This window comes from Myodes glareolus, chromosome 18 (genome assembly GCF_982192425.1).
Source record: "Myodes glareolus chromosome 18, mMyoGla1.1, whole genome shotgun sequence".
In the NCBI taxonomy this organism is placed as follows: domain Eukaryota; kingdom Metazoa; phylum Chordata; class Mammalia; order Rodentia; family Cricetidae; genus Myodes; species Myodes glareolus.
In genome coordinates, this window is record NC_142043.1 from 56,256,720 (window position 1) to 56,545,077 (window position 288,358).

Here is a 288,358-nt window from a genome sequence, read left to right on the forward strand (position 1 = left end):
CTTCCCCTTATCTGCAACTATTCCCATGTAGTTTTGTACACTGCCAACTATCACCCGAAAAAAGCAAATGGACAAATTCAGAAATGGAACATTCATAACTTCTATTTATTACAACATATTTGCATAATTGCTCTTTTTCATTATTGCTAGGTTTATGTGTATAAGAAAAAGCAAAGATAAATGATGGAGTATGATTTGATAGACCATTGCTATATAGATGATAGATAATACTCGTATTTTCAGACACCCACTTCTATAAATCTTAACTAATAAGTGGACCTGGGCTAAGGGTAAGACCTGGGACTCTTGTGGCTGGTGCCGGCTTTCTCTGCACACATGACTGTCAGGCAGGGCTCCGTGCATGGGCTGTAAGCTCTGAGTCCTTTATAAGAGGGCATTTTGTGCACATGCTCTGCTCACCACACATACTTCACACACATACGCAGCCTCCCCATTTCCTTCCCTTATGGGGAAGGTAGTTCTTATTCCACCCCATCCCCATTGCTCCCAATGCCACTTCCATTCCCAAGACAAGGGAGAACTAACTCCCCAGTGCCTAAAGGGTCTAGGTGGTGACACTTTGCCATTTCAGGAGTCCCTTTGGGGTTAACAGCCATGTCCTCTGTCTAGCTGGTGGAACGAAAACAAATGCTTCCAAGTTGCATAGATGCCCAGGGGCTTCATTCTTCCTTGCTATGTTGGAGTGCATCCCCCACCCCTCTTTCATTCCCCTTCCTTTTTATCGTGTTTTCCTTGGTCCCCTCCCCCTTCTGTGGGAGCCATCATTGGTCCTCATAATCTGCAAGCAGCTGGTAGCTGGCTGGTACAGGCCCACTCCGCAGCTGGTTCTTCTCAATCCCAGCAGGCACGCTGGTTTGCAATCTCTTCACACAGCTGTCAGCTTGTTTCTCTGGGCTAGGTGGAGTGACAGTTTGAGGTTTGCTTTTCCTTCTCACATCTGTGGATGCCTCTTTATCACTGCCTGCTGTGGACATCGGGATGATGCTTCCGCTTCAGTAGAGGGCTAACATCAATTTCCCAGAGTATCCCCTACAGGCCAAGCTCTGACACCCCTGAAAACAGAACGGCTTGAGACTAAATGCTCTGGGCTAGCCATGCAAGGGAGAAGGAAGGCAAAGGGTTGCCTCCAAATGCTAGGACCTGAGTGCCTCTGCCTTGGGCCTCACAAACCACCATCTCAAGGACATCAAAACAGACATCTTTAGGTTCCAGAGCTGGCACATCCCAGAGGCTCTGCCATACCAAGTAAACTCTCCTCTGAGTGGCAGGAAATACTATTCTGAACCCTTTGATGTGTGGGGGTGGGTGTGAAATGGGAGTCAGTGAGGTGGAGAAACCAAACACCGGAAGCTGCTGAGACTATATACTTTGGCATGTATTTTCCTGAAAGCCAAGGGTACTGAGCATCGTTTCATAGCCATTGGTGCTTCTTTTGAGAACTGTGTTTATCTGTCTATTTATTGAAGGGATGATTCGTCTGGTATTTAACTTTTCTGTGTTCTAAGACATATTTTTTTAAGTCGATCCTCATTATAAGTAAATGTCTAAATCTATTGTATAAAATAAGCTAAGCTTAATTTCCCTTAACCTCCACTGCCTTATTTTTAGTTTTCTAAAAGGCAGTTTTGTGTGTATTTAAAAACATCTTTTAAGTATATACAAAACAGTAGGGTGAATATGTCCCCTCACCAGTTACTAATGCAATGCAGCTTTGTGAGTGGACCACTGTCAGCCTCATTGTGGCTAGTGGTTAGTCTCCAAGTCATAAACAGAACATATGAGGAGGACGTGACTTGACATAGCTATTGTTAGGGCAGTCTGTGACTCAAGCAGAAAGGACATGTTGCCACCACATAAAATTTCTTGGGATCTCTCTCTCTCTCTCTCTCTCTCTCTCTCTCTCTCTCTCTCTCTCTGTGTGTGTGTGTGTGTTTGTGTATGTGTGTGTGCACACGTGTGTATTAGAGAGACAGAGCAAACCTTCACATGGAAAAAATTCCTCATGAACTCTGTGTGTGTGTGTATGTGTGTGTGCACACGTGTGTATGAGAGAGACAGAGAGCAAACCTTCACATGGAAAAAATTCCTCATGAACTCTCTCTCTCTCTCTCTCTCTCTCTCTCTCTCTCTCACACACACACACACACACACACACACACACACACACACACACACACACACACACACAGAGCAGAGACCTTCAAATGTGAAAAAAACCCTCAGGATCTCTGAATCAGATTGCATTGGTAGCTTGGACCAAGGCACAACTGTGCTCACTCACGTACAGCTTTCGCCCACACAGAAACTTTCTCAGATGTTCAGAACCACTCACTTCTCTGCCTGAGAACAAAGGGCCACACACACCTAGTGGCTGAGTTAGAATCTCTGTGGCTCTAGTAACTCTTCCAGTGGATCTGAAACATACAGTCCCTGTGGCTTTTCCCTGAAGGGTCTTGTTCCCATGGATGTCCTCCCTCCAAAGTCAGATTCAGACTCTCTGTACCCCAGATCTATTCCAAAACAAATTCCCAGGTCAACCTAACCCAAGCAGGGACTGCCAAGCTCTCCCCGCCCCTTCCCGAAGGAGTCACTTCAAAGTCACAACATCAGCAAGAACGCGGAGTCCCCAGATGAAGGGTTTGTAAAGTGTCCTGGCCACATCTGTAAGGAGAGGCAAATATGACCATACCCTGTTTGCTTTTTAAAGTGGGAAACTAAAATTAGCACAGATCCCAAGCTCCTTCTCAAAGCAAAGCTCCTGTAACACACCCAAAGAAAATCAGTGACGAGCTGGGTGGGGAGAGAATGACAGAAATTGACAGAAGGCAGGGAGTTAAGTGACCCTGTGTCTCAGGATGGAGGCAGCAAAGTCAGAACTCTCAGACAGTGACAATTAGATAGCGAGATATCGCCACTGGCTATAAATCCAGTTAAAAACACACTGGTGACACTGGTGGGTGGATCAAGATCTAGGATCCTGCTACAACAAAGACTTCATTTCAATTCTGCGTCTGGCCTGAGATTCACCTCTGGAAGTGGGTGCTGTTTGTCATTTCTGTATCTGGGTACCTAACAAGAGGCAAGCTGGGGAGGTGGGGCTTACACTTCAGCTCACAGCTTGTAGGGAGAAGACCCAGGAGGTCAGGAAAGTTTGGCAGGTGCAGCTTTGTGGTGGCAACATACAGCGGCTTCCTCATATCTCAGGGAGCCAGGAAGCTGGAATGGTGGCCTCCAGATGGTGTTTACCTTTTTGTTTTTTAATGTTAGCTTAGACTTCCAACCCAGGGGATGGCACTACTTCCGCTCAGAGCAGGTCTTCTCGGCTCAGTTCGTCCTCTATGAAAACGCCCCCATAGGTATAACGGACACGGCTGCCTCCTCCTAGTGCCCTGCGTTTCTTTACCCAATGAGGCGGGTGATCAAAGTGTACCCTCACAGTACCTGACTGTGTTTCAGTTTCTCTGCCTACCATTCGGGCAGGAGCCGTCTTTCTCCTTCTGGCAAAGGAAGCAGAGGAATACAGCAAGTTTCCATGAAAGGAACGCAAGCACACATGTACTCAAAAGAAAGACTAGTTCATAACAGTGGGCTGCTGCTGTGGACACACTGCCTGCTATTAACACCACGATGTGCCTTTCAGCTTTCCAGAAGAGGTCTCTAGGGAAGGTGCGTTCTTACAGTATGAAGGGAACCTCTAACTGCATCCTTCTTAGCTTGACACCCAATCTCGTCACCTCTCTGCTAGGTGACCTGGTATCACACTAAAGGCTGTTTTTGGAAAGGAAGCTAGCTCACCTGGAGCAGGATGGTAGGAGAACCATGGCCTCTCCTGGGGACCAAAATCATACAGCACGTTGGATAAATGCCATCTTATTAGGGTAAACGCATTTTAACACATCAGAATCTATGGAGAGCACTCATGTCAGGATAAATCTCTTTGGGAACGGTTTGATCTAGAGAGGCTCTGATTACCCCCACTGTCTAGCATCTGCACATCTGGAATTAAGGCCCATGTGTCACTGGATGCCTTGAGCATCCACTGCCATAGTAAAGTCGCCTTAAGGTAAACTTGGCTTCCAAACACCATGACATAACCTAGAGCATAACTCGTGAGAGGTGTCACAGCCCCCCAGTCACACCCTCTTTTTGAGAATGTAATTACAATTGTGCACCCAGAGAAGGAGGGGGTGAGAGGGAACAAATCATCAGCATCTGAAAGCATGGGTCTATTTTAATGCAATGAACACGTTCAACAATTTTATTAAAAACTGGACTTCCGGACAGCTCCAGAAACCTCCCCCAAGGGCACTGACAAGAGGTTGGTGTGGAAAGAAGGAAGAGATGTCCACAGTGTTGTCATGGAGGGGTTTGTGCTAGGGTAGCATGACTATCATCCAATACAAGGCAGAGTGGTTACCATGTCCCTCAGAAGACTTGGCAACGGAAGAAGCAGAGCAGAGCAGAGCAGCTGACAGCTAATGTCTGTGGTAAGGGGTCCTTAGCAATCCCCCCCTGAGGGGGAGTCAAGGGACCCTCAACTGAGACTCCAATCACCATTCCAGTCCTCTCTGTTGTTCAGCATCTTAGGGCAGCTAAAGTACATGAAGAGTGGAAAGTGCCTGGGGGGATGAGGCCTGTTCAATGGTGCAGCTGCCCATGAGTTAGTCATACTGTGGGGGACACTTCCTAGTGACAAAGCTGCCTTTGAATAGCCCATGTTCCTGTAAGTAGCCCCAGTAACTTCAATGGCTCACCAAGCTGGACTCAGGTGCAATCTGTTTTAGTCTGCAGGGGTTCCCCTTGTTTGTAATAAAGAGGCATTTAGATCTCTCCAGGTTATTCCATATCATAAATGCTTAAACCTTCCTGCATTAATCCATTCAGAATGTCAGCTTGAGGAAGGCAGGGGAGTATGTTTCATATTTTACTAACATTTATCTATCTACCTACCTACCTACCTAGTTATTTGTATGTGTGCATATGTGTAGGAGGGGGTGTCCATGCCCTGGCATGTGTGTGTGGAGGTCAAATGAGTACAGAGAACTGTACTCAGGTCCTAAGGCTTGGTAGCAGACACCTTTACCCACCGAGCCATCTTGCCAGCCCAAGGAGTTCTGTTTCACTCACTACTCGTCCCGGAGTGTGGAATGCCACAAATATAACTTATACAAGGGATTCTATATGCATCAAAATGGGTGGATGGTGATTTGTTCATTGAGTCACCTATAAGATTTCAATCATCCAAGGAATCCACTTTTTCTCAAGATAATTACCAAGAGATGTGGCCATAAACAATTCATGTGGCGATACTTCTGAGAACATAAGGGTGGAAGACTAGGGTCTCGTAAATATTTAGCCACATTTCAGGATGAGTAACAGGGTTCCAATCTCAGTTTGAGAACGAGTCTGGTTGGAATCTCCAGTCATGACACCAGACACCATCCACTGACTAGTTTAACAGTCTCTGTAAGGGAACCACAGTCACAGGCTCCTACCGAGCATGGATCCTTTGCTGGTGGATGAGTTTGTCAAAGCAGTTATTCACTTGCGCCTTTATTCAAGAAAGGAGGGGCAATTAAAAACAAACCTAGTCTAATGGTACTCTTTCTGTATGTGCCAATGGCTGGAGACAGAAAAAAAATGACCAATCACTAGTCTTGAAATCGGTGGCTGAACAAGTTCCTTGGCTTCCTGTTGATGGTGAAACACGAGAGGACGTGGACTCAGCTCTGCTGAGGGGACACAGTCACACTCTGTTGGAAACAGCCCCTCCCTGTCCTCACACTCTGAACACAGGGACAGGTGTGGCACTTAGGTGGCAAGATCTTAAGGAATAAAAAGACACAATACAAAGCAATACAAAGGAGTTATATAAATTTATTTTCTCATGTAACGATTGGTTTAGAAAAAAATCCCCACTTTCAATGTTCACCCCCATCTCTCAGGGTTTTTTTTTTTTAAAAAAAGTGATAAAAGGATAAAAATTCCCCCACAAAATACAATCTGTGTTGCTCATATTTACAGGTTACCAGTCACGAGTAAGGCCAGATTGGTTAAAAGTTACCATTACTTCAAATAACCCACATATTTTGTGTATGGTAGGACACCAGCAAGTCTCTATGCTCTTGGCTGCATCCAGAGAAAGGGAGAAAAACCTTCCAGTGTTTTTATTTATTATTATTTCTTTTTAGCCTCCCTATGTAATCAAGTTGAAGTGGGCAGTTTCCCTTTGGTGTAAAATCAAAGCACTGTTTATCCAGCCTAAACCAGCTTCACACTGAAATTCTGTTCCCTCTTCTTCCCTTAGTAAATGCATGGCAGAGTCCACAACGACCTCCAATGATTAGGGTTTTTTGTTTTGTTTTGTTTTGTTTTGTTTTTTTTACTAATTAAAGAAATAACAGAATTTAGAGAACCAAGCAGTCTACCGAGATGGTGGATATGCGATAAGCCTTGGGCAGCCATCTGAGCACAGGGGTGCAGGATGGCCACGCCACACTCACACAGAGAGTGATTCCATTCTGTGCCCTTCGGCGGTTAAGGCTGAGGTGGTGCCAGGTAGAAGATACTGCTGTGACAAGCTCCTTGTCATGCTTCCAGGGGGCTGAAGTTTTCCAGCTGAAAACCTCTCTCTGGGTAAAGATGCCTTCAATTCTTCAGCGATCAGAATAAACCGCAGGGCAGGGATTTCTCACCTCACCCTGCTGTGTACAGTCTTCCAACACCTCTACCTAGAGCAGGTAGGAGCAGTCTGTGTCACACTGAAAGCCGTCACACACTAAACATAGACACATCACGAAAGGTACCTGGCGACACACCCTACGGGGGACGTTTTCCGAAAGATGTATACACTTGGTAAGACTATCGCTCTGAAGGGAGAGAGGCACGGGGGGGGGGGGGGCGGTTTTCTTCATGGGACTGAAAACCTTCAGACATCTGCAAAGACAGAAAATAATGTCGCCCGGTCTCTTGGACTTTCACAGTATAAGATTGTAGTGATAAACCTGGCCACTTAGAAAACCTTTCTCTCCCCCTTCAGAATCCAGCTCTCGAAGGAGCGGTCACCCTGGGGACTTCCTCTGTTCCCAACTGATCCGAGCTGACTTCGAGTGGACTGGAAGGCACTTTGAAGAATGTCCCAGGACCCACAGGGGGTGGAGTTACTGGGTAAGGAGGGGCCTCTTCTCTTCATAGTGGCAGCACAGCTGTCTCGTCAAATGGTTACTTGTCTTTTTTTTTTAAATAAAGTGACAACCTAGGGCTCCAGTTATGAAGGCAGCTCATTCTCTACCATAAATCTCTAGAAAATATCGATTTCATCGGTCATCTACTGTAGGCTTATAATATCTAAAAATAAAAGTTTGATATAAATAAACGTCCTTTAGTGGCAGTATACTAAAAGACCAGCCCCTTGGCCTTTGAGACAGCCATTAAGATCATTTTTAGCAATACAGATGGCAGCTAACTATGAGAACTGCAAAGGGCTGGTATTGCGAAGTCCATTTGGTCTGTCTTTTGTACCTGGCCAGTGAGCTGCAGTCACGGCCAACGATCCCTAAGATGCTGACTCAAATGGACAGAATTTGGTCCAGAGCCAAGTGGCTCACATTTCCCAAGAGCACAGAAAACTCTGCACGGGACCCACTAATGTCCAGTACCATTTCAAATAAACACTGGAGGGAGCCAGAAAAACGTGTACCAATAGCAGAGACACAGAGGTGAGAGACAGATTCCACAGGACGAGCAACTAGACCATGTAAAGTGCTGGAAGACCTCAGTCATTACTTTAAAGCAGAAAAATTATACTTTGATTATTTGTTTTTTTCAAATCCCCAAACATCAAGACAGTTCAAGCAAACAAAATTCTAAGTTTTCTGGCATCCCAGATGTCAAATTCGCCTTCATTTTAGCTAAGGAAAAAAAAAAATCAGTGCATATATAGGAAAATAGGAAGAAACAAAGCTCTACCCTCATTTTGCAAATTCTGTCCAATTGCAAGTTTAAAAAGCTTTCTTTCCACTTTGGTGCTTTGAGGCAACATGAGAACATGAGACATATCTCCTGTCTTCCTCTTTTTTTTCTTTGCCATGAAGTACAGGTGCGAAGTCAACGCTTTGGTCCCGATCCCAGATACCCAGAGTGCCAAGGACGGACGGGTGCAGTGAAGACTGTCCACAGGTCATGTCCATCTCTGCAGGGAGCAGGTGGGTGGGTGTCCAGAAGGTACTGCTACCAACGGCCACTGACGCTGGCAATGTCTGAGTGATACTGGCGGGGCAGCCTCCCACTGGCTCCGCCTTCCAGGAAGGAGGTGCATGCATTCGGCTGCGGTTCAAAAAGTTTTCTTCGGTTTTTACTTAGCTCTAGGAAGAGAATGAAAGAGAGAAAGAGCCGTCTGTTAGCTGGCCAGTGGAGGAGTGCCCTGGAGAAGAGGAGCACTTCAGAACTCAGAGGATGGTGGCAGTGGGAATTGTGGGGAAAGGCCACAATGGGTGGATGGCGGGAGGTAGACTCTCCGTTAATAGCGGGCATTTCTAAACATTTCCTAGCCTACTATATGAGAGGCACTTACTGCTCACCTAGAGAACTGGGGCAACCCACGCTTATTGTAGTTTGTAAAACGCCCAGGGCAGTGTCATTCCCAGAATTCCCTAGTCATATCGGACAGGTTTGCTAGGCCAAAGGTCAGAGGCATTGGGCACAGTAGAGGCGTGAGAAGATATATTACCAGTGGCAGAGAGGATTGCAATAGCTGGGGGCACAGCTTAGTGGTCTAACGGGGGTGAGGCCCTAGGATCAAATCTCAGCAAAACACACATACAAACACACGCACGCACACACGCACTCTTCCTCCATGACAAACACAGTAAACGCTCTAAAGTAGGCAAGCCAGACATGGAGAGAGACTCCCATGCCTGAAGACTTCACAAGAGAATTAAGCTGCCTCCCCACAGCTACCAAGTACCAGGTACACCAAGCCTGGGCTTCTTGAAGGTCCAGCCAGTTCTCTGGATCCTATTCAAGCAAGAACTTTGTACAGAAACATCCACTTGGTAAAGATCTTATCCACTCAGAAAGTTAATACTTAAAAACAATACTGAAATCTAAATTGTCTGGGGAAGAAAAATAAAACACCCTCCTTTGATTTCAAAGAATCATGAGTGCTTAGAAAATATATCTAGTGATTTTTACAGTACAGAACCAGACAGAACGGCAAGCAGCTAGCTAACCGATAGATGCTGTGTGACTTGGCATCCACCCTCCACCTTATCTGATGGACCCTGGCACCACCACAAACTCTCTAGGAAGACATGCATGGGGAACCTGAGACAGGAAGTTACAATTCCTCATAAGCACCAAATGGAAAGCTCTCCAATTTGCTCAACTTTCAACAATTAGAAGGGCGTAAAACTGACTTGCTTGAGTCTGTGTTCAGGAGACTCAGGCAGGAGATGCAACACCTTAGACTTGTACAGAGCTCAGTTTAGTACCTCCCCCCCCATGCCCCCATTGCCTTTGGAATTCTGCAGTCACACTGTGAGCCATGCCAGCTCTGGCAAGTCTAAAAATGAGAAAATGAGCCACATGGGTGAGGACCACCAGAGAGTCAGCCACACTCGTGTCTGCTGAGTAGTGGATAAGTCAGCCAGCAGACCCTTACGTTCACCGGAGTGTTTTCAGAATGGGAATCAAGACAACCTTGGAGGTACCTCTCTTTTGTTAACACACTGTTCTCAGAGACAAGAAAACATTGATGCATTAAAGGGGGTGATGGCAGGTACCTTAGAATTACTTTGTTTTGCTCAAGTCTTCCCTAAGGGGCAGATAACACGAGTAGTCTCTATTTTATAGACAAGAAAACTGTTTTTTTTAGAAGCTGATAGCACCTGCTTTTGCACCCTGATGAAATGCAGAGTTGAGCCCCCACCTGCCTGAGGCTAAAGGTCCACCAAGCACTGGGTTTTTGTGACCACAGATAAACAAGGCCCTGTGGTCATGAGAATACCACCAGAGACATCACCACTTCAGGCCGGACCAGTGACAGAGAATTAGTTTGTACTGAAGTGCACCGAATCCATTTCTGAATTGTAAGACGAGTTTGCAATCTGTGAAGAGGTGTAAGGCATCTGTAGGAACAAGGCACAGGCTGACACACGTGGCATGGTTGCTGTTTCGCTACAGAAACCGACATCCTTTCTAAAACGCTGCACCACTGTGTCTTCTTTTAAAAACCCACAAACACGGAACTTCATATTTCAGACCAAGAAGGAACTGAATGTTCTTAAAGGCAGACTAATAGAGGACCATCTCTGGTCTCCACTTTTTCTCACAGCTATAAGGTCCGAGTCAGGAGTTTGCTCCCACGTTACAAAGAAGGAAAAGTAAGGGTTGGGGCAGAGCCCTCTTCCCAGCACAGGAGACTGTGCAATGAGTCAGTGAAAAATCACGAGGCCACTGGAGCAATTTTCAGTGATTATTTTGAAAAGGTTCCATCAGCTAGCCATCTGAAAGAATACAATGAACATAAGGGGGATCAGGCCATCCACAAAGGTGACGTTTCTGAAAGACTGAACACACACTTGAGGCTCAGCAACAAAGCTACCTGAGAGAGGCTGTCCAGGTAAGTCCTCCTGCAAACATTTAAGGGTCTTGCATGAGATTAAAAAGCAAACGCCTTCCTCAAGTTGTCTCTTTCGTCTCAGAAAACCTAAGGGGATAGTTTCAGAAATACCAACCTTTTTCTTTGAAATTCCAAGGTTCACACAATCCTGGCAGCTCTCAGGATCTTGTTGCGGATCTGAACAGAGTCACAAACTAAAAGAATAGGTCGGGAGATGTTAGATCTACCTGAGGCTGTGGCAGGAGGCTTGTCAACAGGACACTACTGTGCCTCACTGAGTCTGTCCAGCTAGCTAACCAGTTACTAAACTAGTCTCAGCAATCTCCTGACTTGGAAAAAAAAAATCAAATTTATCCTCGGACATATCGCTACATCTCAAATTCATTCCCTACAATATTAAAATGCAGGCTTTCTGCCCCAAGATAAAACCTCATACCAAAAGAACAATTTCAAGGATAAATGTACCAATCTGCACCATTTGGCAAAGGAAACATCATCTAACCAGAAGACAAGCATGAGTCTGGGCTGCCCTGCCAGGCTGCATCTCTCTGGAGTGAAATGTTGGGGGTCGTGAGCGGGAGTCTTTGTTATCAGGCAGGCTGAATTTGGAGAAGCAACTTTTGATGCAGTGTTTCTTCATGACAACATCACTTGCAGAGAAAATGATTTATTAGGTCCCAACAAGTGCACTGAGCAGAGTAAGGCAAATCTTCCTCGATGTCATCAAAGACCCCATGATGTGCTAAGCAGTTTCCCAAGGCACCTGATTCCATTTAAAGGCATGAGAACCCGTGAGCCTGTCAGGAGAGCTGTGCCCCCAAAACACACGCTGACCTCAGAAGAACCGAAGATGTCAATTGGAAAAAAATAAAGAGTATTCAAAACCCCTGTGTCTCGTGCCCCATTCTCCCAGTTCTAGACTGGGGTATTGCTGTACTCCAAAGGAAAGCTTTCTGATGATCTGCCTACAACCTGTGGCTGAACGCTTCACAGGACTTGGAACCACTTCACAAAGGAAACACTTGGTTTTTCCTTACACCGCTACCATTATTTTGTGAAGGCGAGTGAAAAGCTATAGTGTGTTGGGGTAGATACTTTCCTGTAGAGAAGCGCTGGCCTGTATTAGGAAGTGTGTGATTTAGTCAAATGTCAATAATCTCGCTTGACAATCAATGAAATGCTGTGGGAGTATCTAATGTCAGAGTCTGAGAATAATCCTGTGTGGGTAGGCTCTAAGGTAAACAGAGAACAGAACAATCTTATTACCAAAGACAGCACAAAGAACAAACAAGGGTGTGAACCAGCCTGCTAAGAGCCTCCATCAAGCCTGCTGATGTCTTTCACGGAAGGATAGGTCTCAGAAATGGAAGGGGATCCACTCAATCGCCACTGCGGTCTACATTCACGACAAGCCAAAACCAAGAGAGATTTGGAAACTCACTCAGGAACCAACGACTTGGCTCAGTGGGATTCAACCTATCTGAATCCATTGTTCCCCTCACCTAGAGTGGGATAAGCTCAAGACTCATCAGGAATGGCGCATCCGCCTGAACACTGTTAATACAGGCTGGTGGAGGCCCTGGAGTCGAGTACTGAAGCGTGGATGTACAGGCGCTATGTGGAGGAGCCTACCACTCCACTCCAAACCACCCACGCTGATGCCTCTCCTGGTTGAAGGCACCTGTGCACATATCTGCTTTAGACAAAGATTTCTCCCGAGGAGGTGGGTCCACCGCTGAATGAAATGGGAAAACCCTGAGGTTCCCAATCCTATTTTCAACTATGAATAGTGAACGCTATCTGGAAAGGATGCATCCTATCCACCAGCTGGATGCAGCCGCTTGCCTTGCACAGGTCCAGCCTGCAAAGTCACAGTCCCCCATCAGAGAATGCTTGCTTTCTGCCTTTAGTGTCACTGTCTTTCCAAGAGGCAGACACACATAAATGTGACATTCAAGAACACTGCCCGCAAGACTTCCATGGTCCTCCTTCTCTGAACACTGTTGTGTACTGACCTATGTGTGCACCGCCTCAATTAATCACCTGCATGGCACCGCAATGAGTACATACAGAGTACTCACTAAAGGAATATGCAACAGACCATCAAGAAGGCAGTCTAGGGATGTAGATACTATTTTTCTTCCATCTGTGACTCAAATTTTCTACTCAAAACCTTAGAAAAATCAAAAGGCATTAAGTCTGACAAGCACTGCCAAGAAACACCACGAATGCTCTTTTCCTCTTAGTGGGACGATCCTAAGGACATACACACTGGAACACAGCTGTCAATCAAGAGCAGTTATTCATAAACTCAGCAACTTGTGTATCACAGTTGCTCACCCATTCTCATGCCCTGCATGGGGCGATTCTGGCTACATCTTTCTGAGGAAGTCTAGTACCGGGAGCAATAATGCCAAGGAAGGCTTTGGTCAAGTGCCTTGGTTAGGTAGTAGGGTGTTCTCAGCACTGGCCAAGCGTTGGCAGGACGACCCCCGCTGCATCATATCCAGCATGGTATCAGAGGAGTAAGGAGCTGATGGGCAGAACCAGGCCCACATGCGGAGACCCCTGGCAGAGGGCTTTCAGATTTTAAATATGACTTTAACATATCTACTCACCTGAGATGGCCAACAGCATTTTCCTCCTGGCACCAAAGGTCGTAATTCCCAGCTCCTTCAGATCCTGATCTGTGAGGGTGAGGAACGTCTGGAGATCAATCTGTGGAAAAGAGAAAGAAGCTGTAGCTAGTGTGAAGTGTGTGTGTGTCTTTGCCACTGTGGAATCGACCCATTGTTGTATTGATTCGTTAACCTTATCTACTTCCTAAAATCAATGATGGCGGCACCAACCCAAGGGCTAGACATTAGGAAACAGGTGGTAGGGGCTAGAGACATGGTTCAGCAGTGAAGAGCACTGGTTGCTCTTCCAAAGGACCCTGGTTCAATTTCCAGCACCCACATGGAGGCTCATGAGTGTCCATAACTCCAATCCTAGGATATCTGATGTTCAATTCCGTCCCCCATGGGCTCTGTACACACATGGTACACAGATATACTCAGGAAAACATTCATATACAGTAAACAAAATCTCAAGGAGAAAGAAAGAAGGAGGGGAGGGGAGGGGAGGGGAAAATAGGGAAGGGAAGGGAAGGGAAGGGAAGGGAAGGGAAGGGAAGGGAAGGGAAGGGAAGAAAGAAAGAAAGAAAGAAAGAAAGAAAGAAAGAAAGAAAGAAAGAAAGAAAGAAAGAAAGAAAGAAAGAAAGAAAGAAAAATTGGTGAATTGAAAGCAACTGTTAACAGGAGACAGACTATGCCAGCAACTTAATACCATCAAGATAAATTTATCTCCGAGCATCTTGGCAGCTACGGCCAATACAAAACAACGCAAATACTGTACTGCATTTGTGAACTGATGAAAAGAAGGGTATGAATCAAGATTGTTTGTTAGCTTTCAGTTGTAAGAAGAAATCAAAGTGTACACAAAATGTTAGCTTCCATTGTGTTGTATACAACCATGCGAGAGAATCAAGTCCCCAGTTCAACAAACTCAACGGACTATCTCAAAATTGGCACAGAACTGCCCACATAACAGCACAGATGTGCCTTGGCCACACAAAATGGAAGAAAGCAGTTCAGGTGCAGGGACTCTTATTTTGAAGGTAGCCTGCAGTACTAGAAAGTAACAGCAATGAAGTCAGATCCCGGCTGTCCCATCACTAACACCGGGCATTTGTGACAGGCAGTAATGTGCCCTGCAAGCCCCTGTACACACCATGTATGGCTGCAGATGTGAATAAGGACCTGCAGGCTCAGTGATAACCTCAGAGGAGCTATGACCCCAAGGTTCCCCTACATCAACACTCCAGTGTGCTCTCTCAGCTAAAGTGGTGAAGGTTGGTTGAGGTCCTGGTGCGGGACAATCGTCTATATTTTGTCAATTATGTTTTAAATAAGTGCTGTTGGCCAGTAGCCAGGCAGGAAATGGAGGCAGGACAACCAGACAGGAAGTAGAGGCAGGTCAATGAGAACAGAACTCTGGGAGGGAGGAAGCCCATTCCTCCCCAGTCCTGTCCCAATCACAGAAGAAGGAGGATGTGATTGCCCTGCTGAAAAAGGTACCGAGCCATGTGGCTAACACAGATAAGAATAATGGGTTAATATAAGTTATAAGAGTTAATAAGAAGCCTGAGCTAATGGGCCAATCAGTTTGCCATTAATATAGATCTCTGTGTGATTTCTTTGGAACTTAACGACTGTGGGAACTGGGCAGGACAGAAAACCTCAGTCAACAGGGTCCTTTTCTGCAGACTCCACTTTCTACTTCTCTGCTTTTCCACACTATACTAAATAAGAAATGAGATGGCATTTTCTTCAGCAGCTAGAACAAGCTGAGACTTGACTAAATGCCCGGGGAAGGGACAACCACAGGTCAACGTGGCTTCCTTCTGGAGGTCATCACATCCACGACCCAAACAAAGATGCCCAGGAAGATGCAGCCTGGCCCACCTCTTGCTGCTGGAAGACGTCTGTGTATTTGCCCAGACCCAGTTTGCTGAACAGCTCGGGGAGGTCGGAGCCTTTGAAGCAGCTGTTCAGGTTGCAGCCATTGCTTCCTGTCAGCGAGGAAATGCAGTCCATGTAGTTGCTGCTGCTGAGATAATGCTCTCCTGGAGGGCAAAGGAGAGACAGTCAAGGCCGCAGAGACCGCGGTTTAATTAAAAGCCTTAATCACCAAGTATTTCAGATTTCATTGTGCGGTGGAACAGAGCACCGGCTGCGGAAGCGCAGTAATCCGTCACTGCGGGATCGGCTTCTCACCAAGGAAACACTGTTTATTGCTGTCAGGAAGCCCCTGCCATTCCGTGGTTACAGTCGGGAGACAGAAAGTTAGCACCAGCCGCTCCTCGGCAGCTAATAAGCATTCATTGTGTTCCCCCCCCCCCCCCAGCGTTGGCTCTTTGTAGCTAATTTGATGGGAATCAAATGAAGAGCTGGAGAGGAACCCTGGGACACAGTAAAGGTACAGGAAGTTATAACATGCCCAGGTTCCCCTCTGGATGGCAGGATGGCTCTCTGCCTCCCGACCTGGGCCTCCTTCGTGTAGAGTAATCGTGCAGCAGTACAGCACACACACCCCTTAGTATTGAAGGCCACATAGGGTATCAAGCTGGGTGCTTCTGAAGTGAGTAAGATCTGCAGCAATGAAGCTGAGGGGTACATGGCCATGCTGCCTCTTGCCTGTGTGCCTATCCATCCTCTCACAGCAAGGATGTGGCCCTAATAGGGATGATTTCTAGCAAATGGAAGAGACAACGCTCCTCCATGCCAGGCAGCTCCATGCAGATCAGGCCAGGGCTCTGCCACAGCCAGGCCTCAGAGTTAGCTTTGCCTGGGTTTCTGGGGCCAGTGATCACTTTCTCCCCTTTCCATGGGCAAACTGAGACACTCTCTGCTTATTTCAAAGGCAAGGAATTGACTAGTAACATTTCTTTTTCAAATGGGTCTATTCTTACGGTAAGAAGAGGAAGGGATCCCAAACTAACCCCTAAAATAACATCCTTGGACTATTACTTACAGGTAAGATAGAAGCCCCCCAAAATCATCAAAGCAGACCGAGTCAAGGTTTGATGTTACAAAACTATGTGCTGGGAGCCCTTCAGCTGGCCTCCCATGAGCAGACCTCAACTGCAGGCTGATGGTGTAAATTGCTGTCCAAATGATAAACTTACCTCTTGGTAGAACAAAGGGGAGCTACCAAAATCTACGCTTGAGCCACTGGTATAAACAGGGAAGCCCAGAGAAGGAGGAGACTTTGAGGCTAAGACTCAGGGTATAAAGAAAAAGTGGCTAAGTCCTTAGTCTTCAATAAGGTAGCCACTGGGAACCTGAGATGAGGTGAGTGGGAAGTCAAATGTTGGACCAGTTTTACGTACATTCTAAGCCTGGACCAAGTAAAACACATTGAAAATGAAACCTCCTATGGGAAATGTTTACAATGGCCCTTAACTTCATGTTGACTATTGACATGTTTGTGTTAACTGTCAGCAGTTTCTACACCTTCTTTAAAACCCCACCCCAATTCCTACAAACTCCCTGTAAAAGTCAACTTCTTGGGCTTCTTGAATCGCCCCATTTCTTTTCCACAATCTTGTCTGAGCCTAGTTTTCAGTCCAACAACTTAGTACAGTTGGTTTAAGTTATCTACAGGAAACGAGAAATGATAGCAAAACCAGCTTCCACCAGGCCACAGGTCAAACACCTACCCCCCAAGGTCTGTGTGGAACAGTAGCCCACCTCTGGGTTGACTGTCGGGCCAACATAAGGCCTGGATCCTAACAGACTGTACTGTGCATGTTTAGAAGATCAGACGGTAGCTGATGGGAGTTTCCAGCTACAACTCACGGTTCCTGGGGAGAGGGGTTGCTCTCACTTCCTGATTTGGTTAACAGTGTAGCTACTCTTCAAGCTGGAGACGCCTGACAACACAGTCACCTTGACTAACCATAGCCATAGGCTACAAGTAAGACCCACTGCCCTCATCTGCAGGGCTTTCAGACCATTTGTGCCGCGTGTGTGTAATCCCAAATTTGGCAAGGACCCTGAATAAAAAAGGCATGATTAACAAACTTCATGGCCACTGTGCAATCTTTGGTCTGGCTGTCCATTTCTACCATCTAGAGGCGCCAACACCCTGCTTGGCCTCTGCCACATTAGCTCAGGCAAAATGCCAATGATTTAAAGTGATTTCTTTGTTTAGGCTAATCCACTTTGCTTAAAACAAGACCTGTGTAATGACAATGCCAGTTGACATGCCAACGTGGATGGGGAAAGTCTTAAGACCCCACCCCTAGACGAAGCACTACAGACAATCAATCAATGGCCCTGAGAGAGGGAGATAGGGGACTATGGGATGGGGGGACTGGAGGAGGAGGGATGCCGGTCAAAACGATGCAAATACAGTATTCATGGATAAAATTCTCAAATTACAAACATTTAAGCTAAAAATCCTGGGGTCTCACCTTTAATATTTAGCTTTTCTTCAGTTGTCAAATATGCTCCCTTGAGAATTTCTTACTCAACTGCCTTCCCAAGTTTCTATCTCTTGTTATTTGGAGGTGTGTGTGTGTGTGTGTGTGTGTGTGTGTGTGCGCGCGCGCACGCGCACGCGCACTTGTGTCATTCACTCCACAAACGTCTACAGAACATGTGCCGGTTAGGTGCCAGGCACAGACTGACACACAGTACTCAGTAAGCATTCACCGGGTATTACTGACCCGCAGAGCTCACTCAGATTCTGCAAGGCAGGTCACCGTAGTAAATGAGGGCACTTCGGGATGCAAGCACTAGAGCATCCTCCATGTACAAAAGGCAGTGGGAGGAGCCAGGAAAGCTTTGGGAAGAAGCAACTCATGACTCACACCAAGCACCTCACGTCCCAGGAGCGAGCTGCCTGCGCCTCACCACTTCACTCACACTAAGCGAGGGCATCTAAGTTGACGCCTGAACATGGGAACGGAAATCAAACTCACTTGACTTGTTCTGTTTGCGCTTGGGACTGCCAATGGGTGCTGCGAATTCGCCGTGACCCATGGGTCCTATTCCATTCCGGTCTCGCCAGTTGTCCGATTCGCTTCCACTTGCCAGATGCTCACGACTGCTGGACCTCGAGAGGGACAAGGAGGAGCCCTGTAAAGAGCCCAAACCAGAGAAGGAAGAGTTCAACACGGTGGGCTTCTCGGAGTGGGAGGAGAAATGATATCATGCCATATCATTGCAATGCCCTTCTGTAGCATTCTAGGGCATGCTCATTCTCCAGATTGTACCAAGCATGAGCATTGACAGACAGCAGGGTCCTCAATAGGAACCGTCTCTATTTTTCTCTAGAGCCTTCCCTACATTCTTCATAATGGAAGCCAGCCTCAATCCTTACGCACCTTCCTGTCTTAGTTCTTCTGAGGCATGGCAGAGAAGACAAGAGGCTTGCCTGCCCAGGGAGCCCCTGCCACAGAAAAGGCAGTGTAAGGAGGCAGATGACATGGAGCTTCCCCGGGCTCTGGTCTTGCTGTTACTGCCTGCCCCCACCTTCTGGCATGCTGACTGACATCAGTCAGGGAAGTGGAACAGGCTAGCCCAAGCCAACCAAAGCAATAAAGACACAGGAGAGGGTTGGCTGCTAGGCAGAGGCCCAGTATTATTCTTTTGGTCTGGTTCCTTTAAGGGCAAGCCATGCCCACTCCCAGCCACTTCTGACCCCCCTCGTCGCCATCTTAACCCCTTTCCTTCTGTCCCCTCTCTTGGCGTGTGCACATGTGTCTCCTCTATGTCTGTCTCTGTAGAGAGCTGCGTGATGCCGCACCTTAAAGATGGCGTTGGTTTCTGCCTTCCACCTTCCAGATGGTGAGTGCTCTTGGTCGTAAACAACTCCATATATGGCTAACACTAAGGATCTGGCTTGCTTCCGCGTTTCTGGACCTATCTGCATTTCCCACGTGGCTTGCTAGGGTTGGCTACCCAGAGGTTATTTAAGCTGTGGGCTGACTTTCCCCAGGGCGAGAGGTCAGAAGATTGTTTAAGGTTCCTGAATAAACCACAGTTAGAAGAGTCTGGTGTGCGTCTTCCTTGCGGGTCGAGGCGGGCACGACATGTCTCCATGTCTTTCTTTCTCTCCCTCATCTTTAAGTAATAAATGTTTACCTTTATGTTTAGCCTTATGTCTATTTATTATGTCCTGCAAGCCTTTTATCCGCCGCACCCGCCCGCCTGACTCTCCTGGCCGCATGGCTGGTACCAGCCTGTCCGGGATGAGCCCGCTGCCACTCGCTGCAGGGAACCTGCACTGCTCTGGCGGCAGCCTCTGCCTGGCTTGCAGGCCGCTCGGGGAACACCGCAGCATTATATTTTTTAACAACAACACCCAGTACATTGCTATCTATAGAAAGTTGTCTGTCTGACCCTGGATAAGAGCAGAGTGTGAGGGGGGAGGAAGGGGGGGCTTTCTGTTGCTGTTTAATGATGGCATGTTCCCCGGCAGGCTTGCAGAGCAGCCGCCAGTCCAACAAGGACAGCTGTGGGTCCCTGCAAGATCTCCAGGGTGGCAGGCTGGTCCCGCCATGCAGCCGGGTGAGTCAGGCAGGTGGATACGGTGGATAAAAGGCTCACAGGACATAGTAAATAGACATAAGGCTAAGCATAAGGGTAAACATTTATTACTTAAAGAAGAAGGAGAGGAAGAAAGGCAGAAATAGAAAAGAGGACAGAGAGAGGAAAAACACGTGTGCACACGCCAAGAGACGGGGATAGAAGAGAAAGGGTTAAGATGGCGACCAGGAGGTCAGAAGTGGCTGGGAGTGGGCATGGCTTGCCCTTAAAGGGACCAGATCCAAAGGAATAACACTTTCACCACCCATGTTTGTTTTAGCCAAAAACTTCCTTAATGTTTCAGCACTAAATGCCCCTCACAGCAGTGTTTCCTTGGAGGATTAGAATAAACCATGGCTCATATCCAAAACACCTAACTCAGCTCTTCCTCACTTTGTATCCTTACCAAATGAAATCTCAGAGAGCTTAACAAAACAGTTCTTCTTCTAAGTGATTAAAATCATGTATGTTTGTGCGTGTCCGTGCCATGTGGCTCTATGCCGATTGCACATCATCTTTTCCTTTGTGCCCCTTGAGTTACGACGCTACCGAGATGTTCCCGAATATTCTGTAAAAATGAACTCCAGTCTTTTCTCTCACATCTACTGGCCCCTATCACGACCAAGACACATCCACTCTGGGAGTCTCTTTTCCCATTACACGTTTGTGGGGATTATATAAATTTCTACATGAAAATGCACCACATAAGCCACAAAGAATGAAGCGAATCTACTTTAAAGCAACTACCGCAAAGACCTTAAGTATCTACCTAGCACTTGGAAAGCATCACTTTGCATACGAAAAGCAAAACAGCTTGACTGTGCGGTTACTTCCTCCAGGGAGGAACACCACCTCATCCCTCAGAAGCCTTGGTTCTCCTGCAGAACTAACAGCAGTGTCCTAGGATTACTGGGTACCCAACAATACAGTCCAAAGGCAGATGCACCCTGATAAACATAAAGGCTCACTAAATCTATCCCTAAGACCGGGTGGGGTTTTTCAGCCCCACAAACTCTGCCTGCATCATTCCCAATGTGCTGTAATGCCAGGCTCCAAGCGGGGAAGCGAAGGGCCTTTCTATAGCTCAGTGTTTCATTCTGGAAACCATAGAATGGCAGTCTGCAACTCCACGCTTTCCTCTGCCCTAAGCGGAGGCAAGGGAGGTGGACCACTGCCTGCAGGGTGCCTTAGCTTAATTCTTCTGCTAACAAAAGACAATGCTCCTTCCTCTCAGAGCTCCACCGGCCTGAGGGGAAGTGGACACCTACAGCCTGTAAACACCGCATAAAAACACCACATAATGGTCCCCACATACCGGCAGCAGGAGCCTAAGGTTACTTTAATCTTAAATACAGCCTGCCAGGTGGCTACTGCAACCCTGACAATGGAATTCACGGGGGACTATTCAATAGTGTTTTCTTCTCGGCTTGCTCAAGAGAGATAAAGGCAATTTTTAAAAAGCATTTGCTTTTGCCTTGCATCCATCAACAATCTTATTACAAAAAAATAAATAAATAAAAACCCACACCACCAACAACAACACAAAATAAAGGCAGAGAAAAGGAACTCCATCTACAAACGCTACTAACAATTCTGAAGCCCTCCGCCAGCACATTTGCAGCCTGAGGGGATGATGGAGGCTGGCCACACTAGGCTTAATCACACTCATCTACCCAGCATGTTTCTGTGCAAGCTGGCCGGACCCCCACACCCTAAGACCAAAGCCTGACATTCTCAGATGGGCAGGGTCTGCTCAGAGTCACGTGAAGCCCGGCCCCCAGGAGGATGGAGTTCTGGGCCCTTCCTCTGCTTGCAAAGAACACAAGATTCTGCTCTCACGGGGGGAGCTGTGCAGCCAACATCTGGGAAACATACGGATGTTGGAACAGTTGCTTGAGATGCTTCCTCCTGCGTTCCTGGCACATCTCAACATACTGAAGTTGACTCAGATTTGAAAATCTTTTTTTGCTGAATATCTGCCTTTTCCCCTATGGTGGCTTTTGCTGGTGATACTCTCAGACAAAAGGACTCTTTGTAAGATTTTAGGAAACACGGCAGCTGCCCTTTGCTTGATCTTGGCCCTACTCTATCATGGATCTGGTATACCCTTTCATCCAACAAAAACTTACCCCCAAAATATAAATTCCCATCATATGTATAGATGAATAACGTCGAGGGGAGAGGGAAAAAAATCTAATATAAAAGCTCATTCATTTTATACAAGCTCACAGACAGAAAGGGAGCCAAGCCACTCCGTCCCTATGGCCATAAAGAGGCAGGGACAGCAGGGAGCCAGCTGTTCTTCTGTGGAAGGGATGGACAGGAGGAGAACTATGCACCTCGTAGGCGGTCGTCATCGTGGGCTTATAGGACACATGGTTGGCTCGTCTCAGCTCCTTGATGGTTTCGGCAGGCATGGACTTGGAGAATCCCAGGCCACTCCAGGTATTTGTAGGCGTTCTGACCTCAGTCACCACCGGCTTCTTTAACATGGCTTTGGAAACCAGAATATAAAAGAGGCAGTTGGTGTGTTTAATGCAATTCTTAAATAAAGTTACTGATGGTGTGCAGGGTTTCTTCAGCACATGAAAAAGTTGTAACTCAATGTTATTTTTTAACATGCAATGCCTAAGAATAAAACATTTTATCCAATAAAAAGTAAATGAGGAAAAGCTGCGGGACTCCTTACTTACGCTCCTGTATTTCACAAAATACATTTTAATTTTGACAGAATCTATGTACTATGAACTCAAACATTTTGGGTTTCTGTTTTATAAGCATCCAGTTTTTCAACTCAATCACCTAGACTGCTTGAAAATGAAGGTGTGCTGAAGGTCAAAAAGGGGAAGCGGTCCTGTGTCACTTACCTTTGGTGGCTAATAGCTTCTTCTGCTCATAGTCAAAGGCCTGAAAAGGAAATCCAGAAAAAAAACAGCTCTGTTACCAGTCCCAGAGCCTCCTGCCAATACCTGTGAATCAGCTTGAGACATTGGCTAAGATCTGCACCATGATACCACACATCTACAGCCCAGGCGTGATTGATTTAAACACTCCTTCCAAAGAAACTTGGCATAATCAACTACTTTTTATCTAATTTGATGTCAATGGCAAAGATTAGAATTTTCCTACCAAAGCTGAAACATTCGCATTTATGGAGAATGTCTTCCACATCAGAACTACCAGATGCCATAGATGCCAATGTGACATGAAGAACCTAACAGATGCAGACGCATCAAAGGAAGATGTCACACGATGCCCTTGGGCATCTGCTGTCTCTCCTTCGGTCTCAGAATCTTCCTGCACGCAGGTGAACAAGATGAGAACCAGGATAACATCGAGACGACGTACGAAGTCATCAACTGCGCTGCTGCAGCTGTGGCTTTGGAAGCTGGCTAACGGCACTGATCTAGCTTTGAACACTAACCATCCGATAGGCTCGAACCTAGATACCCTGGTACCGCAGAGAGGAGGATCACGCATTTGTGCTGTGAACACTGAACAGCTAACTCTGCAGACACCAGGAGAGATGCCGTTCCGAAGAAAGCTATGCCTGCTTGGCTACATCCTGGATGCTAACCTGTTCGCACCTCTCCATTCTAGGGAACAGATAAGACTTGATTCAAAGACCTACCACAAAGATCAGGAACCTACTGGCAAGAGTTCTTTGGTTCTACTCCCAGGAAGACTATACCAGCATATATAAGGTTCTGAGGGAATAACAGCATGGGACAGAACACGGACGAGGTGACAAGGAGCTAGCAATAACCTTGGGTCAAGTGATAAACAGCAGCGGCCCAGTGTACACAGTAGCTCTAGGAATATGGTGGTACCTCACTGGTTTTTAGACAACACTGTTTCATGGCATTTGGGGACAGCTTAAACTTGCACTGGAAGTTTAAAAAAACCCACTTTAATTCCCAGGACAAGAGGGGGCAAAATCTGAGGAATCATTACAAAGCCAGTGCTGGGCTCTGCAAAGAATACAATGTGTCAGAACTCATCTGGAACCTAAGCAAGCGACAGTATCTGGACTGAGGAAGAGAGTTGAGTGAAAAGCTGCTAGAGAGACCACACCCCTAGGGTGGTGAAGAGATGGGCATGGTCTTCAGACATAGAATGAGAGAAGTCTTCAGTGTGTCTCATGCCAAAGCTCCCTAACAGCTCTCACAGATTTCCTGATGATTTGGGGGCCAGCTTTCCCTTACTAGCATAAACACATCTAGTTAAAGAGTCACCAGTAAGAACACTGTCATCCAGCCTACAAGCAAGAACCATTGAATTTGTTCACAGGGACCCTAAGCTGGCAGGGAAGAAGATGGCAGCCATCAGATGCACAAACCCACAAGGATCATACAAGGAATTTGGTAGTTTCTTTTTAGAACTGATGCATTATGGAAGGTATGAATCCTATCCACTTCAGGACTCATGAAAATGTTCAAATGCAAAGAATTAAAAAAAAACAGACAAACAAACAAACCAGGATGGAATTGTACTTCACTCTGGAATAAAACAGTGTCATTAAGCTCCATGAATTAACGAAACCTAGTCGTTCTTTTCATTTTTTATTGCTGTGTTTCGCTTTTATTTCTAGGGTTTTGTGACATTTTTCGAGGTGGTGGAGATGAAGAAAGCAATAACGCATTTCAGGGTGGATGTTCTTTCCCAGTAACGCTGGTGCAGAAAGTAAAAAGTGTAGTTGTGTGCTACCCCTCAGAGCACTAAGTCCTTGCCTCTCACCCACGTCTATGTGAAGATGAGACACCGATTCTCCTGCTCAGGAAGCTGCCCCGAGTCACGCTATGAACAGGGTAATAAGCCAGGACTGAGGAAGCTGAAGCCATCACCAACACCCAAACCACACCACTGTCACCATTTTGCAGGGTCCTCCAAAGAATTCACATTCCACACTCGCTCCTTCCATAGCCATTTTGAGCACCAAGTTGACTATCTCTATTTCCAAGACAGAAGAGTGAGATCTACTTCTCTAAGAGAAAGGTCATCTCTTATATGTCCATAAAGCTTGAGGGAACCAATAACACAGATCACCCTTTTACTGGTTTCAAGAGTCACTTTTACTTCATCTAAATCCTGTACTTAGTTCTTGATTTTCATATAAAACCAATCCAAACTCCCATATATCTATCTGAGTTTAGCACTGACCAGGGTGCAGGAGAGCAGGCTAGCATCTGTACATCTCCTGAACACTCCCTGCTTCTTGCATGCCCAGCCCAGCGCCCTGCCCTTGCATGACTGCTGTTGCAGAGCCTGCCTTACTGCAGCACCTGCATTACCACAGCGCCTGCATTACCTGCATGTGGACATATGGCGGCTGCGAGGCCAGGCGGGCCCTCTCCGAGTTCTGCTGGGCAGCTGCCCTCTCAGCTGCGCGCTCGCTCCCTGGCGCCTTCTTGTCAGCGAGGGGACTTTCTGTGGCACTCAGTTCAGGGTCTGAGAGCAATCTGTCAGTGCTGCTGTGAGAGAGAGTCGGGAGTTCACTGTTCCACCTGGCATACTGACAGGCCGCACCTGTCCCGATGCACGGTCGCCGTGGTGCTTCGGCCACCACCTGCTTACATGTGTCATCTCATTCCACCCTCAGAGCAATGCCATGACACAGCAACACTGAGACAAAGGTGATGCTGTCATCCCACTGGATGACATGGAAGGAGCTTGTCCAAGGTCACTGCCCTAGGGTGACTCTGGGTTTTGAACCAGAGTTGAAACTGTTTTGCAAAGATAGGTACCCACACTATTAAAAGTCCTCATGGTATTCTACTTGTGGTCTACAGGGCACAGAGGTACAGAAAAGATTTTTGATATTTGTACATCAATCAGACACCAGGGATTCATGCAATATTTGAGCACAGCCTAATAAGCCTGAAGGTAGACAGACGACAGCTATCACATGTGACATGCATGTGATACTGGTTGTGAAGGAAAGTAAAATAAGTAAATATTCTCCAAAGCTTGGTTAGGGGATGAGCAGAGTATCACGTGATGCTTATAATGGACAATATACCAGAGTGAGAGTCCATGGTGCATCAGGATGACCTTAAGCCAAAAACGTGATGTTTTGTTCAATTACAACCAATCAATCACCTATCCGGTTCCCAGGTCAGAAGTTAAGACATGAGCAATACGCTCTGCCTGACGGATGCTGACAGAGGCTTCTAGAGGACATGGGAGCAAGAAATGAAGGTGCGTTTCAAGTTCACTAGGGCCAAAGGCCAGGACAGCAGCAACTCAGACGGTAGAGCAGGTGAAAGGGAAGGGATCCAGGGTCACATCACTGGGACTGCTGGAGCCACAGCGTGACATGGAGAGTCAGCAGAGCTAAATAAAGGGCAGGCCACACTGGTGGGAGCAGGTGGCAAGGAGACAGTGCTGGAAGCCGGGGCCTCATCCAGGTGGGAGGAAAGGAAGAGGTTCAAAAGGCGCTAGAGACAAAGGGAAGGGCTTGCTCTTTGAAAGAGTCAACAGACAGCCGGAAGCAGAGTGCTTTTGAGGACCATACACCAGAGCATGCCTATCTAGGGAATTAGTGCCCACAAAGGACAAACAGGTGAAACAGAACTGGGTGGAATGAGTCCATTTTATGAAATAAAGTGGCTTTAGTAAGAAATGCAGGGAGTAAGGAGATATATATATTAATCTTTCCATAAAGATACTCTGTAAAGACAGCCAAGGAACTAAGAAGGCGGAACAGAAAATCAACTAGTTGGGCAGGTGGGAGACCCTTTCCCCGAGAGAGAACAAAGAAAAATAAAAGGCAATCTAAGGATACCTCAATTATAAACACTGTGCAAGGAGGAGTTCCCACTAATAAAACTCATGGGCTGATCTAAAAGTTTAAGTTCTGCATTGGAGAGAAGGGAGCCACAGTCTAAGAGGCCCTGCCAGCGTCAGCTGAGGTGGATTCACTGCACCGTCTAAGGCAGAAACAGAGCCTGAAAATTCCCCTCTCCTCATTGCCGAAGAGCACAGAATGTCTCCAAGGTTCCGAGCAAGAGGATTGTTTTAAAGATGCAGCTAGAAACCCGGGAACTCAATGAGGGGTGGGGAGAGATTACCAAGAGGGGCAAGGGTGAAAACAAGTCATTCGTTGAGTTTTTAAAATATAATTGTAAGAGGGAATTTTCTGAAAAGCCCATGATGAAATCTAACCCAACCTGGGTTAGAGTCTTAACCACTGAGTTCAAAACCAAGTCTTCCTCCACCATTTCCTCCCAGCAAGATGAGCATACATACTGCAGGTGTGAGTTCTTCGTGCCCTGTAGGAGCTCAACCGTCTGCCGCTTGGCACAGGAAACCGTGGAAGGACCCAACATCTGCTTCAAGTCCCCAGCATTCCCAGAATGGGAAGGACTTCGAGGCATGCCCACTTCAACGAAGGCATCATTGCAGCCTTTAGGACAAGGAAAGGAGAAAAATCAAAATGTCACCTTACGTCTGCCATGACGGGAAGTGAAAACCCGTCTCTGTGGAGAGCCAATTCCAGAATCCTAATTGTGCTCTCGGCTGCAAAGAGCGCACACCTCGGCGAGCTCAGGCTATCACCAGAACGCAACCTGAAGGGAAGACCCTGGTGTTTCCTGGAGACTGTCTGGAATACAGGGAATATACATTTGCCTAGGGACATTAGTGGGGCCCATGTGTTCCATGAAGGCTGTCGGGACTAAAGGGGATATGTACTTACATATGAACATTAGGGGGACCCTCATGTTTCCCATCTTCCTTTCCCTCACCATGTAGTTCCCTTTCTCCAGTACTTGGATCGACAAAGCTTTGGGCACCCTAGACAAGTCTACCACTGAGCTATATCCTCAACCCCAAATTTAGTCCTTTTGTTTTCTCCCCAGTGCTGGGAACTGAGCCCAGGGCCTTACACATGCTAGGTATATGCTCTTCCAATAAACGACACTCCCAACTCATGTTTCTTCAAGAATGCTAGGGGGTGAACTTGTATGACGTTTTCCCATTACATGACAATGGAAGAGTGGTATTTCTGTGGGAAACGCCTTTCAGGCCATTCTTTTATCATGGTCTTTGGATCTGCATGCATGACATTGACTCTCCATAGTTGAGGTAGAGTACTGGTTAATGAAACCAACTCAGAACCCCTGCAGACTCTCCCCCCAACCTAGAGGGGGGTCCCTTTATCCAAGCTACAAGTCAGTCTGCAAACTACAACCTTCCACAGAGTTTGCCTTGGGAGAAGCCTGCTCAGGCCCAGCTGTCTGCATGGATGGATCACCGTGACCGGCACTCAGCACTTTTTCCCCAAGCGATGAAGTGGACAGCGCCCCGTATTTCATGTTTGGAGGCTAAAATCATAAATAAGATAAAAACACGATTTAGAAATCACTTGTGGACACAAAAATAGGTTTCCAGCAGCTCCTCTCTGACCTAAAGCACAGACCACCACATCTCACGGAAGGGCGTTACCTGCACGTGTCCGTTTAAAGAGGCCGAGATGGTCTTGCCTTCTGTCTGCATGCTGTTGATATGGACGTCAACGGGAGTCAGGCCAGGTGGGGGAGACGGGGCTGTGTGCCCGTAGGCGGGCACGCCCGACAGCAAGATATTGGTTAACGTGGCCTGGGCGGTGGATGGGATCATAAGGTGTGGTATAGCAGAGAAGCCTGGGGGGGTTCAGGAAGACGGTGTTAGGGTGTTAGACAGGGAATAACCTTCAAGTGACCGTTCCGTTTGAGAACAAGAAGAAACTTTCTTTCCTGTGAATTTAGAATAACTTCACATCTCTGTAAATGGATTTAACATTGCTATAAACATCATAAATGGGGGCTAGAGAGACGACTCAGTGGTTAAGAGATCATGAGTTCAATTCCCAGCACCCACATTGTGGCTCACAACCATCTGCAATAGGATCTGACACCCTCTTCTGGGCTGCAGACACACATGTAGGCAGAATACTATATATATAATGAACAAATACTTTTTAAAAAAATCATAAATGGAGGCTGGTGAGTGGGTAAGTAAGGGCCCTTGCTTCCATGTTTGATGACCTGAGTTTGATACCTGGGACCCATATGCTGCAAGTTGTCCTTTGACCTCCCCACGTGCACCTTGGCATGTGCACACACACAAATAAATGGCTATTTTCTTTAAAGAAAAACAATGTTAAAATGTCCCGGCTCTATCTGTTCCAGCCCCTCACAGCACAGGAGAAGAGAGCAGGGAGGCTGACCCTGGGTCCCTGACTAAGAAATAGCTCCTCCGGGCAGAGCTGGTTGCAACGCTCAGTTTGTAACCTTCCTGGGCCTCTGCATTGTGCCCTGAGCATCCGGCTGCTTTTCCTAACCTGTTTATCACCTGTGCAGATAATGTGTTGCTCACATGAAAAGCTTTGGGCTTTTCTGAGCTTCATTTTAACTAATTTACACAGCGGGAGACTTCCTTTGGGCTAGAGCATGCTTTGGATGATTTCCACTTGAAGAAATGGAATTCTTTGTAAATATTGTTGTTGTTGTTGTTTTTAAAAAAGAAGTTTTTTTTTTTTTAAATCTAAGAAAGCCCACCTCTTGATCATCCTTAAATGACACTAACCTGTGGCATTTGCGGCGTTAGCAATGGAGGGTGCCCACAGCGTAGGGCTCGGGGTACCAGAACTTGAACTTTGCAAAGGACTGACTGAACTGTTGAGGGCGTTCAGGAGTGAGTTCGGGGTCGTTGACGTGTTGAGTGACAAGGTGGTGGGCCCCAATAGACCTGGAAGGAGGGAAAACTCAAATCAGTACACCTAAGCCCAAGATTCTGAAATAGAGACGGCATCCATATTGTCTTTTGGAATGAGCGCCAATAAAATCTGACACTTTCTAATCTGCCAAATACAGGTGACAGGTTTTTTTTCAAAAACGTTCCTTCAGATATTCCTGTGAGATATCTCTTTTCACATCTCCAACGTAGGAATTTGCTCATCCTCAAATAGACAATCATAGATGCCACAAGAATGGCAAGACAGATGTGTCCAAACTAACACAGCAGTCAGCAGGTGCACGGAGGACTACTAGACTCCAGCCCGCTGACAAACTGGATGGACAAACCCCTGTTCAAGAGGAAGCCCTATGTTATTTCTCCAAGTGACTCACTTGTTATCGGCTTCCCAACCAATCCCTCTCCAAGCGTCCACACCTGGCCGTGCTGAGAGACACCTTTCCTGTGGTAGACTGGCTGTCTGGTACTCGGCAGAGACGAGGCACTGCCAGATGGCTCTCTGCACGTCTGCGCACACACCGACTTCTCTGGGCTCCGATCCAATGACTAAAACTTGCCTAGGAAGCGTGCTGGCTTTGATTTATGTTTCAAGTGTCCCATGCTCGCTGTAACTGATGAGAGTCTCTCGTGGGAACCTGGGATCACTAATCTAAAACTGTTCACTTCTACGCGTTTCTGGAAGTTCACAGGTGCTGCTGTTCCTGGAGATGCGAGGTCAAGAGACCCTCTCCTCCACTCAGGGACTCTGCCTCTCTACCCGGTTGCTCAACTAGAGCACAATGGAGTTGGCTCCTGCTAAGTTCTCTGGCATGCCCTGGTCCACAGCATCACTGTGCAGCTGTGGCTGTGTGGAGGCGATAGCTTTGGTTGGCAAAGAGCCTGCATTACTGTAGGAGTGTTCTAGTATGGCAGTTTGGAGCCCCAACCAGTTACGGATGCATTACTTCTTTCGGTGTTGGGGATTGAACCTAGGTCTTCATATGTGTGTTCTATCATTGAGCTATAACACAGCTCATCACACTATATATTTTAAAGCGAAAGGAAATAAATGTAAAAGATTTGCTGAATTTATTTTCCTGCCTCAAGACCAGCAAGGATTCTGCGTTTCTAACGACCTAAGCATTGTGAGTGGTGTGAGCTAACTTGCTCTCCTTAGTGGCCTTGGATTTATCAAGCCTAACCCTGGGGTGTGGGTTCAGGGGCTCTCCCCTCCCCTTCTCCAGCCGCCCTCCAGATTTGCAATTACTTTTTGGAACAAACTGGATAATCTTTATCTCTAGGGAGGGAGGGCAATACTGCAAAAGCCAGAGAGAGCAAACACACACACACACACACACACACACACACACACATCAGAGTCAGCCTGCTCCCTTCAATCCGATGGCATTCTTAATTTAGAAGAACAAACACAGACACTGAAAATAAAAGCAGTCAGCCTGTGATTATTTATGCCAACACAGGGAGAATCTGGGCAGCCCAAATCCACAGAGCCGAACAAAAAAAAACACCAAGACTATGAATCAGGTCCTGTTGCTCTTCACCCCACCCTGGGGCTCCAAGAAGAACACAGCATTTACACACAGCACAACGGGTAGAGAGAAAGGGAAGCAGACAAGCATTTCCCCAGTGGTAATAATAAACTTTATACCTAGTCCAGTGAGTCCAAGGCCTGCCGAAGCTAAGATATCCAGGCTGGGACATGCCAGGCCGGCAGGGCACGATGCTGGGGATAGACTGGTTGCTATGGAGACCCCACTGCTTTCAAGTCCGAGGAGACATTTCCTTGCTTCATACATATTTAAGGCATTTCGCTCAACACTTTTCACAATCACAGACTATGAAAACACATAATGGGGGGGGGGGAGAAAAGGTGACACTGGGGTAGTATACAGTGAATGGAGGGGGTAATGAAAATGCAAATGAGGAGCCCACAGGAGGGCGAATACCACCTTCAATCAGCCTCTGCCTCTGCCACTCCTGGCAAAGCTGCAAACTGTTAGTTACCACCTACTGTGCGTGCACTGTTGCCAGCAGCACCCCTCTGCTCTCGCTCTCTCTCTCTCGCTCTCTCTCTCTCTCTCTCTCTCTCTCTCTCTCTCTCTCTCTGTGTGTGTGTGTGTATGTGTGTGTGTGTGTGTATTGTTGCAGGCAGCACTTACCGTGTGTGTGTGTGCACTGCTTCAGGCTGCTCTGTGTGTGAGTGTTCACTGTTGCAGGCAGCATTCACCTGCTTACTGTGTGTGTGTGTGTGTGTGTGTGTGTGTGTGTGTGTGTGTGTGTGTACTGTTGCAGGCAGCTCACTGGTTCTAATTCCCATCCAACCTTTAGAGGTGGGGATTCCTATCCAGAGAACCTTGGGGATTTAGTAAATTCGTGGTGTCAAAGCCCTGTCCTACTACACAGCCTCTGGACTTCATACTGAAGCACACCCCCTAACCCCCATGACCTGCAGAAGCCAAATGAAACCCATTATCACATACAGACTGCATGGTAACAGTAGCTTGTTTTTAATATACATAGTCTAATGGTTAGCTAACACACCTCCAGGCACCCCCACCCTCAGTGAGACAACATCTGTGGCAAATCTTATGATGTGTCTGTATTTCCTTACTGCCTGCACATATATGCTATATATACATATATAACTCTATTCCACATAATATATTACTAAATTTCTAAGCATATATAAGTACACACACACACACACACACACACACACACACACACACACACACACACACAGAGGCAGTAAGGAAAATCTGACTCAGAAAGCAGTTGAAGTAGTAGCCAGAATCCAGCCATTGAGCAGGCTGTCTAGCCTGACAGATGCTCATTTTCTCCTGAGCTATTGGAATTTGTCTTGCTTCTGTCTTTGTATGAACAAGCCTTTCCCTCAGTCTGATTGTGATGGTGACTGTAGTTACAATAGTCAAGCCGGTGAGGCTTCATAATGTCCAAAACCAACGGCCTAGTCTCAAACTCTGAACTCACTCCATCTTACCCAGAATCGGGGCTAGCTTGTCTTTTAAGGTTCTCTCTGAAAGGAGGTGTGGTTGTTGCCCTCCAGTTGCACACACAATATTACATTTACTCATGTAGAATCACATATGATACACACACACACACACACACACACACACACACACACACACACTGTTCCAAACAAAAGATGGCATCTATGGTTTAGAAATTTTAGAATGGAAAGTTAGGCAGATTTATAAATCTCTGACCCCAGAGTCATGTGGTAGAAAGAGAAGACCATCTGTGCATCCTTCTCTGGCTTCCACATGTGGGTGTGGACACACACCTGCATACATGCATGCACACAAACATCCCTATGCACACACACATATGGATCCACATGCATGCATGTGAACACACATGTGAACACACAAAAATGAATAGAATCAGAAAGAGGAGGGAGAGAAAAAGACAGCCTTTCTATGTGAAACAGCACCACAAGTGAATGGGGACCCCGGTCCTAACCTGACACCCAATCTGATCCAGCCTGAATCTTATGCTTGCTAGCCTCCTTGATTTCCGACTTTCGTCATCTATGGCTGCCTGATCTGTGGTGTTGCTACAGCAGCCCGAATAGATTAAGACGTTTCCTAGTTTGTTTTCACCCAATGATACACTACAGGGCACTAAAGCAATGAGTCTACGCTTCTGCAATGCCAAACTGTATAGCGCCAAAGGAGGTTCACTAGACTCTATAAAGCAATAAAAACTAGCATTTAATAAAAAAAGTTAAAAAATGCAGTTGTTTGGAATTCTTTTCTTCAAAGCATTCCACAAACTTCAAAATTTCCCACAGTTACAGTTTATAAATCTTTTAAACTTTTAAATATTAGAAAAAAATCAGGAACAATATACCATTGTCATAGTTATGACCTGGAACAGAGGCAATCTTTGTGACTTTGCTAACATCTCCCTAGATGAGTTCCTAATCCTACTTTCCTTCCTAGTGGTGAATTTGGGGTGTCCCCAACCCCCACATCAGCCAACGCTTCGTGATTTAGAAAGTATCAGCATGTAAACAGGGCCACCTAACACCTCATTCCAGTCTGGGGGTTTTCATTCTACCGTCCGTCCCTGATCAGCCCACACAGCAGACACACAGTGGCTGACAGTGACAGCCACCAGTGCAATCACAGGGTCCCAGGCTGCCCTGAGAAGGGGCTGCGACAATTTCCATGGTACTAACGTCTGACACTCCTCTTTCCTCGCCTTCTTGCCGGCACTGAATATCCCGTTTCTCTCACTGCACATCTACCATCCGTGTAATCACCATGTCTCTACAGCCTGGGGCAGGGAAAGCGCTAAGGAGACTGAGCCCTTTCATTACTTGTGGCCTTTTAAGAAAGGAAAGACCGGGACAGAAAAGGCAGCTAACTGTTCTGCTAGGCTAGCACAGCAGCCGGTACATCATAAGTTCTGGAAATGTTCCATGAGTTGATTTGAATTAGTACACACAAACACATGCACACATATATAAACATACGTGCACACATACACACACATACACAGCACACATATATAAACATACGTGCACACATACACACAAACACATGCACACATATGTAAACATACGTGCACACATACACACAAACACATGCACACATATGTAAACATACGTGCACACATACACACAAACACATGCACACATATGTAAACATACGTGCACACATACACACACATACACAGCACACAAGTCATTTTAGCTATTCCTTAGCAATTAAATAAAGTCTACAGCTAGCTGACTGCAAATTAAGCGTCCTTCTGAGGAATACCCAGAAGTGGGATGTCTCAGTCATATGGTAGGGCTAGTTTGGCTTTCCGATGAGCTTCTGTATTTATTTCCAGGATGGCAGGGCTAGTTCATATATTCCCACCATCAGCGTGAAAGCACCCCTTTCTGCCCACTTCGCCACCAGCGTCTGCTCTCATCATTTTCTGGCTGACTGCTGCTCTGACTCTGTGAAATGGTATCTTCATGTAACTTAAATTTGTATTTCTCTGATGGCTACTGAGGCTGAACATGTTTACGTTTGCTAGCCGTTCATGCATCGTTTTCTGAGAAGAGTCTTCATTGCATTAGCCTATTTATGGATTGGCTTGGCTGGTTTCTTGCTAAAATCACAAAGTCAGAAAAAAAAAAGACCTTTTTTTCTCATGCATTTTTTTAGAAAAATAATGGTATAATGGTTACTAGAACTCCAAAAACATAAACATATGAATAAATGATGGTAGATCATGAAGGACACTGTTACAAATGTATACTGTTATAACCAAACATATACTAACATGCATATTAGAAATTAGTTCCCCGTAAATGAACAACCGAAGAGAACGGCATTCCAGACGCCTCCCTGGGCGCAGACGCCAAACCAACCTTGCTTGGCTGCTTGGGCTTTGGTTTAATGCTGATAAAGACATCTAGCCGCTCCATCAGCTGTGCGATGAACTGGGGGTCCACTTCGATCTCTTCCTTCATATCAAACATCAGCACAAGAGGAAGACACCCCTGGAAAAGACAGCAGGAATCTCAGGAGCCGGTCATCGTCGCACCTGGCACCCGAGCTTACCTAGAAAGCATCCACTGTTGGGTATGAAAATTAAATAAGATTCACGTCTTCCCAACAAGGATGGATGGCGTGGGACTAAAGTGAGGGGCAGGAGGCAGCTACCTGGGAGACTGAAACTGTGTATGTTAAGCTCAAGGGTTTGTCATGAATTTATTGTTTTTTTTTAGTCTGATGTCTACTTTGGAAAAATCCTTCACCGTCTGATTTCAGTTACATTAGCACTGATACGAAGGCACTCATCACCAACTCTGAGGTTCGGATTATGTGCCCTTCCTTGCTCAGTGACTTATGGGGAGCCATTATATTGCATCCCGAATGAGAACTCAACTGCTGTTTAACAACCTCCACTTTGGCCACCACAGACCTGCATGGCTCAGCTCTGTCTACCTCCAGGCTAGTACCAACTCTCAGTGTCCTTCAGATGGAGTCTATGCATCACTTGAGGTTTCTCAACCGCTCCTTCTAAGAAGCTTAAGCTGTAGCTAGCCCCTTCCCGCATGAGCAGTGAACCACTGTCCCAGCCTTCGATACTTTCTTGGCTGCAGGAGCCAGCTTTGGCTGTCTCTGCCCATTTCTTTCCAGCCCTCCATGTCTGCAGCCACAGAACTTCTCTTCCTCCTGCACAGAATACTGCTCAGCTCAAGTCCTTGGTTGCTGGATTTCGTTCACACGTATCAGACAATGCTGAACACACTGGGATCAAAATGGAGTAGGTTATGCCCCTTCACTGACAAATAAGAGTGACTTTTGTACAGATAGGAAAGAGGTTGTTAAAATCTATGAATTTTTTCCCTTCTTTCATTATTGGATAATAGTAGCTTCCAAAATACATTTATACTTTTGGCAGGTGTGGTCAAAGTAGGAATATGAATCTGTGAACTTTTTCAAGCATCCTGAGCTTAAAAACAACATCTAAAGCCCTTAGAAAAGAAGACACAATGTAGGGTAGCTATGGCGGTTCCTGTCTGTAAATATGTCCCACGGCTTGCGCATTAATGATGAGACAACCAAACATGGCTATGAAAACCAACCTTCACAGAAAGAGAATTTAGTAAACCTCTTATTGATATGATGGAGTATAAGCAGTTTCATCTGTCAGGGGGATGGAATCGACAATACGAATCTGGGTTTTCGGCTTTTTAAAGAGATGAATTCTGCAAGTTAATAGGTCACGCCTGATGTTTGCGGAAGCAAATGTCACCAAGGGCGGTGTGTCGAATGTGAGCGCAATCTGCTTCTGAAAGTCTCTGCCAGCCCAGCAACATGGCCGTCTGCGGTTACTACACACCGACCCACACACGCTAGGGTTTCAAATAAACACGGGGAGGAGAGAAATGCCATAAACGGGAGTGCTTCGGAATGATGTTACCAATGCTTTTTCTTTCGTAGCATTCAAGAAATAGTATTTTTATTTATATAGAACTTTTATTAAATATACAAATGTTTCAGATCACCAAAGGTCAAGTTTTTATGTAAGTGTGGGTATATGTGATGGCCAGAGGTCAAGGAAGGTGTTTTCCTTTATTGACTGCTCTCTTTATTATTATAATTATTATAATTATTATTATTATTATTATGACAGTATCTCTTTAATGAACCTGGACCACAGATTAGGCTATACTGTCTGACTAGCAATTACTTATCATTATTATTATTATTATATTATTATTATTGAAACTATGTCTAATGAACCTGGGTCTCACAGATTAGGCTATAATATGTCTGACCAGCAATAATTATTGTTATTGTTATTGTTATTATTATTATTATTATTATTATTTAGACTGTGCCTCTTTAATGAACCTGGATCTCACAGATTAGGCTGTACTATCTGACCAACAATAAGAACAACAACAACAATTATTATTATTATTATATTAATAATATATTATTATTATTACCAGTATTATTATTATTGAGACTATGCCTCTTTAATGAACCTGGATGTCACAGATTAGGCTACATCTAACTTCTACTTTGGAAAAATCCTTCAGTGTCTGACTTCAGTTTATCATCAACGATACAAAAACATTCTTCACCACACTGAGGTTCAGATCATGCACCCTTCCTTGTCCAGTGACTTCTGGGGAGCCATGTCACTGCATCCTGACGGGCAACCCGCAGGAATCTACTTGTGTCTGCCTCTCCGAGAGACCTGGGGATTACAGACACGCCACTGCCAACTGAGCCATTCCCTCGGCCTTTGAAGATGACCTTTAAACAGTATTTTTAGTTTTCTGTTTAAGGTTCAAACTGCACACCAGTACCCCATGTCAGATGCAAACAGTCGCCTTCCACTCAAATCTCGTCTGTGTTTAGTCTAAGCTAAGAAAAATATAAGAAAATTGCTTCCCTATGCAATGGAGTGGAGCCTGTGGAGGCACAAGGGCCCTTAGTCTCCAGTCTACTCCCTTTTACCAGGAACGTTTCCTGTTTGGCTGGACCTCAAAACTACTTTCTTAAATAGCAGGTTTGCAGAGTCAGGGTGGAAACCCCGCGGTAGGCCAAGAAGTTCAAGGAGAGCATCACAAAGCTAACTGGAGCAGCCTTACCATGAGATATTGCCTTGCCAGGCAGACAGACTCGATGGTGCCCTGGAGGTAGACGGTGGATTTCTTCTGTGGGTTGCCGGGGTCAGGAAAGTGGATCTGAGCCCCCGTCCTTTGCATGATATGTTTGACGTTGCTCCCGTTCCGGCCCATCATGAAGAGGTGATGCTGGGCGGCGATGTCCAGTTGTGTGCTCACGGGGATGGCAGATGCCAAGCTCCCCGCAAGGTGTTCCAATAGCATGGCTGTTCCTTCCTGGCAGAGAAGGGCAGACTGTGGGAGGAGCGTAGCAATCCCATCAAATACAACCGCCCGGCCCACATAGGCAAAGTTCCTATGGCACCTCCAACAACTATAAGGACGCCAGTAGTGTGTTCTATGGGGCCCACAAGGAGCATAAAGAAAAATTCTGGAAACCAATGAGTCTACTAATCACAAGCATAAAACTTGTACTGGGTGCAGTAGCATATGTCTATCTATAATCCCAGCAGCCTGGGAGACTGAGGCAAAGAAAGAACACTTGCATGATGTGTTTTTGCACGACTCTAAGTTACCCACCTTCACAGCATCTGTGTTATTCTGAGACCCCCGCACTATGACAGTAGCACCATACATTCGAGACCTCTGCTTAAATGACACGGAAATGCCGTACGTCTGTGAGATGCGCTGGATGGAGGGGGCATTAGGATCCGGGACCGGTTGGAGAATTCCAGCAATTGGTAACTCAAACATCAGCACCAAAGGAAGCAGCTCCTAAGAGAACCAAAGCGGCAGTGAAGCATGGAGTCTGAGAGGAGTGGGGTGTGGGGGTGTGCGGGCACCAAGTCCCTTTGCTCTTTTCTAAAGATGGGTTCTGAGACAGGAACTGTCTTCATGCCGGGGCTGAGATCCAGTGCAGGGCGCAGTGTTTCCTAACGGAAGGAGCCTTTGGCCTGTCCCACTCCCCATCTGATCACTGGGTCAGGCAGCAGCTGGACCACTCCCAGAAAGTCTCCGATCAATCGAGAAGCATTTATAAATAAACTTGGGATGTTGTGGTATAAATACTGACTCAGAATGCCTCCCACCAATTCAGAGTGCTCATGAAGGCACCCTGACCCAGTGTCTCCTGCTTCCTGAAAATGGAACTTGGTTACCAAATGGCAAATGACACTATTTCAGCCCCCCTTGCCTTGTAAATGTGATGGGCATGCAAGAACAATCTCAGAGATTAGTAAAGTTACCCGAATCCTCGCCCGGGCAGATTCTACTCCTGCTGGCTGTCCTGCTATAGACACCTGCAAAATAAGGGAGCAAGGCTTACACTACCATTCAAGCATCGGCCTTCCTAGGCAGCCACACCCTTCCTGCTCAACACAAGACCACAGGGGCTCATGACAGATAAACCTCGGCAGAATCTAGCTGCATCAAGGCGCATTTGATTTTAATGAGACCCTTGGGACCCTCCTCCAGCGATACCTGGCCACTGATCTACGTCACCGCTTGGACTTAGACACAGCCAGCAGCAGCTCCAAGGAAACCATTCTAACACTGTTAACATTATTTTTATCCATAGCACTTTCCTTCCTTTGTTTAAAGTCTCTTTGTGTCAATTAGGTGCCAATAGCAACGATATGGATGTGTTGGGCTCTTAGCCACCGGCCTTCTTCACCCGCACCAGCTGGCAGATAATCAAGGTTTTAGTGTCCACCTCTCCTGCTCTCTCCATAGATACCTGGGCCTCACACCGTGTCACAGCCACCGTCAGGTATTTAGAATAATGCCTGTGCCTTTAATCAAGGCTTTCTACCTGGCCTCAGAGACGCGTCAGCACAGCGTCACTCCCTGGTTCACCCTTAGAGTCGACAGACTCCCATTATGAGATTAACCGACAAGAGAGAACATATCTAAACAACACAGCAGTAGCATTCAGGCTTCAAGGACCGGAAGTGCTTGCCTGTGAACCCATGACTTCTAAAGGGAAGCTGCCCCCAGGAGTATGGTTAAATCAACAGCTGTTATCCCACCAGTATGAGAACATAGGGCACCTAGGCACTGGTTCTCAGAGGGAGGTGACCTGGAGGACCACTTCCTCCACTGTGCGGACAAGGCTCCTGGCGCAAGACAAGCCTGACAGATTCTCTCAGGTCTTTGTGAAGGTCTTTCTTGTGAGACTTACCCCACCCCTGATTTCTTCATGAAGGTCTTTATTGTGAGACTTACCCCACCCCTGATTTCTACCATGTAGAGGGTAAGCAGAGAACCATAGATCTATAGCAGCAAAGTACCTCAGTCTCCAGGGTGGGCGGGAGCGCACCACCCACAATACCTGCCATCTGTAGGTGACTCTGGCTGCTCTTTGCCCTCATCTCTCAGAAGGGATCTGCTCACTGAAACTCAAGGGTGTGGGGAGACGAGTCACCTGGTTGCTCTTCTCCGCCTGGTTGTTCCTGTTGGAGTCGGGAAAGTGGATGTGGCAGCCCGTCTCCTCCATCACCTTTTTAATGTTGTTGCCGCCTTTGCCGATGACGTGCGAGTGCTCTGTGTGCGAGACATCCATCTTCAACGTGACGCGGTTGCTCTGCGCAGAAGCAGGGTTGGTTCCTGATGCGTTAACGACGCCAAACACTCTGCCCTTATGGCACGTAAGCATGAACAGAGACGGACTCTGGGGGAAGCTACATATTTCTCAACAGGATAGTCTTGACCTAACAAATCTCTACCACCTTCCTCATTAAGAAGAAATCTCGTTTCATGACAAACACATCAGAAGAAGGTGACAAGTTCTTTTTAACCACAATACGTTTTCAGAAAATTAAATACAGCCAGCTACAAAAACGAATTATTCAGGTTTTTTTTCTTTACAAACAGTCCAAATAATGAAAGGCAGGTGAAAATGTGATCACATGACTAAAGATGTAATGTTGGATGGTGGAACTATGGTGTTGGGAAATCATAACTAGAAATAAAGCCCCCACTGAGGTCACACAAGCATTGACAGCACATACTATCTGTCCCCCTATGCAGAACGTGCTACGCTGTGACCCAAGCTTGCGTGACCACCCCTTATTCCAGCAGAACGGAAAAGTAGAGAAGAACTCCAAGGTATGAACTCCGGCAGCAAAGGCCTGAGTCAGTGAACCCCACACAGAGGCTCAGTCACACCAGAAAGTGTAAAACCCCAAGGCATGGGGAACAGAAAGGCAGTGGTGTCATACTGGCATCCACGGAATTTAACGTAATGCTATCGGGACCGATGTAAAATCTCTTTGAGTCATCAAGACCGTTAATGGCATTCCTGAACAGGAAGACTGAAGGTGTTAAAATAGCAGTCATTTTTTAAAAAACCTCCTCCTAAAATCATAAATTTTTTTGACTTGTGCCCCAAATATTTATATTTTTAAACTTAACTTCTTGCACCTTCGCCCTTGAAGGACAAGAAAATGTCCCCCTTTCTAGGGGAGAAACAAACACTAAAATATTTAATAATTGCTAGGTAAATGATTCTTAAAATTAAAAAAAGATAGAGAACAAAAACAAACCCAGAAACAAAACACAGGATGGCAAGATCAGAAATAGTTCTGCAAAATACAAAGTACTAAGTGGTGAAAAAAAAAACACATAACCGCAGCCAGGATTTGAACCATCTCTCCAGTTACCAGCTTTGGGATGCTGGCCAAATTATTTGACATCTCTGTAGTGAGTTCCTTTCAGGATAAAACAAATGACTGTTTGTAAGATCTAAAGCGCCTGGCATACGGCAAGGGCTTCAGATGTGCTGAGAGAAACAGCATCACAAATGAATGTATGTTTCCAGGTGTTCAGCTTTGGTCATGGCTGCTTTTGTATGAACTTGTTGTGAATCAAACATCTAGGCTGGGCATGAGCACACACATGCACACACACGGGGGCTCCTATGACTTCAGAAGAGCCCATGTGATCATTTCTGGCATCTTTGTTACTTACCCTGTACTAACGGGGACCAATGTATCTTTCTGAAGATGGTATGTATAGGCAAGCGTGTATCTGTATATGTCGTCATGTATAATCTATACACATATATTTGTTAATTACTTGACATGATGGAAACCCTTTAAACTAAGCACCTTCTCTGCCTTCCTTCCCCCCAGCAGGATCATGTGTGCCTGTTCAAACCATCCATATTTATTTTTGCTGGTTTTCCCTTTGCCACATGGTTCCCGGGTACCAGCATGGAGGATCCTTGCAGTTGAGTGCCCCCTGTTCACTTACTTTTGTGTCTAAGACAGACATGATCATTTCTTTGGCGGCTTTTACATCATCTTTCTTCCCAGACACCTTGATGTGGGGATCTGGAATGAAAAGGAAGGAAGGCTTGCATGAGACTTTCACACCTCCCTAAACTCTCCGCTTTAAGACCATGGACGCAATTGAAAACAAGGCACAATAGACCCAGTGTTCACTGCATTGTATATGTGTGATCATCACTGCCATCAAAATCACAGGAAATAACCCAAATTGTGCATATGTGAATGTGTTTTCTTCCTCTTCTGAAAACTGGATAAGCAATTTAACTTTTTAAAAAAAAACAAAACAAAAAAACCCAAGCAAACCATGCCATTATAATCTATGAATTTGACTTGCGAATTAAGTTCTTGCTATAGTCCTGGTCCCGTTCTAAAGATAATATAGTAATTTATTTAACACAAGCTATAGCTTTGTGACTGTTTTTCTGTCTGGTTGGTTGGTTGGTTGGTTTTTTTTAAACAGGAAAAAGAGCATCTGTACCTTGCCCTAGAAAACCACGGTGGTTCTTTATAGGCCTCAGACCTGGTCCTATAATACAATGTCTTCCAACACTAGATCCACAATTTAAACTGTGATGATTTATCATAGAAAATATCCTTACAAGACAACGTTTACAGAACCACACAGTCCACTCAGGAATATTTCATAGTTATCCGGAGCTCCTTCTGAGTAGCTAATACACACCGTGCTTTGTTTATTTCACCGAGTATTAAATGGGAAAGTGTTCGGTCATTCAGAAGCTTCTTTCTAATTACCTTCATGGGACCAGGTAGTGAGCCGAGGACCGGGGACTGTACCAGTAAAGACGGCTCCCCAACACATACAGCGCTTGAGTGAGATGCAAGGAGGCAAAACCACCTTAAATAAACCATTTTATACGTTATAACTGGTTATCGTGAGGAAGAAAACGGAACGTAAGATGAAAGAATCGGAGCCCTGTCAGGTCACTAAGGGGAACCGGAGAGGTGAGACACAGCTACCGTCTTCCAGCAGATGGGGCAGGGTGCTGTGGGGCGGGGGGTGGGGGTGGGGGGTTGCTCAGCACAAGTCTATTGGCCAGAGTGTGTTTCCCTTTCTCCTTCATGGGGATCCCAGAATTTAGCAGTCTTGGTGTTCTGACACCTTACTGGCCAGTCTGGTGCAGATCAAGACCACTCTGGGGTGACTGGAGAGGAAGTACCACGCCCGTCTGTGTCAGTGATAAAGTCAAGAAATGGGCACTTTGGTCAGGACCCGCAAACTGTCATTATCAATAAGACTCCTGAGGCCTTTCTGTCCAGTACAGGACAGACATCAGTAAACATCCAGGTAGCTTCAACAATCACCACGCCTGCTGCCCAAGTCCTTTTGTTCTTCCAAAGCAGGGGTTCTCCAGGTTAAGGACCCAGACCACTGGGTAGGGACTATCCCCGGACTATACACATCTCCCCCATATCGGGATCCCTCCATTGCCAGCCCACCCTGCGGGTCAAATTCAGTTCCACTGAACACATCCCACTCTTTGAGGTGCAACTGGTCAATACAAGGGAGAGGCCAGGGACGAACGGGAAGGAGAAACCCACGTCCTCAAGTCTACCCAACCTGGATATGAGATCGCCGCCAACAACATCCTGCAGCTCTGGGATGCGGAGTCTGGGGGTACCTTGGCCCCTGGGGCGACACTTGCCGCTGAACCTCACGGAACCAGCCCCTTCACTGTTGCTCTGCTCCTAAGTCTCTCCTTATCCTGTCTTTTAATCCCACCGTGGACACTTGCAATGGCTTTACGATTACTCAAAACTTTCAAAAATGTCTTCCATATGTTCTAAGTCTAAGGGGCCTAAAAGCAGGCACACAGGAGCCAGGAGAGGACCCTATCTCATCCCCCTCCCCAATGCTATCCCCGCTGCCCATCCCCCAAAGCCTCCTGCACAGGCCCAGCTTGCTTTTTTCTCTGTATCCACTATAGCTAACTTCACACACTTCCCTTAGGATGCCTAGAAGAGGCCACTTCTGGAATGCTATCCACATTCAGATTCCAGTCTCAAGGGTCCTCTGCTTTGCTTCCTGGTTCTGCTGCAATACTTGAGAACCCAACAACCACCAGACCTGGAGCTCCTGGTGCTCCTCAGAACACGGTCGTGCCACGCTCATTCACAGTCTATGCGCGGGATTATCCAGAGAATTCTTAAGTTCACAATGAAAACCAGATAATACCTCAAGAATATTCATTGTAATCGCTATGTGCTGGTCCAACACATGTGACAAAATGATTTTGCAGAATAGAATTTAATTTTATACACACACACACACACACACACACACACACACACACACACACGGGGGCGGGTATATTAACTTGTAAACCCATTACTTCACAGGCTGAATAACCACATTATAATTCTCATACACCTGCACCAGCTGAGGACCAGGGACTCTCAGTTTAAGGATACTTTGGCTGTCTATCCTCTTTTCAACAACAGATCTGTAAGCAAAAGGAAAAAAAGCCTCAACAGCAAATTTTTAAGTGAATGAGCACCATCTAGTGGTCAGAAAGTGAATTATTATTCAGCTTAGCCATATCTGTGCAGTCTCCCATCATCTCCAAAGTCCAGTTACTGAGCCCCTGCTCTTGCTGGAAAGTGGTCCTTTGATTACCCAACACCATGCATGTTACAAAACCAAGCAAGTCATGCACACCTACAGTGCTGTTGAACAGACCAACAGCACTCTGCTGTAGAAAATGTCCACACAGGGGCCACAGACTTGGACACTTGATTTCCGAGGAGACCATTTGCCCTGGGCCTCCCAAAAATAATGCTGGCTTCGACTATTCTGATCAGGCCTGATCTGAATATCCAAGGGCATTGGTTTTCCAAATACAACCCCCCCCCCACCTCCGCCATCTGTTCCTGTCTTGCAGGGGTGTCACTTCCCATGGAAGAGAGGAGATGAGACAGCAACCATCCCTCACTAGAGGATGCTGTGCTGTGTGAACGCCACAGCAGAGCAAAGAAAACGGGCCCTGGTCTGCAGAGCTCAACGCTTTCCACAGGGATGTACTCGTGGCTTCCATGTGTAAGTTCATGGATTTGCTAAGTCAATGATGATTCTTGGGAGAACACCGCGAATGTGTTTCCAGCAAGCACTGTGGAGAGCTGAGACACTCCACGAGCGTACATGAAGCTCTGCAGTGGTTTTAAGAAGACAGTCTTGGGTGCTGCGTCACCCCACCCCCACTGCGCCCCAAACTTCAGTCTTTTCTTCACTGTCCCGTTAGTGACAGACAGGCAACCGCTTGTCTGACTGAGCCCATCCCTTTCATGCACAACACCCCAAATAAAGGTCATCCTTTTAGATCCCACATCCTGGTCTGAAAGTAGGAGGTGCTGGTACATTCTACCAAGGCATCCATCCAGCCTTAAACTCATGAAGACAAGATCAGGGTGAGGAATTTGCTTTCTCCTGGCTCTGGTGATTTTTTTACTTTTGTCTCAGGTATAACTTCTCAAATCTGTCTAAACTCTGTCACTGTCTAGTCAACGTGGGAGCACGGAGGTGCCAGAGAAGGCGCTGGGCTGTTAGAAGTGGTCAGCATGAAATACATTACCATCCACAGCAGTTAATGTGGTTACTTGCAGCATAATGGCTTTTTAAAAGTGGAGTATTACGGTGGTTAGAATTAGAAATGTCCCCCACAGGCTCACAGAATTCAACCCTTGATCCCCAGTAGGTGGCACTGTTTTGGAAGGCTATAGAACCCTTAATTAGAGTTCCAGCCTTGCAGGAGGAAGTGTGGCACCAGGGATGGGCTTTGAGGATTCAGAGCCTCACCCTACTTCCAGTTCACTCTCTTTCGCCCTGTGTTTATGGTTGATTGCTCAGTTTCCTGCTCTAGTCATAGCTTCCTTGCCATTGTAGACTCTCCCCTAACTAGAACCATTGGCCCAAAACAACTCTTCCCTTCCTAAGTGGCTTTTGTTCACTGTGTTGTATCACAGCAGCAGTTAAGTAACCGAGCCGGTGTTGTTTACCTGAAGCACTTGGGACTGCAAGTGTCTGCATCTCTTTTTCATCTGCACCCCCACGTGATGAGATGGCTGAGGCATGGGAGCAAATTTAAGCACAAATTTCATGGGTTTCATGTGCTCCCTAGATGCAGAGTAAGAAGCAGATTGTCTGTGCACGCCTGTCTTGGAGTGCAGCCATCACAACAGGGCAGCTATAGCGCTTTGTGCCCCCTGTATGAAGACGGCACTCAAGGAGACCTGGCTTTCAGAGCATTTCAGGTTTAAGGTCCCAGATTAGGTGGATAAGAGCCTGGGTGCATTCTGGGTTGTGTGATCCTAGCCAAATTTCCAAATATGGGGAATCTGTATAAACAAGGTTGTGGCTTTGGGGGGAGGAGGGCGAGACAGGGTTTCTCGTAGCTTTGGAGCCTGCTCTGGAACTTGCTCTGTAGACCAGGCCGGCCTCAAACTCACGGAGATCTGTCTGCCTCTGCCTCCTGAGTTCTGGGATCAAAGATATGTACCTCTACTGCCAGCAAGTCTGTGGTCTTTGTCCAAAAATTAATACATAATGATGGCTCAAAAAAAAAAAGAAAGAAAAAGAAAGAAAAGAAAAAAAAAGCCTTAGGTCTCAAAAGGGTGCTGACTGACCTCAGAGAGAAGGCGCAGAAGAGCCTGAATGCCACACACTATGACTACCCCACTTCTAAAGTCTTGACTCTGCAGTCAGTTCAGACTCTTCTCATATGGCGAGGACAATATGTGGACTCCCTAGTCAATCCCAAGAAGCCACGAACAAGCTCTGTGATAATGGAAAAGTCGCTGAGACTCTCGAAAGGACTGTTGCGGGGAGAGAAGAGGTGAAGGAAAAAAGGGAGGGGAAGGAGGGGGTGAGGTGGCAAAAAGGTAGAGAGGAGGGGAGAGGGAGAAAGGAAAAGAAGAGGGAGGGGGGAGGCAGGAAAGGAAGGAGGGAGGGAGAGAGGGGGGATGAACACAGAAAATGTGGTACTATGCTTTGAATTTGAAAGGTGCCCCGCCCCCCGCCCCTCTCCCCGGTTTGTTTTGTTTGTTTGTTTGTTTTAATACTGCTGCTCCCCAGTAGGTGGAGCTGTCAGGGAGTTTGTGAGACATTTGCTAAGTGTGTAACATGAGGGGGCCTGCTTGTTGGGGTTTCTGTTCCACCCAGTACCCCACAGTTGTCAAGCCCCAAGGAAAATCACTCACAAGACTCCATGAGATTATAAACTGATTGGCCCATTAGGTCAGGCTACTTATTAGCTCTTATAACTTTTGTTACCCCATTATCCTTATCTACATTAGCCACACAGCTCAGTACCTTTCTCAGCGTGGCAGCTCACATGTTGTTTCTTCGGTGATCTGGACAGGAATGACAGAGGGAGCTTCCTGCTTCCCAGAATATTCCTGTTCTCATTGCCCCGCCTCTACTTCCTGTCTGGTTGACCCACCTATACTTCTTGCCTGGCCAATCAGCGTTTTATTAAAATACATGATTGACAGAATACAGACAATTCTCCTGTACCGTAAGTGGAGCAGAGAGATCATGGGGTTTGAGCCGTCTGGAACATAGTACCCCTGGTTCCTTTTCTGTAAACTCTCTGCTTCCCATCCACGGTGACATGAACAGCTGCCCCCTGAAACACACATGCACACAAATATTCATACACACACACACACACACGCATACATGTACATACACAAACGTGCCTCCACACACGTATACACACGAACACACACGCTCCCGCCATCATGTTCTTCTGCTCAAGCGTGTGAGCCGAAGGAACCAAGGATTGGAAACAAATCACGCCTCCATTAAGCTGCCGTCAGGAGTTTCAGGGACCGTGAGAGGAAAAAAATGGCGTCAGACCGCTGCTAAGCTTCCCTGAGAGTCTGCATTGCTTTCGTGCAGAGTAACACTATAATGCTTTTAAGATGTCTATTACAAGTTACTTTAAAAAAAAAAAAAGTTACTTTTATTACTCTTAACTGTGTGTGTATGTGGCATGCAAGTGAGTGACATGGAGGCCCTGCACCCCCTGGGAGCTGGACTGACGGGCATCTTGGGTCTCTGACACAAGTGCCGGGAACTGACCTAGGGTCCTGTACAGGAGCCATACAGGCTTCTCACCCCTGGACCACATAATGTTCTTAAAATAACCGAAACCAACCCGATATCTCTGTTTTGTGCTTTGGGGTTGTCCTGTTGTATGGAGGTTATCTAGCCTCTAAGGTATTTCCAAGAACACGGATGCCAATGTGTTGGCACAGTGCCCCCCGCCCCAGCTGCGGGAGGGAGAGCAGCCTGGCGGTGTAGCGGGTGTGGATGAACAGCTGCTGTGGATCAACAGCTGGCTCCCCAGGCCGCAGCTGGGCCTTCTCTTCGGCTGGATTCACGAACGTGTGATCTTGTATCGAAGCTGATAGAAAGCGGAGCTTGCCCCACTGGTATTTCCCGACAACGTGCTTTGATGGGCACAAAACAACCATACTACATCTCATGGGCTGGCAGGATTTGACTTCACACTTGCCGTGAACCGAGACCCAGCTGAGATACTACTGACCCGTTTGCTGAGCTGATGGCTCTTCCTTTAGGTTGGCAAGCCACTCTGGTGAGCAGCAGACGTGAACGCCACTTGAGGGTGACGGGCAGCGGCTTGTATTTACTGTGGAACAAGGAAGTTTCCTTCTAGAGCACTCGGAGACAGACTTGCAGTGATAGAACGCACCACCAACAGCAACCGGAGATGTTCACTTCAGCTTATAGCTTAAGTCCGTCACTGAGGGAAGTCAGGGAGGAACTCAAGGGAGAAACTGATGCAGAGAGCATGGATGGGGGCTGCTTATTGGTTCTGCTCCCCATAGCCTGCTTGGTCTGCTTCCTTATGGAACCCAGGATGAGGGGTGGCACCACCCACAGTGAGCTGGACCTCCCACGCCAATCACTACCAAGAAAATGCACTCCAGGCTTGCATATAGGCTGATTCTCAACTAGGCATTTTCTCAACTGAGGTCCCCTTCTCTCAGATAGCTCTAGCTTGTGCCAAGCGGACAAACAACCAAGCAGGGCACTTGCTTTTTAAACGAAACTTTTACATGAACCGAGGACCTTAGCAGCTCACTTTTCTCAAAAAGGAAAAAAAAAAAAAACCTAAGCTGATTGATTAGCCCCGACTACAGATGATTCTGCAAGAATAAAAAAGAAGTGTGCACGCCACACAAAACAATGCACACCACACTTGTTCTGCAGAGCCAGTAGCACAGATTCTAGAATCGGTCGAATAATGTTCTTTTCCAACAGGAAGCCCAATAAACAGAGTTAGGATGTGAGAAGAACATATTGTGGAGGGGACGGGAAGGGCCAGACCCCGCGTTTGAGGCGAAACGTTGGTGGGCGGCGCAGGTGTATCAGATGCCACACCTGGAATAAAGGAGGGACAAATCACCTACAGCAGGTGTCCTCTTAACACGACGCTCAGGGTACGGCATGGCCCTCGTTGCCTACCTTGGTTTAAAACAGAAAAAATTACCCCCTTAGTAGCCAACGAGAGAGCAAAAGCAAATTGGACAAAACCAAATACACTTTAAATTCAAAGCCCTAGTTTTCATGGGAATAATGCTCCCACTTGTACCCACGATCTGTGTGAACACCACAGAGGCCCATCCCAGGCTCCTATCAAGGCTGTATTTGGAATGATGCTCAGACTCAACAGAGAAACTGCATCTGTGACATGCTGGTGACACAAGGAGCCAGAAGAGAAAACACAAGGAACAGCCCTGAGACATCTGTCCACTCAACTGTTCAGCTCCACTTAGAGACCGGCGTCCCCAGCAGCTAAACTTTGACAAGGCTTTAGCGAGAAAAAAGGAAATGGCAGGGGTACATCCACGTGCCAAGGTGGAGCCTATGGGCCCCTTTTCACTCGGACAGAAGGAGCTAGGAGCCTAGGGAGACACACAGGTAACCAGAAGGTGAGTGAGGCCTTTTGTGGATGAAACGCCAATTTCTCAACATAGCAATTAAGATTTGGATACCTCAGGAGAAAGGGGGGTATGAGAAGGAGAGGTGACCAGAGGTTGCACGTGCCTCTCCTCCACCAAGAGTCCTGAGTGACTTACCAAAGCTGTCTATTTAATCCAAAATGGAGTTATAGAGACTCAGGGAAACCCAGACGTAAACTCAGAAAAGAACAACAAAATGCAAACAAAATATGAAGCAGAATCAGGGCACAGCATAAGAAATAATCAGCAACAGATGTCCCCACAGAGTGTGAGAACGGAATCATGGTGGGGAGGGGACTCATCATCTCAACCGTTCTATTCATGGTGACGTGAACTAACCTCAGAGGTACCATGCAGGTGGGAGACAGGTGTTTAACACAGCCAGGGTGCAGAGGAGCAGGGAGCCAGAAACACAGCCCAACTCAGCTTTTGGCAACAGCTCTTCTCTATTCCAGAGATAAGGAAGAGGATTCTGGGAAGGAGGAGGCGAGAAAGGCAACTGCCAGGAGGAAATCTGGAAACATCAGAATGGGGGAGGTCTGCACAGGGATTACAATGATGTCACTGCACAGGGGACATTCACGTATGTAGGTGTAAGGATAGGTCACTCTTGTGGCGGGGGTGGGGTGGGATGGGGTGGACAATGCCCAAGCCATTTCACGTGATGTGTTAGAAAGCATTGCAATGACCTGGCACCCAGGTCGGGGTATAGCAAAGCCAGCCAAACTAAATATTGTCTCTCTAGAAGGCAGCGGAATTCTAGTCTGACCTCAGAGGTCCTTCTCACAAATGAAGAGGGGACAGGGGCCTAAGCCAGGAAAAAGCCTCCTCAGGAAACCGCTGAGATAAGAGCAAGTTATGCAGGCGGATCCTAGAGCCAGAACGACCAATCTTCACTCGCTCCAAGGAACACAAGTCATCCTGTGCATGGCAGGCCCCAGGGGTCCTGCCTGTGGTCTGAAGCCACGGGGCTGTCATCCACAGCCGAGGAAGAATGCGTCTGTCAACAACAGCTGGGACTCTTCCCAAAACATCTGATACACAACTGCTGGCTGTCACTACAGAGTAAGGGGACACACACAGAGGAGGCCAGCGAGTCCCGTGAACGAACACGTGACACCCCAGATACACACACACACACACACACACACACACACGAGACACACAACCTCTTTCGGTCTGGTCTATTGGAAGCAGTCTGAGAACACAACTGCTGAGCTCTGCAAACTTTCAAGTCACAATCAAGGACGAGACAAAGAGCTGAAAACCTAGTCAGCCCGGCACTGGCCTTGACTTTGAAGGTCACTTCTGTGCTGTCTGGTGAGAAAGTTCCAGAAGATGTTACTGTAAGGGGTAGGCTCCCTGCCTGTATGCTCAAGTCTGTGTTCCAGGCTTCCTTGTGATCACAAGAAACTTGAAAACGTGCATGAGATTTAAAAATGTCTAAAATGAGGTAAACGGGTTTTCAGGAAAGCTATCATTTGATAAGTGCCTAGTTTTTTTTTTTCTTTCTTTCTTTTTCCCCTAGTCCCACAGTCTACAAACTAGCTAAGTAGCTGCTTTGTTTTGTTTCTTTTCTACCACAAACACACATTCTGAAAACAATCCTCAGTCCCTCCCTCCGGGGGGCCCTGCTTGTTCCTCTGTGCCTTGGGGTCATCCACTCTGCCAAGCGGGAGTCGGGCCTTAACCCCTCAGTCTTTGGGGATGTGTGTCTTCGAGGGAGGGCAATTCGAAACAGTCCTCAAAGCACACACGGCTTCACCAAGTGCTTGTCCAAACACTGTGTTCAGTACCTCAACAACGGGAAATGTGAAAGCTGTCCTTACAAGTTTTCTTTTTCTGAGAACAGAAAAACAAACAAAAAAAACATCCACAAAAGATCCAAAAAATGAGTAAGAAGTCATCTCTCTTGCTTCTAAAAAGAAAATCATCTTTTTTTTTTAACTTACAGAACTCTGATAAATCAAGACAAAAATCACTAATGATTCCATAGGAAAATGGATCTTCAATGGGAAGATGACAATTATGTAAGCATGAATAAAATTCATGTTTTAAGGTAAGTGATTCAACCTTAATCACTGTGGTGATAAAAATCAAGAAAAATATGCTTCATCCAACTGTACATATAGCAAAGTCTCTCATTTTCTTCATGAAGCTATGCTGTATCTACTGGTATGAAATGTCTCAAGTAATCTGGAACCATTAATAAGGATTCAGTGTGTTATTTCTTTTCAGGGACATATACATCTAGGAAGGAAAACAACCACATTCATAGTGATTACTTCCAAGTATCAGAATCATAGGTGTAACTTTTGTTCCTGGCTCTTGTATATTTCCCACCATAAACATCTATAAATACTCAAAACTTGAGAATTCAGAGGGCACTACTCACCCCAATTGCAAACTCCTAATTTAAAAGAAAATGCATTTAATTCAGAGCCTTCGATTTTCCAGATACACGGCTGCCAGCATCCTTTTCAAACCCGAGACCTTAACATGTTAAGGATGACGGCAGTCCAGCTTTCTCAGGGGCACAGCTCTGAGAGGGCTTTTGCCACGCACTTGCTCAACTTTATCGCCTGGGATTGGCTGTGCTGTTTTTCTCTGAATATTTTCCAACACGGTTCTTCTTTGAACACAGAGTTCCCCAGTGGCATTGAATGAGAAGATCTGATGGGGTGAGCAGCATGCAAGGGTTTGAACAGAGTAAGGATGGATGGCGAAGGCCCTGTGCACATGGCTACCCGGAACGGCACGTGGAACTCTTTCGAACATCCACAGACACATTTCTTTGTTTTTAGTATGGCTTCCAAAACAAATGAGAGCCACGGGCAATATGGGATGAGGAGAGGGTGCCTATGGTACTCTTTCTATCAAGAGTTTCCTGTTCTTTTCCTTGTTCCTCTTCAACCCCTACCCCCAGCCAAGAACATCTGGAAAGTTGTACTCTACTCTTGCCTCAGTGTGTTTGGGAGCCACCTACGAATGTGCCTGAAACGCGGTGCCTTTCTGAGGGAGGGGTCTCAGGGACGGCATCTGAAAAGGTGTCCCGCGGTTGGCAGGAGCACCTGGGGATGCTCCAGGCACCTCTGCCTTGGGCCATTTCGTCCTTCTCTACGTTCTACCAACTTGGGTTTCTGCCTTGTTCTCACGGAGCTGCAGGCATGTACACGTGACCACAATTCCACGGAGCAGTCCCTTGCCACAGTTTCCCCTGGGATGGTCTCCCCCAAGCCCACACTTTCCTCCTCGTCTCTCAACATGCGCCATTCCCTACCTGTGTCCCTTGGCTGGCTCCTTCAGGCTCCTCTCTGCAAGCAGCACTAGTGTGCTGCTAAGTTACAGCTCAGTGTCTATCCCCCACTGGGCTGGGATGCTGCTGTTCACCTGCCCCGTCCTCCTCAGGAAGTGCTGGAGATGCTCTGAAGGGCCTAGTGTGGGGGGCGTTCTCTGTTCATGTTTGCCTCTTTCCACCTCAAAACCACAGATTTCAGCAGAAAATCATGTGCTTTACACAGGTTAAGGATTACATTCCCAGCGCCATCGAGATGCTTCCGAGGGTAAAGGTGCATATCACCAAGCCTGCTGACCTGAGTTCTGGGACCCACATAGAAGGAGGAGAGAAGAGAATCCTGAAAGGTGCCCTCTGACCTCCGAACACACACCAGGGCATAAGTGCACGGCATGTGCCCACCCACACCGAGTAAATAAATAGATGTAATTTTAAAATTAAAATAAATGCATCGCCTTTCAGTCTTAGTAGATGCCTCTTTACAGAGATTAATTCTGTCCAAACTTATCACGCCACACGAGTTCATCTCACCACGGCACAGAAGCACCATGCCAGCGTATGTTGTCTCTGCCCTACCTCCAGCATGCTGCAATTGCGTTTTCTACCTCCAGCACGCTGCAAAGGCATTTTTTACCTCCAGCATGCCACAAATGCATTTGCTTCATGTGCTCGTACTTATTATTAGAAACACCTTGGCACCTTCAGATATGCCTTGATAAATGTGCTGCAATGTGTATAATAAGACCTCTGAAAAATATGTGTGGATTCAACAGCATTCTAAAATCTCTAATAGTTTCTTGGCTCCCAAAGAACTTCCACCTCTAAAGGCGCTGGATGGTATATTCCCTCCAATGGACGGGCACGCACAGGATATTAAATATATAAACATCGCTTTATGTGCCAACTTCAAATCTACTAAAGGGAGATAGACGTAACCAGTGACTCAGGAGGCTGATGGATTCCTCTGGAAAGCTTGCAAACTTGTCTATAAGTGAACTTAAAAATGGTACGCGTGGGTTGGTACATTTCCCTGGGTAGATCTACCTGTCAAACAAGCTGAGGAGGTGGTGCCTCAGCCTATGAAACAGAACTGTCTAAAGACAGTGTGAAGCAGAGCTGGAATCTCTGAAGGGCACAGTTTTGGTCTGGCCTGGCTTACATACATATCTAAAACTCCCATTTGTCTTTCACTTCAAATATTTCAACAGCTATATTTTAAATATGAATACAGCAAATTATATTGATTTTACTGTTGTTTTTGTTCTCTTATAGAACAAATAGGTTATTACAGATTTTCTTATAATTGCATATATTTATAAGAGGAACTATAACGGCCACTACTCCTCATATCTCCCTCGAACTTCCCTCGTATCTTGCCAGCACGCTTCCTCCTCCCAACTTTATGAGTTTTGCTGGCTTGTTTTTGATAACCCACTAAGTCTAGCTAACGCTGCCCATGTATGCATACTGCATGGGCGCCCAACCAGTGGTAACAGTCAATAAAAAAACCAACTCTCCCTTCCCAGCGACTCTTCAACTGCCACTACCTAGCTACTTCTTGGGGATGGAGCCTGTGCTGGGATTCTGGCTGGCTTTACATTGTGCAGGTGACCACAGTGGCTGCCAGTTCATGAGAGACAGCAGCAGTGTCATTTCCAGAAGACAGCGTTTTACCTCCCAGTCCTCTGGCTCTTCGTTATTTCCCCCTCTTCTTCCATGATGTCCCCTGAGTCTTGGTGGCTGCAGGACTGATAGAGCTGCCCTGTTGAGGGCTGAGCACTGAGTCTTGGATCTTTAATACTGTGACCAGGTATGTAACTCTCTGTTAATTGCTGTCTACTGGGAAAAAGGAGCATCTTTGACAACAGTTGAGAGCAGCATAGGTCTATAGGCATAATCACAAGGATCAAGAAGGCAATTTGGGAGCATGAGCACTTAGCAACAACATAACCACAGGTTATGACCTCCTCCGGAATCAAGGGCTTTGGACAAGAATTTATCAGGCATGAAGCACCCTCTGGTGGGCAAATCCAAAGCAGAAAGTCACTAGTTACTCTGTAACAGGCATGCCACTATTGCACAAGCAGTGGTACCTTGGCTATTACATTTAAAACATATGAGAACACAGATTTTGAGTAAACTGTTACTTCTTTTCAATGACTACCAGAGCCACAAGAGAAAAAGGTAAATACCAAGGGCTGAAGGCTTGGATGAGACGTCACAGGTAAGTCAAGTTGTGATGTAAACCTCTTTATTAAAAACCTTGCAGGCTCCCTGGGGAGTGGAAATTCTTCAACTTTTATCCTTTCTCGTACGTGCAGAGTGAGGCCTTTTTTTAAATGAAATATAATTTTAAGTTTATGTTATTCCCTAGAATTATACATATATGTGCAGGTCTCCAGACCTAGAACGGAACACGAAATCCTACTCTTTAGTGCCCTTCATAAGGGTTCACTCTATGCCTGTGCTGGGCCAGGAACGGCTTGCTAAGCAGAGCCACAGAGACGGTAACACCAGTTCATAACAGCAAAGTTCTGGCATAAATGCTGGACACACAGGCCCCATCAGAAGATCACCAGATCTTGTGGGAACCAAATTTAGACATGCGTGAGACAAACTTAGCACTACATGGCTTCTAAAGGAATATTAGACCCTCACCAGGCCACACAAACCTGTCAACTCGTTTGGATTTGTGACTGCCCCTATTTTACATCCTTATCTGGCAAGAATTGGGAAACTAATGTAAAACCCACAGTCAATCCCTCTTTTGTTCCAGGAAGAGACCATGGCAATGTTCACCCCGGAGTCAAATGAAATTTGAACTGACAGAGGTTACAGGTTCACTGTGGTTCCTCCTCCTGAAGTTAGACTGTGCTGTGAGCTTGCTCAAAACCTTTTCTCTTTGGTTCTGTCTACGCGTACCCTGCTCATCACTGTCTGTTTCTGATTTTTTTTATTAAGATTTTTATTTGTATGAGGAAACCAGAAAAGGAAGTTAGCCACCCTAGGGCTGCACTTAAATGTGAGTTTGAGTTGTCCAATTTAAGTGTTAGGTCCTCTGGAAGAGCAGAAAGCACTGTTACTGGCTGAGCTAATTCTCCAGCACGCCGGCCTCTGAATTACTGTGGAACCCACGAGAATTAGGCTGCTGGCAATTTCCTGCCACCACTAGCTCTCAGTCTTATCACTTTTCTACACATTCTGAAGTCTACTGTAGAAACTAGTTAGAAAGAACACAGGTCACAGTCCTAGGTAACTCACCTGAACTAGTTAGGAAGAACACAGGTCACAGTCCTAGATACTCACTGAACCCAGTCTTCTCCCATGCTGGTCTTGACAGTACTGTCTGTTTCACAGTCAGTTGTCAGTAGCAGAATGAGCTATATCGTCATTGCCTCTCTGTAGTCCCAGCAGATTCGTGACTGAAGTCTCCACTAGCATTCCTTCCTCCCAGACCCTCCCTGTCTTCTCTGCTTCCCTCTGGGAAGAGCCCGGTGTGTCTGCTCCACCTTTCAGATGCCTCTGACCTGGAATATCTGTTCCAGTCCCTTCAGGCGTCATCCAACACTCCTCTATATGCCAAGTCTGGATTCCCAGCTTCAGCCTTCCCTTCTGAGCTTCCCGGATATGGTTCCAATATCTGCGTCAACAGCACCTAACTGGACATTAACATACAGATCCGTGGGGGGAGCAAGGCAACGGTCACGATAGCATGGGCATCTGTGGCTGTCCTACTGTTGCGTGATGCTGGTCTGAGTTCAGATGCTGCTCATTTTCAACAGCCCTAGCCAGGTGACACAGTGCGTGACCAGGAGCTACCCTGCTCCGCTGTTTCTGAACAATTCCAAATTTTGGGAGGGAACCATTTATATCTGAAACTATTTTCCCCTCTATCTCAACCATACTTGATTTCTTTGCTTGGGAGGAAAAAAACCTCAGCAACAGACTCTCATTGTTTTTAAATCACCTTTAAAAGTCAACCAGTCCGTGCTACCAGATCCAAGGGCTAATAATTTTTAATGGCATTTTAAATGGTAAAATACATATTGAACAATAATTTCCCCCAAAGTCTCCTATATTTCCAAGTACCATCTGTCTTCAACATTTATTTATTGTTAGAAAACAACAACCCTTTCCCTGGTAGGGACAATCAAGCTCGTACAAGTTTTGAAATTTTGACACGCCTACACCTGGATGTCAGATGGGAGGTCATGTCACGACCAATTCAAAACCTGGGGCTGGGAGCGCGGCTCCGTGAGCAGAGTGCTTGCCTAACATACAGGGGGACCTGGATGTGACCCCCAACAAGCATCAAACGGGGCAGGGGGGCACATGCCTGTGATCCCAGCAGTTAGAAGCTGGAGGAAGGAGAGCCTGAGGCTCAGAGTCGCTCTCCACCACATCAGCGATTCTTGGAGGCTAGCCTGGGCTGCAGGAGACCCTGATTCAGGAACACGACCACTACAAAGCCCCTCGGTGGCTTTCCCTGATGCAAACTGTAAGCAAGAAAAGGCTTAAAATAACGAGCCAGACCGAACTGGCTCCATTTTACATGTAGAAGCCACACACATTTGGCAGCCACGCTGTTCTGCAGAGTGTGACTTGCGCTGGCAACGGCCAAGGAATTAAACACCTCAGTACCGCGGGATGGTTGGAAGGGCGAATGACTATACTCTGGTGTAAAAGTTCTCAAAGGACAACTGCAAGCTTCGCTGATGCCTAGCAACCACAACCTCACAAGAAAAACTTGCACCAATCACAGGTAAATGGGATCCGCGTGGCAGCCCGCTCCGCTGCGAGTACCTGACCACCCCACCATTCATCCTTCTTCCCCTACTATAAAGTTTGGAAACAAAAGAAAGCAGAAAGTGGACCACATTATTGGTCAGTTACTACCATAACTCTAAATCACCCAAAACCTAAAGAATCTTGATTTTGGCACTGGCACTGCGTGCTTGTGATTATTTTCCCCTTGCTCAGCAAACCCGACCTGCTACCTCCTCCAACAGTCTGTAGCCATATTCCATCAAGCCTGGACGCAGTTTCCCAGCGTCTGGCCGCAAGCCTCATCCTAGTGACACTTTTTCTGCCCTCCTCCTCTTCAGATTGCCATGGCTTTGGCTGTATGCACCAGGAGCTCTGAGTCTCCTGCACAGACGCTTTTAGTCATAGGGGATGGGGGGCGCTAACAACACAGGCTGGCCCAGAGCACCTGTGCGCTCTCTGCATCCTGAGCCACAGCTCACAGCAGAGGTGTGTGACAAGCTGGCATCTGAGGGAGAGGGGTGTGGCGTTCAAAGCAAACACTTGAAAAGGAGTTTCAGTGGAAACAGGATGCTTGTCTCCATCCACAACCCGTGGCATGCCGGGGGCGGCGGGGGAACTGCATCGGGAAAACTCATGAAAGTGGCTTCTTTTACTCGTGACTAAGAGGAAAATGGGGATGCTTTAGCTCTTGAGAAGGGCTGGCTGTGTAGTCCCTTTGTCTAGCCATATAAAGACAATGGTCCAACATAAAAAGCAAACAAACAAAACCCCTCAGATTCCCAAACCAACGCTCTCCCTGCAGGTCCCAGAAGAGCAGCTCAACCACCTCACTTGGTTCCCTCACGCCGATTCCAATAGTCAGCAACCTGAGCCAGCCATTTATCTCCTAGACATCCAGTCTCAACAAGTCTTCAGGGACATAACTCATCTTCCGTTATGGCTCTTGTGCACATAAACACTTCCATATTTTTGTAAGTGATTTCATCCAAAGAAATAAAGGGAGACAGACAGAACTGGCTTAGTAGTCACAGGAAATCCTAAGAACCCATCCTTACACAGCCCTCCGCTCACCGCAGCTCTTCCATTTCTCTGAAAGGGGAAACCGATAGAGGCTCCACGGGCGGAGATGCTCAGGGACTCGATTTGCAGGAAGACCTGCAAGCACATCAGTTGGCTGGTCTCATGGCTTTGCATGTGGCTTCTCTTTAAGCAAGAATGAAGCCGGCTTCACTCCCATTCCGAAGCTTACTTAGAAGGAGTGTGGGGGGGTGCACCTCTCTGTGTACCTCCAGTGTTCCTCAACCCTTAGTTCACAAAATCTCATAGCAGACTCTATAAAGGTGCAGCTTATGCTAGGATATGTCTGGGCACACCCCAGTGCTCAAGACCCTGAGGATGACAAGTTCAAGTTCAAATCTAGCCTGGACTGAGTATCAAGACAGAGACGACTTAAAACAAAAACAAAAACCACCACTTTCTATCTATTCTCACATTGAGGAAATCTTTATAAAGGAATACAGTGACTAATAAATATTTCAGAAGGTAGGCTGGTAGTACATCTCCCTGGTGCCTAGGATATGTGTTGCTCATAACTCATGCAAGCACATGAGGCCACTGGTTATCACCAACAGGGAATGGGACGTGCCTTAACCACACTCCTGGGTTCTCTGTATCCATCTTTTCCCTGCCTTTGAAAGGCCTGATAATTCTAGGTTTTAGATAACAGATCTAAGCAGGATAAATTGTGTCCACAGCAAGACAAACAAACCATCCCTTGGGGCAGTCAAGCGACCCTGACTCCCACTTGCATTAGTAAAGCCAGCTTCAGATGTAAGCGTAGCTCACACTCCTTTTCCCATTTGAGTTTGGCCTCTTTGGAATAGTTACATTTGCCTGATTCTCTCATGACTAATGAGATAAACAAAATCTTTAACACATGTTCGCTTTATGTCTGTATGAAAGCCATGATTTGCCACGTTTTTTTAAAAAGTATCATTTAATACTAAGACAAATGGTCCCTATAGTTATTAATAAGGACAATTTAAATCCCATTACAACAAATTCCAAAAGTCATTTGTTTGGGGGGTTTTTTGGCTAACAGACATTTCTCTGCGCTATCAGTTAAATAAATGGCCTGGGAAATCTGCAGTGTTTTGTGATGATCGATTTACTGTGGTGGGATTTCACCTGGAATGTACCCGGGGCCTCTCTATGGAGGAACACTTAGCTCCTGCGTGAGGCGCTTGAACAAGAATCCAAAGGATTCAAGAGAACAAGGCCGGGGAGCTGGGAAAACGGCAGAAACTGTCACCGGAGACTCAATGATCTCCGGCCCAACGTAACTCGCAGACACTAACACCCTAGATGGGTGGAGGGTCCCCGAGAACAGCACCCCTATTCTCAAAGCTGGCAGCAGCCAGGCTTCTCTTCACCCCATTCAATCCACGGGATGCAGATTTACAGTGGGGATTCCTACTACATCCAGAAACGGAGCTAGAGAACCTCTGCAGAAAGAGTTACGGGAAGGGCGTAACATCCCATCACACAAAATGGCAACCCTCTCCAAAAGTGGACAATCCTCTGTCTTCACACTCCTTTGCTCCATTTTAATATAACTCAATTTACTATGTTTTTCAAAACAGAAGGTCAAGAGGGTGAGGGAGACAGCTCTATGAGGAAAGGGCTGGCTTCTTGTGCAGCATGCGGACGGAGTTTGGACTCCCGGCACCCTCAGGAAAACCTGGCATGGTGGTACATGTCTGTAAATCCAACACTGGGCAGGGTGGAGACAGGCGAATCCCCAGGGACTCATTGAACAACCAGCATGGCCCATTGCAAGTCCTAGGTTCAATGAAAGACTCCATCTCAAACTATAGAGTGGAGAGCCATAGAAGAAGACGCACAAAATTGACCTCTGGCCTCTCTGTGCACCCACGCACACCCACAAAGGTCAAACCGCGGCTCTCTGCAGTCTAGAAGAAATGTAAATAGGAAATACAGTCTTAGCAACAGAAACGCTTCCCAGCTTGCATTCTGCCGTGGCTTTGATTTGTGACTTGGCAAATCATGTTAGCACCCTGCATACACACATATGGCAGACACATGATGCTAAGCAGATTACTGAGTTAACCATTTCCCTGGGCCAGTAGAGGTTTAAAATGTCTCGCCTTCCCAGATATGTTGACCTGGTTGTCTTCCTCTAGAAAAGTTTCAAAGCTTTTGGATTTTTTCTGAACTTTTTGTTTATACTAAAATATGGCTTGAGTTCTATACTTAAGATATTTAAATGTGGCTAGAGAGGTGGCTCAATGGTTAAGAGCACAGGCTGCTCTCCCTGAGGACCTGGATTCAGTTCCCAGCCCCCACATGGTGGCTGACAACCACCTGTAACTCCAGTTCCAGGAGATCCGACATCACCTTCTGAATTCCACACACAGCAGGCACAGGCGTGTTGCACAGAAATGTCTGCAGGCAAAGTGTCCATACACATAAAATAAACAAATTGTCTTAAAAAGATAGTTTCACAACTAAAACAAGTATCTCTGAAATCTATATGGAGCTTTATGACCACATTTAAAAATTTTTTTTAAGGAACCAAATTCTCAATTCTTGTTAACTTTAATTGGTTTCCTTTCTGGTTTTATAGAATTTAGCCATTTTTATTTCAAAGAGCAACACACTTTGACCATGAAATAAAGGTGGTCAGTCTTGTTTTATTTTTGTCGTTGTTGTTATTTTGCTTTGTTTGGCCTTCCCCATTGGTTTGGACCTACAGATGGTGAGGGCGAAGTCGCTGACAAATACTTGGGATGGATGGCACTACCTGGCAGTGACCGACAGAGACAAAACAGAACCATCACTTAACCCGACCATGTAGTTATCAAAACTGACTTGGACCGTGTGAGAAGGGACGAGTGGCAACAGTGGACTGCCTTTACGCTACAGTCCCAGTGAAGGACATGGGGGAACCGTTTCTTTTTATTTGTAAAAAATTTCTAGAGATGAGGTATGCTGTGGAGCCCTGGCTGCCCTACTTCCCGTGTAGAAAACAAGCCAGTCCCAAATTCTCCTGCCTCTGCCTACTGAGAACTGGCTTTACTGTCAAATATTACTACATCTGGCAGAACAGATGAACTGTGTGCTGCTATTTGCTTTGTCATGGCCTCTTCTAGAACCCCACTCTAAGTCAGCATAAGTAACTGTCACTTTAGGGACACTTATGAGTCACCTGGAAGCCACCAGGGGCCTATGGAAAGAGACTCTTACGTAATGCTATACTTCTGACTGTATGTGCTGTGTGGTGACATTCACTTGGGGACCCCAGGCTTAAAAGCGAGTAACAGGATCTCAGTGTTTTAAGGCATTGATTATATGAAACAGGTAGTGTATTTTCCAAGCAACTTTTAAGAAAAGAAAGTTTAACAGTCTTGCTCTGAAAGTTTAACCAGGTTGGCCTCACACTTAACAGGTAGCCCAGGCTAAATTTAAATTCATGATCCTCTTCCCTACCACCTGCCTCTCAAGTGCTGGGATTTTTACCACACCCAACTCCAACAGATGCCGGCTGTGAGCCTATGGCTGGCTCACCAACACCCACTAGTCCACAGGACAACTAGGAAACCGGGTTTAGAACTCTGTAAAACAGGACTAATGTTCAAGTGTCCATGAGCTCTCTCCTCCGCAGGCTGGCTTCACGGAACTGAACACCGGGTCTAAGCTTGTCTCCTGGGGGCTCTTTTGAGGTGTGGGACGTGGCTTCCCCTGAGTTCTTTACAACAACTCTGGCTTCTGTGAACATGAAACCTTCTATGTGGCCGTAAAAGAAGACTCCTTTGATCAGGAGTCAGTTGCACAAGGCTGAAGGGAGCTGGAGGCCTCATCAGGAGCCAACTGCACACGGCTGATGGGAGCTGGAGGCTTCCGACACTGAGGCAGACTACACTGGAGTTTACAGCATCTCTGGCTCTAATATAATAGACTTCACCCAAGGCAAATAAACATGTAAGGGATCAAAAACAATAGGCTTGGTCCTATCCTGCTATGTCTTTGGTAGTTCATCCGAGGACACCTGTGAACCTCTGATCTAGACGGAGTTTGGCCTTGAGTCACAAAAGAGGACGGAGCTAGACAATGGTCCACGCTCTTCTTGTCCCGTTAAGGACTTGTGGTCTCTGGAGGAACCAGACACGGCTAAGAGCCTGACAATGTGTCCTCCCCTTCACATCCTCGTGCACAGACCCGCTGGTGTGTGTTTTGCAAACATAATGCACAGAGAAAAGCTCCACCTTGCCAGAGGCACCGTGACGTTTGCTTCGTTTCTGACTGGCCCTATTGTCTCAGGATGCAGTTTCCAGTGGGAAGGGAGGTGTGTGACAGCTGAGCAGGTGAACTTACCCGTGATGTTCCGAGTAATCCTGTGTACTGAAAAGGTGTTCCGGCTTCAAGAACTCATTGAAAGCTGGACTTCTAGCTGAGGATGTCTACAGTCATGAACAAACGTGAGCCCAGAGAAGGAACACAATGTTGATATACAACAAGGCAACACCAACAACTGGACCATAGATGTGCCTCGTTTTTCTGTGTACACTCTTGGATGTTCTAGAACAGTGGTTCTCAACCTTTGTAGTGTTGCAACCCTTTAACACAGCTCTCCATGTTGTGGTGGCCCCCACCCAACCATAAAGTTATTTTTATTGCTACTTGGTAACTGCAATTTTGCTACTGTTATAAATCATAATGTATATTTCTCATAGGCAAGGTATCTGTTATGCAATCCCTGTGAAAGGGTTGTTTGTTGACCCCCGAAATGGGTCACGACCCACAGGTTGAGAACCACTGTGCCAGAGCCAATGTACATGAAAATGCATACATCACACCTGACACCGTGAGCTTTAATTACATGCAGCTATTCCTATGCTTGTGAATAACCTAGCTCGTGAGAGCTGTGACCAAATGAAAACACAAAGGTGGTAACTACACTTTTACATAACTATCTATAATGGGCTTTGAAAAATCCCAGTCCACACTGCTTATTATCAAAGCCTTGGATGTCACAGGACCCTGGCTCCAAGGGACAGGGTGTTACCTACACCCATCAGGTCCCTTGTCTCGGAATATAAAAGAGAGAAAGCTCTTTTGTTTATGAATTGAATCTATTATAAACATCATCAAATGTCACCAAAGTGTTAAGTCAAATCATCGTTCAGACGTAGTTTTGTACAATATGAAACTTCACGTAGGAAATGCTGTAGGAAAGAAGCAATAAAAAAGGCTAGCAGGTGGCGATTCCTGAAGGTCAGGAGCCTCTGTGCGAGGAAGAAGGGCAGAGAAGCCTTCCAGAGACCACGGCAGGGGGAGCTACTCTCGGGCGCTAGGAATGGGAGGCAGACTGTGGCGGCTGGCACTAAATATAGTAACGACCTGAAAGTCAACAAAATGTCCACCAAAAAAACCTGTGGGAGGTGAAGGCCAGGGACTCTAAATATTATTCTGCCCCCACCCCCACCCCCACATGTGGTCACCAAGCAGCAAGTTTAATATCACACAGGAATGCCGTGGCTTCTCGGGTTTGCAGAAGTCCGTGCTGTTTAGGCAAAGACCTTCCATTTGATCTCTACATAGGAGAGAGGATGGTTTTCAGGGTGTAAAAGAGAATTTTTTTTAAAAAAAGGTCAACCTTCAGGCAGGAAAGGGCAATACCAGGAAAAGAAATGATTTTCAAAGGGAAAAAAAAGAGAGAAAATGAGTAAAAAATATAGCAAGGAGGGGTATGATGCTCAGAGGTGAGAGGAGTGAAACAGGTGTAGAGCATCATGGGAGGAAAAAATCCCAGGAGCAATGGAGAAAACAACAGTGGTTGGGGCCAGACACGCAGGGCTCTAGCGCACAGAGAGGCTGCAAGGAGCTAATTTTGCAGTGAGAACCCACATCCGCAAGGTTGACTAGCCACCAACCACAGGAAGGAGACGCAGGCAGCGCCTGCCTCTCCGGCTGCTGGAAAAGGCAGGTGTGGTGGACCAGGGAAACCTCCAACTGCTGACCCCATGGCGCCTCACCCAGACTCTAGCAAAAACCCAAAAGAAAGTCACTTCTAGAATACCACTGAACACTCTTGCCAAAATAAGTACAAAGGAAAAACCGCTGTCAGGGATGCATATTAAGCATCCTAGCTTTCAAACTGAGACGGAATGGAAGGCGGAGTAAATGCCGGGGATGTGCCAGCAGAGAAGTAAGAATCCCAGCACACTTAACAACTGCTTGAGGCCTAGGTCCTCCAAGCCCCGCTTAAGCCTGCAATTTCCTGCCAGAGGCCCCATTTACAGGGAAGGGACATGAACTGACCACCCTCTACAGCCTCCCTGGCTCCTGGCTTTACCGGATTATAATGACATCCACTCAAGGCACCTCTGGAGCCACCTGACGTCCTTCATGTCAACAGAGACCGGGGGGGGGGGGGGGGGGGGGAAGGTTGCCTTGGTAACCTCTAGAGATGCAATTTGAGAGTCGGCACGAGTCTATATGGCTAACACTTCAGTGACCTCCATCCCTGCATCTGAACGAGTCTTAATTTCCCTTACCCCCAACTCTTGGGGAGCACATGCCCCACCTTTTTTCTGAGCAACTCTCTTTCTCTTAACCCTGATGCTTTTATTACAACACATCTGGCAATATCTCCCACTCTGCTTCATAAGTATTGGTTGGTCCTGAAATTCTTTTGCATACTGAAGCCCCTTTTCCAGGTTCAGCCTGAGGCGGAGACCTCCCAGATGTCTAGGGGAACGCCTCAGGCTGCTGAGGGTGGCAGTGTGGAGAGGTGCTTCTGGCCCGTCACTGCTGACAAGACCTAAGACGTGCGTCTACAGCTGTGCATGCAGAACTCGGCGTTCCATTACTCCACGGTTTTTCCCCCGATGGCCTGAGGGAAGAGATCCCAGATGCAGAGGATGTGGCGCCTGGAATCCTCATTCCGGAAACAATTTAGCAAAGGTACTGTAATGAGAAGCTAAACTATACGTGAAAGGAGACGACAGCGGAGGGCCAGGAACACTGGCTGTCCACCAAGGAGCGAACCATTTGGAATTTGGGATGATGGAAGCGGTGGAGACTTTCTCCAAGTGTGAGCAACGGCAAAACCATCCCCTCGGGGAACAGAGAGCAGGCTTGGTGCTATCAGGGTTGCCCTGGCAGGTGACCCAAGGAGCAATCAAACTGAAGTCCAGGAGGCTAAAATGAGGGGGCCTGTTACCCTCTTCTGTTTGCACCACGTTTAACTCAACAGTCACCAAAGCCCAGAGCAACGGCCATGAAAACAACCAGACAAAGCCATGAGCTGGGCACACTGGCTTGCTTTTCAAAAGTTTTGGAGTCCGGCTTTCTCACTGAATGCTTTGATTTACCAAGAACTTTAAGGGAAAGCAGATGTAAACACAATGCCTGCAACCCACACCGTAATTCATCTGGTATTCGAAACAGTGGAGCTGGGTCTTCGGGGACTCATTTGCCTCCTCAGTCTGCTTAAGGCCAAGAAGGACGCTGCCTGCAAGAGAAACGTCTCCAGGGCCGGGGTCCTTCATAGACTCCCCTGCAACACACAGTGCTGTCTGGAGGGAAACAATTTCAGTTTGGAAACTGGAGCTCATGAGGGATCTTCCGGAAGCACACACCTACACACTCGCGCACACACACGCATACATACACACACACACACACACACACACACACACACTCCAACTTTCTCATACACACATTCACATAATCACACCTGTGCACTCTCATACCCAACCACCCCCACACATCAGTGCACATTCATACAAGTACTCAAATGTGCACATCGACAGTTTATCCCCATCGCCCTCACACACACACACACACACACACACACACACACACATACACTCACAAGCCCATGAGTACTGGGGCCACAGAAGGGAAGGGTCTCAGCATGCTGGAAGTGTGCCGAGACTCCCAGATGAAGACTACCCACCCCAGACGTAAGGGTTTTCCCTGCGCACTGCCTCGTGGGCTATGGACTGGAGAGAGGGTACCAACTCTTGGCAAACTATGAGGATAAGAGAAGAAGCCTAAGGAGATGCCCATCTCAAAGGCATTTTCTTCGCTACCAGTGCCCTGAACCCGTGACTGACACGTGCAGTCTTTACATTTCCTGGAAACTGTCTAGACTTACTCAATCTTTCAAGAACCGTTTACTTGACTTTTAAAAAAATACAACAGTCTTCTATGTACAATGAAAATAAACACATCCTCTCAAAGACTGTCACTCTCAAGTCCCAACGTGTGAAGAATTTTTGGTGAGACTTGTGGAGTGAGGAGATGCTTGAGAGCGGAGAAGATAAAGGCCACCTTATACAGAATTCTGCCACAGCTGTAGTGAACACTTCCCCCAACCTGGCAGTGGCAAAAAGCAAAACAGACAAGCAAGAGCAAAACAAAATACGACTGAGAACTCCATTGGTGGTGAGCATACGGTAATCTCCAAGATGCTATTTTCGGACGGCAACTGCCGACTCCCGTCTACTTTCAGACTCAGCACTGGAAACACAGACTCAGGTCCTAGGCCACAGCAAATATACAGACACCACGCTGCCAATTTCAAGATAAAAAGGAGGGAAATGGAGAAAATAGTCCATTTTCTGTGTGCATGTGTCTTAGTCTAGCGTATAACATTACTGCGACATAGCGGTCTGAGACAGTTGGGTGACAAACAGCGGCAGTGAGCATGTTTCTTAATTCCAAACAGAGTATGGCAGAAAGTGACAGGAACTCGGGAGGATGAACTTAAGTCACGCTCTGTCCTGTAAGCTCACAGGCCAGCTTAGAGACCCACAGCACAAAGGAAAAAAAGAGTCTCAACCATCAGCCTCCACCCTCGGAAGCCAGCACACCTTCATTTACCAAGAGAAACTACATAGATTAAACCAGTTAAATGGATAGCCCTTCGGTGACAGTTCACGACTGCTTCTTTGGAAACTTCCCTTCAGTAGAGCAGAGAGTCACCTTAATTCACACATTACGTAGCGAGTGGCCCCTGGTCTAGCAGAGTCTTATAAATTCTTTGAGGGTTTTCAGATCATGGAGACCTTAGGAATGCTTAAATCACAGCCCTGTTCCTGAGTATGGCCCCAGACAGTGACAGCAACTTCCCCTGGAAATGGATGGAAACAGTAAACATATGTTTTATGCCTGTCAGAGGGATATTCTGGGCCACGGAGAAAACCTCACAGATTTTTTTCTATTTATTTATGTTTTTTTCTTTTTAATTTAATTTTATTTTTTATTGTTTTTATTGAGCTATATATTTTTCTCCATTTCTCTCCCTTCTTCTCCCCTCCCTTCGACTCTCTCCCATAGTCCCCATGTTCCCAATTTACTCAGGAGATCTTGTCTTTTTCTACTTCCCTTGTAGTTTAGTATGTCTCCTTAAGGTCCTCATAGTTGTCTAGGTTCTCTGGGATTATGAGCTGTAGGCTGTTTAGTCTTTGCTTTATGTCTAAAAGTCACTTATGAGTGAGTACATGTGATAATTGTCTTTCTGGGTCTGGGTTATCTCACTCAACTGATGTTTTCTAGATCCATCCATTTGTCTGCAAATTTCAAGATGTCACTGTTTTTTGTTTTGTTTTGTTCTGTTTTTTTTTGCAGTGTAGTACTTCATTGTGTAAATGTATCACATTTTCCTTATCCATTCTTCAGTTGAGGAGCATTTAGGTTGTTCTGGCTATGACAAACAATGCTGAGCACATGTCCTTATGGTACGATCGAGCATCCTTTGGGTATACACCCAAAAGAGCCTCCCAGAATTCTTGGGTTGTGCCCATTTTCTTTCTCCTTGTCTCTTCATTTATTAATCTGAATCCCACTGGAAGTCAAGACTTTCAGGAGAAAACCAATTCATAGCTACAGCCAGACAAAGCCACTAGGATGACCCCAAACTTTATTTCTATTTGCACAGCATACACAATGCCTTCTAACTAACACTATAGCCATCTGCAACCCCACCAGGATGGATGCTCCAAAGGGTGTTTCGTTTACTCAAACATCCCATCGGGGGCTGCAGAGATGAACTGGTGACTAAAAGCACTGGCTGCTCTTCCAGAGGACCCAGATTCATCTCCCAGCACCCACGCGGCACCTCACAACTCTCTGTAACTCCAGTCCCAGAGGATCCAATGCCCTCTTTTGGCCTCCGTGGGGAACAGGCATGCAATGGGCATGCATGTGGTACATAAGCAAACATGCAGGCAAAACACCCATACACATCAAATAAAAATAGATAATGTCTCACTGCCTATAGCAGTCACATGGGTAGGTGGGGGGACTAAGGTCCATCCATTTCAGAAAACAAAGGAATTCTAATTTGACATTGTTATTACTTTAACTTTAGACATGTTATATTCTATATTTTTTATCTAGATCATAAGCTATAGGAAAACTCTCAATCCATTTCAGTTAGTGAGGTATCACAGTCCTTGACTATATAGTTCTTTGTTTTCCTGAAAAAGTCCACGTTGCGGTTAAGTATTCCAAGCTTCATCTACTCAGTTTTGTCTCCAGAACACAAAAGAATCCATAGACACAGAGTATGAACAACAGACGCGTTTACTCAAACACAACTTTATTCATGGAGACAGTGACTAAGTCAGACTTGGCCTGTGGGAGGGATATAATCTGCTGATCAAATCGAAGAGCACACAACTATCAACGGCTTCCAGTTACAAAACAAATTAGCTGGGTAGAGACAGATGAGTATAGCCAGCCTACGGAGGGCATCTGAATATTCGCTACTTAATCTACACTTTCTAAGAAAAGGAACTTTCTTCTCTAAGTTGGTCAACATCAAGTTCATTTTTCACCTTTTTTTCCATCTTCTTGATGCTAAGATACGCTCAAGATGTATGCTAAGAAAAGGCTGCCTTCATTGTTTCTTTTACTTCCTCATAACTGAGGGCAATGCTGACAGAACTGATTTTCCTTATCAAACCTAAGTTGATTTTGGCATCTCCAACAGGGCTTTAACACACAAGCAAATGTATGACTTTAGCGTCCCATTTTTAAGGACGAATGCTTCCTTTGAGATCATAGCCAGGGAAAGACAACCCATCCGCTGACCATGCTGTGTGGTCCCGTGGACCTCAGCAGCTGACTGGAGCAAGGATAAATCACTTGGTCCGTTGGACGTGGAGGGAGAGAAGGGAGCCGGGAGTTGAGTATCACCTCTGAAGCACCGCTCTGCGGCTGAGACCCTGGCTATTGTTCTTGGCACTCACTTTTCCAAAACAGAATGAAATATTTCTCCATCGTCCATGTCTCAGCTGATCCTCAGGGTTTTTCTGAACTCAGAACAGATTTCTGTTTCTGGCCACCACCTTTTATTATCATGAGATCACGGCAAAGGCTGGAGATGGAGGCTAACTCCAGAACACAACTCCCCTTCTCCCCAGCCCATCCCTGCCAATGATTCACACCTGGAACAAGAGGAACAGACAAGACCCCAAAGAGAAACTTCACCTCCACTCATGGTCAGCCCCTTCATTTCTTTCCTAAACCAAAAACTAGCCTGCATACTCACTGGCCCCTTCACTGCTACTTATTCACTTTTAGGTAATTTATTTCTCATTTATTTTGGAGATAGCGTCTCTTGTATCCCAGGCTGATCTCAAACTGGCTACGTAGCTGAGGATAACCTTGAACTCATAATTCTCCAACTTCCACCTCCAGAATCCAGGCCTACGCCACCACTAATGGTTTTCAAGGTGCTGGAGATGGAACCCAGAGGTTTGTGCAGGCTAGGCAAGCACCCTAGTCGCTGAGACACATCTCCAGCTTGCCCTGGAAGAGGAAAGTGCCTCTAGCCGCTATGGCGGAAGTGAGGAGCACACACTTGGTTAGACGGGCCGTTTCTAAAGGCTTGTGTTGCGTTACTCTTCCAAACGCTGAGAGATTCAATGAACTAATATTCATGAAAATGTTAGTATGTATGTATGTCAGTATGTATGTATGTTAGTATGTAGTATGTATAGCATCTTACACATGTTTGATTTTTTTCCCATTGCTTTGAGGCTTTCACTATGATATATTAGAATATTTGATAGAGCTGAGTAGAATTTTACAGGTTATGCAAAAAAGGGAAAAGTATACTCTAAACGAAGTATCTCAAAGATAACATGCACTATTACCCAGAGCTTACTGTTTCTCAACAAACTTCCAAAGGATCCCCACAGAGAAGGGGACAGTTTGGATTGCTACAGAGATCAGCCAGAAGGAACTGTGGCTGAATAGCTCAGTGGGAGATACCTGCTTAGTAGGCACCAGGCCCAGGATTGAACCTCAGTATAACAAAGGAGGAAAACGAATTCTTCTTTAGCTCATGGTTCACATTACAGTCTAAGCACAAAGAAGACTGAGGCAAAGAACCTCAAGTTCTAGACCTACACCATCAATTCTAGGCTAGCCTGGGCTACACAATTTCCCATAATTCTCTCTGTTTCTGCTTCCTTCCCACACATGTACATACATGAGGCTGAGACAAGAGAACCTCAAGTTTTAGTTCAGCTTGGACTACACCATGAATTCTAGGCTAGCCTGGGCTACACAATTTCCCATAATTCTCTCTGTCTCTGCTTCCTTCCCACACATGTACATACATGAGGCTGGGACAAGAGAACCTCAAATTCTAGATCAGCTTAGACTACACCATGAATTCTAGGCTAGCCTGGGCTACACAATTCCCTGTCATTCTCTCCATCTCTGCCTCTCCCCTACTCATATGGATATACCACTACCATCACTGCCAAGAAATTTATTTTCTAGTTTATGTTCCAGCTTTCCCTCTCTTGAGCCCCCCTCGTCTACCTATGGCTTGCTACCCATGCTGTGATAGAGCAAGAGATGTCGGAATACATCAACACCAAATAGAAAAGGGACAGACTAAAGGGCCGACTAAAGCCATCCATAATATCTGAACCCCAAGAGCATGTGGCTTGTAAACCAGGGAGCATCCAGGTGCCCAATGGAGAAGCGTGAGTCCTTAGACACGGACAAGGGAAGCAGGACAGGGAGATGGGAGAAGCCAAGGGAGGATGGGGCCACAAGCGCAGGATGTAATGACATTTCAGTTGAGAAAGTCAGGAAGATTGCTTCTTCCAGAAGGGAACTTTGTGAAGCTGCTATTGTCAAATGACACCTTTACTGCAGTTCTGACTGTCAAAAACATGGCTAGTTTCTATAAATATTTGTATTGCTTTAAGGTACCAAGTTTATGGCATATCAGAGTAAAAGAAAATGAACCCACTAGCTATTTCTGATATAATCAATGACCAACAAAGCAAAACAGTAAGCAAGAAGTGAAGAATCACGGCTGTGTTTTTAGAAAAATTGATCACACTTGATCACATTAAAATTCAACAAACAAGTAGGGTTTTTTGTTTGTTTGTTTTTGGTTTTTGTTTGTTGTTTTTCTAGGATGGCTCCATTTTGCCAGACACCAGCCTGGTTTTAAAACAAATGACAAACGGCACACTTTACAGCGGCCACTGAACAGAGACAGAAAACAGCTTCTGTTCTTGTTTCAAAATGTCCATCCTAAAATTAAAGTCACTCTCCTCTAACAAGTGCATGGCTCCTTTGTGTTTCAGCTCAGAGATGGAGCAGGGGCAGCAGGAACCTGAGCGATCAGTGGCAAAGCATCCACCACAGAACCAGAGGCCTATGACACCATCTGGGGCTGCCACCAACTTGTAAAGCTTTCTACAGTTTGTTTAAAAAAAAAAAAAAGAGTGAATCCCCAATAAGCAACTGAAACAATACTTTTATAAGTGAAGAAGGTGCCAATTTGAGGACAGGACACAGGCTGATCTCATTACTCAATTTGAGTTCACTTATAATCATAATTTTAGTAAAAGCCCTTAGAATAATTTTGCACTATCTGCCCATATAATACATTAAATAAGCTCCATTTTTGCCTTTTTTTATTGGGGTAACATGAGGATGAAAGGCATTTTTGCGGCATAAATATTTCACAGCAGACCTGACACTTGGTACTGGGGCTTAGTTTTGTTGTCATGGAGACCGTCCAGGAGAAACCATGGAAATGCCAGAATTTCGAACCCATTAAAACACTGCCTTCCACTCTGGTTTCATTTATAACTTGGAAATCAGAACTGTAATAACCACTTTTATTTTGTTAAAAAAAATAATGTATAAACCATCTGCTTAAAAAATACTATTGACTTGACTCTTTGAGAAGCCTGGAATTGCCTTCCCATGAAAAATCCTGATACAACCTGGGGGATTCTGCTGCCTGGCAGGTAGTCATGGAAACAGGAATACATCCTATGAGCCAGCTTTCAAGCCAGCATGATATGAATATAACCAAGAAGTCAGGAACACATTTCTATAGAGGCTATTTATCTATCTATTTATTTTTAATTTATTTATCTGACATCTCGACTGTGGTTTCCCCTCCCTCCTGTCCTCCCAGTCCCTCTCCCCTCTCCACCTCCCCTCTACTCCCACAGATCCTCTCCTCCTCTAATTTCTAATCAGAAAAGGGCAGGCCTCCCATGGATAGCCACAAAATGTGGCATAACCAGTGGTAGGAAGGCTAAGCACCTCCCCTTGCATTAAGGTTGGGCAAGGCGACCCAGTATGAGGTAGAGGCTCCCAAGCCAGTGAAAGAGTCAGAGGCAATCCCTGCTCCAACAGTTAGGAGTCCCACAAGAAGGCCAAGCCATACAGCTGTAACATATGTTCAGAGGGCCTAGGTCAGTCCAAAACAGGCTGCCTTGTTGTTGGTTCAGTCCCAGTGAGCTCGAGTCCAGGTTAGTTGATTCTGTGGGTTTTCTTGTGATGTCCTTGACCCCCACTGGCTCCTACAATCCTTCCTCCCCCTCTTCAGTAGAATTCCCTGAGAAGAAATCCAGCGAATTTTGTCTTTTTATTAGCCTTACCTGTGGACTGTCATCAAAATATTTTTTTAAAAAAAAATCCCAGCAAGTAGTAAGACCATAGAGTGTCATAAAAATACAAATTCAAAGCAGAGAGATGGGAAAGAGGCCTAGATTCCTAGTCAACGGGAACCTTGTGCGCATCTCCCCAACAGAGACTTCCCGTTCTCCTCAACAAAAGTGCTGACCACAGTAGAACTGACTGAGAAACCTGGAGACTGAACCCTTGTCAAAACTCCCACAGGATGGGACCCCAAGCCACCTATGTGGAAACTGCTTCCAGCCGCACATCTCCATGAACCCAGCATTCTGAAACAGACATGGTCCTTCTCACTCTGCCCAACGACACTCATCTCCTGAGTGCACGTCACCCCTGTCACCCTAAAAGAAATGAAACCTTTGTAAAGCTTCTGCAGGAATACACCACTGTTTCTCGTCATGCTTATTTGACATCTACTTCATGTCTCTCGAGGACTTCTGGTGTCCATATTGACTCTCCACGGTAATAGTAAACCATTTCCGGTGAGGTGGCTTTTGTCTGGCAAGGCACGCCCTCAAACTTAAATGACAACAATGAATGAAAGAATGTTAAAGGGGTGGGGGCAGGTGATGGTGGTGTGAGCCTTTAATCCCAGCCCTTGGGAGGCAGAGATAGGCGGAGCTCTGTGAGTTCAAGGCCAGCCTGGTTTATAGGGTGAATTCCAGGACAGTCTTCAAAGCTACAGAGAAACCCTGCCTCAAAAAACTCAAAAAAGAGGAAGTAAGGAAGGAAGGGAGGGAGGGAGGGAGAAAGGGAGGGAGGGAGAGAGGAAGGAAGGAAAGAAGCAAGGAAGAAATGGAACACTGATCACAGTCAATCAATATTTAATTATATGAAACTACAAACCTTTAAGTACATCAAGCCAAACTATGTAGGGCATACTATTACAGTAATAATAATAATAATAATAATAATAATAATAATAATAATAATGTTTAAGTCACTCACCACAGAAGTAAACAACCCAGAAGCTGGGGAGATGGATCATCTAATAAAGCATGAGGACCCAAATTCAAATTTCCAGGACACAGGTCTATAACCCTAGCACATGAGGGCAGAGACAGGCAGATCCCCACAGTTCCCGCCAGCCCAGCCCAGTTGGTGAGCTGCTGCGAGAGCCCCCGTCTCAAAGGTATAAGATGTCACACAGCTAGAGGACACCTGACATGGACTTCTAGCCTCCACACATATGTGTGCAGGCGTGCACACTCATATACTACATAGGCAAAAATCATTGGCTTTCTTTTTAATGAAGCAAACAGCTCTTGGTCCTCTGATAGTGCCTTAATTCTCATGGATACTTTGTCATGCCAAGAAATTCTCAAGAGCCAGAGCGCATGATACTCTTTAAAGAAAATGATTAGAAAACGTTTCTGGTAGATCGTGTCCTGATGACTTCCGACATAGGCACGGAAAGAAGATATGATCCAGGCGGGAAGGATAATTAAACCTATGGGGGTACACTTCCCCAAAATGTTCAAAGTAACTCTGAGTGGCTGTAGAAATCAACTCAGAAACTACTTTACCATCACAATAAGAAGCTGACGTTCAGACTTCAATGATCCCTTTCATAAGGGAAGAGGTTACAGTTTTGTCAAATCCCAAAAATTTATCTTTCATTTTGCAGCCTTCAACTGACTGCTGGGCATTTCTGTTTGTGCCTCAAAGGTGTCCATCCATTCCCACATGAACAAAACAAGCAATCAAAACTAACTGCCCCTCACGACAGACCCCACTTCCAGTTTCAAGAGCAAGCAGCAGACACGATCACTCCACTCTCTGGCCCCAGGCTCTAAACTGAACAATTGCAGTCACTAAAGGGCATCGTGGGAACTGAAGAGTATGGGTTTAAACCCGAGAGTTGCCTTAAAGGCTAATTCTTGGACAAGGTAGCCAATGTTTTTAAGTCTCAGCTGACCAGTTTGTAAGGTGGGGGGATCTAATACCACTCTTAACATGAGTCTTAAGTGCTAAAATTGAATGGTAACATCCAGAGCCAATGTAGTGGTGCATGCCTGTCATCCCAGCAATGGGGAGAGACTGTGAGCCTGGGGTCTGTCTGTGCTACGACCAGTGTTCCGGTCTCAGGGTGTGTGTGTGTCTGTGTGTGTATCTGTGTGTGTGTGTGTGTGTGTATCTGACTGTGTGTGTCTGTGTGAGTATGTACATGTCTGTGTGTGTGTGTGTGTGTGTGTGTGCGTGTGTGTGTCTGTGTCTGTGTGTGAATGCATGTGTATAAAACTCAGCTAATAGAATTTGAAATACCCTCTGAGGCTGGACAGATGGCTCAGCAGTCAAGAGCACTTGCTGCTCTTGGAGAGGCCCCAAGTTTGGTTGCCAGCAGCCAGGATCACTCAAATCTGCCTGATTTATCTCCAGCCTCAGGCTCTAACCTGATCAGTTCCAACAGCTCAAGGGTATCATGGGAACTGAAGCTACAGCCCACACATGCCTTAAATCCTGCAACAGAAGGGCTGGTGCCTTCTTTAGACGCCCAAGAGCCTCACGCACACGTGTGAAATACACACACACACTTACACATAAATAAAAATACATTTTAAAGCAAGCAACGTATCTCGGTAACTCTCTTGGGAACTGACAAAACATTTGACTAAATTAAGGGTTCCAGAAAAACACACAATTAGAGGCACAATTGCCTGCCTTGACTACTCCATCAAACATAGCGGACTATAATCCCCTTTGAAAGCAATAAATGAAAATTTCTTTCAAAAGCCAACACCTGCTACAAAACAGAAATTGTATTCCAGGGGCTACCACAAAGGTGAATTTCATATTGTTTCAGGCACTAATCCATGAGTATGAACTCAGATCTCTTCTGTAGTGTATTAATCCTAGCAGCTAAATACCGACGCCCAGGGTACCGCTCACCTGGCATGAATCAGACACACTGCCACGCTGCAATCCGTCTGTTCTCTGACCTTTCACTCCGTACACTAGTACACTAAGACGAGCCCCGCCCTCCCAGCAAAGCAGGTATTCCTTCAGGATCCACAGCCTTCTCCTTTGTCCCCCAATCCCTTCCCATCGTCTCCACCACGCCCTCTCAATTTGAAGCCACTCCTGCCAAATTCTAGGACAGCTTTCACGTCTTAAGGTCACAGTCCCTAAAATGTGAGCATTAATGAGATGTGTGGGCTTTCTGGGGTTCAGTTTTCACACCTCACTTCCCTGGTCTGTCAAAGTTACCCCACACTCATCCCCTTTTCCACCTGGCAAGCAGTTCACCCCTTAAAGCCAACTCAAGTCTCACCCATCTACCAGGCCTTCCGGAACGAGCTAGTCACTCCTAGAGGGGATTCCCAAGGCACTGTGTTCTCAGTCCTGTCCTGGTGAGCTACTGAAGTTTGGAAACAGGGGCTAGAGAGATGGCACGGTGGCTAAGAGCACTCGCTGCTCTTAAATAGGACCCAGATTCAGTTCCCAGCAGCCACACGGTGGTTTACAGTCTTTCGTAACTGCAGTTCCAGGGATCTGAAGCCCTCTTCTGACTACCACGGGCATCAGGCACACGTGTGGTACACATAACACACACCAGCAAAAACACTCATACACATAAAATAAATAAATCTAAAAGAACTTTAAAAAAAACCCTTGAGAATAAAGGGGAGAGGTCTAAAATTTAGAAACTATTAATTCCCAGAACACATTTCTAAGCCAAATTCTAGCCGTTCCATGTGTTCTTTTGACTAAACATACTACACACAAGCACACATGCACATGTACACGCGCACACATGCACATGTACACGCACACACAAGTCAGATCCAGGAAAATGTGGGAACAAAAAAACCCCTCAATCCAAGTAAACTGAGACCCATCCAGCTTCCCCTGATGAATCAGACACGGCCTTATTTTGAAATACCTGACGGAGCCCTGAGAACTTTTAAATGTCAAACGAATTTCAGAGAGCAGCCAAAAACATCTTAAGCCTCCCGTAAGTTTGCAAAATATAATTATAAATTTCTAAGTCCTTTTCTTTATACATGCACGAAACTTTTAGAATTCAGTGGGGAAATAAGCCTTCATTTCAAAAATGAACTTGGAAATTGAGAAATAAAAACATACGCTATTTCCAGGCAGTGGTCATCGTAGTAATAGCTACCATTCCTTGAGACCATGCTGCCAGAACTGCTCTGGGCAGTCAGGCCTTGGCGGTCTTCACAGTGCAATTCTACAGCCATCCTAGAGAGGGAGCCCTCCTTGCTCCGACTTTTCAGATAAGGAAGCCTATAAAAGACAATAGGCAAGGGCAGCTAGCCGTCATCAGGACAGGACTCAAACCCAGGTCCCCTGCTTCTGCCAAGCCCGAGAGAGGTTAGAAAGCATCCCCCAGAAAACCAGACAGGTGACCAACCCTGCTCAGACTATCAAAGTCTAAGAAGCAACCCGTCATACTCAGAACTCACCTAAGATTTACACCCACCTCCCACAGTGCTAATGAACTTATATGAATATCTTAACAGAAATTACAGTGTGAGCCCCAAGGTCAAAGCATTCTCAGCTTCCCTTGAGGCTGCTAGATGGGGGGACTCTTCCTTTCAACCAGTTCTGCTTAGCTTTGCCTCACTTTCCGGGCGTTGACCTCTAGGCCTTCCTCAAAAAATGCTGCAGATAAACTACCTGGAAGGGCCCTTCTCACAACGTGGGATCTGAGGTGGGCTGGAACAAGAAGTTAAAAAGGGGGCGGAGGCCAGTTCATTTCAGGCCCTGTCTGAATTCAGTTAGAGTAGGGCTTTAAACAAAAGTATAGGACCATCACTAATAACCTCTTTGTAGATGAGCCCAGCAAAACACTGATGGAAGAACAGAAACAGGGAAGCATAGGGAAAAGAAAACACAACAGTAGAACCTCTGGCTTTGAAGCCTGGTGTGCTCTGGGAGGAACTACGTGGAGATTTTTATGGGAAGGAAGTTACAATGGAATTCCAGCAGGATCATGCCTTTGCAAGTCCTGGTGGTCATTGGGCCCAAGCTGTCACAGTTCCTATGATGTCCAAAGACCAAAGAACAGGGAGGTGCTCATTTAAATATGAAGTCACCAGAACCCAAGGGTGAAACACAGCCCAGGCGAGTAAGCTGCTCATCTTTCCGAGCAAATCCACGACAACAACAAAATAAGTAAGAAATTATCTCCGCTCCTTTTCTATGTCTGTGACTAAACACCATGACCAAAACAACTAACAAAAGACAGCATTTAATTTGGAGGCCCATGGTTCCACGGTTAGAGTCCATGATCATCACGGTAGGGAGCATGGCATCAGGCAGACAGGCAGGATGATGCTGGAGCAGTAGCTGAGGGCTCACATCTGATCCGCAAGCACAAGGCACAGAGAGAGAGCTCAGAGATCTGCATGTTTAGTCACCAGTTGGTGGAACTGTTTGGGAAGAATTAGGAGGTGTGGCCTTGTTGAAGGACATGTGTCACTGGGAGTGGGCTTGGGAGTGAACTTTAAGATTTTAAAAGCCCATGTCTTAGTTTGGGTTTTATTGTTGTAAAGGGACACCATTACCCCTAGCATCTCTTATAAATAAAAACATTTCATTGGAACTGGCTTAGTTCAGAGGTTTAGTTCGTTTTCATCATGAACTAAATGATGAAAGGAAGCATGGCGGTACACAGGCAGGCATGATGTTAGAGAAAGGGCCGAGAGCTTTACCTCTGCATAAGTGGAAGAAAGGGAGAGAGACTGGGCTTAGCTTGAGCATCTGAAACAGCAAAACCTACCCCCCAGGGACACACTTTCTCCAATAAGGCACAACTACTCCAATAAGACCACACCTCCTAATAGTGCCACTCCCTATGGGCCTATGAGGGCCATCTTCCTTCAAACCACACCATTCCATGAGGACCTGTCTCTGTCTAATACCTGCTGGTCGAGACGTAAGCTCTCAACTACCGTTCCAGTGCAATGTGACGCTGCTTCCTACAATGCTGATCATGGACGAACCCTCTGAAACTACAAGCAAGCAAACTAGGAGCAGTTAAATCCTTTCTTTTGTAAGAGTTTCCTTGGTCATGGTGTCTCCTCACAGCCACCAAACAGTAGCTAAGATAGCGCCCCAGTGAGAGAGTAAGAACGCTGGCAAAGGTCTGGTTGAGGGAGTTGCAACCACCCATGGGTGTATTGAGCTCTCTCTCAAAGAAAGGCTCAATGCTTTAAGCTGGAGTACAGTCTTCCCAGTAAAGGTCACTCCCCTCCCCCTTCCCCAGTCAACAATGGCACATAGAGACATATTAGGGTCCCCTCATTTCTGTCAGAAATACGTTTATGACAACAAGGTGGCTTTTCCCCAGCCCTTCTGTAGGGCATCTGAGATGTAGTTGCATGGCTCTCCTGACCCTTTCCACTCACAAGCATATTTGTGCTTTCACGGGTGGGGGAAGATCCGAACTGTGTGGGTTGAACCAGGCCGGTCTGCTTCTTTCCCAGGGATCCATCAAGAGACAGTGACGCTTAACAAGAATAATGGAAAGTACTTATTACCTGGCCAAAGACGGCAGGCCAAAGAGAAACAGGAGGCAAGGTAACTCTTGGGATTACAACTGACACATCAAATACAGGAACACAGATGAGGGGTGTGAATTTAGGGAGGACCACCTGCATTTACAGACATTTACAGACAAGCTTAAGAATGGTGAGGCACTGAGGAAGACACACCAACCTTTGGGGAACTAAGAGCAAGTGGTCTGAGGCATGGATTAGAATTCTGTGAATGTCTCTCCCATGCAAAACCCTTCAGTCATGACACTGACTGTATCACTTTCATGTGAAAGCCACAGAGGGGGCTCACAGGGAATGTGGGCTTTGGACATTAGCGTCTCCTATCGGCATCCATCAGCTGAAGCATTTCCGGAATAGCCACACATTTCAACTTCAGTCCGGAATGGGGGACAGTGCTCCCTCTGGGCAGTGAGATGACTCTAGTACAGTGACGGCAACATCGTCAAATCAAAAGAAATGTTTGTTTTGCCGTCTTTTCCCCATCTTGGTTAATATACCTGAAGTCTAGATAACACTTCTTTACAAGCACACGAAGCACAGGAGTACAAGGGTCCTAAAGGCACTGACACAAGACCTTTTTTTAAGTGTGTGTAGCATGGTGCAACTAAAGGTGCCTGTCACTCACAAGAGCACAAAAGGGATGATTGTGTCAACCAGTTTGAGCTAGAAGAAGAGGAGCAACCCTTCACTAAAGCATCCAAACAGGATAGTCTTCCCAAGCAGAACCCTGCTCCAGGGGAAACGAAGCCAGGGGCTACAGAAGGCAGAGTCAATTCATCCTCGCCAGGAGAGTGCACGCTTCAAATAAACTGCTTTTCGGAGATTTCTCTCTTCCTCTTAAAAAGTTAGGGTTACCAGCAGGATAGCTCAGCCAGTAAAGGCTCTTGCCACGGAAGCCTGGTGATATGAGTTCAATAGCTGGAACTCACGTAAAGGTAGAGGAGAGAACCGGACTCCACAAAGCTGTCGTCTGACCCCTACGTGTCCCTTAGCTCATATGCCTGCACATACATAAATAAATAATGAAAAATTTAAGTGGCGGAGCAATGGACATACTGTGGCCTAATATAAGCCAAGAGGTCAAGACCATGATGGGGAAACCCACAGAAACAGCTGACCTGAGCTAGTGGGAGCTCACCAACTCTGGACTGACAGCGGGGAACCTGCATGGGATGGAACTAGGCCCTCTGCATGTGGGTGACAGTTGTGTAGCTGGGGCAGTGTGTGCAGCCACTGGCAGTGGGATCAGGATTGATCCCTGTCATGAACTCGCTTTCTGGAGCCCACTCCCTATGGAGGGATACCTTGCTCAGCCTTGATACAAGGGGGAGGGCCTTGGCCCTGCCTCAACATGACAGACTTTGTTGACTCCTCATAGGAGCCTTACCCTCTCTGAAGAGTGGATAAGGGGTGGGGTGGGGTGGGGAGAAGGTGGGGGGAGCAAGAGAAGGGGAGAGAGGAGTAACTGGGATTGGTATGTAAAATTTTAAAAAAAGATTTCTTTAAAAAAGAAGAGTAACAGGATTGTGTGTTGAAATGTCTATCACTGTTCTTAAATATAATATGTCTATTAATTTTATTTTTAATTAAATAAACTATTTAAAATGTTTTTATTTGTATTAATTATACAATAAAATTTCATACAATAATATATATATCACCTATATATTATATAATCTATATGTCATCAATTTGTGCTGTTCATTGCTCATACGCTCATGGGTGTGGGGTCATCCAATGGAGCATGGTCCACCTGCCAGCAGCCATACACTTAAGGAAAACTGACTCCCACATTCTGAAAGCTATCAATTATCAACAGCTCCTTAGCTGGGGATGGAGACTCGGGAGGCCCTCCCCCACCCCATGCTGGATTTGAATGGTGACTGGATTGCTCTTATTCAGCTCTTCTACAGGCAACCACAGCTGCTATGAGCTCAGGAGCACAGCAATCCTGCCATGCCCAGAAGACAAAGTTTGCCTCTGGTCCTTCCTGACCTCTGGCTACCACACTCTTTGGACCCCCTCTTCCAGGATGGCCCCTGAGCCTTGGGAGGAGGGGTGTGATAGAGATGTCCTATCTGTGGCTGAACACAACGCAGACACATGTCCTCTGCACTTGGACCAGTCAGTCTCACGCTGTTCTTCACATCTGCCTTCTCCAGAAAGGTCGCGGCAACGTCTTCCTTGGAGAATCAGAATTCACACGGCACTGGGGAGGGAATGCGATCCTCCCCAGATCGACTCAACAGACAGAGAAACTAAACACACTGGCAACTGTGGAAAGACACATGGCTGTATCACTGCCCTCTCATTACAGACCGCAGAGCGCTCTCCCTTCCCAAAATCTTGATTTACTACATAGACAAAGAAAATGATTTCTGCATGTGCCAAAAGGTCAAGTCATACCCAACGCCGCAGCAAACTTGGCAACAAACTCCCTCAGAAAAGACGTTTTTTCTAGGAGAAAAAAAACGGGCCATTTACCTCTTTACTGAGATTTTTTTAAGTTTGGTGGTTTGTTTTTTTTTTTCTAGCTAATATAAAGTTACCACCAATTTCCTAAAAATCCAAACATGATTTTGAAACCCTGAAATTAAGATGACAAAGAAATATTTCCAATTTACTTCAGCGTCAAGATAAAGGAAGAAAAATCTTCTAGATTAAGAGTCCTTCTTCACATGATTCTCACGTTGTTTTGGCAGAGGCAAAATGCATATGAATTCATATGTATGCCAGGGTATGTGAGGGGCTGTATTTAAAATAAAAATAAACTCAACTATGTTAGCATTGCAGGAATTTAGAGCCAAAGACCACAGCGAAGACACGCCAAAAAATCTTATACTACCAGAAAGTGCTTTCAAACTTTCCCAGAATGAACATTTTTATCATAATGATCATAGGCTCCAGTTTAAGTAGCCATTGGCACCTGAGCAGAAACAGTGACCTAAAAAACTCCACGCCAAGCTAACAGGTCATGGAGAGCAGTCTCTAGCCATTAGCAGCTGAGGGTCAGAGTCAGGGTGGCAGAGGTATAATTAAACACAGCCCAGGCTTGTGTGTTACCATCTTCCTGTTTGTCCAGACTCCTGTGTGGATTAACATCAACAGGCATGGGCTTTTCCTGCCATGAAGTGTAGGCTACACTCTCTAGGAAGGGGTCAGTAACCATCTCCTAAAATGGTGTGGGAGGTCCTTCTGTCTATGTGTTGCCTGTATCGGTTAATGAATAAAGAAACTGACTTTGCCTGTTAGGGCAGAACTTAGGTAGGCGGAGAGGACTGGACTGAATGCTGAGAGGAGGAAGGCAGAGAGAGAGAGAAAGAGAGAGAGAGAAAGAGAGAGAGAGAGAGAGAGAGAGAGAGACACTATGGAGCCGCCAGAGACAGATATACTGAATTTTACCCAGTAAGCCACTGCCATGTGGCGATATACAAATTAATAGAAATGGGTTAAATTAATATAAGAGTTAGCTAATAATAAGCTAGAGCTAATGGACCCTCCTTCTACACTAAGATGTGCCAATTACTGTGCTTCTACTTGCGGGCAAGGAATCTGAGATGAGGGCAGTGAAACCCAAAGTCTGACAGAGGTTTCAATAGATGCTCATCAAGGGACATCTCGTGACACTGACCAGAGCAAAGAATCTCTTGGCAGGAAGACGATGCCCCTGGACAACCAAGAGCAGCCATACACAAATATGACTAGTGTCACTGACATCCTCAACAGCTTGTGGTTTAGTTGTGGCTTCAGTGCGATGTCAGAAGGCTAGTGCACAGGCCAACAAGAGAACAGCCGTTCTAACTGTACCCTCGGCAAACCCCAGGGATGGGATCAGTCACGATGCCTGGGTTGGGAGGGAGTTACAATGTCACCTCTAATAGAAGTCTCTATCTGGATGTACTACGGACACATTTCTGGGATTTCTTCTACATTCATGCCAGTAGCTTCCCTGATGACATAGGTATACCCAAGGAAGGAGTCTGGGGAGGTTAGAGGAGTCATGGCTTTTTATGTGAGAATCACATGGCCCAGCCCTGGCAGACAAAGGATAAAGGACGGAAACTACATCCGTTCACTCATGCATGCATGTCGTCACGGTTGCTACCCTTCACTCACATGCTTCTAGAAGTTTCTCAGTACTCTCTATGCACAGGGGATCGCCCTCAGGCTGGTAACTGTTTCAAAACCGTCTCTCCTCAGAAGTGTATTTAAAAAACAAAATAGAACCACGGGTACTAGGCTTATACCAATGAATGACAAATGACAACAGTGGGTCAGTCTTCCTTCATATTAGTAGTGGTCGATATTATTAAGAAACCATTTACTGAGGCTAGAGAGAGAGCGTCGCAATTAAGGGCACTCGCTGCTCTCTTCCAGAGGACCGAAGTTCAGATTTCAGCATCCACACACTGGTCAGCTCACAGTCACCAAGAACTAGCTCCAGGTGATGCAGCGGCCTCTTAATGCCTAAGGGGGTATCAGGGTATGTGTGCGCACATGCGCACACACTCATACACGATCTCTCACAGAAACAATGTACATATAAAATAAAAAAATTTTAAATAGCTATTAATTAGTATTACTCAGTTTGCTGCTAAATATTTAATCTAGTTTTAAAAGTATTTTTTATGCTAACTGGGGTCCCTTTTCACAGAAAAACTTACTGAGAATCCTTTTGTAATTCTTAAGTATTGAAAATCATTTCTGAACTTACCTGTTTAAAATATTTTAGATATTTGGGGATAGAGAGATTGCTCAATAGTTAAGAGCACTAGCTGCTCTTCCAAAGGACCTGGGTTCTGTTCCCAGCACCTACACGGTGAGTCACAACTGTCTATTAACTCCAGAGTACCTGATGCCTCCTTCTGGCCTCCACAGGCATCGGGCACGCACATGGCACACACACACAGATGTGCACGCAAAAACAAATAAAACAAAGCTGACAAACAAAACATCCATATATAACGAAACAAATCTTAAAAATAAAAAGCAATTTTAGATCTTTATGCTTTGGGCATTCTCGAACAGAGGAAAACACACAAAACTGAACCAAACACTGAGAATTTCAATCACATATATATCAAACTCTTACTCTCCCACTGAAAGTCCCCCCTTTCTCAGTAAACGTCAGCTGGCCTTGCACAGAGCCGTACCGACACCCACCATCTGCAGGACGGAGTCAGCGAAGTTAGCGGCTGCTGTTTTAATCAGCTGCTTACCTTTCTCAAGATACGTCTCCCCGGGCATCTTCTCCCACCCACACAACTCCTCCTCCTGGTCTCAAAGAGTCTGCCAAGATCCAGGAGGATAGAGTTTCATCTTGCACAACCACCTTCTGTGGTCTGACTTCCCCTAGAGCAACCATGTTCCTTGAGATAGTCTCCGTGATTATAGTTATTCAACCCCAAGAAGCAATCGTGGAGCATTCCATGATGACAGGTGTATCTTTAACGCCTTCTCGCCAAGAGGGCCAATTCCAGTCACCCAAAAGGCAAAAGCAACTGCATGTTTTTAGTAACGTATAAGGATGGGACCGAGCTGACTCCTATTCGTGCCTGTGAAGTGTAATGAAATCATTATCTGAGGACATCAGAAAGAGTCCATGATTAAGATTCTCAGTAGCATGGGGCTGCAGCAATGGCTCATGGGTAAAGTGCTTGCTGTGTGAAGAGGAAGGCTGGTGTTGAAACCCCAGGACCCCTGTAAAACCAGACACAGTGGTGTGTCTGGAAACTCAGTGACAGGAGCAGTGTGATACGGTCAAAGGTAGGAAAAGGAAAATCCCTGAAGCCAACACAAATATCCAATTAAAAGAAGTTAGATTCATTTTTTGTGTATGAATGCTTTGCCGACCTGCATGAATGTGTACCATGTACATGTATTGTGTCTGTGGAGATCAGAAGAGGGTGTTAGATCCCCTGGGACTAGATTTACAGGTGGTTGGGAGCCACCATATACATGCTGGGAATCAAACCCAGGACCTCAAGAGGGGCAGTGAGTGAGTGGTCTCAACTGTTGAGCCATCCCTTGCTCCAAGTCCTTGGCATTTTAATTTTTAGTTATTGTTTTTCTAATTTTTCTCATTCAAAATTGCAGAGCCTTGAAGTTCACGGAGGAGGGAAGCCGTGTGGGGGCGGGGGGCTGAGTGTTTCCCTAATCAAAACTGTATTACGCAAGCAAAACATTCTAATCCCTCGGGGAGATAAGAAAGATAAAAGGGAAAGTTCTTAAATCACCAAACCAAAAAGAAGGCATTAACAGTCAGTATGAGGGTCTTGGCACCCTCTAAGAATAAAGGGCATCTCACTACACTGAGCTCCCCATGAAGTTAGCAAGATTAGAAAAATAATGAGGCAAGTTATTATTTTAAGTGTCTATCCTATCTCATAAAAGTAGGGGCTGTGCTTTGTGAAGTATTTTGGTGGGGTGTGTGTTATATAAAGCTAAGCAGAAATGGCTACTCAAGCTGAGCCAATGTCCTGGAATAGAGGGAACAGCTGGGGAATAAAGAACACTCGGTGTGATTCCAAGAGATCCTGTCCCCGGCTTTGCAGTGACACAGCTCACAGCCTTTGATGTTCTAGAGCCAAAAAGCAACCTAGACATTCACTGCTAGAAGAAGGATCCAGAGAGATGGGTCAGATCACATCTAACTGGTAAAGTATCTAGAGTTTACAAAACAAACAAACAAACAAACAACCAAAAACCCACAGGTGTCTAAGGTACACAAAAATTCCTTCGGCTTGTCATTGTAAGAAACACTTTGTTTTCTCCCTCTGTGGAGAGCCATGAGATGATGGGACTACAGGTTACATAAGCAGGAAGTTATGAGGTTCCTGGATTATGCAACCCTTCAGAGTCATGGCTGCGTTCATTCTTTCTCAACTGATAATGATAAGTCCCCCCTGGGAAACATGCATAAGTTATGAGGTGTTTGCGCTTGGAACATCTGGAAACGGGTTTGCTAAGCGCCGGTGGGCTGTTATATAAGACGCCCTTCCATTCACTGAACTGTTACGGCAGGGCCGTGACCGACCGTGGCTGCTCCTGTCTTAAAGTCACACACAATAAATATCCTAGACTACAGCCACATCAACACTGTTTCCAGCTTACTGACGTTTAGGTCATCCACAAGTTTTGCTTCACTTGTTCAAAGATGATTTAATTTAATCAAGCGCTCCTACAGATGATGAACATTGCTCACTGTGAGACTAAATATGCTCCAGGAATCCATAGACCTAGCCATCATTTTGACCTTAACGCAACCACACCCTCTTCTTTCTCGGACGTCACCCTCTACTATGGCAACTTGGATGCCTTAGGCCCCAGGCAGCCCCAGGCAGTGTTCCATCACAGCCCCCATTATAACTGATTTACTTTCTCATCAGACATCCAGAGTCCATCCCCGGGCTTTCTGTAACAGCCACTACACCAGTCTCCACCAAAGGGTGTCTCTTTGTTCACTAATAAGTAAACAGAAAAGTAGAAAGGGCCCAGTTCCCCCTCAGAAATGCAGCCACAGACTCACACCGGCTTCTGCTGGACACTTAACTCCAACTGACTAGCGAGGTTTGCATTCAACGCACTTTCTGGATTCAGCAGTCTCAAGTCATCTGCAGTTCCCTCAAGTACCAAACACCATCTTCTGGACAACTGTCACCGCTAAGTAGACCGAAGTTTCCACCATCGACCTCAGACACTCAGGAAAATCCCTCAAAAGCCTGTTCATCGAGTAGCTGAGAGCCGGATACATTTCAGTCAGGCGGATCACATGTGGTAGAATCTGAGGCCTCGGTCATGAGTTCGGTGACCATACCTAGCAGAAGGCTGAGGACTGGGAACGGACGTCACGCTGTGTCACTAACAGGGACTGAGTAACAGTAGAAGGGTACAGCATGTGGTGCACCTCCACCATAGCACCAGCTTCCTCGAATTCATGTCTGCAGAGGGAAGCTCCAGGCTAAGGATGCCTCCCACAGTTCATGCCCACTCTATTTTCTCAGTTCGAGAAGCTCACTCAAACAACTCTCACTTCTTCGGGATAAAACAAAACAAAATCGTTAAGATAAAAATATGCTCATCTCATACCAACGCCCTGTGTCAACTCTGTCCCAACCACCATGTTTGTCACAAGCGCCCTTGAACATTGGCCGAACTGCATGGTTTTCTTCTCCACGAGTTCCCTCCTAGAGGCCGTTCTCTCGAAGCCTTTCTCCATGGCTCGTGGGACTTAGTTTTATTTTCCTGCAATGTTTCTATTGACGGTGGAGATAAATGCTTTCCAATGAAGAAAAAAAAGTAAACAGTTCAATATTTTTATCATGTACTTCATGTGATTGGTGGTGGCAACACATAGGAACTCTCCAAAATGTATTTAAATGTAAACTCATTTCGGTTGAATGAAGAATAGTCTAATGGGCTGTGGTGAGGGGGTGGTGGCAGAGGGGTGGCAGGGAGGTGTGCTCTTCTTGTCTAAAATGAGATGCAATATAAGATGCCAAGCAAACAAAAACGAGGGCTTTACTTCCTAGGACGGCATGAGAGACACCCCAGCCTTTCCCAGCCAGATGTCAGCTCCCGCGGCTGAGGGTCGCAGGAAGGATGGCTCATTCACTGCTGCCTTTAGTGAGAAGCAGTCCTCTCGCCATTGTGTATAAAAACTCCCATCCAACAATGATCTTCCAAAGACCTGGAATGTGGTCGCAACAGAAAACAGACAAAGAAGGGAAATCCAATGTTTATACCGTCAAGCACCTTCTTCCGGTGCCCCATGGAGCACACTTTAACAACTGGATCGCAAGAACGGAAATATTTTCCCAGCTTGGCTCGAGTCACTCACTGTGACATTCAGGAGAGCTGACAGGCATGATCTGATGGCTGGTCCTCCCCTATGATTAATCACCAGTGATTTCTATCCTGGCCAGGGTTACCTCAGAATTGCCAAAAGCCTGGAAACTCTGGCCACCTGGGTGATACCCAGGGGCAAGAGCTCAGGAACTCTCGCTGCTCACACACTGATGAGATTTTTTTTTTCCTGGGATGCTCAAGTCATGGGTTTTAGGCTTGCTTGCTTTCTTCTTGATTCTCTCTACAGTGTGTATTTTTCTTTTCGTTGACAACAATCTACCGTGCCTAGAAACCACTTCGCGAGCCTATGTTCCACTTGGGAACATCTTAATACTTTTGCAGATGGCTTGGAGCCTTTCATTTTTTGAAACAAGCCATGAATCCTAAATCATCTTGCCAGATTTCTGTACGGCTCTATAAAATACACCGGAGGTGACTTGCAGTCATTTCTCTCAAGACAACAGAGCTGTCAATGAACCTGGGCAAGGATCCTGAGTTCATTAGCTCAAGGCAGGTATCCAGGATGCCCACGTTAGTTTGGATTCCCTCCAAAAGACCTTGAAACAAGAGCCTTGGTTGGTTCGGGCCACAGAGGATAGTTAATTCAGAAGGCAGCCACAGAGTGTGACCAAGGTCAAAGAAAAGTCAGTGATGCTCACAGCATGGAGCAGTCACTGTCAGGACTCAATTCCCCCTGAACATGCTGAGATGTGAGCCATGGGTCTCCAAGAGCCCTACTGAGGCTCCACTTGTCCACTTGTGAAGGCTGTCCTTGGACCTTCAATCCCCTGAACGATCATGTACATACCAAACTGTTGTACATCCGAGAACATTCCTACAGGACTACCAAAGCACCTAGGCATGTCTGTAGAGACCACTAGATAGGAGCTGTCAGGATACACAGGAAATAGCCATCTTGGACTTGGGGGCACTCAGAGGCTGGTCCATGCATCCATCAGAGTAGGCAAGTAGCCACCTCCTGGCTCAATCAAATTGGCATGGCCAGTTGGCTCTACAGAGTTCTTCTGTGCTGAGTCCCAGGCTCTCCAGTGTCTATAGGGTAGAGGATCATCGCCCCTCAAGGTTTATCCAGTGTTTTCTCTTTCCCAGCATCCCCTCTTCCAAAACCATCTGTTCTTTCCCAGGCTTAAGCCTATTCTGTCTGCCGCTTCCAGGATTCAAATTCACCCCATCTTTGGAGATCCAGATTAGCAACTACAAAAGCCTGAAAATATCTTCCTTGGCTGTGGCCCCCCACTTTCTTCCTCTTCTAAGATACTCTAGTGCCAATGGCAAATGGTGAGAAGAGGGGGAATCCTCAGCCCTAACTATCTCAAAGGCAGTAACCAAGATGTGTGTTTCTCCTGTAAACCCCTTCCACCTCACTAGAGTCCCCACTAAGCAAAGGCACCCCTGACAACTGGAGAAAATGAGTCGAGGTTTCTTCCTATCTCTGCACCAAAAGATGGGGGTCACATGTTTGCTGTGGGTGATTCTAAAAGGGGTAAGCAGGGGACAGGGTTAGGCTGAAACCCCCATAGGAATAGAGGCATATTTCATTAAAGATATGAGCACACAGAGTCTAGGATGGAGAAGAGAAGGTGAGCTTAATCAGAACAGGCAAGGAAGTCATAGTTACTTATGTCAGTCATGAGAGTTTCAGCAGTTGAGACCAGAGACCAGAGAGTGCCAACACCTTAGTCTTGTGTCCGGTGGACTCAAGATCCTTGCCTGGTTGCTTACGTTCTACTGAGGTAGTTATTTTCAGTAGGGAACATTAATATCTAGGGGCCAGGATAGTTTCTTACCTTCTTCAAAAGAGATCTAAAAGATTCCAGAAAAACCCAAGTCGCCATTGCCTTAGCTTTGTGTTTATCCTAAGTCTAATGATTATGTGAACTCTAAGCCGTAACTGATCACTTCAACGGTCTGGCAGGCACCAGGCATGCGACAGGAATAAGACTCCACACCCGGAAGGGAAGGGAAGAGTCCAGAAGACTCGAGTGTGAATCAGTGCACATACCCAATGTAAGCCCATATGAGGAGCTGAGGGACTGTGGAGGCAGAGTGTCAAACTCCGTCTGGAGGCTTGGAAGAAGCCACCTATGACAGAGCCGGGGACAACAGGCTTGGGGAAAGAGGGTGGAGGGACTGGGCTGTTGCTCAGCGACACAGTGTTTCATGAACAATCTCAAGGTCCCGGGTTCTAGTGACACAAGAAAAAGAAAACGAAAAAACAAAAGAAAACAAAAAAAGGATGTTGGAAGAGGCGCTCCCACTTTGAGCATGGGCTAGACACATGCAAAAGGCCATGCTGATGTTAATAATAAGACAGGAGTTAATGTTTAGGGACACACAAAATGCAAAACAACTCAAAACTGTTGTGTTTGCTTTGGTTTTAATGAAATGTAGCTTCCCTTCTCTAAGCTGAAGAGATCTGACAGGGGTTGCAGAGACGGCTCAGCGCTTAACCGTGCGTACCTGCTCCTACGGAGGACAAGTGTTCGAGTCCCAGCACCCAAGCCAGGAAGTTCAGGATCATCAGAGGACACCAACACTCACCTGTCGACACACACACAGATACACACACACACTAAAATAACAAAAATAAATATTTATTTTAAAGGTGATTTTATATTTTTTGAGGTCTGTAAACTACCCATGATATAAAATCTATTAGATATTTACCCAGGAGAAAGTGTTAGAGGATTGGGTAAGAACATACTCCTCAGGCTGTGAAACAAAAGAAATCAAGGCAGGGGTGCTTGACCTCGAATATTTTTGGCGAGAATATTCTTCTCCCCTCTTCTGGGTTTATATGATCCCAGACTAAGTAGGACAAACCAGGGCTCCCTGGTGCTGTGTCATACTTTTGGGGCAGTTTGGAACACATGGAGGAGACACGGGCACTTCTGAAGCGGTGAAGCCCAGAAACTGGTATCCATCCTGGTAAGCAACTGAATGCCAAGACTACGAAAACCATCCCCAGCTCTTCTCTTATTTACAAATCCCTCTAGAAATGGAGCCAGGGCAGAAATGGAATGCAAGCCAACCCCAAATAACATATTGAAGTGGCTCATTCTTCACTGGAATACAAGACGTTGGAAACCATTCGGAAACTTCTGCCATTAGAATGGAGAATCCAAGCCCAACACCCAGAAACAAAGCCAACCAATTTATTGAGTATTCTTTCTGCTCTGCCAAGAGAACTTTGGAATTTGATGACTCTCGTATAATATTTGTAGCGATTTTTTAGGTCTTGACAAAATAAACACAGACACACATTTTCATGCTATTAAAATCAAAGACCTAACCTTTGGGTAGTTTACATTAGCATTCCAATGCTCTACGTGTTATCACGCACCTTCTTTTAAAAAGAAGCCTTCGAAAATAAACACACAGCTATTTAAAGACAACCCACTTCTTTGCAGTTTGGAACAGGAATACTCCAGAAATTCCTTACACTTTCAGAAGACAGAAACAAGCCATTTGAGTCAGTCAGAGTGCTAAGTAAGCCTCATCTCAGTAGAAAAACAATTTAGAAATGACACAAGGGGGAAAATTACAAGCTAGTATGGTAGGGGAAGGATGGGAACAGCCGGTTATGCAGAATGAGGGCCGGGTGATCCCCGGCAGAGAGAGCATCAATATTCCACGAACACACAGAAGATGCTTGACCACTCTGCCCACTAAGGAGGTAAATATGACAATAGTGGTACTTCTCACTGGGTACCAGAGGTTGGAAGAGTGCCTTGCTGGCCTGATGCAGAGGACTTATCTCTCCCATCCATTGCCCACAAGGTAAGAGCCCAATCTGGAAGAAAAGATGAAAACTCAGGGAAATATTGAACTTGCTCACATCCTATGGCCTAGGAAGTCTACTTGGGGAACTGAAAACATATAAGTAAGTGAATTATTTTGATGGTAGGAGAAAGAAAACTCAACCTGCTGGCCATGCCAGGGATTTGATAGTCACATGATGATCTAGTCATCCTCTGAACACCTACAATGTCATTTCAAGCAGCTACAAAAGTAACACTATTGGTGAGCTGACCAGGAAGATGTATGCCCTCATGTTACTTTTCTGAGAAAATCTGATTGCAAAACGACATGTAGAATGAGTCTGTCTTCAAATGATAGAAAGACACAACATCTGTGTAGACTGAGTAACCAAAGCGACACATAACAGGCTGGGATTTTATTTTTATTTCAGGGAAGACTTATTTTGCTTTAAGGGTAATTTATGGCAACAAACACAGAAAAGGAACCTACCCCCTCATTCCTGAAATCTCTTTAATATCTCTTGATAAGAATGTTGCTTCCTATCAAGGCCCGTATAAAAATGCAGCAATGAGCCACCAGCCATGCCTTAATGGCCCCAGAGGGGGCACTAGGTGGGAAGAAGCCGCCACTGTGATTTATGACCTTTAGCTAATGAGGAACACCACATGACAGCTCGGTCCTCTCAGCAGCTGCAAAGCCCTTCATGGGAGTAATTTAACTGCTAGTGACAGGCCTAATAGATGTCACTGCAGTCTCTTCCAGCCATGACTGACAGAGCAGAGGGACAGCCAGGCAACGGCCATGCAGGGTTTGGGAAGCCACTGAAACTGGGTGCCCATTCCCAGTCCATGACAACCCTCAGAAACTGAGGGGACAGTCACAGTTATCATAGAGACACACACCGGCACAGAATGGAAGACACGGGCATAAGATCAGAGGATGAAGACCGCCCCAAAGCTCTGAAGCCACAGGCAGGAAGTACAACTCTCACTGAGAGGAAATAAGCGATTGACATGGTACCGTTACCCATGTCATTCAAAACCAATTACGAGGTGGCTTCTAAAACAGACTGTTCTTGCAAAATAAAATATATGAATTTCAATACCCATGAACAAGTCGTAACCTCTCACAGTATCAATTAGTTCACACACATCCACACATACTATGCACACATGCACACAACACATACACTCACGCAAACACATGCACACACAACATACATTCAGTCACACATGCACACATATATGTATGCACATACATACATACATGCATACACACTCAAGACACACGCATACACTCACAAACATATATGTGCATGCATGTACATACACATAACATGCATACACATATATACATTCACACACATAATAACATGCTCACATATGTGTGATCACGCATGCACACTTGCACGGTGAAAAGAGTAATATTTCATCAAGCAGGTTTTGTAAGGAAACCAAGATGTCCTTCAGCAAGAATACTGCTCAGTGCTGAGAAGTGAGTTCTCAAGGCCAGAGAAGACACTGACGACCGTCTATATGCATGCTGCTGAGTGGACACAACCAGCAAAATCACAGTGCAGTGGATGAGTGACATATATACCTCAATACTAAAAAAGGAGCCACAAAGGCCACAGACAGATTAGTATATATTACCAAGCGAAGGAAATCTCTACAGATTGCCTCTCACTTAACAATGTGCATTTATAGTTCCGCAATGCTTCAGGAACTCATATCATGTCTTTTTAGCAGTGAGCTCATGGTGCATGGCTACGCAGTCATCTCTTGGAGGGTATCTTTTGATAATCATGAAAAAGTCCCTATAAATATGTGCAGATTTTCCCATAGACTCGAGGGTTTTTTTGTTTTTTTTTTTAGTCTTTGTTTTTGGTTTGTTTGTTTATTTTGTTTTGTTTGACTCCCTTGTGCACACTAAAAAGTGCAATTTTATTTGGTGAGGTTCTGTTTAGTTTTGCATGAAGATGTCTTCCAATGTATCTGTAGCATCCTGCTGCCCATCACCTGGGAGTCAGCGCTCCAGCCGCTGCACAGTATCCCCAGCGACTGGTGGTGTCGGCGTACTGAACTTGAGCCATTCTGGTAAGCACTAAGCAGCATCTCACTTACCACGCCATTCTCCAGAGACAGCGACGGTCATCCTCTCATTAACCATCTGTCTGTCCTTTTCAGTAAAGTACCCATTTGGTCCTTTGAGCACATTCTAAGCTGTTGGCGTGGTTACTGTTGATTTTTAAGAGTTCGGTGTATATTTCGGCTACACACTTAGTAGGTTCACCTTTGTAGGTAAGACTCCCCACCTCTGAATTGTCCTGTCGCTGCCTCCCCTTTCCAGCTATTTTCTATCATCTCTACTCAATGCCAAATTAATTTGCTTCCTAAGTTAATAGAAAATACCTTTTCTAAAAAAAGCTACCAGATATATAATAACGAGTTTCAGAGAGAAACTGGAAAGTTCCAGGAATGTTCACCTCCATCCCTGGTATAGAGGAGGTAAGACTAGACCCAACAGCTAGCTTGTAGCAGTTATACAATGAGCAGGGTCATTCAGGAGAGGAAAAAGGAAATGAATGGACATCATGAATGAGCCCCAGTTCAGGTCCTCAGTCTTGTTCATGGATGGCACAGCATTCCTGTCTCTTTGTACCCTGCTGTGTGCTGGGTTTGCATGTATGTGACAGTACACATGCTCATAAGTGTTCTCATCTGCTTACACTTGACAACATTTACAAAAAAGGCTTTCATGTCATGGGAGAGAGAGTAACAAATGAACATTTAAAGCTCACATAAACTGTGTAAGCATTTGATTACTGGAAGTATTGAGAACTAGAAATGGTTGATCTCAACACAAAAACGAATGAATAAAGAAAGTGTGGTGAGTACATACATGATGGGGTTTTACTTAGTTATGATGAGGAAAGAAATTCTGCCACTATCAAGAAAATGGATGCACCAGGTTGTGGTGGTGCACATCTTTAATCTCAGCACTTGGGAGGCAGAGGCAGGCAGATCTCTGTGAGTTCAAGGTCAGCCTTGTCTACAGCGTGAGTTTCAGGACAGTCTCCAAAGCTATAGAGAAACCCTGTTTGACAAACCAAGAAAAAGGAAGGAAGGAAGGAAGGGAGAGAGAGAGAGGGGAGGGAGGGAGGGAGGGAGGGAGGGAGGGAGGGAGGGAGGGAGGGAGGGAGGAGGGAAGGGAAAGAGAAGGAGAAGGAAAGGGAAGGGAAGGAGAAGGAAAGGGAAGGGAAGGAGAAGGAAAGGGAAGGAAAGGGAAGGGAAGAAAGAGAAAGAAAGGGAGGAAGGGGGAAAATAAAATAGATGCATCAGAAACCATCATATCAAGAGAAACAAGTCAGACCAAGAAAAACCAATGCCACCAATTTATCTCATGTGAGAAGCCTAGATTTTAGACAGATGCATAAATTCATAAGTACACAGGACACGAAAGTGGATGAAGGACTGTCTAGAGAAACTCCCAGGAGGAACAGGAGAGCTGAACAAACTCAAAGTCCACCACAGCCCTAGACAGAAGCAGTGTAATGAAACTCATCACTACATTCAGTAAAGATACACCAAGAAAATATTTATACAGAAAAAGGAACAAGGAACCAGCAAGATGGCTCAGCAGCAGAAAGAGCTTGATGCCAGCTAGACGATCTGAGTGTCAACCCTAGGACTTACATGATAGAAGGCAAAGACAGACTCCCAGAAGTCATTCTCTGACTGACACACATAGACTGTGGTGTGTGCATGCATGCATGCATGCACAGTGCCCCCCCCACTCTCTCTCTCTGGATAGATAGATAGATAGATAGATAGATAGATAGATAGATAGATAGATAGATAGATAGATAGATAGATAAAACAAGCAGATTTGTAGAAAGAGGTAGACATGGCTGTGGGTTTGCTCTCCTAGAAGTCCAGACCAGACGGCTGTCTCTAAGGACAGGGACTGCTCTCCACCGCCCATGACATCTCCAGCTCTCAGAGGCCAATTAGTGTCACCATGTGTTGAGGCAGCATCTACATGATACACCCCACACAGCTCAAGCACCAACGCTTCCTGTCCAGAAGAAACAAAGGTTGCTGAGCAGATCAGATACTACTTTTAAAGATTTAAATGAAAAAAAAAACAAACATAAAACCCTTGTAAGTTCCTTACAACAGATTTTGAATTTGTTTAGTTTATGGATTATTTAAAAGTCTCATCCTAAGAGAATAACATGAATTTATCAAATTAAAATCCTAGGGCAATCAGATCCCAGATAGGAGTGGTTCCATGTTTAAGCATAATCTCTGAAAAGGCAGGTGTTATTTATAAGCAGGGTGAGCGAACTTCTATCCATCCTTAACCTCTGCAATTTCCAAGGACTGGGGCATGACGAAGCTGGTATGATTATCACTAGTTATTCTTGGCCACTGTCACTGGTGAGCATCATCACAGAGCACTCTAGACTAAGGAAGGAAACCAGCCATGTATTTTCTCTATTTTCTCACAGGCATGGGTGGGGAAAGGCATTCAGTGAGGAGATTTAGGCTTTGACATTTTTGAGAAGTCCAACCTGGGAGCTTGGGAGACGCCTTAGTGGTAAAGCACCTGTATCCCAAGGGTAAGGACCTGAGTTTAGGTCCCAGCAGCTTTGGGAAAGCTGTGTGTAGCAGCATACACCTGCTGCTCCAGCATCAGGGAGGGGGAGACAGTGGGGTTCATTGGCCAGCATGCTAGTCAGATTGATAGGCTCTTAGAACAGTAAGAGGCCTCGAGGCCTCGTCACAAAACACTAAAGTGGAGAGCCATCAAAGATGACATGACATGTCAAACACTAGTCTCTACATACATGCTACACACGTACATGCATGTGCATTGGCATGCACACCCAAGACCACATAAATATGGTATGCCATGCACACAGAGAGAGACAGACAGAAGACAGACAGACAGACAGACAGAGACAGAGACAGAGAGAGAGAGAGAGAGAGAGAGAGAGAGAGATTGAGATTATTCACCAGTGCTGCTCAGAACAGGGGCTACCACTCATGCCAGAAGGCCATCACTCGAAACCACAAAGACTCATGGGTATCAGCAGTCCCGGTGCTATCATGAAGAAATATGTGCTGAGAACTGACTGTGTACCTGAGACAAAACAGGGGATGAATTGATGACCACAACTCTGTGCGCTGAACCTCTAGAGACTGGACTGCCAAGCTCAGTGTGCTACAGTTTCTCCATGTCATACACATAACGTCATAATCTAGCAATGCATACGTGCGCACACTCGGCGACAGATGTGGCTAAAAGCTTCATCGAATGGAGTCCTCATGTTGTTTTCTAACTCATTCAGGCATGTTACTGCTCATCGAGACCCCTTAGTTCACTTTCTGACACACTAACGGGTTATACACTCACTGACAGGAATACTTTGGTCCAGCATGGCAATTCAGAGAATGCTTGGCACCCCTGCTGGTTCCATGGAGCATCCATCCTAAACTGAAGCAGCCCCCATCAAGACCGGCGTTCCACTTTGTCCACCTCAGGAACACAACTTCATCAATGCTGACCCCAAACATTTGGAATTGGACATGAAAACTTTAATTCTGACTCCCACTTACCTTCACTGGTCTACAAAGAGATTGATGAGCCCATTAAAAGCAAAGAGAAGACTGTAAGAAAAATATTTACCTAATTTCAGAGACAGACCCATCCAATTTGTCTTCACAGTGCGGTCATCCAAATGTGATAAGTTCTCATTAGGAACCACTTTTATCTCTACGTCAGGGCAGCTCTAACCGGAATTCGATTTGGAAAAGCTAACTTGTTCAAAGCACTGTTCTTATTTTAATGAAGTTTCCTTTCATTTAGCGTAGGCTGCAGCTCAGAAACCCAAAAGACAGCCTGAAGTTATTCCAGGTTAGTAAAACTGTGTAGTTCGAAACACTTTCATCCTTAAGTACTGGTTTCACTAGCACAGACCTCAAGCTTTTTCTGCCTTTCTTTGGCTTCGAGAGCTTCAGCTCTAAATTCTCCCACACAAAATAACTTCATATTAGAGGGAAGAAACCCGAAAAGTTTGTTTGTCTTACTCATGACTCGCCGAGGAGAATCGTGGAGTCACCAACTGAAATTACTGTCGCTCCAATGTTAAATTCTCTGTTCTTTCTGGCTTAAATGAACCTCCGGCCCTTCCGGTAAGCCAAACACTCTGGGGAGCAGTTCCAAAAGCTCTTTATTCCTCAGTCTTATGTGTGTGCATGCACACGCGTGTGCATACACATGTATGTGTCTGCCTGTCCACGTATGCTTCTCTAAAACACCCTTGCAGAAAATAATTGCTGATCTTTTCCCTACTCAGTTCTATCAAGTGTTTGGGCAGAGGGAGAAGAAAGAGGGACTAAAAAGGGGGGGAGGGGAATGAAAAGGCGTGAGGGGGCAAAGGGGAAGATGAAACACCCAACGCTCTTCTGCTCAGAGCTGTCCTTCCCGTGTGCAGAAGAACACTGGGTTATCTTCATTCCCGATGCCTCCTGTGAACTGACCACAAAGGTGCCCCAAGTGTAAGACAGGCCATCTGCAGCTGTGTGGCTCTTAGCACACCAGGACAGACAGTGGGCTTCTGTGGTCTTCAGCAGTGTCTGCTCCCTACCCCTGCCTCTGACCTCCCATCTTCCTCGTGACCCACCAAGCTTCTCTCGCAGATGGTGAGAGGTTTGATTCCAAAACTCTGACCTCAACAACAACTAGAGGAACTTGTCAGCTACACAATTTCCCAACCCAGCCCTCCCTGGACTACTACCTACGAGCAACTGAACTTCAACTTCTAGAGAAGAAGCTACATTTTCTAACTGAAGGAAGCCCAGGCTTTGGCTTGGTTCCTGCGTGCCAGGCAGTAACCACCAGCACTTCCGCCAGGGAGGCGGCACAGGTACCCAGGCAGCCATTCTGATAAAGAACGCAGGGCTTAAAAGATAAGATTTGAGGAGAGCTATTGGAAGCTAATATGGAAAACACAAAACTAAATTCTGGGAAGCTGAAGGAGGAGGAGACCGGGAGAGTTATGGGCATGAAATAAATGTTTGTGTAGACTCAAATATTCAAGCCGAGTACTATAAAGGCTGGAGAGAAAGACAACAGCACAGCTGAGTTGTCCCTCGGCCGACGAGGATTATCCACACACTGCAGGCCTCCGCATCGCCATGGGGTTTAGATTTAATGATCATCTAGTACATGGCGTGGGCCCAGGAATATACATGCACACGTTAGTCTCTGTAATAATGAGAGCTTGGAACGATGAAGGCTTGAAAATGAACAGCCATCCCGCCTACAACACACAGACACAGAAGGCAACAGCCCATCAGATGAGCAAATAATTACCTCCCCAAATCCCTCCCGCTATTTAATTTTAATTTTACTAGCTACAGAATATAACGGAACTTCACATCTGAATGAAACCACTTTAGAAGAATAGGAACATATACGTCTGTTCTGTTTTATATCACGAGGTGGGGGTGTGTGGTTAGGATGGTAGGCCAAGAACTGATTCATCAGCTTCATGCTTAAATAATGACAGCCATCAAGTCAGCTGAACAGTAAACTCCTCTGAGGCACACCTTTGACTCTTTCTCTCTTCCTTCTTGGCACATTCTTCTCATTGCGGAGCACTGTGTACAACCACAGCACTTCATAAATAATTACAGAGTAAAATGAAGTGTGTGAGACCCGAGCCTGCAGGGGCCAGTTCTTAGGCTTAATTCCAGAGGTTAACTTTAACAGGTGAAGACTGACCCAAACGCTCTCCAACTCACTGCTGGAGTAGCCTTCTCTCCCAGGCATAACAGATCATCAGGATGTGGCGTATGGCTGAGCAGTCCGAAGAGCCGAGTGTGTCAGTGGCGGAAGCCATTCTGAAAGCGTGACATGATCCCACTTATCCCCATGGTTCCTAACTCTCTAAAGTCCAAAACACATTTCAAACAATTTTTTTAACAAAATCAATTGTTTCTTATGAAAATGGGGGGGGGGAATATCACTATGGGTACATAAACAAGCAACCTGAAATCATCCCAAACAGCTCTACCATGTTTCCTTGGGGTTTTCTTGGGAAGACTGGTTAAATTTCATTCTTATAAGCCAGAAATGAAGCTAATTTCATTTCTTAAGTAAAAATATCTGACACTAGGGAATGAGGCCCCAGGGTATGCTCAAGTTTCAAATCATCTAGTTAGAAAACTGGAGATTTTTTTTTTTAAAAAAAAACAGTCAAACAGACAGATAGATGATCCACTGGTGGCAGTTTCTTCTGTGGTGTGGTGAGAACAAAACAGCCCATGACAAGAGAACTCAATTAATTACGAGCATTTTCTTCAGCATCAAGTACATGCAAGGCTTACACACAGACTTTGACCTACACCTGGAGACTCAGCCTGTATGACTGGGATTGTTTAATGCTAACAGTTCCAATTTCTTGTCCCCATGAGATAAATAAAAAAAAATTAACAAGACTGAAGTTTCTATAGGCATGCCATGTTTGGTTACAAGTGCACACACACACACACACACACACACACACATACACACACACACACACACATACACACACACACATACACACACACATACACACACACACATACACACACACACATACACACACACATACACACACACATACACACACACATACACACACACACACACATACACACACACACATACACACACACATACACACACACACAAGTTCTGTAATATTGTTTCTATTCCATGTGAATACAAAATGAGGTTAAAAAAGAAATCAAACCTCAAACATGAAAGAAAATTGAGAGCCTGTGCAGTGTTAAAATACTGGTTAACAATAAAGTCAGAGGAGACGGAGCAAAAAGACAAACTCAACAGCGGTGACAAGAGAAAGGCCAGACCACACGGCAGGGTTCAGCTGGCAGGAATGCTGTGTGTTGGATCATCTGGTAGCATTTGTATTATCCCCTGATGGCTACAGACATTTTTATTCTTCATTAAATATACACAGTAAAATTGTTGAAACAAGAGTATATTTGCACAAGAAAAAAACATTCTTAAGTATGCATACTGGAAAGCCAAATAAAATTCTAGGGGGGAAAAAAGTACTATATAATTCTAGGGGGGAAAAAAAGTTAAGTGAGCGGTCTCTTCCCATCTCTAGGCAGCTCTCCTACGGCATAAGGCAGAGGAATGTCCGATCTACAACGCAGTGTGGTCAGGTAGATGGTGAGAGTTCTTTCAGAAAGGACGTCTAGGGTTCATTCACATGAAAGAAAGGCACAGGATACAACAGCTCTTAAGTCTGGCAGTGACAACAGAAGGACTTTAAAGTTTAGATGGTGGGACACAGGCTACCATCCCGTGTAGATCTGCCATTCCTCATGGCTACTGATCGGACAGACATTCTTTGGATCGCAGGTTACCGGTAAGATCTTTTATGGAGACATTTTTATTCGAACACTGCTATTCAAACATTTTTCGGCTGTTGCAAAGCTGCCTGTTTATTTTGATCACTCAAGTCCTCCCCGAGTACGGCTATCTGTCAAGTAACTGAGGACAAAAGCGAGCAGAGCAAAGGCTTACTTCTCCAGCAACAATGTGCACCGGCTCCATAATCTCACTTTTGAGTCAGAACTTACTCCCCTGCCCAAATTACCTTTCTTGGATTTGGCTCCGATCTTCAGTTTGGATGGCCAGGCAATCTGCGTGTTTGTCTCTTCCATGATCTGAGTCAGCAATTAAGAGAAAAAATATTGACTCAATTAAGAACTTGTATTTACAGATAAGATTTTTCACACATTAAAAAAATTATTTTCATGTGTCTTGCTTTGTATTGATATAACAAAATGATTTCAGCTTAAAGCAATGCAAACTTTAAAAAAAAAAAGGCTTGAGGGAGAATAGGAGATGTGTTTTTCTACGCCCTTAATCTACTGAAAGTATCCAAGTCTGTGTGTTGTTCTCTCCCCGATTCCAGAGTTTTAACAGAAACAAGACCTAAAAGTACCATGGACAAGTAATTAACTCAGCTCGTTGCCAGGACCATCGGAGACGCTTGTACTGAACAAAAATCACCCAAGACCATTGTCAGTACACCAGACATGATTCTTCTAACACAAAACTATGAGTTAAGCCATATTAAATGAAGATTTCCCACCCCCCCCCCAAAAAACAAAACGTCTCACTCTGGGCACATGTGTATTTCATTAAAACTAACGAAAGGCTTCTACACACGGCACCCCTTCACGAAGCTGCATTTCTCGGCATCCTTCTCGTGGGCTACGAACTACAGTTTTCCCACCCATACATGCAGATAATCCCAGCAGGAGACACGGAACCACAGGGAAAACAGCACAGAAAACGTGGGGGAAGACAGAGAGCAGGCAGCGGAAGCAGGGCAGGCAAGGACTAGCCAGGCCACCAGGGAAAGGAAGACGACACCACAGCACAAATGAAGTGGACAGCAAATCCAAAAGGAATCAGAGTCCCTCCTTCCTTCTCCTCCATTCAACAGGACTGCTCGCTTTGTAACCCGAATAGACAACGCACCCCACACCAGAGCAAGCAACTTCTAGTAGCGACCACCATTCGTTACTCAAGACAGGCCGTTTTGTTTTATTTTTAATTTTTGTTTAATTTATGTTTAAGTTTTGTTTTTCGAGACAGGGTTTCTCTGTATAGTCTTGGGACTCTCTTTGTAGACCAGGCTAGCCTCAGAGATACACACCTGCTTCTGCCTCTCTGCTCTTGCTCCCCAAGTGTTGGGATTAAAAATATGCACTACCACCACACCAGGCCTTATTTTCTAATATGGATTTAGATTTAACTACATAAATCAACGGTGAAGACAACTGTATGCATTAAGAACACAATTAACAGAACTATTTCCTCCTGGGGCCCGTATCCTAGATGAGACTAGATGGTTAGCACCCAGCATCCATTGCCAAGTCTCCTTCATCTGAGCATCACCAGCTTGCAGATGTCTCGGGCTGGCAGCCTAACCATCCATTGTCAGGGATGTTAGGAGCTGGGCCAGCACTTGAAGATCCAAGAATCTGGCATAGCGATTCAAAGCTCTGATTTTCTAAACAAGTTGGTGGAGTCAGCACAAGGAATTCATGGCAGCCCCCGGCTGGCGCAGAGAACAGTTGCCTGCTGCGGCCTGGGCCAGCGGACCCTCAGCTGCTCCACACACCCCACTGTGGCCCTGATGCTGAGGTCAAACGTCACTTGTATGTTGCCGCTGACTAGTTTGGACTGCTCACTGGCTGCCTGGCCCCGTGTCTACACTGCTGTTTTTCTTGGAAAATATTTCTGTTTAAGAGCAACAAAACAAAAAGCGAGCCCCCACTGCCTTTGCTTGGTCTACATACTGATCTGACCCAGAAGAAAAGTGAACCTCCTGCCCTCACACTCCAAGACCTCGTCCTTGCCTGCTTGTCTTTGCTGATGAACTAAGGTGTTATCATCAGCATTCATTTGGTTAGTGAACTCTATGCTGCCGTCATTTTGATTTTGTATTTTTCTGGAAAGAGTTGTTTGCTGTTTTGTGACAGGGTCTCACCTATCCTGACCTCAAATCTGTAGTCTTCCTGTCTCAGTCTCCCAAGTGTTGTGATTACAGAGTGTGGCAACCAACCTCAACTCTACAGAAATATTAAAATCTAATTGGAAAAGAGAGGGTTTCTCAGTGGTTTAGAGCCCTTGCTGTTCCTGCAGGGGACCTGGGTTCTGTTCCCAGCACCCACATGGCAGCTCAGAACCATCTGCAGCCTCTGGGGTTGCTGCACACACATGGGGCACATATAGACACATAGTGGAAAAACCATACTTTTTGTCTTTTATTAAAGAAATCTTTTTTTGAGATTATAATTTATCATTTCCCCATTTCCTCCACACCCTCCCCTAGATCCCTCCTTGCTCGCCTTCAAACCCATGACCTTTGACCCATTGTCAGTACATACCATAGATGGATGTATTTGTTCCTAAATATAATCACAACAATTCTTTTTAAAAATAAATGAGTAAGAGCCAGGCGGTGGTGGCGCATGCCTTTAATCCCACCCACTTGGGAGGAAGAGACAGGCGGATTCTGTGAGTTCGAGGCCAGTCTGATGTACAGAGCGAGTTCCAGGACAGGTTCCAAAACTACAGGAAAACCCCGTGCCTTGGGAAAAAAACAAAACAAAGCAAAAAATAAAAAATAAAAAAATAAAAAACAAAGCAGAACAAAAAAACAAAAAATAAATGAATAAATAAAAAATACTATCATCTTCAACTGCCTCTACTCAGCCCCCCAGTAAATGTCCCCTCCCTACCTCACCACTTCAGGACCAGTCAATGGTCTCTCTTCCTAACCGTTCAAGGCCAGGCTCCCTCTCACACTTGGGCCTTCAGCTATCACCTGCTCAGCCACCATTCTCCCCGTCTTTACGTCACCCAGCGAGAATCATCCTTACTCCTTGCTCTACTGGCTTCCTTTCTTATCCTTAAGTCAAGTAAACACCCTCTTACCTTCTGCATTTACTAGATCAGTTGGGAAAATAGAGATTGTGCTCACTCTCTGCACACAGCAAGCACCAGCTATGTCTGGGCCACGGACATTACTAACGCCCTTATCTACTTCTCCACCAGGAGTCGGGTACCACCTCAGCCCATTTCTAGCTGGGTCAGGCAGAGCAAATTATGTCATTGTTCTCTCTCTCTCTCTCTCTCTCTCTCTCTCTCTCTCTCTCTCTCTCTCTCTCTCTCTCTCTCGTTTTCCATCCCTGTAAAGTTATTTGTAATATCTACTGCTGGGGTAGTCACAAGGACTCGAGGAGACAGATGAAATGCTGACCCAAGACATGCCGACTGATGCTGAGAGCTAGCAGCAAACAAACTGGCTAGCTGAGAGAGGGTGCAGAAATAGTCCCTCACATAGGAAGAGCGCATAAGGGAATGCCAAAATGACACACAGGGAAGAGCATCTTTCAGTACAGACGAGAGGCTTTGTGTCTAAGCTTGTGCCACCAGGAAGGAGACAGATCTCCTGCCATCTGCATATGATAAGAGCCCCAAATAGACACAGACCGAGACCATGAGGCTCCTGTGACCGGCTGTCACTTGCTACAGATAAGTGACAACCAGTAAGAAGCTAAGCAGGATGGAGCAACTCATTCCACCTCTGGGGAGCCAGAAGCTTCCCTGAAGAGCTTATCACTTAAGCGGATAACTCAAACCAGTCTCTTCAGCGATGGTAGGGCACACATACTCTAAAGGTATATCTCAGCAGAGTCAGAAGCAGAAAAGCCAGAGACAAGAAGGGTGAAGAGGGTTCAGAAAGCCCAGTCCTGAAGCAGGATTTGCAGAAGTGGAACCCGGATGGGGCTGACACCAGCACACGAAGCAGCTCAAAGGACATGCAAGCTATGCAAAACGGTGTCCTAAGAACCAAATGGGGACTGGAAATGATGAAGCCAGGAAGATGATGGAGATGAAAGACAGTATGAAGACCCCCAGGGGAAAAGACGACCATCTCAGTCTCAGGAGGAAGAGGAAATTATCTGAAGTGACTTCCAGAAAAACGACTCTAGGTTTTGCTTTGGTTTTGGATTTTGTGACTTTTACTGTGCCTGTTTCTATGCCACACAAGCAAAGAGCTAAGAACAAACCGCTGGCTCCAACTCACCTTCTAGAAACATCAAATAAGCATTTTTTTTTAATTACGGTAATAGGAGAAAAACTCTGGCTTTACAGTGGGCGGAGACACTGATTCTCTTCAAGAGAGTCTCGTGTGTTTCCCAAAATCATTTAGTTATTACAAACTTGACCAGGAAGTCACTTCCAAGAACCCTGTTGTGAGCCTTAGTTCGCATGTAAGTCAATACTCGGTCCGAAACGTTCAGTTTCCATCCAAGGACTAATTGAATTAAGTGGCTAATTCTGACCATCTCTCTCCCATAAGGAGGCTGGTGTCATCTGCTGTGTAAAAACTGACCTCAGAGTTGGGAAACAGCCTAAAATGTCTCCTGCTTCCTTATGGAAATAAAACTGTAACTACCATTGTGTCAGCTAAGCTACAGAATGCAGAGGTATGCCAAGCCACAGAACCTTGGAGGAAGGGGAAAAAAAAGAAAGACACAAGATCAAAAAACAAATAAATCTGAAAGTGAGTTCAAGGTAGATTGTGAGTGTGAGTGTGTGTGTGTGTGTGTGTCCATGCATACATGTACATGGAGGCCAGAGGTCATTATCATACATCATCTTCCATCAGTATCCACCTTTTATTTTTCATTTACATAATTAGCATATATTGCGTGCACAGGAGTTGGCGGATGGTACACCCTTCACGGTGAGGGTCCAGAGGTCGGATGACAACTTTCAGGAGTTGGTTCTCTCCTTCCATCAAGTGCATCCTGGGATTAAACTCAGATCATTTTACACTTGGTGGCAAGCGCCTCCTGTGCACACAATGTATGTAAATTAAAAGATCACAGTCTTCAAAGACTCATTCTACCTTAGTTCGGCTCCCTTACCACATGTAGAAATCTATGTTCTGACCAACAGAAGAGATTTGGAAAAGTCCATCTCAAACAGTCATGCTCAACCTGCCTCTGCTGGGCCCCATGCGTGACAGGACGGCTGGAGATGAGGCCAGACACATCCACAGGTGGTGGGTGTCCCCTGCTGTGTCAAAAGACCGACACGGAATTGCAACATAACCATCTGAATAAAAAACCATTAAGATTCTGTTAAGTGCCCATCACTTATAGAATATGAATAAGTGAGTCACAACTCACTTATACTACTATCATATTTGGTTGAGAGCAAACATTCATAGCAAAAAAACATTATTCCTAAGAATATCGATTTTTCACTACATGAAAGTAATTAGAGTATGGAGAAGGCATATTGTGAACATATAAAACTACTCACCTTAACTTCCTAATTCATATGCACATTTTGAATTTTTTTTTTATTGAGGATTTCATGCATACATATAACCCTCCAATTCCTCCTCTATGCCCTCATCACTTCTTCCCTTTCAGGTTCGTGTGTTCTCATTACTTCCTCTTAGCGCTGCCTGTATGTGGTCTTGCCTGGCTTGACCATGTACAGAGAGCATGCATGTAGTCATAGCGGCTATGAATTCATGTGGACAATGGCCCTGCTGTGCCCAGCAAGCACTGTTTCAGTGCAGACATCCACTACTTCTGCCTCTTACAGTCTTTCTGCCCCCTCTTCTGCAACAACTGCTGTGCCCCGGGAGAGGGGGATACCCCACTTAGAGCTGTGCACACCACTGTCTCTCGTTCTCTGGGACTTAGCCAGTTTAGGTCTCTATACTATTCCCCGCAACAAATAAATAAATAAATAGGGAGTAGTTTATTTCTACGTCCATTTAGCAAGATAAGAATGCCAAGTTCCTCCCTAGGTCCTATGACCTAGCCAGCCATGGATTTGAGTTCAATTAACAGGCATGGGATGCAGATAAAAACACACACTCTTGTTTAAATCTTTATTTAAAAAAAAAAAAGAGAGAGAGAGAGTAAAGTTACATCCCCCAAGACTAGAGTCCCACTATTCTGTTATAAGGATCTTTGGACTAGAGAGATGGCTCAGAGGTTAAGAGCACCGGAAGCTCTTTCAGAGTCCTGAGTTCTATTTCCAGCAACCACATGGTGGCTCACAACCAACTATAATGAGATCTGGTGCCCTCTTCTGGCCTACAGGAATATGCGCAGGCAAAACACTGCGTAATAAATAAATGAATCCCTTCTTAAAAAGAATCCTGAATAAATAGGAAATGACATGTCTCTGTTTTGGCTGGAGTTTATGTGGGGGTGAGGAGAGATTTAGGTGGGATGAGGTGGTAATGTTTATCCTGAAAATTTTTTAACTGTTTGGAAATTTCCATCAATTATTTTTTTTTAATTTCAGAGATTTACAGCGAACTGTTCATGTCATTTTACCACCCTAAAATAAACTTACTAAAGTTAGAACAAAACAAGCAAGTGTAATCTTATCAAGTTCTACAAGTGTCTGACATAAAAAAAAAATCCCAGTTAAAGCCTGCAATGTTTATCACAGAATTTCATCCATCTCCAGCATATTTCCAATTTGTATGCCATGGGGCAAGAAGAAAGTCATGACTAAAATACACATCCTTCAGGTTTGCAGCAATTACAGAATATTCTGTTACAGGTAAAGGGATCCCACGCCAAACCAAAAATAGCCTGTCTACCAGCATGCTTATTTCACCAGAGTCTCCAATCCAGGTGCAAAGTTAAAAGTCCACAGACGAGTAATCAGCCTGAGATCAACTCAAGGCTAGTTAGGTTTACGCTGACTTTACAGGATAGGGACACTGGACTCCCCAACTGGAAACTTCTACTCTAATCCACTGAACACTGGCCCAATGGCTACCAGCTGGGCACTACCGACACGGCCTGCTTCTTGGAAAGACCAACATGTCTGGGTTTGATGGCCCTTGGATCACTAGAAAAGCAGGCTACCCTCATGAAAGAGGCCGTTTCCTTGGCTGCTGCATGTAAGTGACTGAAAACTAGTTTCGTGTGTGTCACTGTCTGAAGTAGCCAAGCAAGAGAAGTTGAGAATGCAGTAAACTCTCACAGGAGGGGTGTCAGAAAGCTAGAGATGTTTATTTTGCTGGGACATTAGAGGGTCCCATTAGTTTAATTTTAAACCAAGAAATCCATTTGGTTCCTCATGACCATCACTTTCTCTCCCATTCATAGTTTCCATACACCCTTCTTAATTCTGCTTCATATAATAACCTGATAGACAGACAGACAAGCAGACAGACAGACAGATAGAAAGATTGGTAGGTAGGAAGGTAGGTAGGTAGGTAAATAGATAGATGATAGATAGATAGATAGATAGATAGATAGATAGATAGATAGATAGATAGATGATAGGTAGGTAGGTAGGTAGGAAGGTAGATAGATAGATGATAGATAGATAGATAGATGATAGGTAGGTAGGTAGGAAGGTAGATAGATAGATAGATAGACAGACAGACAGATGATAGGTAGGAAGGAAGATAGATAGACAGAAAGGAAGGAAGGAAGGAAGGAAGGAAGGAAGGAAGGAAGGAAGGAAGGAAGGAAGGAAGGAAGGAAGGAAGGAAGGAAGGATACCTGAGACCTATCTGCAGCTGAGGAACTCAGAATTCATAGTGTAGGTGGCAGAGCATGAGGCCAAGCCCAGTCACAATCAAGACCATGTGGTTCTTCCTGCCTGGTTTGCAGTCTGGAGAAGGAAGAAGGCGCCACACACCAGGAGGTCATTCAGAAAGCCCAAACTCCGAGGCACCCCCTCACCAACACGGAAGTAACTGAGGGTCAAGGGACTATTCCTCAACACTTACTTTGCTAGTGAAGCAACCCAGGGATGGCCCCAGAATAATCCTCACCCCACAAAACATCCCAACCCCTAGTTCTAAACACACAACACACATGCTTAGAGTGAGCAGAACTGGGTCGTCATGGTGATCAGGTGATCAAATGGCATCTGGTGGCTACAGTTGTCACACTTCGAACAGAGGGCAGGACAAATCTGCACAGAATGTCAACACACAGCCCTCAGGGTGCATTGCCAGGGCCCAGAGACGTGAATCTGTTCCACCTTGACTAAAGCTTATTCTTGGTCTCTCAAAGTTGTTGACAACAGGTGTGGCTACAAACAAAGAGATCCTGACCTAGGTGTGGTTAATTAGTATTCTGAGTACAGAGTTGGTTTGCTGTGGAACAAAGCTCTTGTACACTGTAAAGATTTGTCACTCATATTAAAACACATATTGGCCAGTCATCAGGCGGGAAACCCAGATTAAGAGAATTCTGGGAAGAGGAAAGTCACAGAGTCAGTCACCAGGCAGATGCAGAGGAAGCAAGATGAGAATGCTGCACTAAGAAAAGGTACCAAGTCACGTGGCTAAACATAGTTAAGAATTATAGTTTAATTTAAGCTGTAAGAGCTAGTTAATAATAAGCCTGAGTTAACAGGCCAAACAGTTTATAATTAATATACACCTCTGGGTGTTTCTTTACGACTGAATGGCTGTGGGACTGGGTAGGACAGAAACTTCCATCTATTTTGGTTGAATTCACACATCCATAACGTCTAGCCTAGCTACGATGAGCCCCAGTCTCCCAGCTGTAAGTACAGTGTTGTTTTATAGGTATGGGTATTCAAAAGGGGAAACTGGTTGGTCACATGTTAGCATAGCCCAGGTGATGAGCGTTGAACCAATCAGATGCCAACGAGCAAGCGAAAGCCCTGAGTATGTTGAGAGACAGCCAGAAGAACTTACTTACCAAAAAGAATGCAGACCCAGAAAAAACAGAGCCAACAAACAACAACAAGAAGACCTTTCACACGAAAGAAACTCTGGCTGGGGCGGGACTGAGGAGATATCTCAACGCCTAAGAGCGCTGGCAGCTTTTGCAGAGGACAGGGGTTCGGTTTGAAGCACCCACATGGTGGCTCAGTTACCTGTGACTTTAATTCCTGAGGTTCAAGACCCTCTTATGGATTCCTTGGGCACTATACCCACATACCCACATGCTGCCCAGACAGAGCTACAGGCAAAACAACCACACACACGAAATAAATAAAACTTTCATAAGAGGAAATTTTTTATATACAAAACGGGATTCCGTTTGCTGTCTTTAATGTTATAGAGACTCTGAAATGCAAGTGGTATGTGACTGTAGCATTCACCACCTGCCATTTGATACACTTTGCAGATTTCCCTAGGAATGCCTTCATTTCTACTATCATGCACAGAAGTTTTTAATTAAATAAAAACCCCCAGATCCTCCTTTACAAAGAGCAGCAGTGGGAGCAACTATGAGAGGCTCCAGCAAGTTTTACTAAACATTAATCTTCAGAGAATAAAGCCAAATCATTCTACTAAGGCTTATACGCCGAATTTCCAAAACTGACTGCAAACCGAAATCCTCATAGCCATGTCAGTCACACGGCTCTTAGAGGGACTTCCGTGTGGCAAGCGCTTCCATGTAGACTAATTTTTAGGTCTTTCACTTAGCAGCACTGACAATTATCTAGCCATTCATATACATCATTAGGGAAACTACAGTCATATTTTCAGAGATGGGATTTTGTTGTTAGCATAGAAGCAAGCTTATGACCGCTCTAAAGTGCTCCTCATTAGACAAACCATCAACTACTCCCTCCACAACATGTGGCGTTTTTTGTTTTTTGTTTTTTTTACAGATTTTGCTTATTTTAAAATTTATGAAGTTCCAAAATGCAGCTTGCTGACCCTTCACAGCAACATAGCAACATTAGGTATTATCTTGTCTTAGCACCATCCTGTTGGTGGGGTGTTAAGTGAACTCGTGGTAGGTTCCATCTTGAGTTTCTGGACTCTCCTTCCATCTGACCTGTGAGCATACTGTACAAGGCACACCCACCATCTTAGAGGGGAAAGAAAAGCCACCTTCCTAACTTCCTAGGCACTGTAACGAGCCCAACACAAGCGATGTGCACAGAGAAAGGTGGCGTCTGGGCTCAGGAGACAGTGGCAGCGATAAAGCTGAGTTCTCCCTAACTGGAGACTTCCAATTCGGCTGCATCTGCTGCGAGGTCTTCCGTGAAAGGCACTTTCCGTAAAATAGGAATGATGTAGGGGAACTCATCGAGACCACTGAATTTCAAGGCTCTTTTCATCCATGGAAAACCTAAAGGTCACATTCAAAACACTGAATTTGTCTGGGGGCGAAAAACACTGAGCGGAAAAGTGTAAGTTTCACGCTAACTTCCTAAGCTCATCCGGCAAAGGTCACAGGAGAGGACTCACAACAGAGAGAAGGCAAATTTGCAAACTCCCTATTATGTAAGTCTGTGCACTTGGCCCCACACACCAGCGGCATGGGAGCTCCTGCAGTGAGGACAGATCTCCTCCTCAACAACTTTTCTTCTTTCTTTCTTTCTTTTTTTTTTTTTTTTTACATCTAGTCTGCACACTTGTATGTTTCCTTAAGAAGTGGAAGACCATAAAATACCTGACTCTGTATAAACTGTGTGCTGGCAATGTTGAATATATTATGCTCTAAAAGGTCATTTCTAAGCCAGGATACACTACTGAGCACCTGGTATGCACACACACAAGCGCGTGTGCACACACGCACACACACACACACACAGAGCACCCCACAGGCTACTAGGTACATAAACTGACCTCCACGCCAATGGTAAGACCTTTTGAGGCAGGCTGTGTCCCCCGTCTAAGCCTTGGGAAAAGAAGGGGTATGGAGCTATGGGTCAGGAATGGTCCTCAGGCCTGGCTTTGCCTAGAAGTCATTTCCCTCTCATTCTGTATCCTCGGATGCTGGATTAAAAGGGCTCAACTAACACGGAAAGGCGAACCTCCTCTTCCAGGTGTATCAGACACCTGTCTCCATGTCGATTTGCCCTTGGGCCTTGAAAAGGTGGAGAAGGGAATGGGGGAGGGGAGGGAGGGGACTGAGAAATGGAGAGGGAAGAGAGAACAAACTACAGGGTTGTTTTTATATGAGATCATGCATCTCACTTTGAAAAAATCCTAAAGAGATGGTAAAGCGACTTTGTAAGAGGGGACAGAAAGACTACACGGGCCAGGGGATCAGGGAGTTTGCTGTGAGGTTGTGTCTCCTAGTAACGTCAGGCGCTACAGCCATGAAGTCTCACCAACATGGCTGCCCGAATGTGAGACACGGATGAGGGAAAGATCAAGAGGCCTCAACCCTACACCAAGGACTACAGGCAACTGAGGAAAGCTGAGAGCGGGAGAATCTTCCCCAGGGAAGAGCACACCAACTGCTTATTCAATACCAAAGAGTCAGCCCTGAAAACATACACATATGAGCAGTAGAAGCTTAGTTATATTTAGGAGAGAGAGAGAGAGAGAGAGAGAGAGAGAGAGAGAGAGAGAGAGAGAGAGAGAGAGAAAGAATACACAATTACTGTGAAAAAAGAGGCCATTAATTTGAAAGAGACAACAGAGGCGTTTGGAAGGAGGAAGGTGAAAAAGGAAATGATGTAATTATAATTTCAAAAATAAAAGAATTAACAGAAGAGATAAAAATGAAAGGGGTAAGGAAAATCCGCTCTGAAGAACTAACCCTAGACAGATGGATTCGATCGAATTAAAACAGGCAGAGTTGGCCTGTCTGGCTGGAAGGCCTGTTCTTCCTCTCCTGCTGGGGACGGCTACACTTCTTTATCTGACACATCTCAGTTCTGTTTCCCTTAACCCACCCTTGTCCTGCCCTGAGAAACAGTCACCAGATACGTGGAAAGAAACCAGGGAGGGAGAGAGGCAGGGAGAAATTGACTTCCTACACTCTAGTGGTCTGCTGTAACTTTCTCTCTAACTGACTACCCCAGAATCAAGCCACTCCATTTCTCTTTCCCGCAATGGGATGGGGCACGCGCATCTATCTTTACTTTTGTCTGTAAAACCTGTGCTTAGGTTGCTCAGATTTAGTGGTCGCATCATGATCTGCCCAGAGCACAGTCTTCACCCAAGACTCCTTAAATCTACCATGTCACTTGTGAATTCTGTCACCAGTAGTGCAGGGCTGCAGATCTGTAGCCAGAATTCAGAGAGGGAGAGGCTCTGTCTCCCTGGAATGCCACCCCTGACACCCAAGCCAAAGCACTCATGGCCAGAGCATCACATAGAAGTCTATCTTTCTTCCTCTGGCTCCTCATGCATTTCTGGGCTGAACAGTATTTTCCAAACATGGCCTCTTCAAAGCCAGGCTGTAGTACCAGGTCGTCACAGATATTTTTTTGGCAAATGCTGCTGGCTGCCCACTCCGTTTCCTGTTTATTGCTTCTGCTCTGTCCAACAGTGTTTTTATTTTTTATTCTTACTAAGTATATTAAGGTACAGCCATATCCGGCTCTCCAATTGACCCTACTGCTAGAAACACAGGTTTCATATGGGACCCTCTCAGACCACCCCTGACTGTAACTACACCCACCTCTACGCTGCAGGGAACATGGGTCAAAAATCATGAGTTGCGTCTTCTCTAGCCAAAATTCTAAACTGACACCAGTGGCTGAATATGACTTTGTAAATTTTTACATTTCTGGTGGGGCTCACAGTCACAAAAGTTGTTATCCAAACACATATTGAGCAAATGAGATACTATCAGAGTTGCTCTTCTTTTCAATTATTTTAAAAAATATTTATGAGAGGCAACCACTAACCAAGCTGCTTCCTTAAATCCCAGGAGCTTAAAAGGGAAGATTCCAACCCCTGCCCCAACCCCAACTCCTTCTCCACTATGAAGGAATCCTGCACCTGATGACAGAGTCTAAGAAACACAAGAGGGGAGGCAGCTGGAGTGCTGGAGGCTGAGGGTGACAAGAAATGCAAAAAAAGAAAGAAACAAAGAAAGAAAGAAAGAAAGAAGGGAGGGAGGGAGGGAGGGAGGGAGGGAGAAAAAACCCCAAACGTTCTCACACTGAGTTTAAGGTGGTGGTAGCAGGGCACCACTGGACAAATACGAAGTTCATGCTATAATCACAGTAACCATAGCAACAAATGTCAAAGCCTGCTCCACCACTGACAGTACTGACAAGCTCCCCACCTTAAGAACCTGGAGGAAAAGAGAAGTAGCTATTTGGGAGCACAGGTGGACTGTCTGTCCCTCGTGAGAGTGGCTCGCTTGGTAGGTATTTCCTAGTTGTGCATCTGTCTTACCTTTTTTGCTGCTATGACAACACACCTTAACAGAAGTAACTGAAGGAAAAGAGGGTTTGCTTCTGACTCAGACTGCCAACTGAGACTAGTCGGGATAGCATCCCTAATCAGAAAACACAAAATCTACAATGCAACAAAATCTACAGCATTCTGTCGTAAAAAGAAATAGATTGGCGGAGTCATGATTTGAGATTATCAGGTCAGGAATTTTTCAACTAGGATTGACTTGATACACCTACATTTCTGTGGGTGTTTGAATAAGAATGCCCCCCATAAATTCATCTATTTGAATCTAATTGAATTCTTAGTCACCAGGGAGTGGTACTACTTGAGAAGGATTAAGAGATGTGGCCTTGCTGAAGGAAGTGTGCCATTGAAGGTAGGCTTTGAGGTTTCGAAAGCCCAAATCAGGCCCAGGGAGTTTCTCTTCCTGCTCCCTGCAGATCAAAATATAGACCACTTAGCTCTTTCTCCAGCACCCTGCCTGCCTGCACACCAACCACCATGCTTCCAACCATGATGATAATGGACTAGACCTCTGAAACCGTAAACCATACCAATTAATTGTTTTTCTTTCTTTTATAAGAGTTGTTGTGGTCATGATGCCTCTTCATAATAATAGAACACTAATTAAGATGATCTCCATTGTTCTTTGACATACCATATGTGACATTTACTTAAAAAAATAAATGCAAAACATAAACTATAGGAACCGTCATCAATAGACAGCAGTCAATGGAAACAGATCTCAAAATCCTGAGAGGATCTTTATTAAAAAAAACACAACATGTTACCAAAATATCACCAACATGTGTATGGGAAAGAGAGATTTTACCAGAGAGATGAACGCTACGAAAGAGAGTCCAGTGGAAAATTTATGAAATGTATATCAAAACTACAGTTTAGCGAGAGTGTTTCCCAAACCCACAGCTGATGAAGTATTCTTATGAATTAATTAACGAACTAATGGAGAAATACTGAACCAACACTTCACAAAAGAAACTAAGAATGGCCACTGAATACACGGGGGAAGGGGGACATTCAGTGACTTTGGTACTAGAAGAATGAAAATGAGGCCCACAAACCAGAAACTACAGCATGCCCACTAGAATGGCTAACGCTAAAGAGACTGACACTACCAAGTGCTGGCAAGGATATAAAACAACCACAACTCTCATCTACCGTGGGTCCAGATCCAAATTTAGCCATCCACTTCAGGGAGCAATGTGACATTTGCTGGCAAAATAAAATATGCTTACGCTACAGTCCAGGAACCACAAGCTCCCATCTGAAAGAAATAAAAATGCACGGCCACACAAAAGTCTGTCTGTGGGTTGTAGGTCATAACAACCATGAGCGGAAAGCAACTCAACTGCCCATCATCTGGAAGAAGTATTTCTGAAGAATTATACTTTTCGTGCGGGCGAGATGGCTCAGCAGGGAAAGGTGCTTGCTGTTGGGACCAATTGGGTTCCTGGCCTTCAGCTGCTCTTCCCTGCTAGAGCCTTCTAATTGAAGTAACTAAAGGCTGTGCTTTGCCTAGAGGATCAGAGGATGGAATTTTCACCTGTTGGCCATTGGCTACAGTGTATTTAAGCCTCCATGGTGCTACTAAAGTGGGGCTTTTGGTACCAGTGATTGAAGGTCTGTGGTCGGTCTGTCTCTGCATGAGTATTCTCAACCTCCAGCCCCTTTCCTGGGGTCTAGCGCATAGAGCACAGACCAGGGCCGCGGTGCGTGGCAGCTTGCCAGCAATTCTGAGAATTCTGATGATAATTAGATCCCTAGAACTCACACAGCAGAAAAGCAGAAGCCACTCTGGAAAGCTGCGCACCTTATAGCACAAGTGCCCACATATATCCACGCACACAAACGAAATGAATAGTAAGTGTAAATGTATAAATATAAGAAGTGTACATTTATGCAACATATCATTACCCAGGAGCACAAACAATAAGCAGATGATATGGCTAAGCAGCTAAATCAGCAGTTCTCAACTGTGGGTCATGACCCATTTGGGGGTCAAATGATCCTTTCACAGAGGTTGCCTAAGACCATAGGAAAACACAGATATTCACATTATGATTCATAACAGGAGCAAAATTATAGTTATGAAGTAACAGTGAAAATAATTTTATGGTTGGGGGGCGTCACCACAACATGAGGAAGTGTATTAAAGAGTTGCAGCATTAGGAAGGGTGAGAATCACTGATCTAGATGAATCTCTGAAGATCTGGTAAAACGGTGACTATGGACCAGGGACTCTGTGTGTCTTGGTATTGCCGTTGCTGGGATGAAATACCATGACCAAAAGCCACCTGGAGAGGAAACTCACAGCGCCACAGAACAGTTTACCAACAAAAGCAGTGAAGGCAGAAACTCAAACAGGGCAGGAAACTGCAGGCAGGAGTGGATGCAGAGGCCATGGAAGGGTGCTGCTGACTGGCTTGCTCCTCACAGCTTGCTCAGCCTGCTTTCTTATCTAACTCAGGCCCATGTATCCAGGGGCGGCACCATCACAACCACTAATTTTAAAAAGAAATGTCCTAAGCTGTATCTTATGGAGGCATTTTCTCAGTTGAGGCTCCCGCCTTTCAGATAACTCTAGCTATGTGAAGTGGACATAAAACTAGCCAGCACATTATGCTTTTCTACTTGGGTGAGTATCTGCAAAGCTGTGCATGGCTGCGCATGCCTGTAGCCCCAGCACTTGGTGGGAGTGGTAAGGGAGACCCATAGATCCTGAGAGTTCACTGGCATGCCCGTCCAGCCAATGCAGACAGTGCCCAGTTTGGTGAGAGACCCTGCCTCAAAGACTCTGCCTACAGAGGGATAAGGGATGATGCTCGAATCCAGGTCGGGCCTCTGCACGGATGAAATAAACATCAAATAATGGCCTTGTTGGAAAGGTGGGACCTAACAAAGAAACCGCAGAGATCAGTTTATACCAGGTGCTCGTGGCTAGCAGGAGAGAAACTACTCTTTGGAATAAATGTTTTTAGTTAAGTTTTTCCTTCCCTTAATTGACTGAGCAAATCCTGATGATTGGGGCTGATGATGTGGAAGGCACTATTTGAACACTAGCCATCACAACCGCATTGCACAAGTTCCCATCTCCAAAAGAGCAGGGATGGGTAACCATCTCACCTAATGTGAGCGTTCTACATGTAACTAAATGTTCATAAAGTTCAATTATTTTTCCATCCTCTCATCAGACTGCTTTAAAATAATCTCTATTTTTCCTCACGACAGTGTATACGTGTATAAGGTGAACCATATGAAAGTATAATACGTTCAATATAATGAGCCTGCCCTACATTTCCAAAGACAAGGCCTAAGAGACAGGAAAGCCTTGAAGCAACCTGTGCCATGGTCACAGCTCTTCACTGTAACGCCAAAGACCAAGAGAAGCTCACTTGTTACTCTCCTAGAGGACAAGAGTTCAGTTCCCAGCACCCATGTCAGGCAACTGACAACCACCTGTGTCTCCAGGTCCAAGGAATCCAATGCCCTCTTCTGGCCTCTGTGGCTGGTTCCTGTACAAAATGTGGCATGCACTCACACAAACAAACAAAAATACACCTTTAAGAAATACAATAAAAGGAATCAACGACTGGTCATTCTAGCCACAGCACTTGGTATTTCTGGTGGACGGTCTTCACTTTTCAAGAGGCGATTTTCCACATTCAAACTGAGAGGCGCGCTTCACTGTTTACACAGAGAGGCCTGCGACGGAAGCTGAGCTGACAGGGGCTTCAGGTTGCTAAGGTGAGACTGGAAAGGCGACACTGTCGGATACACTCCCTGTTTCTGTCGCTGGAAGACAAATCTCCTTTAAACATGCATCTCATTCAGGTGTTTAAGAACGGAATTATCAGAGGCCACAGATCAGCAGAAGCGTGCTTGTAGCTATGAGGCTCTGGGTTCAATCCCTAGTTTTGCATAGATTAACAATTATCTTTTACCACAGAGAAAAGATTATTTTTTGCCTAAGAAGCTTTGAAAGATTTTAATTCCTACAGATAACATTAAGGAAAAACTACGTTTGCTTGGCCCCTATGATCTTAATCTTTTTACTTCACTTATTTACTGACTTTACGTATTATCACAGAAGATTCCCAGGGCCCATGCTGACGGTATTTGTTTTTTAGGTAAGATTAATTGCATAGTCACTGAAATCTACGTCAGGTATACTAAATAAAGAAAACACACACACATCAATCTTTAGTAAAATGAGCAACACTCCAACACATTTTTTTGTTGTTGTTTTTGTTTTTTGAGATGGGTCTTATAGACCTCAGGTTAGCCTTGAACTTACTGTGTCTCTATCTGAGAGTGACCTTGAACTCCCAATCCCCCCCCCCCCCCGTCTCTACCTCCACTTGACTACCACTACACTATTCCTAAAACTTTTTTTTTTAGCCTAAATTTCATCAGGTTTGAAATCTGTATGAGCTCAATAATACTTAATCCAATTTTAAGTGTATTTTAAAGGACTTAAGTTACCCTCCAATGACTTCAGTTATTTTCCACTACGTAAGACATTAAGTAACTGAAACTTGTGCCATGCAATCTCTGCCGAGTGAGCTCGGGCCAGCAACTGAGTGAAACAGGACGAACACAGGATATGTAGGTAACTCTATACCTTTGTTTTAACGATTGAATCCGAACACTGTGGAGATAGTAACAACTAACTTAACAGACTCCAGAAAACAGAAAGCAGATGGAAATCCTCAGATTGGCATGAACCACGCACCTTGGCCAGCACTTCTGAGCATGCCTATAATACTTCTGGCTGTTGTTAGCTCTGGGGCTTGGACAGTGACCCACCTGACCATGGTTCTCCGCCATATCTCCCTCCATAGTCCTAGAGGAGGTGGGGGGGGGGGCTAGCAGCTGCCTGACCTCTTTAAATGTCATTTCTAACCCCCGGGTAGAAAGTACACAGAATGGGCTTCTGAAACCAGTTAAGAAGCAAAAGCTGGGACAGGCCTGAGAGAGCCTGAGAGGCTCAGAACATGAGCAGCATCAGCTCCCCTAAGAAGTCACACGCCCTTAGAATACACCGCCAGCACCAGGTTGTGGCCAGTGAACTAGCTCCTCCCCTTGCCAGGAACTCTTCCAACCCTGATGATGCAGGAAATGAAACCATTAGAACCACGTACACCTGGGAATACCCGACTGGCTCTCTAGCACAGTGACGAACTTTGAAACAGAAACCTTAGCAACTTTATATTTAAAAAGACATACCAAACGCCACAGGTTAGAAAGGTGGGCTACATGAGTTACCCAGCACCACTGTGAAGACCTGACAGCAACAACTTAAGTAAGGAAAGATTTATTTGGTCCGTGGCTTTGAAGGGTCTCATCTATCATGGAAAGAAAGACGCAGTGCAGAGCCCAGTTATGGCATCAGGAGTAACCGATAGCCCACAGCTGGTCCTATTACGGGACTCCAGGAAGTAGGGAGTCACATGGGAAGCAGGGCCGAATATAGCCTTCCAGAATAGCTCCCTATGACCTGCTTCAGCCAAGCAAGCCCCGTTCGCCAGGTTTCAGAACCTTCTCAAACAGTACCACCAGCTGGGGAGCAAGAGTCACATGTGAGCCTTAGGGGGACATGTCAGATGGGAAGCATGGCACTGCGGGACTGCACTTTTCCAGTGATGAGGCGGGGCCATGAGCAGGTGAGGGCGCTATGTGGATGAATGGGGACACCAAGGTGGCTGAGGATTTCTGTGCTATTCGACTCTTGAGTAACATTAAGCGAAGTGGACTAGCTAGAAATAAAGTTAATCCACTAAGGATGATGAAACCCTGCCTTCTCACCTTCCAGGAAGGCCGGCTAAGAAACAACATTCTAAGAATGAGATTAGAACTCTATTAGCAGAATGGACTCCACTTTAACTTCAATTTAATGAGTGCTTTTTACATAGGCTCCTAGCCAGGAAGGGGGAAAGAAAATGGCTGCGACGTCTGAGAACACAATGCCACACGTGGCCCAAGGCTTCAGCAAGTAGCACCAGAGACCCACAGCACTTCACAGGACAGCTTCCAGACCCTATGATCACAGACCTGCTGGAAATGATGGCAGTTGAGGTGGGATTTCGAGAATAATGCAGTGTGGCAAGTGTGTTGGAGAACATCAGTAAGCCCAGCATTCAGGAGGCTGAAGCAAGAGGATACTATCAGTTCAAGCTTAGCCTGGGCTAGAGTAAGTTCAGAGCCAGGCTTGTTTACACAGGGTGACTTGCCTCCAACTCAAAGTGAAAAACATTTGAAAATAAGCATTCATCAATAGGCATGACTGGGAACAGCTGGAAAGCACGGGAGCATAGGGTAATATCTACCTCTGAGACGCAGCCATCTTGACAATAATATCTGGTTAGGATGGGGTCACTAAAATAGACAAGGCTGCAATGGGGCTTATAATGCTATGCCAGTCATAGAGCCAATCCCAGGCAGGTCTTTGCTGCTCATTGCACACAATGAGTTGGTCATCATGGTGGACACCTGTAACCTCAGCACTGGGAAAGTCAATACAGTATGACTGTGAGTTCAAGGCCAACCTAGGCCACCCAGTGAGTTCAAGGCTCACTTGGACTCCCTAACAAGACCCTGTGTCAAAAAAAATAGACAAAATAAAATAAAAATGCTCAAAATACATGTTTAACCAATGTTTGACCTGATAAGCCACAATGGCGATACTGTTAAGATTGCGTGCAATCTACTCGAGTTTGGAAGGCGTCTCAGCAGAGTACAGAGGGCGGTTTGTTTTCATCCTTTCGCTGGCTGTGAAAACATGAAGTAAGGGACAGAACTGCATTCTCGGATCAAAGAGCCCAAGGGACGAAAGTCCTGGAAGACAAAACTGATGAAAACCCCCAATCTACGAGGTGATGTTTTCTCATCAAGTCAAAAGTCTGCACTGGCTACACACATAAATACTGAGACAAAGCAAAACAGGGTCCTCATCAAAGGACGTGCAGAACTTCAGTTCCAGAAGGACCCACAGCTTCAGCATCTACAGAAGAAGGCCAGGCCAGCCATTCTCCACTCTTGATTTGATCTCAGGCTTCATATATTCTTAAGAGTGAAAGCCACATTTGCCATGAGGATCAAGGTATACTTCAGAACAAAAACGCACAGTCAGATGCCTGACGAGAGGACGGGGCTGTCTTGAGTGTTCCGTCTCCATGTGGGTGTGATTTATTGGATATTTGTCCCATCAGCAGGGCACCGTTTCAGAAAGAACTGAAAACAAACCAGATCCACTGAGATGATGCAACAGCCCTGGAATCTGGGAGACAACTCCATGAATCCCCAAACTATTTCTGACTACTTGGCCAACTCAGGGCAGCATTTGTCTCTGCCCAGCTCAGGGAAGATACATTCATCCTCTTATGAAATCCGGCAACTCTGTCAGCAGCATCGCCCATCAATCTTGATTCTTGTCAACTAAGCCTTCTACACATGTTGTAGAAGACTGGCTTTTAAAGACCATATTCCAAGTGACTTTAGAAAAGTTTCATCCACAGTTAGTCAAAACGGACTGTGCACAGATCTGTTTTCTGGATGATTCTACTTTCAAGGTTAAAACAGAATATTCCAGTGTAGCATGACCCTGAGGAAACTCGGCTCAGCACTGTGTGTGCACACAATGAATTAGAAAATAACAACAAAGAAATTCAAGAAAGGACATCACTGTACACTGTTCTAGGCATGATACTTCTACCATCATCGTCATCCTTGCCATCACCACCGCCTCCTCTTCCTCCTCCTCCTCCTCCACCTCCACCACCACCACATGGATAGGATGTATTTAAGAAATCTAAAATAAAGTAAGTAAATACAAGCAACAGTCCAGCAGACACTAACAATTTTATGCATTCTTCTCCCTCCAAATCACAAAACAAAAATGCTTAACAAAGCAGGACTCTAAAGTCCCTTCCAACCTTTGACATTTGATACCCATATAAAATTTCTTTTAAAATTAATTTCAAGACAGAGTAACGTGCCATTTCAAACCTGGCCATTTTAGGCGGATCATGCTTAAAAGCGCCAAGCCAAAATAAATAAACATTTTCTGAGTACCTACGGTGGGCACATCAAAATTCACCATGAAGGTGGCCGGGCGCAGGTAACCCTTCTGCTACCACCGTGGTCACAGGTCCATGCACTGTGTGAGAAACGTGAACTTCCTGGCTCTGCTACACAACCATCCGCTGTCATACACAGAAGGGCACCTTGGGATCCTGGGTATGGAGCCCCAGTCACTAGCCCAAGAAAACACGAGGAATCTGTGAGTTAAAACACTTGCCGGGCCTACTGCAAAGGGCAAGACTCATGAATCTCCAGGATCTACTTCTGAGAGGAGCCATGACTGAGCATTGCCTTGAGGCTTTACTTCCATTGCATTTGGAAGACTGGCACTTCACAGCTCACAGGAGCGTGGCTCGGTCCTGGCTAGCTTCTTCATTCACACAGGTGAGCCCAGCCGCTTAGAAGACTCAAGGTGGCATCTCCACCAGCTGATGAGCAGGCTTCCCGTTGTTTGTTAATCGCCTCTCATACCCCCACTTTCTCTTCAGACCTACCAATGTGGATTTTAAATAGGCATTCCATCATAATTCCTGAACTCGGAGTGGCCGCCGGGTGCTTCTTTACGTTTTCATGCCATGGACTCCACCAAGCAATTACCTTATCTTTCAACATCTTAATCCTGTTATGGTAAAGAAATACCTTTTCATAGGTTTTTATCACATATGGGTGAGAGGGGGCTGTATGTGCCTCAGCACCTATGCGGTGGTCAGAGGACAACTTATGAGAATTAGCTCTCTCCATCTATCACATGGGTCCAGGGGATTAAACACAAGTTAGGGGGCTTGGAGGGCAGGTGCTTTTACCCACGAAGCCATCTTGCTGGCCAGGCAAAGCCATTTTTATCTTAGTCATACAAACCTCACACAAGATTTCAAAGTGTGCAGAAAGCTGGACAGGTCCTGCGATCCTGAGCTCCTATAAATCATGGTCGTCACTTATTCTGGGGTACAACACTAGTCATCAGATGAGCGGGGGGTGGGGGAGCCTTCAAAGTATAGGCTGTGGGGATCAGCATGAGCACGGGGTTATTAAACACACAGATGAAACAAAAGCCTCCAACAGAGTCTCAGAAGGAAAATTAAAGGGGAAATAAGCAAGCCAAGAGTAGGATTGGAATGTGGAATGTCAGAGCCCAGGGCTGGGATGGTTACTATCAGAGGCTGCAAGTTTGATGCCCGCCTCCCTAGCAAAGAGAGAGAATCCCATATGGACACAGCGCGCATGCTGGCAAGTTAACAGCAGGCCACATAAGCAGGATGGAAGGAAGCACAGAGGCTGGGAGCAATCTCCCCATGTCCCCATCTGAGGGCAATGACCTCTAGCCACAAGTCCAGTGTGCGCTGGGTCCTTTCTGCTCAGGCTCTCAATATAGACAGATGGTCTGGTGCCAAACAGAGGCAAGTCAGAGGACCCGCCTCGCTCTTCCAATGCAGGGAAAGTCAGCATCTCCCTTAGAGTGGAGCCTGGCTTCACTCCAACTTCCAGACAAATGGGCAATTAAGGTCACACAGCTTATGGCCTGACCACAGTCATTCCAGCCTGGAAAACACTCAAGGTGGACATTCCTCATGGCCTCTGAAAGCCGGGGTGAGGGGAGGAGGGGCCCACACTTTGGCCTCTAGAAACTGGCACAGTTCAACAGTGTCCAAGCCCTGCCACTGACATTTTTATGGCTGGTACATTTTTAGGAACTGGTGTGGTTTCGCCTCTTCCTGCTGGAGCATCTCTTGGCTTGCTTACTTATTTTTAACAAGCAGAGGTCCAAGTTAGTTTTAAAGGCAAAAGGCATGTGAGAAAGTAGAGTTCTGCTGAAAAGGCATCCTAACCAGACAGAGGCGTAGATGTGGTGTGCTGTGGAGTGAAAATAAGGCACCTTTAGCCGAGGGCAACTATTTCAATAAAGCTTGTTCTGGGCGAGAAATATGAATAAGTTGAGATTCAGAGTCCCATTAGGCACGCTGCAGGCTTTAACAGACAGGCAAGCCAATGGTCCTTGGCTAACCCGTGGGAGAAGACAGGGCTGGACTTGTGGGACTGAGGTCCCTCATGTCATCTAACTCATCAGACACCACTATGTCGTGCATGCGGGAACGTGGACCCCCACCAGCGCTATGTCCTCTGAAATTTCTTTTCCACGTCTCCTCGCTAAGTTAAGAAGCCACAACCTGGTGCCAGGGAAACTCCCAGGAACCCACAAAGATGACCCCAACTAAGATGCCCAGCAATAATGGAGAGGGTGCCTGAACTGTAATCTCCTGTAAGCAGATTGGTGACTACCCTAATTGTGGTCAGGGAGCCTTCACCCAGTAACTGATGGAAGCAGATGCAGAGATCCACAGCCAAACACTGGGATGAACTCTGGGTGTGCAGCTGAAGAGAGGGAGGGAAGATTGTGGGTAGGGGTGTCGAGGTCATAAACGGGGGAACGATCAGAGATAGCTGTCCTGAGCTCCTGGGAAGCTCACAGACTCTGGACAGCCAGGGAGCCAGCATGGAATTGACCTAGGAGATGGAGGAATGGATGGAGGGAGGGGGTAGAAGGGAAGGGGGTGGGGTTAGCTGGAGGAGAGGAGGGAGGGGAAACTGTGGTCAGAATGTAAAATAAATGAGAGAATTATTTTTTTAAAAAAGTTAAGCCAGAAATGTCTGGTTATTGCCAATATTGAAAATGCACTCTAATGAAGGAGCAGGGGTACACTTGGTCGGGTCTCATAGGCAGTTATTTGAACTCAAAATTGGCATTGTTTTCCCTGACCAAGTGGATTTACAACTCAAGAAACTTCAGTGTCATGGGGTAGAGAAGAAGGATGGAAGGAGTGACAGGTAATGCACGGGAAGGGGGGGAGGAAGGGGTGGCATTCTTAACCCTTCAAACCTCCTCCATTGACTGGGGACTGACCTGCCCTACCAGTGAAATCGGATACACACAGAAAAGGGTCAGATTGCTACACTGGATTATTTTATGAGTCTTTTTTCATATTCTAAGTAGGTATATAGTAGGTTTGCATACAGAACAGTATGTGTGTTTATGTTTACTTAAAAGTCAGAAAGTACTGAAACCATTGTGAGAATCAACGTTCAGCTCCCCAGAACCCACAGTGAATGTCGGAGGGATGGAATACCATGTGGGAGGTCCAGAAAGGGGATCCCTGCAGCAAGCTGGCTAGCCAGACGAGCCAAAAGCTCCAAGCTCAGAGACAGACCAGACCCTGTGTCAATATCTAAGATGAGAAGTGGTCAAGGAAGATACCTGATGTCCACCTCAGGCCTTGACACACATATACATAGGTTTACACATACATGCACACACACACACAATCCTACACACATGAGAATATGCACACATAACATCTATATATGTGCTCTGTATGTATATATCACAAATACACAGAGAGACATATATATGTATGTGTCATATATGTGTGTGTGTGTGTGCCCAAAAAAGTATTGAAAGCAATTTCTTGCAATGTTATATACTTAACTTAGTAGTGGGTCCCTCAGCAGCAGCTTAATACATTGGGGGGGGGGGGCGATGGCATGGTCTCAGAAACCAGACCACCTAGATCCAACTCCAAGTGCTGAGACTCTTGGGGCTTGATTTCCATATACACAAGGTGAGAACAGTAATGGTGTTCGAGACTGGCAGAGGAGCTGAGGGGGTCACACATGGCAAGGCCACAGAGCGATTGCAGCAGAGCCTCACTGGAGAAAGAAAGAGGAGGATATAAAGCAGACTACGGTGTGCAGCTACCGCAGCACCTCTCCCTGCTTCCCACTGCTTCGCTGGCTCCCATGGGCTGCCAGTGCCTCTTGGAGAAGGTCTGCAGACGCGCCTCTCTAGTAAGGACTTATCTACACATTTTTAAAAGACACCCACGAAGGTCCCCGTTGCCTATTTCATGGGAAAACCAAAATGTGCCATGTCTCCTTTCAAGACAAAGCAGACCATGCTGCAGATGGGTAGGTGCCATGCCCAACTCACCTAGAGGACAGGCTTGCCAAAGAGTTCTAGCCCATCCACCAGCGATGGCACTTCCCACCCTGTGCTAAAGCGTGGCAGAGTTCCTCTCTGTTCTGAGTCTCACACAAGCATGTCCGTCACGTGGAGGGTTTGCAACGAGAAAAGCATGCAGGTGTCTTCGTACACACTAGCCAACTCCTGTCCCTGATGACAGGTCACCTTTCTCTTCCCTCCCTTGTCCCGAGGAGAAGGTATGCGTGGACGTGGAGTGCTTTGCCTTGCTGGATGTTATGATTGGAAACTTTTAAGAACCTTACTAAAACATGACGGAAAAATGCTGGCCGTGGGTGCTGGCAGGTCTTCCAAAGCTCTCCTCAGCGTGCCAGCCAGGGCCATGCAGCTTTCTACACTTGATGAGTCCTACTTGCCAACTATGGGGTCATGGGTCAAGCCCTACTGAAACCCTGTGACAGAAATATATAGCAGAGCTATCCACTGATAAGGAATAGGAGTGGGGAGAGGAAACCCTCATCATCAGGAGAGAGAAAAGGACCAATAGCCCAGAGCTCGACAGAGAGGTCAGCACACGGCAGTGTGGACAGGTTTGCAGGAAGCACTCATAGGGAAAGACTGTGAGAGTTGCCATTAGAGGGCCGATGCGGGCACAACTATCCCACAGTCTGTCTGTGGGTGCAACTATCCCACAGTCTGTCTGTGGGTGCAACTATCCCACAGTCTGTCTGTGGGACAATAACAACCCCGAGAATGATGGGCCATCCCACAAAGGCACTGTGCATCACCCTGAGTCAAGCTCCACGTGTGTAAGGCTTGGGCTTCTCTTGCAGAAGGGAGGGGGAAGTGAGCATGCTGGGAAGATGCTGAAGGAGCCTGCCGGCAGCCCTGACTACACCGGAAGCTGTGAGTGAGGGAATCCTGAGGAAGGGCGTGGTAATGTGCTCAGGGCACCTGCAGTTTCACAGCGCCACACCCTCCCTCAGCAGGTGACCTCACTGGGGCTCCGCAGCAGGAGAGGGTCTCCGTCAAACTGACGGCAGTAGCCTTGCTTCTGAACCAATGGTTTGTTGAAGGAGTAAAGGGTGACTTGTTTAGATCTCTCCCTCTCCCCGATCCCAACCTCTCTACCTCCTTGCCTTGGACACAGGATCTGCACACCAGGCTGACCAGGAACTCCATAAGCATCCCAGGCTGGCAATACTCCTGCCTCTTCCTCCCGAGAACGAGAATTACACATGTGAGCCATAATGGCCAGCTCGTTACTTTCCATACAGTTGCTTATATTCTGGTTTTTTTCCCCTAAAAATCTTTTTTAATAAAAATAAAGCCTGAGAATGTTAAATCAGGTTGAGAAAATAGCAACCTTCTACAAAACTAGGGTAAGCTTGAGGGTTCCGAAAAATATGACCAATTGCAGCTTGCTACAGGTTTACAACACTTTAAAAAAGAAATCCGTAAGTCCCCTCGGTCACAACAGCAGCATCCACTCTTCTAGGGGATTCTAGTCAAAGACAGGCCCAGAGGGAGCTACTGAGAGCCACAGCTAACAGTTTGCATGCGAATTTTACCTTTGTACCCAACTGTGAGGGCCACTCTGGTAGAAGTCTTCCTTCAATCCTGTCAGCACACCTGCTAGGAGTGAAGGATAGCCCTTTGCATCCTATGTGGAGGCAACAAAGGCTGGCGGAAAAACAAAAAGCGCTTACCCTAGCCTATGGCGAAAATGCCAAGCACGATGTGTCCATGTACGCACAATGATCTCAGGAAGGCAAAGGGGAAGATGCCTCCGAAGGGGGTGCAGGGGTGCACACCCCTGCGGCAAGGATTTCTCTGCCCTTCACTACTGCTGTCTACGTTTCTGTATTCATTCACCCTGGTGACTACCAACCTAGGAGGGGGGCAGTTTGTCCAAACAGAAAATTAACACATGAAATGTTTTTCAGTTTCATTTGAAACCAGCATGTAAGTCTTTTAAAAAGCCTGTGGTGCAGGGCAGTGGCCTTTAGTCCCAGCACCAGGGAGGCAGAGACAGGCAGATCTCTGAGTTCGAGGCCAGCCAGGTCTACAAACGCTAATTCCAGGACAGGCTTCAAAGCTACAGAGAAACGCTGTCTTAAAAAAACAAGCAAACAATCAAACAAACAAACAAAACAGCCTGCGTTATTTAATTTAAAAACAAATCCAGGAGCCCGACTTGGAGATGGTGTACACCTTTAATCCCAGTACTTTGGGGGCAGAAGCAGTTGAATCTCTTAGTTCACAGCCAGCCTGGTCTACCAAGTGAGTGAACCAGGATAGTCAGGACTACATGGAAAGTCCTGTCTTGTAAAACTAAAAAATAAACAAGCAAACAAAGCCAGGAGCAGGCAAGAGAAGGCTTTGAGAGTCTCCCGACCACAGCACTGTACATCACATGTCACATGCTATATGTGAATGCCCCAACTACTTCTGTCATGCTTGCTGGGACTTCTGGGAAGTTCTGTACAGGAAGCATGCCTAGATCATAACTTTTCTCTATCGAAACGTTCCAGACACATGAGACTAAATAAAAGGATTAAAGGGCAACGTGAGTTCGCGCAGAGGTAATCTGTCTTTACAGTCACTGTCACAGGCTCCTTTCTATGTGATGATTGCCCAATTGGACAAGGAACATCAGCTGCCAGACTGTACACAAAGCCTTCTTACAAGGAGCTGTGAGAGTCATGACATGTGACACGCTACATGTGACGAGAGGAAACATGACAGCAAATTCTGGGACTGTAATGTGGAAAATCGTAGCCCAGACGAGAGTAGGCTTGGGGCTGGGGAGATGGCTTCTTGGGTCAGAGCATTTTCTGCGCAAACAGGAAGAAAGAAATTTGAATCTCCAGCACACATCCCCCCTCAAAAGAAAATGGAAGAAAAGAAAAAGGTCAGGCAAGGCCATACACACCTATAACCGAGCATTGTGGGTAGCAGAAACTGGTGAATGAGTGGGGCTTGCTGGCTGTCAGCCTAGCTCCAGGTTCCGGTGCAAATTACACAGCAGGACGTGCCTGACAATCTCCTGCAGCCTCCACCCGTGAGCACTGAGGACACCAACACATACAAATGGATTGGCTTTCCCGCCTCTATCAGGGTGACCTTCTCATTCACACTCTGATGACCTCTCGGAAAGACTGGGGGCCGGCAGGTTCTGTTTATTAGCGAGCTGCCCTCCGCCTGACTGACACATTGGAAGTCCTGCCTCTGAAACAAACGGCCAGCCTTCGGAACTCGCCGGCATTTGCCATGTGTTAATAAATGGTACGATACTCCTCTCAGGAGAAGTTGCCCTGGAGGCAATGAAACCAAAACAAACAGACCCGCAGACAACCAAAGGTCGCAACGGGCGGACATCAAGACACACCATTCTGACATCGAATTGCTATTCCGGAAAACTGTGTTTCCCTCCAGGGTTTCCAGCGCTGCTCCAAATATCTCTAGAAAACACACTGCGGCAAACGCTAACTGTACCTGGGTGTCTAAGAACGTTCTCCCGTACCAAGGGAATAAGGAAGATAGGATGAGGGAATGCTCAGCAGGACAGGCCAATGATCCCAGGAGATGGGAACGGAGCCAGCGCTGGCTCCGAGAGCTGTTTACTTTGGACAGTTCTTAGTCACCTTAGCGAGGGCCAAGTGAACTGGCCCAAGATCTTGGACAATGACAGCATGCCCTTGCTTAAAGGCAGTCAACTGGCTTCTTGGGGAACTAACTTCAACTTCACGACTGCCTCAGAATGCCAACAAGATAGCTGGCAAAGGCATCCCTTGTCCAAGTTCAAACAGAAACAGGGCTCACAGATTCTCCAGGCAGGATCACAAAACCTCTTCGACTGAGAAGCCTCCAGTGGGGAGGCCAGCAATGGTCTCTGTATTTGTTGAACTCTGCCTAGCAACTACTGGCAATTTCTGAAAGCATGTTTGGTCATTCTGGAAAAGCAAACACCTGCCAACGGGACAGTAAGGCTCGAAGTTGTGTGCCTGTCCCTCCTGGAGAAGAAAGCATGCTGTTAGCTTCCTTCTTGGGAACTGAATCACAGTGGCTGCAGCAAAGACCATGGGGTGGAGGGGGGTGGGGGAGCTTAGGGGTAGCAGAGAGGGGGGTGCACTTTCTGTCCAGACACCAGAGGGAACTCTTCAGAATGTGAGCCTAAAGACCTTAAGTTTGGTTCTCAGCACCCAGGTCAGGTGGCTCACAACTGCCTGCAATTCCAGCTCAAACCGATCTGACGCCCTCTGCTGGCCTCTGCAAGCACCTGCATTCAGCTGCACATAACCACACAGAGATACGCACAAGTAGAGATGGTTAAAACTGAAACAAGTTTTTACAAATAATTTTGGCTCTGGCTTAAAGCATACGTGTAACCTTATTGCTGCTTTGAACATATGCTCCGTGTGGTTCGGCAGCAGACGTTAGTATGCTACACAATTGCTTTTAACTTAAATTTCTAATCCGGGAGGACACTGGAGAAGTATTATCAGGTTTCAAATGTCTTTATGTGCAGCATGACTTCAGTTTCTTCTTAGAAGACTTGCCCTCCTAACAACATTAACCAAGTTGAATTCAATTATATTTTCAAAGACTAAGAACATTTAAAAGTCAAAGAAAGAAAACACTGCCCTTATCTAGTTGTTTCAATCACGCTCAGGTGGCCCTGGACGGACAACCTCCCCAGAGTCTTAAAAAGCACCGGCTGTGGAATGCTCCAAACATAGCTTGCCTGGAACACATATGTCTCTAACGAAAACCAGAGGGTCCTGGGCCTGGAAGTAGGCGGCTCTGTGCACTGCACTCTGTCCAAGCTGATACGAGAAAGGGTGGACTTTTCGTCACCTTGATCCCAAGAGCTAAGCCAACTCCTTTATACAACCGTTCTCACTCTCAGGCAGCAGCCAGTGCCAGGCGCATAGGTTCTAGCAGCCACGTGGTCCCGCGTGGGTCACGTGAAGTACTGTGGCCATTTTTTTTTCCTTTAAAACAAGCACAAAACTTCAGAGCTTGTGCAAGGATTAAGGACTCTCTCGCAGCAAAGGGCTCGGTATGACGCCTGGCTCATGGCAGGGACCTGGGAAAGAACGCTAAGTATGCACTGTAAGTGTTGACAGGACCAGAACTATCAGTAATAAGAAAATCAATAACAGAGCCAGATGAGAACCCTGTATGACTCAGCTTTGAGAAACAGCATCCACGGACGTTGTCTCGTGATCGTATAAGGCTTATCCTAGACAAATTTACATCTAGGTTTGGTAGAATTATTTTCAGTTATATTGTCACATAATAAGAAGCAACTGTATTACCACATCCTACACTTAGAACAAGAACCATGGGCTAGGGGATGCAGCCCAGCTGGCACAGTGTTTGCTCGTATACATGAAGTCGTGGGTTTCAGAAGCCACACCATATAAAGTGTAAGTATGAAGACACAGCATCTGTAATTCCAGTACTTGAGAGGCAGAAGCAAGGAAATGTGAAACTCAAAGTCATCTTTGGGTACATGGCAAATGTGAGGCTAGTTCAAATGACCTAAGATCCTGCTGGTGTGGGAGAATTGTCTGTATTCTGTCAATCATGTATTTTAATAAAACGCTGATTGGCCAGGCAAGAAGTATAGGCAGGTCAACCAGACAGGAAGTATAGGCGGGGCGATGAGAACAGGAGAAGGCTAGGAAAGAGGAAGTCCATTCCGCCACTCCTGTGCAGACCACCGAAGAGGCAGGATGTAACCTTCCCAGCTGAGAAAGGTACTGAGCCGTGTGGCTAACGTAGATAAGGATAATGGGGTAATATGTGTTATAAGAGCTAATAAGTAGCCAGGGCTAAGGGCCAATCAGTTTATAACCTAATGTAGACTCTGTGTGATTTTCTTTGGGACTTGCCGGCTATGGGGTACCGGGTGGGACAGAAACCCCAACAAGCCGGCCCTCATGTTACATCCTGCTTTCAAAATATAAGGAAAAGGAAAAGCAAAAGATCTAATGGGAGCCAGGTCTAGATTGGCGAGTGGCTGCTCCAGAGACAAATCCTGCTGCGGTACAAATCCCAGGGTCTCCTTGAGGAAGAGGACAGAAGCCTGTCCAAGCTTGTGCCGCAGTCAAGCCTGTGGCCTTCCAGAGTCACTGGTCCATGTTCCACAGTTGAACCTGCGAGTCGGAATCACACAGTTCAACTTAGCCTAGATGTGAATGTGACTGAAGATGCCCCTGGGGGTCTGGTGGCGACAGACAACTGTAGAAGGAGCTGCTTCACGAAATATCTATGCACTTGGGCAACAGAAGACGCAGAGGGGAAAGACAGCAAGGAGCATTGCAATCGGAGGCGAGTTCCAAACTGGTTACACAATCACTGCACAGAGCCAAACTCTCTAGGATGCATGCGGCTGCCATATGACCAAGAGTGCCATCCCTCCCTTCAGTGTTCATGTCCCGACTTGTCTGTGAAATGCCACAAAACCTTTGGAGGCGCAACCAACAACAGGAACTTCAACTCCCCAGTTTCCAATGGGAAATTCAGTTTGCCTTTAAGAAATGGTTAGCTTAAAGGGGTTTAAAAATAATCACAAAACTTTACTCGCTGGCATTTAGGAAGGGACAACTGGTTGACCTAGGTATGAGTAAATGACACTTGTAGGCACGACGGTTTAAGAGAGAGAAGGAGGGATGGCCCATGTTTCTGGAGCACATGGGGCTTGGGTGATGGCCATCATATGGAGGCTTGTGCAGGCAGTGGACTGAGTGGCTTCCCTGAAGCGAAGACAAGAAGTCAGGCTGCACACGGTGTCTGCAGATGTCCTCTAGTCACCAGGAACTTGTTACAGGAAAAGTTCCACAACATTCCAGGAAGAAAGCCAGCCTCGAAATCATCTCTGTGACCTCTTCCTCTCCCTGCCCAGCGTCATTGTTTTATGTCCTAGAACACAGCACACATGGCCTGAATAAATGTCCCAGGGAAGATGGGCTGGGATCGATACAGAGAAAATCCAGCTCTTGACCCTGCAAGTCTCCACACCTCAGGGCTAAGACGTTTCCAGTTATCCTCAAGCCCAGAGCCCAGCTCGCCATTCACAGAGCACAGACCTCCCTAGCTGCCTTTCAAGGCAGCTGGTACCATAGGGTAATTAACAATACTTAGCACCTGCTGTAGAGTAACTGGGATTTCTTCACTGTGCAATGCCAGCCTGTCAGAACCCTGGCTATCTCAGGGTTAGCCCACATTTAGAACACCCCTACAACTTCACAGTTTGCTTTTTCTGCTAAACAGTTCCGTATGTAGGCTCAATTTTAAGATCGCCCCTGTAACGTATGGCTGTCTAAATAACAGAGTAGAGAAGGGTGGGTTGCTTACAGAAATGGAACACTGGCAAAGGCACTTCATGCTCCTAGATGGCCCACTTAAAACCGATTAAAATGTTGAGTTTTTGCTGTGTGTACTTTGCTCTAATTTTATGATCAAGTCCCTTGAAGGAGATCTCCTCTTGGGAGCATGAGGGTGAGCCCTAGTCAGCTCCTTCTTCTTTAGAGAGGGTGGATAGATATGGCTTCCTGAAGGCCCAGTGGTAGCTCCCCTGGATCGCCACAACCTCAAGACACAAGCGGTTAGTCTCTGTAGTGGTGACTCAGTCTTTGAGTAGCCGGAGGCAGGAGGCATGCAGGCTCCACCCACCCTTCCTCTGGGCAGCCTGAAACAGACTCCACAAAACATAGAGGGTGGGGCCCAGTCCTGCCCTGACCCTAGGAACAGCAACATCTGTATCAACCCCTAAAATAATCACAACAAGAAGAGAAAGAAAAGAGTCAATGTAGAAGCTGGGGGCCAAGTCCTCCCTTGGCCCTAGGAAGGGCAACATCTGCATCAACCTCTAAAATCATCCCAACAAGAAGAGATCTCAGATCCCAGGCCCAGGACCGGTCTAAGACAAACAGGACCCATTCATTGAGCAAACGAAGAGTAACAGTCATCAACCGAGAGTTTCGCCAAATCATTTCCTCAGGATCGGACTGTTTGGGTTGGAATACATCCCTCCCCATCTCTGGGTACTCTATAAAAAGAAATTATCTACGGGCGGCCTTGACATGACAGGTGGTGGAATGGAACACGAGAGGAGAAGTCTCGTTCTTCCCTCCAAGGCTAGGCTCTGAGAAATGTATCACTGTTCAGGGGAACTGTGGAATTCCAAGTAAGACAATTCAGGGAAAATGCGATTATATTCTTAACGGGCAAGGCCTCTTCAATGTTTTGGTCTAAGTTAAAAGGCAACGCCTCGCTTTCTGAAACTGAAATAAATACTTAAACTTTCCGTCTATTTAAAGTAAAAAAATAAAATAAAATAAAATAAAATAAAATAAAAACACGTACATATTCCACCAGCTTACTTTTAAAAAACTAACTGAAGAGCCCCTCTCCATTTGATGTGGTCATGCATCTCATAAACCTACACCTACCTCTCTCCTGAGTTAAAAGTAGTAGATGACCGTGTTTGTGTATTTTCATGGATTCTGTCTCTATCTTACAAATTTCCATTCATCCCATGATGTTAGCATCTGTGATGGATTGTTTACATTTGCATTCTCAAGGTTCAACCCAGTACTAACACACAACACACTAAGAAGGTCAAAGAAAAATTCTGGAGTGTGTGTGTGCACGCGCGTGCACACACACATGCATGTGGATGTGTGGTGTAGTATAATGCAGTGTAGTACATGCATCCACAGTGCATGCGTGAGGGTCAGAGTTCTATGACCAACGTCTTCCTCAATTGCTCCCGCCTTATGTATTTATTCATTTATCTAATTTATTTATTTGGATTTTCTGAGACAGTCTCTCACTGAATCTGGAACTCACAGACTGACTAAGCTAGCTGCCCAATCATTTCCAGGGTTCCACCTCCAGCCCCTCCCCGCTTCAGCAATTGGGCTGTAGGCGTGCACCACCACCCCTGGATTTTCCACGGATGGAGACCCAAAACTCAGGTCCCCATGCTTGGCTATAACCATTTTACCTAGTAAGCCATCTCCTCTAGCTCAAAAAAGTTTACCATTTCCTTCACTCATTCACCAAGCTCATACCAAGTGACGTTTTATTTCATGGCTATATTAAGCAAGTTACAATTCAACAGACGTTCATCAGATGTGTGTGCAAAGATCCTCGGTGGGAAAGGGAGTCGTTTCTTTGGACTCTATCTTGACTTGTAACACTGTCGATAAAGAAGCTAAACTACAGCCTTCTTTGGAAACTATGCATGTTTGATTATTCCACGGTAGCTTGCTTGTTGGCAAACATTTTGGTCCAAGCACTCTATGGCAATACCAGCTTCTTTTTATACAAGCGGTACCCTTGGTATCCAGTCAATGCATCCACAGTGGACGTTGCTGACAGATGACGGGTCACTATGTCACACTGTCACGACACAGGTGACACCGGACAGAAAACCAGAGCAACAAGTACAGCTTAGGCACAAATCTGTCTTCAACTCAATCTTCTGTGGGATACGTGGGCTGCTTAGTTCACTGGATGTTGCTTCCAGCAGAAAAGGGAATGCAAGATCAGGCTGACTTATTTTTAATGAAAAATAACAACTCCTGTCCGGGTCTTACTTAGCCAAGAGTTGGGTGTGTGGTGCAGGGCTAAGAAGGAACCCTTTGCAAGGTCTGACTGTTTCTCGGTATCATGCTCAAGAGAAATTAATTTTGGAGTTAATTTTGGTGGCCAGTTCCCACTATCAAAGATCTTCTCTCAGAGAAGTTCAAGGAAAATCAAAGCCTAGGAAAACGCAGAAGGACCACATGCCTCTCACATGAACTGAACCTCTGACCCCAAACTGACCCAAAATTCTTTTAGAATGGATGTCTCTTAACTTTTGTATACACAAAAACAATAGAATTTGTTTATTTATTTTCAGAGAGGCTCTTACACAATCCAGGCTGACCTCAAACTTGCAATGGCTTTAAACTCCTGATTCTCTTGCCTTTGCCTCCTGGGAGCTGGAATTAAATGTGTGCACCACTATGCTTAGTTTGTATGGTGCTGGGGATTGAACCTGGAACTTTAGGCATGTTATGCAAAGCACTCTGCCAACTGAGCTACATCTCCAGACCTAAAGCGTCAGTTTAATTAGACAGGAGAAAGAAGCTAAGATCTGCTGTGCTTCGTGGTGACACCCCAGTTAGTTTATTGTAGCTCAAAGATTGCCAAGATAGAATCTTAAGAGTTCTGCTACAAAAGCAATTATAGCAAGGACCAACTGGCTTCTTTTAGCTACATCTCAATGTCTATAGCTATGTCAAAGCATCATATTGACTATCACAACTCTGTGTGTTTATCAACTGCATGAGGAGTGGGATGGGAGAGAGGGGAGGGAGAGAAATTCCAGAACAAGGGAAACCTCTCCTCCATGCCAAAGCTGATGACTCCGGAGCCAACATGCGAGGAGGAGCCCTGTTGCTGAACTGCCTTCTTTTTCCGACCTGTGCACTTTGCAGGACAATAAGCTACAGCTCCCATGGTATGTGGAGCCGCCGAGCATTCTCGGGCCTCTCCTTGTTCACCAGCCCTAGACCTAGCTGCTCAGACTGACACAGGTGCTCTCTGCAATAGGGGACTTCTAGTCTGTGAACGCTGGGTGACCTACACGTTGTGCCTATCCACAAGAGGTGGTCAGTGTCTCAGGGGAACCCAGACAAAAAGAGAGAAGAGCAGCTGAAAGATGGGAGAACCTGAGACAGGAAGATGGATGGAGAGGGTAACAAAGGCCAAATAATCGATGCTTCCTCCCTTTAATTAGGACTCCAGCAATACCAATTCAGATCCAGTCTTTGCAAAGAAAAAAACCATCTCTCTCTCTCTCTCTCTGCTCCCTCTCCCTTCCTTGGCAGCAGGACTGGTGATTGAACTTGGGACCTCAATTATATAAGGCAAGTACCCTACCACTGAGCACAGCCTAAGTTTAGCCATTGTTTTTCAAATGGCCTTTTGAAATGTTCATCATTACTTAACTTAAAGCACATCTGCTATTTTCTGTAAGATTAAAGAGATGACTAAGAAAAAAAAATCCCATCTTCATGGACCACTCTATGCATCTCCTCCCACTGCCCCCAGAGCATCCTTCACTCCTGGTGAAATCCTATTTCCAGTCTCATGTTCTTCCCTGAATGTTGTCTCTAACATCCCACCTCAACTTCAAAGTCAACATAGTCAATAAAATCCTGCTTTGCCCTCTAAAACACTGCTGCAGTAACTCTTACATGCCGTCATTTTCTATAAGAAACAATAAAGCCACCCCGTCCCCTCCCATTCTCGTCTACTGCTCCTCGTCATTCTGCTACATCTTACTAAGATTCTCCACCCACTTCCTTCATATCTGCCTCTTTATCTTTGTGCAAACCTCCCCAAAGTCCCCAAGTCACCTTCGCTCCAGGGGTTCTGGGCATGTGAACCTTCAAGGCATGTGATGTACCCACTAAGCTAGCTCCCAACCTTGGAACATGGAATTCTAAGAGAACAAAGCTGAACATGAAGTTTAAGTTGTGAGCAAGTGACACATGTACAATAAATAAGTTGCAGTATTATATATATATATATATATGTATATATATAATATACACAATTCATTATGTACATGACTAGAGAATGCCTTCACTTTTATCAGCACTAGCGATCAACATGAACATCAGCACGGATGTAAACGCCGTCTCTGCCACTATCCACGCTCCCGACCCTGGCTTAAAGTTGCCTGACCACCTTTGCAAGGACCAGCGTCCATCCATGCCTTCCTACCAGAACAGCTGAACCAGAACCTCCAGCTGGCGCATCACAGGTTAAAATCCCGTCAGTAGACTCGCAGCCCTGCTCTGGGGGTTCAAGTTACCTCCAACTTTTAACTTCAGGATTGAAGAAATGGGAAAAGCAGCAATAAGAATTCCGGTCAGTGATTCAGCTGGAAGACCTTTCCCTGCTCAGGCTGCTGGACCTCAGACACTCTTGGCCTAGCCGCTTGGTACACATTTATCATTACACTGGTGGTTTAATGTTAATTGTAATGTATGCTCAGATGATAGCCAACAATCCTTTAATCTCACAAACAGACCCCGATGTTCCATACCTTGCCAAATCTGAATCATTTGTATCCATTTCTCGCAAAGTTTTGCTTCCTTTCCATAAAACAGGGCCAGAAATAAACTGCAACGGCCAAAACTTTCAACGTTTTTTCCCCCCTGAAAATACATTTTTAAGTGACATATCACAGAAGGATCAGAACTTAGTTAAATGTGGTAACTATTTATTTTATAGTTATCATTCTGAACTTGGCTATTTTATGGCTCAAAATACAATAAAGGTATCACAATAGCTGAGAACTCATGCCGCAAAGGCTCATTAAAAATAATCTTTGCCATAGTTACTCAGGAAGTAGGTGCTTGTATGTTCCTAATCCCAAGCTAATAAAGAGTCGGAGCCAGAGCGTCTTCCCGGCAGGCATGTGTTCCAGGGCCAACGGCCAACATTATCAGCAAAGCAAGCTTTATTGCAAAGTATGTGGCAATTCTGAAGGTCGTTTTGATTTGGTTTGTGGTTTTGGTTTTGGTTTGGTTATGTTTTTGAGACCAGGTTTGACAACGTAGTCCAGGCTAGCCTAGTCCTCACTATATAGCCCAGCTTCCTTCTGCTTTAGGCAACCACGTGTGGTGTTCCGGGGGTGAGCAACCAGAACAGGCAACCAGAACAGCATCTCTAACTGTTCTCAGTTCTTAACATCCTCTGGGGAAACAAAGGGTGGGACAGATGACTGGCTGACATTTCCGGATTTAAATCTTTCCACTAGTCCTTATAACTTCCCAGTGAAGAACTAGAACCTATCATTAGCTCACATGAAATTATTTGATGACATTTAACCTGTTTCTGAAAAAAAAATGCAGGAAGGGGCATCCTTGCCTCTTGCCCTGGCTCTGCAAAGGCACCCATTGATTCCTTGGCCAAAGATGTCTTCCACCGAGCTGCCATCAGACACTAAGTGCCTGGGACTGAGCGTCTGGAAGACACTGTAACCCTATCTGAGCCCTGCCTGGAACCGCATTCACAAGGCCTTCCTTCCCTTCTTCCACCCAGCAGACCAACTACACCCTTAAAGAAGGCACTTTCTGAAAACTAAAATCCTACTCAACACAGGTCAAAGAGGTCTTGAAGTCTTGAGTAGAAACAAGAACATACGCAGCATTTCCCCATCTATGCACTCCTGACACATGCATGACACCCACAAGTCCCTTCTCTTAAGTGTGATACTCAAGTATAGGCAACACGTGGGAACCCCTTTCCCTCCACAGTCATAGCTCCCGAGGAAGGTGGCAGTGTCTGCAAGTGGTGTCCTTAGTCCAGTTCTGAAGCCAGCATTCTCTCTTTCACTCCAAGGCCTCCTGCTAAGGGCCTTGTCCCTCAGACTCAAGCTCTTTGGAAGCCTAATTTGTCTCTTCTTTAGTGTTTCCAAGAGACTCATCGAACAGGAAGGATTTGAGATTCTTAGCTCACAAGGGAACAGGTCATAGTGTCAGGAGATGAAAAGGATAACAGAGGTACTCAAAGAGGAAAAAAAATACATATCTGTGTTCCCATTAAGCCTTGAGAAACACGACTGCCTCAAGCTTGCTAATCTCTCTCTCTCTCTCTCTCTCTCTCTCTCTCTCTCTCTCGCTCTCTCTCTCTCTCGCTCGCTGGATGGCACTAAGAGCTCATCCTCTCCAAACCTTCAGATCTGGGGAGCAGGCCACACCACAAGCTTCCACAACAGCACCCACCACCGAAGATCTACTTACAAAAACAGCACCAAGTGCCCAAAGCATCAAGTTCTCTTCTTCAAGGGAGATTAAAGTTCCCCAGGAATTCTAGAGTAATGAGACTCATGGGAATGTAGTTTTTCATCTTCTTCCAAAACAGCAACTAATGGAGAGCTCAAGGAAGGAAGCCAACGGGCTCTCCGATGCACCTGTCCACAGCTTCATCTCCTGCTCAGGGCCCTCATTCCTTTGATGCTACCATGTTGACAACAAACAGCAGAAACCATGGGTGACAAAAGTTCTCAAGCAATGCAAAGGAAAGGAAGGCATGCCCATGCGTCTCTAGACCACTCTCCTTTCACCAAGAAAAAAAAAAATAAGGTGAGCAAAGAAATGAAAAGGAAATATGGCCAAATCTGTTTCTCAATCACAAAAAATAACCACGACCACTCCTTTTCTGGAAGGAATTTACATCCAAATAATTTTTTTAAACTGCAAAAAGAGCCAGTATAGGAAAGCCACAACGACTAAGTATTTGACATCAGACAATGGCATCCAGGATATTCAATCATTTAATTCAAGGGTCAAGTTACTTATAGAAGCATAAAGTAATAAAATGTTCCCCTGTCATTATTAAGAAAAACAGAATATATGCATATTGTACTGAATTATTGCTGTGTTGTTTGTTCTCTGTCTCTCTCTGTCTCTCTGTCTCTGTCTCTCTCTCTCACACACAGACACACACACACACACACACACGCACACACACACACGTGGATAAAATAGTATTAATAGGAGCTGGAAATATCCCACAGCAGTTAAGAATACCTCCTGCCCGTCTACAACCCCAGTTCAGTTTCCAGCACCCACGGCCAGCAGCTCACAACTTCCCATAACTCCAGCTCTAGGGGATCCAAAGGTCTCTTCTGGATTCTGTAGGCACTGCACTCAACACACAAATGCCCATACACAAACGCACACAGATACATTAAAAAAAAAAATGAAACCTACATTTCAACATAAAGTCTCAGAATTTGAAAAGGCACCTTCAGAACCAACAGTCAACTGAATATACTTTTAAATAAGACAAAACTAGAAGGGTATGGTCAACCAACATGAACAGAATAATGGCCAGTGGTTCACACAACACGAATTTTATCACCTCTACCACCCTTCCAACTAGAAACTAAGGATGTCCCACCTAAGGCAATTGACCTACTCGTTTTGGGGTACAGGGGGCCAAGCTTTCCTTTAAGGTCCACAGTCTAACTTTCCAATTTCCAATGTCAACACAATCTGTTTTCCTAAAAGGCAGGAGTTTGGGAGATGATAGAGAAATCCAGCATCAGCCCAGGAGTAGCTCTTTCAAGTTAGTCACACCATTAGCTCTTGTAGCAAGGCACAGTTTATTGGTCAATTCCCAAAGAAACAGCCAATGTGTGATCTCAATTACAAAATACTCCTTCATTTAAAATATGTGATGTACGAATGCTTTGGGGAGGGTTCTATGGAGGGACTTCTTGATGTTCCCATTAAAGGCTACAGAGATGCCAAGTGGACTTCATCTTCTTCAGCCATCAAGACACAAGCACCTAATAGCCTTTGGCTTCGGTAGGTCACAGTGAGAAAACATCAGGGCGCTCAGCCCCACCTCATACACTGTAAGACATTTCCTTGCCAAGAACGGTCTGACGAGGATCATTTTCACAAGGGGAAAGATGAAAAGGACACAGGATAGACAATGAGTAAGCCATGAACAATTGCCTCCCCCTGTAAAAAAAAACCACAAGGAAAAAAAACAACCTGGAAGATCATTTCCATGTGTTGAGATGAAAGTTGCTATTAGGCGTGGCAGAGGAACTAGAAGGAGCACTGATAAGCTGAGCCACTCACTCCTTTGTAAAGAATAGACAGAGCCAAGGAATAGAAGACAAAGTTGCTAGAGAACATTGTAAAGCAAGCTCGCTCTCTCTCTCTCTCTCTCTCTCTCTCTCACACACACACACACACACACACACACACCATGAATGTATCTAATGCAAATAGTTGAATCTATAGCCCTGTCAATACTGAAAATCACTTTCACGTACATGTGTAAAGACAAAGATTCCATATTCCCTATTGCTAGGCGTCTTAGCCAGGGTCACCCTCATAGATTCCTGAGAGTTTCCATGAGATGAATTCTAGAAATGGGTTAATTTAAGATGTAAGAGCTAGCTAGAAATATGTTTAGGCTTTTGACCAAACAGTATTGCGAATAATATAGTTTCTGTGTGTTTATTTTGGGTTTGGGCAGCTGGGAAACAAATGAAAGGCCTCCGCCTACAGGAGCTCATCCCTGAGGGTTAGGACACAGAGATAGGATACCCAGAGACCTAGGAAAGAGCCAAACAAGACTGGGGGGGGGGATAAAGTCAATGAAATGATTCCTAATTATATTCTGCTATACTCATAGTGTGGTGCCTAGTTCAACTGTCATCAGAGAGTCTTTACCCAGCAAACTGATGGAAACAGATGCAAACCCACAGTCAAACATTAGGCCAAGTCTGGGAAATCCTGAAGAAAAGGGAAAGGAAGTACTGTAGGAGCCAGAGGTGTCAAGGACACCTCAATAAATCTCACAAAACCAACTAAGCTGGATTCAGAGGGGCTCACAGTGTCTGAACAACGAGCAGGGAGCCTGTATGGGACTGACCTAGGATCTCTGCATATATGTTACAGTTGTATAAACTTGATCTTCTTGTGAAATTCCTAAGAGTGAGAGAAGGGGCTGTCTCTAACTCTGTTGCCTGCTCTTGGGACCTATTTCTCCCACCAGAGTGCCTCATCCAGCTTTAACAGATGAGGAGGTGCCTAGTCTCACTGTAACTTGATACACTATGGCTGGCTGCTATCCATAGAAGGCCCGACCATATCTGAAGAGAAACAGAGAAAGAGTTGGGGGGGAGTGGGAGGAGGACAGGGGAGAGAGAAAACTTTGGTTGGGATGTAAAAACAAAAAAAATTAAATAAAAAGTTTTTTTTAAAAGATAAAGATATCTACAGTTCTCTTTCAACATAATGTATGAGATCACAGGTTAATTCGTTTCCTTTTTCACATTCATGATATTTTTATTCTGGACAATTTTGAAATGACTATAATAACAATAGAGAAAAGAATAAATGACAGGCAGTTAAAATCTGTCAATCAAACTGAACATATAAATTTAATAAACAGCATTTGCTATTTCAGTCAATTTCTCTGTGACTGCAAAAATTTTCTCCAAAATCATTTCCTCCTTTGAAAGGTGAAGAGGTTTAAGTTTATCCCTCAAGAATGCTATACACTGCATTCCTAAACCCTGGGGTCCTATTTATAAACAGAGTCACTTCAGAAGTAATAATTTAAGATGTCACCATGGAGAAAAGAGGGGGCAGAGCTCCTAATCTCCTATGAAGAATGTGCTGGCTAGTTTTATATCAACTTGATACAAGTTCTAGTCACATGAGAGAAAGGAACCTTAAGTAAGAAAGGACCTCCATAAAACAGGCTGGAGACAAGCCTATATTCTCTTAGTGGTTGATGTGGGAGGGTCCAACCCACTGAAGGTGGTGCCACACCCCAGGGCAGGGGGATGCTCTAAGTAAGCAGGTTGAGTGAATCAAAAGGAGCAGGCCAGTAAGCAGTGCTCCTGCATGGTCTCTGCATCAGCTCCTACCTCCAGACTCCTGCCTTGAGTACCATCGACAATGAACTGTGATGTAGAAATGTCAGCAAAATAAATCCTTCCCTTCCCAAGTTGCCTTTGGCCATGTTGTTAGAGCACAGCACACGAGTAATCCTAAAGACAGAAACTGGTAACGGGTATGGCTGCGACAGACCTGACCTTGTTTGGAGGAGGACTGCGGAAGGACTCTGGAACTTTAGTCTAGAACGGCCACTGAGTAGTCAACACCTGGGGAGCTGTTCTGTGGGCGCTTAGAAGATGAAATGTTGAGAGAACTGCAGATGATGGAGGCCTGGCTTGGGAAGCTTCAGAGGGAAGCAGGGACTATCAGGGCTGCTTGTGTTATGACTTTTACAAAGATTTCCATGACCTAATGCAAAGTTGCACGAAGGTCTCTCACCCCCTCTTTCGGAAACCTCGCTGTAAAGGACAAAAACCCCTCCAGACCTGAAAAATATCTGAAAAATCACCAGAGGAATGGAACTTGAATCTCTGAAACACAGAAGCTTAAACTTGTGTTGGCACATACACACCTGAGAGAGACATTCCAGGCGGTTAGAAGAGAGATAGCTCCCTTCAAAGACACACTCTGCATCCAGGTGTTCTTGCTCACATCTGGGACCCCAGCACTGATGCTGAGACAGGAGACCTGCCTTTATTTTGAGGCTAGCCTGGGCTACGGAGTAGGGCCCTCTCTCAAACAAACAGGATCTAGTGAGCACGGATGGGTCGCTACTAGAGTGTGCGGGGTGAGGTGACAGGTCCCCTTAACAGAGTTCCATTTCTGTCTGGTCCAAACCCTGACATGCTCTTTCCCATAACCTCAGACATTTGCCTGCTATGAAGTTGCTTTGTCCAGCATGAGCTCTCGAAGGCTGTGTGGATGCCAGTCCCTCCCAGCAAACCCGCTGACTCTTTTCACCTGAGGACAGGAGCGGTTTCTGTGCTTCCGAGTCAGAGCCCTGGGAGCACACGTGTTCCTGGATTTGGGCATGTGTTTCCACTTACACTGCTGTGATATGTACACATCCTCAAAGGCGGATAAATATTAGCAAATCTTCTAAGAATGAAAGTCCTGGAGGACGGTGTGGGCTGTGTTTTGATTTAGCTTTTCATGTGTCTGAATCATAGGCGTCTAAAAACTCTTCCCATCTCTCTCTCTCTGAGATAGAGTGATAAGGCCCATCCCACCCCCACCACACCTAACCCACCCCACTGCCCCTAAACCACCCCCACCACCACTACCCCCATTATCCCTATTTTCACAACTGCTACCCCACCCTCACCACCCCACCCTAACCTCCATCACTCCACCCCCATCACCCTACCCCCACCCTTAACCCACCCCCACTATCCCCATTATTCCTACTCCCACAACTGCTACCCCACCCCCACCACCCCTAACCCATCCCTACCACTACCCCACTCCTACCACCCCAACCTCCATCACCCCCACCCCCACCACCTCTATCCCAACCCCTACCACCCCTACCCCAACCCCCAGAGCCCCTATCCTCACCAACCCTATCCCTATATCCCCTGTGCCCCAGAGAGTTCCTGTCTGAACTATTGCTGCCAGTTAGCAGGAGACCCGTGAGTGCAGCCCCTAGGCTTCTCTGGTTCTGTCCCTCCTAGCCAGCCTGTCACAGCTCACTACTTAGGAACTGGGCATAATCTGAACATAACCCGTGTCTCTAGAGCCACAAGGACTTCAATAGCTTACAAGGCTTTGCTGTGGAAGCCCAAAGCTGGGGTAGAGGACCAACAGCCTGGTCCATACTATTTGGCCAGTACACCATTTGGTTTTTAAATTTTAACCCCCCCCCCCCTTAATGCACTTTTGTGTGTGTATGTATATGTGTGTTCATATATGTGAGTATACATGTGTAAGAATTAGGGAGCCAAAGTACAACCTCAGTAGTCATTCCCAACCACTACCTTTGAGAAAGGGTCTCACTGGCCTGGTGCTCATCAATGAGGCTATCCTGGCTGGCGGGGGGAGCTGGAATCTGTGTAGCTCTACTTCCCAGGATCTGGCATGACAAGTGCCCACCATCACCATGGTTGCTTTTTCACGTGGGTTCTGGGGATCAAACTCTGGTCCTCATGCTTCCCTCGCAAGGGCTTTGCTGACTGAGCCACCCCTGCCCCCGCCCAAAACTTGAACTCCATTTAGGAAAGATTTCCATGATAGAGGGATGCTCTCTAGCTTATGGACACGGATCATACGGATCAAGCACCTCACCTAATACGAGGAACCCTCAATGTCTGAGTGTAGATACTGTTTTGCCTAGAGTGCCCTCGCTAACCCACTCCCGTTGTACATGCATGAGTATGCCAGCAGGTGCCATATAGTCCTCTAAGGAGACACGCTTGCCCGGCTGGTTTGGGTCTCTCCAGCATGCAGGCTATGGCAGGTAAGAAAGAATATTTTCAACATGAAGAAACGATTTGAGCCCCAGATGTGAGCAAGCCTGTTTTTAAAACCCTTGGATGGAAACACAGATGATCGACAAACTTGACACCCCCACCCCGCCACCAAAAACAGACTGCATGGGAGACAAGAGAATGGAGACTCTCCAATGGCCCTTTCCAGAACTGCTTAACCTCATGGACAGCCCCAGCATCCCCTGCCATGGCTGCCTCTCCAGACATGGTTTCTGAATCAGACACAGGGATATGAGCGCAATAAAAAAGGAGAAAAAGTAGAAAATTGTGGACTCCAGTCCATCTTTTCCAAAGAAAAGGCATCCTCCCACATGAAAGATATTTGGAGGACAAGAACTCAGAATTATCAGCCGACATTCCTAATATCTCACCATCATTTCAACTGGACCTGACCATAGTTCCCCTTGTTGCGTGCATGACTGGCCCAACTGGCCTCAGTGAAGGCCAGAACATTCATGGGACAATCAGAAAAGAACAGGCATGGCGGCCGATGACAAGCAAGCAGGTCTCAAGAGACACCTTGTGTTGGTTACAGACCCCACCCATGCTATGCTCACCACAAAGATGGGCAGCTTTTCAGGACATCCACCCACCTCTAGGCCAGACATGGCTTGGGTGGGAGGATTTGAAGTACACCAAAGCAAACAGACAGGGCAGGTCTGTGTTGAAATGGGTATAAGAAATCAGCCTGCCATCTTTGATGGAGCTGCGGACCCAAGGCTATTTCCCGTGCACGCCCAAGCCAGACGAGAGTGAGACATCACTTACCTTCTGAAAAAAGTCTTCCCCGCTTCTGCCTTTTCCTTCAGCTGCAGCTGCGGATAAATAAAAAAGAAAATGCACATTTAAAATACGTCCTTCGTTTCAATGCACCTATACTCCAAACCCTCAAGAACCAGCGCTACAAACGCAAAGGAAGAAACAGCGCCACCCTGGCCTCATCTGGAATGCAAAATGAATGAAGCACGAGGTATAAAATCTCATCAATTACACGGCTTTGGATAAGTGAAGACCCACGTGTCCCTGTCTCCATGCTGAGAATAAAGTGGCCCTGCCCTTCCACGGTACCAAAGTTGTAAGAATGAACCCCGAAATTAAAGCCATAGTCTGTGCTCCCCACACTTCCCAGCTGTAATGGATCCCAGGCATCTGGGCACATCCAGCATTGCCCACTTCTAAGCTGGTTAAGTTTTATGCTCATGCGAACTGCAGTTTCCAGGAAGAAAAGCGTTATGCCTATATTGGCTATTTGGCTAGAACTAACTTGATGTAGAGACTTGGAAAGTTTGGGTTATCTTTAAGTCCTATTAATTCACTGATGGTGCCTAGGTCTGACCTAACATCCTTGTGATTATCGGGGTGACGCCTTTTGTGATGTATTAACTTAGCTTCCACCAACCCCAACCAAAGAATGTTCTCAAGTAGCATCTGAGACCACAGCAGAGATTCCCCACTTTGATGTAGCCCGTCTACCTATATTTCACCAAAGCCCTTGAAAAGGTACCTTGGTAACAGGTGTTGGTTCTGGAACTACAAAGCACTTCACGAAACCATTTCCTGGGGCAGGAATCCCTGTTCCTAGGTTAAGTCACTCATGTTCAGCTTGAGAATAAACTTACTCTCTTTGAGGTAAGGGCTGTGTATTGTATCAAACGGTGTAACTGAGCAAATGCTGTATGGGGAATCTCAGCTGATCTCTCCCACTATTTTAACCCCCTCTTCCATTCACCCACATGAGGGGAAACAGAGCAATGTAAGAATAAGAAATGATGGTAGAGGTCAAGGCCAACAGTAACCTTCAGGTGAGATAAAGGGACTGGTACAGCTAGAGCACAGTCCTATCTTTAAACTTCATGTGAGATGGAGGGGTAGTTACACCTAGAGCCCCTTCCTAACTATAGGCAGTCTAAAAGCAGGAAGCCCAAGTTCAGAAGATATGGTGACCCAAACACCTACTCTGTGTAGCCTGTTTGCATGTGTTTGTGCATATAATGTGTATATGTGCACACATGTGTATATATAAGTACATGTCCATTTAACCATACACACACATGTATGATGTGCATATGGATATGTGTGTGCACATGTATTGTATTTGAGTATGAGGACATGTGTATATGTGGACTATGTATAGATGTCTGCATACACACACGCCTATATATGCTTATGGCCATATGGAAGGACATGTGTGTCCACAGGCACATGACCATAGCACTTGTTAAAAATGACGTAAGACGTATGAAGTGGGATAGAGCTATCCCTGAAGAATGACACTTGATCATTAAGTTTTGACGAGCACCTACTACGAATCTGTCAGGTGGAAGTAACAACTGATAAAATTTAAACTGTTCTTTCTTCATCTCAAATCTCACAACTACCTATGTGTAAGTGATTATTTTTACCAACATATTTTTATCAAAACAACAAAACAGAATACACATGCCTGGGAGTTCTGAAGGGAATTAGAGGAAACATGTTGAAATACGAGCTAAGAAGAAATAAAAATTTTTATTCAATGTGTGGTGGGTTGAAATAATAGAATAAAGATGCCCACATCCTACCCTCTGGGACCTGAGGCCATGTGATCGTCAATAGATAAGCGACCTGGGCTATCAGAATAGGCCACCACATCCTTGTAATAACAAAGTGGGAGGGCCAGAATACACAACAGCATGACAATAAAGGAGATGGGAAGAAACAAATGCAGAGGTCAGAAAAGAGAAGGATTTGAAAGAGTAGGTGGGAACCACCAGAGAAAGAATACACGTGACTTCCAGAATTGGAAGTCAAAGAAAGGCAGGATTCCTACAGCCTCTGGGGGCAACGGCTGCTAACACCCTAACTTCAGCCCAGAGAGATCCGCTGCAGACTTATAACCTCAGAACTGTAAGGTGACAAATGTAAACTGTGCTGGGCCACTAGAATGGCGGCAGTTTGCCACATCAGCAACAGACACTAATCCTTCAAGTCAATACCTTTCTACTCCGTTTTTGTACCAACCCCACAGAGTCAATGCACACTCAGCAGATGCTGCCAGAGAGAAAGCCTCTGTGTACTACGGAGTAAACTATCTCACTTGGAGATAGGTCAATACTAAAAGAAGTAAAACTGAATTATAAACAACTGGTCAACCCCAGCTGGAGGGTCTGAAGGGTTTTCTCCAGGAGAATAAAATGGACATCCAACCCTAAGGACATAAACCAAACAGTAAATGTTCTTGGTGACATTGTTGCCGAGTCAGAACGAAGTCTTCACTTGAGGTTAAAAATGGTTGAAAAGGGATGTTGTACTCACTGACACCTTCATGGAAATAAAGAAGCAAAGAAGCAAATACAGCAAGTTTTGAAAAAAAATTAAGTGACATTCAAGAGTTTCCTTAGGGAAGGAATATTTAGCATCTCAAATATTTTCCTATATCCATATGGGGGGGTGCTTTAACTGGATGTACTTCTACACCACAAGAATCCACAAGTGTCAGCTCCCTGAAGCAAAGGCCTTCTACTATAGATGTTTCCTTCAGGATACGCCTCTACTCAGGACAAGCTCGCCATGATAGAACCTCAAAGCACATTCAAACAACAACAGGGAAATTTCTGTAATTAGAACCAAAATAGAATGAACCATGTTTTGGAACTGGGGAGGACACTAAAATTTAACCAAAAACACATATTGTTAGCACGCCTGGGGTTTGCAAAGAAATAGCAGGCTGGGGGAACCACAAACAGATGTTCACTGCCCTTTTTGACTCTGAACGCTTATGTGGAACACCCCCACCCGAGTCTACAAGGCCATAGACAGACGGGTGATGTGCAGGTACTACCACACCCTCACTATGCCAACTCTTCCCTGCATATCAACCCCTAACATAAAGCTTAATCTATAAATTCAACAGAGTAAGAGATTAACAATTAACAGGTAATCATAAAAGGAACAATTAAAAACCACACTATGGCTATATTTATTGTAGCAAATATGATCCATCAATACCTTCTGATTGGACTCAAGCCTCTTGCGATGACACGGATTGTCACAACACCCGTGTGAGGTGATAAAGCCAGGAGAATGTTGTGGGCCTTGTCACACGGCATTAAGCTACTGTTTCCGGTCCCTCAAGTGTAAGCTCTGTGGAACCATGAACCTACCTGACAACTGAGATGGTGGTCTCCAATGGGTGGGTTGTGCATACGATGTGGATACACCAGAAAAAAAAAATGATTATGCAAATCCCAAGAAGGGTCATGCCACTCAGACGGGCGTGTGATTCAAAACTTAAATGTTATCTATTTCTAGAATATCCCATGTGGAACTTCCAGATCACAGTTAGTCAGAAACAACTGAAACGACAGTAAGGGAAGACAACTGTACAAGAAAAGACAGATGAGCCTGGCTCTCCTGAACTTCTGATGTGTGTGTTTCCTAAGCTACTACGGTCAAGGCAAAACGCTCTGGCTAGATTCTTGGTTACATCACTGTCTCAGATGCCACCTAGGGCTCATTACTCCTGTCACTTCCTAAGAAGTATCTGTACTTCAGCCTGAGGTCACCGGGTCTCCTTGGGGACCTCTACTGACTCTCAGAAACACAACTGTCATGGCTGGAGACGTCAATCGAGAGAGGACGTTTCCTGTTTTCTTGTCCCTCAAACATAAACCCTTCAGAGTTCCAACTGGAGAGTCCCTCTCTCAAATGCACCCTACATCCACAGTATGAAAATCCCAAATTGCTGCCAAGAAGTTACAGTTGGAGGGGAAAGTGGTGAGATCAACATGGAATATTTTTCTTGGTGTAAACTCAGACATTTGGCGTGTTGATTCCATAGACCCAGGGATGGACTGAGATTGCTACTTTCAGTTCACAAATATCCGGGTCCTGTGCCAAGGAAAAGAAACAGTCAAGTCCCTACCTTTATCCAGTTTATACCCCTAGCCATGGAATAGCCAAAGCCACCCAACCAGTGAGGCAAAACCAAAACCACAACTCAGCTCTAGCAACAACCTTCCCAAAGACCTTTGCAAACCCCCAGTGCTGTCCAGATTAAACTTTACATGGTTTGATTATTTCTCTTCTTGTAATAGAAGCTAAGTCCTTCTGCTCTCTCCCCACAGGGGAGCAGGGCAGCTACCGCTAGCACTGAGAAGGAAAGAGAAAGACTTTGGGAGGGCCACCAGAGAGCTGGATTCCAAGGGAAAAATAAGAAACACAATACGATCATGACCCAAAGCATTTCGTTATGTTTGGACAGGAAGATGTTGCCTATAAAATAAGCCAACCTATGTTCTCTGCTGTGGGGTTTCTCAAATGCTGAGATCTTGTTATATTATGTGGAGAAACGACTCTCCCTTGGGTCTGCAAACTTACACACGGAGACTTCTTTGTCCCTCTCCCCCACAGCAACATGGAAAGCGCATCATAATTTAATGTTGTATTTTATTAAGTCATTCTTTTTAGGATCACTCTGGCATGATGCTCCCAGTTGGATTTTTAAAACCTTGGCTTTTCTCTGGCCAGCAAAAGCAGCTGTCTCTCTTCTCCTCTTCCCGACACACGACACCAGGAACAAACTCCTTCGATACTACTGAAATATGGCCGGCTGAACATCCAGGTAATGAGTTTTGTGTTTTGAGCTGAACGATTCATTTTTCTGTTTATTATAATTTCTCCAAGGCTCTGCCATGTTTTATTTCATATTTTTGCCTCACAAGAAATATGGGATGGCAAAGCCCGTGCCAATAAAAGCGGCAGAAGTTGAGACAGGTGTAAACTATTACCAGAGCTGCCCCCCAACTCCAGAGCGCTCCTGGGTAATTACTGAATTAAATGGGGTGGGATCCTGTTTGAAAGTCTGCCTAGGGCTCAAGGAAACTTCTGTTTAAATATCATTTTTCTTTCCAACTGCTTTTCTTTCATAGCATTAGATGCTTCATGGACCAAAATCTAAAAATGCAGGGATGAGAAAATTTTAGATTTAAAACACAATGTCAAATATTTTTCCACATTACCTAGATAAACAAAATGTGAGACCCAATAAAAGCGTGAATTAAAAACAATGATCGTGGTTCAGCAAGATGGCTCAGTGGGTCAAAGTGATGACCACCAAGCTTGAGGATCTGAGTTTGATCCCTGGGACCCACGAGATAGAAGGAGAGAAAGGACATCCACAAGTTATCATTTAACTTGTACAAGCATACTGTGGTATGCACCACAAAAACATACACACACAAATACAAATGTCATAAAGATATTTTTAAATACGTGTAAAATGATGTTTGTCAATTTTACACATTCCCTTTCCCCAGCTTTCAAATGGACGTGTGACACGTATGTGCAAGGATATGTCTGAGTATGGGTGAATGCACGCCACACCACGCATACAGAGACCAGAGGACAACCTCGGACGCCAGTGGCCTTGCTTCAGATAGGGGTTCTGTGATGTTTTGCTCCTGAGTCCGCCACAGAGTTTAAGAGTTTAAGAGTCTAAGAGTTTCTAGGCATTCTCTGTCTCCCACATAAGAGCACTGAGGTTAGAGACTACCATGCCCTGGTTTACGTGGGTTCCGAAGATTTGAATTTGGGTCCTCACACTACAAAGCAAAGCACTTTACCTGCTGAGACAACTCCCAAGCCCTGTCTTTAAGTCCATTGCATTGATTTTTATGTTTTTGTTTTTGCTTTGTTTGCTTTGCTTTGTTTGCTTTTGCTTTGCACGCAACTAAGTTGCCTTCTGGTTGTCAGGCAGACAAGCTGTTGCTAGTCAAGAAGCACTATTCCTGTCTAAGATGTTTATAAAACATTCACCTGCAACATCACTTTAACTTAGGCTCTATAGATGTAGCGCCCTACATTGTATTCTGTGTTCTAACTGCTTCCAGAAAACTTCCCTGGGAGCTGACTAGTTCTCCTCAAAGGGGAATGAGGAGAAGATGTAGTGAGGCTTGGGGGGCTACCTGCATCTGTAGAGACATGCTGTCTTGGTAAATCATACCTAGCTCCGTGGACTGGTAGCCAAACTCAGTAAAGCAGACATGAAGCCTATGTTTAAAGTGTGGTCCAAAGATTAATTGCGTGTTTGATTTCAAATCTCAGCAATAAAAAAGTACCATCTGAACACTGTATAACTCACCACCGCAAGCACAGAGTCTTGCCAACATCTCCCACAAAGCCCCCTACCTGATGCCCAGAGCTCTCTGCAAGTAACTCAAACCCAGTAAGTAAGCTTACTGAAACAACACAAAAGAACAAGAACAACAACAACAAAAATATTTTTCTATTAACAGTGGCTGGGTAAAGAGTAGCTCTCTTTATATCTTTCTCTAAAACACTGGATTATCTTTACAATTAAGTTTCTATGATCCCGGGGCTGGAAAGACGGCAGATAGGTGCAAGTGATACTCTTGCAGAAGACCAGAGTTCAGTTCACAGCATCCACACCAAGTGGTTCACACCTACCCTGTGACTCTAACTCTGGGGGGCTCTGACACCCTCTTCTGCACTCGCACATACATATGCACATAGCCACACACATGTACACATAATTTAAAATAGTAAGAGTAAATCTTTTCCAAGTTTTTCTATGGTTGCAAATACAAAGAATTGGGCTGCCTTAACACAAAAGAGAAAGCACAGGGGATAGAGACTCAGTGTGAGTCAGTGAGAGTCTAGCAGATCCTCTCAGCCTTCCCTTCTAGGCTGCTTCTGTTCCTTTGTGTCAGCCACCTATCTCCACTTTATGACAGGTCCCCCAGGGCTCACACCAGGCTGGGACTCAAGTAGGAGATTTCACCCTCTTCCTTGTCGTCTGCTATGAACACTCCAGACTTACTTAGTCCTGGAGCAGCCTGCTTGCAGGAGCCCCTCCTTTAACCTCAACACCATTCACTAGGGACTCTACCTCATGGTGTAGACCACTGTCCCCCTGGACATCTCAGCCTTGCTTCCTAGCTTGCCACCATTCCTTAGGGTTATCCAGTTAACCAAAGAATACATTCCACCAGAGACACCAGCCACCCCCAGCTGCTACATTTCCCTAGAATCCAGAGTGAACAACAGCAACCAAAGAAGGAAATGTCCACCCAACAAAGACAAGCTCAGATATATACACCAAGAAACACCTCAAACAGCATAGCTCCAGATGCATGGGTCCCAGTGCAAAAACACAAAACACAAGAAGCGCTGCTACACCTTAAACCACATACTGACCTACACAGTGATAGTTGGTGACTTTAATACCCCACTCTGTCGAGTAGTCAGGTCACAGAGACAAAAACATAAAAATGTGGGAGTTATAGGACATACATCAAGTAGACCTAGGAGACATCTACAGAACACTCCACCCAAAAGAATATACTTTCTTTGAAGTGGTTTTCATAAAACTTTCTCCAAAGTTAATCGCATACAAGGACACAAAGCAAATCTCAATAGATATAAGAAAACTGAAATAACACCCTGTGTCCTATCTGACCACCATGGATTAAAGTTGGATATCAAAACCACCTAGAACAGAAAGTATACAAACTTATGGAACATGAACAACTCACTACCAAATAAAAGAGACAAGATAGAAATCAAGGAAGAAACTAAAAACTTTTTAGAACTGAAAGGAAATGATAATACAACATCTCCAAACCTATGGGACGCAAGGAAGGCAGTTCTAAGCCATAAGTTCATCACACTGAGAGTTTATATTAAAAAAAAAACTAGACAGATCTCATATTAGTAACTTAGTGGCATACCTGACATTCAAAGGGAGTAGACAACAAAAAATAATCAAACTCAGGGTTGCAATCAATGAAATAGAAACAAACAAAAACAATACCAAGAATCAATGAAGAGTTGGTTCTTTGAAAAAAATCATCAAGATTGGCAAACCCATAACCAAATTAACTAAAAGGAGACAGATGATGCACACTGGAAGACTGCATGTGGAAGAATGAAGATAGGTCCATATTTATCACTCTCCATAAAACTCAACTCCAGATTGAGTTTTACGGTCTTATATTGGTCAATATAAGACCAGATACCTTGAATCTGATAGAAGAGAATGTGGGAAATAGTCTTGAACTCATTGACACAGGAGAAGACGTTCTGAAGTGGACACCATTAGTACAGGCACTAAGATCAACAATTAATAAATGGAACCTCATGAAACCAAAGTTTTTATATGGTAAAGGACATCAACATTCAGACAAAGTGGCAGAATGGGACCAGATCTTTACCAGTAACACATTCTAATGACAGTTAATACCTAAAATATAGAACAAATCAAAAAATAAACTGGACATAAAGAAAATAAATAACCAAATTAAAAGTGTGGTACAGAACTCAAAAGAGAATTCTCTAAAGATCAACCACAAATGGCTGAATAACACTTAAAGAAATGTTCACCATCCTTAGTTATTCAGGGAAATGCATATTAGAACTACTCTGAGATTTCATCTTAGCCCAATCAGAATGGCCAAGATCAATAAAACAAAAGACAGCTGATGCTGGGAAGAATGTGGGGTAAGAGGAGCATTCATCCATTGCTGGTGGGAGTTCAAACTTGTAGAGCCACAATAGAAAACAGTGCAGTGGTTCCTCAGGAAGCTGGGAATAGATCTACCCCAAGATCTAGCTATACCACTCTTGGGCATATTGTAGCAAGTGTCTTGCTACAGAGACACTTTCTCATTCATGTTCAGTGCTGCTTTATTCAAAATATCAAACAACTGGAAACAACCTAGGTATCAACCAACTGATGAATGGATAATGAAAACATGGTATATTAACACAACGAAATATTATTCAATTGTTAAGAAAAACAAATCATTAAATGTGCAAGTAAATGGATGGAGCTAGAAAAAAAATCACTCTGAGTGAGGTGCCAAACCCCAAAATACAAATAATCTATGTTTTCTCTTAAATGTGGGTGTTAGCTTTGGGGTTCTTGATATGTGTGCTACAATCTGAATAACTTCAGTGTCTAGGTACACAGTGAGGGACGAGGGAGAGGATAAGATGTCTCGAGGAAGGGGTTATGAAAACATTATATTATGGAGAGAAAAAAGGGACAACTAGAACAGGAGGATTAAATAGGGGGAAATGGGAAAGAAGGGTAAAGGAGGAACTATGGAGAGGGACAACTCACACTAAAGGCTATTTGCAAAACCATATGGAAACCTACCATGGTAGATGCCTCCGAAAATACAATCTTATATGAAAAGAATCTAAATGATGTCACCAAATAATAGGGGAGACAATGTTCCAATGAGTAAAACTTGCAGTGCCAGAAATGGGTTACATCTTTTTGAGTGATTGGCTAAAGGGGCACCATGGAAACCCCTAAACATAGCATGCTATTGCCTTGGCTACTGGCTACTCTCTACAACCTGATGGTAGAGCCATATTGCGCAAGAGAACACATACTTATGTCACTGAACAGGGAGAAGCCAATCAGAAGCTTTACAATTCGTGTTCACTGTATTGAAAATTATTCTGTTCACTATCAGAGGAGAAAGGCAGACATCAACCCAGCTACAAAACCCATGATCTACAGCAGTGACTGGCCTGTGAGAAATACTGGTGCAACTGTGGCGCAGACGTTATGGAAGTCACCAACCAGTTTTTAATAATACTTAAGACCGACTCACTCCATGAGATGGAACCAATAGCTGACACTGCTAAAACAGCCAAGAACATTAGACTAGACGGGTCACTGGCCTGGGGAAAACCTACTACTATTCTGCTAAACGAATACAGCAAGAAAACGACCCCGGATGTCATACTGCTCTACCTGTAGAACAGTGCCTCACTCAACCCACATCAGAGAAGATTCTGACAGTGGATGGTAATTAACAGAGACCTGCAATGAGACATATACAGAGAATAAGAGACTTAGAAGCACTCAGCCCTAAATGGAATGTTTTCATCAAACCCCTCCTCTCAAGACTCAGGGAACTGGGCAGAAAAGGGAGTAGGAAGACTGTAATACTGAGAAGTGATCGGTGTCTCTCAGGTAACACTGTCTTCCAGTCACAACACAGATATACCTATTAACTCACAGATACTGTGGCAACAGGCTCAAGGTCTGCACAGGAAGACACGGGTTCCCACCCCTAACCAAGAAACTATCTCCAATTGGTATTCACTTGCAAAAGGAAAATTAAATTTCCTCCAATGGAGTCTTGCTGGGCATGTAGACCACACTTCAGGGCAGGCACTATGCCCAAGAATAGCTTGCCAACACAAAATGAACTCAATGGTATTTTTGTGGACTTTTTTGTTTCATTTTCTTTGTTTTGGCTTTTTTTCTTATTGATTTTTTTGTTTGTTTATTTTAATTTTTATTTTTGTGGAGATTTTGTGTGTGTGTTTGTGTGTGAGTATGTGTTTAAACATAGACAGAGAAAAAGAACATAGAGTCAGGTGGTTAGCTATATGGGGAGAATCTGAGAAGAACTGACGGACAGAAAAATATGACAAACATATATTGTACACATTTTTTAAATAAAAAAGACAAATCACAGGATGGTGGCTGCTCTTATATAAGAATGTGCACAAGTGCATACATGAGTACAAATTAAACACACACTTATTTTTCTGTGTATACGTATGTTAGCTAGCAGAACAAATAAGCACAAAACACAGTTGCTATCTGAGAGCAAGAAGCCTTGGGTCACGACTTTGTATCTTTTAGTAAACCATTTAAACAGTGTGCACTATTAGTTGGGAATAAGTCGTTTTCAAATCTGCCTTCCTATTGAAGAGTGAAACAAATCATTAGCATTTCTGGTTTGTGGCCGCATCATTTCAGCACAGAAGGCAGCCTAGAAAACACAGGGAGCAGAGACTAGTTGAGGAGGCAGGAGAGACGACACGGTCTCACAGGAGAACAGTGGGTGCACAACAGCCTTGGACCAGACCTGGATCCCATACCGGCTGGGACTTTCTAGGCTGAGACACTGACAGCTGCTCAGATCTCAGAGAGCAGGGGTCTTATGCAGCCCTGATAAAAAATCATGCATATGTTCCCCAGGCGCCAGTATTGTGGGAAAGATAGTAAAACAGACAGCCCTTATGCACAGAATTCAGATATGCCTGGAACACATTTGTTTCTAATTTGAAATGAGTTGCCTTGCCCTATTGTCATGTTTTAGCAAACTAGAAGAAATGTATAGACTTCATTCCATTCAACAGCCATCCACGTAAACTCTTAAATTGTTTCCCGGCTGTAGGTGGGGTTGAACATTAAGGAAATGATCACCGATGCTACATCCTTTATTCAAACCACTCTGATTCTCCCTGCTATCCCCAACGAGACCAACAGGCCTTTCCTTCCCTCTTCAAAATGTCCCCAGGAGTTTAAGACAAGACCAGACTGGGTTTCATACTATTGATTCCCACCATTTGGAAATGTTTCTTATTTCAGCCCTGTGGAGCCTGGGGCTGTGCTTGCTACTTGAATCTTTTTTGTTGGATAACAGAGAAGTGAGTTATCCCCCGGAGCACTGCTGTGCAGTAAGAAAGACAATGTTCTTCTCCAATGCAATTTCAAGTTTTATAACCACATTAAGAAGGGTAGAAACCAAACAGGTGAAATCAGTGTTGGTGGTATATCTGCTTCCTCCAAAAGCAAAAGCAAAAACAAAAAAGTCTCATCGTTTCAACCCATACTTGAACATTAATGAGACCACTGGTTTTTGTTTTGCACCGTCTTCAAAACCCACTGTTTGTTTTATTTATACTGTGCTTCTGAACCCTCAAATTAAGTGTGTCTCAAGTACTCATGGCCACAGGTAGCTAGTGACTGCTACTGGAAGGTGCGGTGAGTTTGCTGTGGGATGCTAAAAGGTCTAGAATTCTGTGAAACTATACAAAAGCTATGAACATCCTTTAGTTTTCAATGAAAGAATTGTTTGAACTAAGCTAATGCTATACAAATACCCAGAGTTGTAAAACAGTGTTAGTCAGATTTAATGATGTTTTAGGAATGATTTGGGTAAGAAGAAAAGAGTCTCAAAGCAAGACTTTGAGACGCTCCATGCCGTGGTTGACCAGACGGACTGAAATTCCACCCATGTGTGTTAGCTTGATTAGTTAGCATCAATCCAGTATGTAGCAAGTGTGAATAAACTCTCTCCCAATTACTAGGAAAGTTCATGTCAATCTGAACCTTCATTCAGCAACTGATGAAAGCAGAGGCAGAGAGCCACAGCAGCGCACTGGATTGAGTTCCCAAAGAGTAGGAAGAATGATACTATGAGCAAAGAGGTCAAAACCATGACAGGCACACCCACGGAAAACAGCTTACCTGAGTGGGAGCTCACCAACTCTGGTGGGATAGATAAAGAATCAGCCTAGGACCAAACTAGGCCCTCAGAATGTGGGCGACAGTTGTATGGCTAGTGCAGAGTGCGGGGCCACTGACAGACAGTTGATGTGGAATTCCCATATGTATGCTGTGAATACCATTGGTGAATAAAAAAAAACCTGCCTTGGCCTGTTAATAGGGCAGAACTTAGGTAGGTGGGGGGGGGGACTAAACTGAATGCTGGGAGAAAGAAGGGCAGAGTCAAGAGAAGCCATGTAGCCCCACTGGAGACAGACACCAGAACTTTACCTGGTAAGCCACTGCCACATGGTGACATACAGATTAATAGAAATGGGTTAAATTAGGATGTAAGATTTAACTGATAAGTTAGAGCTAATGGGTCAAGCAGTGATTTAATTAATACAGTTTCTGTATGGTTATTTTGGGTCTGAACAAACAAGTGGCCTCCCTTCAACAGGCAGTGGTGCCAGGATTTATTCCTGCTGCTTGTACTGGCTTTTTGGAACCCATTCTCTTTGGAGAGATAGCTTGCTCAGCTTAGATATGGTACGGAGGGCCTTGGCCCTTCCTGAAAGCAATATGCCTTACCCTCTCTAAGGAGAGGATGTGGGGTGGAGGAAGGGAAGGTGAAGGGAACAGGAGGAGGGGAGGGAGTGGGAACTGGGATTAGTATGTAAAATGAAAGAAAATAGTTTTTCCTTAATAAAATTTAAAAAAGAAAAAAAGAAATAGTTAAAAAGCATTAATATAAAGATAATCCTGGACTGAATCTGGAGAGAGTTCTTTTTCAGGGACCATAGTTGAGTATTGTAAAAGAAGCTAACTGTAAGAATCAGTTAATAAAAATCTCTTCTCAATGCAGCCACTTCAACCCCATTTGAAGATGATAGATAGACAGATAGATAGATAGATAGATAGACAGAAAAAACAAAGAACTGCAAAAGAATTAGAATATGTGCATTAAAATACAGAAACAACACAGTCTAATGGTTTGAATTTTTCCTTCAAAAAAGAAAAAACACACAAAACAAAGAAAACTAATTTTTAAACATCAGTCCAAAGTCTACAACCAACTGAGTGCTTGTATGAAATTAGATAAAATAGTAACTATTTTTAAAAATCAGAGAGATACGCTAGAAATCCTCCAAAATTAAGTGGTATTCCCAAAGTTGTAAGGCTAACAATATTTACAACCGAATAGCAGCATCTGCTTCTGAAATTTCATAATGTCTGGAAGAGAAATGGCCTTAAAAGCTTTCAGGGAGACAAAAGCAAGTCACAGGCAATTAGAATGGAATCAGAACTCTCATTCAGGTCGTGGGAAGCTTCGTGACAATGGAGAAAAGCCCAAAGCGCTAAGACGAGATGATGTTCAACCCAAAATTATTTACTTGGGCGAAGTCGCAGCTGGGTGGAAGGACACGATAATGTCTCTGGGCTTGTGAAGTGAACCAAGAAATAAAACAAAACAGACACCCTCTTCCTGAAACTTTCATCCGCAGAGTTTGTGTGCTCCTAAGTGTGGGACGAGCTGAAAAAGTAAGGGACTTTCCTTGCCACAGGAAACCTGGACGTGAATAAAGAAAGGGACATGAGGAAGGTTTCAAAGACAGAAGAGAGGTCTCCAAGTTTCAAAGGGGCTGCTATGAAGCCAGCCCAGAAGTAAAGCGTTAAGAAAGGCAGTTGGAATTTAGCTCAGCAATAAATACAAGCCTCTGGGTTTGGTCCCAGCACGGAAAGAAAATAAAATCACAGATTTTTAAAAAGTAAAAGTAAGAGATGAAACGGAACAATAGGCTTCAAGAGAGACAGTTGTCAGGATCACAGAAATATTTTTTTTAAATGTTAACTAAGTATCTGACATACTGACTATGTGGAAAATCTTATTAAGAGGATTTAGGGAGTGTGGGAAGAATCTGTGATTAAAAAAAAAAAAAGAACCACTAGATCTGCAGAAAAACAACAAGGCAATTACCAATTCCAGAAAAAAAACAAACTTTTGACAAAGACTATGGTATCTGTATATTCTCTGACATTTCAGGGAACAGTAATAACACAGAGAATGCGAATACTGAACACAGATTTAACTAAACTTGATATTTGATTGTATTGAGAAGAAAAGGAAAGAAAAAGTGAAAGCTAGGTCCTTTCTTCACATGAATATAATTGAAGACATCAAACATTAATGAATAGGGGAAAGCAATAAATATGTGTGATTGAGAAAATGGAGAAGAAGTGTAAGACCAAAACACACACACACACACACACACACACACACATACACAAATAAAACATGACTGGAACTAAGAAACAAGATCCTGCAGGGGAAACATGACTGTCCTATAAGGCACTTTATTACCACCTCATGCTCAAAGTATTATGCATTGCTTGGTGATAAGTTTACTATAGTAGCCTAGGTCAGCTTAAAATTCATACCAAAGAGAACTGAAAATAAAAAATGTAAATAATCCGCCCTAATCATGTTTAGGCTCAAATATTTCCTCCCAAAAGTTGTTCCCTAAAATCATAGAATTAGAACCTGGCCTCTTTGGGGCATGGTTTGGTCATGAAGATGAAACTCTTATCCACAAAGTAGAGCCCTTATAAACCAGAACCTAGAGCAATCCCTCAATTCGTCCAACCCAAAGGTATCACCTATGAATCAGAAAGTGCGACCTCAGCAGAAATCACACCTGGAGGCACCATGACTTTGGGCTTTCTGGTCTCTAGAAGTCTGAGGATACATTTCTATTGCCTACAAGCTATCTAATTTATAAAACTCTGTTGTAGCTACTCAGACTAGCCAAGACACCACCACAACTATGTAGTTGTTCTAAGTGTGAAGTGGAATGTGTGTGCCTTCACAGATTACAAAGATAAAATCATGCTTTTGCCTCACTTCTTTGTTCTTGACCTAGTGTTATTGGTATTTACATTGCATTCTTTGAAGGATAAGGCGGAAGTTGAGTGGTTTAAATATTACTGTCACTGGGGTCCGCTTCCAGCCCAGTTGTCCCTTTCTACCTTATCTGCATTGAGTCTTCACCTCAGGACAGAGAGAGGCAGGTTTAATGCCATGCAGAGAAGGAATTAACCTGAAAGCATCAACCATTCCACACAGGAAGGCCATGAGAGCCCCAGGGTACTAGGCATAACACTGTAGCCTGAAGAGCCGCCATTCTAGATTAAGGGGTGGTAGAAACAGTGATTTTGCTTTAACAAAGAGCTGTGTCCACCTCTTTCTAAACTAGCTCTCCTCTGTCTGTGTTTCTAAGATTTCTTCATGCTCTGTCTCATTAGAAGAGGCCACTTCTGAGAGGGTCAGGCAGATGACCAGCAGAACTGGAGGGCATCCTCCACTCAAGAGGATCGAGTCCATGACCCACACATACATGCAATGACTGAAAACAAAGACGAGGATGGTAGTCACTCTACACGGACCTGGCTACTGTCCCAACAGGGCCTGCTTCAACCTTCTCAGAACTGTGGCTTTGCATATAATCAAGTCACTATAAATCAAGGCAACCCCACTCAGAAGGCCTAGGAAAACATTCAAGGGATCTCATTTCCTAAGTTAAGCATTTTGTGGCTGATAAATCATGAGCCTATTTATATAAAATTATACAGGCGCCCTCCACTTAAGATGCTTAGGTTGAAGTAAAAAAAAAAAAAAAGATGAAGGTAGGGAGAGCTAAGCCATCGACTTACATCTCTAAAAGAATCATTTGCTTTGGTTCGGCTGGCTCGAAAGCTCACATCTGATTATAATTTAGTCCATTTAAAGTCCTTGCTGCGTTAATGCGAATTCGTTTTTCATCAGTAGGTAGAAAAATCACCTTTAAATGTGGTTTCTATCTCAAACAAAGCCCGGAGAGTAATTTCAGGGTAATGGTCTTTGGCCTTGGATAAAAGTTGTAATAGACACCGTTACCTCCATTTCCTGTCAAGAATGTGTGTGCACCTCTACGACACAAACCTGGTGGTCATATGCTAAGCCATAAATGTATTCTTATTCCCAGAACTGCTAGAGTCCAGTCTACCTGGATTAAAATGTATCCGCTAAAGTTGCATAGTGAGACTGTGTGTATTTGCCTTTCTGGAAGGTTCTGTGGGCTGCTTCTTGCACTGTTTACTCTGAAAAGCTGAAACTTGTTTTTCTTAAGTTCAAGGAACTCGGATATCAAAAGTACAGCATATCCATCTGCCGCAGGATAGTCGAGCTTTCTTTCGAAAATAAGTCGAAGTTTAATGATGGCTTTCTTTCCTGCCAACTGGCAACAGTCTATCTAGTTCTGGGTACTCAAGTCTGAGGAACTCATTCTGAGACACATAAAAAAAAAATAAGATGTAATAAATTAAAAAGAAAACTTTTCTAGGAGATCGTTTTGATTTTGGTAACAGTGCTATAGTTTGAATCCAAGGGTTCTTGAGTTGAAATCCTGGTCCCTAGCTAACAGTGTTAGTGACTAATGGCAGAGTCTTTAGAAAGTGGAGCCTGGGGAAGGAAGTCATGGCACTGGAGACACATCCTTCAGAAGCACAGCCCCGCTATCCTCTCCCTTCCTCTGGGAGGTGAAAAGGTTCACTCAACCATGCGCTCCCCACCACGATGCTCTGCCCCAGGCCCAAAGCAATGGGTCCAAGCTATCGTGGGATGAAACCTCTGAATCCATGAGTCAAAACACAACTGTATCAAGGTGCTGGATAGTTGACTAATGCAGTCTGTTAATTCTGGAAATACCTGAAAGTAACTCTTTGTTGTGTTTTTTTTTAATTTTCTGTGTGTATGAGTGTTTTTGCCTGCATGTGTTTCAGTGCACGTGTATAGACATTTCCTTCAAAGAGCAGAAGAAGGTGGCAGATTGCCTGGAACTGAAGTTATAGGCAGTTGTCCGTGGCCTTGTGGGTGCTAGGAATTAAAGCTAGGTCCTCTGGAAGAGTGGCCTTGGCTCTCAAGGGCTGAGCTAACTCTCCAGCTCTGAAAATCAACTCTTGAACTCATTATTTCTAAATAATATGATTTCCCAGGGAATTTTATCTTGGGGGGTTATTTTATGATGCATACAGCTCAGAAATTTAGTAATGTCATAATCATCAATAAGTAGAGCCCATGTAATGACATATATATGATACATAGGCATCTTAGAGAATAATTTGATTTATAATAAGCATGACTGACTTCTCTGTACTTTACCCAGTAATTCTACTGCTGGGCACCTGTGTTTCAAAAAAACAGAAAAATTCTTGGCATAAATATGTTTAGCTGAGAAACATGTAGGAAACAAAAGCAGAGGGGGAAAAAGTGATACGAGAAATTAAGAACATTTAGATTTAGGCACTTGTTCAAACATTTAATGGAATCGAGGAAAACGATATGCTAAACAACTTTTAAAAGCTAGGCATCACTTTAAGAAGCTCATAGAACTGGAATATGATTGTAAAAGATTGTCCTTTAAACACACTCATGAAAACTAGGGACACTCGTTGAAAAGCCCAGGTTGTGACTATATTATATAGATTGCCTTGAATTTTCTTACAATATAGATATACTACTTGAGAATGACTCCCGGGTGCTGAGAAAATGGCTTAGCAGTTAAAGTGCTTGCTGGGCAAACTGGAAGGAAAAGTCAACTCCCAAAAGGTGCTCTCTGACCTCCACACTCACCCGCATACTTACATACACACAACAGTTTTTCTAAATTAAAAAAAAAGACTCAGCTGGGCGGTGGTGGCACAAGCCTTTAATCCCAGCACTTGGGAGGCAGAGGCAGACAGATCTCTGTGAGTTCAAGGCCATCCTGGTCTACAAGAGTAAGATCCAGGACAGCCAGAGCTGCACAGTGAAACCCTGTCTCAAAAAACCAAAAAAAAAAAAAAAAAAAAAAAACTATTCCAAATAGTATATACACTTACATACAAAAGCAATACCAGATAAAGGGTTTTTATATCTTACCATGTTTTTAAGAAAATTACAGAAGGACACTGTAATTATATCTTACAGTGATTTTTAAGAAATATGAAATGCTGTCAGTCAGCCATTGCTCATAGATCTAATTAAAGCCAGGTGCATATTTTAAACTCAGCTTTCCAAACAGTATCTCGAGATTGTCAGAGTCAAAATGAATACACACTTTTCAGCTCTCTCTTTTGGCTCTAACACTTAGCTCTTGTAGGACTTCCTTCCAGCCCTGTCTCTGGCGGCCTGACTCTCCAATCCCTGATTCTGGCCCTCACCACATTAAATGCCTTCAGCTTAATTGTCCCTGCTGGGTGGCTATAAACAGAACCGCACAGCTGCGGATTTCCCAAATAAGCACCTTTGCAAGAATAATCACCAGCCAACAAAAAATTATTTTGAAAAATAGGGTGCTATGTTAATGCGCTGGGTTTTTACAGCAAGAGCCATGAGAGGACCTTGGCCACACTCTGCGTGAACTCTGAGAACACGACTCGCACGGAATCGTGGGAGATAATGGGGCGCTAGGTCTGGCCCATCTACAAGAAGGAAGCAGTAACTTGAACTCACGCAAGTATGCTGTAACAATTACTGCAAAATCTTTGTCAAAAGTTACAAGAATATAGCGAATCAGAAAATAGACAGGCACACAAGTAGACCCGTCTTCGATTAGCTTCTGTGAAAGATAATCAAAATCAAAGAGTACCTCTGTGGATGTATCTGGTGGGTTCCACTCCTAGACAACCCCTGGAGGGAACCCAGGACCTGGCCTCAGATGGCCTAGAAGAAACCCCCCCCCCCATTCAGGCAATCAGCCATTTGTCTGGTACAGCACCCAAACCTTCCCAAGGTTGAGGTGAGGCAAGGAACAGAGAAAGAGAGAGCGCTCCAGGAAGAGGGGTTGCTTTGTTCTGAGTTTTTAATCATCTGGAGGATTTATAGTTAAGGCAGAAATATTGATTCAGGAAACTCTCTAATATCTAAAGATATGAACTGAAAAGTAATCTACAGATTTCTCCACCACTGCTCTTCCCAACATAAAAAAAAATTATAAAAGAGACAATAAAAACATCCTGATTTGAAAATTAATATTCCACTTTCCTGAAGTATGGCCTGTATCTCTTCACACAACACACGCACTAAAGGTCACATGCACGTGACAGTGATCAGCATTAGGAATGAGGTTAATGTTCTCCTTCAGTAAACAGTTCTGTGGAAATTTTATTCATTTGGAGAAAATCATAAGAGGTTATAAAAATGCTTCCAGAAGTATAACGGGGGCTGGTATAAAAGGTATCCATATTAGTTACGCAGACAACACCTGCCTGGGCCACGTGAGACCCTGTCTCAACAGTGTGTGAGGTTACGAGGGGTCTGAGGTCAAGGCCTACTCAGAATACAGAGTGAGTTCAGAGCCACAATTATTAACGCAGCCAGACCCTGTCTCAAACTTTACAGCAAGGTTATGGAGGGATGCTGATGCTCAAAGGTAGAGTGCTCACCCAGCATCCAAGAGGCCCTGGGAATCATCCGCAGAACTGTAAAATACAACATTTACACACACACACACACACACACACACACACACACACACACACGTGCACGGTATGGAGGGAAGATAAAAGTCTGTCTTATTCTGGAAAACACTTTTTATACTTGTCGACAAGCTGTTACCATCTCCCTTTGAGACACACCGCTGAGAACTCCTTCAGAGGCAAGCAGCACATAAGTCAAGTTTGGAGGCCTGGGCTGGAAATACAGCTAGAGTTGAGCAGAGTTCAGAGGAATGCACGTGCTTCACAGGAAAGACAGGTGCAGGCTGGGTATCCAGCAATGGCCAGACCCTGAGGAGACAACAGGCTTTCTAGAACCATGGCTGAGGGCTAATCAACGATTCCTGACACAGTCTCCTCACGGTGCGTGTCTCCACCAGTGGCGTTTCTATCTCCAGCTGTGCTCTGAATGCCCATGACCCCAAAATTCTTACGCTGAAAGCCTAACTGTGAAGGCGGGTGCTTTGGAAGGTAGATTTTGCAGGGTGACAGTCATATAGGGTCGCCACCATGAATAGAAGGGCTGTCCCTCTAAAGGAGGCCTCCTCCCCGCTGTCATCATGTGAGGGTGACATCCAGAGGGCCATCTATAAGCCAAGAAAGTGACCCTGGACACAATGGGGCCTTGACCTTGTGCCTCTCCGCCCTCCAGACCAGCAGTTCTCAACCATCCCAATGCTGTTCCTCATGCCGTGGTGACCTCCAACCATGAAATTATTTCTGCTGGTACTTCAGAACTGTAATTTTGCTATTGTTATGAACCATAATGCAAATATCTGATATGTAGGATATCTGATATGTGGTCCTGTAAAAGGGTCGTTTGACCCCCCCACAAAGGGATCACAACCCACAGGCTGAGAACCCCTGCTCCAGATAAACTGAGTTTATTGTATTTTCTTTAGGTCTTGATGGGAGTCTCCAATCTTTTGACGCTGTAGGATGGCATCATAATCTACACACATGTTCATAGCTATCTGAGCTGCCTGGGACCCACAGGTCACAGAATGGGCATGCCTCTGAGACATCGCCCACAGTTTAATAATTTTTTTTTCTTTTTTCCCTGCAAACAACTAGGAAGATGGATCTGTTGTCTAGGCTTGGCCAAGAGAAGTGCCCCTGAGGGAGGAGCTTCACACAGGGCTGAATGTGTCCTACCCTCACTAACCTCGACTGGGCAGCTAAGTCAAGGGTAAGGAGAAGACACGCATGAGGCCCCTGCAGAACACGCTGCATGGAGGAGACGCATGGCGAGAGTGTGCAGCAGCAGGAGGGCCTGGGAAGGGAGGACAGTCCAGCTTAGGAATGCCTGCCCCATCTTTCGAAAAAGGGAGAAGCGAGCTAGCAGAAAAGACCTGAAGTCATAAACGCAAGCCTGGTTCTGGCAGAGTCTCCACGGCAGAATCAGCTTCTTAAAAAACAGATTTCTCTTCGCGTCCTTGTTGAAGTGAAATACGCCCTGGGGATTCCAAAACCTGGGCATATGGCTGCCGTCGGCACTTATGCAGCATCACGGCATGTCTGTGAATCATGACAGACGCTGACTTTTCCTGACAGTTAATCTCGAAATCTTATAAAACTACAATGAGGGGTGGGAAGCCGCAGAAAAGAACCTTAAACGCTAAGGTAAGTGGAGTCACTCTTATTAGAAAAACACGGAGCGATTTCCGTCAGGCGCTGGGTTCGTAGGCATCTTCTCCATCTCTGGTCTGGTTCCCAAGTCTCTTTCAAGTAGAGGAAACTGCACTCCACTACTGGACGTGTCCATTTCTGTGAGGAGAGGACAAGCACCCCTCCTTCCTCTATGAGCATTAAATTTCTTGCCAGTCAGGGGAACTGAAGGTCCCCAAACTCTTCAATCAGGGGGAAAAAAATCTTAAAACAAAGCTCGAGTTTTTAAATTTTATATATATGGAGGGAGCCATGTACACAAGAGTACAGTTGCCAGAGGAGGCCAGAAGAGAGTATCAGATCCCCTCAAGCTGAAGTTATAGGCCATCATAGACCACTGTGGGTGCCAAGAACTGAACCCAGGCCCTCTGGAAAAGCAATATATGCTCTTGACCACTGAGCCGTCACTCCAACCAACCTCCAAAATACTTTCTCATAATGGTGATACCAGAGATACAGAGCTCCAGTATGCAGCCCAGACAGGCTCACAGAAGTCCTTGGTACAAGCAGGAAATTTATATCGAGTCTGGTCACAGAGGGTGCTGCCCTCCGTGGAAGGGATGAGCATTTAGCTTCATCCGGCAACCGCACTGGTATCAGAGTAGCAATAGAAGATGATTTCCTACTTGCTAAAAGCCAGTCATATCGGACTTCTCTCAGGCCATGAGCATCAGGCCTTCTGCTGCACACCCAATCCTCTGACCAAGTACAGCAGACTTACATAATAACATACCCACCCACAATGTCACCCGACTGCTGACAGCTCACTGTCAATCCCATAGGAATAAGTAGAACTGTAGGCTTTCTCGAAAGACTCACAAATGGGTGAGGGTGAGGACAGGAATGAAAGCTATGAGAAACACAATGACTCTCCATAGCAAAACTATAGAACCTTCCCTCCCCTTCACTGGTTTTTACGTGACACCCCACTAGGTCTCACCCACGGGTGTTTGCTGATTCCCTCAGAAGAAAATCTGAGGATGGGCATTAGAGTCAAAGTCATTTATAGTTAATAATTTGACAATAATAAAAAAGATACCAGGGATACTGGGAGGAGGAGGTAGCCTGCATTGTGGTGAGTGGGTTCTGCCAGAGCCACGGCACCTATTCTGAGGGGCACCCCTCAGAGTCAGCCCTAATGCCCTCATCGCAGTCCTACATGGGACTTGGAAGACTGTGTGCCCTGCACGCACTTTCTTGCCTCCTTCTTCCACAAGCTTCACGGCATAAACTTTAAACAAAAGCATAAACTACCATGAGGAAACTGTTCAAGAAAACAATCTTGAGCTGTCTGGTGATGGCTCAGCGCTTGAAAGCACACTCTGCCCTTCTAGATGAGCCGAGTTCGATTCTCAACACCCATGTCTGGTGGCTCACAACTAACGGCCTATGGCTCCAGTCTGTGAATCCGACATCTCTGAACACCACAGGCATCTGCTGTCACATCACTTAAAGACAGACACACATGTGTACGTGTGTGTGTGCGCACATACACACACACATACACAATTTAAAATGTTTAAATAAACCTGAAAAATAAAGAATAGGCAAGGTGGTGGTGGCACAGGCCTTTAATCCCAACACTCTGGGGGCAGTGGCAGGTAGATCTCTGAATTCAAGTCCAGTCTGGTCTACAGAGTGCGTTCCAGGATAGCCAAGGCTACACAGAGAAACCCTGTCTTGAAAAATCATATTAATTAATTAAAAAATATATTCTTCTTCAAAGAATATTTGCTCATCTTTAGTTTAATAAACTCAAGTCTATATTAGGAAATATTTCTAGAATATGTACCAACTTAACACCTCAAATACAAAATTTTTTTTCGCTGAAGACTCTACTCTGGGTTCATGGGACCATTTTAACCAAGTTGCTATGAGGTACATTTTCTATATTGCTTGAGAAAATTCAATTCTTCTCGTAAAGACAGGAAAAAATCAATGGGATGGTGAAATTCAGAAGATTAAAAGTACAGGTAAGTAATATGCCATTCTAGAGAAAGCAGCAACCCTAACGGGACCGAATGTTCAAATACCTAAGCTTATGGGGAGCCTTTCTCACTCAAAGACCACAGGTTTTTTTTTCCATTTAAATTTTATCTCTCATGATATGTTATGCACACACAGCAGATACCTACAGTCATCAGTAGACACAGAAGCAAATGCATGTGTGTGTCAGGAGAAACACACTCAGGCACTGGAAAATCCATGTCTGTGTGCCTGTGTTTAGATCAAGGGAGCTCACTGAAAACGGACCACTAGGAAGCTATAGAACTACTGTGTGTCCTGCGATGATCACCACCTACTGTGTGTCCTGCTATGATCACCAGTGGATCTTTAAGGACAGGCAGGGCTTTTGTCCTCCCTCAGAAACTGTCACGAGACTAAGACCGACTAACAAATCACATGCTAAGGAGTGGCAGACAGTGTGAGGAGTGTGTTGCAACTAGGTAGAAAAAGACCACACAGACTACTTAAACTTCTCTTGCAAAGGCAAAACATTGCTGAGGAAGAAAGAAAAATACAGTAATGCCCCAATCTACCCTAAATACCTGGCTCTTCTCACACAGAAAACCACAACTGAATTATTGTCCTGGTTCACACAGCAATAAAGCACGCTCTACCTCTACAATGCAATGTCACCGTCTTCAGCGTTAAATCTGTAAACTGAGCATCTGTGAACGTCTGTGATGCCTTAATTTCTCTTTACTGCTGTGATAAAAAAGAAAGGAAGGAAGGGAAAGAAAACACCCCAATATACCAAACTTAAAGAGAGGAATGTCTGGCTCACAATTCCAGGTTACAGTCCATCACTGTAGGGAAAATCAAGGCAGCAGAAACCTGAGCAGCGAGTACCAATGCAGCCACACTCAAGAGCAAGAGCAATGAATTAATACCTGCCAGAGTTCAGCAGACTTGCTCCTTTCCATTCAGCCCAGGGTCCAGCCCATGAAATGGTGTCACGTGCATTCAAGGTAGGTCTTCCTATTCAATCAACTCAGCTAAGAAAAATTCTTCATGGGCAGGCCTATGGGCCAAACCAATTCAGAAAATCCCTCACTGATCCCTCCCTTCCCAGGTGGCTCCGCATCTTCTCAAATCAAAAGACAGCATCATGGAGGCGGAAAAAGTTATGAAACAGGACAATGATTGGTTTTGCTTGTTCTGAATTTTTATAGAGGAGGCAAACAGAAACTCTGGGGTTCAGGAAACGAACAAGCTGCCTTCTCACCGACTATCAAACTCTCCTGCACTCACTCGTTGAAACTGATCAATCCCTACTTCACTGCTGTGCCACCAACATAAGAAAACACTGGAACAAGGGGGGGGGGGCGCTGAAGGTCAGTTTGGTAGGGTGCTCATCTGCATACATGAAACCCTGGGTTCCAACTCCAGCATTCCGTAATCTGACATACAGGCATATTTACACCTCTAATCCCAGCATTTGCTACATAGTGAACTCCTGGCCAGCCTGGGACACACCAGACCCTACCTTGATAAAAACATTTTTTTAAAGAACAAAGAAAACCCTTCAGGAGACTACACAGCCCACAACAATTTGCACAACGGTTTCCTGGGTTTTGCGCTAAAAACTCCATATCGTTATAAATCTCAAGACCTAAGACTATCTAGTCTTATATATGAGACTATCTAGAAGACACTGGACAATAAAGGAAGAGGAGGAAACAAGGAGGCACACTCCCTGTGCTCATGAACTTTCCTGCCCAACAAGTGAAATGGAAAACTAGTTAATAACCACGAAGATAGATGGCATTAATGCCATCCCATTGATTTTTTTTTCCTGTCTTTACGAGAAGAATTGAATTTTCTCAAGCAATATAGAAAATGTACCTCATAGCACTCATACCCAAGGATCCCGGCTCCAAAGAGCATAAGTCACAATGTACAGCCACTAAAAACCGGACCAGCAACTGACCTTGGAGAAGTACCTTCTCCCAGACTCTACTGAAGATGCCAGAACTGGCCCAACCTACATTGCCCAGCGTCCGCGCAACCCATCAAAGCAAGGGGAAGAAGAATTCGGGGCCTGGTCAACCTTTGAGGTTGGTGTGTTTTGTGCTGAGAAACTATTTCTTCCCTCTGCTGACTTGAAGACAAGAGATACGAGAAGAACTGGGAAAGCCAAGTTTCGAAGTCTGTTTCAAATATCAATAAGGAATACCATGTATTTGACCTCGTAGGAATAAGAACACCACCCCAGCACAGCTGAGAAAAGTTATCCTGCGAAACTCTCCGTGTCATCTGTGTGTGGTGCCTCATGTTTACATCTCACACAGAGATCGGAGCGCAACAAGACAGTAACAATCACAAACTCCGACAGTAGTTATAAAGAAGAATTATGGAGAGAAGAGGTCTGTGAGCATCCAACTGGAGTCTTCGGCACAAACCCAAAAAGTCCAAGGGACCCTTCCCTAGAGAAGAGTATGGATTAAAAACAAAAGGTGAGTTCCCTAGGCAAAGAGTAGGGGGAGACAGAACTTTATGGAGAGAACGCAGAGGGGAGACAGGAAGGGAGTTTGCGAAGAATGAATGGGTTAATAGATGTGGTGGTTTAACAGGCTCCTGTGTTTGAGCACTTGGTTCCCAGTTGGTGGCACTGACTGGGGAGGTGAGGAAACCCTTTTGGGGGTACAGCCTTGTTGGGGGAAGTACAGCACCATGGCGAGATTTGGGAGTCCAACAGGCTTACCACAATTCCTGCCAGCAGTCTCTCTCTCCATACTCCCTCTCCTTCCTGTGTGCTGATGAAATATGAGCCTCCAGCCTCCTGCCACCCTGCCAAGCCTTCACTAATGTTGCAGACTAGCCTTCTGGACCATTAATAACAACAACAACAACAATAATAAACAGAATAAGCTGTTTCTTCCATCAGATGTTTTAGACCGTGGTATTTTAGCATAGCACCAGAATAGTAACTAGCACACAGTGCAAGCGGGACTTGGGACAACATCCAGCTTTTATCCCACAGCCTTTCAGAAGGGAATCAGATCCTGCGTATTTGCATATTTAAATGACCGCTTCAACCAAAGTGTGGGGAAGGTAAGTCAAAGAACCTACTAGGAAAACCAACCACAATAGTAGAGGAGGTGCCTAGTCTCCCTGCAACTTGAGATGCCATGGCTAGTTGATATAGATAGAGATATCATAGAGGGAGGCCTGCCCTTTTCTGAAGAGAAATGGAGGAGGAGAGGATGGGTGGGGAAGCGGGGAAAGGACTGGGAGCAGAGGAGGAGGGAAAACTGCAGTTGGGATGAAAGAAAGAAAGAAAGAAAGAAAGAAAGAAAGAAAGAAAGAAAGAAAGAAAGAAAGAAAGAAAAGGAATATGAACTTAAAAAGAAAAAGAAATGCTTTTAATCCCAGCAGTCAGGAAGCAGAGGCAGGCAGATCTCCATTGAGTTCTAGGCCAGCCTGGTCTACAGAGTGAGGTCCTGGACAGCCAAAGATAAACAGAGAAACCCTGTCTCAAAAAATGAAAAAAAATTCAAACAAACAAAAAAAGAATAAAAGAAATATGAACTTTAAAAGAAAAAAAGCCTGGGCTCAAGGAGGCCATGTCTAGTGAAGTCTTGGTTCTATCGAGCTGTGCCATTCTCAGCTGTCTGTGTGTAAGAAAACAGTAGAGGAAGAGCGGTTAGGGAGTGAGGTTCACTCCTGTTGTGGATGGGTACACTGGGGTTAACAGTGTGGCAGGGAGACCAGCACCCATCCCAGTGCGCCCAGCTACTCAGTGAGAGAAACAGAGGTTACAGGTTAAGGTCACTGACTGGCTGGCCAACTCTAAGATGGTGCTGGATTCTGGGTGTGGGCTCCATACACTGCAAAGGGTCCTGAGAAAGATGGGGAGTGGTGGAGACGCCACAGCAGGTACAGTGTTTGTCATGCACACGTGACGAGTATGGTGCCATACCTATGTAAAAGCTGAGCATAGAAATTCACGTCTGTAAGTGCAGTACTGGAGAGCAGAGAAGGGTGGACTCTGGGAGGTCCCTGGCCAGCCATTTCAGACAAATCAGCTCCGGGTTTTGAAAGAAACCTTGTCTCGTGGAAGAAGACATCTGGACTCCCTGTGGAAGTACACGTGCGAACACACACCACAAAAACATATACATACATCACACACAAGGAAGAGGAGGAGGCAGAGGAGAAGGTGGTGGTGGCCGCCGGTGGCAGTGGCAGCCGAAGGTGACAGCCATGGTGATGACCTTGCTGCAGCAGAAAGGTCAGAGGCTCAGAGATGCTCGAGTTCTGGTTTACAGAAGGAGGAAGCTGCCAAGAGCCTGGAGAAATGTCCCTGAGAGGCAGAAAAATGCGGAAGAACAGATTCTACACTGGAGCCTCAGGTAGAATCCCAGACCTGCCAACGTCCTGACTTCACCCCAGTGAGGTTCACTCTAAAGCCTCCACCCTTCAGAGCTATAAGGTGATCAATGCATGCTGGTCAGTGCCACCAAGTTCATGATGATTTATCACAACAGTCACGGTGATTAATACAAGTGGCCTTTAGTGACCCGAGCCAATGACAACTCCAGCCAGTATGAACATGGAACATCGTCAGAGAATAACCCTGAAGAAAAGGGACCTAGTAGCTGATGATCCAATCCAACATCCTGACAGCTGAAACTATTATTTAAGGCTTACCCTCACTCCATGGAAATGTCTGCTAAACAATACTGAAATACAGTTTTATTTATTCAGAGTAGAAACAAGTAAAATGGACAATGCTGGTGAGAGCCTGGGACGCTGGTGACGTCACACGTTATACTGCTGTGACTAGAGTGGGGGGGGGGAATTCCCAGAGAGAAACATCATTTGGAATTCTGGGAAACTGCCGTGAATAACTTAGGCATCAAAATAAACGAATAATCATTGTAAATGTAAGCATTACCACCACCGCTTAATTTCTGTGGTTCTATGAAGTACTAGAATTGGAAAAAAAGCACTGCTGTCCAAGACAACTTCATTAGCTTCTGAAAAGGTAAGTCAACGTGTATTATTGTCAAACACAGCCTAGACCTGAGCCGTCCTTATGAAATCAGCTCTGTAGAGACTCTCACCGCCTCCCTTTACCTATCACTGGAAAGATTAACACTTTACACATTTCAAAACACAGAGAAATGAAGCCACCATTTACTGTTTAAAAAGAAAGTAGAGGGCTGGCGAGAGAGGAGGTGGCTCCGCAGTAGAGTAATAACTGTTCCTTCAGAGGACCTAGATTCTATTCCCAGCACCCACACGGCAACTCACAACCATTTGGAACTCCAGTTCCAGGGGATCTGATACCCTCTTTTGGCCTCCATGGGCACCAGGCATGCATAGGATATGAATATGTTATGTACAGGCAAAACACACAACACACATAAGATAAAATGAAAAGTAAATAGGGAAAGAAAACAAAGTTCTTAGGCAACCCTAGCAACTTTCCACACACCACTAATTTCCAAATTTGAATACTATATCCCTCACCCTAATTAAAACTTTGTCTAAAATCAAGTACAGTAGCTGTCTTGGGGTTTCCATTGCTGTGAAGAGACACATGACCACAGCAACTCTTATAAGGAAAACATTTAATTGGGGGCTGGCTTACAGTTCAGAGGTTCAGTCCACTGTCATCATGATGGGAAGCGTGGTAGCGTGCAGGCAGCTGTGGTGCTGGAGCTGAGACTGCTACTACCTCTTACAGATGGCAGGAAGTCAACTGACTGTCACACTGAGGGAAGCTTGAGCAAAAGAGACGGCTGGCCCCCACAGAGACACACTTCCTCCAACAAGGCCACACCTACCATAGTGCCACTCCCTTTGGGGGTCATTTATTTCCAACCACTGCTCTAGCTATTGTGTTTCTTTTGTTCTTACTCCCATTGCTGAGATGAAGTCATAAACAGACTTTAAAATGTAGTAAATATAAAAATTCCCCAGGCCGTCTGGCCTTTAAAAGTCACTCCCTCTAATATATGCTGGGTTTAATTTTTTTTCATTGTCCTCCATTGATAAAAAAAGGGGGAGGGGTTAAAAAAAAGGTTTCAAATTTAATGGAAATGCTTGACCCTGACTCTGGAAAGTGGGAGGCTGTGTTCTCTGTTTTGTCTACTGAGATTTGAAATGTGTAAAAAATAAAATAAAATAAAAATTAGAAAACCATAGATTTGTGTTCTACCCACAGAAAGAAATCAGGATAAAACATAGTCAGGTCTATACAGTCATGAAACTAACAAGTCATTGAGAGGAGGGTGTAATATATTCATTTTATCACCCTAATACTGGGTGATTCAAAGAGGCACTTGGAAAATGTCATTGCTTTCTTGGCATGGTGAATTCACCTGTATAATCTTCTCCCTTGCAGCCAAGTTAACCTGCATTCCCTCGGAGAAAGACAATTTAGCCCAGGGCAGACCAGATGCAGACTAGACGGGAAGAGGGGCCCGGCACTGCTCTCCATCACTGACTTGGCCAGAAAGAAAACAAAACCTAGGCTGGTTTAGGGGTGAACAACTTCCACTCAGCCACCTCCTGAAAGAAGGAAGTCAGAGGATGGTAAGAACAGGGTGCCAGCCATCAGAAGCCTGTAAAATTAGAGTTTGGCAGCTGGGAAAAGGCTCCTTCCACTGAGGCCAGGCTCTGGGATCTGCCCTGTTTCATTCATGTTAGGGGCTTGTAACACATGATGCCCACAAACACACAGAACAGTGACTACCCAGTGGGGAAGATTCTGGGTTGACGATGAATACAAAACCATCTCCCTGTATTTGTATCCTTTTACTTCTACAAGCAGAAGAACCATAGAGTTGGGGCAAAGGCTTTTCTCAGTCCAGAGTGGCCCTTCCAAGTGAACACTTCCAGTTCTAAGATTAGGGGTGACTTAGCTGAAATGGCACGGTGGCAGCCATGAGCTCCGCATGGACTGGGACTTGGGGTGGGGTGTATAAGAACGGGGGACTGGGGTTGATCCCCACAGCATCATGAAGACCTTTGAACTCTTCAACGAACACCAAGTTTGACATTTGGTGAGTCAGACATCAGCAAGGAATCGATTCTTCGGTCTAGATGAGAGAATCAGCCAAGATTATGTGGCTGAGCCACTGCCTAGCAACTCAGTGTCTCAAAAGGCACTGCCAGGACAGATCTGCTTACTTCATGGGCATGACATGGGGCAGCAATGGAGCTGAACTCCAGTGAGGAGCAGTCGAGTCAGGGTGGAGAGGACTGGACGCAGGTGAAGGAAGTTGAGTATCAGGAGGGGCAAGCATCATCTTCCAGAGCCAGGTTCCCAGCCCCTCTGACAATCCTGGTCATCTACCTCCATGTCTTTCAAATCTCTACTTACACAGAGAGAAGGCTGGGAGATGTCACTCAAGAGTGGCAAGGCCCCTGGTCCTCATGTGTCAATCAGACCACTACGGTCATGAACAGCCATGAGGGTTACTGGTTTATGAACAAATGATCAGAATCGAAAAGGGGGTGGAGAAAACACCTCCCCTGACTCTTCATGAACACAAACACAGCTTCATTGGAAGTCGGCCCTCTAAGTTTCCCATCAGCTGAAGGACATTGGGATTCAATTTGTAGCCATGGTTTTTATCAGGGGAGGGAAAGGAGAGTACAGAGTGTACTGGGGAGAAAGACTGCAGGGCCCAGTGGCTCTCACCCATCACCCCAGCCTTCGGGAGGAGAGGGAAGAAGGAGTGCCTCAAGTTCAAAACCAACCGGGGCTACTACATAGTGAGTTCCAGGCCAACCTGGGCTACAGAGACCCTGTCTCAAAACAATGCAAAAAAAAAATAATAATACAAACTAACAAAAGTTAAACGTTACAACCAGAAAAGATTCTTTAACAAAATATTCAGAAACAAAATAATAAAATAAAATGAAAAATTGGGGGGATAAAATAAAAGAATTAGGGGGAGGGGTGGACTTTGCTCCAAATCTCTGTAGCCAAAGGAGTAACACAATGCTCCCCTGAAAAGGGGGGTAAAAGTTGACCTAAAGCAAAGCCACACAAGCTGCAACTTTAGTAACAACGACACACAGGAAAAGGATAATTAGGAAAGGGAGATGACAAATAAACAGACCTCTCATAAGAGGAAAATGATCGTCTCCCTCATCCACCTCTACACACCCTTCACCAGGCAACAGTAATTACCCTCCCCCTCGGGACGTCGGGAAAGGTCGTGTTCCTTTAGGTACGGCGTCGAAGAGAACCACAGTGAAATCTCCCGTTAGCCTTCCAGTGTGAGATAATTCGGATTTGAAGTAGGAAACATCCCATGCGTATGTGGTAAGAGAGGGCTAAAGACGGTTTTCTTGAGCAGAAACAAGGCTCGCTCTAGCTGCGAGCGTTGCCAGCGCAGAAATCTCTTTTCCACTTGGAAAGGAATACTTTAAATAGCCATCTGGACCGATCCCGTCTTACTCCCACCATTATTACAGAGGGCTTAGAGCTTTAGGAGCACATTTTGGATTAAATGAGCCAGGTTTCAAATTCGCATATGTATATTTTAAAAGCTCAGAGCAGCTTTGGATCGATCGCAGAGCGGGAGCGGAGATCCAGAAAGTATCAAAATATGGCCAAGAAAACGTTTGGATAAATAACATCTGGCCACGGGTGGTTTGCTTTCCTTGTGCTTCTCAACTTCCTCTCTGGAGAAACCTAAGTCCCTTCTGGCCTTTCTCTGACTTCCTTTCAAATGTTTCCACAAAAGGATGCTGCTGCCCTTCTGTTTCTTTATCTGGAGGAAGACAGCCGGGAAATCCCACTAAACAAGAAGGTGTTGAGGAAGCAGGTAGCGGGGGGCGCTCGGCCTCAGTTCCCTACCTTAGAAACCTAAAAGGGACAGCATCTCTCACCCCACCCCACCGCACCGCACCCTGCCCCCGCAACTGTCAAGTGATTATGGGCTTCATCCCATCTTTGCTACTCACCAGCCCACCTCCATACAGGTTTTCCCTTCATGGACCATAATGCCCTCTCTCTCCTCCCGAGGGACTCTGTTGCAAGGGTTGAGGTTCTAGGAAAAAGAACCCACTCCTGCTAGTGACAAGTCCCGGAGACCCAGTGATGATGTGAAAGCACGTGACGACCTGCTGCCGGGAGCACCTTGAAAACCAACCTCACCCAGTCAGGCGCTCCAGCCCCTGGTGCCTGCCCTCTGCCCAACCAACCCGTTTATCTCTGTTTTCCCTCATTTTCTCAGCTGCAAACCCTTCAGACCAGCTCTAGCTCCATTCCTCCCTTTTCCCTGGCCTCCAAAAAAAAAAAAAAAACAAAGAGAGGAATCCTATGAAGGGAAAACAAGCTACCCCTGCTCCCTGCTCTTCTCTGAACTCCAAACACCTGGGGGAAAGTCGGCTCATTAACTCATCCCTTGCGAGCAAGTTAAGCAGAGAGACAACCAACCAGAGAGCAATGGTTCTCAACCATCCTGACGCTCAGACCCTTTAACACAGTCCCTCATGATGTGGGGACCGCCCCCCCCAACATAAAACTACTCCACTGGTACTTCATGGATGTAAATGTGCTGCTGTCATGAATCATCATGTAAATCTCTGACCTGTGACATGTGTGGAGTCAATCCACAGACTGGGAACCACGGCCTGCGAGACACAAACACAACTTCCAGACAGTGTAACCTGTACATACTCGCTGGCAGGTTTTGAACCGATAAAGGGTTTTCTTAATCACATACTTTGAGCGTGAGCACCTTCGTTTTCTAACAGTTTCCAGTGTCTGTGTGATGTTATTTAAGGAGACCAAAAATAAAAGGAGGAAGGGAAAAAAAGCAAGAATTATCAACTTAATCTGAGGTTGAAGGAAGAGGACAGGAAGTAGTGAGGTAGATAAAGGAATAAAATTCCATCTTTGATGCACAAGAAAGCACAATGACAGACAACAGGAGACACTTGGTGCTACTCAAAGCATGGCCCGGACCACTGTCATTATGTGAACTGTGGATGCCCAACAAGTAAGAAAGGAGGGAAGAATATAGAAACTGAGGACAAGCACTTAGCTCTTCTGGCGGTAGCTACAAATGTTATTGCTTACACTCAGGGTAAATTAAATAAAATACCAGAGTCATAATGTGAATGCCTATTGCTTTTCTAATGACTTTCATTCTCTCATAACCCACTTTATCAAATATTCCCAGAATAGTAGTACACACAGCAACACTGAAGTGCTAAAATTCCAATCCTACACAGCCACTGTATTCCTGAAAGGTTTAGAAGAGAGGCTGGCTTTGACCTCCACAGAGGACAGACACCAGCTTGTGTAGAGTATTGACACAGCCAATGAGGGGCAGGTGACATCCTGCCGATCCACACGTTCTTTTAGGAAATGAAAGATAGTGTGCGTGTTCAGGTTGAGAAAATAAAAATACGGTCCTTGCACAACCTGCTTAAATCATACACCAGAACGTTATAAAAGGACAGTAACCCTGATCAACATGAAGGTCTACAAACTTCCAGATTCTTTGGGTAAAAACTTGAGACAGAGTGATTGAAAAAAAAAAACCCACTAGGGGCTGGAGAGCTGGCTCAGCGGTTAAGAGCACTGGCTGCTCTTCTAGAGGTCCTGAGTTCAATTCCCAGCAACCACATGGTGGCTCACAGCCATCTATAATGGGATCTGATGCCCTCTTCTGGCATGCAGGCATACATGCAGATAGAGCACTCACCTAAAAATATATATAAATGTTTAAAAATCCTAAGCTGTAAGCCTCTGCAAATGATTTGTTTGTTATTATGAAGTTGCATCAACAAAATGTTTCTGTCTCCCTATGGTCTACCTGGAAGTGAAGGCAAGAAAAGCTACACACTGAAAAAGAAAAAAGAACAGCACATGGAAAAACCAAGAAAATGTCCCTCCAGTAAAACCAGCTACCCAAGTCAGCAAAGAACTTCCTCAATTTTCAAGGGAAGCCTTCCAGAATCCCAGCTTGGATCAGCTGTGTGATGGAGTAGATACTTGAGAATAAGGGTCAAATGAGAAAACGGGAAGTGGGGATGGAGCATGTCCTCAGACCAGGTTCTCAGACTGCTCTTGAACAACTCTACAAGTCCAACGCCACTTTAATAATAATAAGTCTCTTTCAACATATTCATCTCACTTTCCTATAAGGTTTTCAGGGGAAACCTGAGGAAGAGAAGGAGACCAAGTTCACTGACACCAAGGGCACCCAGTTTCTCTCCTGACACTCCAGATCTGCCCGGGATTGCAAAGTCATAACCCAATGCCATTTGATCTGAAAACAAAGGGTTTTTATTTCATGAATAATCTATGGACAGGTGAGATGGCTCAGTAGTTAAGAGCACTTGCTGCTCTTTCAGAGGTCCTGAGTTCAGTTCCCAGCAACCACACAGGATGGCTTATCACTGCCTATAATTTTAGGTCCAGAAGCTCTGACACCCTCCCCTGGACTTTACCAGTACACACACACACACACACACACACACACACACACACTAAAAGTAAATTACTAAACAAAATTATTTTATTTGCATGTAATCATTTTAAAGTTATGTTTAAGTATATTAATACATGCATTAAATAAGTTTACTGAATTGAGATATAATCATTACCGATAGCTATAATTCATAGAAGTAAACTCTTGGGGTCCTTTATAATTTTTTAAACGTGGAAAGACTCTAATACAAACTGTTTTCAAACTTTTGATGAAGGTGGAAGGGGACTACGGATATAAGCACCTATGCACTGAGTTGGTGTTTGTTAGAGGACAGGATTCGGCAGATGCGCATATCTTAGGGGAGGAAACAGAAAGCTGCCCTCTGTGTTCGGACCTCACTGCTCAGTTCTGTCTGCTCCAAAAGGAAACAAGATTCAAACAGCTCTGTGGCAGCCATTTGCCCTAGGTTTTCTGGGACAAGCTTAACATGGAATCTGTTTCTAATTCTTTCCCCATCGACCACAAGAATGTTCCCTATATTTCAACATTTTTGTGTCCAGATGCATCCTCCAATCTGACTCTCACACACAAGAGAAACCTTAAAACATCTTTCTGCTGTGTTGTCTGTAGCGATTTTTCTCCAAGTGTTTCATCCCGGCTCATATGACCAACACGTGATGGTTAGGCTTGGCTTTCACCTCTCTCCTCAGGAAAGGCTTGTTCCTCGGCTGAATCTGGCCCTGGAGGGCTTTCATAGCATTGAGAGCCCTCCGCCCTGGTTGCCATGCACGGCTAATAAAAAAGTCCGTATTTTTCTTTCTTTCAAAAACATTGCATGCTTTCATTTCTTCCCTTCTTGGACATTTATGTGTGTGTGCATGCCACTTGTGCCCCAGCGTGTGTATGAAGGTCAGAGGACAACCTGGAGGTGTTGGCGCTCTTGTTCCACCATGCAGGTTTGCAGGTTTCGAACTCAGATTGTCAGGCTTGGCCGCAGGCACTTTTACCTACTAAGCCATATCACAGGTCTGGAACACAGGTTTTCTTCATCAGTGAGATGCAGTTTAAAAATTATTCCTCACAGGTGAAATCCTGATATCAAAATACAGACTGATTACAAAGGCTGCCAAGCAGCCCTGGTCGTGACTAAATGAGGCTAATGGGCTGAGGAAAGCCCCAGCTTACGCTTTTGAGTCAAATGGGTGACCAATCTGCTTGAACACACTCCTTGCACTCCACATGAACATTCTCATGCCCAGAACCGTGAGGTGGCGGGCCTTTTCTGGGTCATGGAATAGACTGGAATACAGGAAGTATGTCTGTACAAAGGGCACCGGGAGAGCAGAGATCCTTCTGCAAACCTCCGACAGAAATAGCATCAGGAAGCGTTTCACCAGCACAGGTGACTAAGACCCTGCTTTATGTCTCCCATGAAGCCGGAGCATCTGGAAGAACCCTGAAACCATGCTCGATCCGCATTTGTTTCTGCTTAGCCTGTGTCGGTACTAGATTAGCATTTGGCTTTGGGATTCCAGGTTAAACGGGCTCAGGTCTTGGAAATACACAGCTCTGGTTTAGATTTCCTAATTGCACAGAACTTCCCTAACCTTTAAGTTGCCTAACTGTACTGGTACAAATGAGGCACAAATTCTAAGGCCCGCTGACTCAGAGACCTCATGGCTGGAGAGTTGGAGGAAGGGCAAATGCATGCAAGCCAAGTGAGCAGAGGCTCTGAGGAGGAGAAGCTGCCTCCAAGGACGCGATGGGCGGAGAGAGCCTGTGGCCATCTTTCTGATCTCTATCCTCCTCAACACCAGGCTCTGGTCATTGCAGCCCGCCCCTGCCCTGGCCTCCAGCCTATCAGAGTCAAGGAGTCTGCTGTGGGGATTCGGGCAGCCTTAGTGTCTACCAGGGTCAAACCCAAGGGAGCAGCAAGACAGCAGAAATGCAAGGAGGTATCAAGCAAGCATGTCAACAATGCAAAGCAAGACAGAAGATAACACCAACGAGTGATAGTTTCCCTACCCCTGACATCAGAACTAGCCACACATCTGTTGTTATTTAAGCAAATTTACTGGCAGAGGCGTTCTGCGCTCCCTACAATCAAAACCAAAGGGGTGCTTGACTCACCCCTGGGCCCTGCCAGGCAGCCATGTTTGCCTGTTTACAGCTTGCTGCACTTCATTGGGAAAACATCTTCAGTTACAATTCCCAAAGCTAGAGTTTGGAAGGAGACTCATAAAAACAAGCATTTCCCCCAAAGCATTCCTGACATTCCACCCCAGTTCCAGCTTGGAGTGTTCAAAGTGTTTAAATATTAGGACGCAGACACGTGTTCCTGTCGGTGGGGGGGGGGGGGGTTGCAATCAGAAGAAAATGAAGCCCTGTGCAGTTAGTTCCTGACATTTTGGGCTAGGGAACTTTCAGGAAACCGTACAGACAATGTTGAGTCACGCCATCTGCCAGTGACTATTACTGGAGGGATGAACCAGATTCTGCATGTGTGACTTCATCTGAAATGCTGCCCTCCCCACGCACATGCTCACATGTATTTTTAATGAACATACAATCTGCATTTCTGCTAGAGTTTTACCAGACTTGCTAAGTGTGGTTTCCCCACTCGAACCATTTGGAGAAAGAAAAAAAATTAAAATAAAGTAAAATAAAATAAAAAAGAGCCCAAACTGAGTAGTCTTAAGAGAGAAGTGGAAGAATTTTGATGGGCACCTAGCTGATGTCTGCCCTGAGAACTCAGAAGGTGGAGCTGGGGTAGAAAGACTGAATGGCTCCAATACTCCCCACTTCCAAGTCAAGGACAAAGGGCCTAGCAGCCTGCATATGTGGAAGGCCTCTTCCATCCTTAGAAAGCCTGACATTTTCCTGTCATTTTCAAATGGGATGGTTTAATTGTAGTTCTTAGTTTCTCTCTTCTGATAATCCTGCATGGAGGGGAGGCGGGGGCGGGTGACGGAGCACTGAGAATAGGAACAAACGTAAGACATCCAAGACAAACATCTAACACAAAACATCTAACACGAACAGCGACTCTTCCCCCAGGAAAGCCTGGCTGGGTTCTCGGCATTGATGTGGGTGTCTGCACACATGCCTCTCTTCCACGACACTTTGGCTGGCCAGAAAAACCCTCTTCCTTTCCTCCCATCATTGCCAGAAGAGTCCTCAGCTTCATCTTGAAGGTGAAGAGGCAACACACTGGAACCCAAACGCCACTCCAGGGGCTTCCCCTTGCTGGCCTAGCTAACCAGGCCGACTCCTGAGGTCCAAAATGATGGTTAAGCAGATTCCCTGAGGACAGCGAAAGAAAGCGAGGCAGGAGCGGAATGGAATTCCAGGCTGTGTTCCTGACTCTTCCCATCAGGACCCTCCAGAGGCTCTCTCGGGCTGACGCTGCTGGTCCCACAGAGAAGGAAGCCAACGGAGAGAGAGGACGGCAGTGACCGAAACAAGACGGCTCAAATACCGTCTGCAAACTTTCCACTCCAGGAGGGGCTAGCCGCTCTCCAGGTTCTGCTCTGTTCTAAACATACGCATACGCACATACGTACACACATGCTCACACGCACTCACATTCAGACACAAACGTGCACACATGCACAAACACACACAATTTCCACAAGATTATGGTCATTGTCATCTTTTCCTATGTAACTCTTACAGGGAGAAAATAAAGGTGAAATAACATTTAGGGCTGATGCAAAAAGTTTATGATTGAGATACACACACACATATATATATATATATATATATATAAACCTTAACTTTGAATGAAGACTAGGCTGTCATGGAAACTATACTCTTATATCTTTGACTGAAACGAAAAAATATAAGGTCAGCAAGCATCAAGTTTCCTGTAAGCCAGGCATGGTGGTGGTGCAGGGCTGAAATCCCCAACTACTTAGAAGGCAGAGGACCACAAGTTCAAAGTCAGCCTGGGCAACTCAGCAAAATCCTATCTCGGAAAAGAAAAAAGGAGGGGCTGGAAAACTGGCTCAGCTGTGAAGAGGACTTGACTGTCCAGAGGTCCTGAGTTCAATTCCCAGCACCCACACAGTGGCTCACAACCATCTGTGAAATGGGATCTGACTCCTTCTTCTGGTGGACATGAAGACAAAACAGTCATATCCATCAAATACATGAATTTAAAAAAAAGTTGCTCTTAAGATGTTGAACTAGCTTCCTCCATCATCCACAAGACCTCAGAGGTGATGAGGGCATCAGTGCACACACAACTCTGCAGCTGGAGACCTCACGGGAACAAGCATCGGTTAGCGTCCTCCCAGAACTCTCTGCACACCCAGTGAGTCTCATTTTCTTCTTCTGACGCAGTTTCCTATTTCTCCCATCATGTTTTCCACTGTGTTTTGTGTTGACACGGTGAGTAACTAGAAGACGCATTCCTTCTCCAGCCTTCTAGTGAACATGTCTAGTTAGCCATGGGCTTCAATACCAGGCAAGCAGGATGCTGCTACCATGATTGAGAGAAGCCTACACACCACAGGTTCCAAGTAAGAGCCTCTGAAGTACGGTGACAGAAAGGGTCCAGTGTCAATAAACACCCTCTTTAGGCATCTGCACTCACATGGGATATATACTCACACAGACACATAAATAAAAATAAAGACTATAACTCCGCCCCTGGAGCATAGTCCTTTCCTGTTATGAAATAAATAATCTCCGTGACTTAAAGCAACAGAACTGTAACCCCAGTTTCTCTGTGGCTCGGAAACCTTGAATGGGGCTTATATCATTGACAGATGATTCCACAGCAGATCTGCCACTGTGGACCTGAGACAGCATTTGTTCACTCCAATGGGGTAACGGTGGCTCTCAGTGACAGCAAGTGAGCAAGTGGTTTAAAAGGGACAGGTCCAGTCTCTAATTCCTGCACTCGGGAGGCAGAGCCAGGTAGAATGTAAGATCCGGATCAGATGATGCTGCATAGAGAGACCCTGTCTGACAAAAAAAAAAAAAAAAGAGGAGGAGGAGGAGGAGAAGGAAGAGAAGAAGAAGAAGAAGAAGAAGAAGAAGAAGAAGAAGAAGAAGAAGAAGAAGAAGAAGAAGAAGAAGAAGAAAGAAAGAAAGAAAGAAAGAAAGAAAGAAAAGAAGAGCAACAGGAAGTTCAGCCTCTCCATCTTGAGCTTCCTGTCTTCTCCAGCATCTTTCCTTCCCAAACATACTTAACATGCTATGACAGTCAGGGGACACTCACCGGGACTGGTACCATGCTCTTGGCTCTCCAGAACTCTGAAGGCAAATAAACCTACTTACTCATGCAGCCTTGCGCATTTTGTTACCGCAACAGAAAACAGACCAGCTGCATTAAAAAGCCTGCTCCCAGGTTTGAAAATCAAGACGCGGGCATCTCTGCATGGGGTTGGCATTGCCATCCTGGTTCCTACAAGGAGACCTTAGAATCGAACACTCTCGATGAAGACCTCTCTCTCTGAATCTTGTTCGTTCTTAACAGAAATCCTAAAAGAGCCCCATCAGCTGCTGAGTCAGGTACACCCCAAATCTTAGAGACAGTTTGGCACCAGGAGAAGAGACCAAGAAAGCGGAACCGTGGGCACTCTGTGACGGAAATCAATGCTGTGTCCTAAACACCAGAAAAGTCCCCTAATTAAAACCGCAAGAAAAGCAGAATTCCATCAAACGACTTTTCACAGCCCCTGGCTGGTGTCGCTCTCCCTCCAGCCTGCTCAGAGGAGGGTTTTGCAATGGGCAGCAGCTAATGCAGAAACTCATCACCTGTGAGAGCTGAGACTCAATGCCTGCTGAGTGCTCAGCCCTAACCCCCTCTCCCAGGGTATAAACGGACACACAGAGACATCTGACATCTAATAGTTAATTACGCAAACCCCAGAAACAATGTATAGGTATTGTCCAAATAGCACAGGGGCTGGGAGAACATTGGCCGACAGGCCCTGGAACTAGCAACTAGTAACTCCAGCAAAGCACGGATGGGACACAGGGAAGTTCAGCTGGGATGTGTTCAGTCCCCCAAAGACAGGAATCAAATCAGTACGTCATACTTCCTTTGCAGCAATGCCATTCACAGAGATGAAGCCCTCCGTCCATGGGGGAATATTAACTCAACTCTTTTATTGTTATTTTTTTAAAATGCTCTTTTCTCATTTTACATACCTAGCCCAGCCCCCCTCCCCCCCCCATCCTGCTCCCCCACCTCGCCTTCCTCCCATCCCACTCCTCAGAGAGGGTAAGGCTTCCCATGGGGAGTCAACAAAGTCTGGCAGATGACTCTGAGGCAGGACCAAAGCCCTCCCCTCTATATATTATTTAGGCCAAGTGAGGCATTCCTTCTAAAATAATGGACTCCAAAAATCCAGTTCAAGCACTAGAAATAAATCCTGGTCTCACCGCCAGTGGCCGCAAACACGACCCCAACCACACAGCTGTCACCCACATTCAAAGGGCCCGGTTTGGTCCTATGCAGGTGCTATGTCAATCGGGAGTCAGTGAGCTCTGAATAGCTCAGGTCAGCTGTCTCTAGAGTATCCCCATCATGGTCTTGACCCCCTTTGCTCATATTATTGCTCTTCCCTCTCTTGGACTGGTCTCCCGAAGCTCAGCCCAGAGCTTAGCTGTGTATCTTTGCATCTGCTTCCATCAGTTGCTGGGTGAAGTTGCTTAATTGTCTATGATGACAGTAAGGTAGTCATCAACCTGAATGCAGGGGAAGCCCAGTGCATGCACCCTCTCCATTATTGCTTAGGGTCTTAATGTGGGAGCCATTATGGGGCTAGCGTGAAACCTAGTACCAGGGAAATTCCCAGGAATTAACTCATCTTTTTAAGTAGCATCCCTTCATCTGTCTTTCATAGATGGCTCAAAGCTAATACTGACATCTCAGGAGTTTCTAAATGTAACCAACCTCACGCCCGGGAGCAAGGAGACACGTGTGACAGAGCCAAAAGGTCCCAGTTACAACATTCTTTCCTTTGCATGTCTGGCGTCTTTCCTGGGGCAGGCACTGTGGGGGCGAGGGGGACACAGAATCCAGCTGTGACGAATCCAGCTGCCATGAACAATAGGAGATGCTCATTCCTGCCTTGCAGGCTTGCTTTCCTTCCCAAATCCTCAAGTGACCAGCTAGAGTCAGAGTGTTCAGCCAGCTTACAGCTCCCCTGAGGTCAGGAAGAAATGAAGCCCAACTTCTCCTCATCGAAGTTCCAAAACCCTGTGGCCCTTTCATGCAGATAATTAGAGATGAGGATCTCAGCCTGCCTTATCTGTGTTACCAGGCAGAGATGTGCCATACCTACCTAATGACCGACAAGGGCGGCCTTAAAAGTCACACATGAAGCACTTGGGCCGATAAAACCCTAAATGCAGGCTGTGTGTCCCTCATTGACTGGCAGGCCTTCTAATTCACTGCCCTGCAGAGAACATTCCCAGAACATCGGAAGGTGAACAGTTGGGTCTCAGGAGTGTTGGAAAACCTGGTTTATAATAGAAGTTTCTCTGGCGGGGCGGTGGGAGGGTCTGGGGAGATTGCTCAGTAGTTAAGAGTGTGGCCTACTCTGGCAGAGCCCAAGTTCCAGCACCCACAGCCAACCACCTGTAACTCCACTTCCAGGGGATCTAATGCCCTCTTCTGGTGTCCACGGGCACTGAAAGCACATGGCATTTACATGAAGAGACACACACATGCCCATACATAACAGTAAAAACTAATTTTACCAAGGAGAGTTTCTTTGAGCGTGTTGCAAGATGAAGCAAAAAAAAAAAATTATAGATAAGCGAGTCAGGTAAGAATCAAAACAAACAGAAGGGATTGTCAGAAGTCTCAGTGCTTAGATTCACAAATGACTCCTCCCTTCCTAATCCTCTACTGTCAGGACTATGGAAAACAGAAAGGATGGAAGTATGTCTAAGCACACGTCATTTCATCGCTATTCTTACATGAATTATTGATGAGCGGGCATGGTGAAAAGTGGCTGCTATCCCAGCACAGGAGAGGACCAGAAGTCCAAAGCCATCCTCAGAGACATAAAGAATTGAGACCAATCAGGGCTATATGAGTACTAGCCCTCATCTCTCATCAAAAAAGTTTTTGTTTGCCTGATTGGTTGTTTTCTGCTTTGTTTTGTCCTGGTAACAAACAGAGACTTTGACAGAAAGCCACACTGTTCAAAATGAGAGAATATGTGACCAAGCAACCACAGACATATGCAGCCCCAAATAATACATTTACGACATGACCCTCTATCTACGGCTGCCCGGGAACAGAAAGTTTGTGGGAGCTGGAGGAGCAGGGTGCATGGTAGACATGACAAGGGAGCCGAACCCAAGAAATCTCAACAATGAGGCTGCCTAAACAAGGTCTGTATAATGACATCACCAGTTGACATGCCAGTGTGGATGTGGGGCATCCTTTACAAAACCCCATCCGTAGATGAAGAGCTACAGGCAATTAATGGCTTCTTCGGGGAGGAACTCCATGAGATGATGCTATGCAATCCCAAATGGCCAGCCCTAAATAGATACAGGAAGAAGCAACAGTAAATAGGTCTGAGTAGGTTGTGTGTATGTATATGGGTGTGTGTGTAGTACAGATAAAAACACACATATAGTTAGCTTTAATAATTAAAGATGATGAGATCCTGATTCTGAAAGGGAGACAGATGTAAGAAGAGATGGAAGGGAGAAAGAGAGGGTGGAAATGGATGTAAATCCAGTCCTCTCAGGAAATACTCAAAGAAATACTTAAATTTTAAAAGCTCAAATAAGTAGACGATGAACTAAAAGAACAGATTATTTCTAAAAGTCTATCATTTCATAGTTTTCTCCCTCAAACTGCACTTCACTAAAATCATATTAGATGGTTTTGATCTCCTTGTTATGTTATAAAGCAGTGGAATTTCACTACAGGCTAGTTCAAGACTCTGACTGCCAGCGGATGCTCCCAGAGATGAGGGTGCAACAGCCTTCGTGATGACAGACCAGTCTCTATCCGTGCCCGTGGGGAAGGCGGGAAGCCCCACTGTAATGGCCTGCCTGGGACTCACTGGCTTGAGGAAAGTTCGCTGTGACCCCGCTAATGCTCCTTCAAAAGCTCATCATGAGAAGCCCATGGGGACCCTGCTCGATTGGAGGATGACACACGAGAACCGCCAGCATCCCACGCAGCCAGGCCAAGCCACACTGGTCTAGACACTGCCGGGGACTGTGGTCTCACTGAAGAGGCTAAGACCATTTTCTCTGTTTATGGGTTTGATTTACAGCCACAGCAAATAAACAGTGACTGAGAGGAGCGCTTTTGGAACGATCGCCTCGATACAGTCCACAAAAGACGGGAATAAGGCTGAGATGGCTTCAAATCACCATCCTATGCTTAAGTGCAAGGCAAAAATGAGGTTAAAATGATTTTAATTGTGATGAGCTTTAAATGTGCTCCAAAAGCTTCACTCTCCCAAAACTCTGATCATATAAATCCCAGAATAATACAAGATTTAAAAAAGTCAAAAACCAAAAGCCACGTGTAATAAAATGTGACAGATGACTCCAAAAGCAACCAGACACCATCTACTGGGTACTAAATCTGAAATCCATTTCTCGGGACAAACACTGGGGAAAATTCTCAGAACACCTCTCAATAAGTTTCAATAGCCACCTCCCTCCATTTAAATTTTTACCGCTTATAAAGATGCAACCCCAAGAAAAACATTTCTTTGCTGTTGCTAAAGATCTCAAAGGCAATTTGAAAGCTATTGTTTCTGAATTTTAAATTCTGAATATTCCACGAGCTCGCTACAAACAACTGAAAGCTCCACTTCCATGTTAAATTTCAGACACCAGCACGGAGAAAAAAGGGCCACTGTCATGTTTTATAGCTTCAAAAGCCACAGGCTGAAGTGGGCATTTCAACCAATGGGACTGAACTTACACCTGTCCCTTAAGCACGTGAAGATACCACATCTCATACTAAATAGGAAGTGGGGCATCTGAGTCTCTTGTATTAACAAAGCACATTCTAAAGCTCACAACAGAGCAATCTCTCAGTCTATGGCTTCAATGGGCTTCTTTTTAACTTAATTTTTCATTTTATATATTTTTTTTGTACTAGGGACCAAACTCATTCACTCTGCATGCTAGGCAGAGTTATGTAACATGGACCTTAAAAGTTTTCTTAATCATTCCAGAATTCATTTGCTGATACCTAAGCCCCAAGAGGCAGTGGTAGACGGCGGGTGTGGCTTTGAGGAAATTGTGAGATGGGAGCACAGCCCTCTGGATGGCTACCTAAAACAAGGCCTGCAGTAGCATTTCAATTGTATTTTAATAAATGAAGACTACCTGAAGATCTGAGAGTAAAACAGCCCCACTGGTCAGCCTTACAGACCAGGTTAAGGTAACACACACCTTTCATCCCAGTAGCCACACTAATTGCCATAGAAATCGGGAGGAGTATGCCTTTAATCCCTGTGGTACACGCTTTTAATCCCAACCCTAGAGAGGAATATAAAACGGGAGGAGATAGCTCTCAGACACAGTCTCATTCTGAGATTCCTGGAGGCAGGATTGCCTTTTCAGACTGAGATCAAGGTAAGAACCAGCGGCTGGCTCTTTTGCTTTTCAGATCTTCAGGTTGTCTTTATTTATTAAACTGCAATTAAACATCACTACAAAGGTCCAAGAGCCGCCTTGCCTTATCCATCACGTGAGGACAAAGCAAGAAGAGGCCATCCTAGAGAAGAGGTCCTTTACCAGACATCTTCACTTCAACAGCTTGGTCCGCATGTTTAGACTCATGCATCAGTTCTCAACCTGAGGGTCACGACCCCCACAGGGGTTACATATCAGACATTTGCATTATGATTCATAACAGTAGCAAAATTACAGTTATGAAGTAGCAATGGAATAATTTTATGGTTGGGCTGAGCACAGCCCGAGTCGCTGTGCTAGGGTCACGGCATTAGGAAGGTTTGAGAACCATGCTCTAATGTGTGAGGTGGATTCCAGCTGTTCGGGGGGGAGGGGGGGTTGTTACAACAGCCAGAACAGACTAACATGTCAGCAATGTCATGCAATGGCTCAGATCTCCTAGGCAACAGGTATGAAGAAACAGATCAGACTCAGTGTCACATACAATGCGTCTTAAACAATGGCTTTACAAAGCAAGGCAACAAGAGAGCAGCAAGTCGGGAAGCAAACAAGGAGACACACAGCTCCCAATTCCCTGCCCACTAGAAGCTCCCAGGGGTAGCACAAAGAGTGTGCACAAGGCAAAGCCTTTTAGCTAGAACAGGAACCCTTCCTCCACAGACTCATGTCCTGGATGCCTCATCTCCAGCAGGGGGCGCTATTTCTCGAGAGGTTCTGGAAACATCAGGATGTGGGGCTTATCTGAGGAAGTGGGTCAAAAGGCACACGTCTGGAGTAGTACCCCTGGTCCCAGTCCTTTCTTCTCCCTCTCCAGCCTGTCCACCATGAGATGAGCATTCTCCTCCGCTGCCTTAACTCACTACCATTGTGGGCCCAGAACAGGCGCTAAGGAGTGACTGAAGTTTCCCAAACTGTAAATCAAAACCAATCTCTCCTTGATTCCTTCTCTTCGGGTACTGAGGACACACAACCGGGCTGAAATGACGAATACTCAGATATGAATCCATGGAAACAGACATCAGAAGGAAAGCGGCCCTTTGCCTAGGATAGTCGTCTCTAGACTGTACACTCAGTAAGTTAAGATTGTTCTGTTGATGTTGTTTTCTTGTTTGTTTGCTTGTAATGTTGCAAGCACATTGCTCGATTTGGAAACAAAATACTATCGATGTAATATCTTAATGTAGGTTTTTTTTAAAAAATCATAAGTAAGTAGAAAAGGGATTTGATACAAAACCCCCAAAGTGCCTGCCTGCCTTCATCAAGAGATCTACCATATTCCTTCTTGACTACATTTATTGTAGGGTAGTGTGGTACTGTAGGTATCCATGTGTGGATGTCTGAGGGTATAAGAACTGGTTCTCTCCTTCCACGTGTGAGTCTGGCGATTAAACTCAGGTCATGAGGCTTAGGGTCAAGCACCTTTATCCACTAAGTCATCACTGGCCCAACCTCATTCTAAATGGAAGAACTCGTCACTAGAGAGGTTAAGGTTCTACTTGATACTGTATAGCAAGTATTTTGTAAGTAACATTTCTTGGCCAAAGTTCTCATCCTTACCATTCCTTTAGCCAAACTGCAAAGTTATGCTAAGTAGATTTATGAACCATCAAATCTTTCAACCAAACGGAACATACATTTTTCCCTTTACACAAAATGCATGGCAAAGCTGACCTGATGTATTTGTTTTAGAATTCAGCAACACAATTTCAAAATTTCTGAAAAGCTGCAAGAAAAAAATGTATCATTTTCTGCCTGCATACCTCCACCTGTGCCAGGAAAACATCAGACATTGCCAAGGCTCCATTCGGCCAGAAGAGACTAGATTTGCACACCACCTAAGGGGTATAACGTTTACAGTCATCTCAAGTTAATAATTTGTCACAATATTAACCAGCGCCCAGCGCTAAACAGAAGTTCCGAAGTCTTACAAACAGGCTTTATCACCCTATAATGGAGGATTGGCCTAAACAAACATTTTTTAAAGCAAAAGATTGACTGTTCTTCCAGGATGACCTGACTTGCGGGAATGGTTCCACCACGTTGAGAAAGCAGCGCCCCCTCCACAAAACTAATTCCTTCTGGTAATCATGCAAGGGGTAAAATATTCTTGATTACCTCCAGCAGAGCTGAAGGCTTTGAAGTTGCCCTGCTCCCCAGTTTCGCCCGTGTCCAATAATGATTAAAACCCATTCGGCCACTGTCTGAGTTCCAGAGATTCCAGAGCAACACTCAGTTTCGCATGGGAGACTCCAGTGACCCCCATCGTCACTCGCTGGAATGCCCCTGACAGAAGGATGTTAATCATCACGCTGGGAAGAGATCAGAACTCTGATCCGCTCACCATGAATTAACAATTAACACACAGAGGGATGGCGTAGACCTCGGCTTCTCTTTATTTGATATCAATGATGAATACCTACCCCATGTTTGAAGACTCCCAGTGGAGTGAGCAGTAACTGCATTCTTTAACCAGCTGTGGGGTCACTGCTGTGAGGGGCAAACAATGAATCCAAACAGCTGTGGACAACAGGCTGCACCTTTGTGTGGGCCGTTTACAACCTAGGTCTGTGGCTAGAAACAAAGCCAACAGCCTCACCTCTCTTGAGTTGCCAAACAGAATCGATATTCATGAGTGTGTCACAAGAACAGAACCAAATCTCGGAAGTGTTCTCTATGGAAAGGTAATGAAAATGTGGAGGGGAAACTGAGGCTGGGGGTCAAAGAGATGGCTCAGTGGCTAAAAAGCTCTTGCAGAAGACCTGAGTTTGGTTCCCGGCACCCATATTGCGCAGTTTACAATTACATGTATCTCCAGTTTCCAGGGGTTATGACTCCCTCTTCTGGCCTCTAAAAGTACTGCACGCATGTGCACATATCCACACACACAAGAACACAATTAAAAATGAACTTTTAAAGCTGAAAATGCACTTTTACTTCCAAAAATTACTCTAAATATAAATAATTCTAGCTAAAGTGATTTATTTTTCTCTTCCCACTATGTGACTTACTTCTTACTAAGCACTTTTATTTTTTAAGAGAAGACTGAATTATTTACCCCAACATCAGGACAACCTTTCAAGTTGAAAAGAATGAGTTCAGCATTCACATATTTACTTATGTCCTTAATCGGGCACAAAATCAAAGAGAAACAAATATGGCAAATGTAAGCTGCTGGTTAAGTAGTAAAATATTAATATGTATAATAAAAACCCATATGTAAATGAATTTGTAGCAGAATGGAGCTGTTCCAACAGGTCTCCTGAAATAGCACTTGTTCTCACGGGAAATACCAGAGCAATCACCTGTCCCTTGGTGAAGGGTTTTGTTCCCAACCAGTCATTACTTGGCAATTCTTCACTTCTGATTTTCCTAATTCTTCTGATCAGATGTACTTTAATATCGTGCCTGGGTTTTCCAGGCAACCACAGTGGGAAGGCTCACATTGCTTGGTCTGTTGTACTCAAAGTGGAATTCCTTGGGGTTTTCTTTCTAAAAAAAAAACCAAAGTGACTTCTATTTTTCTACTCTTAGTCTTAAACACTTGGATTAAAAGGTGTTATTGGATGTTAATTTCTAAGGAAAATGAGAGTTAAAGAAATTTGCTGAGAATTTTACCTGTGGTGTCATTACAACATTGTCCTTGGCTCTCCAGAACTTCTTATAAAATGAGTATAAAATATATTTTTGGATTCTATTTGGCAATATGATTTGTTAATGTTTTATAAAAATTAGTAAGTCCCTTAAAGTTAGAACTGAACTTTCAAGAGACTTAATAGGTAATTAGAGCTGAACTTAATAGCCTGTATTTGTAATTCCATTAACAAGGACAAAAGTGTGTCTTCCACTGTAAGATCTTAATTTGGGTTAACACTCCCGAGACGACCACAGCGTCATCTCTGCATTCTTGAAAAAGCCTGCTAACAACGTGCCGATACACCAGCCCTGCAGTGTCCGTTTAATTGGAGAAGACAATTTAATTTCCCAATCCAGTGGGAAAACAGATACAGGCAGGATACTGCCACAAAAGGCAGCTAAATGTAGGACTTTTTAATATTAACGAAGAGTACAGCCACCTAACTCCCCATGTCTCTCTCTCAGGTTCTATACACAAACATCATCATGAGGATAGCATCCCTTGTCACATGTACAGGACTGAGGTCATCAGCAATGAGAATTTCAGAAAGATCTTCTGGTCACTGTGATGGGGGATGTCAGGAAGGGAAGCGGGAATGAAAGCACCATTTGCAGACAGGGGCACCCCAGACATTCCTACACAAGCTCCCTCTGGTACAACCAACCAGAATAATGGCAGACAGCATCCTTTCTGATGACGACGGTAGAGACCTTTTTGAGACTTATAAATACCAACATAGCGCCATCCTCTGACACAAATCACAAGACTGATGGTCAGTAGCCCCCTTTACAAAGAGCCGGGTCAGAGGTTGACACAGGCAGCAGGTACTTCCCTTGTTTGGATGAGGCAGAGATGTCTCACCATAAAGAGAAAACCCTGGTTTGCCAACCTCAACAGCCTACACCCAGAAGGTAGAAGGAAAAACAATGCACTTGAAGGTACAGGAAAACGGGAGCAGTGACCACTCCCTTAGCAACCTTCATAATTACACACCCCAGCCCTCCCTCAACACAGACTCACTCACTAGGCCTCCTCTTTCCCCTCACCTCCAGCACATATACCCAGGGCATCCTTACTGGCCATGAAGTTACCCATCCAGCCCTACCCAAAAAGCTACTAGCAAGAGTTCTACTACTCAACCTGCCCCAACTTCTGACTCAGAAAGAGTAATCTGACAGTTAAGAAGAGAATTTGACTTTCAGTTCAGAAGCTCGCTCTCTCTCTCTCTCTCTCTCTCTCTCTCCCTCCCTCCCTCCCTCCCTCCCTCCCTCCTTTTCTCATTTCCTCCATCTCTCCTTCCCTCTTCCTCCCTCTCTCCTTCCCTCCCTCTTCCTAGCATTCCCTTAGATAGCCAACTTCCCGACCTGTTGTCTTCTCTCACTAACTCCAGTAAAACTATCCTTGAGTTCCCTCTGAGGCAATTTTTAAAGTCTTTTATCTATGAGATCAAGAACCTGAAGAAGGGTCTGTGGGTCCCTTGGTGATCCTGCCTGCATACAACATTCAGCAGAGTGCTAGAGAATTATAGCTTTCCTAAGATCACACGGAAAGGGAGTTTCAGAATTAGATCCATGAGTTTCTTGATTTCCAGCCAAAAGGAAGAGCAACATTTAATTATACTTTGAAAATATCAGCTCTCCGTGCAATTATTAAGCCCCTAATGTCACAGAGGGGTAAAGTTTGCATTATCTCATTTAGTTATAGAATCTAAAAGTGTCACATTCACACAAGAGAAGAGAGTGGTAATTTCCTGGGCTGGGATGAGGGAGTGGGGATTAGGAAGAAGTTGGTCAAAGATACAAAATTTGAGTTAGAAAAAATTAGCTGTGCAAAGTGAGAACTGCAATGGATAGGAATGCAACCTCAGGACCAGTGAGACGGCTCAGTGATACAGATGCTTGGCGCACAAGCTCAGCGCACACAGATGCTTGGTGCGCAAGCTGGGTGGTTTCAATCCTCAGAACTCGTGTGAAGGTGGAAGGAGAAAATGAACTCCATAAAGCTGCCCTCTGACCTCCACATGTATGTGGAGAAGGGTACAGGTGCCCCCTATACACACACACATACATACATGCATGGTGTCATCCACACAACAGAATGTTACTCAGATGATGGTAGGGTGGAGAAAGAGGCATAAAAATTGATGTAACATGCAAATAACTGATTGTTGAATACATATAGTTAAGTAAAAAGAGCCCGTCTAAAAGGCTACACACTAATCAAGCATTATACTGATACCTCGTATGCTTATCAAAACCCACAGGGCACAGGGCAGGCCTTGATGTCTGCATACTAGAGATCATGGCCGGAGCTGTAGACTCCAGAACAGGAAAGAACAATAAGGAAAGAAACTAACCAATGTGGAAAATAAACTCAATGAAGGGGAAAGAGAGAGAGACTAACCTCAGTGTTACCAGATGGAAGTAAAGTGTGTCACTTAAGGCAAAGAAACTAAGCACTGAGCTCCGCTGATGTAACTGTTTATCACGGTTCTTAGTCAAGACTTCCAATGCCCGTAGATACTGTATCCTGAGTTAAATGATAAGCGAATGCAGAATCACGAGGGACCACTGTTGGAAGCCAGGGAGAAAGCTCAAGTGATCTGCACAGTGGGAGATTAGAGTCGGCGCCTCATTATAACTCGTGCTTAGCTACTATAGCTACAGACAGAGACTCTTGCAAATCCTTACAGAATGATGTATAGACGTGCACTAGTATACAAACTATCTCCCTGCTGTGTCAGATAGGAGGACCTAAAGGAGCACATCCCATTAGCAATGCGAGCACCAGACCTCGGCTCTAATGCCATCTTCTCAAGACACTATCCCTCCACTGAGCAAATGAACCGGGAATATTGTATAATGTCACAAAAGAAGCAGTGTGTTTTAAAAAGAATTAAAAAAAAAATCCACAAGGATGGAGGTGTACAAGGGGACAAAGAAATTAACCAAAAGAGGTCCCATGATCAAAAGTAAAACCATTTTAATGATTGATTAAAATATGGAAACATTGATGATATAAAGTCTTAAAAAAAAATTCTTACAGTTCAAGTCCAACTCTACAACCCCAGGGCAGCATGGGAGCAGTAGACAAACTAAAAATGCAGCATTCCAGCCGAGCCACCAGGATCTGCACCACGAGGAACAGGTCATATCCACTGTGTGCACCCTTGGTGCCACGAGAATGTCATTTTATGACCTGTGGGAAGGCAACAGCAACAATAAAAAGAAATCACACAAACTGCAACCAAGGTTCTCTCACAGGTATATGGACCACATGCCTCAGAACTGTCCGGCCACTTAGAGTAAGGGAAATATGAGGACAGTCACAGACCAGAGGAATCAGGGACGCTTGTCGGTGCCATGTATTGTCCTGGGCAGAATCTGAGAATGAAGAAAGAAATGGTGGAGAAGCGGGAGGAGAAGAGGAATACAGAGGAGGGGGAAGGGAAGGGAAGGGAAGGGAAGGGAAGGGAAGGGAAGGGAAGGGAAGGGAAGGGAAGGGAAGGGAAGGGAAGGGAAGGGAAGGGAAGGGAAGGGAAGGGAAGGGAAAGGAAGGGAAAGGAAGGGAAAGGAAGGGAAAGGAAGGGAAAGGAAGGGAAAGGAAGGGAAGAAGGGAAGAAGGGACGGGACAAAAAGGAATGGGACGGGACGGGGAGGAGAGGGAAGGGGAGGGGAGGGAAGGGATGAGGCAAGATCAATGAAGGAAATCTAAATGAAGTATAGGCTTTAGATTATAATAATGTGTTGTTATGGTTCCTTGATTAATGTAAAATGTGAGTAGCAAGGGAGAATTAGACAAGAGATAGGTTGGAACTCCGCAATTTTAAACCCACTTCAGTGACTCACAAATCCATACCAATGAAGGAAATGGGGAGCTGCCATTACACCTCCAAACACCAATTTAACTAAGCACATCAGAAACCCTAACTCACTCTTTAAATATTAAAAATAAAATCAAAGCTGCTACATTGACAAGGCAGAAAGCCAACATTCTTTTTAGGCTTGTCATTTCTTCCTAATAATCTACATATCCTCTGGGTTGCAAAACCGATACTGGAATATTGATTTTTTTTTAAAAGCATTTGAAACTATTGGTGGAGTCAACAGATAAACTGTAATAGCAAGAGAGCTGTTCCTTCACTGGGAAAAGCTGTGGCCACTGTCTGGACCTGGGCTTTTTCCATAATGAAGGGGCCGCTCAAATCTCAGAGCCCCACCACTGGGTCTTAAAGACATCAGCAAAGCAAGCGGGACAACATTACGTAATAAACATTCCCATAATCTGAGCCTGTTCCCAATAATAAAAGTTGAGAGATTGTTTGTAAGCATTTAAATTCTACTCTTGGTTTGAACAACTGACAACAGTAAGACGCACAGTACCTCAGGGCAGCAGTGAGCTACAGAAAGCGCGGCCACTCTAGGGTGTCTCAAGTCTGATCACTCCCAAACCCTTCAAACACACGCAGCTCGGGGCTCTGAAGCATGCTGCATCCCATTACTTCTCGTGACAATGGCCGCTGATCCACAGCAACGGGGTCCAAAAGCTCACGTAATTACTGGTGTGGTTTTCCACTCTGAATTTTACTGGTACTAACAAGAAAGCCTACCGAGGAAGCCAAATGAGCAATGAAGGATCTCGAACAGCTAGGGGAAGAGCTCAGATTCCCGAGACAGGGACCAGGGCTCAGGTGCAGTGAGATGGAGCAAGGCAGAGACCAGCTCTGTGCCCCCAGGAGCGACCCACTCAGAGACTCTGTCAAACATGTCCAGGACACCAGTGTCACTTCACCATGGGGAGACTAACCCAGGAAGTCACGTGGGACACAGTGCAACTCCCACTGGGCACAATCCAACTAAGCCAAACAAGTATTTCAATCGAATTTCTATCTAATAAAGGTGTCACATTGACACACCCAATCAGTCAGTTAATGGCCACGGTGATGAGCAACATATGGATGCAATAAAGTCGAAAATCTCTATTTTAATAGTTTGTGGATTTTCTGATTTTTATTGTTTTGGATTTTTTTATTCTACTTTGTCTTGGGTGGGTTTTTTTTGTTTTGCTCTGTTTTTCTGTGGTTTTGTTATTGTTTGTTTTTTGGAGACAAGGTCTCACTGTCTAGCTTTGTCTAGCCTGGAATTGACGGTGCAAGTCCAAGGTGGCTGAGAACTCACAAATCCATCTGGCTCTGCCTCCTCAACACTGAGATAAAGGCCTTTGCCACCACAGCCAGGAAAAAAACATCCCTCATAAGCTTTAATAATGAATAATTTTCAGACACACCTCCTTTTGAAAGGATACAATTTGACACTGTAACACATTTTTGGAGCCGCTTGTAAACGCTGGCCACAGCTGTAGATGGAACAGGACTGATACCAGATCAGCTCAAAGGCAGATGCTGGATAGTAAAGACTTCACACTTACGTCCTTACTGTCTTAGTTACAAACACACACTACTTCAGTTCCTAGTTTTATTGGGTCTCTTGGAAGTGCAATTCTACCTTAAAAACTCTGGCTTTAATTTTTCCAAAACATCAAGAAATCCTATTGCAAAAAGAAAGCCAAAAATATAAGTATGCTCCTTCCAACAGGAATTTCTGAAAAGCCAAGGAACTATTTAGTATCAAAATCACAGATAAAGTTTCAAATAAACTCCCTTAAACCGCATTTTCTCTAAATGTTAATATCTGATGGCACCTTTTTCTCTAAATATTTAAAATTAGTAGAAAAATGGGAATCATTTTCAAACCTAGAAAGTCCACTTTCAGTTAATAGCAGACCAAACAACATAGACCTTCCCACTGTGGACAACCGGAAAATACAGGCATGATAATACAGATACACATACACACACACACACACACACACACACACACACACGCATGCACACATGCACTCATGCTCAGAAACATTAGAAAATTACCGAGAAAGTGAAGGACTGCCAAGTCAGCAACCAATGAGACCTGAGATGGTAAGGATGTCCAATCCAAAGTATTTTCCATGAGAACAAGTGCTAATTTGGGGGAGAGTAACACGAGAGCCCAAGTCACCCCGTTAGCAGACTCTCCACTAGATGCCAAAGACCCAGGCATTGGGGCAAGCTAAGATAACGTTACATAAATAAATGTGATGTGATTCCCAATGTGACTAATCAAACAGCCAGCAGACAGAAGAGAAGCCAAATCTTATCACTAATCAAGGACACGGACATTAAATCGCGAAGAAACACCACACACACACACACACACACACACACACACACACACACACACACGAAGTGGTTCCCGTGAAGAAGATCGACAGCACTCGTTATGACGGGCAAGGTTACCGAGCAAATGGAAAATTCTTGCTTTATTTCGGAGCAAAGCTGTTTCTGAGAAATCACCTTACTCCATAGCTCAAGCGGACTCAGAATTCTCCATACAGTTCAAGCTCAGGACTTCAAATTTGTAGCAATCCTTCTGCTTCAGCCTTCCAATGCTCAAATTTTACAGGTATGAGCCACCTCACCCGGCTGAAAATTCTTATTTTTAAAGAGAGGGTGCAGCTGGGCAGTGGTGGCACATGCCTTTAATCTCAGCACTCAGGAGGCAGAGGCAGGCAGATCTCTGTGAATTCAAGGTCAATCTGGTCTACAGAGCAAGTTCCAGGACAGGCTCCAAAGCTACACAGAAAAACCCTATCTTGAAAAATATGGGAGAAAGGGGAAAGGGAGAGGATGAGGGAGAAGGAGGGAGAGAGGGAGAGAGATGTGAGGGGGAGAGGAGAGGAAGAAGGAGAGGGAGGGAGAGGGAGAGATGGAGAGTAAAAGGGAGGGGGGAAGAGAGAGGGAGGGAGGGAGGAAGAAGAGAGAGAGAGAGAGAGAGAGAGAGAGAGAGAGAGAGAGAGAGAGAGATAGCAAAGCACTACAACCATTTAAATTAATCGGCAGTGTTCACTAAAGCTAAACATATTCTTGGCACGTACCTTTTTTTTTACCCCTCTTAGACCCAAGAGAAATCAGCCTCCAAACAGCTGTATACAGGAACATTCACAGCTGCCTCATCCCCAACGGCCAAAGATAAATATGACATAAAGGGCTGACCATAGTCAAACAAATGAACCCCAGCGTGTCTGTTTTTATGTCGGAATATTCCAAACACAAGAGTACAAACACGCAACAGGAAACACAATGACTTTAGACAGGAGAGAACCCAGCAGACCTTCTCAAGAAAAGGCAGAGGCCATTCTATTAGCACAAAGGTAAATATTATGAAAATCGGTGAATAAGTTAATTACAACAATACGCATGGATTTCAAACTCAGAATGAGCAAGGCCAGACATAACCAATTATGCGTTATGGAATTTTTATTGATGAAGAACAAAATCAGGCAGAGCACTTGGGGATTCCTATCCTTGCCGATAGTTAAGACCATCCCAAGGACTACAAAGGATGCTGCCTCAAAAATAAGCAGCTGTAACCATCAGAGGTAAGGGAGCGGGCATAAAGAGAGTATGACGAGGTAATTTACTGAGCTACACCTTCTTCTATATTTTATACATGTATTATTAATCACAATTTAAATAGTAGAAACAAAAATCTTGAACTGAATAATTAGAATATTCTATAATAAAAAAATCCTGGGGATTTGAAGTCTCGGGATGAAATGGCTTTAACAGAAGTCCCAAACATATTCACCAAGGGCATTCATGATGGCGCAGGGGATATTCCTATCCCTCACAAGCACAGCGCCATGAAAGTCTCTCATTCACAAGCACAAGAAACCAGAGCTTATTCCTTCACTGCCTATTTTATAAACATGGAATTCAGGTTTGCAACTGATCGCTGAAGCTTGTCAGGGAATACTGGCCGACGTTTCTGAGTGGTTTGGGTTCTTCGTGACACCAAGCACTTTACAAAGCCTCGCACTAAACAACACTTGGAAACCTTTAAAAGTGACATACCTTGGCATGTTTGCACTCCTGGGTAATCAGACAACTCAATGGGATTGAAAAAAATGTAAGTTCCAGCCTAACAGTTTTGCTTTCATGTGTGTTGTGTGTGTGTGTGCGTGGGTATGCACATGCATGTACACGTGTATACGTGTGTTCCTATGTGAGCACGCACTGTCAGGGTTGTGCATTTGCGCAGGCACACATGTGTGGAGGCCTGATGCCAATATTGATGACTTTGACTTACTCTATTGCTCTCCACTGAATTTTCTGAAGCACATTCCCTCCGTGGAACCAGGCGCTCGCCAACAGGCTAGACTGGCTGGCCTCTGAGCCCCCCTAGATTCCATCCAGCTTTCTCTGCCTCTCCTCCAACAGCGGAATTACCAACGCATGCCTCCGTGCCTGGCTTTTAGATGGGGCTGGAGATCTGAGCTCAGGTCGTCATACCTCCAAAACAAGGGCATCGCCTCTGAGCCATCTCTGCAGCCCTGTTTTCAGTTTTCTTTTTTTAAACTGAAAACCATTGGTCAGGCCAGTTTCACAAAACTCATTCTTTAGTCTAAAAACTCCAGTAGCTACAGAGCATTTCCACTCGAGATCAGCGTTTCTCAGGAACAACACAAATCCATGCCCTATCTCACCACTGACTTGTTTTCCCCAATGCGGGTTCTGGTCATCCAGCGATCCTCATCCACTGGGACCTACAGGCACCGCAGACACCTCGAGCAATAGAGAGTGGAGCGGTGGAGGTGAAGACCTCCACACCCACCCTCACCAGGCACTGAACTTCGTGTTTTCCCCCACTGAGGGCAAAATGAGCACAAATCACTGGGAGCAAGGGCAGTGGAAAAACTGGCCATCCAAACACATCTGCTTCCAATCTTCAGAAAATTTAATTTCAACATGTGGACTTTTGAGACTATTTTTTTTTTCCTTTCGGTGCTGGATGCGAGTGGGTGGGTTGTTTCTGATTCCGCCTCTCCAGTCTGTCAGTGGGCTCCGTTGCTGCGACAGACATTGCAGATGTGGGGACTCCTCAATCAGGAAGTCTGAGGGTTATTATGCAAAACGGGGTCAAAGGGCCAGGGTCCACTCTCCACATCCAACTGCTTCATCTTCAAGTGTGACTTTCCTTTCTCTCTTAAGAAATTAAGAAATGGGTTATGCATTACAGAGGGGGGTGTTGATACACACAGAGGCCAGAGGAGAAGTTTCAGCATCTTTCTGTGCATCTCCCTACCTATCTTCCTGAAGACAGGATCTCTCACTGAACATAGAGCTCGTCTGTCAGCTAGGCTGGTGGTCACAAGACGCAGATAGCCTTCTGTTCTACCCTACCCTCCATGACGACGCTGGGTTAGAGGCACACACGCCTGTTACGTGCGCACCAGAGAGTCCAGCTGAGATGTTCATGCTTAAACAACAAGCACTCTTGCCCGCTGCGCCATCTCTCCAACCCCATGAAGTCTCTTCCTATGAGATTCTGAGCGTCCAAAAGTATTAATTTGATCACTATGAGCAAAATAATTCTCCCAAACTTACCAAATAACTTTTCTAAGAATAAATGATTAAAGCTTTAAGTAGTAAGTTCTCAGAGTAGTTATACAGGGAGGGAGACACCAATTACATATATGCATAATCCATCCAGAAATAAATAAATATTTTAGCATGTATCCTTATTGCTAAACACATATATCCTGGTTTGTAGCGTAATAGCGATATACATTTCTTCCAGTTTGCTAGAGGTGCCATTTGGTAAGAACCACAAACCAGGCGCAAAACCAAATCTAGAAGATATAAACCCAAAACCAAAGTGTCAAGCAGGGGTTCTTCCTGAAGGCCGTGAGACAGAAAGGTCAGTTCCATGTAGCAATTGGCTGCGTGGCTCTTCCTGTGTCTCCCACACTGCCTTCCCTCCACAAATATCTCAATAACCATGGTTTCCATGTTTCATGGGCCCACCCTAGTACTTTAACTTGGTTATCTCTGCAAAGACTCCATCTCCAATGAGGTCACATTTATAGATACAAGGAGCTAGAACCAAATGTCGAAGACACCTATAATCTATGATATATGTAGACTTGTATATGGACACACACAATCTCATATATATATATATATATATATATATATATATATATATATTCTGTCTAACTGCATATATCCACACATATATGACCAAAACCGTCCTCATCAATTCTGGAGGATTTAGCTGCATCAAGCACTGTCACACGCCATGTCTAAGGTCTGTCGCATCCTTAAAGTCTTGTGTCCACTGTGTTCACAACCTTAGCTCTACCTTCTTTTTCAGACTCATAACCAAGACCACACATAGACATTCATGCTTCAAGAGTAAAGAGCTCCTTCAAGCCAAGCAGCCTAAAATAAATGCTTAAAAACAGAGCATACTTTCCAGCGGAGGTAAAGATCACAGTGTAACCAGGAGGAATGTGCAAGCCAGCAAAAACTGAGCTCCGTAGTTGGGCCAAACCATGACAGTCTCCTTGAAAAATATGGAAACCCGAGAAAGTGGTTCTGTTACGACTGTTAGCCGTGGAACTCAGGCCGGTCCTCTGAGCGACAAGTCGCACAAATCCATCCCATGTATTCGGTTTGGAAAGAAACGTGTTCGCTGCACATTTGAGTCTGGGAGTTTGAAAAACCACTGTAGCCTTCTTCCTGCTGGGAGCTCCTCAGCACTGAATGCAAATGCTATTCCTGAGTCCCAGCTACCACAGACGGGCTGCCTTTCGGAAGGTGGACCCTCTGCAAGTCTCCCGAGGAAATTCTCAAAGCTTCTGTGCCATGGCAACCGTGCTTTCACCCTTACAAACGACGGAATGCTCTTCTTCTGTCAAACTATTAACGGGCGACCTCTTCAAACTGCCACTGGCGTTTTAAGCAGCTCTTGTGGCATCTGAAGAGACGCCCGTCAACAGATGAGTGGATGGTGAAGATGTGGTACCTACTCACGATGGGGTTTTATCTGGCTGTGCGGAAAAGTGAAGTCGGCAGGAAAATGAATGGAACTAGAAAATATTATATTAAGCGAAGTAACCCGGGATCAGAAAGACAAGGACTCATGTGGTCTCATAGGCAGGCCTAGCTTCCAAGTTATGTAAGTGTAAGTTCAGATGTGAGGGAGTTTGGATCAAGATCAGAAAACTAGAACGGGGTAGAAAAGAGGGGAGATTGGGGGTAACAGAACACAGAAAAGTAGAAAGAGGAAGACGGGGGCAGAAGAGTACAAGGGCCAGACAGGGTAAGCACACAAGCAAGATGAGAATCAACCACACTAAGCATGAGTGAAGCTCATATAAGAAAGCTTGGCTCTTTGTAATACTAATTTTTAAAATAATATTAAAATGTTTTCAAAGGTCATGAAGCATGCAAAGGTTGTACTAAGGCAAATCTGTTTCGTCTGGGGAAAGAAATCAATCAGGTTGTTTTGCTTTGTTGTAGAGAAAAACCATCGAATGTAAAATTTACTATCTTCACTATGTTAAGTGGGTAGTGCGGTGGCGATTAGGGTGTACATGGCAGTGCTTAGAGTGTGCACGGCACTGTTCAACCCAGCTCAGGTGTTTCTTCATCTTGCAACATGAAACCTCCACTTTCGGGGACTGCGGAGAAGGCTCAGTAGTTAAGAGCACGCACTGCTCTCGCAGGGGACCCCAGCATTCACACTGGACCACTAACTGGAACTCCAGTTTCAGGAGAACCAATACCCTCCTCTGGCTGATCTCTATGAGGCACCAGCACGCATGGCATCCATTCACACAGACACAACATATAAAGGAACACAAAAATAAATCCTTAAAAAACTATATCCATTAAACAACTCTACCATTTGCCTGAACGTGTGTATGTGTACAGACACCTGGACATGTGTTTGTGTAAATGTGCACATGTGTGTGTGTGTGTGTGTGTGCGTGTGTGTGTGAGAGCATGTGTGTGCATGTGCATCTATGTTCATTAGAGTTCACTAAATACAAAATCATCTCAGGTAAGAACTGACTGTACTCCTTCCCTATCTAGATGCACTCCAGTTCTGAAGCCTATATCCCTTGGCAAACTGATGGTCATATTACAGCATTTTTATACAGGTATCTGCTTATTTTTCGTGGTTGATTGCTCAGGTGAAAACTTTTGATTCTATATGAAAGTCTGGGAGAGAGACTCTTCCGTTGCTCCTTAACTTAGTGGAAAACACAAGATTTTTCACCTCCGAGTGTAACGTTGGCTATGGTCTCTCTCACCCTGCTCTCCTTTGTCCGTTCCCTCTCTCTCTCCTCTCTCACTTGCTGTGGGTTTTCACATGTGGTCTTTATTATATTTGGGACATTCCTTCTATTTCTTGGTGGTTTTAATGTTTTATTGTAATGGAAAATTCAGTGTTTTCTGTTTGTTTTGTTTGTCTGTGTAGCTTTGAAGCCTGTCCTGAAACTCGCTCTGCAGACCAGGCTGGCCTCAAACTCACAGAGACCTGCCTGCCTCTGCCTCTCGAGTGCTGGGTTTAAAGGTGTGCACCACTACCACAGAGCAGAAACCTCAGTTTTATCAAATGCATTGTTCTCTATCAATTGAGACAATTGTGTGTTGTCTTTCAATGTGTTTTTAAAAATGGCACTATAGTAATTTCCAATATGTGGGATCATTCCTGCATTTCAAGAATGAATCTTGCCAGGCAGTGGTGGCAAATACCTTAATCCCCAGCACTCGGGAGGCTGTGAGTTGGAGGCCAGCCTGGTCTACATAGTCATCTCGAGGACAGGCTCCAAAGAACTACAGAGAAACCCTGTCTCAAAACAAACAAACAAAAGAAGAATGAATCTTATGTGGTCACAACAGGTGACCTTTTCAGTGCCTTGGTGAATACTATCTGCCCATATTTTGTTAGCAATATACATCAGGGACACTGGTTCACAGTCTTTCTGCATTATCATTGCTTCATTTAGGTCTCACAACGATGTTTTCTACCAGAGTAAGTTTGGAAATGCTACTTCCTCATTGATTTTTTTTGATAAATTTGAGGTCAATGCCAATTAAAATTTCTGGAACCTTAACTCAATGAAGCCAATTCGTCTTGGGGTTTTCTCTGTCGGGAGGATATTTTTGTAATCCAAATTTAATCTCTTTATTAGATCTGTTCAAATAGTGTATTTTTCAAAAATCTGTCTTGGGAGATAATAGATTTCTACAGTCTTCAAGGTGCATAACTCTCTAAGGTACCCTGTTACATAACCCTTCTATTTCTGTGGTGTCTGTCGTAATGTCTCATTTCATACATCTGATTTTTCTCATGGATTTTTTTTCCTAAAGGTAGCTAACACATTTTTTTAATTAGTTTTCTATTATCTGTTTCATTTGCTTATACTTTCATCTTCCTTTTCTTGCTTCTTCTTACCGGCTTCATTGAATTCAGGGTGCTTTTTTGTTTGGAGGATTTTTGTTGTTGTTTTTAGGGTTTTGGGCGTGTGTGTGTGTGTGTGTGTGTGTAGTTGTGTGTGCGGTTGCTTGCTGAGGTTGTCCCTTGGTGGGTTGGGGGTTTGTTTAGTTTGGGGATTTAGATTTTATTTTCATTTTGCTGTTGTTGTTGTTGTTTTGATTTGATTTGATTTGATTTTTCTCGCTCCCAGGCTATCAGTCAGTCTGCCAATCTGGGTCTATGTTCTTTGTCTGTGTAGATGACACTAAACTTCCCTCCTGCTAGCTTTCCTGGAACGCAGGCATTCCTGGTATATTGATTTTCATTTCTATTTTCCTCAAGATACCTTCTAATTTCCCTTGTGGTCTCTCACTTGAAACAGGGGTCCTCCGAGAGGGTTTTGTTCTCTTCCATATACTGGTGGCTTTTACAGCGTTTCTTGTCCTGTTGGTCTCTAGTTTCCTTCAACTGTAGAAAAGACAACTGCCAGGACTATCATCTCCCCAAGTCTGCTAAGGACAGCTCTGCGGCATACAACAGCATGCTCGATCCTGGAGCAAGCTCCTTGTGTACTTGAGAAAAATCAGTTGTCATGACAGAAGAAGGCTTTCTCCGGGTTTCTCTGGTACAATGTATTGATTACATGCAAGACCTCCACTTCCTTGTTCAACCTCGTTACCAAACGTGAAGTGTGGAAATCTCCTACTGCCATGTCACTGACTGTGTCCTCCTTGATAAGGTAAGCATCTGCTCTATGTAGTTCAGCATCCGGTGTTAGGTTTGTATACACACATTCTAGCTGTATAGTGTGCAGAGACAGACAGCCTCTTGTATTATTATATGATATATAGAAAGAATTATATAGCTCTTTGTCTTGGACCGTTTTGACTGGCACATATATGGCCGCCTTGTTCTCTTCTGTTACTGCCATTATGGAATACCTTTTTCCATGCTTCCGCTTTCAGTCTCTGGGTTATCTATCCCTTTATATAGAAAGTGCACTGCCCATCAAGGCCAGAAGAGGGCGTCAGAGCCCTGGAACTAGAGCTTCTGATAATTGTGAGCTGTCACGTGGGTTATAAGAACAGAACCTGGGTCCTCTCCAAGAGTTGCAATGTTCTTTATTACTGAGCAACTGCTACAGCCCCCTCAAACGGCTTATAATGAGACGGTTTTCCATTTCTATGACGTTTTATTGCTATTTGCTAGATTTCTGATGTGATCAAATATGGTTTACACAGATAACACATTCCCCATGCTCTCTCACTGATAGCATCTTATTGCTCCAATCTTTTTATTTTTGCAATAATATGACTACAAATGATATTTTCCTAAATGGTAAGTCAGTCCCTGAAACAGTAACACAAACTCCACGGACCTATAGTAATTCTGTGGTCCCTTTTCCCTTATCAGCAAATTTAATTTTAAAACCCATTGTGAGATGGGGGGATAGCTCATTAAGTGCCTGCCATGGCTCCAAGAAGGCCTAAGATTAGATCTTCAGAACTAACATATACAACCATCACTTGTGGAGGTTGCTGGGACACAGATCTCTGAAGTTCAAGAGCCAGCCTGTCAGATTAATGAGCTCCAGGTTCCCAGAGAGCGCCCATTTCAAAAAATAGGTGGTGAGTGATTGAGGAAAACAACCAACGCAAACCTCTGTGGCCTCCATACACTGTACATATATACATACACACAAACATATATGTATGTATGTATGTGTGTGTGTATATATACATGTATATGTGTATATGTGTGTATATGTGTGTGCATATATATATATATATCACACACACACAAATACACACATACACCTATGGCAGAAGGGAGCTAGACAGATTGCTCCGTGATTAAGAGCATTGGTTGCTCTTCCAGAGGACCTGGGTTTAATTCCCAGCGCCCATGTGACAGCTGACAATTGTCTAACTCCAGTTCAAGGAGATCCAGTGCACTCTTCTGGCTTCCACAGACACTGCACACATGGTGCACAGACGTCTATGCAGACAAAACATTCATGTGCATGAAACAAAATAAACCTTTTAAAAATAAAAATAAATTTTTAGAAACCTGTTCTAAAACAGACATTCCCCCCGCCCCACCCCCCTGCCCAACATAGATGCGTTTTTTCAAGCCAGGGCTTCTCTGTGTAGTTTTGGAGCCTGTCTTGGAACTCACTCTGTAGGCCAGGCTGGTCTCAAACTCACAGGGATCCTCCTGCCTCTGCCTCCTGAGTGCTGGGATTAAAGACGACGTGCCACCACTGCCCAGCCAGGCATTTCTTTATATGAGTATTTCTGCACCACTCAAACCAAACACATTTTCTAGCTTTTCAAATTAAATCATTATAATCAACCAGTGGACGAGAAGAATCTTGCCAGAGCATTGACCTTGCTGTAAAATGGCCCTTTTAACAACGGCAACAACGACAAAATCTCAGGACCCGATAAAAAAGGATCAGCTGAGAAAAGAGCAAAGCACACAGCAGTGGTCTGAAGAAAGCATCACACAAGTCTCAACAATTCATTAAAACCAATCCTGAAAGCAGCTGAGCTCTGGACACACGGGTGTCCTGAGGCCACAGAATGTCAGAGCAGCCACCACCAGATGCAAACCCTGTTGCAGGAAGCTGGACTCGCTGGCAGAAGAGCAGGAAAATGTGATGAGAAGATGCAGCATAGAAGAGCTCACCGTCCGCTGTCACAGCACAGGGTGTCAACACCGACACGGGCCAAGTCCCATTTACTCAATTACGACAGAAAGCCTGAAATGAGCTGCCAGGCAGCCCACAGGATTCAGGGCACTGCCACTCTGACGGCCCAGAAAGAGGGCCACAACCGGCCTGCTCTCTTCCAAGCACTGGACCCTCCATCTCCAAAACACTCCAGCTCTCTTCCCAGGAGAGGTCCAAAACAGCGGGCAATTCCTCTCGACACCACCCATGGAGCCCAGTGATGGTGTCAGAGCCTAGGGTGCCCACTCAGGTTCCAGTCAGACAGAGATTCAGTGGATGGGTGGGTCTGCAGAGCGCACTGTGCAAAAGACATGGCATCCAGGAGATTAAAGGAGTTTTGAAAGGGCTTCCACCCAAGAGCGCTGAGAGTTTGTCCAAAGCAAAGTGTCTACGGCAAGAGTGAGCCATGAACGCACATCTGACTGCCAGCCAGCACTGTACTAAGAGAAGTGGGTTATTTCTCTCCACCTCAAAAAGACTTAGCTAACCAATATAAAAGACTTCTCACTTTTCAGAGGGGGTGGAATGTGTCATCCGACAGGTTTTTAAATTACGTTTATGATCGCCAGGGTGGTGCCTGCCTGTAATCCTAGCTCTTGAGAAACTAAGGCAAGAAGATCAAAAGTCCAAAGCCAGTCAGAGCAACTAAAGAGAAAAACAATTTAAACCATATTTAAACATGGATATGTGTTAGTCTAAAAGATGAGGTCCAATGCTTACAATTAATTACAATTTTTTATCAAGTGTGACAAATTTTAATTTAGCACCGGCCCAGATGAAATATGTATGAATTACACAGCATTCACCTACTTGAGTTGACTTTGCATGTCCTCATTCAAAAGGCCATGGCCACCTACTGTCACTGCCAGTACAATCTTCTCTACATGCCCTCGACTGAGCATGGTAAATGTGTAGAATTTCTTCTTATAAAGCATAGCTGTCAACTTAAGGCCAAGTGCAAGTTCTGAGTTTAACGTCCTATTCTGTGAGGTTCATGTTAGCTCCCAACGAGCCCAAAAAATGGGGCCGTTTTTTAATTCAAACCCACCACGGGTCAGTTCCTTTGGATACACAGCCCAGCCATTTCGCAGCGCTGGGCTAGATAGATGTTGGAGTAAAACAGAAGATGCGTTTGAAAAAAAAAGCACAGACTGTTCACAGGGCACCAATTCTGAGTCGGCTTTATAAACATCATTGTGTAATCTTCGCCACAGCCCTGAAGAGAGGCATCATTATCCCCGGCTCACAAAGGAGGGAGAGACAACTTAACCAAAAACGGCAGAAGGCAGAGCCTCTGGCCTGCATTCCCACTGAGATCCTCACCCATACCCGGGTCCACTACCAGGACCCCTCTGCATTTTCATGGGACGCAAAAGCTGCCTCGCCCTGTGGGGAGGGCGCCACGCCACCCTGAACTCAGACGTGGTGTGCCTCTGCCCCACCTGGGAAGTCCATACCCTAGAACAACCCTTGAGGATAGTGGTATCCAGATTCACTCAGCATTCCAAAAAGGAAACAGGGTTTCAAATCCAAATGATCGACAGCATCCAAATGAGTATGAAAATATGTGCCCCAGTAGCATCCGTGTCCCCTGGGTTGTTAACAGGCACAGAGGCACAGTAATGACTACACAGGCAGAGAGCACTGGGAACCACGCCTCCCACACAGTAAACACCCAAGAAAAGCTGCCCCTTTCAAGGTCACCCCCTTTCTTCCGCGTCCAGGCTTCAAAACTCTGGACTCACAATATAGCTCTCCCAAAACTACGAAACAATCATAGTCACTGCAACATGGTCTATAGTCAAAAGATGATTTTTTTAACCAAATGTTCTTTCATTCAAACATAAAATTGTATCTCTAAAATATATTTAGAAAGACAACCAATAAGTAGCTAATAGGTTAGTTTAAAAGGATGGATGAAAAGTGGCAATCACGGCTCTAAGAAAAGCTACAAAAACTATGTGAGCAATCTATCAACATATCCGAGTCCGGAAGTGAAGACAGATCTTAGGATGAAGACCTTGCTTATAATATATGTCTTTTCTAAAAGTACTCTTCAAACGTTTGGGGGTTTGTCTCTATGGTAGAGGAGCCTGGCATACACAAGGCCCTAGATATGAGTCATTGCTTTTTAAACTTCTACCATAAAAAGTATTTTGCTTGCTGTGTTATGTGTACATGTGTATGTGTCTGTGTACATGTGTAGGACAGAGCACAGTGTTCGTGTGTCTGTGTGCGTATGACAGCCATCCAACCTCAGCTGCCATTCCTCAGGTACCATCATCTTTATTTATTTATTTTTTTTGCTCTCTTGATGCCTTGGAACTCACCAGATCGATGAGGCTAATGGTCAGAAAATCCCATAGATCCACCTGCCCCCTCCTCCCTAGCACCAAATGCATGCCACCACGACATCCGGCTAGGTTTTGTGGGTGGTGGGGGCCAACCTCAGATCCTAAAAACACTTAATGGCTGAGCCACTTCCCCAACCCCCACTCAAAAAAATGTGTTTTTAAAACCATTTTGTAAGATACTTAGTAGCTAGTATATCACTCACTAAAAACCATAAGAAAACTCAATTCATTCTGAATCACATTACAACAGTGTAGTCAAGTTCCCCCTTCACAGGTGTGTAAAGTGCTACGCATGCTCCTTCCAAGGCCCTCTGACAAGACACTGTACACAACCCACACAAACTACAGTCCTGGAAGCAAAGCTTTCAAGATGGCCTCATGAGGAGGCAGAAATGCAAGCTCCCCGGGGAGCAGGGAACCCAAAAGACAAGACTCAAAAGACTCTGGAAGTGTTTAACCATCTCTGACCACCTACTAATGTTTCTCAAAGTTTGGTCCTGGGACCACCTACATTAGCCTCGCGCCCAATGCTTTCAAAACACAGATCACAGCTGCATGAGCCCCTCATTCCCTCCACCCCCCAGACATGAAGAATCTGGACTCTGAGTGAGGATGAAAGTTTCCTTTTTAAAACAAACTCGGGATTTCAATGTATACATATTTTAAAAAATACTGATTCAAGACATACTAATCAGATAAGGCGAACATTGCTCAAATTTTTTTAGTGATAAAAACCAAACAACCCTTACTCCATACTGACCATCCTGCTGCCTCCTAACAGCCCCCAGCTGTCATGTCAAACGGGCCAGGCCTGTCAGGGTCACGGGTACAAGAGGCAGGTGGCCTATGAACCTGCTTCTCTTCTTTCTAAACTGAAAATTCTTCCAGAAAATAATTTTGAAACATTGATCAAAGGCCTCGGCCAAGCGTGGTAGCACATGCCTATAACCCCAGCACTTGGGAGGCTGAGGCAGGAGGATGGTGAGTATGAGGCCAGCTTGGGTTCACAATGAAAGCCCACCAGAAATAAAGGAAGGGAGAATGCAAGGGGGCACGAAAAGACCCATCATACTGTGCCCCGAAATTTTACTAATAAGTTTTCCTTTTCTGCTAGAATAATAGAGGACTTGTACAGGGTTTTCAGGCAAAGTGTGCTTCGAGTTGAACACTCAACACTACTGCCTCTTTGCCCCTGCCTCACCTGGCGCTGTACACACTTCACACACAGGAACTAATCCTCACAGCGTAGAAGAGACGCTGTCCCCACTTTAGAGATGAGCGTACCACGTCTAACTCGTGGTAGTAACTCGCTTGTGGCAGGCCACGCAGCCAGGATCTGAGCCCTGATGAGTGGACTAGCAGCGTGATTAGGCTCATCCCACTGTGGATCTATTCTAAATATCGTGACATTTCAACAAAGTCCGACACATCAAGGGAATCACAGAGATACCTGAAATTGTGTCCTTCGAGAACCTCACAAAGAAAAACCATCCAGGATAAAAATGCAAAGAGCAAGGAGGGAAAGGATGGTCTTACTGTGGAATTTAAGTCACGCAGGGTAGGCTCCCTAGTTAGCTCAGGCCACCTGCTTCCCAGGGGTGAACGATGAAGGTGACATACAGCAGGAACTTCATACAGCTTTGAAAATTATGTACTGTGTGTGTGTCTTTTAAAGACCAGGAAAAGGCTTCCAAAATACAATCACTGGTGATTAATAAGTTTTAGACCCAATGATGGGATTTGTGTGTTCATTTTGTCTGTCTATCTATACTTTTCAAGTATTCTACAATAAGCTTGTGTTTGCTTTTTAAATCAGGGGATAAATGTAGAGGGTGGTTTTCAAATCCTGTGATTTAGTACCTCCCTATACAAGCAACGGCATTAGGCTCCAAGATCAACTCAATGTACGGGGAGTAATGTGTGGTGTCTTTGCCACATGACAAAGACTCCCGTTTACTGAGAATGTGAATGTTGTCTCTCCGGGAGCCAGCCTCATACACGGGAACAGGGTTTAATACTTACCATAAGTAAATGAGATCAGCACCTACAGTTATCAAGGAGTTAGCGGCTAGGAAAAGATTGTGTAAACAGGGCTGAGAGTGACTCACTGGGTGAAAGCACTCGCTAAGTAAGCATGAGAATCCAAAGTCTGAATTCCCACAACTTGTACATGTGTGCACACGCACGCATGTGCACATACACAATAAATGTAATTATTTTAAACGTTTAAAACAAAAAGGTGTACAGACGTGTAAACGTGCAGGGTGCACAGGGCATTCCTATTGAGGGTTTCTCACATCTTGGACCTTGTGCAAAATGCTAGCACACTGAAGGAATAAAGCATTCAATGAACTAGCACATAGAGCCACACAGCTAAAGTCACTCCCCAAATATCCGCGCACACTGTGAAAGCCTTTACACATGCGTGTGAGGACCGTGCCTCTTCCTCCGAAGTTCACCAAGCGTTCTACATAAGAGAAGGGAAATGGTCACTCTCACCAATGTGCATTCTCATCTGAGAACTCTCTTAGAGTGAATGACATGAATCAGATGTGCCAACTGGCACGCTGTCATTAGCTCATTCTGGGAAATTTCAAACGGCAGATAGGGTACGAACATGATGCTCACCCTATCAAACTGCCTCAGAAAGATGGCATCTTCTGAGCAGGAGCTGCCTTTGTTGGCCAGACTCTGCTAGACTAACCAGTTTACGAGACGGGAAAAGGGGGGAAACAGGAACTATATATTCCAAAAGAAAGGGGAAGGCTGGAAGGAAAGAAGACAGGATACATAGCTCTACAAAATTTTTAAAAAGTGAGTATTTGTATATCGTGTCTTTTTTTATTTAAAAAGAGAGAAAACACTGGAGACAAAATGATAGCAACACAAATGAGCACTTCAGGGATTGGTGAACACGTATCAGGGAGATTGTGTGTTCAGAATCTGTAAAGTTGAGGCTCCATCCACAGCGCCATGAAAGACCACTTTCGGAACCCTGGGTCATTTGGTTGAAAGAGCAGGAAGACGAGGGCACCTACAAAAGACAGAGGCATCTTCGCTGTGTGATAGTCGCTTATGTCTGCATTACTCTGAGGACATCCAAGAAATCCAGTCCCGGATTACAAATGCTGTCCAAAAATCTCCTGACCCGAGTAACCGTTTGCATCTGTGCTTTGACTCAGTGTCCACTCTGACACTTCATTCACAGACGAGAACACACTTCCCAAGACTCCTGAAGAAACAGTGGCCAGAGGAACACGGGTGAACGTTCAGGAGACAGTAGTCTTCGTCACACATAGAGGTGGAACTTGGCCTGCATGAATCCCAGAGGCACCTGTTACAGGCAGGTGCATGCCACTGTACTGCATAAAGCAAAGCAAAGGCCACAGGCTGAGCTGGTGATGCCCCGGAAAGAGGGAGGATGCTATGCTCTTTGATGCCCTTGATCATCTACTGAGGTCTGGATCACATGACCCCACCTTGCGCAAACCAACGTCCAGGTTGTTTTTCCTCTTGGCTGCAGCCAAATACATTCCTGCCTGCAAAAGTCACTGATAGAAGGAACTCTCATGCTTGGCTGTATTAATGATCAACTTGACCAGAAACCCTTACATCTCACTGAGATGATTTTACTAAGTGTGTACACATGGCTGAAAGTGCTTATCCTGTGCCATTTGGTGAAGCAGGCACCTCCCCAGGCCTCTTCAGGTTGCCAAGCTAGAGCCCTAGTCCAGCACAGTCTGAGAGAGCACCCGGGCACTTTGCCACAAACTACGGGACCTCTGAAGTGCTTTCAGCATCAGGCTACAAGTTAGCTTTGTTTGCATTTTGCTCTCTGGCTGAATCACAATCATTCTAACTTCCCAATTTAATTGAAGGAAGTTTTCACTACAAAATAAATTCCCCCAACCTCTAAAATATATTCACATGCATTTTTTTTTTAGTTAAGAGACCTAGCAGTGCTTAGGGTCTTGTGTTTTGAATTTTTTTAAGTTTTTCTTAAATGTGTGTTTTGCCTGATTGTATGTGTACACACGTGCATGTATGTATATGCACCATATGGGTACAGTGCCCGTGAAGGTCACCAGATACCATGGAGATGGAGTTAATAAGCAGTTGTGAGCTGCTCATCAAGGCTGCTAGGAACCAAACCCAGGTCCTCACGCGCGCGGGCACACACACACACACACACACACACACACACACACACACATATTATATACTCTTCCCACATAGTGATGAGAGATTCAAGAACAGAATGTTTCTAGCAGAAGAGGGGTTACCTTTCAAAGAATGAAAACTACTCAAAGCAAGAGCAATCAGGAGACCTCTACTTCCCAAGGCCCATCCATTAGAGATTTCCTACACAACACTACCAAGGGCTAAGCTACTCGCCACCCTGCAAGCCACCAGGGGGCCAACGACAATGTTGAAATGGCTGTGAGGTTCATTATATTTATTCTCTAACGTGGGACTTTCATTCTTAACATATGAATGCATACTCTACTACTATACATACTGTGGCTTAAAATGAATCTTGTTTCTACAATTCCTTCAGCATTTCCTACGCAGAAGCACCGAGAAAATTTTCTACGTTTTCTTTTTATTGATTTATTGATTTATTTAGGTGTATGCCTCTGTGAGACCAGAAGAGAGATTCAGATACCCTGCCACCAGAGTTACAGGCAACTGTGAACTGCCAGATGCGGGTGCTGGGAACAGAACTCTGATGCTCTAGAAGAGCAGCAAGTGCCCCTAACCCTTGAGCCACTTCCCTAGTCTCCGCAGTGATATTTCATATGTACCTTTTTTTCTCTCCTAATTGTTACAAACAGTTCAAGATTCTTCCTAACCCTCACGAGTGCTCCTTTTTAAAAAGATAGCCTCCAGGTAGCACAATGGCAATGCACAAATCTTGATCTGGCCCAAAGCCCTGTGCCCATACCCACGGTCCTTCATAAAGCCATTTGATTTGTTAATATTTGTTAGCCCCGATCAAATGCTAGCTAGAAAGCTCTGTTCACTTCCCGAACATCCCCATCTTCTAGTATTTTTGCTTTGTATTTATCCCACTTCGACAACGACATCTCAGAAAGAAACCATACCTAGTCACCAAACCATAGGGTAAGGTTTGCTGTGTTTGAGCAATGACACATGGCTGCCAGGGTGCTCGTCTGCACTGGCAGCCAGTCCTCCTAACTCATTCCAGTCCTGGGAAAGCCCTCTGTGGTTTCTGAAGTCTTCCCTATCATAGAGGGAAAGCTAAGTAGACCTCCATCTCCTTTATAAGTCACGCCCCTAACGCCCACTCCTTGACTTCTCTGCAGAAATTGCTCGGGACTCAACTTTGAAAATGTGTATGCTTCTCCACCGCAGGCGGGGAATGCTCAGTCTGTGTTAAATGCGTGTGCTCGGTGATAATAGAAGGAAAAGTATTCATCTGGGGGCCCCATCTTTGCTACCGTCCTCTGGCAAGCATCACCGCTGGATCCCAGATACTCGTGGCGACTCCCCGTCTCTGTCAGAGCCACCCTCCTTTTCACAAAGGGTAACTCGTCTAACTGACTTAAATGACGACTCCTGGTGAAGTCTACCAAAGTGCTGAGGGCCAGCTGTGGAAGAAATAGAGTATGATGTTTCCTTACCACTAAAAAATGCTGGACATGGCATGCATCCCAAGACTGAGCATGCTCATGGGAAGAAGAAGGGAAGGAAAAAAAAAACTAAACTCAAAAGTAAATTCCCATGTTAAAAAAAAAAAATCATTGACCAAGAAGATCGATAACTGTCATCAAGATACCAACAAAAATGCCAGACATTCTTTATGGCTATTTCAAAGTAGTTGTTTTTTAAAAAGAAGGGGGAAAACTAGTAATTTTCCCTATATTTTGGTCTAGTGGTTTTTATGTATATCAATTAGACTCCATGATCGTGCAAGAACGATATTTTACTTCTTTGACTACTACTCTACTGCCCATTTTAACCTCAGTAAATTTTTGGTCCATTGCGTAGAAGACTCTCTCTCTCTACTAATAAAAATGCGACCTATTAAAGATTAACTTGCCCCCAGGACAGTCTCTCTAAAAGCAAATTCCAGGCATGATAATAACCAATTTACACTCTGAAGACCTGAAGGCCAACAACGTTACTTATCCTGTCTTAAAATGGAAAATCCCATATACTTTTTAAGGCTATTGTGGGAGGGGAAAATAGCAAATCACTAATTCACCATCACCAGAAACACAAACAAATGCAACCTCTCCCTACGTGGTCCTTTCCAAAGGAAAAGTTTCCATCTGAAAATGCCTCTCTTTTTCTTTTTCTGTTTGTTTTTTTTTTTTTTGCCAGATTTTGGTTTTTAACTTATTTTACTTTTCCACCTCTGATCCTGCAAATGCGCTGTTCCCCAACCATTTGCCAGATAGATCGTATATGTCACAAACTAAAGTTGGACCCATGAGGCAATGCTGCGTGATTAAGCTCTTGGTATTTACCAACACTGCAGCAAGGCTTTCTTCTTAAGTATCTGATGTTTCCCTTCCCACAAAACCACAGAGGTTCTAAAAAAAAAAAAAAATCAACCTCAGGTGGGGAAACTGAGGGTGAGGGTTGAGAGAGGCCCAGGAGCCTAATTAAGATTACAGGGAGCTGGGCAGTAGCGGTGCATGCCTTTAATCCCAGCACTCAGGGAAGCAGAGGCAGGTGGATCTCTGTGAGTTCGAGACCAGCTTCAAAAAAAAAAAAAAAAAAAAACACCAAAAGCCAAAAGATCACACAGGGATTTGATTGCAAGTCTGAGCAACTCTGGGCTCTCATACCTAGATACCTGGTATATCATAATTCAATTAAACACAAGATCACCTCTGGTTCACCAAATGTGGTGGTTTTGTGGAATCTGAGGCTGTGTGGGTAGGAGTAATAAAATACTATAGTGTTCTGTGCACTGGGTTCTATCCTCAGCTGACTTCGAGAATTACTTTGCCAAAAGGTAAGGTATTCGTAGGTAACTTTTGAAAATGAATGAAAGATAAGTGGATAATTCATTACGTCTGGGCTGGTAATGGCTTACTGCTAAACATCTGACCACTTAAGAGGGACTTAGGCCTTTTGCTGACAGAATGGCATGCCTAAAAGATGGGTAGTACTTTAGGTTTTCAAAACGTCCTGCCCATATTTCATTAAATTCAAAATGAAAACTCACTGAAAAAGAAACCCCCTGGGGGAACTCAGGTTTTACAAGTGGACTACCCAGAAGCTGGCATCCCTGTCAGCATTTGCACGGGGTACCCATTAAGGATGATACCACCCTGTTCCTCTGAGTTAACAGCTCATCCTGTTTCCAACTCAACTAAGTCGGAAAGTGGTTGAAATGGATCAGCCTGGGATCTTCAGGTTCGGCACAAACAATCGTACAATGCTTCTGCAACATAATTGCAACATCTTGTTTGCTACTCCAAAACTAGGCAAAATAGTGGAACTAAAAAGGAAGCATCCCACATGAAAATTACTGAAATGTAACCCGGCTTCAATTTTCAAATCCATTACTTTCTTACGAAGTTACATAATTTAAGGGAAAATGAGCCCGAGACATGACATTCGGAATGTTTACCAATACAAATAAGCAAAAAGGGAGAGTTCTCAGCCCTTCCAGAAAGGCCTGCCAAACACTCCTGATCCTTATTTCCACCAAGTTATTGTTTGGGAAAACATGCTGTTCTCTCTTAAAATAACCCTCTTAATTGTCCTGAAAAGCCACTGCATTTCCAGGGAGGAATAACTCGCTTCCATACTGCGATACATTGACTGATAAAGTCAAAATAAGTCACGCGGACAGCCATAAAAGTGAGCCTGTAGACCTCCGAACTTTCCAAGATGAAGGATGAGAGCTACCGGATCCTCACCAGTCTCCCTTCCTAAGACCAGAAACCAGTTCTCTTCACAAGTCTTAAAATGAATGCTCAGCCCAGCTACCTCATCTCTGACTTTGGTTGTGGGAGGTGAGCCACACAGGTGACCACAGGTAGGCAGGGAGTGAAAATTTTAAAGGTCAAAATGACCTTGGACTTGTTACCATTCCCGCTAATGTGATAAATCAGAATTTGTTTCCAAACTTTTTTTTTTTTTTTTGCTTTGTTTTCTGGGAAAGTCCTAGGAACGCTAAGGAGTTAAAAAAAAATAAAAGTGAAAAAAAAAATCCCCAAATTATGAAAGACAAAGTCAGACTCCCACAGGGACAAGAGAGAAGTTTATGAACTCAATGTAACTCAAGATGCCTTTTAGGAGCCCGGCTCCCCTGACATAGGCTGTCCTCGCACTGCCAGGACACGGATCCCCACGCCTGGGTGACTTGCTCCAACTCGAGCCTCCAGCGTGGGGGCGGGGGCTCCCAGCTGAAGCCTTGACATCTGCAGCGCTTTTCCAGGCGACCAGACCAGGCCCTAGCTGGAGGAAGCGGATACTGACGAGGGGAGGGAAAAGACGCGGCAGGGGTAGCCGGGACTCCTGGCTACGAGAAGCCGGGCAGAGTCCGTCACACTGGGCGGTCCCAGCGCGTGGGGATGCCACGGCCCAGATGTCCCAGCTGCAGCTGGCATCTCCGAAGTACGAATGTCAACTTGGAGGCGGCAGGACAAGCTTGGGCCTCTAGTCCCGGCGAGCTGGCAGAGTGGGGGTGGGGGATGTCCCGTGCGCAGACTGAGAGCGACGTGGGCCCTAAGAGGAGATCGGGAGCAGGGGCATGCCTACCTTGGAGCATGGCCTCGAGTTTCTTCCTGTCCACGCGGAAGCGCTCCTCGCTCCACTCGGGACTGTGCAGGGGTGCCGCGGCCACCAGATCGTCCTCGGAGCCGGCGACCGGCGAGTCGGTGCTACGCTCGCTGTTGGAGCCGGGGTCCGACTGCGCCGCCAGGTAGCCGGGCTCGCCCTGCGCGGCCATGGTGCGAGCGGCGCTCGGGCTGCCGCCGCCCCGGCCCGGGCCGTTCTGGCTCGGCGCGCCCCGGCGCTAGCTCGTGCCCCCGCCGCCGCCGTGACCGCGGGAAGCCCTGCGCATCCCCGCCTCGGGCGCCGCCCCCGCCCCACCGCGCCGTGCTGCGCCCCGGCCCGCGCCCCCGCCTGCAGCGCCCGCTCCAAGCGCAGAGCGCAGCCCGCGCCTCCGGCCGCCGCCGGCCCCGCCGCCTCGCGCGCTCATTGGCCGGGCCAGCCCACGGGGAGCGACGGGCGGGAGCGATCGGCCCGCGCCCTCTCACACGCACCACGTCCACACGCCGCGCGGCCCCGCCCGGAAAGCCTGCCCCTCACGCGGACCCTCGGGCTCTCGGACACCCTCACCAAGTTCGAGCCCGGCGCTCCCTGGGTGCCCGCAGGCACCCTCGTCACTTACTGCCACTTTTCTGTGCTTTCCCCATCGAGTCCATCCCTTTACAAACTCTCAGATTCCTGTGTCCTCCTGCAAGGCCAAGTTCAAGCTCAAAGTTCCCGCGTGCCCACCGGGCACACGAGCTTGCTTAGCCACACCTGCATCACTTACTCTCACTTTTTCTATCCCTACACCTGGATTTCATCTCTGTCCATACTCAGGATACTCCAAACTCGGCCAAGTTAAAGCCCAGAGTGGCGCTGAAGCCCTCAAGAAGTGCACTCGAAAGTCCACTCCTACCCACACACCCACGGAACACCCTGAGCCGGTCCCATAAGTGTCATGTGAATGGTAATAGTGAAAAAGGAAACGTTCAACTTTTGCAGACATCAGACTTGACTGAGCGTTCCTGCACCTAACCATCCCAATCGAAAGGGCCCTTCACCTTGCCAAAGCAAGCGCGGTGCAAAGATGAGCGATAAAGGGACATCTCTTCAACAGATCTTTTGTATTTTCGAGGAAGAGATAGCGATGGGAAGATGTACCCTTCTCTGAATTTGTTAATTTCTGCCCTTGATGACAGTAGTTTCACCAACCTGAAGCATCTATCCCTACCCGGAATCAGAACTAACTACCTGGTCCTCTGAGCAGGCTGAGAGCTCCTCTCTGTCCTAGGCTGCCTGCAGATGAAGGCCTGCAACTTCTGATCCTGACTTCCGGTACAGGGCATGTACCACTGCCCTCAGTGGAGCTCAGAGGACGACAAGGCCCCAGTATGAACTTGGAGGAACTTGGAACTCTCTCCTCCCGCACCACACAGATTCACACTGCCTTTCAATGAATGCCCCAAAGCACAAGATTATCTTTTCTTCTCAGGAGGAAGACGAAGTTGGCCGAATGTCACTATGCTACAGGGAGAAAGAGTAGGATCACACCTGGGCCGAGCCAGGTCGTACACTTGGGCCCATAGATAGTCATATAGTGTGCTTACGGAAAATCGAAACTCTTAGTGGGGGCGGGGGAGGCAGGAGGGGTGGATCCGAAAGTAAGAGCTCGTGCTGCCCAACCTGACGCCCTGGAGTTAGATCCGAAGGACACAGGAGAGGCAGGAGAGGCCCAACTCAGGCAAGCTGTCCGTTGACCAACGCGGAAACACACTGGAACATGCACTCAGGCACATACACAAATAAGTCAGGAAATGGAATCTTTAAAAATGAGAAGCTGGAGAGATGGCTCAAGAGCTAAGAGTCCTCGCTGCCCTTCCAGAGGACCCGAGCTCCATTTCCAGCGCTCACAGCTCACAACTGCCTGTCATGCAAGCTCAGAGGTATCTGATGCCCTCCTCTGGCAATTGCACTCAAAAACGTGTACACACACACACACACAGATAAATGTAAGTTTTAAATTCTTCCAGGATCCGCACCTACTGACTGAGCTGAAGCGTCAGTGTAACATACAGATGTGGAAGAGGCTTGATTAGGGACACACTGAAGCAGGGGAAGGAGCAAGAATCAAACCTACTTCTATACCTCAAACATGATCCCTATACCCGCCCCCTCCGGCCTAGTGTGACTTCTTCGGCTGACCCAAGAACAAACACCTCACTCAGCTGCTCCCCGCCAGAGTGAGTCCTCTGATTCTTCTGGTTGCCATTAGTGATCCCTCAGCAAAACAGAGTTACCACCCACAGGGTCTATTTGGCAGCACCCTGCAGCCTTCCATGGGGTATTTATCCTCTTTCCCTGGGAGTAAATACTCGTGGGAACCTTGCTGTGCTCTGAGTACTGTGTTAGGCCTGAAGAATGGTGAGCAAAGAAAGACACAATCCTTACATTCTTGAGACTGACCTTCTAGGGACAAAGGTAGGGTGCTACCACAAGAAAATGTATGTATAAAATAGTCCTGTATCAATGGTTCTCAACCTTCCTGATATTGAGACTTTTTAATATAGTTCCTCACATTGTGGTGATCTGGAACATGAAATTATTTTCATAATTGTTATTTTGCTTCTGTTATGAATCATAATATAAATGTTTTTTAGAGAGAAAGATTTGCCAAAGGGGTCATGACCTGTGTGTTGAGAACCACTGCCCTATAGCAACCATTGTAAAAGGGGACTCAAGACAGGAGAAAAACCTACAGTGGACTAACTAGGTTCAAAAAGGTCATTGACGCTTGTCAAAAGACTAACTCTAGAATTCACCTGTTCCAGAAAAATAAAATTATGCAGACAGGAGAAAAGAGAGAAGAGTCATCCCTGCAAAGTATGATAGGATCGGAATAGTGTCCCTGAAAGTTGCCTTCACCATTACCTGCATTTTATGACTGGGGAAACTGAGGCACAAGAGGGAAAAGGACCAACCCTGCAGGGGCTAGACATTGAGCCGCTGTGAGAGTTGGGATTAACACAGACACTCAATAGAGGAAGAGGAGGAGGAGGAGAAGGAGGTGGCCTTCTTCCCTCCATTCCTGCAGCAGGGAGTAGGTCAGCAGGGCCAGGACATGACAATGAGGGATTGGATAGACCAAGATGGGAGGTTCGAGTCAAAGGCGAGTTAGGAACACAGTACACCCCAGTCTGTTCAATTGGGAAGCTATCTTCATTCTCAGAACAAAAGGAAAGTGCACGAACGCTTTAGATAAAAGGCGCTGTGGTTAAATCTGAGCATTAAAGAGATGCCACTATAGTTATATTTAGTTTAGAGAGCAGATTACAGGGCAAGGATAGAAGAGGAATGAACTAATGTAGACACTACCCAGGAATCTCAGATCATGGATGCTCACGGCATCCGAGACAAGGAACGTGGAGAGTCATGAGAGGATTTGTGGGAAGTAATTCCACAGTGTCACCAATACACTAGTGGTGGATGGGATGTGGGGTGATGGAGAAGGATGTGTCCACAGGATTCTGGTGTCACAGAGAAAGATTGGTGCTGGGGGCTGAGTGAGAGATTACTGTGCCAGAGGAATGATCACAACATCGACTCCAAGATAATGGGGTTGAAGTGTCATGGAGAACTCTAAGACAGAGGTCCAATAAAGAGTTGGATATAACAGTGTAGACTTCAGTGCTGGGCTCAGATATTGAGAGGAAAAATACAATCTTTGCCTACGCACAATCATTCCAGTGATAGACAGGAATAAGGCTTAGCTGGTGAACGAGAAGAAAGAGCAAGCTCGGGAAACAGCATTCTGGCGTGTGTGGATCACGGACAGCATGGTGAACATGAGAGAAAATCAAAGCAGCGTTGAGTAAAGGGGGAAAGCGGAGCGCTCAGGAGAGCTCTCCTTTCTCAAATGGGAACACAATCGTGTCTGTGCAGTGTGGGGAGGTTGATGGTCTTTGCTAGGAGTCACTGGGACGTTAGAAGTGGACTCGAGGGGGGTGGTTGAGAGTGGGCACAGATAGTGAAATGAGGAAGGAAGACTTTGGGAGACGTCTCACTGAGTGCGGAAGTGGAAATCCCAAGGAAACTGGGTATTGAGCAAAGACCATTGGTTGGCGTTAGGGGATTGGCTTCATGGTGTCTGAGTTGAGTATATTTTAAAGGCCTGGGAGGAAATTCAGTTGGTAGAGACTAAACAACCAAAAACAGTCTTGATCCCTCAGAGCATTGAGGCCATCAGTAAAACAACAACAGAAGAAAAGCAGAATGTGTGACGATCAGACACAGTTCCTCTGTCAACCCACAGGCCAGCTGTTGGGTTCCGTCTTTCCTGCACAGGAATTTCTACGTCTGATGACTTTTATTTTCCTAAGACAGTGAGTGTCAAGGTAATCTGCCATGAGCTTGGGGAAACGAGAGCTCTCAGTGGACTTGGGAAAGTAGAGGGTTTGATTTTGCTTTTTTAGAAAACGTTGGGATTTGTGCGCAGGTGCACATGTATGTACATGTGTGTGGAAGCCAGATGGACAGCCAGTGTCATTCATTGGGAATCTTCTGTATTGCTTTTTGAGACATAGTCTCTCATTGGTCCATGGCCTGCCAAGAAGGCTAGACAGGCTGGCTAGTGAGCCCTAGAGTTCTGCCTGTCTCTGCTTCCCCAGAACTGGGATTATAGACATGTTCCACCACACCTGGAATTTATACATGGGTTCTGGGGATCAAACTCAGATCCTCACACTTGTGTAGCAAGCACTTTACCAACTAATCTATTACCCGAGCCTCTGCAAACTTTAAAAATAGTGTTTGTGTCTGTGAAAGACTGAGTTGGCCTGGACTATTCAATTCATGTGGATACTCACAATCGCTAATTGCTTCACAGTGCTTGTCCTGAGATTTTCTCCAAATGCACACTGCTTCATGGGTATAGACAGAGAAAATATGAGTCTCATCAAATATATTCAGCATCAGGAACTAGAACTAGAAGGCCATGGAGCAATGCCTATTGGGAAATCATTTCAAATGCAAAACTACCAACTAAACATGAATCTTAAAAAGTCTTAAAATAAAAATATGGGTGGATGAGAGAGAGAGAGAAAGAGAGAGAGAATTTTCATTATACTCTATGATAGCTACTGAAGATTGCATAGTACCCCAAATAAGAGAATGAAGCAAGAAGTAGAAAAAACACAGAAAATGGAGCCCAAATGGTCAGCACATGGATGGTAAGGAGTGACTCAAGATAACAGTGCAAGAAGAACCTGGGCTGGAATAGGCCATGAGTCTGAAGATTCCGATTTCTTCTGGACATAACTGAGCTCTTGAAGTATAGGAACACTCAAGGGCATTTAAGACACTTGGTAGAGACTTTGATATTAAGGATTCATAAGCAAATGTGAGGTATGTTTAAACCCAACTCTTTGGTCCAAGTGCAGCAAGGGACCATGCAGGAATGTCAGAGTTCTTGGTATAAGCGGCACAGCTGAGCTGTCGCTAATGTCCTGTAGATACAGTGATGCCAGCTGTGAACACTGGCCTACCCTAAGTTATGTTATGGCTAGGCTAGGAACCTGGAGTGTTGAGAAGAGTCTGTGGTGGCGGCTGAAGGAAGGAGCAGTACTTTTATGGGAAAGAAAATCATTCCCAAGGAAACATCAGTAAACAGTGAATAAAGCTCCTTGAAAATCGAGAATTAGCATCTTCGATGTTATTCAAAGGTACACGAGTGGAAATAGAGTCAATCTAGAAGTTTCAGAAGTAGCTACTGGTAGAAAGCATGAAATAGAGGGAAGATATATAGATATATAGATATAGCATTTCGGGTTTTTATTTCGGGTTAAGTCATATGGGTGTATTACTTTCATTTTGGAAAAGCAATTAAAGCAACATATTCTTATTATATCATCATTGCAGTGGGGAAAAAATGTAAATAACAGAACCAAGAATTCAAAGGAACCACGCTCTTTCCATAAAAACTGAGCCACACTTGAAACCATGTCTTTTGTTTTCCTGAGCACATTTTTTCCATTATTTGTTTTGTTTTATTTTAACTTTTCATTTCTTGAGAAAGAGAGAGGTTTTAAACCCACTTGAAATCTCCAATATAGGAACAGAGCCTTCAGTGAACCAAGTTTCCCCGCCCCCCCAAAAAAAGTCACTTTGAAAATTTTAAAACATACAATCACTTCAAATTAGCCAGGTGGTGGTGGCGCACAACCTTGGGAGGAAGAGGCAAGCAAATCTCTGAGTTCAAGGCCAGCCTAGAACACAGAATGAGTTCCAGGGCTACATAGAAAAGTCCTGTCTCAAAACAACAATAAGTCTTGAAATTCACAAAACATGAAAAGCCAAAAGAAATTTTTAGAAAAATAAAATGTTCATGCTATTTACCTTAAAAATATACATCTAACCTTGACTAATGGACACGTGCTGAAAAACTACTTGAAACAGTCTAAGAAAAAACGGATTAGCATTCTTTTACAGGCACGATGGTCCTCTGACTTGTTTCTTCTAAGGCAAAGTGCAGAAATACTGACCCCAAAATTAGGTGTTTGGTGGTAGACACAAGAGTTTATATTAAAGAGGCTTATCTACTTTTTAAGTTGTTAAAATAGTTTTACTTATTCTTTGAAAACATCATACATGTATCCAATGTATACTGCTCCCTCTCTCCGCATTCATCCATGCATTTCATTTCTTAGCTTCTTTTTTTTCTGGGTTTTTTTTTTTTTTGATTGTCTGTTTGTTGAGACAGGGTTTCTCTGTGTCGCCCTGGCTGTCCTGGAACTCACTCTGTGAACGTGGCTGGCCTCGAATTCAAAGACCTGTGTACCTCTGTCTCCCGAGTGCTGGGATCGGCTCGGTGGCCTTTCTGTCACTTCAGCCCTTGGCATCCAATGATGTCTAAATAATCTCAACACATGGCCAGCTGCTTCCCAGGAGACATCTCACAGAGCTCAACCCCGGCTCCGGTTCTGCTGGCCACCTCAGTCTCCTGCCTTGCACACCCCAACAGCAGGGAGCTATTTGTGGTTCAGGCCAGTCCAGCTTTCTCCTCAGAGCTCTTTGCTCTGCCTCCCCATCAGCATCTATTCCTCCGTTTTATTCCCTAGGCCTTCACCAACACCCACCGCAGCTTATTCAACTTCTCTTACCTCTTCCTTACAAGGAAAACCAGGCTTGTCCTGTTAAAGCACTCACTATGTTCCCATCACTGTATCGTCATCATCACCATCACTATTGTCATCATAATATAGCCGGTGCCTGAGTTTTTGCAGGGAGAGCACAATGCCTTTCATCCTGTGTCTCCTACCCCAGCAATTGCTTGGTAAGGTTCAAGGGCTTTTAACCGTGCAGCTAGGAAGTCATACATGGGAATTAGTCTCTCTATTCCATTTAGACACCTATGTCACCGTGGAATAATTACTTGAAGGAGCACAGGGGGAAAAAAGATTTCAGCAAAATTCTTCTGACATTAAATGTGATTGGTAGGGCGGCAGCATTCTCCGCAATTGGCAGCTAAGAGGTCAGATCCATGGGAAGGCCCAGAAGGACCAGAATGTCATGTGAGACAAATTAACAGTAGACGCCTCTGTCGGACTGGCAAGATGACTCTGTGGGTAAAGGCGTTTGCCTGACACCCCAATATGCCCTCCCCCAGAAACCAGGTGGAGACACACACACAGAGAGAGAGAGAGAGAGAGAAAGAGAGAGAGAGAGAACTCTATAAAGTTGTCCTCTGACCTTCATCTAAGGTTACAGCCACACAGCCAAGAAGCCTGAGGCTACCCCAGGGGTTTTATCATTTGCTAATGAGGAGAGGACACACTTAGCACTTTCCCCAAGTTAAGGGTAAAGTCCTTCTAGATGTGGAGAAAGTGGTTAGAATTCTCTTGCTGTTTCCATAAAATGAATCTGGAACAACAACAAAAGGTTCTCAAACGTAGCAAGTTATCAATGGTATTTTCAACACCTTAATGCTAAAAGGGAGAGGGTACAAAACCAACCGTCCAAAAGAGAACAGTTGTGGATGAGTGTGGCCAGGCACGGACACTGAAGATGGAAGTGAACTCCACGGGGATGTGAATTTGAACATTTCCTGAGAGGAGACTTTGCCAGAAGCAAAAATAACAAAAAGAGACACTAGTGATGCTGTGTTGAAGCCGCCACCCAAAGAGGTGTTCTGGTCCCAGACTCGCAGCTTCCTCTGTTGTCAGGGTTTCAAAGCACATGTTAATTGTGCTTTTGATCTACAGTGCTGACCTTACCTGCCATCTCTTTATTCCTGGACTAACACCCACATGTAAATCTGTTCTCATGACTCCCTGGAGCTTGAGAAAACGGAATGTTTTGGCAAAAGACAACAGTAAGTATGTGTAAGTTGTACCTTCCTCAATAGTGGTTTTTAAGGGACTGACAGTCTGCTGGCAATGTGACTTTTAGGTTTAGCCAGAATCAAAGAGTACAATGCCAGAAAAGCATTCAGCCCGCAGGGCTGGCTCAGCTTCTGAGGCCACGCCGGGTTATAAGGTGAAAGCCACCGCTGCCACTTACGTGCTAAACCTCACATCAAATGAGGAGAAATCACTTCCAAGAATTGGAGCCAACGGAATTTTGAAAGGGAGCCTTCCTGGGCACCATGCGTGGGAAGTATGGGTCATAGCTGAAAGAGAAGATCCTTAAAGTCAGAAACCCCAATGGCCAAGTCCATGGTCCTCACTCCACCACACCCCCAGGCTCTCTCATGGCTGCCATGATAGCTGATCGCAGTCCTTTTCCACTCTGGTTCAGGAAATGCTTCTCCACACACAGTCCCAGCAGCCAACACGGTTGGCTCTCGATGTAAATCTTGCTTGCCCAGTTGAATCCACCGCTGTGGTTAAAAGACCAGAAGGCAGATGGCTCCCGAGAAACACGAGGTGCTGACTTCTTAGTGGAGGTGAGCCTACGAGAAAGAGAGACAAACATCCTGGTCACAATGTCTCAGCCTGTCCCTTCAGGATCTTTGTCCAGCTGAGATGAGGGAGAATCCAAATGAGGGACCCCAGAATGGGCAGCAAGCTATGGCCATGTGTATCAATAGCCCTTAACTGGACACCAGGAGATGTAGTGTTTAAACACACTCTCTCTAATCATGTAAGTTGGGGCAAGTTTCATTTGGGGAGACTAAATTCCATCTACAACACTTGGAAACATGTTGATGTAAACTATGTGATATGATATTTGGGGGTTGCCCATAATACAAAATTGTCATGATTTGAGGGAATTACTCACTTGGAAAAATAATTGATTAGTTCAACAACGAGCATGATAAAGTGCCATGCCTCTTTATCATTATGAACTACTCATTGTACCACAGTGTGGGGCTGCAGAGATGACTCAGGGGTTTGGAACGCTTGCAGAGGACCTGGCTTCCATTATGAGCACCCACATGGAATCAGTTCCAGTAGATCCAGTGCCCCCTTCTGGCCCCTCAGGGCACTGCACATACATGGCACACATACACACATGAGGGCAAATCCCCGTACAGACACACATACATACATGAGGGCAAACTCCTGTACATACAGGTAAAATAAATACATCTTTAAAAGAAAAGTGGCACAATGTATTTTGTACATTCTCTTCATTAGACTCAAGGATCAGTTTGTCCAAGGGGAGGGAAGAAAAAAGGCAGGAAGGGAAGGAGAGAGAGAGAGAGAGAGAGAGAGAGAGAGAGAGAGAGAGAATTTGAATCGTCAGAGAGCACTTCAAGCAGAAATAATGATCCTCTACTCAACAGCTATGGCCATATATCAAAGTAAGAAGCTTACAGCTAAAAGCAAATGTTGAAAGTAAGCAGTACAAGCCTTTAATCCCAGCATTTGGGAGGCAGAGACAGGTGAATCTCTGAGTTCGAGGCCAACTTGGTCTACAGAGTGAGTTCCAGGATGACCAGGGCTACACAGAGAAACCCCATCTCAAAGAAGAGAGAGAGAGAGAGAGAGAGAGAGAGAGAGAGAGAGAGAGAGCGCTGAACCTGGAGCTTACCAATTAGCTAGGCCGGCTGGACAGTGAGCCCCAGCGATCCTTCAGTCTCCATTCCTGTTCCCCAGTGCAGGAGCTGTAGAGCAGCCACCACTCCTGGCTTTTTAAGTGGGTGCTGGGGATCTACACTCTGGCCCTCATGCTTACAGTGTACTTAGTTTACTGACTCAATCATCTCCCCACCGCTGGGCTTTTTTTATTTGTTTTGTTTTTGTTTGTTTGTTTGTTTGTTTTGAGACAGGGTTTCTCTGTAGCTTTGGAGCCTGTCCTGGAACTAACTCTTGTAAACCAGGCTGGCCTTGAACTCACAGAGATCCACCTGTCCCTGTCTCGCTCTGCCTCTCGAGTCCTGGGATTAAAGGTGTGTACCACCACTACTCAACCTATACTTTTAAATCTTGATGGTGGGGTTGAGAGATGGCTCAGTGCTTAAGAACTCTTACTGGTTTTTTTTTTTTTCAGAAGACTCAAGTTCCATTCCCAGAACCCCCATATCAGTTCACAACCACCTGTAGCTCTAGTTTTAGGATAAATTCCATGTCCTCTTCTGGCTTCCATACACACACACACACACACAGAGAGAGAGAGAGAGAGACAGAGAGAGACAGAGAGAGACAGAGAGACAGAGAGACAGACAGATGGACAGACAAAAATTTAAAATCCAAATCTTGACTGTGACCTTGTGATATAGTTTAAGAGACTGGATGTCTATATATTGAGCTTAAATGATTGTCTCTAGGTATAATTATAGATATTAAAACAGTACTTTGCTTATCTATATTTTATACTTTCTTTTAAATGAGTGTGAACTAAATATAAATTTTGATATATTCATATTGAATCCTACATGAGTAGAAAGACATTTTTTCAAAGTTATAATTATTTTTTACCTTCCCACTAAAAAGCATTAAAGTTTTCATGTGGCTGATAAATGAAAAACAGCTTCTAAATGCAACATACCCCTGTCACCCTTCATTGAGAATGGCAGAAGGAGCCTACACGCTATTCACAAGTTACATTCATGATAGCCTTCACATCCTGAACATCCTGATACTATACCCCAAAGATGACTCAATTATTAAACATGTGACTGCCTAGAAGCAAATATGTAACATGAATCCTTATATTTAAATTATTTAAAATATGAAGATTATAAAACTAAAGGTTATCCATAAAGATACTAAAACTGGAGAGGAAAAAATGCTTTCTTAAAACCAATGGCATTTGTTGTCTGGAAGCTGTTTGCCCAATGCATGCCTTCTGGTCTGGTCCACTCATTCCCCTGTCTTTGGCCCTTTACTGTATACCACATAATCACAGCCATTTCCAGCTAGTAAACACATACTATTTGTGCTAAGAGAAAATAGATACCTTGGGTTGTCTGTCATAAGTTTCTTATTATATTTAGGAGACTTGAGTTCATCTTTCATTTCTAAAGATTCACAATGTCACTCACCACCAAATTTAAGATTATAAAATTTGGGGCATTTTCTGTCTTTGAAATTTTCTGTTTGACTTTTTACCATAAAATAGACATTCTTACTCATGTGTTTGTACGTCAAGATGAGCTGGCACATGGAAACTTAGACGTCCCAAAAAGTAGGGAGAGTGTGCACAGAGCCCTTAGAGTGAGGGGGGAGTGTGCACAGAGTCCTTAGAGTGAGGGGAAGTGTGCACAGAGTCCTTAGAGTGAGGGAGAGTGTGAACAGAGCCCTTAGAGTGAGGAGATAGTGTGCACAGAGCCCTTAGAGTGAGGGGGAGTGTGCACAGAGCCCTTAGAGTGAGGAGATAGTGTGCACAGAGCCCTCAGAGTAAGGGAGAGTGTGCACAGAGCCCTCAGAGTAAGGGAGAGTGTGCACAGAGCCCTTAGAGTAAGGGAGAGTGTGCACAGAGTCCTTAGAGTGAGGGAGAGTGTGAACAGAGCCCTTAGAGTGAGGAGATAGTGTGCACAGAGCCCTTAGAGTGAGGGGGAGTGTGCACAGAGCCCTTAGAGTGAGGAGATAGTGTGCACAGAGCCCTCAGAGTAAGGGAGAGTGTGCACAGAGCCCTTAGAGTAAGGGAGAGTGTGCACAGAGCCCTCAGAGTGAGGGGAGAGTGTGCACAGAGCCTAAGATTTAATCTGTTGCACAGCAAATGCCTTTTTAGGGTTTATACTGCTATGAAGAGACATCATGACCATGACAACTCTTATATGGCATGTCTTGATCATGTATCAGACCTCAAAGCTCACCTTCACAATGACACACTTCCTCCAATAAGACCACACCTACTCCAACAAGACCATACTTCCCATTTGTGTTCCTCCCTTTCGGGGCCTTTTTTTTTTTTCAAACCACCACAGAATAAATAAATAAAATGTTCAAGAACTAAATGAAGGTGTCAGTTTCTCTAATTCACAGGGCATCCTGTTTATTGGGAGCAGAGGTTTGGAGGCTGGGGAAATATGGACAGGCTACAAACAAAAAGAAATAAATACTTCAGCTTAAAGTATTAAGTGTCTGTAATAAGCATATTTAAAATATTCTGTGAGTCAGTCATGGTGGAACAGGCCTTTAATCCCAGCACTTGAGAGGCAGAGGCAGTCTGATCTGAGTTCAAGGACACTTTGGTCTAAAGAGCAAGTTCCAAGACAGTGCTACAAAGAGAAACCCCATCTCGAAAAAGCATCAATTTTAATGACTTTATACATTTCTTTTTTAAAAGTATTTAAAAATTTAAATTTGTGTGTGTGTATGTATATACATACATACATACATAAATTCAGGAATACATTAGTATAAGATTAAAGACAAGCATAAGATTGGGGACACAGCTCAGAGGTTCACAAACTACTCTTGCAGAGAGGAGTTTGGTTTCCAGCACCTACATTAAGCAGTTCATAATGCTAGTAATGCCAGCTCTGGGGATCTCTTGCCCTCTTCTGACCTCCTTTGGCATTACATACATGTGCACTGTGTACCTGCACACACACAGAGAGAGAGAGAGAGAGAGAGAGAGAGAGAGAGAGAGAGAGAGAGAGAGAAATAAAAAATTTAAATTTTTAAATACTTTTTAAAAGAAATGTATAAAGTCATTAAAATTGATGGCACCAGGAATATTCACGATCTTAGACAAGGCAAAGTGCCAGGGTAGCGAAGCAATGCTGAGCACAAAGGTCCGCTGGGAGCCAGCGACTTCTATCTACGTGATGTTCTTCCAGGGTAGATCGAATGTCTGCAGACCATCAAGCGCTGTGGAATTTTTACTATGCATATTTGATACTCATACTCCCAAACTGTCCCCTTTCCAAATGGCTCCCTCCATCTGTGCCATGGAGAGCCTTCACCTACAACAGAAGGAGGCTGGAGTCACTGAACTAAGAGAATAGAAAACACGTTCAGCTAAAAGGATGTTTTTTGAAAACTGAGTGGTCACTAAAATGGCAATGTTTATTTCTTAGATAATATTTTTATTTCTCTTAAGGCAACTGAAGTATAAATCACAGAAAATATTTGTGGAAATATTATAATGTCCACTTGTGCTTCTGGATGCTTTTAGTCCACTATTTCATTTAATGCTAACAACCTTCTTATATTCTTCTCAAGACAGGGTTTCCCTATGCAGGCAGGTCAACCTCAAATTTACATGCCTTTTGCCTTGGCCTCCCAAATGCTGAGATTTTAGGTGATGGAACCAAAGACAATGACCCCTGACTTCACCAACAATTTTCTAAAGTAGATTTTTTTTTTTTCGAGACAGGGTTTCTCTGTAGCTTTGGAGTCTGTCCTGGAACTCGCTCTGTAAACCAGGCTAGCCTCCAACTCACAGAGATCCAATACTGCCTCCCAAGTGCTAGGACTAAAGGCCACTGCCCAGCTGAAAGTATATTCTTTTATCATGACTCCTGATAAGTGAAATCTGAGACTCAGAGAGGGTAAGTCTTTTAACTAAGGACACACAGCCACCAAATATCAAAGCTGAACTAACATAGGCTCAGTTTTGAAGGCAACCAACTAGTTTCCCTGTTGATGAGTTTCTGTATAAACACTTTTACCTTAGAATATCTTCCACGTGGTTTGAAAGGTTGACTTTTTCTAAGCGAGTTCCAACGCAGCTATTTTCAGAATTTATTTGACAAGAATGCATTTGACAAGAATTTTTTTTACCACACACCAGTTTCTGAGCAAATCCTGAGACTCTCAAAACTGAATAAAGCAAGGAATGCTCAAACCCATTGGAGTAGCATGAAGCTGGAAGGAACACACGCCAGAGGACGGTTTAGCGTTTCCTCTTTGTGAACCTCCGAAACATCTGAAAAGATTTAACCTTCTCCCAAAAATGTTCACCTTTGGGCTGAAACCAAGTAGGAAGGACGTGGGCTCCAAAGGAAGCAGTCTTTACAAATCAAATCCTGGGTGGGATTAGAGGAAGCAACTGCCTGGGATTCGGTTGCACATGAAGCTGTGTTTTGTGCCCACATGTGCTCTGGTATTCACTTCCTGCCGGGTCAGCACTGATCATTGCTATTCTGGGAAATAAATATTTGCCTCTTAGAGCTCTCCAGCCTGAGACCACCATGGAACCTTTAATGGATTTCATCTCATAAATCTAAGAGGGATATAGGTTGTATTTTGTTTGGGCACATGATTTAGATGGTGGTAGGAAAGGGTGTTGGGGTTCCCCATCTGCTAACCTAGTCCCATATTGGAGAGACCTTAATTATATCTTCCAAAGAAAGTAACCAATACCTTCTCAATAATACAAGCCACATTGCCTCCGCTTTAAATCAAGTTATGAATAGATTTTGGCAAGGGCAAGAGAAGGAATAAAGAAATCTTACTCAATGATGGCAAAGTATAGCTAGATATAAGATACACTGCATTGTGTAAAGGGGGCGTCTTTGGGACTAAGATGGTTCAGCAGTTAAGAACGTGAGCTGCTCTTCTAAAGAACTCAAGTTCCGTTCCCACTATGATGGGTGACTCACAACCACCTGTAACTCCAACTCCAGGAGAATATGACGACCTTTTGACTTACCTACATACACATCATACATATCACACACACACACACACACACACACACACACACACACACACACATGGTATAGGAGGTCCTTCCGCCTATGGGTTTCTTTCATTGGTTAATAAAGAACTACTTTGAGCCTATGGCAGGGAAGAACAGAGCCTATGGCGGGGAAAGCTATGCTGGGAAGAGGAAAGTATGCTGGGAAGAGGAAAGGTGGAGTCAGAGAGACACCATGGATCTATGGCCAGAGGCAGACGTGCCAAATCTTTGCTGGTAAGCCACTGCCATGTGGTGATATACAGATTACAGAAATGGATTAAATTAATATAAGAGTTAGCCAGTAAGAAGCTAAAACTAATAAGCCAAGCAGTAATTTAATTTAATTTAATTTAATTTAATTATTTTAATTTCTGTATGGTTATTTCAGGGCTAAGCTAGCCAGGCAGCAGGGACAAACAAGTGAACCCTCCTCCTACACATACACACACACACACACACACACACACACACACACACACACACACACACACAAGATATAGAAAAGTTATGAGCTGAAAAGATTTGAATACTTGTTGAATTGAATTAAGTCAAAATAAAAGATCCCCAAAAGGATTAAGAGAGGGTACAAACCCTAACACAGCTGTGCTGCCAGATCTATTCCTAAGGATGTCTATTTCTGTCAATCCCAGGGGCAGGGGACAATCTGGGTCAGATTTCTACATCCTGGGAGCTAGACACTGAGATGCTGACAGACTGAGCTGGACAAACCAACATACAAGAGCATTAACATCTGGAGCTATGTCCAGCTCTTGGTTCAATGCATTACTCACAAGTACATTACAGAATAGCGGCTGTGAAGTTACAGAATAGCGGTTGTGCAGTTACAGAATAGTGACTGTGCAGTTACAGAATAGTGGCTGTACAGTTACAGAACAGCGGCTGTGCAGTTACAGAACAGCAACTGTAAAGTTACAGAGTAGCGGCTGTGCAGTTACAGAACAGCAACTGTAAAGTTACAGAGTAGCGGCTGTGCAGTTACAGAATAGAGGCTGTGCAGTTAGAGAATAGTGGCTGTGCAGTTACAGAACAGTGGCTGTGCAGTTAGAGAATAGTGGCTGTGCAGTTACAGAATAGAGGCTGTGTGGTTACAGAACAGTGACTGCGATTACAGAATAACGACTGTGCAGTTACAGGATAGCAACTGTGCAGTTACAGAATAGCGGCTGTGTAGTTACAGAACAGTGGCTATGCAGTTAGAGAATAGTGGCTGTGCAGTTACAGAATAGAGGCTGTGTAGTTACAGAACAGAGACTCTGCAGAGAGGCAAGGGTGAGTTGTGTGTCCCATGGAAAAGAACCAAGCACTGCCAGTTCTGGGCTTTACCTATTCATTCTTCCGTGACTCTGCTATATTAAATTCATGTCTTGAAACTCACCCCTCCCCTTTTTTTCCAAGATAACTTAAGAGGAAAAACGCTGTCTTGAATTCTCCGCTCACATCCTCACATCATTGTTTCAGTTCCATTCACACCTGTAGACAAAATCCAATACAATATTGGGCTGGAGAGATGACTCAGCAGTTCAGAGCACTTGCTGCTCTTCCAGAGGACCTGAGCTCAGTCCCCAACATTCACTCACACTGTTCACAAGGGCTATAACTCCAGCTCCAGAAAGATGCAGCACCCCCTTCTGGTTTCTATGAGAACTCACATACACATGGCACACACTCAAACAGAAATGCACATAAATAAAAATTAAAGATCTACTACAAAACTATACAGAATAACATCAGAGTGACTCACCACTAAGAGAGAGCATTCCTGAACTGGGTTCTGCCTCAAACTGGTCCCTTTTCTGGTCTTCTCACCTGTGTGTGCTCTTCTAGAGGTTCTGAGTTCAATTCCCAGCACACATGGTGGCTCACAATGATTGGTATTGATATCTGGTGCTCTCTTCTGGCCTGCAGGCATGCATGCAGGCAACACTGTATACATAATAAATATCTTTTAAAAAATGAGAGAGAAAGAGAGAGAGAGAGAGAGAGAGAGAGAGAGAGAGAGAGAGAGAGAAACAGCATTTAGTAAAGGTTGTGGCTGACTCTGGAGAGACCAGATCTTCTCTATTAGGCTCCATTATTATCAACCTAAGAATTTAGCCGCATTTAAAATCAAAACCCCATCTAGACAAACAGTAGCTCAACAGTCCCCCATGGTTGCCTCTCTGAGGTAAAGTTCCATGAGGTTCTGCCGGGCTCACTTATACATCCCTATGTTGCTCAAACTTTTAGAAAGAGAATAAACACAAGAAAAACACAAAATTCCTTCCAGTTTCCTTTCCCTTGACCCTGCTATCTTTCCACAGGCTCCCGTGTTTACGTATAATTAGTCTTCTTGTGTTCAGTCAGGGTTTCAACATGCATTCCAGGCTGGCCTCCCATCGCTCTGTAGCCCATGAGAGGCTCAATCCTGCAGCAGTGCCTCTGGGAGCTGGGATTGCAACCATGCACCACCACATCCCTAATTTAGGTCTCATTTCTTGTGCGGAGCTGGACTCTGAGGGAGGATTTGAGGTGTGTGAAGTGGCGTTAGAACTGGAAGCTTCTGAGTTGTACCGGTCCGGGCACCCTCACTTTGAGAAAGAAAGGTATGGGAAGTGAGTTCAGAACATTCCTTTGTTTCCTTGGGTCTAGAAAAGATAGGGAATTAAATGGAAGTCTCGGGAAGACCAGGGGTAGAAGGAGTGTGCACAGGGGCTGCCACAGAGAGTACAAACTTAAGCCAGGAGGCAGCTCAGCAGTTCAGAGTGCATGCCAGCTGCTCTTCCAGAGTGTAGCGAGGGGCTGCGGGCAGGCCTGCTTTTCATCCTGCCCAGCTCCCGCACGGCTAGCTTAGCCCCAGAAATAATAACACATAAATTGTATTCATTTAAATACTGCCTGGCCCATTATCTCTAGATAGTTAGTTACTGGCTAACTCTCACATCTTGATATTAACCCATTTCTAATAATCTGTGTAGCACCACGAGGTGGTGGCTTACCGGAAAAGATTCAGCATGTCTGACCTGGTGGCTGGCTCCATGGCGTCTGCCTCATAGCCCTCTTCCCAGCACTCTGTCCTGTTTTCTCCGCCTACCTAATTTTCTGTCCTATCAAAGGGCCAAGGCAGTCTCTTTATTGACCAATGAAAATAACACAATAGACAGATAACCCTCCTCCATCACCAGAGGACCTAAGTGCAGTCCCCAACACCCATGTTAGGTGACTCACAAATACCTTTAGCTCTGTAATCATTATATTAATATCATCAGAAATTAATTTTGCCTGTTCTAGAATTCTGCATAAACGTAATTATATTGGATCCATTCTCTTGACCCCTGTCTTTGGCAAAACATAATCTTTTTTGGATTCATCCATTCTGCTGTAGCTATAAAGCTGTTTTTCCTTTTTAACGCTAAATAGTATTCCATTAATAAATTTATGTCACTGAGTTGGGTGTGGTGGTGCACGCCTTCCATTCCAGCAGCTGGGTGACCTTGGGTGGTGGATCTCTGAATTTAAGGTGAGCCTGGTCTACAGAACTAGTTCTAGGACATTCAGGGTTACACAGAGAAACCTTGTCTCAAAATAGATAGATAGATAGATAGATAGATAGATAGATAGATAGATAGATAGATAGATAGATAGATAAATCCATTTCACCAAGACAAACAAACAAAAATCAGTAGACAGCTCCTGAGGAATGACATCTGAGGTTGCCCTCTGACCTCCACATGTGCACACACAAAGCCATATCATTTTTAAAAGAATTACTTTCTTCGTTTACAAATACAAACTGAGGCTCAGAGAAAATGAATGATGATCTAGAGGTTTGGGCTGCTTCAAAAGGGGATCAAGGTGGGCTAGTCCCCAACTGCTTCCCCAAGTACCCTGGGGAGTTGCAAACATTTCCCAGCCTCTCCTGTTTCTCCACTCTGAATTTTAAAGGCCATGGAGAATTGCTGGCATTTCTGTCTATGTGGCCCCCTGGTCCTCCCTGGGCCCCTGGAACACAGGTCTTGACAGAGCTTCTGCCTGAGGGTTACACCCGGTGATTGGAGCGTGGCTGGGACACTGCAGACCGCAGAGCAGGGAAAGGGATAAAGAGAGTCTAGGGTCAAGAAAGTACTGAGAAGGGAGGTCATCTGGAGAGGGGGTGGGGATGAATAGTAGTTGCTGCGGAAAAGAGAAAATTATCATGAAATAGAAAAGTATGAAAGGCCAAAGAATCAGCAACATTGCTAAGTCCTCCAGGAGGTGGCCGAGTACCCACCAGCAGCCAGCCACCTGAATCTGCCGTCCCCTCCCTGACACAAGACACCTCTCACTACAGGTGACAGGCCACAGCGACACTGGCCCCATCTCAGGGTTGGTTTCTGCCGGCCTTCTCTTGAAGTCTAGGGAATTAAAGACCAATTGCAAACTATCTGGACTCAGCAGTGACATGGTATTAGAATTCTGCAAAATCCCAAATAGGGAGACATCTTATTTCATGTGTACAGTTTTGAGTTAGGGGAAAAAAAAACAAGGTACTGGATTATATCTGTATACAAAACTACTTGTTTACTGTAAAAAAAAATATTTAAAACATAATCGTGTAGATCAGCATTTACAAACTTACCTCAGGCCCCATATTCTCTGTCACAGTTTCTGAGCCATTACCGTGTCCACTGGAATAATACATTAACAAGTGGCTAGGTTATGTGATAAATTATTAATAAAAACAGGGTACAGGCCAGGTTTGGCCAGCTTGCTGTTGTTGTTTTTATGATGTGTGTGTGTGAATGTGTGTATGTGTGTGTGTGTGTGTGTGTATGAATGTGTGTATGTGAGTGTGTGTGAGTGTGTGTACGTGTATATGAATGTGGGTGTGTGAGAGTGTGTGAGTGTGTGTGTGTGTGTGTGTGCGCGAGCGAACATACCACAACATGTGACAAAGGATGTCAGTCCTTACTTCCCAATTGTTTGAGGCAGATCTCTGTTTTCTGCTAATTCTCCGGGCTGACCAGCCTATGGGCTTCCTAGATTCCCCTGTCTTAGCCTCCATTTCCCCACAATAGAGCTGGGATTATAGAATATAGATTCTCTCTCTGTACATCCACCTTTGTGTACCTAGTACTTGAGCAGCAAGTGGGGGGTTACCTGCTGAGCTGTCTCCCCCTGCCCCTTACCCTGGTGTTTGTGATATCTGGTCTCAAGCTTTAGTGTACAAGAAAAACATGAGGTCAAATGGTTAAGTATCTGTTGAAATTTCTGTAGGAATGTAATAAAATAATGACTACCATTTATGAAGCTCTACCTGTGTAATTTTCTTTAATTACTCCACCAGTCCTACAAAGTGGATACTCTCACATCAAATCATTTATAAATATACATACAGAAAAACAACTTAGAAACTAGGGGTGGGAGAGGGAGCCTGTCTTCACTGAAGCTTCTGCTATGCATTTCTAGAAATTTCTGCTCAGTTCCATATGTATATGGATATGTGGATATATATATATATGAAAGAGAGAGAGTTTAAATGGAGTAACTATTTGGGTCCAAGATATCATAGGCTATCAAATAAAAGCCCAGTGCCTGAAGTGTGTTACTTCCCTTTGATTTGTAGTTGATGGGGTCCCACAGACCCCCAAAACAACATAGACTACTGCTATTGCTCTTGGCTACACCCAGAACTTGATGACTGACACTATTGTTAAAGACATTATATAGTTGGGTCACAACACGTGGAGAAATGCAGTTGGTACTAATCTGGAATTTTCATTCCTACCAGCTAACTTCCACGGTGCCAGACGGCACATGCCTACTCCTGTAGCGGGGAGGAGTGGATTGTCATCAGCATTACTCAGTTATGAATCCTGCAAGCTACAATAACAGCCATCCTAGCAGAGTCTGCCCACTGCTGCAACATCACAAAGGTTTGGGAAGGGGGAAAAAAACTGTACTTAAGGTTTGCTATAAAAGATGGAACTCATATCTAGTACTTTGAACTGTCCCAAGGGCCCATAGCTAGGATCAGTTAAAAGTAGTAGGTTTCCAAGTGGCTTTTTCAGTGTTAGCTGTCCCTCTCCATAGCCTTCCTCTATCCTGCCTTCCTGTCTCCCTCCTCTCCGCCTCTTTTTTCTCATTTTCTCCTTCACACCACTCGTATTCTACTCTCCGCCCACCCACAGGCCCTTTCTAACTCCTCGGGTATTCCAGTTTCAGCATGGGTACCTAAAGATTCAATGCTAGCTAGCATCCGCATAGCCACGCCCCACCTTCCTTCCAGAGGTCACGACAGGGACCGTGTCTCACTAGAACTGCTGCCCTTTAGAGCCGATGCAAGATCGTGCCAAGCCATTTCCCCCAATCTTCCCTAGGGGAGAACTTCCTAATGTTAACCAGCTGAGTGGACAGGCTATTCCACGGCATTCCAATTAGTTATCTTTATGCCTGTGAATTAACACAACTCTCATCCAAGAGGCTTCCTTTGGCAGTGGATGGTGATTGATAGAGACTCACAACTGTCCGACTGCAGGGCATAAAAAGACTGTCGAGGGCTCAGCCCTAAATGGGAATCTATGTCACAGTCCTCCCCAAAAGGGCCAGGGATGACCATGGAACAGGGAACAGAAAGATTGTAAGAGCCAGGGTGGCAGAGGGATGCGATGAAACAGAGTTTCTGTGTGTGACCAGAAAGTTGCACATGAGACCTTAAGGCATCTGTGACTACATCAAGCCAGGGGAGGAACTCCTGAATTACCATTGATGGGGAATCTCAGCCAATCACATTCTGCTTAAGGTGTGTCCCCCTGGGGCCACACAAAACAAATAAATGATCGAAGTGCCTTGCCACTCTCTCTCCTTTTGGTTCCCTGCTCACCTGGTGTTTGTGGGATCTCTGGTCGTGTAAGTTTTCCCCCTTTTTTTCTAATTATTAAAAGCTAAATCTTTTTGTATTGAGTTGGTCTGGTTAATTATTGATCGACCGCGCCCCTTCATGCCATCCCTCGCTGAGGAGTTATAGACAACTGAGGGCTTCTTTTGGGAGAGGGGGAAATCAGCTTTCTTCAGATGTGGCCCCTAATAAGCTGCTCAAGATCTGGCGGACGACCCCACACCCATGCACACAGCGGTGACACTACGTGGAATCGGTGGGTTTTAAAAAGGCACATGGAGTCTGGAGAAAAAGAGGGAGGGGTGGGATGAATTGGAGGAGAGAGAGTGGGGTGGGTTAGATCAAAACACATTGTCTTCTCATATGAAATTCTCAATCAATCAATTTTAGAAATCACAGATCAATAGAAACTATTTGGATTGAATTGCAGAGACGAGAATTGGAAAATATATCCCTCATGGGACACCCTTAGATAGCCAGTTCACATGCAATAGCAACCCACTGAGAAGGAAGAGGGGAGAGCCCCGAAGAAAAGCTAGGAGGCTCAAGACTGGAAAACAAACAAAAAAGGTTGGAAAAGGACGGCAGTATAGACCCACGGAGACTCAACAACTTCTGAGAAAGGAACTTAGGTTTGTATTACTGGGACAAACACCATGACCAAGAGCAATATGGGGAGGAAAGGGCTGGTTTCAGCTTAAAAGCCTCAGGCCATGGCTCCACCACTGGGAGCCAGGGCAGGAACTGAAGCCGAGGCCACCAAGGAGTGCTGCTTCCTGGCTTGCTCTCCCAAGGCCTGCTCAGCCTGTTTTCCTATACAAACCAGGACCACCAGTTCTGGGCCACTCCATCCACAGTGGGCTGGACCCTTCCACACCAATCACCAATCAAGAAAATGCCCAACAACATCCATAAAGGCCTTAAAAAAAAAAAAGACAGGATTTCTCTGTGTAATCCTGGCTGTCGTGGAACTTGCTCTGTAGACCAGACTGGCCCCAAACTCAGATATCTGTCTGCCTCTGCCTCTGCCTCCCAAGTGCTGGGATTAAAGGAGTACACCACAATTACCTAGCTCATACAGGCCGATTTTATGGAGGCTGGAATGAGACTTTTCATGACTTGACTGTTTTAGGGCCACCTATGTGCCTGCAACCCCACACCCTTGCTCCTATAAATAAACCCAATAAACTCATTGGTTCCCAAGCTAGCCAGAAGCAGAATCCTGCCCTTGATCTGTTATTGTTGCCCTACCTGAGGTTAGTAGACATTTGTAGATCCGTTCACATCTCTCTAAGAAGAGTTACCCACCACTGGATGTCATAGACCATATGTCTTCCTGCAAAAATTACTGCAAGTTAGTGCATTTGCCAGTTTGCTAAATTTCACCTTTGTACAATATGGATGATTCCAAACATCGTGTTGTGTGGGATGAAAGCATACAATGTTATATTATTTGTCCATAAAACAAAAACGTTTCAAAAAAGAACATGCAGCATGTCCATTGGATATGCAATGTGTTTATTTATTGAAATTAGGCCCTCAAGGTACTTTTATGCCATGTTTAAATGCATGCCCAACAATCCTTGCTGACTTTGGAGCTAGAGGGATGGCTCCCCGGCTAAGAGCACTTGTTGCTCTTTCAGAGATCAGGAGGCCAGTTCCCAGCACCCACGTTGGGTGGCTTCCAGACTCCTGCAACTGTCTCCAAGGGACCCGCTACCCTGCACACACATGGCCCACACACGTGCCTGAGAGGAAGATAAAGTCAGACATCAGTGGATTGAAGACCGAATGTGTAATCCCCATGTTTTCCACCTTAACAAGGCAGGGTGGGGCTAGACCCACTTCCCTGTCCTTAAAATTCAGCTGCCAGAGGAATTTAATTCCTCAGCCATGAGGAAATATCTTCTGGGGTCCGGATGGGTTAATATTGGGCATTCCCATGCAGGCTAGGAGATAACACTATTTGCTCTGATAAGGCCTAGGCTTCTCTCCCTCCTCTTAATCTGGACGTGTCAAGCATAGTCATGGCATTTGGCAGTTTTCTTTTCATCCCCCCACCCCCTGCCCTGGCCTCCATTGGAGATTGGTGCCAGATTCCTGTTTGGACGAAACACTGGTGGCTGTCATCCTGCATTCACCTCCCCACTGTGGTCAATAAAATCTTGACACAGGAAACGTTCTCCTTTGGAAAATGTACATTTTATAATGTGGGGCAGCTACAGAGAGTGTGTGTGTGTGTGTGTGTGTGTGTTAACCACCCCAAGTCTACTCTTTGCCTACCTGGCCTTGTTGTCTCCTGTTAAGTCGGCTGGTGTAAGAGGTCACACACCTTTCCTTGGGTGAAAAGATGGGGGGTGGAGAGAAAGAAAAATGAGAAGGATGAGGGAGGGAGGGAGGGAGGGACGGAGGGACGGAGGGATGAAGGGAAGGAGGAAGGAAGGGAGGGAGGAAGGAAGGGGGGGAGGGAATGGAGGGAGGGAGATCCAAGGTGAGTTACCAGAAGCTTACAGAAGTACACCAGCTTTGTTTGGCAAAATGATGAAGGCTATGCCTGAGATTGCCCACTCTCTGTGGTTTAGTGTTCAGAAATAGCCACCGACAGATGGGAATTTACTATCTGCTAGGTGCTCCTATGCTGTGAGTTTGGTGAGCTTTAAGACTGGTATCTATATGGTCCTCACTAAATACTGTGTAAATAAAGAATGAGCGAGGCGAGCTCCAGTGTGGCAACATGAAACTGCTCACCCACGATCTCCTGAGCTCGCATGTGTGGGGCATGGGCACGCCTGGCTTCCCGCTGTGGCTGCAGGTCACCGAGGTCCGCATCAACCCCGTGGAGTTCAACCCCGACTTCATAGCGCAGATGACCCCTAAAGTGGAGTGGGCGGCACTTGTGCAGGCGGCAAATACCTTAAACCTGACTGAAGTACCCAAAGAGCCAACTGAAGGTTATGAACAAAACGAGATTTTCTGAGAAAGATGCACCACGTGTTGCTTGAGGTTGATGTGCTAGCGGGCACCCTGCAATGCCCAGAATCTGGCCATCTTTTCCCCATCAGCCGTGGGATCCCCAGTATGCTGCTGAATGACGAGGAGACTGAGACATAAACTTGCTAGCTACCACTCTGGCATTTTGTGACGTGTGTGTCAGTTGTATAGTATGTTAAATAGGTGTGTGACCCCGATCTCCCCCCAGTGACTTGAGCTCCATAGTATATTTTTTTCTCATTAAAGGTTCAAAATAAAAAAAAAATGAGCGAGTGGATATATACTCGTGTGTGTGTGTGTGTGTGTGAGAGAGAGAGAGAGAGAGAGAGAGAAAGAGAGAGAGAGAGACAGAGACAGAGACAGAGAGAGAGACAGAGAGAGACAGAGAGAGAGAGAGAGAGAGAGAGAGAGAGAGAGAGAGAGAGATGTAAGAGTGTGAATGTTCAAATGTGAGTGTAAGTCACACATGAGGATGTTGGAGGACAGCCTCAGTTTCTGACCTTATGTTCTATCTTATTGGAGACAGTGACTCTTGTTATTCCCCTCAGCACATGCCAGGCAAGCCCACAAACTTCCAGTGATTCTCCAGCCTCTGGTTCCAATCTCACCATAAGCGGATTGGGTTTACAGACATGTTGCAGCTTCCAGATTTACGTGGTTTCTGAGGATGCAAACGGAGGTCCTTGAACTTGCACTGTTAGCATGCACCCACTGAGCCGTCTCCCCAGCCCTCTTCCTCTTTGTGTCAGTAAAAGCTAAAGAAGCTTCCAGATGTTCTCTGAGCTCCTCCAGTCTCATGAGAAATCTTAAGGGATGAAAGTTTACAAGGTGGAACATTTTTTAAATTTTACCCAAAGTGACCAGGGCCTCTGGAGTCTACTTCTTCAGTGCACCTCTGGGCCTTTAGTTCGCCAAAGGCAGACACTCATCTCTTCTGCTTTCCGAAGTATCTCTGACACCTGGCACAGTGTCTGGTGCATGCTAGATGCTCGAGAAACATGTAAACACTGGCCACTTCTCCATCTGGAACTGAGTCCCTCTGCATGATGGTGAAGGATGTTGTTGTCTGGGGTTCCCATGTGTCTGTGTGAGAGGCCATCAGCTCCCTGTCCTTACTTCAAATCCTCCTTCCCATTTCCCTCAGCGCAGGTGGGCAAGGTTCCAAGCCATTCCTCCACATTGTACCATCTTCCCTGCCAGCTCTTATTTTCATAAGGAAAACCACAGAAATGTAATCATAATGGAAAACAGTGAGTCAATCAATTACTTCATTGTCTACATGTAAAAAAAAATGAATCCCAGAACTACCACAGACCTCCCAATCTTCAACCTCAGCAGCCAGAGAGCCCCAAAACTTTCACGCTAGGTGGCTCTAGCCACTCTCCCCAGAGGGGGACTCCAATCCCAGGGACACTCTTTCTCCGTGTCTTCTGGGTCAGTCCACAGCAGCACTGGCCTTCTTTCTCCGTGTCTCCTTAGGGTGCTCCACAGCGGCACCCAGCCTGAAAGAGCAACACTCACATGTTCTGTGGCTCACAAGACAGTGGTTGAGGAACCGAGCCCTCTACAGCATGCAAGCTCTACCCGTCTCGGGAGCCTCTCACAGCAAGAAGATGATCAGAATTTCTAAAGCACAGGCCAGAGAAAGCAGAAACACAAGCAGAGTTTCTCTGCCGGTCCCAACAGGGACTGGCTTAGCCACCCAAGAAGCCCATGTCTCTCTTTTGAGAACTCCTTTCCCTAAGAGAGAAGCTAGCAGTAGCTCATTCTGGGATGCTATGGCGTACTGCATCCTGACAAGGTCCTGATCAGGGAATGGAGAACTCCCATTTGGCCTCGAACAGACTGTGTGACCTCAGAAGAATCACTCTCCTCAAGCACTTCCGATTCTTCTTTTAAAAACATATCTCGGGCTGACTAGAAGACTCTGTATGGTGCTTGTGGCCAAGCCTGACAACCTGAGTTTAATCCCAGGACTACATGGGAAAAGGAGAGAACCAACTCCTGCAAGTTGGTCCCTGACTTCTACATATGTGCCATGGCATGTGCAAACACATGCACACCACACATTAGATAGATAGATAGATAGATAGATAGAGAGAGAGAGAGAGAGAGAGAGAGAGAGAGAGAGAGAGAGATAGATAGACAGATAGATAGGAAGGATTGGACCAGTGAGACAGCTTGGTGGGTAAAGAAAAGACACCCGCAGCAGTAGATGCACAGTCTGAATAGGTCCTCCCCTGTGATCAGATTGATGACAATCCCAGTTGTCAGCAGACAGCCTTCATCCAGTGATGATGGAGGCAGGTTCAGAGATCCAAGGCCAAACAAGGGCTAAGCTCAGGGAGTCCTACTGAGGAGAGGGAAGAGGGTTTGTAGGAGCCAGGGGGTTAGGAACATCAGAGGAAAACCCATAAAAACAGCTAGCCTGGCTCATGGGAACTCACAGAGTCTAAGCCAACAACCAGGGAGCCTGCATGAACCTAGGCCTCTGCGTATATTGACAATTGTGTAGCTCAGTCTATCTGTGGGACTCCTGGCAATGGGAGCAGGGCTGTCCCTGCTGCTTTGGCTGACTCCCTTCCTTGCTCTCCAATTCATGACCTCTCTTTTCATTGTTATTACTTGTGAGAGTGTGTGTGTGTTACTCCGTCTATAGAATGTTACTTGTACATATGTTTTCAACGCTTTGACTCACATGTCCAGAGGTCTCAGCCATGACCGATTGACCCTCTCAGTGACTTCCTATGGTGCCACCAAACTTTTACCGCAAGGCCTTTGGGAGTCACTTATGATCCAAACCACAAGAACAGGAACTATTTTATCCCTGAGAGCCAGCTAAAGAGTGTGCAGTTGAGGGGCCCGAGTTAAAAGCACATTCTATATTTGTGGGTCCCAGTACCCACATCAGCTGGCTCACAAATGCCTGCAACTCCAGATCCAGGGAACTCCACACCTAAACCATACAAATGTGGCAAAACACACACATACATGTACTCCCACATACACAGAAAGAGAGAATATAATAAATCTTTAAAAAACAAGAGTGTGCAACTGATGCTATAAATGAAGGGTCAACTAAAATCCAGTGGCATGATCTCAGTCACGCTTAGAGAAGACAAGGTAAAGGTATTGCCACCCCATAGATGGCCTCCATTATTCCTGCTAGCTATTGGACAAATGAAGTCAGTGGTGTGTGTGTGTGTGTGTGTGTGTGTGTGTGTGTGTGTGGCCAAAGGATCTGGGCAGTCAGAAGTTGCCTTTAGGAATCTCCTTTCAGCTCTATGCCCAGAGACAAGTTCCCATAAGACAGCCTGCCTATATTCTGCTGGGGATACATGAATCTTCCTCTCCTCATTTTGCCGGTGTTTTTGGATTGTGGACCCACTCTGAAACTATGACTTTTTAAAAGAATGAACAGGAATTATCTAGGAATGAAGGGGTCAGTCTCAGGCTCAGCAAGACAGGGTTGCTTCCACACCACAGTCGAGGGGTGAGCAGGGCAAGTGCAGTGGTATTTTATATCTCTGACTGACTTACACAAGAGGTACTGGGGGTTTCAACTTTCTTGACACACGCAGCAAATGGGCTGTTGGAAACGCCTGTTGCAAAATTGGAGACAAGATGGAGTTCGGCTAGTTTACAAAGGCTGTAATCCGGGCTGGGAGGTGGCCCAGAAGTCCCTGTTTGCCTGTGGATCATACAGTCAGCTCAATGGGATGTGTTTGTCCGTGATATGTAAATTATCTCGGTTGTGTATTTACACTTGAAATTTTCACTGATTCCTGTTATTTCAGACCACATACGCCCACACGGCTATGGTTTCCTGGAATCCCTCGCTGGAATCCGCGAGGAGTCATTGGGTCGGTATGCTATCTTTTGTTGATAATTGAAAACCTTTGGATACAACACAAGAAGTTGACAATCCCCCCCCCAAATTTGGCTCTGCGCTTGAAGAATTGCAGCAACATTCTCTCTGTATCTGAGCTGGAACTTCTTAGGAGGACTCTGTGACCATGGCTCAGGTCTAGCTCTAGAGGCCTCGCCATAATATAATTCATAAACAGAAACAAGATCCTGGTCTGATAAATTATTCATAGACCAGCTTTGGACCTCATGTTGCACAAGAGTTATTCAAAAGGCCTTTCTTTTTTTATTATTATTATTAAACTACAGTCAAGCCGCTGGGCAAAGATAAAGGTTTCCGTGGGAAAACAAATTAAATACCCCCATGTCATTTATCATGTATGCCAATTTTAACTGAGGATTTGATAGGATACTAAATACTTTCCACATCTGGTTACATAAGTGGAAGAGGAAACTTTTGGATGAATTTGTGAGACCAAGGGTATGGTTAATATATCGTATTTCCTTCCCCTAAATACTGGTGAATGAGACCGTCTCTAAGAAAATCTATCTCTAAGAAAATCTATTAAGATGAGAAGTCAGAAACCAGGTGGTGGTGGTGGCACATACCTTTAATCCCAGCACTTGGGGAGGCAGAGACAGGCAGATCTATGTGAGTTTGGGGCCAACATGGTCTACAAGCGAGTTCTAGGACAGGCTCCAAAGCTACAGAGAAACCCTGTCTTGAAAAAAAAACCACTACAACCTGAGACGGCGGGTAAGATTTGCAAACAAAAGTACAAATAGTGAAGTCGATAAATACAGAAATCATATTATATAGAGATATAGATATCCATCCAGGATTGGATAAGTACACTAGACAAATTTATGTAAATAAAATAAGAAGTAACTTTGTGATCAATACCTAGTGAGGTCAGTGGAGGTCAGGGTGTGGATATTTTGGGTTGGCACCTAATTCAGCGGGAGGAAGGGACACAGTCCACTGGAAGAACGTGGGACTAAGCCAAGAGTCAGAACTTGCACTCTCTATTGCCAGCATGCTGTGTGCTACTGGGCAAACCACTCACCCTCTCTGAGCAGTGATTTCTTTCTCTGCAAAGTAAAGAGGCCTGGGTGATTCATCTTAGTTCCTCTGTTTATCTTAAAAGGTAATTTTATGTTGTTCTTGTATTTCTGGATTTCTGTGATAGGAAATAATTTTAGGAAAGCAAATGAGCCTTTAATGGGATTTGATAGGAAATGCTATCTGGAAATTGATAATTTAACTCATGTGGGGTTTTTTGGTTTTTTTGTTTTGTTTTGTTTTGTTTTGTTTTGGTAAATTCATTCAACAAAAACTGATGTTAAAATCTGGAGCCTACTACAAGGTAGACACCACAAGGTCCTGTAGAAGGCTCCCCATATAAGGAGCAATGTGTCAATCAGCTCCCTTTAATGACTTCACAGTTTGGCACTAAACAGAGGCACATACATATGTCATTTTATTAAGAGGTAGGGGAAATAAATGAAAGGGCTGTGTATAGCAAGCTTTGGGAAGAGAAGGCACAGCCCTGACGCTGAGGAGGAGATGCCAGAGCTAATGGAACAGTTGAAGTTGGTTGGTCTACTAGGAAGAGAGAGAGATAACATAAAATGTGAAAGCAGACAGTCATGCAGGGTGTGAGCAAGGGCTATGCATGGAGGTGCCTCTGTAACCTGAGTTTCCCTTTACCCCACAACCCATGCGTCTCAAGAAGAGCAAGACCCAGGTGCACCAGAATCAGCTGGACTTAAGAAAACCTAACTGATCTCTGACCCCAGCCTTGATCCACCGATTCCGATTTTCTGGGCATGAGGTCTAGGGAATCTGTGTTCTAAACAAAGTTCCCGGCATTCCAGAGGTAGCCCATGGCCAGCGATAACTTTATGTTCTGGCTTGGATATGAAAGACTCAACTAGCTGAAGGCGATGGAGCAGCCCAGAAACAACACAGCCAAGTAGCCAAAGGCAGAAACTTCTGAAGCCAGAAATGGTTCCTTCCTCTTTAAGTCTTTTGGGAGGATCCTGTCACAGTAATTGGAGAGCTACGAGCATTCGTGTACTTGATGGTTTTACAGCTACATTTTAACTTGACTCCCACTGTTATCAGCTGAGTGAGAGAACTGGGGTTCAAGGAAGATGGCCTTATGTGAGAGAACTGATGAGAACAGGGTGGATAAAAGATGCTCGGTAAACACTGGGGTGGTGAGATGGCCAATCCCGGTTGTCAACTCGACTTCGCCTGGAATTAACTAAAACCCAAGCCGCTGGGCACACCTGTGAGGGGATTTTATTGGCTGGAGTATTTGAGATGGGGGGGACCCGTTCTACATCTGGGTCACACCTTCTAGCGGTAGCCCACCTGATAGGACAGGGATGCAGGGAGCTTTGTGCGTTTTGCCTGCTTGTCCTTACTCTTGCGGGCAAGTTCATCCATCCTGCTGCTGGGGCATTCCTTCAGTGGTGGCAGAGTCTACTTCTTCAGGATTCCAACGTAGACTGAAAACTGGCAGCTCCCTAGTATCGCCCTGGGTCTCCAGCGCCAGACTGGGACCGCTGAGTCATCTGGTCTCGTGTGTGTGTGTGTGTGTGTGTGTGTGTGTGTGTGTGTATGTATGTATGTATATGTATATATGTGTGTGTGCCTGTATGTGTCTATATATATGTGTGTGTGTGTATATATATATATATATGTATATATTACACATATGTGCTCATTCTATCAGTTTTGTTCCTTTAAAGAACCCTGACTAAGAACACAGGTGGATTATCACTGAGAAAGAAAAGCAAGCTGGGAGCTCAGGGCCAAAGAGATGCTTTCAAATGGGACTTAACCCCAGCCATAAGGCAGACTACCCTAAGCACAGACTGAGATTTCAACAACGGTGTAATAAACACCAGCCATTGCAAGCCCCCGCCGAAATTTGTTTCTATTTTGCAAAATGGGAATAATAAAGTTTCTCAACGTACTACGCCGGGCCTAAGATATTCTTCCTTGCCAGCTAACCTGTTGGTCTTCCCATGGAAGACACAAGACTCCTGGGTCAGAGGAATCAACAACTCGTGGCTTATAGCAAAAGCAGTGACCAGAGTGTCCTGTGCCTCAGGCCATCACTTCCTTTGGGGAGAAACTCTTGGTTGCGTTGTGAAAGTCATGCTGAGTTCAGGCCGCTCAGATCTATGACTCAAGAAACATGCTTACATTTTGCCCTTCCTTTCTTCTCCCTGTCCCTCCCTTCCCCCTCCCTCTCTTCTTCCCTTCCTCCTAACTCCACTCTTAGCTCATGTAAACTCCTCCCTTCTGGGACAGGGTGCATTTTCCCATCATGCCTTGCCCCTTTCCATCATCTGAGCACACCACCTTCCTCTCCAAGGATGCTAATCCAGAAGCCACAGGACACACAAGAAGCTACCTCGGCAGACAGCCAAGTCTTCAAGCGCTTTGGTCTTTGATGTCCCAGAACTACTACTACTTCTCCCTCTTCTTCTTCCTCCTCCTACTCTTCTTCCTTCTTCCTCCCTTCTTCTTCTTCCTCCCTTCTTCTTCTTCTTCTTCTTCTTCTTCTTCTTCTTCTTCTTCTTCTTCTTCTTCTTCTTCTTCTTCTTCTTCTTCTTCTTCTTCCTTCTTCCTCCTCCTACTTTCTCTTTTGTTTTGTAGCTGTTATTGCATGTCCCATGCTCTGGCCATTTGTAATCTATAGATCAAGGTTAGCCCTTTTGTAGGATTCTGTGCCACTTGTAGCTTAGCTCTTTCTAGCTTTCTTGCTTTTTAGTACACTTCAATGACCAAAGTTTGCTGTCTGCCCCAGGAGCACAAGCCAGATGTTTGGTGATGGGATAGTCTGCTTTGACCTCAGGATCAAGCACAGAGCAGTGTCATCAAAATGCCCACGGACAGGGATGTTCCGGCAGAAGAGACTCTTTTCTCCCAGTAGCTCTTGCTTCACCGTGAGCGACTTTCCATCTTTGCCTTTACAGGTGGAAGCCTCCATGCTTCTGACTTCACATTCTGAATATACAATGGCTCCTGCAGGTCTAAGACCCAGCTTTAATGGAATGGGCAGAGCAGGATGTGTCTGGAGGGCACTCTCAGGGAGGCACTCTGAATCCCTGCTAGTCACTAACTGGTTGACTTCAACTGCTCATACAATTCCTGAGGCTTGCTTTTCCCATTAGTAAAATGGAAGGTTATCCCCTGCCTGGCAGGGTTCCCTGTAAGGAACCAAGGAGAAAGCATCATTTATCGGTGTTTGTCACATTGTAATCAGTGTGACATTCATAGCAGCCCTTGGGTGTCCTGTCGGCCTCTGCACTCCCAGAACGGGATGAAGGGCATAGGGAGCAAAACATTCACGTGCCTGGGGCACACACAGCGCATACTGGAGTGCATGGCCGTAAGAGATGCCATGCTGTGAGGCGGAGACACAAGGCAATTGAGAGTTGGCCTCGGCACCAGGAAGAACACAGAGTTCTAAGACCCGGGACGTGATGGTGAGGTGTTTGTCAGCTAGGTTCCTAGCAGCTCCAAGCATGCCCAAGAGACAAACGTGTCTTTAGATCTGCTATTTCAAAAGAACACACATACACACACCCCAATCAAAACATCTGGAGCTCCATCCAGCCTAGGGAAATACCCTGTTGCCGCACAATTAGCTGACTCCACTTTCCCCACTCTCATTTTTCTGTAATAGTCAATGCCCATCTCATTTCCGGTGCCAACTCCTGGTTGGCTTGGATGAACTGTGTGAGAAGGCTGGTGTCTCACTCAGGAAAGCTATATGATGAGCTCTCCTTCGTTATATCCTTTAAGATCTTTAAAAAAAGTTTCGGAAGACTTGTCGAGTTCTCTCTTCTGTGAGGGGGAGATGCAACAGCTGGACGCCTCGGGAGGTTGCAAACAAACAGGTCGAGGAGCTCTGAGGAAGTAAACGGGCATTGTAGGTGGAGAAGCTGCCCAAAATAAATACAGCTGCTGAGGCGGAAAGCGCTATTTACTTTGGCTTCTTTGAGGTCTACACTGGAGGCTGGGGGAAACCTTCTCATCTTGGGATTCACTATGTACTGAAGGTGGACAGCCAGTCAAGCAAGGTTCCCAGTGTGAGCACATTCCGTTGGTCACTCTGGGAGGATTAATGGGCAACTAGGTGTCTCCAGTGATGCAGGACATTTGCCATAATGAAAATGATGAGGCCATGTTCTCTGGTTTGGACTATAACTCATATTGAGCTTTTAACAATGAACGTCTGCTTGCCCCATAAGCACAGAGGGAAGATATTAGTTTGGGAGGCCTGAATGCTAGTCTCAATTTTACAGTAAACTGTGTTCATGCGAACCACTATGACATTCTAGCTTCCTGGCTCCTCACCTCTAAAGTCAGGAGAGAATATTGTGCCTAGGAAGGTGCTGAGGAGCAGAGATCTTCATCTCTGCTGGTTCTGATGATTCTATCCAGGGTGGCTCTGGATAGCAAGAACTCCATCTCCAAAAGCCATCTTACCTCTGCAGGACACAGCCAGTCAAGCTTCAGATTGCAAGCATGAAGGAGAGATGAAAACTTATGAAAAATCGTAGCTTTGCAAGGGGCCATAGGCACAGAGACGTGGGGATCACAAGAGCCCATGGAGACAGAGACGTGGGGATCACGCGAGCCCATGGGCACAGAGACGTGGGGATCACACGAGCCCATGGGCACAGAGACGTGAGGATCACGCGAGCCCATGAAGACAGAGACGTGGGGATCACACGAGCCCATGGGCACAGAGACGTGGGGATCACGCGAGCCCATGGGCACAGAGACGTGGGGATCACGCGAGCCCATGGAGACAGAGACGTGGGGATCACACGAGCCCATGGGCACAGAGACGTGAGGATCACGCGAGCCCATGGAGACAGAGACGTGGGGATCACGCGAGCCCATGGAGACAGAGACGTGGGGATCACGCGAGCCCATGGAGACAGAGACGTGGGGATCACACGAGCCCAGCTCTGAATTCTGACTTGAGCACGTCTGTGTGTGTGTGGACAGGTGACTTTGGTTCTCAAAGTTTGACTGTGCTCCAGTGAGTACAGGGGCAACACAAATGGGACTTGTGTTTTGTTTTGTTTTATTTGGTGGGGCGGGGGTTGTAGTGATTTTTGTTTTATTTTCAGGGAGCCAGTTTTTTTCTTTTTCTTCTTCTTCTTCTTCTTCTTCTTCTTCTTCTTCTTCTTCTTCTTCTTCTTCTTTTTTTGCAGTGGGGCACAAGGGTAGGGGGACAGACCTGGGAGGACTGAGAAGTTACTGTGATCAGGATGCATTATGTGAAATTTGCAAATAATCAATAGAAGTATTTTATTGAGAGAAAAAGATATTAACAGGGATTTCCTTTTTTTTTTTTTTTTTTTTGATTTTTGAGACAGGATTTCTCTGTGTAACTTTGGAGTCTGTCCTGGAACTCATTCTGTAGACCAGGCTGGCCTTGAACTCACAGAGATCTGCCTGCCTCTGCCTTCCAAGTACTGGGATTAAAGGTGTGCACCACCACTATCTGACTATAGGGATTTCATTAGAACTTAGAAACCACTTTGCCGGGGAAGATGTTAAAAAAAAAGAAAGAAAGAAACAATTCCTACTTCAGATTAAACTGAATGATGTAAAAGAAATGTTAGGACAGGGAAGGTACCAAACGCTCTTCCACAGAGTACCCAGGACGGGCACTGAGCTCTCTTCCACGTACCCAGGTTGGGCATTGAGCGCTCTTCCACACAGTACCCAGGATGGGCACTGAGCGCTCTTCCACACAGTACCCAGGATGGGTACCAAGCACTCTGCCACAAAGTACCCAGGATGGGTACTGAGCACTCAGTACTCAGAATAAGTACTCAGAATAAGTACCGAACACTCCTCCACACAGAACTCATGACTGATACGAGTCTAAAGTCTCCATTCCAAATGTTTATGGTTCAGGTTGGCTGGATCCCAAATCAAATATTGATCTAAACTAAAATTATGTTTTCCCTTTACAAAGAAAAAAAATCATCACAGTGATAACAACAAAATTCAAGTTGAACACAAACCCGTCGTTCCTCTGAAGCTCACAGAGAAGAGTGGAGCAGCCAAGCATCCTGGCTCGGGCTCAGCCGCCTACTGCACAGAGATAAAAAAGTATGGGAAACTCCTTCTACCACAGGCGATAACTTTCCCTTTCTCAGAGGGGAGGCTGTGGAAACACTGGTGGACAACAGTCCAGGAAGCAAAGCCCCAAACCTCACACAGACGCTGTAGATCATGTTCTCAGGGCAGCACTCCAGACTCCGGCAAACCTCAGGAACAGAAGTACACACTCTGTCTAAATTACTTCCCAGATCTTGCCAGCATCAGAGTACACTGAGAATAAACTGCATCCAGATGGCGAGACGTGGGTTGACATCCCATCACGGGCGAGGTGGAGCCATTCATTGACTTGCTCATTCAAAACGCAGCAGAGACGGGGGTCAGTGTGCACAAAACGCTGAACTGGACCCTGGTCCCAGGCAAGGCAAAGTCCTCATGGCTCAGGAGTGACCTAAAATACAAAGATTCCCCCAACAGAACTTCCAGAGCTTTGTAGTGTGCAACCTAGCACTGCAATATTAATGCACGCATGAGACTGATGTTTCTACTCTTTACACAGATAACATGTGGCGAAGAGTCCATCCTTCTAGAAAACGAGCATCAGTCGGTTACACAAACAAGCCCTGGGGCATCATTTCTAGTTGCATCAAGGTGAAAGTCCATCAAACAATGGACACAGCTTCCAAGGCTGGAGCTCATGAAGCAATGGATTAGCGTGCAAATGTGAAGGGGACACAACGGGACCCATCAGCAAGATGAAAATTGCTTACTTCTGAGATAACTGAAAGAAACAGGATATATAAGGAAAATAGTCAATTTTGAGGATTGAAAATACACATTTGCCTTAGTGCTAGGAAAATACTATAAAACATTTGTAGCTATAGTAGGGTAAAGAAATATTATGTATTGTCTCAATATTCTACAACGTTTTTACTTGTATAAACAAAATAAGATGCTGGTATAGCCTATAATCAGATTGACGGGAGCAGTTTCTTTGTATGTTCATGTGTGTTCTCGGCATTTGTGAACTTTTTTTTTTTTTTTTGGTTTTTTTCGAGACAGGGTTTCTCTGTGGCTTTGGAAACTGTCCTGGAACTAGCTCTTGTAGACCAGGCTGAACTCACAAAGATCCGCCTGTCTCTGCCTCCCGAGCGTTGGGATTAAAGGCGTGTGCCGCCACCGCCCGGCTGTGAACTTCTATGTGCAGGTGTGTATGTCCACATGCACACATGGAGGCCAGGAGAGGATACGGAGTATCTTCCTTGGTGTCAATAAGAGCCAAGGATCCTCTGTCTCCACCCCTCACCCATAGCACTAGGGTTATAGGGAGAGTAGGGAGAGAGCTAGAGATCCAGACTCAGGCCCTCGTGCCCACACTGGAAGAGCTCCTTCCCACTGAGCCATCTCTTCAACACTAAGATTTTCCCTTACAAATATCTCACTCAACAATGGCCAGTTTCTATAATGAAAACAAGATCCCTCGGCGAGTGCACTTGAAAGCACGGAATAACAATTTGGCTCACACTCTCGACTTGCGGCCTTTGGGACCTGTGGTAGGGCAGGATGCTGCAGTGGGAAGAATATGAGAAAGGAGACCTGTTCAGCCCTCAGTGTCTGGAAAGCCAAAGAGCAAAAAGGAGCACCCACATAATCCCCAACTGGGACCCACCTAATGGCCCCACGTTCTCTCAACAGTGATGTGTCCGACCTCCAAGTCTGTAGCACAAGAGACCCTTGGGCAACCTTCACCATTATATTGCTGAATGACTTTGTGTTTCAGGAAACACATAATTTATTTAACGACACAGTAATTCTTTTTTTAATTCTGCTTCCAACCTGCTTCCTTCCTGTATTCCCACTGGAATAGCTTAACCTCAGTCTCTCGTCTCTCCTCATCCCTAGAAACTTATCTCAGTCTCCATTTTTCAAACTGCCCAGTGCCTTAGCCATTCAGTCTGAAGACCCCTTCTCCTGAGTATCCTGCCCTGAGTTGAATGACTTTCTGATGTACTGGGCGTGTGTGCCACACAGCATCTGCCGGTCGCTGCAGCTGCTGACGTCAGGAGTATGCATGAATGAAGTGATAACAGCTTCCGCCGCGTGCTTCACTTTTCCTCTCTTTGAATTCTCTTCAGAATTCAGAATTCTGAAGTCCTCTCACCGGGAGCCAGGAGGCAGAAAGGTGCACCAGGTGAGTCTGAAGCTTCCGCCAAGGGCTGGCTCTGCTGTTTCTGAAAAAGTGGGTGTGCACCTCACAAAAAATAACCCCATTCACGAAAGAGACAGGGTGATTATTCAATCCACTGCTGGATGTGAGACTCGCGCTTGTAACTGCATCACTAAGGAGGCTGAGGAATGAGGACAACCTTGGGTTTGAGGCTTGGTTCTTTATACTCTTTATACAGGTGCGAGCAATCTGCTGCTGGTACCCACACTCACACAGCAAGTCCTTAATCCACTGAGTCATCTTCTTGCCATAGTAAGGGGTTCTTAAACTAGGAACAACAACAACAACAAAAATACTAAGCAAAAAATTACCAATCAGGGGGCTGGAGAGATGGCTCAGAGGTTAAGAGCATTGCCTGTTCTTCCCAAGGTCCTGAGTTCAATTCCCAGCAACCACATGGTGGTTCACAACCATCTGTAATGAGGTCTGGTGCCCTCTTCTGGCCTTCAGGCATGCACGCAGAAAGAATATTGTATGCATGATAAATAAATAAATAAATTTTAAAAAATTACCAATCAATAAATTTGAATTGTTGAATGTTGAAACTGTATATAATAGAATATTTCCAGAATATTTGACATTTCATATAAGAAAGAGTTAAGACAAAAAAAAAGAACAATGTTGGTGGTATCATATCACAATATTTGATTTCAGATTATACCCTCAAGCCATAGTAACAGAAAGAGGGCATAAAAGTGGCACAGAAACAGACAAAAAATAGAGAAGTAAGAGAGAATGGAGGCTGGAGAAATTAACCCAGCTGCGGCATGTCTCTGGGCTGGCTTATTTATGTGTAAAGCAAAGGCAAAGCTCTAAATTGCTATGCTGGAGTTGCAAGCATCAGATAAGAGGACAATTGCCAATCTGCGAGTGCAACTGGGGGGACCGTCCCATTCACTCTTTGTGTGTGTTGTGTGTTTATGTGTATAATGCACGTTTTGTTCATATGTATGTAATGTGTGTATACATGCATTGTGTGCATGCCTGGTGCCCACACAAGGCATTGGATCCCCTGAAACTACAATTATGATGGTCACGAGCTGCCATGTGGATGCTGGGACTCAAACTCACATCTTCTGCAAGAACAGTCAGTGCTCTTAGCCACTATTTTAGTTAGGGTTTTTATTGCTGTGAAGAGACACCATGACCATGGTAACTCTTATAAAGGAAACAAATATGAGGCTGGCTTACTATCATCATGGTGGGAAGCACGGGGGCATGCAGGTAGACATGGTGCTGGAGAAAAAGTTGAGAGTTCTACATCTGAATCTGCAGAAAGCAGGCAGAGAGGGAGACACCGTGCCTAGTTTGAGTATTTGAAACCTCAAAGGCCACCCCCAGTGACACAGTTCCTCCAACAAGGCCACACCTACTCCTACAAGGCCACACCTCCTAATAGTGTCACTCCTATGAGCCTATGGGGAGCAATTTCCATTCCAGCCCATTCCTATGCATTCTTGGGCAGCATATGATAGCTGTCCTTCCCAGCAGCTATCAGAGACCTGGAATCTCTCATCAGAAGCTAATATCTATCAAGAAAAGAAAGAGTGTTCATTTTGGCCTTCCGTTCAAGTTCACTAGTTATTGGTCAGGCATATGACTGCACCAAGTTACAAGCAATATTATAGTTCGCTGTATAAGAAAAAGAAATTAGTATATGCAAAACACAGTAACCTTTCATTACGCCTGGGTTCTGCATCTGCGCATTTTGTCAACTGTTGACTGTGAATATTTGGGGGAAAACTGTGTTCTAAACATATTCAGGCCTTGCTATGTGCTGATTCTATAAACAAAACAGTAAACACAGGACACCATGGTGCATACCTGAAATCCCAACACTCAGGAAACTGGGGCAGAAGAATTTCCATGAGTCCAAGGCCAGTTTGGGTTCCACAACAGACTACTAAGTTCACCAGACTGACATAGTAAGGCATTGTCACAAAGAAACAAATAGCAACAGATCTACAGTATAGTACCTATTTACACAGCACTTGCATAAGGTTCTCTATCTCTGTGCTCCTGAACCGTAAAAAGAACAACCAAAAATAAAGCCGCATGTGTATTGCTGCTTTTTCTGCCCCTGTATCCAGGCCAAGTCAGGCAGAACGTGAACGTCTTCTTTGGAAACGCACTTCAGTTAGCATAGACAAAGAGAAGGACCCACTTACAAAAGTACCTGTTTGAGTCCTAAAAGGGAAATATATAAACAGACTCTCCCCAAAACTCAAGGAACATCATGGAATGTTGGACGACGGTCCAAGAATGGAGTCCTGTGAGATTTCTGAATGCTTGTGAGGAAACTTTGAGATAACAAGAGTCTTGTGACCTCAGTGTCTTCAAAAGCCATGGACTTGTTCTTGGAATATGCTTCCATGGCCCTCCCAAGTATAGCAGTCGGGAGTGGACTTACTTCAGAGTATGCATCATAACTGGCTATTCTTTCTTATATAGTTCCATGGAAAACATGCTTTTTGTCACATATAACTTGTCCATGGGATTGGACACCTTACTCACGCAATTCTTCTTAACCCCCGGAGTAAGGCTGCCTGCTGGGCGTGGCATCACCTCTGCACTCAAGGAATACAGCTGTGGTCACCTGCACAGGGCCAAGGCAACAGCACCAGGCAATATTCCAGCAGGCGGCATTAACTGGGCTGCATGGGTCACCAAAGAGAGAGCAGGAGAACCAGAGAGAGGTGGAGAGACGACGGGATGGGGATGGGGATGGGGGTGCCTGGAGGGGAGGAGGGAGCTGGGGTGGATATGAGGACGGCCTGTTTACACATATGAAACTGTCAAATAGCAATGATGCATGACTTTGAAAAGCCCGTGTGTGGAGCCTTTAACTCATCAGGGCTGTGCTAGCTGTCCAGAAAAGCTAAGCAAAGAATCTGGAGGATGGCTTACTGGAAGGATTGTGCTGACTCTGCTCAACTCCCTGCCTTGTTTGGATTTCATGGACAGTGGAACAGCCAGGCACTGTGCTCTTGGGGGAAGACGGAGAGGAGAGAAACAGGATGACGTCTGGACACATGAAATGAAAAATCAGAATTGGAATAAAAATTGGCATGTAGAACAGCGACAAAATATAAAGCAGTGATGGGTTAAGTAAATGACTCTTATATGTCACATCAAAAGATAATTTGTAAAACAATAAACTGATCACTAGACACCGTCAAAGCTGAAGAGTTTTCTTAGGACTGAAGAAATAATCCAGTCAGTAAAGTGTTTGCTGGCCAAGGACGAAGATCTGAGTTCAGTCCCCGGCACCGAAAAGCATCAAAGGCCACGGTGGTGGTTTGCGCTTGTCATTCAGTGTTGGCGAGGTGGAGACAGGTGGATCTCCGAGACTCACTGATCAGCCAAGGACCAGATGAGAAAGCCTGCCTCAAGCACACACTTGTCACGATGTCTTCTGAGGAATGACACCTGGGATTGACCTCCAGCCTCCACATGAGCATGTAACTTTTGTTCATTAGAAAAAAAATCACTGTTCTCCCATGAACATTCCATCTTGCCCCAGTTGCAGTAGCTATTAAACCAAAAGACAAAACAAGAATAAGATCCGAGAAGGATGTGGGGTGCACTGAGATGGTGGGAGCGCAAACAGCTGCAGCTGCTACAGAAATCAGGGTGGATTGCTTCCAGAAAACTAAAGATCGAGCTCATATATGCCTCGTCACAACAAGCCTGGGTGTACACGTGACAGAATTCACGCACACAACCCATCCTCGAACACCCACGCTGATGGCTGTGCTATTCACAACAGCTATGACATGAAACCAGCCTAGAGGCCCACTGATAGATGAATGAATAAAGAAAATGTGATCTATACAGCCACAAAGTGAAATTTTATTTACATAAAAAAGGGAAAGCATGCAGGATAGTAGAGAGTGAATATAAACAAGGTACAATGACAAATATGAAATATCGTAATAAAAACCAATGTTCTGTAATAATTTACAAAGCCAGATTGGCAATATGGTTGGCATGGTGGAAGAGATTATTTTTTTAAAGGCACCCTTCCCGAAGGTTTAGGTTTCATCCTAGTAAAGAGGGCAGAAAGATTGCAAGAACCAGAAGTCAGGGAAAGCTGGAATGTAACCATGTCTTCTGAACATGACAGGGACCACTGCACTCAAGAGCTCAAGCAGCCCTGGTCCCCTGCACAGGATCTGTACAAGATCCAGCCAATCAGCATTCCAGCACGGAATGGGCGGGGCTCCTGAGACCCACTCCAAGCTGAAGAGCTGCTGACAATTGATGGCTTCTGAGGAGAGAGAGAGAGAGAGAGAGAGAGAGAGAGAGAGAGAGAGAGAGAGAGAGAGCCAGTTTTCATTAAGGCTGTGACTCCTGGTAAGTTGACCATGCTCCAGTAAATAGCCCTACACCCAAAAGTACTTAGGAAGCATGGGTTATTAAATGAAAATAATAAATCAAAGGCTATGAAGTCAGGGGATGGGAAGTGTGGTGAATGTGATGAAAATGCGTTGTCTTAAATACTCAAAGACTTAACAAAATATTTATTTAAAAAGAAAACAATAAAAGGGGGCTGGAGACGTGGCTCAGGAGAGCACTTGTTCTTGAAGATAACCCAGGCTCAATTCCTAGCATCCACGTGGCAACTCATAACCATCTGTACGTCCGGTTCCAGAGGATCCGATGCTCTCTTCTGACCTCTGTGAGCAGCCGGCACACCATGGTGCAGACATGGATGTGCAGACATTCAGGCAATCAAAAAATCCATATGCAGAAAATAAACTAAACATTAAAATGTAAATAAAAACAAATCTTTAAAAAAAAACAATGATGGGAGCAGGGAAGTTTATACCTCAACTAAGGGAGCCATTTTAGGGTTTGCAAGAGACTTGATTCTGGAGGGGTTCCCAGACTCAAGGAGAGGTCCCCAGATTGTTCCCTGGGCAGCAGAGGAGAGGGTACCTGAATTGGCCTGGGTCCATAACCATACTGATGAATATTTTGCATGTCACCACAGAACCTTCATATGGCGATGGATGGAGATAGAGACAGAGACCCACATTGGAACACTGGACTTAACTCCCTAGGTCCAAATGAGAAGCAGAGGGAGGGAGATCGTGAGCAACGAAAGCAGAACCAGAGGGAACCTTCATCCGATGATGGATGGAGATAGAGATGGAGACCCCCATTGGAGCACTGGACTGAGCCCCCAAGGTCCAAATGAGGAGCAGAAGGAAAAAGAACATGAAAAAGGAAGTCAGGACCGCGAAGGGTGCGTTCACCCACTGATACAAGGGGACTGATCGAATGAGAGTGCACCAAGGCCAGCTGGACTGGGACTGAACGAGCATGTGATCAAACCGGATTCTCTGAGTGTGACTGAAATGGGGGCTGACTGAGAAGTCACTGACAATGGCACTGGGTCTTGATTAGTTTGCATGAACTGGTTTTTCGGGATCCTGGTCTGTTTGGATGCTCACCTTCCTGGACCTGGAGGGAGGGGGAAGGAACTTGGATTTCCCACAGGGCAGGAAACCCTGACTGCTCTTGGGAATGGGGAGGGAGGAGGAGAGGGAGTGGGGGGAGCGGGAGTGGGAGGGTACTGGGAGGAGGGGAGGAAGTGGAAATTCTTTAAATAAATAAATAAGGAAAAGAAAACAATGAATTTTATGAAAAGGAAAAGGCAAGCCATGCACTATGAAAAAAAATCTTTCCAAAACACATACCTGATAGAGAATTGGTCCCCAGGAAATTATAAAGAATTCTACAAATCCAACAAGAAAACCTAATCATAAATTAGACGAAAAGTTGGATTACTTTGTCAAAGCAGACAACTGAGAAGAATTTGTAACTCTTCTCATCACAAAAATGAACCAACTGTTGGCATCACATTGTGGGTGACAAACTCCATATAAGAACGGAGTTGAGTGGAAAAGTATGCATAAGTGGGCCCTGTACAGAGTGATCCTGAACTCAAAGAACCAAAAGGAGTCTCTAGAGGTCAGAAGCTTAGAGGTTATTAAGGAACAATGCATATATTGAGGAGGAGGACCACCAAGAGGCACCAGGAAGTGGTTCCAGGGTGCTACGAAGGCCCTTCTGTGTCAGCACTGTGGGGACTGCAGGTGACTTAGGGCATGTAAACTGACGTGGGAGATGGAGTAGGGAATGGTTCTGCATAGTCTTCCTGTGGGCTCCATTGTTAGGTCCACCATCTAACTTAGCAGGGAGTCGCGAGACAACAAAGAAAATTTTGCTAACACTGAAGAAGGCCAATGAACAGAATAGTAAATCCCTAGTGTGCCCCCCATTCTTCCCAGAGCATGCGACCTCATTAGTTAGTGGCAAGAAAGAATTCCTGCGGTTATAATTGACCTTAAAATAAGGATTATCAGTCAGGTGTTGGTGGCACACGCCGTCGATGCTGGCATTCAGGAAGCAGAGGCAAGTGGATTTCTGAGGTAGAGGTCAGCATGGCTACAGAGTGAGTTTCAGGACAGCCAGGGCTTTTTCACAGAGAAATTCTGTCTCAAAACAACAACAAAAACAAATAAGCAAAAACAAAAAAAATTCACAAAAACAAGAAGACATCTCCCTTGGGGCTGAGAGAGAGCAAAGCACCCTTGAGCTTGACTTCCTCCCAGTGGAATCATTTCAGACTTCTGACCTTCAAACAATAAGATAATGGATAGGCTGTTGAAGCCCCAAGTTGAAAGTCATCTGTCACAACAGGAAACTCACATAGTGGGAGGGCATTTGGGCAGAAAGCTTAGACTGGTAGTGACTTCAAGTCACATAGGGTGACTAAGATAAGGCTCCTTAGGGATGGATGAACTTTGGCCCCCTAGTCGCCGAAAGGAGAGAGATCCTCAGAGAGCAGAGCCATAAGCGCCTTGAGTATTTCTTTGTATTTACAAACAAGCCCTAACTGCAGGCCCCAAGGAAAAACAGGAGAGAGGGGGTTCCCCTCTGGCTTGTCATAGAAAGATCTCCAGGAGACAGTAGCTAGAAGGTTGCTGAGGAGCAGGAGAAATGGCTCAGAGGTTAAGAGCACTGGCTGCTCTTCCAGAGGTCTTGAGTTCAATTCCCAGAACCCACATGGTGGGGCTCAACCTATAATGAAATCTGGTGCCCTCTTCTGGCGGGCAGGGATAATGTAGACAGGACTCTAAACATGAATAAATAAATCTTAAAAAAGAAAGAAAGGAACTTGCTTAGTAGCCCAAGGCATCAGCCACCACATAGTTCTGTCAAGTATTCTGAGGAATCCTGGCTTGCCAGGCCCTTACCTGAATTAATTCAAGGGGCTCTTCCCAAGCTGAGTAGGAGCCAAAATCCTAGAGCATTTTTGAGGCCTGACTTTGACCAATTCCTGAACTCCTTGAACGAGCCCAACTCCACTCAGATGTAAGTTTTATGTGTGACAGATTGGTAGCCAGCATTTTTAAACTCTCGGCTAAATGATTGATTACCTTAAACCACACTAACCGGAGAATAAAGCATGAGAAACAGAAGAATCTGCTTACACACCATCTTTGGATCAGACAACCAAATGGAAATATTAATTTCTTAAAGCTGAAAGCAGTTACTGGCTAAAACTGCTAAGGAACCTTAACAACCTACCGAACCAAAACAACATTCTGTCCCACGAACGCTTTCAATTCTTGCCGTGAAATGAAACAGACACTGGCGATTTTTAGCCACAGTACATAAAATCGGGCCCTGGGCTCCTATCACTGTGAAGTAGATGCATATAATTAGCATGTCATTTTTTCCCATTAAACCCTATTGCTAGGTAATCATGCCAAAGTGTATGTCTTTTCAATTCTCTGGGAAAGAATGGCTGGTATGCTTAGATTGGCCCATGCACCACCACGTGTTACATGAGCTCTTTGCTTAACCAGACGCCAGCACATGCATTTTCAGGACGCACCCAGAAGTGAAGGAGGGCACCTGCCCTCCTCAACTGGCATTCCCTTGACTTACTGTGCCAAGGGTAGGAAGCCAGTCCCATTGCTCTTCATAATGTCCTCTCGTGACCCTCAAGAACTCCATGTAGTCCTCTGCCAAAGCACCCATCCATCCTGGAATCTGTTACAGAGACATTCGGCTCCCCATGGTCACATGATCTCCAAGACGCTAAAGACCACGTGGTCATGGGCTCAATCCGAGTCTTCTCTACTCCTAGAGCCTAAAGCTGTGCATGATAAAACAGTAGTTTCTATACAAATGTGTTCTGAGTTGACTAAACGAGCGGGCAACTGCTTCTTCCTCTCGGGGCTGAGACGTTTAACCTCCCAAACAAGTAGGTGCTTGTAAAATAACTCCTTTAACGTCAATAAGAAGTGACGGAAGTTCCCAAATGTAACATTTATCAAGACATGTTTGCTCATTTGTTCTGAATAATACAAGAGCCCTCTACTGAAAATCTCTTTGGCTTGCCTACATCAGGGTCGGGTCGTACTTGTCATTGTAACTCAGCTGTGATTCCACCCCACTGAATGCTACAACATCCTGTGTGCTCTTGAGCTGTCTTGTCGCCTGCTTTGTTGGCGGGGGCTTCAGACAAAATACCTTACCCATACCAGCTTCATATTGGCATGGATACAAACCCAAGCATGGATATGTAGAGGTCAGATACTATTTGATTGTGACAGAGAGGTACAATCCCAATGCAGATACTTTGGGCACTAGATACTAAGGAGTAGGGAGATGGTCAAAGTTGACCCTGGAACTCAGTTTTTTCTCCTTTATATCAAAGGACGACCAAAAGATAAATTTCAACGGAGATAGTTTATTGGTTTATTGTCTCCGTTTGACTTCCAATGAAAGGGTATCAGAGCATGTTGTGTCACTGAAGGGAGAGCAAATGAAAAATGTCTCATAAGAAATTCCATTAGAATACACTGTGTATCAGTTGCCTGTCACAACTAAGCCCTTTGACTTTCTCCATTCTACTTCACAGACGAGAACATGGCTCTGAAGTTTATAGTGATGATGTTCAAAACATTTTTTTAAATTTATTGATTATGTCCAATATGTATGCCTGTATGTCTGTATGCCAGAAGAGGGTACCAGATCTTATTATAGATGGTTATAAGCCACTATGTGGTTGCTGGGAATTGAACTCAGAACCTCTGAAAGAGCAGCCAGTGCTCTTAACCTCTGACCAAACTTTCTAAATGTACAAACAGAGCAATCAAAGAATTAATTCAAGAAACCCTTCTAGCCCAAGGCATGATGGGTAAGGGCAGTGTCCCTTCCGGCCCTGGCTCCTAACCTCTGCAAGGACTGCTATCAACACCAAGGCTGTGTTTACATCTTTGGCAGGGCCTGGCTCACTGATGTGGTAAGCAAACCTCTGGGAAGGGGTGGGAGGGGGAGCTGAGTCACCCTTCAGCCTCTTTTGTCTCCCTGGGTCTGACCAAAGTGACAGAGGCGCCTCTCCCTAAAGTGTCACTGGAGACCACGGAAGAAAGGAGGTCGGAGGCTTCTCCCATCAGGCTGTAACCAACTCTTAAGAAGAAATGTTTCGACATAGCCGTGGGAAGAGGTTAGGATGGAAATTCAAGGCAACCTCCAGTCTCTTTTGTCCTTCAGGCCACACTGAAATGTGAGCCTTGTTAACTGAGTGACCCACTCTGAAAGCTGCTGTGTTCATCTTAAATAGAGCCTCACCCTCTGGGTTGGATGGAAGTGTGCCCCCCAGGCGGGTATGTGTGAACACTTCTACCCCAGTAGGTGGCCCTCTCTGCAGACATTATGGAATGTGATTAGCCAGCTTCTGCTCCTGCTGCCATACCTCCTCTACCATTATGGACTCTATTCTTCCAGAATCCTAAGACAAAATTGACTTTCCTCCCCTAACTTGCTTTTTGTTGAGGTGTTATATTACAGCAACAGAAGAGTAACTGATATGCTCTACTCTTCCGCTTTGGGTTTTGTTGTTGTTGTTACTGCTGTTGTTTTGAGGGGCATAATTCATGTGGATGAGAGGGTGTTAATGCTTGTAAGGCAAGAGGTAAACCTCAGGGAGTATTCATTCCTCAGAGCCATCCGCCTTGCTTCGTTTTGTTTTGTTGGAGACAGGGTCTCAATCTGTAGGTCTGGCTGGCCTGGGATTCACTAAGTACACCAGACTGGTCTCAAACGCAGCCACAGAGGAACAAAGATGCGAGGAAAGAGCCAGGATTACTAAGAAAGACAGTGTGATGATGGGGAGGGAGCATGGCCCCATCAGACAGAAAAATATAGCTGTAAGTCTCGTATAGTGAATTGGGATAGTGTTTGTGGAAGACAAGACCAACTCACCCGACTTTAAATAGAATTTTTAAATCCAAAACTAGGTCCAAACACACGCATAAATTAAATGGATTAGAGCTGGCATCCCAAATCATTAGTTCTGTTGGGTGGGTACAAGGACAGGAGTGTGGATGAAAAATGTGGGCACAGTAGCCCACACCTGTAACCCCAAAGCTCTGGAGGCAGACAGGAGGATCCCTGCGGCTTTGGCTCAGCCAGGGTTCACTTGGGATCAGCAGGTAAGAGCAAGAGTCACTGCACTGACTGGTATGACTGACTCTGCCTGGTGAAAGAGGGGCAGAGACAGAGTCAGGAGAGACCACCAGGGGGCACTGCTCTGTCCATGTTCCACCTTCACTGTGGGCACTGCAGCATCCTGAGCCCAGGGTCTTTGACTCCTCAGTAAGGCATTCCTGAGGGAGTAGGGAGATGAACAGAGACTGTGAGAGGTGGGCATAAGCTTTTATCCTGGCCAGTGGCTTCAGCCACAGACGCTTTCAGGGACCAGGATGACTTTCAAGCACAAACCACACCTTTCTGATGAAACCCCAGCAAGCGACTGGGTGCAGCTCAGCATAAACACACGTGACTGGCCAGTTCTTTGGATCCCACGAATGCTCCAGTCCTTAAGTCACGGGCCTTGAGCCCACATGAGATAGCAGAGTGGAGTGTGTGTTTGGGGGGGGGGGGGGGTGAAACAATTTGCCAAGTTTGCAAGGGTTGTGCAATATAAAAAAATCAATCCCAAACTAAGCCTGTCATGACTCAAAGGTGCTTATGGCCGCAGTGGCCCTCAGTGCATCACGGAGCTTCAGTGCAGCCTTATTCCCGAACACATAACATGCACACTGTGCACCATGTGTTCTGACCACATAGCACCAACAAATGCTGCCCAAAACACCTTGGTGTAGGCAGAGGCTGCTCGTTCATTTCCCAGTTGCCCAGACCCGAAATAATCACACAGGAACTATATTAATTACAATACTGTTTGGCCAATAGCTTAAGTGTATTTCTAGCTAGCTCTTACATCTTAAATTAACCCATTTCTATTATTCTGTGTATTACTATGAGGCTTGTGGCTTACTGGTAAGGTTCCAGGGTGTGCGCCTTTCTCCTTCGGCAGCTATATGGTGTCTCTCTGACTCCGCCTTCTTTTCTCCTCTATCTCTGCTTGGAATTCCCGCCTTGCTCTATTCTGTGATGTCATAGGTTCAAAGAAGCTTCTTTATTAACCAATGGTAATAAAACATATTCACAGCATACAGAAGGGAATCCCACATCACCTTGGTACAGAGTTGAGGCCACTGTTAAGAACTGTGGTTTTTGTCATACCTACATAGTTGCTTATTCTTTTAAAAACATAACAGTTTGGTTATCAAAAACAGAGTTTTAATATTTTCTTACAGACATTCCTCAGTGTGGAAGTATCATATTAGCATACCTTGGGGATGTTGTTCTGTCAGAATACTTGAGTTTTAAAAACTGCTGTTTGCAATGCTGAGTTTCATAAAATGAATTCTGGCCTGGGATTAAGGAATCTTCAACAATCTCTGAAATGCCCTAACTATACTCCTCTCACTTTGCATTACATGTTTAAGTGAGACGGCATTCTCAGCACTGGCAACTATTATATCAAATATCAATGCACTCTGCAAAACTTTGAATGTTGCTCTATATCCTGCAGCACCAAATGCTCAAGATTTGGTTCTTTATTAGGCAAGCACAGCTATCATCAGTATGCAAATTTGCTTTTTAATAAATTGTCCACATCAAAATCAACCATCCTCTTTCCCCCTCATCTGTCAATGCATGTTCTACAGCAATACCCACGCTTTCCTAACTAGTTATATCCGTGTCTGTTTCCCCCAGGACTCAACTGACACAAATGGCCTCAAATCTAAGCTTCGGTTTGTGGCTGGTGAGATGGTCCAACCACTAGGCAGCTAAGGCCAAGCTTGTGACCTGAATTAGAGCCTGGGGCTCCACGTGGTGAACAGAGAACGCTGCAAGTTGTCCTTGGATGTCCATACACACAGGGGCATCTGCACACTCACACCGCGCGCGTGCTCACAGTCGTATACACATGCATGACCTGCAGCTCTTTGCTCTTCCAGCTATTCCAGCATCCTGCAAACCCCAGCTAGCCTGTCTCTATCCCCCAGCGCTGTGCTTACAAACACAAGCAGTCATGCTCAGTCTATGTGGGTGCTGAATCCTTCTGCTTGCTAAGTTCTCTTACCCACTGAGTCCTTTCTATATAGCCCCTGGTTCTGTATTTCTAATGCTGCTCTGAGGGCCACCGAAGCAAGGAACCCAGAGCAGCTGTGCTTCATACACAGGAAGGCCTGTGAAGTAGCTGGAGATATGGGCAGGCACCCTCAGGTCTGTCTGTTCCACCAGCCAGGATGACTGGGGACCTGGGCGAGCCTGCTCTATGCTGTGTGAGCATGCTCAGCTCCTGATTAACCATGCTAGGCTGCCTCACCTTCAGCCCGTGTATCATTCGGGGTCAGCCTCAGAAAATAGAAACCACTTTAATTAAACAGGAAGAGGTTGAAGGAATGCAGAAAACTGACTCCAGACAGAAGGGTGGGAAGGCTGAAAAAAAAAAAAAAAAAAGCACATGTGGGCATGGAGCTCAGGAAACAACTCCGAGAGCAGCACAAAGAACTGGCCTCCATGGTGCTGACATCCCTGCCATGACCAAGGCAGTGGAGTCAGAAAACCGCTCCTGGGACTGAACACAGTCAGGAAGGGTGCTGCCTTCAAAGCCACACTGCTGCTAGCACTGTGCTGGCAAAACCTGCCTGCCCACACCCCATACCTTGTCACCCTCGAAGCCAGCAACTGAGCCACTAGGGAAACTGTGCTCCCTCCACACCAGGCCTGACCCACCACGCCTTTCAAATGTCCCATGGTCTGTCTGAGGGCCCAAGCTACAATCGCAATTGGGACCTTGTTTCCCAATCTTTGTAAGCACTGGAAGTGTCTCAGGCACCAGGAACCTCAGCCAATTCCCTGTGTCCCTGGAAGAAGAGGGAGGCCCAGTAGTCTGTGGCCTGCACAGGGAAAGGTATCCCCTGGCTTGGGAAAAGAGGTAGCCAAGAGAGGAGAGCATTAGCCAGATCAGTCTGAGCCCACGGCCCGTGGGATCTGTCAAATGCTGCCTTCTGCTGCCCTCTGGTGTTTGTGAAACGAACTGCTTCTCTACCCAATCACATGGTGTTTTAATTACTAGAATGAGTAGCTGTGAATACCTGGTACTAAGAAACAAGAACTTCCAGACTGCAGGTCAAAGCCACCAGACTGGTCAACACCATGACCACAAACTGATTTGGTCAGCTGACATCCAGGTCACATTTTCCCCAGTGTTACTGGCGCAGGCCTCCTAGTGTATTTACCCACAGTAACCAGAAAGCTGATGTCATGGTTTGTGTGAACTTCCCAGTTAAGCCCTACCAGGAAGTGTCTGACTTGCTAGTTTGCTTTTCTTTGTAGCTTATCTTTTCGGGGCCTGAGCCCCACCACCCACTTCTGTCCTCACCTTGGATGGAGATTAGAGGGTAAGGTCTGTGATTTACAGGACTCAGCCAGTAGGAAAGAAGTGACTATCAATCACTTGTGACAATCCTGGAATGAAGTGCCACTCACTCTGTGCAACCAATAAACTACAGTCATTGTTCGTGGTTTTAAATCCATACACCCAAAAATACCAATAGAATTATGGGCTGAACAATAAGCAAGATCAGAGCGTCCCTCCCCTGCGCATGTGAAATGTTCTGCTACAGTGTCCCATCTCCCCGTTAAGGTCCCCAGTGCTGGATCCACTGGGTGGTTCTCTTTCGGAATGGCCACCCTTGGTAAGTTTGGAGCCGACGCTCCCCGATTAGTGGCTGTCATGCTCTCCTCCCTCTCTTTTCCTTACAGTCATTTGTGCTGAACTGGAAAATGGTTTCAGGTCACCGCAAAGGAGGGTAGCTTCGAGCAGGTGGCACTTCGAATGACTTGGTCTGAGTTGTGCACATGGGGCCAGAGATCAGAAGCACTCTCACCAGTACTGTTCCAGATCCTTCAGTGCACACACCGTTTTGTGCACCGGTGGGGCTGTGGCTATGGTTGCAGTGCCTTTTGTGAGGACTGCCTCTACCCCAAGACCACCACTGCCTCTGAGCTCTAGGTATCTGCAAGCTCTCTGACACACGGTTTCAAGTCACTGGAAGCTGGAGATGTCACCAGAAAACACTTCTTCCTTTCTGCTTAGACAGCGAAGTCTTTAGCTTCCAGGTGCTTGGGCTGTCCCCATCCCAAGTCTCTGAAGTGCTCTGCTGTTAGGGGAAAGGCATTTGCAAACAAGGCCAGGCAGAGATCAGAGGTCCCCTGCACTGCGTGGGGACACACATCACACTCTGTCCAGCTGCTGTTTGCTTTCCTCCTGGGGAAGAGATGGCTCTCCTTGAGGCAGTAAGGATGAAAGGCGGCAGGGATGGGGGTGGAAGTACGGGGGAAGGGGTGTCGGCAACTTGTGTAGGGTCAGGGCCTGTGTAATCAGGTCTCGGGAGGGAGGTTGATCTGCTGATCTCCTTCAGGGCTTTGGAATTTGGCTCAAGAGATGCCATCCTGCTGGGTTCACAGAGGAAATTCCCAGGGGACAAAGGTACTGGCCTAGCCACAGAAGTGAGACCACAGAGGGACAAACACTTAGGAAAAGAGGTGCTTTTAGGAAAAGAGCACTTGCTACTGCTGTGATGAGAACTGTCAGACCCCTGGGATGAGCAGTACAGTCACAACAACAGCATGGCTCTGGGAAACAAGTCAAGGTAGCATAAACAATTACATCATTCACTGAGAGAAGATACTGGAAACAAATCACGGTAGTTTATACAGTGCCACAACACACATTCAACTAAAAATTATTTGGACACACACAGCTAGCTGGTCTGTAATTGGAACTACCTGTGATACCATAGATAAAAGTTGCAGATGCAAGTGTCTCTAGCATTCTGCTTTAATTAAAGTGTTTGAATCATAGGAGGACAAAATGAGATAAATGAGTGTATCTACAGAAGCAGGTTCTCTAATGCTGGAGCCATCATTCAGAGACCTGTTTAAGAGTTAGCATGCAGTCGCATGGAACATGATGCATCATGAGATGAAGGCGAAAGACGGAGCGTCCCTGCATCCTAATACATAAGACACAACAATCACAACAAACTCCCAAAACTGGAGAACAGACTCGATGCTATGTCGTCACAAACAAAGCAGAGAGGTTCAGAGAACAAAGAGAACAGAGCACATTTGATGAGGGTCCACAGGCCCCAGCAGCCTTTCCCTCTCCCACCAGTCAGGTTTGCAGAGGGCCCTACACAGGGTAGGCTTGGCTGAGGAAAAAACATATATATACACTTTCTTCCTGTGTATTAGAACTTGCATTTTAATGAACAAAGGGCTTATGTAGGAATTAGTATATGGCTCAGTGGCTAATTTGCCACATAGATTTAAGAACCTGGGTTCAAATCCTCAGAACCCACGTAGAATCTGGACACATAGCACTTCTACAGAAGCTGGAAGTCGGAGGTGGAAGAAACTCCAGACAGCTCGAGTAGGACAGCTAGCCTGTCAGGGGTTTGTCTCAACCAAGGAAGATGAGGCCTAACACCCCAGGTTATGATGAAAGGCATCTTCAGAAGCTGTGATGAGCCTGGCCTCAGGTCTAGAACTGTCTGTTTAGTAACAGGCTGTATCACAGCTACTTCCTCTGAATTTGAATATCTCTCCCTGGAGAAAGGAGGAGGCTCACAAAACTCTTAGACGGTTATTACTCTGTGACATCGTGTGAGAAGTGGACTCGGGATCTTCCTGCAAGCTGACTGGCACGTGGCCAACACATGGATTAAAGTGCAGAATAGACCACGTGTTAGGGCATCAAACAAGCCAGGCAAATGTAAAAAACAAAACCGAACCCCAGACACCAGGTGCCGGGGAACGTGTACATCCATAAAGGGGATGAGTTACCTGTTGCCTTCCTCCATTGACTAACATGCCAGAGGGAGTCCACTAGAGAAACAGAATTCAGAGCTGGGCTGGAGAGTGAGCTCAGCGGAGAGTACTAAGAACACAAACTGCTCTTCAAGAGTTTGGTTCCCAGCACATCAGGTGCATGTACAGGTGCAGACCTGCACACATGTACGCAAATAAACACAGAAATTGTGTTAAAAATAAGAAATCTAAGTTATCTTAAAGCTACAGAGCCTATATAAACCTTAGAGCTAAGAAAAACTGAAAATTCCAAAGTAGAGATGTTTTATGGAAACAATGCATGCCTATTTGCCAAGACAATCATGAGAGTTGAGAGCTAGAGTCAGGAAAGGGTATTAGACGAAGCTGGAAAGCAAGGCCTGCTTTGGTAGCTCTAGATGTGTGTTAGCTACAGTTAGGTGTTATGGTTTGTAGCTGAAATGTCCATCAGAGCACATGTGCTGGAGGCTTGGCTCCTAGCTTGAGGTGCAGCAGGTGGGGCCAGCTAGCTTCAGAAAGCGATCACTGGGGTGGTTCCTTGGGGAACTAGATCTTGCCCCCAACTGTTTCCTGTATCTTCCTGCCCCTCTACTTCCTGTCCACTCTCAACCATGAATACTTTCTCTACATCTTTCCAAGAGGTCCCTGCCTATCCTTGGACCCACCATCAAAAGATTCAAGAAGCTATGGCATGAAATCTCTGCAGTCACAAGGCAAGAGATCCTTCCTTCCCTCAAAGTTATACTAGGCATTCTGTCCTACAAACAATAAATAAGATCAATCTCACGGACACTGGACAAGAGGCCTAGTCCAACCCCAAGGGAGTGGTCAGGATTTGAACACTCATAACCCGATGCTTAACCACTTAACAATTTATACTCGGGGCTGGAAAGATGGCTCAGCAGTTAAGAGCATTGCCTGCTCTTCCAAAGGTCCTGAGTTCAATTCCTGACAACCACATGGTGGCTCACAACCATCTGTACTGAGGTCTAGTGCCCCCTTCTGGCCTGCAGGCATACATACAGCCAGAATATTGTATATATAATAAGTAAACAAATAAATATTTTTTTTAAAAAAAAAATTTATACTCCCTGCCACCCTTTGGCAGAAGTGGGGACTGAGCCCAGGATTTCATGGATGCTAAACAACCTTCCTATTCCTGTGTGCGCTTTAGACAAATTTCAGATTCAGATTCTGGAAACTAATACATATATGCAATGAGATCTTGGAAACCTAAAAAAGTTTCTGTGTGTGTGTGTGTGTGTGTGTGTGTGTGTAACAAGATCTTGAGGGTAAAATGTTAATCTAAAAATGAAATTCACCTTTTGTATCTTCACCTTATATAGACAACCCGAAGGTCATCTCACACATTACCAACTCTTTCTGTTCTCCTACAACCTGTCACAAATTTAACGTACAGAATATTTTAATTGTAGTGCCGGTGTTTAAGGTTTAAGATTAGGAATGTTCTGGAGCAGAGGATGCTGGGGACTCTCCAACCTTTGCCATTTTATACCCAGAAGGAACCTGCAAATACATCTTTTACCATTTTGATTCTTGAACATCATTATACTAGAAACCATTAGTCATGAGTCTGGTTTAAATGATAGTTTTTAAAAACACATTTCAAATTCATGTTTAGCATTTAATTTAAATATGCAGTTTCTTGGTCAGCATTTCTAACTTTACAAAAGAGTGGTTTTATGTTTAATGTATTTTATAACAAATACAGTCAGTGGTTGAATTACCGAAAGTATTTGACTTGTGAATGATAAACAATTGATCATTTGTGCATAATTTTACTTTTTGCTTGGGAAGTTTTACAAATTCAGAGTAATAAATTCATTTTATTTTTTAAGTTCAATTATAAAAAAGTATTGTTTATACTTCAAAACATACAAACACTGTTATAACATTTCCAAACTTGTCAGTGACAGGCTGGTGCCAAGTGTGATAAAGGAGGGAGGGTTACTGTCAGGGAAGAAAAGAAGATTCTTGAAGCCAGCTAAACAGAATTGATGGGTACGATCTACCTTAAAGCTGCTGTTTCGGCGCCCCCTGGTGGGACAGTGAATGTGAGGAAACCCGGGAAGATTTTCTAGCTACCTTCAATCCATTTAAAATATACTAATACCAACTTTTAAATTTAGAAATACACACTGGTACCAGCTAGGGTTTTTGGTTGTTTTTAAGGGTGTCTCAGTTAGGGTTTCTATTGCTGTGAAGAGACACCATGACTACGGCAACTCCTATAAAGGAAGACATGTAAGTGGGGCAGGCTTATAGTTCAGAGGTTTAGTCCACCATTGTCATGGTGAGAAGGGTGGCAGCATGTAAGCAGACATGGTACCGGAGGAGCTAAGAGTTCTAAATGATCCACAAGCAACAGCAAGAGAATTGTCACAGTGGGAGTGGCCTGAGCATGAGACCTCAAAACACACCTCCAGAGTGACAGTTACTACCAGGCCACATCTCCTTATAGTGCCACTCCCTAAGGGCCAAGCATTCAAACAGGAGTTTGGGGGGCCATACCTATTTCAACCACCACAAAGTGCATTGCCAAAAAAGGAGCTAGCCAGACAAGCAGGCTGTCAGCAATGTTATATAAACATCAGAAAGTATAATTAGCACCAAGTCCTTGTAGACCTCAACAATCAGACATCCTGACACTGTCACTCCAACCTCAGAAGCACAAAGTCCTCACACAGCAATCTAATGCTGTACAAACACAGCTCCACCTCATCCCTTCAGTTCCTTCCAGTGCTTTTTCAGTCCCTTTGGTAACTGCTTTGTTGCTGAAAAAACAAAACAAAACAAAACAAAAGAAAACAACAACAAACAGGCCATTGATTACTGATGCTGTGTTCTCATCCCTGACAATAAAAAATTAATGTGTACAACTATATGGTAGGCCACTCTTAACATTTACTGAATTAAAAAAATCGTGAGGGCGTGGCATGGATGCCAGATGTGGTGGTACACTTCTTTAATCCCAGCACTTAGGAGGCAGAGGCAGGCTGATCTCTGTAGGTTCAAAGTCAGATTTATCTACACAGAGAGTCTTTAAAGGGGGGGTGGGGGGAATAAAGGAGGTATGGGGGAGAAGGGATGGAAAGCTATTAAAAGTGAGCTTCTCTTACAAACAATGAAAATCAAATTCAACCATGCATCATGAAAAGGTAGACCTGGAGTTAAGTGGTTACACGGCTAGAACTCTGGGACCCGTGGCACTGCCATGCATCACTACAGTGCCTGCCGCTCTGGGTTGCTCTGAAGCACGTGGCCAATGTCACAAGGACAGCACAAATCAGTTCCCTTCCAGACAACACTGTGGGAACTCAGGGCTAAAGCCTCTCCTGGAATTGCATTTGGGAAGATAACAATAATGTGACCACACCAGCTCACCCTGGCCCCCCACCTCCAAACTACTCTGGCTTCAAACCCATGCCATCTACTTCAACAAGGGAAAAAAAATCAGGCCTGAATTCAAATACACTGGGAAAAATTAAGTTTTTTAAATTCATCTTCAAAATTCTGATTACCTATCAGAGAGTTGCAGTGCTAGAAATAGAACTGAAAGCCTTGCACAGTCTAGGCAAGCTTCCTATCAGTTACATATATAAATCTCACCTCTCCCCTCCGTATGTTCCTCTGTTCCTACCTTGTCAAGTTCAGTGACTTCAAACCTACTTTCCCATGAACAAAGCAAAGAGAAACACCTGAGTCCCCTAGAGTTCTAAGTGCACAATCTCTGAGCATCTTCAGTACATAAAATACATGAGTGCGAAGTGACCCGTGCCTGAGGCCTGCTCAGTGGTGTGGGTTTGAAACTACTTGTTCTCTAAAACAGAACAGATGTTGAAGAGTGATAGCCTGGGCTTGTGAGGGCTTGTGGATGTGCCAGCTCAAAGGTGGGAAGATGCTTCTGGGCGGCAGTAACGATAAGGAAGGCTTCATTTCATACACCATGGCCTTTTGCTCTATACTAAACACTACCTGAGATTAAAGACTATTTCCCTTGCTTGCACAGGAACAATTAGACTTACACTGACCCAGTGAAACCCTAAGACAGGACGACAGTTCCACAAGAACATCAAGGACAGCTGAGAAAACTAGCACTTCATGCACAGTAGCCACAATGCACCATACCACAAACCATGGTGGCAAACTATCTGCAAAGGGCCACATGTGTACACTGCGGCTTCCCAGCCCAGGTCCTGTAGCAGAGCACCCAACATACCAAACCCGAGAAAGCATATGGCTGTGTTCCAATTCTATTCACAAACACTAAAGAGCATGTTAATTTTCACGTTTATGGTTTTCTTTTTAAAAACCTATTTAAATTATAAATACATTTCTAATGAATAGGCTCTGAAAAGCAGTCAGTCAGTGGCTGGACCTGGTCAGCTCAGCAGCTGGCTCTCCGGTAGCAGTCATGGACAATATTCAGATCTCTGACTTCGTAGACTTGCTTTTTCACATTTCTCATTTAAAAATTAGGCCACACAAGCTCTGTGAATATTCTCACATGAAAAAGTAATTCAGGAAAAAAATCCTCACCTTATAAGAAAAAAAATCTGTTAACCAAATAATTCATCTTAAAATACATAATTCAGAAACATGTTTGGAAAATTACAATTTTTATTCTATGCAATAAAAACAATATGCATAGACCTGGTACATAATTTTTTAGTTTTTACTTTAGGGAAAAAAATAATGAAAAAGGTTTGTAAATCTCTTTGTTCCTACTACTATAAAAAAGCTGTTATGATGTCAGCAATCACTTACATGTACAAGCATCAATTCTATACATCATTTGTGCCTAGGAATCACTTCATCTAATGAGTCTGAAAGCTTCTTTGATTACGCAGTTACGTCACAGCTCTGCCACAGCTGTGAAGGCAGCTCTGGCCCCAGAACACGGGGGCACACTTGCACGTAACAGTCATCAGTGTAAAAACTTCACACACCCATGGTATTGTCATCAGTGTAAAAACTTCACAAAACCTGACATAACTGGCACGAGTGTAAAAGTTACTTCACAGTCTATCTACCTCCATCAAACCCAGAATGATTCATCCCCACTACATGCAGATGCACGGGCAGTCTCATCCCCAGTTCTTAAGGAAAACGCAGAACTCTGCAGGATCTCCCACTGTCAGGGCTTGAGATTATAACAGAAATGTATTCAACAGGCAGAAGTCCATGGGCTACAGAAAAAGGAACTGAATAGCAACTGTTAACCGACCTTATCCTTTCTACTTTGACAGCGTAAGGCATTGAGACCTAACTGGTTTCTGGTGCCTAATCACAAAGACAGCTCATCTTCTATCTTTTACTTCTCAGGAATGTCTCCTGATCGTTTCACACTGCGACGGATGAGATCACTTCGTCCAACTTCAGCCATTTGCTCTTCCCAAGACTTCATTTCATTATCATAACGAATTCTATCATCTTTAGCAAGCTGAATGTATACCTGAGAAAGAGCGTTAAAATATTTTATTTAGAAAAGAGCAATTTATCTCTGGAATGCTTCCATCTACACAGAAACTCTATCACTATTCTCCATGCACTAAAGGAGAATACAGAAATAATTTTAAATAAAATGTTAGAGGAGAAAAGGTTAAAAGAGAAAGTGTTTAAGAAAGTGTTCTCCATCAGAAAAATTATCCACCATGATCCCAGAGATACAGAGATGGTTCAACATACGAAAATCTGTCAATATAATACATATAAAAAAAAAAACATTAGACCATCTCATTAGATTCTAAAAAAAAAACAAAAAACAAAAAACAAAAAAAACATTCAGAAAAATACAACATCCCTTCATGATAAAGGTCTTGGAGAGAGCAGGGATACAAAGAACATACTTAAACATAATATATAATAAAGGCAATAAACAGCAAGTCAACAGCCAACATCAAACTAAATGGAAAGAAACTCAAAGCAATCCCACTGAAACCAGGAACAAGACAAGGTTGTCCGCTCTCTCCATATCTATTCAATATAGTACTTGAGGTTCTAGCTAGAGCAATAAGACAACAAAAGGAGATCAAAGGAATACAATTCGGAAAAGAAGTCAAACTCTCACTATTTGTTGATGATATGATAGTTTACATAAGTGACCCCAAAAATTCTACTAAGGAACTTCTACAACTCAAACACTTTTAGTAATGTAGGAGGATACAAGATTAAATAAAAAATAAATAAATAAATAAAAATATAAATAAATCAGGGGCTGGTGAGATGGCTCAGAGGTTAAGAGCACTGCCTGCTCTTCCAAAGGTCCTGAGTTCAATTCCCAGCAACCACAAGGTGGCTCACAACCATCTGTAATGGAGTCTGGTACCCTCTTCTGGCCTGCAGGCATACACACAGACAGAATATTGTATACATTTAAAAAAAAAAAATCAGCCCTCCTTTACACAGATGATAAATGGCCTGAGAAAAGAAAATAGAGAAACGTCACCCTTCTCATAAAATATCTTAGTGTAACTCTAACCAAACAAGTAAAAGACCTGTCTGACAAGAACTTTAAATCTTTGAAGAAAGAAATTGAAGAAGAAACCAGAAAATGGAAAGATTTCCCATGCTCTTGAGTAGGTAGAATTAACACAGTAAAAAAGGAAATCTTACCAAAAGCAATCTACTGATTCAATGTAATGCCCATCAAAATCCCAGTAAAATTCTTCACAGACCTCGAAAGAATGGTACTCAACTTCATATGGAAAAGCAAAAAACCCAGAATAGCTAAAACAATCCTGTATAATAAAGGAACTTCTGGAGGCATCACAATCCCTGACTTCAAACTTCACCACAGAGAAACAGTGCTGAAAACAGCCTGGTATTGGCATAAAAACAGGAGGACCAATGGAACCGAGTCGAAGACTCACAACTACGAACATCTAATTTTTGACAAAGAAGCAAAAAAAAAATCAAATGGAAAAAAGAAAGCATATTTAACAAATGGTGCTGGTATAACTGAATATCAACATGTAGAAGAATGAAAATAGACCCCTATCTATCACCACGCACAAAACACAAGTCCAAATGGATCAAAGACCTCAACATAAAGCAAGCCACACTGAATCTCATAGAAAACAAAGTGGGAAGTACACTTGAACGCATTGGCATAGGAGACCACTTCCTAAATATAGCCCCAGCAGCACAGACACTGAGAGAAACTACTAATAAATGGGACCTCCTGAAACTAAGAAGCAAAGGACACGGTCAACAAGACAAAACAGCAGCCTACAGAATGAGAAAAGATCTTCACCAACCACACATCAGAAAGAGGGCTGCTGATCTCCAAATTACACAAAGAACTCAAGAAATTGGTCATCAAAAGAACAAATAATCCAATAAAAAAAATGGGGTACAGACCTAAACAGAGAACTCTCAACAGAGGAATCTAAAATGATTGAAAGACAATTAAAAAAAATGTTCAACATCCTTAGCCATCAGAGAAATGCAAATCAAAACAACTCTGAGATTCCATCTTATACCTGTAAGATTGGCTAAGATCAAAAACACTGATAACAACTTTGCTGGAGAGGTTGTGGGGTAAAGGGAACACTTCTGAATTGCTGGTGGGAGTGCGAACTGTAAAGCCGCTTTGGATTTCTGTATGGCGATTTCTCAGAAAATTAGGAAACAATCCAAAGGATGCTCAATCATACCACAAGGACATGTGCTCAACTATGTCCGCAGCAGCATTGTTTGTCATAGCCAGAACCTGGACACAATCTAAATGCCCCTTGACTGAAGAATGGATAAAGAAAATGTAAAGAAAAAATAATGACATCTTGAAATTTGAGGGCAAATGGATGGATCTAGAAAGCATCATATTGAGTGAAGTAACCCAGACCCAGAAAGACAATTATCATATGTACTCACTCATAAGTGGCTTTTAGACATAAAGCCAAAAAAAAAAAAAAAAAAGCAAGCCTACAATTCACAAGAAACATACATGGACCTAATGTACACGGGAAGTAGAAAAAGGCAAGATCTCCTGAGTAAATCTGGAGCATGAGGACCATGGGAGAAGGTAGAATGGGAGGGGGGAGGAGAAAAATACATACCTCAATAAAAGCAATTAGAAAGAAATAAAGTGTTGTCCAAGGTAGGTAGGTTGTTAATTTAGGGACTTAGGGGAGAGAAGAGGGAGGGGCAGGTGGGACAAGACATGTTTTAAATGTTAGTTTATTTACTGACATCCTCCAAGCTGGCCTTAATGAAGGCAGTCTGAGTACTCCCTTCACTGGCGCTGCAACATGAGCCAAGCCTAATCTGATGTACTCGAAGGTACTCTAAATGGACACATGAAGCCGAAACTGCACTACTCACCTGCTTTTCGTCACTAGATAGATTTTTCCAAGCCTCATTTATAGTCTTCAGTTTTCCCTGGAAGACAACAGACAGTTAAGATGTACACAACTAAGAAGGCAGCAAAACAGACCATTTCCCATTTACCCCAACAAAGAACTCAGCTGTCATTCATAAGCAACATCCACTGACTTCTTTCTACTGGACTGCTACATTTTTATTGAGCTATTACATTTTCATTTACGTTTCGAAATGTAACATGAGTATGAAATACAATAATTATCTCTTTTGATCAAAAATGCCTGTATTCATCTCCACT

The 288,358-nt window shown here is 45.1% G+C and overlaps 2 protein-coding genes, 1 long non-coding RNA gene and 1 pseudogene across 6 annotated transcripts in view; 1 reads left to right on the forward strand and 3 right to left on the reverse strand.

Annotated features, from left to right (window-relative positions):
* Positions 1 to 5,878: 5,878 nt before the first annotated feature.
* On the reverse strand, positions 5,879 to 225,586 carry Bicc1 (BicC family RNA binding protein 1). 3 transcript variants are annotated; one of them, XM_085679746.2, is made up of 22 exons: positions 225,283 to 225,586; positions 148,675 to 148,721; positions 102,827 to 102,896; positions 41,882 to 41,961; positions 40,053 to 40,211; positions 38,875 to 38,928; positions 38,210 to 38,404; positions 37,655 to 37,906; positions 34,910 to 35,041; positions 31,163 to 31,349; positions 29,347 to 29,508; positions 28,225 to 28,421; positions 27,971 to 28,103; positions 27,028 to 27,184; positions 25,088 to 25,250; positions 22,647 to 22,686; positions 22,119 to 22,273; positions 18,171 to 18,327; positions 15,148 to 15,308; positions 13,261 to 13,360; positions 10,758 to 10,836; positions 8,249 to 8,384 (listed from the first exon to the last, which is right to left on the reverse strand). In XM_085679746.2, exons 1-21 carry the CDS (start codon positions 225,470 to 225,472, stop codon positions 10,781 to 10,783), a joined length of 2,847 nt encoding a protein of 948 aa, XP_085535872.2. In that variant the 5' UTR covers positions 225,473 to 225,586; the 3' UTR covers positions 8,249 to 8,384; positions 10,758 to 10,780. The 3 variants fall into 3 exon arrangements, with proteins under 3 accessions (XP_085535871.2, XP_085535870.2, XP_085535872.2); XM_085679745.2 differs by lacking the exon at positions 10,758 to 10,836 and having other exon boundaries at positions 5,879 to 8,384; positions 25,088 to 25,247; XM_085679744.2 differs by lacking the exon at positions 10,758 to 10,836 and having other exon boundaries at positions 5,879 to 8,384; positions 225,283 to 225,585.
* An 8,286-nt stretch (positions 225,587 to 233,872) lies between these two features.
* LOC146890845 (uncharacterized) lies at positions 233,873 to 242,305 on the reverse strand. Its single transcript, XR_014998357.2, has 2 exons — positions 242,111 to 242,305; positions 233,873 to 234,220 (listed from the first exon to the last, which is right to left on the reverse strand). It is a non-coding gene; the product is annotated as an uncharacterized LOC146890845 (long non-coding RNA).
* A 7,639-nt stretch (positions 242,306 to 249,944) lies between these two features.
* LOC125411184 (multifunctional methyltransferase subunit TRM112-like protein pseudogene) lies at positions 249,945 to 250,333 on the forward strand (annotated as a pseudogene).
* A 34,004-nt stretch (positions 250,334 to 284,337) lies between these two features.
* The window catches only part of Tfam (transcription factor A, mitochondrial), a 12,940-nt gene continuing 8,919 nt past the window's right edge, over positions 284,338 to 288,358 (reverse strand). For both annotated transcript variants that reach the window (XM_048451525.3, XM_048451526.3), the window contains exons 6-7: positions 288,061 to 288,117; positions 284,338 to 285,190 (exon numbers count right to left, since the gene is read on the reverse strand). In XM_048451525.3, coding sequence (XP_048307482.1) covers positions 285,050 to 285,190; positions 288,061 to 288,117 — 198 coding nt within the window. In that variant the 3' untranslated portion in view covers positions 284,338 to 285,049. The remainder of the gene's footprint in view (positions 285,191 to 288,060; positions 288,118 to 288,358) is intronic.

Bases quoted from the DNA above. Each gene is read 5' to 3' on its own strand.
- Bicc1 (XM_085679744.2), bottom strand. From the start codon at position 225,472: ATGGCCGCGCAGGGCGAGCCCGGCTACCTGGCGGCGCAGTCGGACCCC. The intron at 31,350-34,909 runs GTTGGTTTGGCG...GTGTTTTCATAG, and splicing joins AGCCCAAGCAGCCAAGCAAG to TCTGTGATTGTGAAAAGTGT. The intron at 28,104-28,224 runs GTAACGCCCTTC...TTATGATTTTAG, and splicing joins CTTTAAACGGACACGTGCAG to CCTCCAAACATGAAATACGG.